General features: G+C 38.3%; 30 protein-coding genes, 1 long non-coding RNA gene, 3 other non-coding genes and 1 pseudogene across 39 annotated transcripts; 20 read left to right on the top strand and 15 right to left on the bottom strand.

Moving 5' to 3' along the window:
* Nucleotides 1-9,495: 9,495 nt before the first annotated feature.
* On the top strand, nt 9,496-9,567 carry TRNAH-GUG (transfer RNA histidin (anticodon GUG)). The gene has a single exon. It is a non-coding gene; the product is annotated as a tRNA-His (tRNA).
* Nucleotides 9,568-25,978: 16,411 nt separating this feature from the next.
* LOC126792476 (WUSCHEL-related homeobox 6) lies at nt 25,979-31,611 on the top strand. Its single transcript, XM_050518891.1, has 5 exons — nt 25,979-26,157; nt 30,161-30,291; nt 30,406-30,786; nt 31,038-31,105; nt 31,234-31,611. Exons 1-5 carry the CDS (start codon nt 25,979-25,981, stop codon nt 31,609-31,611), a joined length of 1,137 nt encoding a protein of 378 aa, XP_050374848.1.
* Nucleotides 31,612-33,686: 2,075 nt separating this feature from the next.
* Nucleotides 33,687-36,637, bottom strand: LOC126790870 (phytanoyl-CoA dioxygenase). The gene is made up of 9 exons (XM_050517230.1): nt 36,426-36,637; nt 36,216-36,340; nt 36,064-36,124; nt 35,870-35,938; nt 35,640-35,758; nt 34,963-35,110; nt 34,699-34,843; nt 34,494-34,580; nt 33,687-33,992 (listed from the first exon to the last, which is right to left on the bottom strand). Exons 1-9 carry the CDS (start codon nt 36,478-36,480, stop codon nt 33,950-33,952), a joined length of 852 nt encoding a protein of 283 aa, XP_050373187.1. The 5' UTR covers nt 36,481-36,637; the 3' UTR covers nt 33,687-33,949.
* A 212-nt stretch (nt 36,638-36,849) lies between these two features.
* Nucleotides 36,850-36,920, bottom strand: TRNAG-GCC (transfer RNA glycine (anticodon GCC)). Its single transcript has one exon. It is a non-coding gene; the product is annotated as a tRNA-Gly (tRNA).
* A 169-nt stretch (nt 36,921-37,089) lies between these two features.
* Nucleotides 37,090-42,164, bottom strand: LOC126790218 (protein ESMERALDA 1). Its single transcript, XM_050516376.1, has 10 exons — nt 41,570-42,164; nt 41,135-41,213; nt 40,442-40,509; nt 40,254-40,342; nt 39,771-39,968; nt 39,082-39,286; nt 38,806-38,973; nt 38,327-38,494; nt 38,038-38,228; nt 37,090-37,859 (listed from the first exon to the last, which is right to left on the bottom strand). Exons 1-10 carry the CDS (start codon nt 41,945-41,947, stop codon nt 37,697-37,699), a joined length of 1,707 nt encoding a protein of 568 aa, XP_050372333.1. The 5' UTR covers nt 41,948-42,164; the 3' UTR covers nt 37,090-37,696.
* Nucleotides 42,165-44,551: 2,387 nt separating this feature from the next.
* LOC126791417 (10 kDa chaperonin, mitochondrial-like) lies at nt 44,552-45,321 on the bottom strand. Its single transcript, XM_050517869.1, has 3 exons — nt 45,122-45,321; nt 44,885-45,024; nt 44,552-44,797 (listed from the first exon to the last, which is right to left on the bottom strand). The coding sequence occupies exons 1-3, from the start codon at nt 45,224-45,226 to the stop codon at nt 44,749-44,751; spliced, it is 294 nt and encodes a 97-aa protein (XP_050373826.1). The 5' UTR covers nt 45,227-45,321; the 3' UTR covers nt 44,552-44,748.
* A 2,953-nt stretch (nt 45,322-48,274) lies between these two features.
* TRNAS-AGA (transfer RNA serine (anticodon AGA)) lies at nt 48,275-48,356 on the top strand. The gene has a single exon. It is a non-coding gene; the product is annotated as a tRNA-Ser (tRNA).
* A 3,008-nt stretch (nt 48,357-51,364) lies between these two features.
* LOC126790250 (probable sulfate transporter 3.3) lies at nt 51,365-55,134 on the top strand. Its single transcript, XM_050516419.1, has 13 exons — nt 51,365-51,749; nt 51,827-51,875; nt 51,982-52,189; nt 52,274-52,445; nt 52,600-52,665; nt 53,062-53,175; nt 53,253-53,369; nt 53,459-53,585; nt 53,672-53,958; nt 54,046-54,239; nt 54,320-54,396; nt 54,490-54,566; nt 54,655-55,134. Exons 1-13 carry the CDS (start codon nt 51,426-51,428, stop codon nt 54,892-54,894), a joined length of 2,052 nt encoding a protein of 683 aa, XP_050372376.1. The 5' UTR covers nt 51,365-51,425; the 3' UTR covers nt 54,895-55,134.
* Nucleotides 55,135-55,243: 109 nt separating this feature from the next.
* Nucleotides 55,244-58,140, bottom strand: LOC126790251 (SEC12-like protein 2). Its single transcript, XM_050516420.1, has 10 exons — nt 57,825-58,140; nt 57,649-57,743; nt 57,383-57,533; nt 57,080-57,171; nt 56,907-57,006; nt 56,532-56,598; nt 56,311-56,431; nt 56,043-56,159; nt 55,889-55,956; nt 55,244-55,603 (listed from the first exon to the last, which is right to left on the bottom strand). The coding sequence occupies exons 1-10, from the start codon at nt 58,086-58,088 to the stop codon at nt 55,467-55,469; spliced, it is 1,212 nt and encodes a 403-aa protein (XP_050372377.1). The 5' UTR covers nt 58,089-58,140; the 3' UTR covers nt 55,244-55,466.
* A 315-nt stretch (nt 58,141-58,455) lies between these two features.
* On the top strand, nt 58,456-58,866 carry LOC126792475 (uncharacterized). Its single transcript, XM_050518890.1, has one exon. It carries the CDS (start codon nt 58,456-58,458, stop codon nt 58,864-58,866), a length of 411 nt encoding a protein of 136 aa, XP_050374847.1.
* Nucleotides 58,867-61,267: 2,401 nt separating this feature from the next.
* Nucleotides 61,268-63,242, top strand: LOC126792474 (uncharacterized). The gene is made up of 2 exons (XM_050518889.1): nt 61,268-61,403; nt 62,601-63,242. Exons 1-2 carry the CDS (start codon nt 61,268-61,270, stop codon nt 62,990-62,992), a joined length of 528 nt encoding a protein of 175 aa, XP_050374846.1. The 3' UTR covers nt 62,993-63,242.
* Nucleotides 63,243-71,511: 8,269 nt separating this feature from the next.
* Nucleotides 71,512-73,482, bottom strand: LOC126790920 (heavy metal-associated isoprenylated plant protein 3). The gene is made up of 5 exons (XM_050517298.1): nt 73,341-73,482; nt 73,066-73,222; nt 72,439-72,665; nt 72,244-72,331; nt 71,512-72,150 (listed from the first exon to the last, which is right to left on the bottom strand). The coding sequence occupies exons 1-5, from the start codon at nt 73,347-73,349 to the stop codon at nt 71,729-71,731; spliced, it is 903 nt and encodes a 300-aa protein (XP_050373255.1). The 5' UTR covers nt 73,350-73,482; the 3' UTR covers nt 71,512-71,728.
* Nucleotides 73,483-73,771: 289 nt separating this feature from the next.
* On the bottom strand, nt 73,772-82,695 carry LOC126790911 (uncharacterized). 2 transcript variants are annotated; one of them, XM_050517286.1, is made up of 26 exons: nt 82,238-82,695; nt 81,697-81,809; nt 81,481-81,607; nt 80,988-81,086; nt 80,845-80,913; nt 80,606-80,740; nt 80,467-80,535; nt 80,191-80,246; nt 79,915-80,074; nt 79,154-79,321; nt 78,734-78,818; nt 78,374-78,607; nt 78,172-78,275; nt 77,935-77,977; nt 77,051-77,208; nt 76,581-76,691; nt 76,381-76,449; nt 76,134-76,277; nt 75,632-75,706; nt 75,370-75,546; nt 75,194-75,279; nt 74,974-75,028; nt 74,456-74,581; nt 74,230-74,343; nt 73,979-74,092; nt 73,772-73,912 (listed from the first exon to the last, which is right to left on the bottom strand). In XM_050517286.1, exons 1-26 carry the CDS (start codon nt 82,352-82,354, stop codon nt 73,847-73,849), a joined length of 2,874 nt encoding a protein of 957 aa, XP_050373243.1. In that variant the 5' UTR covers nt 82,355-82,695; the 3' UTR covers nt 73,772-73,846. The 2 variants fall into 2 exon arrangements, with proteins under 2 accessions (XP_050373243.1, XP_050373244.1); XM_050517287.1 differs by having other exon boundaries at nt 78,172-78,266; nt 79,154-79,318; nt 82,238-82,694.
* A 14,787-nt stretch (nt 82,696-97,482) lies between these two features.
* Nucleotides 97,483-98,936, top strand: LOC126790918 (probable jasmonic acid carboxyl methyltransferase 2). The gene is made up of 3 exons (XM_050517295.1): nt 97,483-97,569; nt 97,674-98,348; nt 98,458-98,936. The coding sequence occupies exons 1-3, from the start codon at nt 97,495-97,497 to the stop codon at nt 98,845-98,847; spliced, it is 1,140 nt and encodes a 379-aa protein (XP_050373252.1). The 5' UTR covers nt 97,483-97,494; the 3' UTR covers nt 98,848-98,936.
* Nucleotides 98,937-111,342: 12,406 nt separating this feature from the next.
* Nucleotides 111,343-113,829, top strand: LOC126790924 (nudix hydrolase 25). Its single transcript, XM_050517302.1, has 6 exons — nt 111,343-111,497; nt 111,796-111,846; nt 112,274-112,366; nt 112,803-112,897; nt 113,392-113,503; nt 113,589-113,829. The coding sequence occupies exons 1-6, from the start codon at nt 111,432-111,434 to the stop codon at nt 113,691-113,693; spliced, it is 522 nt and encodes a 173-aa protein (XP_050373259.1). The 5' UTR covers nt 111,343-111,431; the 3' UTR covers nt 113,694-113,829.
* Nucleotides 113,830-114,008: 179 nt separating this feature from the next.
* LOC126790917 (uncharacterized) lies at nt 114,009-116,417 on the top strand. The gene is made up of 3 exons (XM_050517294.1): nt 114,009-114,627; nt 114,801-115,184; nt 115,481-116,417. The coding sequence occupies exons 1-3, from the start codon at nt 114,424-114,426 to the stop codon at nt 116,153-116,155; spliced, it is 1,263 nt and encodes a 420-aa protein (XP_050373251.1). The 5' UTR covers nt 114,009-114,423; the 3' UTR covers nt 116,156-116,417.
* Nucleotides 116,418-116,825: 408 nt separating this feature from the next.
* Nucleotides 116,826-121,123, top strand: LOC126790913 (mitogen-activated protein kinase 9). Of its 2 annotated transcripts, none has more exons than XM_050517289.1 (10): nt 116,826-117,171; nt 117,986-118,394; nt 118,479-118,606; nt 118,715-118,774; nt 119,078-119,227; nt 119,326-119,481; nt 119,546-119,683; nt 119,774-119,847; nt 120,209-120,313; nt 120,425-121,123. In XM_050517289.1, exons 1-10 carry the CDS (start codon nt 116,959-116,961, stop codon nt 120,717-120,719), a joined length of 1,728 nt encoding a protein of 575 aa, XP_050373246.1. In that variant the 5' UTR covers nt 116,826-116,958; the 3' UTR covers nt 120,720-121,123. The 2 variants fall into 2 exon arrangements, with proteins under 2 accessions (XP_050373246.1, XP_050373247.1); XM_050517290.1 differs by lacking the exon at nt 116,826-117,171 and adding an exon at nt 117,272-117,655.
* Nucleotides 121,124-121,365: 242 nt separating this feature from the next.
* On the bottom strand, nt 121,366-122,884 carry LOC126790928 (uncharacterized). The gene is made up of 4 exons (XM_050517305.1): nt 122,451-122,884; nt 122,282-122,363; nt 122,069-122,185; nt 121,366-121,697 (listed from the first exon to the last, which is right to left on the bottom strand). Exons 1-4 carry the CDS (start codon nt 122,573-122,575, stop codon nt 121,647-121,649), a joined length of 375 nt encoding a protein of 124 aa, XP_050373262.1. The 5' UTR covers nt 122,576-122,884; the 3' UTR covers nt 121,366-121,646.
* A 542-nt stretch (nt 122,885-123,426) lies between these two features.
* Nucleotides 123,427-124,847, top strand: LOC126792473 (serine carboxypeptidase-like 50; annotated as a pseudogene).
* A 570-nt stretch (nt 124,848-125,417) lies between these two features.
* LOC126790915 (serine carboxypeptidase-like 50) lies at nt 125,418-127,941 on the top strand. Its single transcript, XM_050517293.1, has one exon. The coding sequence runs from the start codon at nt 125,807-125,809 to the stop codon at nt 127,145-127,147; it is 1,341 nt and encodes a 446-aa protein (XP_050373250.1). The 5' UTR covers nt 125,418-125,806; the 3' UTR covers nt 127,148-127,941.
* A 158-nt stretch (nt 127,942-128,099) lies between these two features.
* Nucleotides 128,100-137,424, top strand: LOC126790910 (ATP-dependent DNA helicase homolog RECG, chloroplastic). 3 transcript variants are annotated; one of them, XM_050517282.1, is made up of 19 exons: nt 128,100-128,152; nt 128,439-128,511; nt 128,685-128,767; nt 128,861-128,996; nt 129,928-130,461; nt 130,564-130,676; nt 131,298-131,526; nt 132,044-132,207; nt 132,569-132,650; nt 133,040-133,129; nt 133,425-133,658; nt 133,966-134,037; nt 134,287-134,439; nt 134,531-134,674; nt 134,944-135,102; nt 135,579-135,662; nt 135,988-136,560; nt 136,648-136,751; nt 136,869-137,421. In XM_050517282.1, the coding sequence occupies exons 2-18, from the start codon at nt 128,485-128,487 to the stop codon at nt 136,738-136,740; spliced, it is 2,970 nt and encodes a 989-aa protein (XP_050373239.1). In that variant the 5' UTR covers nt 128,100-128,152; nt 128,439-128,484; the 3' UTR covers nt 136,741-136,751; nt 136,869-137,421. The 3 variants fall into 3 exon arrangements, with proteins under 3 accessions (XP_050373239.1, XP_050373240.1, XP_050373241.1); XM_050517283.1 differs by lacking the exon at nt 128,100-128,152 and having other exon boundaries at nt 136,845-137,422; XM_050517284.1 differs by lacking the exons at nt 128,100-128,152; nt 133,966-134,037; nt 134,287-134,439; nt 134,531-134,674 and having other exon boundaries at nt 136,869-137,424.
* Nucleotides 137,425-141,263: 3,839 nt separating this feature from the next.
* On the top strand, nt 141,264-143,494 carry LOC126790922 (homeobox-leucine zipper protein HOX3). The gene is made up of 4 exons (XM_050517300.1): nt 141,264-141,389; nt 141,663-141,844; nt 141,989-142,068; nt 142,883-143,494. The coding sequence occupies exons 1-4, from the start codon at nt 141,323-141,325 to the stop codon at nt 143,178-143,180; spliced, it is 627 nt and encodes a 208-aa protein (XP_050373257.1). The 5' UTR covers nt 141,264-141,322; the 3' UTR covers nt 143,181-143,494.
* Nucleotides 143,495-145,971: 2,477 nt separating this feature from the next.
* Nucleotides 145,972-177,622, bottom strand: LOC126792472 (sister chromatid cohesion protein SCC2-like). The gene is made up of 5 exons (XM_050518888.1): nt 177,617-177,622; nt 177,409-177,567; nt 177,130-177,297; nt 176,851-176,946; nt 145,972-146,004 (listed from the first exon to the last, which is right to left on the bottom strand). The coding sequence occupies exons 1-5, from the start codon at nt 177,620-177,622 to the stop codon at nt 145,972-145,974; spliced, it is 462 nt and encodes a 153-aa protein (XP_050374845.1).
* LOC126790912 (auxin efflux carrier component 3-like) lies at nt 150,411-154,292 on the top strand. The gene is made up of 6 exons (XM_050517288.1): nt 150,411-151,934; nt 152,039-152,366; nt 152,442-152,527; nt 153,235-153,392; nt 153,514-153,590; nt 153,670-154,292. The coding sequence occupies exons 1-6, from the start codon at nt 150,665-150,667 to the stop codon at nt 153,734-153,736; spliced, it is 1,986 nt and encodes a 661-aa protein (XP_050373245.1). The 5' UTR covers nt 150,411-150,664; the 3' UTR covers nt 153,737-154,292.
* Nucleotides 159,148-160,384, top strand: LOC126790921 (probable aquaporin NIP-type). Its single transcript, XM_050517299.1, is given in 7 exon segments — nt 159,148-159,264; nt 159,366-159,587; nt 159,684-159,714; nt 159,717-159,877; nt 159,973-160,034; nt 160,140-160,211; nt 160,213-160,384. Coding segments are annotated over 7 exon segments (837 nt in total).
* Nucleotides 164,770-168,704, top strand: LOC126790914 (protein WVD2-like 7). Of its 2 annotated transcripts, XM_050517292.1 has the most exons (11): nt 164,770-164,907; nt 165,023-165,101; nt 165,227-165,289; nt 165,601-166,251; nt 166,449-166,649; nt 166,816-166,853; nt 166,933-167,019; nt 167,131-167,227; nt 167,346-167,417; nt 167,507-167,617; nt 167,709-168,704. In XM_050517292.1, exons 3-11 carry the CDS (start codon nt 165,248-165,250, stop codon nt 168,003-168,005), a joined length of 1,596 nt encoding a protein of 531 aa, XP_050373249.1. In that variant the 5' UTR covers nt 164,770-164,907; nt 165,023-165,101; nt 165,227-165,247; the 3' UTR covers nt 168,006-168,704. The 2 variants fall into 2 exon arrangements, with proteins under 2 accessions (XP_050373249.1, XP_050373248.1); XM_050517291.1 differs by having other exon boundaries at nt 164,791-165,101.
* Nucleotides 177,623-181,106: 3,484 nt separating the features above from the next.
* On the bottom strand, nt 181,107-181,871 carry LOC126790926 (uncharacterized). The gene has a single exon (XM_050517304.1). The coding sequence runs from the start codon at nt 181,751-181,753 to the stop codon at nt 181,343-181,345; it is 411 nt and encodes a 136-aa protein (XP_050373261.1). The 5' UTR covers nt 181,754-181,871; the 3' UTR covers nt 181,107-181,342.
* A 2,681-nt stretch (nt 181,872-184,552) lies between these two features.
* Nucleotides 184,553-185,572, bottom strand: LOC126790923 (uncharacterized). The gene is made up of 2 exons (XM_050517301.1): nt 185,199-185,572; nt 184,553-185,095 (listed from the first exon to the last, which is right to left on the bottom strand). The coding sequence occupies exons 1-2, from the start codon at nt 185,454-185,456 to the stop codon at nt 184,817-184,819; spliced, it is 537 nt and encodes a 178-aa protein (XP_050373258.1). The 5' UTR covers nt 185,457-185,572; the 3' UTR covers nt 184,553-184,816.
* Nucleotides 185,573-186,701: 1,129 nt separating this feature from the next.
* Nucleotides 186,702-187,986, top strand: LOC126790919 (uncharacterized). The gene has a single exon (XM_050517296.1). It carries the CDS (start codon nt 186,824-186,826, stop codon nt 187,925-187,927), a length of 1,104 nt encoding a protein of 367 aa, XP_050373253.1. The 5' UTR covers nt 186,702-186,823; the 3' UTR covers nt 187,928-187,986.
* A 5-nt stretch (nt 187,987-187,991) lies between these two features.
* On the bottom strand, nt 187,992-189,918 carry LOC126790925 (uncharacterized). Its single transcript, XM_050517303.1, has 2 exons — nt 189,745-189,918; nt 187,992-188,431 (listed from the first exon to the last, which is right to left on the bottom strand). Exons 1-2 carry the CDS (start codon nt 189,859-189,861, stop codon nt 188,117-188,119), a joined length of 432 nt encoding a protein of 143 aa, XP_050373260.1. The 5' UTR covers nt 189,862-189,918; the 3' UTR covers nt 187,992-188,116.
* Nucleotides 189,919-202,437: 12,519 nt separating this feature from the next.
* LOC126791599 (uncharacterized) lies at nt 202,438-203,043 on the bottom strand. The gene is made up of 2 exons (XR_007671828.1): nt 202,921-203,043; nt 202,438-202,831 (listed from the first exon to the last, which is right to left on the bottom strand). It is a non-coding gene; the product is annotated as an uncharacterized LOC126791599 (long non-coding RNA).
* A 26,535-nt stretch (nt 203,044-229,578) lies between these two features.
* Nucleotides 229,579-233,716, top strand: LOC126790857 (quinolinate phosphoribosyltransferase [decarboxylating] 1a). The gene is made up of 10 exons (XM_050517212.1): nt 229,579-229,801; nt 230,291-230,433; nt 230,552-230,685; nt 230,766-230,829; nt 230,903-230,985; nt 231,669-231,752; nt 231,861-232,013; nt 232,241-232,417; nt 232,847-232,914; nt 233,307-233,716. Exons 1-10 carry the CDS (start codon nt 229,671-229,673, stop codon nt 233,401-233,403), a joined length of 1,134 nt encoding a protein of 377 aa, XP_050373169.1. The 5' UTR covers nt 229,579-229,670; the 3' UTR covers nt 233,404-233,716.
* A 4,703-nt stretch (nt 233,717-238,419) lies between these two features.
* On the top strand, nt 238,420-246,106 carry LOC126792621 (putative 1-phosphatidylinositol-3-phosphate 5-kinase FAB1C). The gene is made up of 11 exons (XM_050519050.1): nt 238,420-239,862; nt 239,964-240,740; nt 240,822-240,975; nt 241,089-241,433; nt 241,565-242,275; nt 242,373-242,704; nt 242,788-242,914; nt 243,038-243,202; nt 243,409-244,908; nt 245,003-245,269; nt 245,547-246,106. The coding sequence occupies exons 1-11, from the start codon at nt 239,303-239,305 to the stop codon at nt 245,799-245,801; spliced, it is 5,193 nt and encodes a 1,730-aa protein (XP_050375007.1). The 5' UTR covers nt 238,420-239,302; the 3' UTR covers nt 245,802-246,106.
* Nucleotides 246,107-246,306: 200 nt separating this feature from the next.
* LOC126792623 (uncharacterized protein At1g66480) lies at nt 246,307-248,035 on the bottom strand. Its single transcript, XM_050519053.1, has 2 exons — nt 247,363-248,035; nt 246,307-246,650 (listed from the first exon to the last, which is right to left on the bottom strand). Exons 1-2 carry the CDS (start codon nt 247,939-247,941, stop codon nt 246,591-246,593), a joined length of 639 nt encoding a protein of 212 aa, XP_050375010.1. The 5' UTR covers nt 247,942-248,035; the 3' UTR covers nt 246,307-246,590.
* Nucleotides 248,036-250,980: 2,945 nt separating this feature from the next.
* Nucleotides 250,981-253,612, bottom strand: LOC126792622 (U-box domain-containing protein 11). Its single transcript, XM_050519051.1, has 4 exons — nt 253,223-253,612; nt 252,907-253,023; nt 252,407-252,787; nt 250,981-252,288 (listed from the first exon to the last, which is right to left on the bottom strand). The coding sequence occupies exons 1-4, from the start codon at nt 253,511-253,513 to the stop codon at nt 251,218-251,220; spliced, it is 1,860 nt and encodes a 619-aa protein (XP_050375008.1). The 5' UTR covers nt 253,514-253,612; the 3' UTR covers nt 250,981-251,217.
* Between the last annotated feature and the right edge of the window lie 10,803 nt (nt 253,613-264,415).

Below are 264,415 nucleotides of genomic sequence, written 5' to 3'. Positions count from 1 at the left end.
GTATATGCATCTGCTCTACGTTATTGCATTCACGGGGGATGCGCATCCGAGATAAACATTTAGGCATTTAGCTAAGTTGAAAATTGCTTTAATTGCCTCCTAAGATGTGACATTTTTTATGGAACTATTCTCCAGGTACTCTTCCGTATCTTAGTGCCTTATTGTCTAGAAATGTGGTTGTTGATTCTATGTGTCCCCGTTGTCATCAAGCTTCGGAAACACCCTTACATGCAACGTTTGAATGTTCGAAGAACGTTGTGGTACATGTTAGAAAGGGTGGGGTTTTATAACAAGTTGACTATTGGTGCATGGACATCCTTCCCCAGTTTCTTTGATTATGCTTGGAAGATTTTGAGTTTGGAGGAGGTTGGTTTACTGTGAGTATTATTATGGTCAAATTGGAAAGAGAGAAATTCAATTGTGCATGGGGACTTACCTCGGGCTGTAATGATATCTTTAGTATGAGACTTTCAGTGTGGGATGGTATTCCCCAGAGTTGGTCTAGAAAGAAGAATGCATACCAATCTGCTAATGTGAGTAGAGGTAATAAAACTGTGGTTCGATGGATTCCTCCCCCTGGTGGTTTTCTGAAGATCATCAATTGTGATGCCTCTGTCTCAGGTAATGGGATGAATGTTGGTATTGGTTGTGTATGTAGAAATGATCATGGCCTCTTTATTGCTGCTATAGGGGAAAGAGTTGGGGGTCGGTTGGATTCTTTAGCGGCGGAGTTATATGCTATTCTGCAAGGTTGTGAATGGGCTGCTCAAATGCATTGGTCTGATTGTATCATTGAATCAGATTTTCTGGAAGCGGAAAGGTCGATTAATACTCCTGATGTGTGCTTAGCTAGTGAGGGTGTGTATGTGAATCATGTACGGTCTTTTCTTGGGCAGGGAAATATTCATGTTGTTTCGCATGTTCCTAGAGAAGGTAATAAAGTTGCTCAAGAAATATCATGCTTTGTAACCCGTGGTGAGGGGCTTTTTGATTGGTTCGGGATCGAGATAGCTAGCGCATCAATCCAGAAATTTAAAAGCTTTGCATGATATGATGAACAGCGCGCGCGTGTATATATATTGTAATACCCCGAAAATTCAAGTCTAATTTCCAATGAGTTTCTTGGTATTATTAAGTTGGTCATTGTCACGATCCCAAAATTTAGAGTATGAAACTCAAATTTCGAAGTCATGAAAAACACTAAAGCAATCTCAATGAATAGAAGTCATTTAAATGTCACAGCGGATCATCTCTGAGTTCAAAATACAACTCAGTCAAACCGATTATTACAAACCAAAATTTATAATTCAACATTATAACAATAGAAATGTATTATCCTCACAACATCCTCACATGACAATCAACACAAAGTCCTCACCACAAGAAGGAAATAAATAACTTCAAGTCCTCTGAGCGGTCCGTCGATTTCCGCTAATCCACACATGCGGAGTTATTCCCTACACCATCGAATAGGTGCACCGGGATTGTAAACACAAATCCGGTAAGCTTTGCAGCTCGTATGAGTAAAAAAAACAATATAACTCGCATATAAATATATACTAAATCCACAAATCAACAAATATAAATGCACTCATGCTTCATTAGACGGCCCATCTGGTTGTCTAATAATATGAAAATATATGTACTCATGAGAATTGGGCAACCCCTTTGTTTACCCAAATGCATTTATAATACGGGTACTCATGAGCGCTGGTACCCCTCTGTTATCCCTCATGTAGTACGCCGCCGACATTGGACAACCATCTGTCATCCAATATCAAAATATATATGGGAACTCATAAGCCGATAACCCATCTGTTAGCTCATATGCAGTACCATGGTAGACAGACTAGAGCTCTAACTGTATTGTAACTTTCGCCCGGCCAAAAGCTAGGTTCCGACATGCCAACACGTCCGAAGACTGGTCCGAAGACATAAACACGTCCGAAGACAAAACACGTCTGAAGACAACACGTCCAAAGACATAAACACGACCGAAGACAAAACACGTTTTAACAAAACTCAATGTTAAAACCACGTACAATAAGCATCAAATTATATTGTACAATTGTAATAATCCGTTTTTTCGGAACGATTTATTAGATTTTTTTTCTAAAGTTATAAGTTTGTGAAAATTATAAATCGCGTTTGATCCGCTTTGTGACATCGGAAATCGAAAACGGAAACGTTATCGGAACGTTTATTTAGAAAAACGTTACGTTTCGGCGACGTGAGTATCGACTTATATTTCGTCGCTCGGTTGTGAAAACTTCCTTCACGAAAGTTGTAGAGTTCGTCGATACGAGTCCGTAAACGCATTACACGTTCAAATCAGATGTCGGACGTGAAAGTTATTAACATCGGAAGTTAGTTTCCGATTTTGGAGGGGGGTATAAAAGGAAACTTATCAGAAGTAGGGTTTCCATTTTCGGAAACCCTCTTCTCTCCTCAAACCCGCGCCTCCTTTTCTCTCTCTTTCTCTCTCTCTCTCTCTCTTCTCTCTCTCCCTCCCGAGCCCTCTCTCCCTCCGGCGCCGATCTCCCTCCTCCGAGGGACGTGTTCCTCAACGCCGGTACCAGCGGCCTCGCAAGCTCGACGCGACTCTCCTCTGAGCAAGACGCGAGCCAGCTCGCCGCCGTGAAGCCTCGCCGCGCCTAACCGAACCTTGCGCGACTGGTCCGAGCTCTCTGACGAGCTTCGGTGCTCCCAAGGACGGGAATATGTGAGGTTTAGATCCAATTGATGGTTGTGATGATTTGTTGTGAATTTGTGATTGTTTTGATTCGAATTGGAGGTGGAGGAGGAGGGGAGGTTACCGCCGCCTTAGGCGGCGCGTGTGAGTGCATGGAGGGGGTAAGAGGCGGCATGAGGCCGTGGGGAGGAAGAGGGGGAAGAAAGGAGGAGATTAGGGATGGTGGTGGCGTGCTACGCGCTGGCCTTAGGCTCTGCGCGTGGGCCCCACGCGCTGCCACAGTGTGTACTCGTACAGAAATACGTAATTAATATGTATTTGTACAGTAATACATGAATATTAAATATGTGAATAGTAAAATATGTGAACAGTAATTTCATAAAACCAGAAATTGCTAAACAGTAAAATAATATTACTGTTTTGACATTTAAGGTTTACATAATGAATCTAAATTATTTTCTTATTTTTTCAAGGTGGTCGATAACTCAAGTAACAGATTTACTTTCGGAATCGTGGAATTACGCTCGAGATTATAAGGTGAGTAAAATCTCACATTTATGAATCTACCCTTGCGGTTATTCGGGATTTATGCAGAATTTTAAAGAATGAAATATGACATGTATATGATATAGTGGAATATAAATTTGTATAAATGGTAAATAGGTACATATATATAGTTTGCTATATTATATACTGACATGATTTCATCGTGATTATGTTCATTTGGTGATGAGATTTATATATCGAGCATGTGTTTTGATTTGTACAATATGACATGATAATTATTGTACGTGGTTTTAACATTGAGTTTTGTTAAAACGTGTTTGTTTTCGAACGTGTTTTATGTCATCGGACGTGTTTATGTCTTCGGACGTGTTTGGCATGTCGGAGCCTATCCTTTGGCCGGGCGAAAGTTACGATTTAGTTAGAACTCTAGTATGTCTGCCGGGGTACTGCATATGAGGTAACAGATGGGTTATCGGCTTATGGGTACCCATATATTTTGATATTGGATGACAGATGGTAGTCCAATGTCGGCGGCGTACTACATGAGGGGTAACAGATGTGTACCAGCGCTCATGAGTACCCGTATTATAAATGCATTTGGGTAAACAGAGGGGTTGCCCAATTCTTATGAATTCATATAATTTCACATTATTAGACAACCAGATGGGCCGTCTAATGAAGCATGAGTGCATTTATATTTGTTGATTTGTGGATTTTCGTATATATTGATATGCGAGTGGTAATTGTTATTTTACTCATACGAGCTGTAAAGCTTACCGGGTTTGTGCACCTATTCGATGGTGTAGGGGATAATTACGCAGGTGTCGATTAGTGGAAATCGAAGGACAACTCTGAAGATTAGAAGTCGTTCATTTCCATCTTGTGGTGAGAATTTTGTGTGGTTTTGCTTTGTGAGGATTTTGTGAGGATTACACATTTTCATTTGCAATGTTCTAAAACTTGGTCAACTCGGCCGAGTACTCGGTACTCGGCTGGTTACTGAGGCGATTTTGACATACTCAGTGCCTCTACTCGGCGGGAAAAAAATCGGTCGAGTACTCGGTCCAACTCGGGTTCAAATCCGTCAACTCGGTCATAAAAAAAACAAGATTTTAGGGTTGTTTTGGATCTTCCTTGTGAAAGGGTTAGAGAGGAATCAGGATTGGATGGTGGCTTAGAGCCTAGGAGAGGTCCTAGAATCCAAGAAATTAAGGAACTTGATGAGGATGACTTTATATCCGATGATGAAGAGGAAATAGATGACTTGAGTTTTGTGAGATTTTACTAACCTTATAATCTCAAGAATTGTGAGATTTACTTTCGGAATCGTGGAATTACACTTGAGATTATAAGGTTAGTAAAATCTCACATTTACGAATCTAATGGTTGTTTTTATTTTTTAGACATTATTATCTCTTAAATATTGTAATATTTTATGGACTATTTTTATTATTTTAGACATTATATATTAGATTATATGTTTTAAAATAATAAAAAAATCCAGAAATTAGAATCCGAATACTCGGTCGAGTACTCCTCTACTCGCTACTCACCGGCCGGCCGACCGACTACCGAGTAGCGAGTTTTAGAACCTTGTTCATTTGTTATAATGTCGAATTATAAATTTGGTTTGTAATAATCGGTTGACTGAGTTGTATTTTAAACTCAGAGATGATCGCTGTGGCATTTAAAATGGTTTCGATTCATTGAGATTGTTTTAGTGTTTTTCATGACTTCGAAATTTGAGTTTTTATGCTCGAAATATTGGGGTCGTGACAACAATCAAATCAAAAGCTCAATATATAAATCTCATCATCAAAATGATTTTATTCGCAACGAAATCCTGACAGTATATAATATAGCAAACTATATATATGTACCTATTTACCATTTATACAAATATATATTTCACTATATCATATACATGTCATATTTCATTCTTTAAAATTCTGCATAATCTTGAATCTCCGCAAGGGTAGATTCGTAAATGTGAGATTTTACTAACCTTATAATCTCAAGTGTAATTCCACGATTCCGAAAGTAAATCCGTTACTTAAGTTATCGATCACCTTGAAAAAATAAGAAAAGAATTTAGATTCGTTACGTAAACCTTAAATGTCGAAACAGTAATATTATTTTACTATTCACGTATTTACTATTCATATATTACTATACGAATACATATTAATTACGTATTTCTGTACAAGTACATATTGTTTACGTATTTATGTACGTATGCATACTATTCAAATGTAAATATTGTCTCAGTAAATAATAATTACTGCTTTACCCTTCTGAAATTACTTTTACATTTACTGAATGTAAATAAAATTTACATTTACCGTACGTAAATTAGTTTTTACATTCACCGTACGTAAAAATAAATTTACAAATTATTGTTCTTGGAAACACTGTTCACGCGCCACCTCCAGCGACCGCGCGTGGGGCCCACGCGCCGAGCCTACGACCGGCGCGTAGCATGCCACAGCCGCCCCATTTCTCATCCTTTCCTTCTCCTCTACCCCTGCACGGCCCAAGGCTGCCTTCAGACCACCTCACGCACTCACACGCGCCGCCTAAGGCGGCGGTGTTCAACACTCCACCTCCACCTCCGATCTTCCTCCAAATTTCCCCAAATCGATCCAAAATCACCACACAATCACACAAAAATATCAAATTCATCAATTCATACCTAGATCAGACGGTGGAGGCTTCGATTCGTCGTTGGTGATGCTTTAGAGGCCGGCGACGTCGATTCGAGCAGAGGCGAGGGGCGCGGTGAATCGATGTTCAACCCTTGTCGTGGAGGGCTCCAGAGGTGAGAGGAGGCAGATGCGTGCTTGCCTTGAGCACGGAGTCGGCAGAGGAGCTCGGCGGAGGAATGCACGAGCTTCGGGTCGTCACGCAGGCTTCCCGGCGGCGAGGGGAAGGTGCGCCGAGCTTGGGGTTTGGTGAGGAGGGCCTCGCGAAGCTGTAGGGCGAGGCGGTGCAAGCCACGGAGGGCTGAACGGCGAGATCGGCGGTGGAGGGTTTTTTTTTTCGGAGGGAGAGAGACTTGGGGGAGAGAGAGGAATGGAGAGAGGCGTGGGAGGGTGAGGGAAGAAGTGGGTTTCTGAAAATGGAAACCCTATTTCAGAAAAGTTTCCTTTTATACCATTTTCTAAATCGGAAACTAACTTCCGTCGTTAATAACTTTCACGTCCAACGTCCGATTCAAATGCGTGACATGTCCACAAGTTCATATCGACGAGCTCTACAACTTCCGTGAAAGAAGTTTTCACAAACGAACGACGGAACAAAAGTTGTTTCTTACGTCGCGGAAACGTAACGTTTTTCTAAATAAACGTTCCGATAACGTTTCCGTTTTCGTTTCGAAACGTCGCAAGCAACCAAATGTCGTTTAAATAAATTTCACAAACCTAAGAAATTTAAAACAAGCCAATAGTTGGTTCCAAAAAAATTGGGTTATTACAGTCATTGTCCAATTTTATTTCACGAGGATGAAAACGAAATGGTTCGAAAGATTAATTGTTTGGGAACATTCAATTTGACGAGTCTAAGAGTTGACTTTTGACTCACTGGGTTTCTTAGAAAACTTCTTACATGAAACTCATAGAGCTTGTCTATACGAATTCGTGGACACGCGGCACACCTAAATCGGAGTTCGTATGAAGATGTTACGAATCAAAAGGTATTTGGACATTTTTGGAAAATAGTATAAATATGGGAATTAATGAGGAAAAGGGGGAGAAAAATCAGAAATTCGGATCGGTACTGTTCACGGTTAATGTTCATCCAAAAAAAAATCCAGAAATTCTCTCTCCGAGCAGCCGACTTTGGGCCGCCAGATCTCCGCCGTCCGGCCACATAGAGTGGCGCACCGATCACGTTTGAAAGGTTGCTGCGTCCCCTGTCTATTGGTGGCAGCGCCACCCGCCATCTCGCCGCTATTTGGGAGCGGTGAAGCCCGGAAGTTCTCCCGAAAAAAACATATTTCCCCGAACTTCAACTCGTCGGATCTCCCTCTTCTGGCAACCAATCGGTAAGATTCTTGTCCCATTTTGAAGGTCTCCTTCCATACTACTAACCTCCAAAATATTTAACCCAAATTGTTGTGTGCTAGGAGAATCGAAGAAAAAAAATCATAGGTTTTTAAATTTGGGCTTTTCGGTTTTTATTAAATTGAAGTGTTTAGGCTCAGAATTAGACTTTGTGATAACTAGGAAGTTGTTAGGAATGTCATTTAGATTGTGGTGGTGAAATTTGGTGGTTATTGGTGGCGGGCGGTGAACAGTGGCGACGCATAAATAGTACTGTGAACAATGTTCATGAACAATACTCTGTAAACAGTAAACGTGAACATTGTTTAGTACACACTAGTAAATGTGAACAGTGTTTAGTAAAAACAGTAATTTTGAATAGTGTTATGTAAAAAACAGTAAAATATGAACAGTGTTTTATGAACAACATTTAGCTGTGCTGAAATCGTCACCTGATATTTTACGTATCATTTTCTAAGCATTTTATCATGCTATTAGGTGACCGACGAAACGAGTGAGTAAATTACTTTCAGTGTCGTGGAAGTTGCACGCAGGAAATAAGGTGAGTAAATCTCACAATGATCATCATGATCGAAGTAGTAATATAATTATTGAATTTAGTTTGAGTTGTCACCATACTGACCATAGTCGTTGCATCACTAGTTTATAAAAATTATTTTAATTTTTTTTTAAATTACATGAACTTGATCTTCTACGGTTCATGGGTAAGTAAAACGCTATTTTAATAAATGATTTTGAAAAGGTTTTTTGTGATTATGACCTATGGTGAATGTGAGTAAATCTCACTATGACGAGCCTACCCTTGGTGGTGACTCATATTTACGTTTTCTTAAAAAGATCGAACTATGACATGTATATAATATAGTGAGTTGTGTATGTGTATAAAATGATAAATACGATACATATATATGGGTTGCTATATTATATACTGTTACGTTCTTATTTCCAAATGAATTATATTGTGGCAACTATATTTATTTTATTTGAGCAAGAGTCGCTTGTTGTAGTATAATAACATGTGTGGATTGTTATTGTACGTGGTTTTAGCATTGAGCTTTGTTAAAACGTTTTCTGTCTTCGGACGTGTTGGCATGTCGGAACCTAGCTTTGGCTGGGCGAAAGTTACGATACAGTTAAAGCTCTAGTATGTCTGTCGGTGTACTGCATGAGAGGTAACATATGGGTTACCAGCTTATGAGTACCTATATTTTTGTGATTTTTGGGTGACAGATGAGTTGCCCAATGCCCGGCGGTGTACTGCATGACGGGTAACGGATGAGTACCTGGGTCTCATGAGTACCCGTATTATAAATGTAATCGGGTAAACATATGGTTGCTTGATTTCTCATAAGCACTTATATTTTCAGATATTATTGGACAACCAGATTGGCCGTCTATTGACTAATGACTGCATTTATATTTGAATGTTTCAGTATTTTTCTCTTGTATCTTGTTATATTGTTGTTTTACTCATACGAACTGCAAAGTTTACCGGGTTTGTGTTTACAATCCCGGTGCACCTATTCGATGATTTCTTTCTGCTATTCGTGGTGAGAATTGAGTGAATTTTACATTTCCATTAGTTGTGTATTATTCAATTCAACTAAGTCATGTTGTGGACTCAGTTTCGATACACTGTTATGATAAGATGATTTCAATATATTTGAGATTGTTTTAGAGTTTTCATGGCTTCGAATTCGAATTTTTATCATTTAAATTTCAGGTCGTGATATATATATATATATATATATATATATATATATATATATATATATATATATATATATATACATTCTCAGTCAGAGAGGAACCATAGCTGATCGACGTCGTTCTTGTGGGAAGTTGGCCAAGAGATACGAATGAGAATAAATTTGGAGGATTTAATCTGGAAAACATTTTAACGTGCGTCAGCATAACATTTATGATGCATAGCAGCATGAAGAACCCACCGAAAAGGCCATAGAACATTAGGGGCTTAACTTATAAATTTTGATTAACATGTTGTAATTTGTGTTTATATTCTCGTAATAGCTCCTTACTTTTCAGACCATTTAGGTGAACAATAGATATTATTATTAGATGATCGATCGACATTGGTTCTGTCTAAGTGTGTAATCACAAAGTATGCATTTTGGTGATTGTGCTATCAAATTTGCGTAAGATATTCTTCATCTGCATATTTATATAAATGTAGCTTATGATTATATAACTATTAAGCTCCTAGCTTGCAACATTGTGGCTGTAGTTTAGTGGTAAGAATTCCACGTTGTGGCCGTGGAGACCTGGGCTCGAATCCCAGCAGCCACAGTTTTTTTTCCCCCGCAGACACTTACTTGACTACTCCATATATCCCTTCATGATTGAAGCATTTTCCCTTGTCTACTTAATTAGCCATCCTTGTTTGATTAAGTGAAGAAGAAGAAATTATATATGTAGTTTGATGCCTTGATGGTGTGATTATTCTGGGCATGTGTAACGTAGGTGATAATATGATTAATTACATATACATGCAGTGGTTCCAGTGATGCCATCTGAGGATTCTGAGCAGGGTAGTGCTTGCTTTCATAAACAACCGGAAAGCTGCAGTTCCTCTGCGAAGTTCTCGATGTATACCAACCGCGGATCAGCTAATGATGGCCTTGGAAAAGCTGTATCGATCTGGATTTAAGACGCCGACGGCCCAATAAATCCGGCAGGTACCTGCACAGCTTTGAAACTTTGAGAAAATTCCAGGCAAAAATGTACTCTACTGGGTTCAAAATCACCGAGCCTTCAGGGAGAGGCAGCAGAGACGCCGAGAACTATATATTGTCCTAGCTTGTAATATATCAGTCTGCAGACTCTAAACGACATCAACAACAACAAACTTTGAGTGACAACACAATTAGCAGTCTCCAGGGTAAAGAATCTGCATGAGGTACCATTTAATTAGACTATTTTGTTATCAACATCCATGCAATCTATGTGTTAGACACATGGCTAGCTCCCTCCCCAGATAACAGGGCCGGGGACGTATAGGGCTCTACATAGTTGAAGAGAACGACTGAGCGAGAAACTTAATGGTTATGTTAATAATAATTAGGCCATCCGATACAAATTATATATATATATATATATATATATATATATATATATATATACCTTGTTGGCGCCCGGGCCTTGCGCTCCCCAGGCAATCTGATTAGTACGTTAACCCTAGCTAGCTAAGAGAAGGAGAGCCTAATTAATTGAACGGGCAACCGAGTACATCGGACGTGTAGATTTATTGGTTCTGTATGCGATCAGAAAATTTGGTGACAAGATTGAATTAATATATAGATTATCACAAGTTAGTGAAACTGTTTACTCGGAGTTGACTTTGTTCGTCCTGTTGAAGTTGAGCAGCAGAATAAGTGGGAACTACCAAACTTCACTAGCTATTATAAACAGTATACACCCGTTTAGCAGGTAAACATATACAGTATACTCCCGTTTAGCAAACCAAAAATCTGAAGAAAGTATAAAAACGAATTGAATGCGTGTATGGGTAGATTGGGACATTGGGTGTTTGTGTCCGTCCTCAGATTTCATAAATCATTTTCTGTGCGTGCTACCGGAGGGGATGAGGAGCAAGGTGAAAACCAATTCCGATTCACCTGGACGGACATCAGAAACAAATACGTCAGCTACATTGGCACAAAGCTCATGGACTTTCATCACTATTATCACTATATATACGGTTTGGTATTGACTGCAACCAATATTTACTGCAGATCGAGAAGCTAAGAAGAACAAATTAGTGGAAATCAAACTTCAAAGCTCTTCCCACTCGAGAGCAAAAATCTTAAGGGCGCTAAAGATACCGAAGTACCTAAAAGGCTAAAACAGAACCGCAGGCACAGACGTGGTTGCAGATCCATGAACAGATTGGCAGATCGATCAATATTATCAATTTCTTTTAACGTTTATGAAACACATATATAGCTTATCTTCTTGTAATAATACGTACGTACTATGCATGCTTGCTGTCATTTTCATGTAATAATGCGGCATTTCTTTATGATCAAGACGGTTGTGCATCTCTTCTACTTCTTAAAACGAAGAAGAAGAGAAAGATTCGTGTTCTTTTTCTTTAGGGAGAATTCAACAAATGGTATCTTAATTATTAGTTAATCTAACTTTTAGTACCTCATATTTGAAACTATCGCATTGGTACCTCATGTTTATATTTCAGTCTAATTTTAGTTCATTCCATCAATTAACATCATTTATGACTTCATTTTCCATCAATTTTTAAGGGTATTTTCGTGACTTCATTATATTTCGATTTCATCTTTCATTTTCCTCCAATTTCGACTTCTATTTAAAAAAACAAGTTAATTAATTCACATCATTTCATTATAAAATTAATAAACATTCTTTATTTACCACAACTATTACAAATAAACTAAAGTTCGCAATTACAAAATGAACCAGCATATATTTCATAGTGTATATGTCCATCAACCAACAACCATATTCTTATAAATGTTTCAAAAGCAAAAGAAAATGCTTATATAATAATTGGTGAATTTGAATGGTATAAAATGTTGGCTATAAATAAAGTGAAATCAGTGGAAAATAAAGTAACAAAAATACTCTTAAAAATGGGTAGGAAATGACCATTAATGATGTTAATTGACGAAAGAAATTAAAATTAATCTAAAATAGAAACTTAATGTACTAATGCGATATTTTTCAAATGTGAGGTATTTAAAGTTAGAATGACTAATAGTTGAGGTCATTTTTTAAAGGAAGAAACTAAAATTAATCTAAAATAGAAATTTAAGGTATTAATACGATATTTTTCAAATGTGAGGTATTTAAAATTAGAATGACTAAGAGTTGAGATCATGTTGGTTAAATTTACCCTTTTCTTTAATTTGCATGGCTAGTTGTAGACACATGAAATTTAATGAAGGAAATTATCTTCGTTAAATAATTAAATCGACCAAGAGCCCGACAAAATTGCACACGTGGCCAAAAGTCAACAAAGTTAGTGCGGATCTGAATAAAACTCGTGTCAGTACATAAACGGATGATCGTAATCGAAGCTACGTGATTCCGACGTAAATCGGAAAATTGAATGTCATTGACAATTTGAAATGGTAATCGGACATATGATTAAATTAATAAATTCCTTGACGGTTATAATTAAATCAATTAATTTCTATTTAATTTAATTATGAGAATAACTGTAACGACCCCAAAATTTCGAGCATAAAAACTCAAAATTTCAAAGTCGTGAAACACCAAAACAATCTCAATGAAATCGGAATCATTTAAAATGCCACAGCGGATCATTATTGAGTTCATCATACAACTCAGAAAAACCAATTATTACAAATCAAATTTACAATCCAACATTTCATAAAAATGGAAATGTAATAATCCTCACAATCTCTCACAAAACCCACAAATAAATTCTCACAAGTTCTCACACAAATCCACAATAAAAACCTCACCACAAGCAGGATAATGAACAACTTCGAATCTTCAGAGTTGTCCCTCGATTTCCACTAATCAACACCTGCGGAATTATCCGCTACACCATTGAATTGGTGCATCGGGATTGTAAACACAAACCCGGTAAGCTTTACAGCTCGTATGAGTAAAATGAAAATATAACTCGCATATCAATATATACGAAAATCCACAAATCAACAAATATAAATGCACTCATGAGTCAATGGACGGCCCATCTGGTTGTCCCAAAAATATATGAAATGAAAGTGCTCATGAGAAATTGGGCAACCCTTCTGGTTACCCAAATACATTTATAATACGGGTACTAATGAACGCTGGTACACATCTGTTACCCCTCACGTAGTACACCGCCGATATTGGGCAACCTCCTCCTACCCAACATCCAAAAATATGAGTACCCATGAGCCGATAACCCATATGTTACCTCACATGCAGTACTCCGGCAGGCAGACTAGAGCTCTAACTGTATCGTAATTTCGCCCGGCCAAAAGCTAGGTTCCGACATGCCAAACACGTCTGAAGACAAAATATTTTAACAAACTCCATGTTAAAACCACGTACAATAATCACACCTCATATTGTACAAATTAAATCACATGCTCGGTATATAAATCTCGTCATCAAAATGACATCATCACGATAAAATCATAACAGTATATTATATAGCAAACTATATATATATATATATGTGCATATTTACCATTTATACAATATATATATAATCCGCTATATCATATACATGTCATATTTCATAAACAAGTCCGAAAGCAAAACGTTTTAACAAACACCATGTTAAAAACACGTACAATAATCACATCTCATATTGTACAAATTGAATCACATGCTCAATATATAATTCTCGTCATTGAAATGACATATTCACAATGAATTCATAACAGTATATAATATAGAAAACTATATATATATATATATATGTACTTATTTACCATTTATACAAATATATATATATATATGTACTTATTTACCATTTACATGTCGTATTTCAATATTTAAAACTCTTGCAAAATCTTGAAATCTCTGCAAGGGTAGATTCGTAAATATGTGAGATTGTACTCACCTTATCAACTCGAGCGTAATACCACAATTTCCGAAGGTAATTCATTTCCTTGATTTATAGATCACCTTGAAAAGATAAGAAAAGAATTTAGAATCGTTTCGTAAACCTTAAATGCCGAAACAGTAATAATAAGTTACTGTTCAGCAAATTCTGGTTTTACGAATTTACTGTTCATGGAGGTTACTGTTCACGCATTTATGTACAAATACACATCAATTACGTATCCATGTACGCGTAATACTGTTTACGTATTTCTGTACGTACGAATACTATTCAAATGTAAATACCGTCTCAGTAAATATTAATTACTGATTTACCCTTCTGAAATTACCTTTTATATTTACTGAAAGTAATTTATATTTACATTTACCGTATGTAAAATAAATTTACATTTACCGTACGTAAATCACTTTTACATTTACCGCACGTAAAAATAAATTACAATTTTACCCGTCAGAAACACTGTTCACGCGCCACCTCTGGCAGGCCGCGTGTGGGGCACACGCGCCGAGCCTAAAGCCGGCGCGTAGCACGCCACCGCCGCCCCAAATCCTTTCCTCTTCCATCCTCCGCCCTTCCCACGGCCTCACGCCGCCTCTAGGCCATACCACACCCCTACACGCGCCGCCTTAATGGCCTTATGCGGCGGTATCTCCCTTCATCCTCCTCCTCCGATTTCGGTACCAAACTTCATCAAATCAATCCCAAAATCATCCACACACATCACAACATCGAATTAAATGCATTCCTTACCCGTACGATGCCCGAAAATGGCCGGAGAACTCAAGATGTTCGGCGGAGTCGAATCGAGCGATCTGCGATTTGGGCGGCACGATTCGAGCTCTGGTCCCTGCGTTGATGGCTCTGGAGGTGTGAGTAGCGGAGGGGATGAGCGCTGGAGGTTCTGCGTCACAGGGAGCGGACCTCGCAGGAGGTCCAGTTGTGGCGCGGGGACTGACGGCGGCGATGGAGGGTGTCTTGACCTCAGGGTTTGTAGAGGGAGTCCGTGCGATGCGACTGGGAAGGGCGGTGTGTGTCACGGCGGGCTGGATGGCGAGATCGTCGGTGGAGATTTTTCGGAGGGAGAGAGAGGCTCGGGGAGAGAGTGTCGCGAGGGGGAGAGACAGTGAAGGGGGCGGGTGAAGGGTTTCCAGAAATGGAAATCCTAATCCCTAAATTTTTCTATTTATATTAGTTTTCAAAATCGGAAACGAACTTCCAACATTAATAACATTCACGTCCGACGTCCGATTCGAACGCGTGACGTGTCCACGAACTCGTATCGACGAGCTCTACGACTTTCGTGAAGGAAGTTCTCGCAACCGAGCGACGGAATAAAAGTCGATATATATACGTTGCGGAAATGTAACGTTTTTTCTAAATAAACGTTTCGAAACGTTTCCGTTCGAGTTTCGTAAATTTGCGAGCAATCCAAAGTTCATTTTAATGAATTTCACAACTTAATAATAAAAATTAAATAAACCAAACATTGTTTCGAAAAATCGGGTTATTACAATAACTAATTTTAAATTAATCATAAAATACATATTGATTTAATTATACAATTAAAGAAATTTATTATTTTAGTGTCATTAAAATATTCTACAAAATAGAAATTTTGACACTATAAATACCCCCTTCAACCTGAAGAGGGGTGACTTGAGAAGAAGAGAGAAAATCACTTGTAACGACCCCAAAATTTCGAGCCTAAAAACTCAAAATTCTAAAGTCGTTAAACACAAATAATCTCAAATAAATCGAAATCATTTAAGTGTAACAGCGGATCAATTCTGAGTTCTCAATACAACTCAGACAACCAATTATTACAACCCAATTTATAATCCATACACAAATGGAAATGTAATAATTCTCACAAATCACTCACAAATCTCACAAATGAAAATACACAAATCCTCACACACGAATCCATGCTAAAATCTCACCACAAGTAGGATCCGGACGACTTCGAGCCTCTGTAGTCGTCACTCAACCTCCACTAATCAGCACCTGCAGAATTATCCCCTACACCATCGAATTGGTGCACCGGGATTGTAAACACAAACCCGGTAAGCTTATAGCTCGTATGAGTAAAATCACAATACAGTTCGCATATCAATATATACGAAAGATCACAAAACAACAAATATAAATGCCCCCATGAGCCAATGGTCAGCCCATCTGGTTGACCCAAAGAAATATGAAATAAAAGGCTCATGAGGAAATTAAGTAACCCTTCTGGTTACCCAATGCATTTATAATACGGGTACCAAGAACGCTGGTACACATCTGTTACCCCTCTCGTAATACACCGTTGATATTGGATAGCCACCCGCTACCCAACATCCAAAATACACTGAGTACCCATGAGCAGATAACCACCCGTTACCTCGCATGCAGTACTAAGGCAGACAGACTAGAGCTCTAACTGTATCGTAACTTTCGCCCGGCCAAAGGCTAGGTTCTGACTTGCTACACACGTATAATAATCTCACATCATATTGTACCAAAATCACGTCCGAAGACAAATCACATTTTAACAACCTCAATGTTAAAAACACGTACAATAATCACACATCATATTGTACCACACATCACGTCCGAAGACAACTCACAATTTTATTACATTCTCCGTGATAAAATCATGTACAATAATCACTCATCATATTGTACGCTTTAAAACTTTCATGATATCACCACAATAAAAATCATAACAGTATACTATATAGCAAACTATATATATTCGTATTTATTACCATTTATACAATATATACATAGTCCACTATATCCTATACATGTCATATTTCATAAACACCTGAAGAATTACGTACAATATTCTCACATACTCATGCTCAATTTTCCGTCACCGAAATGACTATTTTTAATGAATTAATAACAGTACGTAATTTAATGAACTATATATATATTATGTACCTATTACCATTATACTATATATATGTAGTCCACTAAATTATATACATGTTATAATTCATTTGATAAACACACTTGCAAAAAGTTGAATCACCACGAGGGTAGATTCGTAAATTCAGTGAGATTTTACTCACTTTATTGACTCGAGCGTAATTCCACAATTTCCGCCGATAATTCCTTTCCTCGATTTAATGATCACCTTGAAAATATAAGAAAAGAATTTAGAATCGTTTCGTAAACCTTTAAATGCCGAAACAGTAAAAATCGATTACTGTTCAGCAATTTTCGGGTTTTTCGAAGTTACTGTTCACTGTTCATTATTCACGGTTACTGTACAATACTCAATTAATACGTATTTCTGTAAGTATAAATAATATATACGTATTTCTGTACGTATAAATATTATATACGTATTTCTGTACGTATAGTTATTATATACATATTTCTGTACGTATAAATATTATATACGTATTTCTGTACATATAAATATTAATACGTATTTCTGTACGTATAAATATTAATACGTATTTCTGTACGTATAAATATTAATACGTATTTCTGTACGTATAAATATTAATACGTATTTTTGTACGTATACGTACGATTTAAATGTAAATACAAATTCAGTAAATAAAATTTACTAATTTACCCTTTTACAAAATTACTTTTCACATTTACTGAAAGTAATTAATATTTACATTTACCGAAGGTAAAATTTAATTACATTTACCGTAGTAAATAAAATTACATTTACATTTACCGTACACAGTAAATTACTAAAATGCCCTTCTGTCGAAATTGTTCGCACCACCGCACGTGGCGGCGCGTGTGGCACACGCGCCACCTCCGGCGGCCCGCGCGTGGGGCCCACGCGCCGAGGCTAACCGCGGCGCGTAGCACGCCACCGCTACCTCGAATCTCTCCTACTTTCTCCCCTCTCCTTCCCTCCGGCCTTAGGCCGCCCCTACACCACCCCATACTTCCACACGCGCCGCCTAAAGCGGCGGCGTTCATCAACCCCCGATCTCCTCAAATCCAACCAAAAAGTTCCAACAATCATCATCAACCATCACAACAATTAGTCGAAGCTATTCATTACCTCTATCGACGTTTTGGACCGTCGGATTCCCTCGATGTAGCTCCAAAAGTCGCCGTGAGACTCGGTTTCGGAGGAAGGATGATCGATGGCGCCGCTGCTCGAGGTGAGTCTCCCGTGGGTAGGTTCGCGTCGCGGAGGAAGGGGCGAGGTCGTGGTGGTGGCGCCGAGCTCCTGCGATGCCGGCCACGTCGAACTCGAAGATCCTGAGGTCAAGCTCCGTCGGTGTTGCTCGATCCCCGCTCGGGGTGCGTCGCCGCTACTACCGATCGCTGCGTCGTGGTCACGCGGTCTCTGTGACACCGGCGGTGTTGAGCACGGAGGCGATTGGAGGGAAATCGCCGGCTTGGAAGGAGAGGTAGGGGAGAGAGAGTCGCGAGGGAGGGAGAGAGAAAGGGAGGCGGCGAAACAAAAGAGAAGGGTTTCCTGAATTGGAAACCCTAATTCACAAACTATTCTATTTATACCCGTTTCCAAATCGGAAACTAACTTCTATCGTTAATAACTTTTACATCCGACGTCCGATTCGAACGTGTCACATGTTCCCGAACTCGTATCGACGAGCTCTACAACTTCCGTGAAGAAAGTTTTCGCAACCGAGCGACAAAATAAAAGTCGATAAATTCGTTCGGAAACGTAACGTTTTCTTAATAAACGTTCTCGGAACGTTTCCGTTTCCGTTTCGTAACGTTTGCAACAAATCAAATTCAATTTAAATAAATTTCAAAACTTTATAGAATTATTTCAAATCAAATATTGTTTGAAAAATTGGGGTTATTACAATCTACCCCCCTTAAAAGAATTTCGTCCCGAAATTCAAGCTCACTCAACAAACAACTGTGGATATCTGGTCATCATGTCTGACTCTAGCTCCCAAGATGCATCACTCTCATCATGGTGACTCCACAACACCTTGACTAGCCCAACTTCTCTCCTCCGTAGCTTCTTAGTGGATCTATCCAGGATACGAACCGGCTCGACAACAAAAGTGGCATTTTCCTTCACTTCAATGGTGCTATGATCGATCACATGTGACTCATCTGGTACATACTTCCTCAGCATGGAAATGTGGAAGACGTTGTGAACGCCCGACATACTAGTAGGCAAGGCTAGTCGATATGCTAGTTCGCCCACTTTCTCAAGTATCTCAAAAGGCCCAACATACCTCGGTGCCAACTTTCCCTTCTTGCCGAATCTCACTACACCCCTCATAGGTGAAACTTTCAAGAACACATGGTCACCAATCTCAAACTCCACATGTCTCCTCTTCAGGTCTGCATAGCTCTTCTGTCTACTCTGAGCGGTCCGGATTCTATCCCGAATGATCGAGATCTTCTCAGTGGTTTCCTGAACCACTTCTGGGCCCATCAGTGCCTCATCACCAACTTCGGCCCAACAGATCGGAGATCGACATGGCCTACCATAAAGTGCCTCATACGGTGCCATGCCAATGCTAGATTGGTAGCTGTTGTTGTAGGCAAACTCAATCAATCTCAAATGATCTTCCCAGCTACCCTTGAAATCCAACACACGTGCTCTCAACATGTCTTCCATCACCTGATTCACCCTCTCCGTCTGTCCATCCGTCTGAGGGTGAAAAGCTGTACTCATATCCAAGGTAGTGCCCATCGCCTTCTGCAAACCACCCCAGAACTTCGAAGTGAAACGTGCATCTCTATCGGAAACAATAGAAACTGGAGCACCATGAAGTCTCACTACCTCATCCACATATAGTTTCCCAAGCACGTCCACTGAGTACTTCATTGACACTGGAAGAAAATGAGCCGACTTCGTCAATCGATCGACAATCACCCATATGGCATCGTGACCCTTCTTCGATCTAGGCAACCCGGTCACAAAATCCATAGATATCTGCTCCCACTTCCAAAGAGGAATAGTCAGTGGTTTCAACATGTCAGCTGGTCGTTGATGCTCTGCTTTCACTTGCTGACATGTAAGGCACTTCGATACAAACTCTGCTACATCTTTCTTCATACCGTTCCACCAGAATTGTCTGCATAGGTCCTTGTACATCTTGGTGTTCCCTGGATGGACGGTATAGCGTGAACGATGTGCCGTACGAAGAACCTCCTCCCGAAGATCATCACAATCTGGGACACACAATCTTGCCCCAAACCTCAACCCTCCATCGGGTCCAACTCTCCACTCAGAAGGACACCCATCAAGCGTATCAACTACAAGATCCGCCAACTTAGCTCGTAAGAGTCTATCCTGCGCCTGACCCTGTATGATCCTCGTGATCAATGTGGGTTGCACTGTGACACTACCAAGAAAGACCCTTGGTTCTCCTCCCGATGGTACCAAATCAAACTCTGATGCAGCTTCTAGCATGAACCATTCCTGGACCATAAGTGAAGCTACTACTCCTCTCGGTTTTCTGCTCAAGGCATCAGCCACCACATTTGCCTTCCCCGGGTGGTACTCTAATGTGAAGTCATAGTCCTTGAGGAGTTCCATCCACCTCCTCTGCCTCATATTCAGCTCCTTCTGTGAGAACAAGTACTTCAAACTCTTATGATCTGAAAAGAGTTGAAATTTCTCACCATACAAGTAATGTCTCCAAATCTTCAGGGCAAATACAACTGCCGCAAGCTCTAGGTCGTGTGTCGGATAATTCTTCTCATGCATCTTCAACTGTCTCGAGCCATATGCAACGACTCCTCCATGCTGCATCAACACACAACCCAACCCTGGAGTGAAGCATCACTGTAAATGACATAGCCACCACCACTAGAGGGAATCGTCAACACTGGAGCTGTGGTCAGTCTAGTCTTTAGTTTGTTGAATGCTTCCTCACATGCATCCGTCCACACGAACGGAGTATCTTTCTTGGTCAACTTGGTCAATGAAGATGCAATACTAGAAAACCCCTCAATAAACCTCCTGTAGTATCCTGCCAAACCGAGGAAACTACGTATCTCTGTAGGGTTCTTTGGACGACTCCAATTCTTCACTGCCTCTACCTTTGACGGGTCCACTAGTACTCCATCTTTTGAAACAACATGACCAAGGAATTTGACCTCTTCTTTCCAGAACTCACACTTCTCTAGCTTGGCATACAGTCTCGCCTCCTTCAAAGTCTGCAACACTGTTCTCAAGTGCACCACATGTTCTTCTCGTGTCTTGGAGTATATCAGAATATCATCCACAAACACCACTACGAACTCATCCAAGTACGGACTAAATACTTGGTTCATCAAACTCATGAAGACTGCTGGTGCATTCGTTAGACCAAATGGCATGACGACAAACTCATAATGTCCATACCGGGTCCTGAAGGCTGTCTTCGATATATCTTCTTCCTTCACTCTGAGTTGATGATAACCGGATCTCAAATCAATCTTAGAGAACACTGTAGCACCTTTGAGCTGATCGAACAAGTCATCAATCCTAGGTAAGGGATACCTATTCTTGATGGTCACCTTGTTCAGCTCTCTGTAGTCCACACATAACCGCAGAGAACCATCTTTCTTCTTTACGAACAAGACAGGTGCTCCCCAAGGTGAAACACTAGGTCTAATGAACCCTTGGTCTAATAGCTCATCAATCTGCACCTTCAACTCCTTAAGTTCATTCTGCCCCATTCTATATGGCGCCTTTGACACAGGTGCTGTACCGGGTACTACATCAATGCAGAAATCTACCACTCTTCGAGGTGGCAGCCCCGGTATCTCTTGGAATACTTCACCAAACTCCGATACTATCACAATGTCTGCGATAGATACTTTCTGATCCACTGACTCCACATGTGCCAAAACTCCTGATCTCATGGCGTTATCAGACTTGAGGCAACGATAACGAAACACTGGCTCTCCGGGTCTATGAAAGGACACTACCATGTCAAAACAATCAATCACAGCATGCTGTGGTCTCAACCAATCAATCCCCAAGATCACATCATAAGTGTGGTCCGGAATCACAATCAACGAAGCAGAGAACTCTCTACTTCCAATCAATATAGGACAAGCTTTGCAGATTGTCTCTAGCTCAAGTGACACTCCAAGGGGTGAAGTGACACATAAGGCGTCCCCGAGAGGTGTAGGAATCAATCCTAGCATCTCCACTACTGAACTAGCAATGAATGAATGTGATGCTCCCGTATCAAACAACACTCTAGCAAGGTAGTCAAAAAGTGATAATGTACCTTCCACCCCTGTGTCTCGCTGACCCACTGCGAACACTCTAGCTTGGCCCGCTGGTAGCTGTCTCTGCGACCGTTCCTGTCTACCCGGAAGTGGTCGGGTACAATCTCGAGCTATGTGTCCCACTTGCCCGCACCGGTGGCAGCCTGCTCTCTTCGGTTTCGGACATGCTGAGGCGTAATGTCCCATCTCATTGCAGCTATAACACCTCACTGCTGCTAATGGTCTGACTGGCGCTGCTCTGATGGCTAAGGGTGGCGCCCTTGTCGGGGCCTGATAGTGGGGTCTTGGCCTCTTCCATGACCTATCCTTCGGTCCTGAGTGCTCGCTGCCTGTATAGACTGCCTTGCCTTTCCCCTTCGCATCTCTGTTCCCCACATCACCTGCTCGAGTCTTCTCTGCTTGCTCCAAACTCATAGCACTCTCAAATATCTGCTCCCGTGAAGTCAGGCAAATGACTGATATCATGGTCTTGTACTCTTGTTTCAGCCCACGTAGATACTTCTGAGCTAAAGCAGTCGCACCCATATGCCTGACATACCGATACAGTTGCGAGAATCGAGCATCATACTCTCTAATGGTCATGTCTCCCTGTACCAATGCCAGAAACTCCAACTCTAAGTCCTCCTGTACTGAGGCTGGAAAATACTTCTCTTGGAATATGGTGGTGAAATCTCCCCATGTGAATGTAGACACATCCACAGTCTGTTTCATGCTCTTCCACAATCTAGAGCATCACCCTTGAGAAAGAATGTAGCTATCTTTCTCTTCTCAATCTCTGTGCACTCCATCAACTCAAAATAAGTCTCCATACCCTCGACCCAATGGTCAGCTACCATGTGATCTAGTCCCCCATGAAATGTCGGAGCTGACAGTGCACTAATATCCTTGATCAGCTTCAACACTCGACCGTCATCTCTAACCGCAGGAGCTGGCTCATCCTGCTCCTCCTGCGGAGCAGCCTCCTCATAGAGGTTCTCCACGTTGCGGACTCGACCTGTGGCCCTACCTCGACCTCGGCCTACCCGCTCTACCTGTGGAGCAGCCTCCTCATAAAGGTTCTCCACGTTGCGGACTCGGCCCGCGGTCCTACCTCGACCACGTCCTCTCGCCCGTCCTCGGCCCTGTCCTCGGCCCTTATCAGCGTTCATCACCTTCAAACAACGAAACACTTAGTCAATACTTGTGAAATCTCGAATTCAACTAAAACAGATTCAATAGGTATCAACATGAAATTTCCGGATAAGATGAATCATGGAAGTATCATCACGATACTTCTCGGAGGACCAAACCATTAGGTATGGCTCCTAAAACACTCTCGCGTACCCAACGACATATCAATACCGAGGAGCATGTGATGGGAGCCCGCCTGCAGTCGGATCATCGCTCCCGGATGGTATTGATAATCGCTAAATACGCACTTAGGCTCTGATACCAACTGTAACGACCCCAAAATTTCGAGCCTAAAAACTCAAAATTCTAAAGTCGTTAAACACAAATAATCTCAAATAAATCGAAATCATTTAAGTGTAACAGCGGATCAATTCTGAGTTCTCAATACAACTCAGACAACCAATTATTACAACCCAATTTATAATCCATACACAAATGGAAATGTAATAATTCTCACAAATCTCACAAATGAAAATACACAAATCCTCACACACGAATCCATGCTAAAATCTCACCACAAGTAGGATCCGGACGACTTCGAGCCTCTGTAGTCGTCACTCAACCTCCACTAATCAGCACCTGCAGAATTATCCCCTACACCATCGAATTGGTGCACCGGGATTGTAAACACAAACCCGGTAAGCTTATAGCTCGTATGAGTAAAATCACAATACAGTTCGCATATCAATATATACGAAAGATCACAAAACAACAAATATAAATGCCCCCATGAGCCAATGGTCAGCCCATCTGGTTGACCCAAAGAAATATGAAATAAAAGGCTCATGAGGAAATTAAGTAACCCTTCTGGTTACCCAATGCATTTATAATACGGGTACCAAGAACGCTGGTACACATCTGTTACCCCTCTCGTAATACACCGTTGATATTGGATAGCCACCCGCTACCCAACATCCAAAATACACCGAGTACCCATGAGCAGATAACCACCCGTTACCTCGCATGCAGTACTAAGGCAGACAGACTAGAGCTCTAACTGTATCGTAACTTTCGCCCGGCCAAAGGCTAGGTTCTGACTTGCTACACACGTACAATAATCTCACATCATATTGTACCAAAATCACGTCCGAAGACAAATCACATTTTAACAACCTCAATGTTAAAAACACGTACAATAATCACACATCATATTGTACCACACATCACGTCCGAAGACAACTCACAATTTTATTACATTCTCCGTGATAAAATCATGTACAATAATCACTCATCATATTGTACGCTTTAAAACTTTCATGATATCACCACAATAAAAATCATAACAGTATACTATATAGCAAACTATATATATTCGTATTTATTACCATTTATACAATATATACATAGTCCACTATATCCTATACATGTCATATTTCATAAACACCTGAAGAATTACGTACAATATTCTCACATACTCATGCTCAATTTTCCGTCACCGAAATGACTATTTTTAATGAATTAATAACAGTACGTAATTTAATGAACTATATATATATTATGTACCTATTACCATTATACTATATATATGTAGTCCACTAAATTATATACATGTTATAATTCATTTGATAAACACACTTGCAAAAAGTTGAATCACCACGAGGGTAGATTCGTAAATTCAGTGAGATTTTACTCACTTTATTGACTCGAGCGTAATTCCACAATTTCCGCCGATAATTCCTTTCCTCGATTTAATGATCACCTTGAAAATATAAGAAAAGAATTTAGAATCGTTTCGTAAACCTTTAAATGCCGAAACAGTAAAAATCGATTACTGTTCAGCAATTTTCGGGTTTTTCGAAGTTACTGTTCACTGTTCATTATTCACGGTTACTGTACAATACTCAATTAATACGTATTTCTGTAAGTATAAATAATATATACGTATTTCTGTACGTATAAATATTATATACGTATTTCTGTACGTATAGTTATTATATACATATTTCTGTACGTATAAATATTATATACGTATTTCTGTACATATAAATATTAATACGTATTTCTGTACGTATAAATATTAATACGTATTTCTGTACGTATAAATATTAATACGTATTTCTGTACGTATAAATATTAATACGTATTTTTGTACGTATACGTACGATTTAAATGTAAATACAAATTCAGTAAATAAAATTTACTAATTTACCCTTTTACAAAATTACTTTTCACATTTACTGAAAGTAATTAATATTTACATTTACCGAAGGTAAAATTTAATTACATTTACCGTAGTAAATAAAATTACATTTACATTTACCGTACACATTAAATTACTAAAATGCCCTTCTGTCGAAATTGTTCGCACCACCGCACGTGGCGGCGCGTGTGGCACACGCGCCACCTCCGGCGGCCCGCGCGTGGGGCCCACGCGCCGAGGCTAACCGCGGCGCGTAGCACGCCACCGCTACCTCGAATCTCTCCTACTTTCTCCCCTCTCCTTCCCTCCGGCCTTAGGCCGCCCCTACACCACCCCATACTTCCACACGCGCCGCCTAAAGCGGCGGCGTTCATCAACCCCCGATCTCCTCAAATCCAACCAAAAAGTTCCAACAATCATCATCAACCATCACAACAATTAGTCGAAGCTATTCATTACCTCTATCGACGTTTTGGACCGTCGGATTCCCTCGATGTAGCTCCAAAAGTCGCCGTGAGACTCGGTTTCGGAGGAAGGATGATCGATGGCGCCGCTGCTCGAGGTGAGTCTCCCGTGGGTAGGTTCGCGTCGCGGAGGAAGGGGCGAGGTCGTGGTGGTGGCGCCGAGCTCCTGCGATGCCGGCCACGTCGAACTCGAAGATCCCGAGGTCAAGCTCCGTCGGTGTTGCTCGATCCCCGCTCGGGGTGCGTCGCCGCTACTACCGATCGCTGCGTCGTGGTCACGCGGTCTCTGTGACACCGGCGGTGTTGAGCACGGAGGCGATTGGAGGGAAATCGCCGGCTTGGAAGGAGAGGTAGGGGAGAGAGAGTCGCGAGGGAGGGAGAGAGAAAGGGAGGCGGCGAAACAAAAGAGAAGGGTTTCCTGAATTGGAAACTCTAATTCACAAACTATTCTATTTATACCCGTTTCCAAATCGGAAACTAACTTCTATCGTTAATAACTTTTACATCCGACGTCCGATTCGAACGTGTCACATGTTCCCGAACTCGTATCGACGAGCTCTACAACTTCCGTGAAGAAAGTTTTCGCAACCGAGCGACAAAATAAAAGTCGATAAATTCGTTCGGAAACGTAACGTTTTCTTAATAAACGTTCTCGGAACGTTTCCGTTTCCGTTTCGTAACGTTTGCAACAAATCAAATTCAATTTAAATGAATTTCAAAACTTTATAGAATTATTTCAAATCAAATATTGTTTGAAAAATTGGGGTTATTACATCACTTGAGCAAGATCACTCTCGACAAATCCCGAAGTCTCTTAAGTCCACGAAGATCATCAAATCCACGAAGAATCATCAAGCCACCAAATCGCTCGTTCTTCATCAAATCCAAATCCAAACTTAAGTCCACAAAGAATCGTCAAGCGCCCAAATCGCTCGTTCTTCATCAAATTCAAATCCAAATCAAACTCAAATTCTCAAGATCAAGTACACGTCACCCTTGAGCCAAGTTACATACGGAGATAGAATCAGAGGAGTTCACAAAGATTGTAACCCCGCGCTTGATATTCAATAAATTACATTTTATTTGTACACATGTCTGTATTTTTATTTATTTTCAGATTCTCGTTCTACACTAGTTTGCTACCCGATCTCTTCTATTTCTGTAGACTCCATATGGGATTTGGAGGTCCATTGAAAATGAAAGGTCAATACATATGCAAGAATAGTAACCTCTCATATGTCAAGATCGTTCTCCAGATTAGCCTGGTCCTACATTGTCTCTAATTGTAGTATTGTACGTACCATGCATGCGACAAAATAGTTGGGTAATTTTGCAGAATATTGCGTCACGCTGATTAACAGAAGTTCTGTATATCAGTATATGTATGTGTGCACGCGCTGGGGGTCACCACTTTATGTCGACACAGGGTATACGTACACATATATTATTGACGACGGCTTCCAAAATTTAGATAGATTTAACACCAACGAATTAGGATTGCGCATGCCGGACAATGACGACTCCACCAATAATTGGATCAAAACACGTACATGTAATACATATACGAACTCTACAGAGAGAGAGAGAGCTAATAGTATGTAGCCTTCCATTCTTAAAACCTCGATGTCTACAACCCTAAATAGTCTCAAAATGAAAACCCTACCCTTCATAGTCTGTAGCCTTCCATTCCTAAATCCTCGATGTCTACAACCCTAAATAGTCTCAAAATGAAAACCCTAGCCTTCATAGTCTGTAGCCTTCCATTCCTAAATCCTCGATGTCTACAGCCAGCCCTTATGGTTTATTCCATCATCTGTTTTTGTCAATGTCAAATTAACAGTTTACAACAAGCTATTTTTACATTTCATTTTACATTTCTTGAACTATCTCATGAACATCCGATTTTTAAGTCCCTTTATTCCAACATTTGTGCTAATCCAAGGTCTAAGGCCTCAAGGGTTATATAATCAAATCCAATACGTGCGGTTGAAATTTGAAGGGGGTGGCGGGTACAAATAATTCAGCGATAAATACTTAATCGTCAATGACGGCAAAAATCTGATGAAGTGATGGAAGGATTACCTACTTCCGATCTAGTACCATGAATGCCAGGGCAAGTTATACGACTCATCCCCTTGTTTACTCATTCTATTACATGTTAATTCTGACCATCCGGCATCCGCACACAACACGTACTCAATCACTCAGATCTTGTGGCTATTACTAGATGCACGACCCTCATTCTGATTATCTGTAGTATATATTTCTGCCACTTAAAGATCATGTTAAGATACAAAGATGATAGAGCTCGATCTGGCGCATGCCACATTCCGCCGAATCCAGGTTCAGGATTAAACCGGCCATAGTCTTTAGGATATATTTAACAAGTTTACAGCTACAAGAAACCTAAAAAAAAAAATCAGCTACGGTCTCTAAGTTGGACAGAGGTCATAGACAATTAATGTCTTAAATCCCTACAACTAAAAGAGAACAGACAGCCAGCCAACAAACATAAACTGATCAATAAAGTGAGACGTAAACCATGTTATAATTTTGTCGTGCAGAGGTAGCGTTTTTCTCCTACCATTATATATGTCTAAATAATTGAAACAATTTTTCATACTTACGCGTACTTGATAGATTAGGGTATTAAAGTGTTGGTTAACCCTATTTTGCTAATTCGCTTATAACTCTTTGATCATATATATAGACGCGTTGTATTTACATGCTCAAGCAAGAAAAAACTTTACCGTTGAAAATGCTTTTTTCCTCTTCAAATAATTGCATATATTTAGCCATAAATATTCATTCTTGAATGCCTAGATCCAACTTGTTTATTGCATACTAAAAGGTGGTAATGTGTGTGCCTTTCCAATCCGTGCCGCAGGAGAGGGCTCCTTGTAGTCCAAACTGTTTGTTTCTTGTAGCTAGGACGGAGTTATCCGGATCTCTAAACAAGGGGAACCCTAGCTTGTCATGGATTATAATATAATTGTATGACATGCTTGTGATATATATTAGCAAGAGAGCAGTCTTTGTTTTCGTCTCATGATTAGCAAGTGAGTAATTTGAATAAGACTTGTAAGCTTATAAGGGAGAAACCGGATAAACTGATCGGAAAGAAAAAAACAAACAGTGAGACGAGCTAGTGCACTGTACATTCAAATGAAACCATAAAGAAGGTAGGCCATTATTGCCAAATATTCATGGAAGTGATGTCATCCGATCGAGAAGCATATATACATTGTCTAATAATGATTTGAAAGTGATCATGAGATGGTAAAGTCCCCGGAGAAGAGGAACGGCAGCTGAGGTGGCTACTTGCAGAGAGATATAAATGGTAATAAATTGGGGAAATCAATAACGAAGACATTATAGTGTATTGAGCTCGCGAGCTAGGGACAGCAAAGTTATGGCGAAGTCTGCTGGATCAGGACGAACATGAAGTGCGTGTTCATGATATTGATGATGGAGACAATAACGGGAAATGTTTAGGTAGCGGGTCGACTGGGATATATCTCTGCTAAATCACGTGCATATATACGTAATAGTAATAATATTTAATCCGATCAACTACCAACCTCTGAAGCATATATTTCCCATCATCAATATCTGTATATATATTGGTGACTAGCTATAACAAAACAAGAATTATATGGGAAATTTTGCTATACGCGGCGGTATAACGTGCGGCAGCCGAAATATATAGGCATTATGCAGATCCAAAATATATACCTTGTAGAATGTTATATATATATATATATATGTAGTATATTCTGCATGGATGTATCATGTATACATGCATATATAGGCAGTTTATCAATCTCAAAATATATCATGGACGGGAGTCTGAGAATTCATTTTCTTAGCTTCCCATAGTTTTTCTTTTCTATTTATAGAATCGGTCCAGCTAGCTTAATTTGTTCATCTAATTAATTTGTGGACACCATATCTACTATTCTATATACAGCTAGTGGTGGTATATTTTATTTTTCAGACAGAGTTTTGTTGAAAATTAAATGTATTTGTCAGGAGGATGGGAGGTAGTGAGACTTAACCTCCAGCGAGTGATACTTCATTTCTCTCATTAATTATTTCCCTCTCTTCGTTACGTAAGCTCAATGTCATCATTTTATATTATGTGATCTTCCATTATTATTCTTGCATGTTTATAATTGGGACTTGAAATATATGAAGAAAACCTCTACGAGTCTACGACTATATATACATACATACCTCATTCAGTCTCTTCATCCGCCTCTCATCTTTGCGCTTCATTCGAAACATTCCCTTGTCTACTTCGCCATCCTCGTTTGAATAACTATCAGTGATGTTGATGATGATGGAGTGTAGGAGCGGTGATTGTAGAGACCCTCACATACACAATAACAAGGATCAGCCTAGAGTACTACTCGTTCCGAAGCTTACCTCTACTTCCAACACTACCCAAAACCCTGTGCTCTTCAACCACCACCATCATCAGAGTACGCATGCACACACACAAAAACACACAATTCCTTGATGGTCTGAATATTCTGTGGGTATGTGACAGTAGTACGTGATAATAAAAATTGATAATAGTGTTCATATGTATGCAGTGGTTCGAGTAACGACATCATCAGAGCCAGGAAGAGGTAGCGCTGGTTGTTTTTGTGTTGATAAAAAGCTAGCAGCTGCAGCTCCAACGCGAAGTACCCGATGGAATCCAACTGGGGAACAGCTAATGGCCCTGGAAAAGCTGTATCGATCTGGGTTAAAGACACCGACGGCCCAACAAATCCAACTGATGACTGCACAGCTTCGAAACTTTGGGAAGATTGAAAGCAAGAATGTATTCTACTGGTTTCAGAACCACCGAGCCAGGGAGAGGCAGAAAAGACGCCGTGAACTCATGTCAATATATCAGACTGACTCTAAGAAATTACAAACTTTAACCAGCAACACACTTTGCAGTCTCCAGGACAAAGAATCTGCAGGAGGTACTAATTAGTTAGCATCATTTTCTTATTAACACTAGTCAAATCCGTGCGTGTGTTGGACTCATGGTTCCGCCGCCACCACCTTTAGCTTTTAGGTCACTTGCTTCTGTAATTATAATTAACCATCTTCATAAATTAAATTAAAGTGTTTGTGTGTGCAGTTAAGAGCAGGATAACCTAATTAAGTGTAAATTTGTTTCCCGTAAGATTTAAATATCTCACACGAAACTGATCGAATTGTCTACTTGCAGGATTAACAAACTCAAGTCTTGAAGTTGAGCCCCAGAGAATACCAAAGTGCACTGTTCTTTCTGATCAGGTAGGGTAATATCAAACCGATCTCAAGAAAATGTAGTAATAAATCGAATTCATGATATGGATATATATATTTACTGCCTTTACAAACCTGCATGAGTTTCACTCTTGTTACTATACGTACGTCCTCAGGAATCATGTTCAGTACTGCAAGAGACGATGAGCATGGTGAAAAGCAATTCCTACAGGCAACTAGTGGAACAATCAGATTCGCCTAGACCCACATCAGTACACACAAACGCGTCAGCGACATTAATTTACACAAAGTTCTTGAATTCTCATCACTACTATGATTATGATTGCGGTATGGTATTGGCTGCACCCAATATCAAAGGAGAAGAAGAAGAAAGTAGAGAAACTCAAACTCTGGAGCTCTTTCCACTCAAGAGGGAAAGTCTTAAGGATGCTAATGATACCAGATTACCTACAAGCAGCAAAACCGCAAGCACAGACACTACTGCAGACTTCATGGCAGATCGACCTATATTATCAATTTCTTTGAACTTTTAAGAATTAGCATATAACTATTTCTTCATGTAATGGTAGTATACATGCGTGAATTCTCTTTCATGGAATAATGCGTACATGTTTATGATCAAGCCTGCAAGTTCTGTATTTTCTATTTGTTCCCACTTTAATTTGTTTCTTTTATTTGCTCGGAGAGTAGCTAGGTTGCATTGATGTCCTCTTTTAGTTAGTTAGCGTTCTTAATTTAATTTCTACGCGTAGTCGTGTACCATTTATATTTCTGTAAATTAATAAAAGTCCATATATCGTACTCTCGAAGTCCATTGAAAATGAAAGGCCAACACATATATAAGCATTACTACGCAAGTGAGTTCAATGTCAAGATCAGTTTGAGTTATATGTGCGACCTGATCCAGCATTTTCGAATTCATTGTCTTGTGCATGCATGCGACAGAACAAGTTTATTGCTTCTAGATCACGTACGTACTGCGTTTGTTAATTAACTCTTAATTAACAGAACAAGTTTATTTTATTTTATTATACATTTACATACGTGTGTGCAAATCTTGAATACTGGTTTCGTCCGATCATGGTCACTCCACTTCATAATTCATACCATATACAGTACTACACCAAAAAGGTATTCACAATGGCATCTAAATTAACGATAGGCATAACGATTTGAATCGGTATATCTGGCTTAATATCTTATTCGTCCACTGATGGACGTACTACTGTATATGAGCGCTCTACAGAGAGATTTAATAACCTAAAAGTACTGTACGTGTCCCCGGCGCTTGTAGAGTTGTAGTAGATTTGAAGGACCAGTCTCAAGAAAAGAAATCTACACCTAATGAAGTTCGGAGCTACATACATAATACTCAACGGTCTCCTAGACATTGGACAAATCCTCAAATTTTGACTTAAGTATAGGCTAGCTAGCTAGGATCTTCATTATGTAATTATAGCTTGTATAGCAATATATATTCTTTCAATGCCCATGAATCCATAATATACACTAACTGAAAACCGAGGCTTTAGCTTTTATACCTCCAAATTAAGCCACATGCAGATCGAGTTATCTAGAGTAGAATGAGGAAAGAAGGCAAACTGGACTTGCTAATTGCTAGCTTGCTTCAATAAACTAAGATGCCGTTATATTGTAAGTTGGTAAACATGTAAACCTGCATTTGCAAACGTTGATGAAGAAGGTCGATAACCGCGAAACATGTTCTCATCTCAATTCAAACATACGCCTTAAAATCTAGGAACCGATGGTGACGTCTAACGTCTCGTCCTGCAACTGGCTGCCCGACGGCTATAAGGTAATCGAAGTTCGAAGTTCCATTATAAACCCTAGCTGTTCTCCGAACTTATACATGGAAATTGGACAAGGACAGAGTCTGCGTTACCTACATATTTAGTGAGTGAGGTAAGGCATACCTAACTGTAGCTCCATGCATGTCAGGGAAATTCATCCCATTGTTTTGCTCATTCTATCTCTAATACGATTATTGCACGGCTATGTCAGTATTTCGCACACTCAGGTCGATTTTGTACGTGGGGGTCAGGGAGTAGTTAATAAAGCCGACATGCCCTATAGATAGTGTACTATAACTCTATAAGTCTATACCAACAGCCTTTTCTGGTGGGGATGGAGAATAATCCCGACTATGAATTTGGATGATAATTTTGTGACATTGATCACCCTAGCTATGAATCGTTGATAGGGTGATTCTCCTAGGCCAACCTCGAGGCTCAGTTCGACAAAACTACATAAGAGAACAGGGACGCTCGACTGAGCATAATCGAAACAAGCAAAATCATTATGTGTTTCGGCCAGGAGCACGTACGCTTGAAAAAGGAACAGTCTGCTTGCTATTAACAAACTCGATAAATAAGGTTTTCATGATGTTCTACGATTGAAAAATTGCTTAGTTTATGATTTGAAGACTTCTGACTTGAATGATTTGTAATCATAGCCTTGATCTACGTATCTTTTCCCAGTTGAGAATACCCAAGACACAGGCTCAAAACTTCCTTTGTAGCACACAGGTTACAGAGAGTCTCGAGGATTGTCTTTGAAATTATAAGCATCCATCAGCTAACAGTACAGGTCAGCGTATAAGTTTAAGTTTGCATTGAACTTCTGTAATTTAAACATGTTGCAGACCATCCGAATTGGTATATCACAACTTTGTTTATTGTAGGAGATATTGCAACACTGGAAATCTGCATTGTTCGAACCTAAAACCGCAGATAGCATTATAAATTACAGTGAGACCATAACTGCTGTAAAGGAGATAGATGTGTGATCATGTATCAGCATGCAGAACAGCAGAACCACAAACCGAGCTTAGAGATCGACTCTCAGGTCAAGTTAAGAAACATAGATGGGTTCTGGTTCCACCTTCCGCCGAATCCTGGTTCAAGATAAAACCATAGGCTTTAGTATAAATCAGTTACCAGCTACATAAACCAATCGATTTTGAGCTAGGGCCTCCAAGTTGTAAGTCATAGAGCAAGATGTCATAAACACAATAAAGAGAGCACAGACAGCCAACAGAAATAAGACAACAAAGAAACCATCTTTGGTACTACATTATTTTGTCCTGCAAAGGTAGCACTTTTCTCATACCATTATCTCTGTTGGAAAGATCTTCATTTTGCTTTTATGATAGTTTCTATTTTTTTTTTTTTTGAAGAGTTGGTTGCAAACAACACTAATATAGACTATCCTTGTCGACTATCCTTCACTCAATCTTAACACGTCAAGAACTGGCACACTCAGCTATTTCCGACTCACAATATAGTTTATAGTTTGCATTCATACGTCAAAGGTATAGAAACCAGAAAAATAGACTGTCATGTAGTCACTCCTGAAACAAGATGTGGAGCTTAAAAATTATTGATGTAAAATTTACCAATTATCTGGAGCCCATTTGCAGCCATCTGTATCTACCACATGTAAGCTATACGCATGCCTTGACTTTGAAGACTGGTTCTCGAAGCTGCAGTCCAAGAATGAGAAGAAGAAAAGCAAAAGGAGTCTTTTCAGGTCATCCAGCAAAGGAGATGGATCACATGCATTTCCCAAAGAATCAACAGAAACAAATCAACGTGACTGACCTTTGATGTATAAGATCACCATGAATAACAATTAAGGACCCAGCTTTGACTTCAATAGGCACAAAATCTTTTGGATCATACGCAGGGGAAGGCCGATCAAAGGTCACACCGTTTTCACCTCTGATAAATCGCCTAACAAGACCATCTGCATCACAAAAAGAGGCAAATCACAGTAAAACTTGAATACATCAAACACATCAAGCAGAAACGTCATGATAGACAATGATGTCGTCAGGAAGAAGAGGTGCAGAAGGAGAACCCTACCCTTTTGAGATCCAGGAATCGCCCATAGGCATCCATTTATTAATGTTGCATCTTCCAAGGCCAGCCACAGCCCTGTGCAAGTTTGTGGTTCGGTATAAAGAAATGAGTTATCCTGATGTGGCACTACCTCGCCTCCAATACCCGGTTGCTGCAAGCAATATTCTTATAGATTAATTTGTGTAAATCAGATTGCTTACAACTTGCAGATGTATAAATGTTACACTGCCCTATTTACATTATACAGTTTCAAATTCTTGGTCCTGATAATTCTACCGGTCGCTAGACACGGGCGTGATTCCATCTGAGATCGAATCCTAAAAAGTATCAGTTTCGTATCTACATATCTATTAATCTACGCATAAATTTTTCATTCATGAGTTAGACAGGAAAGCGTCTATATATTTGAATGTTACTGCATTACACCATCCATAAACACCAGCATATATGGAAGTTCTGAGGCAAACAGAAAATTCTCAAAATCACAGGCCAACATTCCAATTGTATATTCCTTCTAGTCAATTTGATTATCATATAAAATGTATCCTATCCTTCTGAGTTTCCTTCCGCATAACAGCCTTGTTGTCAAAAGAAATAATGTTAAAGATGTCAAACCGCAAGAGAGAACGCAACGACATCATAAATCAAACCAAAACTTCATACACAAAAATATGTAATACCTTAAAGATATACATAGACTGAACCGGAACGGGCCTTTTGTATGCCAAGGAGGATAACAAACCCGAAACTTTCTCAGAGTAAGAGAACTTTCTGAATACCGGATCAAGCTCATGTAATGCTGCACCAACAAACCGCAAAATTCTCTACACTTTTAGTCTCTACATCAAAAGGACAATGTACAGTTTAGCTACTCCATCACAAATTGTGATCAAAATCAAGGTCAACTCACCATGTCCAACTTTATTAATTGAAAGTTCCTTTGACTGTTTTAGACTTCCATCATCCCCAAAAGCTTTCTCTGCCAAAATCAACAAGTACCATACATATCAAAATCCTCAAAAGCCCATAATCATCATACTGATATAACTAACTCAAGTGTTATACAACATCTAGGTTAAACTGAACATAAAAGTGGTTAACTACCTTCAAAGAAAAACGAAATCTTGTCGACACTTTCGTAGAAATAATTGTCAGTCTTACTTTGCTGCAAGCAACAAAGGGGTCCGACTTTAATCCTCGGCAAGTAAAAAGATTGGAAATTTTACTTGAGATAAATGTAATCACGGTAAAATTACCTGGTTCTTGGTAGAGAAAATAGAGGCGGTGCCGGAGCAGTCAAAGTCGCGGAGCAACTGGTCCATCCTGGTCCTCATGGCCGTGATGTCATCGGGACTCGCGAACGATTCCAGGACAAGATAACCTGCGAGATTAAACATGCAAACGAGTTAGGAACAAGAAGAGACAGGAATGTTGTTTAAGGTGCGGGTTTGGCGGTGGGGGCTAACCTTGGGAGTTGAAGGATTGGATTTGGTCGGGAGTGAGATTGCCGGCGATTCCCATGGCGGATTCGGAGAAAGGTCAAACGTTGGAGCTAACGGTGATGTCCTGTCCTCTGGTCTCTCTGGTATATCCGTATATACTTTGGTGTGAAACGTGTATGTATCGCGGGGTTTGTCAAAGAATGAAGATTTGATCGAGAATACGATAAGGTCAAGATTGGTTGTTTCTAATTTTCGAAGCAAACATATCATAATCAGTTATCATCAAGATGATAAATATCCCTCAAAATATTGATATTAGTTTAGCAAAAACATGTCAGACTATATAAGAGGAGAATAAATTATAACTAATGAGATTAGTTTGGTCATCCATGTTAGGTCGTAAGATCGCAAAAAGAACAAAGTAAATAAAGTAAAATAAAAAAATTAGTGCACCAGCCGGGAATCGAACCCGGGTCTGTACCGTGGCAGGGTACTATTCTACCACTAGACCACTGGTGCCGGTTGGAGACTTTTGCTACTTAAACTTATAAGAGTGTGATTTCAGTAGTACAACTTATAAGCCATTAAAATGGTTTCATGGCATTGCAGCCCAAAAACAAAGATGGGGAAAGAACGAAGATGGGCATTGCGTTCTTGGCACTGAGCAAACATTGAAGAGAAAATGAAGCAATGCAATCCAGAAAGGTTTCATTCACAAAAAATTCATGTATGTACCCATTGATGTGATAACTGATAACGCCTGTAAGAGTAACCTGACTAACCTCTAAGCGGAAGAAAAGTTACATCATCAAAACCCCAAAGAAGAGAAAGAATACCCTGATTGTAGAGAAATGTACACAAAATCAACCTGAACCTATTTGCCCATGCCAGTCAAGCTCTAACTAGTCTACAAACATTACAAAAACCAGGGTGTTAAGGAAAGTGATTGTCATTTTCACAGCTTCTTAAATATAGCAGCTGCAAATACAAAACACTCAGTCAACACCCGAGAACTGCTATGATGGAAGGCTTGTTGTCACTGTTGCCGCTATGTTCTCTTCAGGCACATATACAAGATATGCAAACTCCTCCGGTCCAATCCCCGGGAAATTAAGAATATATTTCAGACCCCAACAAATTCCTTGTAGTTCTCAAAACTTGAGTGTATGCCCTCTCCACGTATAGCCGAGAGGGGGAAAAAATGAAAGAATACCCACACAAAAAAGAGGGGTCACCAGCAAGGTGTGCTCACAAAATAACAGGTGCAGGTTACACCCACCCAACATCATGCCAAATCACGTAGCTAATGACGGTTTTGAATCCTCTGACTTGTTTGTTCGGCACATGCAATCCGGGCATGGAAAGGTATATATAGAGTCATTTGGCCTCTTAAGCTCAAACCCCTTTGAATCGCTATGAGACCGCATACTAAGCAATTGACGCTTGAAAGCCTTCCATCTGGGATGACCAACACCATCAAGATGTATGTAAGAAATTAGAGAAAAGACAAGATTAAACATTAAGACGGTGTATATCAACCTCAATATATAATAACTATCATCAATGGAGCCTCTTTCCAGTCATTTCACATACATTTTTTTCAAAGAAAATAAACTGCAAAGGAGATATGATGTACCCGATTTTTGGATTATCAAATAGTAATGCTAACTTCCGCTTGTCAGGCCTAATAGTCTTGGAGTGTCCACCATACAAGTATCTTCTGTGTCCCATCAGAAAATGGGGAAAGTTTCCTCCTTGAGTTGTTACAAATACCTCACTGTGAAGACAAACAGTGTAATCTATTGCAGCCATCCTGGAAGAATAATTCTAGAAGCAGAAACTCATGTCAGAAATAATAGTTTGTAACAGACATCAAAACAGAATCTGGGGGAAAAAACGAAGAAACATAAACTAAAGACTATTACCTTGTACGGAGCAAGCTCCTCATCTGTAGAAATCATCTCTTTAGTTATCAAATTCGGAAACATTTCCAGTAATGGAGCCATTGTTCTCTCAGCATCGTATATCTTTCCAGATGCCAAGTAGATATATGAGTTCTTATCAAATCCCATTCCCCTAAGCATCAAGCCAACCTGACAAGGGGAAACAAGAAATAAATTAAAATCAACGACAATTAACAGCACTTGACCAGTATTCCAGCTCACTAATGAAACAAAGGCATAGGCTGGCTTACAAATATGGGTTCAGCTATTATAAGTACTCGAACTAATTTTCTTAGATATAGCAAAATAGTTTCTGATCATTAGTTATTGTATGTTGTCTTCGAAAGTATGATTATTGGTTTAATCAGAAAATGGCAAAAGCAAGGCTCTTTTTTGTGAGCTAAGTAATACATTAATGAATCCATATACAAGCAATACAACAATACAGAAGCAAAACATACCTCCAAAGGAGTGAGGGGACATTTTCCATTGATTCTGTTTGCTCCAGGACGTATCACCCTCCCAGGTTTGTTAAATTTCCCTTTCCAACCCCTTTCCCTTGCTTCCGTCATGTCCACCTTTTCTTGTGCTCCACCATCAAATTCACAACAAGAAAAGGCAACCATGTCCTGCAGAAAAAAAAAAGATCACTTGGCATACTAGGAAGAAAAATATGCTATTAAGGTTAGACAAAAGAGAATTAGGATATCTACACTGCTACTTCATTATAGACTAACCTCTTCAAACCGAAGATGCACAGAAATATATTTGCCACCATAATTTGCACTGCGTTCTTTCATTCTTGCAACTAAAGTTTCTCCCAACGTCAATATGGGACTTGAGAACCTTAGAGCTTTATAATTAGCCAAGCATCTAAGTCGTTGCACAGCTGGAGGAGAATCAAACGACAACCTATTGGCAAAAGGAGAAATCCGTATAACCCTGTTTTGTTGGAAAAAAAAATAGAGTAAGATAAACTTTTTATCAGCTCTGCATGAATCATGCCACACCCCAAGTCACAAGAATAATTACAGAGGAACATTACATTTCAAACAGATATCTAAAACATAACACCCGTAACAAATCCCAACAGGATTTGGGATTCAGATTCACATGGACAGATGTGTCCTAGCTGAGAATTAAAACCTTTAGCTGTAGACACTCATTGTTGACACTTACGTTTACTTTGCTGAGCAACCATACAGCATTTTCAAAGACATTCTTCCCAAATCTATTCCTATTACCCACTGGACTTATAAGTGATTTATAAATTAGAACTAGTAGTAAGTAGTAACACTTACTTTTCACCTAAAACTTGTCATGTTTACCAAACAAGTGATACTAGGGTTCATTGTTAGAAGAAGACAAATTGAAGTCAACCCATAAACATAACAGGAAACCTTTTTATTCAAAATTTCGAACTCACTTTTCCTCAAGTAGCCTTGGGAGAACCGCATCCTTATAATATGAAATTGGTGACCATGCTTTAATTCTGAAGTTGTAAACGTTGGTCATATTGCGATCGAATCGTTCCATCAAGTACTCCGGAATTCTGTTGACGACTCGGACATCATTTTCCAACGAGCTGACGAAATATTCTTCATCATATATGTCACCAAATTTACTGGACAATATTGGTTAATAGGAAAACCAATCAGAATACAGTTTATAGAAGCATCATTCACTAACTACAATATCCAATCAATATAATATAGAACTAATAAAAGTATGATGTTATAAACAAGATGCCAGTTAAAGTATGAGTAAAGCAGTCCCATGTTGGAAAAAGAAAATTGCTCTTGGATGTTGTAACTTAAAGAGTTTCTTTATCTATTTTGGTGCTTTAGTTTTTTCTTTATTTGAACAAAAAATATCAACTATGTGCTGAAATAATTAAGTGCTTACATACCTTGGATCTCTCCAGATGCTATGAAAATGAAAATTGGGAATTAAAAGTGTTGCATTGAGATATCCTGCAACAGCAACAGCATTGCATATCTGGAAAGCATAAAAAAGAACCATGCAGTTAACAACCTCGTTACGTGAGTGAGATACCGACGAAAAAGCAATGCTCAACAAAAGATGAATCAAACTTACAGAAGTCCTTTGCTGATTTAGACCACCATTTGCCTCAACATATATATAGCCATTTGCCTCAGGTAAAACTACAAGAACAAAAAACATCATCACATAATCAATTTTACATGACAACTGAAACCAACATATAAGTGTGCAAAGCTACATATACAAACTGTATTATATCTGCAATTAGGGAAAGATAAGGACACCAGCAGCCAAAATTGCATTTATGTAAATTACATTCAACACAAGTTATGAAAACCGGTTCTCAATCTTACAGAGAAGCATCACAATCACCCTCAATTGCTACCCCAACAATTCAGAATCTTAAGTTTTCCTTTAGTTGAAGATGTGCAAAGTTCTACTTACTATGATCATGGGCGAAACTGATAAGTACAAGCCACATTCCAACACCTCATCAGTACTAATCCCTCATTCAAACAACATCTACCCACGAATGGATGTGAATTACAACTAGATCTCCCACCAGGTATTAGACAAGAGAGTGTCTAGACTACACTTGTAATTGACAAAGAATTCACATCAAACCTAATATCACAAATCTCAAGTTCCCTTTCGATTATCAATGAAACGTAATCCGCCAGGATTTAGATTATAATCTAATCCAGATACATATAATAAGCTAATCAAAACGAAAACAACATTTATTCGAGGCTATTAACCACAACCTCACAACCAGAAACTACTCACCTCCTCCGGAAGTGTTCACACACGGTCTCCACTCCACACCCTTATACGAACTGTACGAATGCTTCCAGACAGTCGAAATCTGCACCAAATATAACACACACCTCAAGTCACCAACCAGCACACCGAAAATAATCCAATCAAAAGTCAACACTACTACATCTACAGAGTTTCAAGATCCTTCAGCACTCGAAAATTAACACACACAAAAACACTTCCTCAAATCCAAAAGCATTACTCATCTGCCAATGTAACTCCTCTAATCCGTCAGTAACTCCCTCATTAATTAATTAAGTAACTAACTAATACAACAGTAAATATAAAAGACTGATAAGGACATTACTGAACCATCAAAACCAGAATCTCTCTGATCCTAAATTCCGAATTCACCGCACAAAGATCTCACAGTAAATTAGAGAGAGAGAGAGGAGAAGTTACGGCATCGGCGGAGGAGTTATCGGCGTCCATTTCGGGGCGGAGCTTGAAGTAGAGCTGGGGGCTGCGGTAGCGGGAGCCGGGAGCGAAATGGCGGGGGATGATGGGGAGGCGGTCGTCGGGGAAGGAGCCGGAGCCCATGTAGAGGAGCATGCCGGAGATGTAGAGGAGAGGAGCGAAGAGGAAGAAGCCCTGGCGGCGGATGAGGACGGAGAGGAGGTGCCAGGCGATGCGCTGGATTAGGGTCCGACCCGGCGGGTGGTTGAACCGGCCCGACGCTTTCGACCGGTTTTGGCGGTAGCGGGGAGAGCGGAGCGGCGAATGCGGCGGCGACGGGCTGTTGTGTCCGCTACTCGGTAGCCGGTTGTATGGTGGGTGCATCGGGATTTGTGCTCAGCGAATTAGAGAGAGCTTGAGCTTCTCTCTCTCCTGTTTCTCTCTCTAAAATCTCTCTCTCTCGGTGCTACGTCATGTGAGTCCCGCTTTTTTCGAGTTTTCGTGTTTCATGTGATTTGGGTTTTTGGAGAAGAAGGAGAAGGAAATTGAGAGGACAAAATGGTGACGCAGAAAAACAACCACGAAGAAAGGAGGAAGAATTATGAGATGGGCTTTTGCAAGTCCAGACTGACCGGGGTTTCCTATTTGTCCGCCACAAATTCTCTTCTTCTCCTTTTTTTCTTTAAAAGAAAATAAGTGTCGAAATTAAAATCGAAATTGAGTTACGTTAAAAATGAAATATCGAGAAACTATTATCGAAATTGAGTTACGTTGCATATCATTGTCTTATAAAAATGATTATACGTTGGAATTTTTCACAGCTGATGCGATCAATGAGGGACGTGAAGTTATAAAGAATGTACTCGAAATAATTTCGATGGCTTTCAATATCTTGTAGAGAGAATGTCACGCAAGTAAGTGGCACGCGGTTAGAAAATGGTCAAGTGGCAATCAAAGATGGCTGCATTGATTTTTTTTAGAATGATGTTGAGACTTGAAAGCGAGGCAAGGCGGACGTGATTGATTTAACAAGCAAGCAATAAAAGGGCAATGTCTGATTATCTCCTTGAGGATTGGAACCAAAAGATAACTTGGGCTCAGAGGCAATTTAAAATTCCATAATCCACAGAAGCACCCTCCGTGGAAGATTGTTAATCTCAATTAGTGTACTTTTTTGGGTTAATAATGAATACTTTGTAAAAGAGCTGCACAATACTGTTTTGAAGCGAGTGTGATGATTCATGATCATTGAGCATCAAGGTCTTCTGGAGTTCACCTTTATAAGTTCTTTTATATTCTTCAAAAGGTTAAATAAACCTAAATAACAGATGTCCCCAACAAAGTAAAGTTATGAACTTATAGGTGCAAAAAATACAACAAAATGAATCCTTCCGGTGTCACTAACACACCACTGTCATATTTAACAATAATGACCATGCTCTATAATAGGCCGTCGAAAGCACTTGAAATGGGATTGTTTAATCAAACACATCAAGCGCACATCTTCAAGCCACTGAGTTCGATTGAAATGTATCCGACTTTCCTTGGCTGTAAACTATGGGGATGAAAGTACGACCCGAGTGAATGCCATACTGAAGATATGCAAATGATTCTAAAGACAATAAGTACAACATGCATGAGAACCAAGGTACCAAACAATGAGATCCATTGTGATTTGTGGCGTCTCCATCAGAATTTTTTGGCCAAGGTCACACCATAAGATCCAACTCACAAAGTTGGCAAAATCAACATGGACTCACCCAAAAATTTGAGGCTTTTGTTCGGCACATTATGTGATCACTAACCATGCCCAAAACCTTATATTAATCATAAATGACGAGAAATTTTTATATGCTACTGTAATACTACGTGACAATATTCAGTGGTACTCTTTACCTATTATTTCAACACGTGAATTTATTACATTAAAATTATAATTTAACATATTTTTATTATTTATAAAATGATTTTTATGAGTATTAATGATTTTAAACTAGAATTTAAGATTTAGAATATAGGATTTAGAGTATTAAGGTGTAAAGTATAGGATTTAAAAAAAACCTAAAATAATCTTTGACAAAATAACTGAAATATAATTTTTCTAGTTAAATCTTGCGTGTCAAATTGTAATTGGAAGAGTAAACAACTAGACATTACCACGTAGCACTAAAGTAACACTGAAAATTTCTCGTAAAATAAGGGGAATGACAGCACGAAGGCCTATGACTAATGTTTCACATTCATCCAAGACCCAGCATCCAGTTTCGCGTTCAAAAGAAAAATCTTTTTCTCTATTATCAGCTCTGGAAACAGTGGCTACTTATCTAGAAGAAACCCAGAAGAAGGAGCGGAAAAATAGATGGCCAATTGATATTCAAGTTAATACACAAAGCAACAACACTGAAAACTCATCTCCAGCACAATCAACATAAATCCAGATATGTCTTTTGGGACCATCAATCAAAGCAGAGAGAATTTTCCAAGGCAGAAAGGGACATCACTGACGTGGTTTTAAACAAATTGTACAGTTCTGGAATAACTATCCACCTATGCCAAAATAATTCAACAAAGCCAACTAAAATTTGCCAAACAAATGACCCCAAAAATCCCAAAACAGTCATTGTTTGAGTTTGCTTTGATACCGATTATAAATCTTACATATGACCATCAAACAAAAACATTAAACTCAGGGATTGAAATACAAGATTCGTTTTAACATGAATCCAACCTTCTTCATTTAAAGCTTGGGAAGAATGGTCTATGATATGGATCATGCAAGAATTCCTTCTAGCTTCTCATTAGAGCAGCACGTCAATGTGAATGTTATGGACCGAAACTTCTCATCATCCAACCAAATCATATGATGCACATCAAAACACAAACATTGGGGATAAAAATCAATAGCCAACAACTGAAAAGTGAAAACTATATGCAGGATTCAATTTATTTCAACTAGCACAAATTTCTCCACAACCAAAACAAAGCACATGAACAAAACTGAGTCAAGGCGAATGCAGTAAATTTGGAGCCAATAACAAGTTCGACATCTCACAACGAGATCATACAAAATAGTCTGCGAATAGCTCATCCAAATCTCGTTTAAAGCAAACTAAAATTTCCATCAGAAATTCCAATTTACTACTTATCAGTTACATCCAATCCTCCAAAACATGATACCATATAACTCAGTCATGGAGAGTGCCCAAAATGTCCTCATCCCGGTACAAATGGAACCTGCACATAAATACCAACCAAATTCAACACACAAAAAACCCCCGAAAACATATCACAACCCAATATAGCAAAGCCAAAGTAACTCACTCTTTGTCACCAAGCTTCACTTGGGTGCCACCGTACTCCGCCAATAGAACAGTGTCACCTTCCTTCACAGCCACTGGGATCGCATTTCCAGCCTTATCCTTCGTTCCTGGCCCGACAGCAACCACCTTCCCGGAGTTCAGCTGCAACCAATTCAACCAATAAAGCAAGTCAATCACACACAACCATAAAACCCACAAACAATTTGATGTAACTAAAGATAGGTAAGTCTTTATCTACCTTGGCAGATGACTCCGGCAAGAGAATGCCGGCTGTGGTTTTGGAGGGTGGGACGATTTTCTCGATCAGAACACGGTTGAGAGTTGGTAGGAGACGCTTGGCCATTTCGCGACGGCGGCGGTGGTAGTCTGAGCTACTGGGTTGAGGGATAGAGAGAGTGGCGGAGGTTTCACTTAAAATATGCGGAGTGGTGTTTTGGGGATGGAGTTCTAGTAGGGGTAAGAAGGTTCCAGGTTTAGGGTTTAAGCGAGTATTGGGCTTTAGACGTGTTTAGTTGCTTGGGCTAAATTATGATCCATTAATGAAATTGGTACAGTTCTTAGAAGCCCGACACTTCTTGTCCCGACCACCGACTCTTTAAGGTTTAGGATTTACAGTCAAGAGTTTAGCGTATGGTTCGCTCATACATATGAATAATTCATTGACGAAAAAGACAGCCATTATCAATCAAAAGGGTGACATGTACACTCTTTGGATCTAAATCGAAATGGTGACTCCACCATTAACCAACGTTGTTCTTAAATAAACTCCATGTGCTCCAATGTAATGTACTTTTGTATAAACGTAAGAAATGTGGTCGGAAACATTAAATTGCACGACTAAATTTAAGAAATTTCAGAAATATCACGTTGTGTTTGAAAATTTTGAGTGTTGATATTGTTTAGTTGTTCATAGACTTGTGTTCCTATCTAACGAAACACGATTGGATCAAAAGACAAAGACATTAAAAAGAAAAAGATGTCTCCCGGATGAAATGAAAATTGATCAATTCATGTAACATAAGAGAAAGGTTTCCCTACAAGCTCGTGAAGGTCTTTACGACCATAGTATTACTGTTCGGAGTTGAGGGAAAACTAAAACCAGATCAAAATGCTAAAAAAAACACTATAAACGAACAACATGCTAGTATCCATTTTGATGCAGTGCCAAATATATGAAAGATCAATTAGTACAATCTCCAGAGGAGACCCTGGAGATCTGCACTCAAGTCGAGAACGAACATGTACGAAGTTTTGTCTTCTTCATTGATTTTGATTCAGGTCTTGCCTGGAGTTAGCTCGATGGTCGACCATCCCATATGCATGTCTTGACTTCCAAATATATATTGCCACTATAAACCAATAATGCAGGCAGCTTGGGATTTCGGTCATTCCCCAATATATAAAATGATTGATCTTAATCTGATCATCTGCAGAATCAAAGTGCTTCAATCCAAGTCCCATCCCTGACATGAATGTAGAGATAAACTATAACTCTATAAGTGCAAATGCCAATCATTCTGTCTTTATTGAAAGGAAGAAAAGAAAAAGTGGTGATAATATGACATACACAATTTGCGAGCCATTTCTGCAAACTACACTAATTCTTTGGGTTGACAAGCACCTAAAGTTTAGATCAGCATTATCGTGCAAACTCCGACTTGATACCACAAACACCACACCTCGATCATGATCGAGACCAAACTCTTTTCAACTCGATCATATATATTCTTCATTCCTTTTCGCCGGCCACCAGTTACTAGTTATTTTCGTACCGAAAAACAAATAAGGAAGGACCATAACTTTACATTATTGAAATATACATGGATGGTTGAGGTACTCGATCAAAATGGCCAAGCTCTTTGGGAATTTTGGCCATAGCTTTGTCATCCCAACAGAATGCGGTAGGCGTAGGCCGGCTTCTTTGGTTCAGAGGATCACCGATAGAAAGGAGATCGAGCTAGCGTATATAATCTGGTAAATTGCTCTAGCCTTTTTAGGACCAACACGTACATGAGTACATCATTTTCCATAAAAGACGTTGACCTTATTTCTTGCTCTGAAATTTCATGCACAGATTCTAGTTAGCTTGGAATTAATCAATTGATCGAGTTCCGTATTTGGTTTGTCTATATATAAAGATCGATTTTTTTTTACCCAAAAAGAAAATTCCTTGAGATTCTGATATTGACATGCGCGCAAGGAACATTCAAGATGGCTTTGAGAAAGTTTGAAAGCGGGGTCTAGGAAACCCATTATTGCAAACTGCGATTGAGACATCACATACTGTATGTGCTAATGCCTGTGGTGCAATATATACTGATTCGATAAAACACATACTGATTCGATAAAACACTTGGAAGGATCCAACAAAAGAGGAACTCCGGGGTGTTTATATATTGTGCTAAACAACGTACATATATATTGCACGTACATCTGGTCAGAAGATTAATCATTTCCCTTTTATCTCCTTATATATGGAGAATCAATATGGCTAGCCAGGAAGTTTTGTATGTAGCTTATAGCAGAAACAGCAATATATGAACTCAATAAAGAAGACTTTTCTAATGCTAGTCATGTTTAAATCTATAATCACATCGCTCTAGATTTGTTTTTCGTTATATTATTTGGGTATGTTCCTACCGTCTGTGAGTACTCAGATCACAAGGCGTAGAAGCAATTAGCAATATCATGTTACTATATGCATGTAGACCAAAACCACAACTTCGATAGGCGCACAACATGAACATTGGATACATCCTAGTTTTTGTTGCTTGACTAGCTTCTCTCATCCAATCCTATTCTACATGAAAGATATATAATCGAAGAATAAATCCTCATGTTAGGAACTTAGGATTGGTGTAGTTTGTGTGGTGAACGAGAGTATCAGAGCTGATTCCACTATAAAAATACGAGTTTGACTTTGACAAGATCCAAGCTATATGGATGATCGATGAGGCTAATCAAAATATCAAATACAACAGAGACGAATATTTTGATTTACTGTGCATGACGGTGCTTGGTATGGTTAGTATCAGGCATCATATTAGTGGGGCGGTTTGCTGGGGATGGAGGACCACATCAGTGTGCATGCTTGCGCAATGTTTGATGAATTTGTTGCATAATTATTTGATGATTGAAATAATTTTGGGGGATTGTTGCTATCAAGCATAGTTTTCTTCCTTTCTGGAGGGAGTTTGATCCATATCTTACACCTCTCCAGCTCTCCTCTACCTCGATGGAATGTCATCATTATTGGCCTGTTGGGCCTACCTTAGAGATCTGCACTTCCGTTTTGAAGATACACTTTGCAGGTAAGATTCTCTGTGTCGGAATCTTCTTTTTATTGGTTCACAGGAATAACAATAACCTAAGCGACAAACTGAACATCATCGTGGTCGTGCCGGAGTGGTTATCGGGCATGACTAGAAATCATGTGGGCTTTGCCCGCGCAGGTTCGAATCCTGCCGACCACGCTTTTGAACAGCCTATCTTTTTTAAATTATTTATTTTTTACCGGACTGATTCCCTTAAATAATTTTCATAACACTGGCTTTGCAAGATTTGATTCATTCTAAGCCTTGCTGGCTTGCTCCATGGTTTTGCAAGCAAGGAATTGGGATTCGGTAACTGGGTAGCTAGCTCATACTCGCTCGATTGTTATTGGTTAAAGTCTTGTATTAATGATGAGCTTAACTCATGCACTCACTTACTGTTTAGACAAGCTCACGTTAAATTATTGCTCTAGGAGTCTAGGTTTTGGAATATGTATGGTACGATCTCCCCTACCGTCATTCTCAAAAAGATGAGGTCAAGACAAACTGGGATGAACCAAAAGGAGGTGACTAGGTGGAGGAAATTTCTTTTCCTCAATTTGTACATTAAGTGGCTGGGAGATCGAATAGCTGATTGTAGTGTATTATGGGCACAAAATACATATACACAACTCCAACACCATGATCGCACTACCCCAAACTCCATGATTACGGGTATCTTTGCTGCAATCAGAGATAAGTAACAGAAAGCGCACCAGCAGATCCAACTTTGCGGTTGGTACTCATCAACTGATCAACAATGGGATAGGAAGGGAGGTCCATTCTATATCCACAGAAAGCTGAGCCACTGGCTGTGGTTCCAAACCGATCATATAAATAATCATATCCTCCATATTCGTTTCTCATCATCATCTGGATAAATCTCAACCAGGAAAAAAAAGTTGCTACACGTAGGGTTTCAGTGTCTGAGGAAACCTCCAAGGTTCTTCTTCCAGTTGTGCCTCTTGAAGGTTCACACATGTTCCAGAGGCCCTACTTCGCCATCTTTCTGCTTTTCAACTCAGTATTGGCAAGGTTAGAGTATCATGACAAACCCTAAAAACAAAAGCTCTGCAGATATATGTCTTTTGGTCTTCGGATTCCAGTGGTTGCCCTTTATTCACCATCCTTCTGGACCCTAGATTAACTAATGCTTATACATGATCGAAGTAACTAATCATCAGAGAGTGAATTATGCTGTTATTAACCACACATGCATAACTAACTAAAGAACTAGGGGTTCTGAGCCCAAGCTTATCGTAGGGATCATATATTCCTTTTTTTTTTTTCATTAATTATAATTATTGTGGGGTAATTAATGAAATTTTCCGGTTTATTCGTTCATACTCCTAGTGTTAATTTTGATCTTTTGAAGTTAAGAAATCTTCATCTGCTTACCTACACATGACGTCTCAGATTTCTCTGTAGAAGAATCAAGAAAATCGTTCTGTGATTCTGTTTATATTGCTCTGGCTGCCCTACCCATTTGCATCTATCGATCAGTTGACATATACATTGATCACAGATTCAAGGTTTTGCAAATAAATCAATCAGCAGCAGCTGTCTTTGTATCAAAAAGATGTGCGCGCACTTGTGATCAGTTGGAATTGGTTCCTTGCATTTTCATGGAATATTACTGCTGCTCTTCTAAAGTAGGTCATATATTATTTGGTTTGGAGGGCCAGTTGCATCCAACCTAAGGGGAACGATAATTGGTATGTGCATCTAGAATCTTATCTCCATTTCTACTCTCATGATCAAAGACTTTAGGTAAAGATTTTCCGAGTAAAGTTAGGCAACAATTTTACAAAAAGAAGTTCATTCTAATTCGTTATAAACAGATATCGATCTTTCGGACATATTTTGATTATTTTCGAGTGACAATTTTGATGAAAAATCAGACCTTGCCATTGGGACGAAGACCTTAAGAAGTTGGATGGAATCGATCGGAATTCCAGATGACCCTTATGTGACTAAATTAAAAGTAAAAAACCTCACTTGAATTAGATACATACATAACCACATTTTGTGCCTAATCAATGATTCAATAGATTAACACAATCAAGTTCTGGTCAAGTTGTAGACAATCTCCCATAGTGTAGCTAACTTTTTTAACTAATTAATCATAGTTTAAAGGTGATAGATGTGTTTACTTGAATTTAAACCACTTTTCTATGTGCAACAAAAAGAACATATATTCTGAGGTCCATAATAGCAAAATGTATTTTGATTTTGCAGGACCAAAGAAAGATACGAATGTGGAGCTTCTGGGACTGTATTTTGGCACGTCTACGGACAATGTGCTCTCACCGGCTTCGTGGCAATCGGCTTAACATCGACGCTTTCTGCATCACAATGTTGTCGACTTGTCGTTGCTACCTTAGCTCAAGCTCTGTCCTCAGGCCATATCATATCTTCAGTTAGAAGGTAACCGACCGGAACCGACTAATTTATTGACAATTATATCTGCTCGACAGTTATAGTGTTTCGGAGTAGTGAAATTTAAGAGCTAAATACTGAACAAATATATGGTCGATCATCTTACTTAAAGGTGACCATAATAAATTCTTAATTATAGAATTATATGCTCTGAAATTAACTGATAAATCAAATGGTGTATTGGAATTTGTAAAATCACATTTACTAGAAAGAGTCCACATAAAATTTATAAATCAAATTTAGAACAGAGTGCGTGCACCACCATTCACCATTTATATAGAATGCTTAGAGCTGGAGGAAGAAGAAAAACGCCAGAATATTCAGAAATCTATTTCACCACCTTCACTCAATAACCAATACATTTGCATACGTGGCACACTGGTCTGTGTACCTTCTTCAATGTCTGGATGAACAATCTTGTCATGCATGTAATACTATGACATCTTGAAACTGTGTACATATGGGTGAGACCGATTTGCCAGCTTCCATAGCCATCTCCAGGACTAGTTCTTTTCACTAATTTCATCCACATTCAATTGGATTTTTCGACAGATTCCTACCCCCTTTTAAGTATATATAAGGGTATAGAGACCCAATTTGGTGTCTTTTCAGCAGGCAAAAGTTGTGGGCTTGGTTTGCTTTGCCTTTTCTCTCTTCCTTTTTTCACCTAGCTAGTAGTACTAGTTTTTGTTTTAAAGCGGTCCCTTGGAGAAGTTGATTAATGGGTCAAGTCTTATATATATACAGAGAACAAGTTTTCTGAGCTGCCCAACTTATTAGCAGTAGCTAGCCATGGAGAATGAGAACAACAAGAACGATGGTACTAATAGTACTAGTCACAACATGCACCACTTCATGGAAATGGGGATGGAAGTTCACAAGGTGGTTCAACCCCCATACAGAAGCACCTTACAGAAGCTCAAGGCCAAGCTCAAGGAGACCTTCTTCCCTGATGATCCTTTGCACCAGTTTAAGGGCCAACCCTCCAAGAAAAAATGGATTCTTGGGGCTCAGTATGTGTTCCCTATCCTTGAATGGGGTCCTAGTTACAGCTTCAAGCTCTTCAAATCTGACATTGTTTCCGGCCTCACCATTGCTAGTTTAGCCATCCCACAGGTAAGAGTAACTCTTTATGAATTTCTAGCTTCAAGGTTTGATTTTCGACTTTTACTTATGTTGTATAACAAATGCAGGGAATTAGTTATGCTAAGCTGGCTAATTTACCTCCCCTTGTGGGTCTATGTGAGTGAAAAGTTTGTTATTGATTGGTGCTTTTATATGGTGCATCTAGCTAGTAACCATTGATGGATTATCAAATTGAGTAAAATCGTTGCGAATTTCGTTGTAGATTCAAGCTTTGTTCCTCCACTGCTGTATGCTGTTTTGGGAAGCTCAAGGGACCTGGCAGTAGGACCTGTTTCGATTGCTTCACTGATCATGGGATCAATGCTTATGCAAGAAGTATCTCCCACTCAAGAACCTGTCTTGTTCCTTCAACTAGCCTTCACTTCTACTTTCTTTGCAGGTGTCTTGCAAGCTTCTCTTGGATTTCTAAGGTATACTAGTCCTTTCATCTTTCTATCAAATTAATCTCGAATTAAGGAAACAAAACTTGATTGAATCTTCTTTTACAATTGCAGGCTTGGATTTATTATTGATTTTCTTTCAAAGGCCACCCTTATTGGCTTCATGGCTGGAGCTGCTGTAATAGTTTCTCTGCAACAGCTTAAAAGCCTTCTTGGGATCACAGATTTCACTAATAAAATGGCTTTGGTCCCTGTTTTGACCTCTGTCTTCAAAGAAAGGAAGGAGGTAGTTAATCAAACACAGAAAAAGATCACCCTCGAAATTATTGCTCAGACTATCAAAGTTACCTCTGGCTATGTTCGCTACTATAGTCATATAATCATTTTCTCCTTCCTTGATGTGTAGAGAATAATTTGGTTGTTTTTTAATTGCTTTGCAGTGGTCATGGCAAACTATTCTCATGGGTTGTTGCTTCCTTGTCCTACTACTGCTCTGCAGACACATTGTATGTTGTCTCTTCCACCCTGTGACTCTTTCTTGATCTTGATTAATATTTGGAACTTGGTTTATCTGCTGTCTTTCATGAACTAATGGATGCTTACCCACATGCCTCAATTGTAATAAATCTGATACACACGGCTACCTCTCCGGTAACGATTATTCTGATATTAACGAACTTAACATCTTACATATAAACTAATAATAATAGTACAAAAGTACTGATCTTACACCTCATCAAGATTTCATGTAAATGAAAGAACTGATTTACCTCGTTGGTCAAGGATCATATGCACTTGTAATAAGTGAAGAAAAATCAAAGCTGACAGTGTCAGGATTCCGAAAGGATGACTGGTCAGACTTTGACTACTCTAAATTGAGTTGTGTGCCTTGATGTGTGCAGAGCATGAAAAAGCCAAAGCTGTTCTGGGTCTCAGCTGGTGCACCTCTAGTGTCTGTGATCGTCTCCACCCTAATTGTGTTTGCAGTGAAGGGAAATAAACATGGCATCAGTGTGGTAAGTTAATTTTGTGCCCCAAACTGTAAACTTATGCTATTACTGGAGGTTAATTTTGGTTTAATTTTGTACGGCAGATTGGAGAGTTACAGAAAGGGTTAAACCCACCTTCATGGAACATGTTGCAGTTCAAAGGAACACATTTAGGACTAGCAATTAAGACTGGGATTATCACTGGGATTATTTCTCTCACTGTAAGATTTCCCTCTTCATTATAAACATACCAAGTTTTTATAAAGATCACATTTTTTTAGGAAACTGAGTTCTGGATCAAATAAAATAGGAAGGTATTGCAGTAGGAAGGACCTTTGCTGCTATAAAAGAATACCGGGTCGATGGAAACAAGGAGATGATAGCAATTGGCATCATGAACATTGTTGGCTCCACTACTTCATGTTACATTACAACTGGTAAATAAATGAGGTCCAGAGTTATTCCCCAACATTTTACTGAACAAAAATTAATTCTGATGAAACGGTTTGATTTTCATGATCAGGTTCATTCTCGAGGTCAGCTGTGAATCACAATGCTGGAGCAAAAACAGCATTGTCCAACATAGTAATGTCAGTGGCGGTTATGGTGGCACTGCTCTTCCTAATGCCGCTGTTCCAGTACACACCAAATGTTATACTGGGCGCGATCATAGTGACTGCTGTGGTTGGCCTCATTGATGTTCCAGCTGCTTATCACATATGGAAGGTTGACAAATATGATTTCATAGTCTTGGTATGTGCTTTCTTCGGAGTCATTTTCATCTCTGTCCAAGAAGGTCTTGCCATTGCTGTAAGTTCCCACAATCTGAGTTCCTATTTTAGTATGCAGGTCATGGGATAAAGATGATGAACATTGTTTCTGGTGATGTAAATATAGGTTGGAATATCGGTTTTTAAGATTATGCTGCAAGTTACAAGGCCGAGGACAGTTGTTTTGGGAAATATACCAGGGACAGATATATTCAGAGACCTACAGCATTACAAGGATTCAACAACAACTGTCCCTGGTTTCCTCATCTTAAGCATTGAAGCTGCAATCAACTTTGCCAACACAACATATCTCAATGAAAGGTAGGCTACTTTATATTTCCTAGTTTTCTCATTAATCTGGATCCTGTATGATTAATGAAATTTCTTCATCAAATGTGAAGGATTTTAAGATGGATAGAAGAAGAAGATGAAGGGGAGAAACGTTCAAGCATTCGATATGTTATTATAGACATGACAGGTATGTTTATCTTCAGAATCATCAGCTGCTATTTTGTTAACATATAAATGACAATTAAAAGGGTCTTCTTGTTTCTGTGCATTTTAATTTCAGCCGTGAGCACCATAGACACCACCGGTATCACACTTTTTCGAGATTTGAAGAAATCACTCATAAAAAGAGGAGTTGAGGCAAGTTTCATAAATAGTCTTTGCTATAAGCACACTTCAATTGCTCCTATCTGAAAATTAAAATTGACATTATTCCTTGTATTTATAGCTAGTGTTGGTAAATCCACTGGCTGAGGTCTTGGAGAAACTACAAAAGGCATATGAAGGCAACGAGATTATGAGACCAGATTGCCTATACTTGACAGTTGGAGAGGCCGTAGCGTCATTGTCCATATCAATGAAGAATCAAGCTTCAAATTTATACAACGAGGGATGGCAGAAGCAGAAGCAGCAGCAGCAGCAGCAGCAGGAGAAGCAGAATGTGAATCAGAGTTCCCAAAGCGAATAATTACTTGATGTAGATAGCAAATCCTAAAATAAGATTTCAGACACAAAAGAAGTGAATAAGCATTGTTCCTAATTTCAACAGCTATACTTGGAGTTCTGTGGGACTCTTGTGCTTTTCCTGTCACCTTCCTGGCTTCCTTATACGTTATTTGGTGCATGTAATTTGCTCCTACTTTAGTTTTTTCAGACATGTATTCGAAGTAACTTGCAGCATTACCCATGTCTAATAGGTAATTGATAATCACTTGTGTACTTACCAAATTTTGTTCGGCCATTTTTTCAATCTAATATCGGAACAATACGTGATTAACAATATGAAGAAGTACAAAAATATCTTGATCATATAAATATACGAAAACGTAAGATCTTTGTTTGTGATAAACTTGATATGTGCACAAGAGAACTAGGAGGAGCGACAATATAAACAATTCAAAGAGCTTCGGTTGATCTCATACTACAAACGGGTTGGGATTGTGGATTTTAACATCCCACCCCAGCTAATATATCCTATAACAAGCTATCAAAATCACCACTTTAGGCTCCATGATTAGCAGCGAGCTGTTCTCTGCAAATTTAGAGTCCTTTTTTCTGCCACAAGCTGTAAACTTTCTCCAATTCTGACTTCAACATCGTCCAGCTCTCAGGATCATTATAGAAATATGCGAGAATGGATACGAGGATAATGAGTATAACGACCCATAAGTTCACTCCTGCAACCAAAGCAACAGCATGATTGATAACGATTTCACTCATTAAAAGAAAGTAGAAGAGAAATAAGATCCAAGACAACACATTGAAATAAACAAATACGGCATCAATAGTCTATTGAATAGGCTTCTGTTTCTCTCTCAAGAATTATCCTCCAAATTCTTTCTACACCTTAAACCTAGTATTACTAGACTCAATATAACTACGCTGAGGAGGGATGTCTAACCATGGCATGACAACTGCAAAGTAATGTGCAACAAAAGCTGAAAACGATGATAGGAACTTACCCTTTTTATTCACCTCCTCAACGGTGGACACCCTTGCACTTGAGTCCATTGATGTGGAAGCCAAAACTCTGCATCAAAGATCATCATTTTTTAGGGTAAAGAAATTATGCATAATTATTACCCATGAAAAACATAACGTTGCTAGTTTTCAGACCTTGAATCACGAGAGAAGCTTAATGCAGTTACAAAACCAGTGTGCGCTTTTGGGACAACTTTATGAATCTGCAATCCAGCTGACTTTAGTATCAGAAGATCTCCAGAAGTTGTGCCACTGCATGTTCATTGATCACAAGTGTAAAGTACTCTATTTCCAGAAACAGAGATATATAATTTTGATAGCAAGTACTACAAAAGTGTTATCTAAAAATTAAAATTATGCATTTGACAACAAGTTGTACACCAAGCATCCAAGATGAACTGACCATGCAAGGAGCTTTCCATCAGCTGACACATCAAAGGACATGATGCCATCTCGTGTAATTCGCTTGGATTGAACCCTCTTCCATGTGGTTGTGTTCCATGTTGCAATGATTCCATCTTTATCTGAATTATCATAGTTGAAACGGTTAAGTCATGAAAAACTAATGTAACACCCATATTTTTCTGAGACAGAACACTAGCTTTTTTCACACCAAAGGTTTACCTGCAAGATGTAGAACTTGATTCCCATTGTTCGATAGAGAAAATTTGCATGCACAGAAGATCTCATTCTGCATAGATTATGAAAAGTCTCATAGTTATAACCCAAATGTATAAGTCTAGTCATTTAAACACAAAAATATGAATATCTGCTATCACAAATTGTTAACAGTAGATGATAGAAACAAAGGTTAATGACTCATGACACCATAGGAATAGGTATATGCAGTAAAGCTTATATTCAAAGGAAAATAAAATAAATCTCCTTGAACGGAAGCACCTATGCCACTTTACTATGGCAAAGATGTTCTAACCAATATAGTTAATAACTTAATATTCCGACTGTTTCATAATTGAATAATTATCAGTAACTACCCACCTTTTCAATTGGTAAAGTAGCTACAACTGCAGCAGAACTCACATCCCAGACTCTACCAGGGCCACTTTGTCCCAAGGAAACAAGAAATTTCCCATCATGACTGCAAGACAACCAAGTCAGATCATCATCAACACAATACATATAAAGGAGGTACACAATTTGTTTTAATAAACCTGAAATCTAACTGCTTGACTGTTTTATGAGCTTGATCTTCGGTGAACATAGTTTCCATGCTGGGCCACTTGAAAACTCTCACCTTTCCATCCTGCACTGCACCAAATCAGACCATTATAGGACAACGTAGAAAAATAAAATTACTGCTGTGTTATTAATCCCACAGTCGAAAACAATCTATAGCATATAACCAAACTGAAAATCTAAACGGCTGTTCAGTACACATCAAAGTTCACCAAGAAAATCATTTTTAGAAGTTCACTAACAAGCATAACACAATACAAAGTGAACGAAACCCCCACCTCGCCTCCGGTGGCAAGCACCGAGCCGTCTTTATTAAACGTCAGCGCCAACTGCTGCCCTACATTTTGCAATTGCTCCAGCACTCTATCAGATTGCTTCACACTTAGCTTATGAGCTCCCTCCTTCACTTCTTTCTCCCACACTAACCAACTAGACAACCAAACCACATCGAAATATAAGCACAACACGTATCTCATCGGAATCAAAAAACCTAATTCAACAATGCAAGTCTAATTAACAATCCAAAATGCATAAAATCAACAACCTGCAGCTCTCAGGAAACGCACAAACGAGGCCGTCGACGCCGGGATGAACCGCCATTCTATACGGCAGCTCCGAGCCTAAGCTGAGCTTCGCCACCTGAAAATCAAGCGCAAATCACTTAATTACATCCTAATCTTGTCAATTATAACTAATTAAGAAGTAGAATGATCTACTTACAGGCTCGTGGGAGATAGAGGTTGAAGCGGGATCGAACCGGACGAGAACGACGGCGTTTTTGACGCCGCTGTTTCCCTCGCCGCCGCCGCCGGCCAGCACGATGTGGCTGGAGTCCGGTACCGACGGAGTCGACTCGGTGTCGGTTTTCTGAGAGGTTTGGTTGTCGTTGTCATTCTCCGGTTGCGACGAGAGAGGAACGGCGTCGGGAGCCCAGCCGACGGCGTAGAAAGGGATGCCGTACTTGATGTGATTCACGGCTTCCATATCGGATTCAGATCTCTCTCTCTCTCTCTCTCTCTCTGTGAAGAAATGAGAGATCGCAGTCTACAACACTGAACGCCTTTACAGGTTGAGCCTCTTAATGTTTATTATATTTCATTTTGACCCCTGTAGTTAGAGTTTCACCAACTTCAGTCCTTCTGTTTTAACGCGGTTCGAGACTCCATTTCCCTCTTGTTTTAGAATTGATTTCCATTTCGACTTGGGTCTCCTTTTCCAACACAGAAATGGGTTCATTGTCATATATACGTGTTTAAGCTTGACGACTCTCCAATCATTTTTGGAACATATTTCTCTCGATGAAAAATCATCTGAAACTTGAAACTTGTTCGACGTGATCAAAGGTTTAAAGATGGAGGTTTCCGCCATGGTCTCTCTCCAAGGCGACACCCGCAACGGCAAGCAGAAAAAGGGAACCGAAATCGTCCCAAACTGCGACACAAACCCCACCGACACTGTCTCCATGTCCTTCGCCCTCGACAACTCTCTACTCGCCCAACACAACCCCAGCTTCTCCATTGTGATCAAGCTCTTCTGCATGGGCACCCTCCACTTTAACATCGCCTGCCTCGATAGAATCCACGTCAAGCCCATCGGCTCCGTCCACGTCCCCCTCAAGGACCTCTTCGACTCCGCCAATGACATGAAGCTCATCTCATTTCCGGTCCAGCTACCCTACTTCCGGTGCTTCGGTAGCCATCAGGGCGAGCTCACCTTCTCCTACAAGTTTGGGGACAAGTTTGAGAGCTCACCTTCTCTGTAACGTACTGTAAAACGACAATCTGAAAACAAACGAGAATGCAGACACGTGTACAAATAAATGTAATTTATTGAATATCAAGCGCAGGGTTACAATCTTTGGTGAACTCCTCTGATTCTATCTCCGTATGTGATTTGGCTCAAAGGTGACATGCACTTGATCTTGAGGATTTGAGTTTGATTTGGATTTGATTTGATGAAGAACAAGCGATTTGGCCGCTTGATGATTCTTCGTGGACTTGAGTTTGGATTGGATTTGGATTTGATGAAGAACGAGCGATTTGACCGCTTGATGATTTTTTGTGGACTTGAGGTTGGATTTAGATTTGATGAAGAACGAACGATTTGGCCGCTTGATGATTCTTCGTGGACTTGAGGTTGGATTTGGATTTGATGAAGAACGAGCGATTTGGTGGCTTGACGATTCTTCGTGGATTTGATGATCTTCGTGGACTTGAGAGACTTCGGGATTTGTCGAGAGTGATTTTTGCTCAAGTGATTTCTCTCCTTCTTCTCCAAGTCTAAAAAATCCCCCTCTCTTCATGTTGAAAGGGTATATTTATAGTGTCAAGGTTTCTATTTTGTAGAATATTTTAATGACACTAAAATAATAAATTCTTTAATTGTATAATTAAATCAATATGTATTTTCCGATTAATTTAAAATTAATTATTCTCATAACTAAATTAAACATAAAATAATTGATTTAATTATGACCGTTAATAAATTTATTAATTTAATCAAATGTCCGATTACCATTTCGAATCGTCAATGACATTCAATTTTCTGCTGCAATTCGGAATCACGTAGCTTTGATTACGATCATCCGTTTATGTGCTAACACGAGTTTTATTCAGATCCGCACTAACTTTGTTGACTTTTGACCTTGTGCAATTTTATCGGGCTTTTGGTCGATTTAATTATTTAACGAAGATAATTTACTTCATTAAATTTCATGTGTCTACACGTATACTACATGCATAGTATGTACTAGTTTTTGAATTTACAAATTGAAATTGACTTCTGTAGTTAGAGTTTCGACCTGGCTACTGTACTTCAGCCCTTCCGGTTTGTGTTTTATTCACAATGAATCCATGTAGATTTGAGCAAATGGTGCATTTTCTGATTTCTTTCGACTCCACAGTGAGAAGGTGAATAATGCAAACGGATAACAAGAACATTGAACTGCTTCCGATGATTAAAGAATTAAAACTATGAGGACAGTCTCTCCTAGCAGGGAGAGTTTTTGAGGTTTAAATGGAGGGCTAGATGAATTTTCATTGCAATTGAGTAATTTTGTTCATGTTCCATCACAATGTGGTGTCTGGTATTATTAACTATTAAGCAGTCGATGTAATAATGGAAACAGATGGGGATATATTAATTTTCAGTACAAGTGAGCGAGTGTAAAATCTGTTATTTTCATCCTTCGATATGATTATTAGGTCCAATGTGTTAAGTGTTAACAGATGAGTGGCATCTGGAAGTGTTTCTTGCAATGTTACGGAAAATGGAACATTTTGTAAATCACATCCAAAGGGACAATTTTACGGAAAATTCTATCCTACGCGGCTGTATGGGATACGCCGGCAAATCCAACCGCTAAAACACACCACCACCACTGCGTGCAGAAAATGACAGCCCTTGCCAGCCATTCAACACCTGTTGTATGGTGTACAGCGATGTACCCCAGACGAACCCCAATTTTACTCATCATAGTTGTACAGATATGTGCTATTTCTAATTTGCTTCTGTCGTAACCTCCCTACTACTGCCAGATGTGGCATTCTTCACCTTTTATTTAGTTTGAACGAGAGCTCGATGCGTCTTTTTTCCTCTGTAATATTGTCACAAGGATTATTTGTGCCAGTACTTTCTTCAAAGGTCAGATAGTCCTCGTAGTATTAATTTGGTCTCCGATGAAAATGTTTCTGTAGCTAGGTTTTTGAGTGAAATAAAAATAAATTTGTGAAGCTATAACGAAGGTGAATTTATAGTTATACAGGAAGAGACGAGTGCACTGCTAGGATATAAATTGAATATCTCAGTGCTCACAGCCGTGCGGCCATGAGCTAATGATAAGGCATTGGCTATATTGTAGAATATTTGTCATGTCAATATTCGAGTCCATCTGGCTCCAGGGTGTTTACGTCCATTGAGACGACAACGTGGGAATCATCCCGGAGATTGTTTCTCATTCTTGACTATAAGTAAACATGTGATACAGGAATGACTCTTCGTCTCTCCCTTTTTTTCTATTTCACATTCCCTCTCGAGCTCATTACGGTTCAGTAAACATGACCCAGAAAGAAAGCTAGGAAACCTAGGAAGTCGATCTGCGGCCGTCGATTTCAACGAATAGTCTCAGCCCTTGGATCTATATTGGGGAGACTGTGTGTAATAAAATGGGGTGTCACCAGTCCAGTTCTCTTCGTCTCGCCGTCGTCTTCTTCTCCATGGCAGCGGTGGAGAGAGAATCGAAGGCCAGAAGCTCTGATTGGTTTGAGCCTCCTCCAGCTTGGGCTTCTCCTGCTTGGCCTGGTTTCTCTGCTTGTGTTTGTAGCTGAGAAACCAGAGAAGAGTTATCACCCTGTGGAGTTGATCAGAAAGCTTCCAGTTTAATTGGAAGGTAATTTAAGGTTCTGTTGATATTTGTGAATGGGTGTGCTTACTGTGGAATCGACTTGTTCATGTTTGAGGAGAATTGAAGTCATGTCAATTTGGATATTTATTACCTGGGAATATAATTGTACATTTCAAGCTAGTTTGGTTTCATTGTAATGCCTCTTGTGGTTTAATGTTGGAGTTATGTTCTGTATACGGTTACAGAAAAACATGTTATATGAGTTAAGAATGAATCCTGTTCAGTTTGGTCAATTTACAGTCTGATCAATATTGGTGTCAACTTGGATTAGGAGCTTTAGCAGACATCACCTGTTTAGTGACCAGGGGGGTATTTTGACTTGTTTGCTTATCCAGTATATTAGTGTTCTTCCATTTGTAGGTAATTTGTGATATCCGATTGTTAAAAACGCCACTTAATTGCTGAATTTCTTTAGGGCAAATTGTGAAGCATGGCACTGCTACTTTGGTCATGCAGAGTTTTGTCATGTGTTACTAGACAGTTTCTCTTTTGTTACAAAATGAAATTTGTTTGGTCAAGGTTGGTTTTTTTCTTCAGGTTAGATGCCTATGCACCCTGGCTTATGTATGCAATATACTTGAATAGAAGCTCGAACTTACATGTAAATACATACTTGACTTATTATCATATTTTTAATTTTGGAATGTTGTCAAATCAGAGTTGTACTCTTGAATCATGTTAGCGTTAGAACGGTGCCATGTTGACCTCATAAAGCATTAGTTATAAAGAGAATGTACCTGCATATTGCAGAAAGGCACATGTGATTGAGTTCATCTTTCACTTCGAAGTCCTTTTTTTTTTCCGTTTACATCACCCAAGATTTGAGATTGTTTTGATGAAAAAGTATCATAAAAGTTGCCTCTAAGTTTAATGTGACTGGTCCTGTGATACTTACCCTGTAGAGTGTTTTGTAAGAGCTTGCCACTAACCATGGGGAGATTAAATTCCCGACTGTTGGCATTTTCATTTCTCCTTCACTATATTTGGTTTTATGGGAGCTATTCCAATGAGGACTATTATCACTTAATGGTCCTCATTGGAAAGGCTCCATTGGTTTCATAGCTGATTGGGATTTGTTAAAAATGAAACTGCAGGAGTGTCAAAGAATGAATGTTATGAAGCGTATGTGCTGCAATTATTCATATCATTGAAGTACATCACAGCAAATGTTGTCGACAGAAATAATGGTCGAATTGTTGTAACAGCATCAACAATTGAACATTCAGTTAAGGACTCACTGGAGTGTGGGCGCTCTTGCAATGCAAAGGCAGCTTCAGTTGTTGGAGAGGTGCTTGCTATGCGACTTAAGGTGGAAGGTCTTGACCAGGGGCAGGTACAAGGAATTCACGTTAATGTGAATAGTGAAGTTGAGAAGAAGGGTTTCAAGAACCGTACCAAGGTATGGGCTATTGTTAATGCTCTTAAAAACAATGGAGTTAAACTCGTTCTTGATGATAATGATGAAGACAGTTCGCGGCCAAGTTAGTAAATAAAATAATGTGTTTTACCTTGGTTATGTTCGAGTATTGAATCATTTTATGTGGTTTGTTAGGCTTCTACTGATGTTGAAATCCATGAAAAGATCAATATATACATTGAAAACTTGTTTCCACCATAACTTTCTGCATCAACTGATTGAAAAAGTTTCCTTTCAAATCACAGATTGGAGCTTCAATTTTCTGTTTTCTTCATTGATCTTTCCTATTTGTTCAAGACTGAAGTTGATAAAAATGAAATTTAGAATCCACCCCATGGTTTGGACTATAGTCAATGCAGTTGTGCATGCTCTTATAAACAATGGAATTAAAGTACCTCTTGCTGATTATGACAAAATAGCTCTACGCCAAATTTGCAAGTAGAGTATATCTTTTTTGTTCCTTCTTTTTGTCAATACGTTAATAATAATAATAATAATAATAAATTGTTTTGGTAGAAGGGTTGAAGTTAGGATCGGTGATTTCTTGATATATTACATTAGGAAACCCATTATAGGGTCATAAGTTCTTCAGAGACGGCCATGCTTTCTGCCCATAACCATTTTTGGAGAGACTGTGAGGTGGGATATGTTCTTTTATTTGAGTAAGGAGGTGAAAGTATTCATAGTTCAATTACAGTCGCATCAAAGTATATGCCTGTGGTGTTAATAACAGCAAATCCAGTGGTATTTTGAAATTCACATAAGGGTCATACTATTAATTCAGGATGAATTGTATTTTTAGTTAATTTGTCTCGGAAATCGCACAAGACTAAGTTCCATGATGTTCCTTCATAATGAAGCTTTTGCTTATGAGTTGATTGTTGGAAAATGTCAATGCTCTTGCTCATATTCATTTGAAGAAGCATGATCAAAGTTTAAACTAATGAAGTTACGTCCAAAATTCCCTTGGTTTCCTTCGTTGTGTCTATATGTTGGATGTTTTGTGATCCGTTCGTAGAAGCATTATGAAAGGTTGGGAAACCAGAATTGACCAAATTAAGATCTAACATTCCAAGCTCTTAGAATCCACCCATGCCATGAATCACCCCCCACAACTCCACCTTTGTGACTTTGCCAATGCCAATTGAAAGCTTACCACCACCAGCTCCATTAAGGCCTTTAACAATTTTAAATCTGTCAGACTCTGACTGTCATCAGTGTTCAGTCGGAAATAGTCCATTGCGGAAGCATGAGTGTTTGTCTTGAACCAATTATTAACACCAGAATGACCTGCTAATAGTAGAAAGAAGCACAAAGCAGCCACTCAGGTCCATTTGACTGTGATATAGTTCGAAGATTAGAGTATACAATCAGCTCCCAAATACTAAAGAAGACCAGATTCTCACAGATACCTTATATCCGCAGATAATTGTTAGAAGCAGCAGTGATATATTGCATATATAATTTAATAAACTGAATTATAAATAATTATAAAGCAGAAATCAAATCATGTAACTTTAATAACGAAGAACATGGAAAGAAAATCAACCAAAATACCGAACGATTGGTGATGAAGGAACTAGTCGAGACGTGTGTGATACCACACTGTCCTTAAGACGTTTACGCCTCCTCTACCGGTGCAAGGATGTTTGTCGCTTGTCTCCCAGGATAGAACGACTAAACAATGAAATGATGGTGGCTATTTATACAGTGAACATCTAAGAACTATAAGAGTGGGAGAGCAGATTGTGTTTCGAATGGATGATTTTACAATGAAAAGATAGTGGTTATTTATACAGTGAGGATTTGCAATCAGCAATGAATAAGATGGTTGTTATAGAAAACAAAAGATTATAACATATATGAGTTACATATAAGAGAATTTGAAAAGTCAAAACCGAATTTACAATCCATACACAATGGATTCTATATAAAGTCTTTTCAACACTTCTCTTTTCCAATGTGGGACAAATACATTTCCCTCATTCTAAGTAGCCATCTTTGAGTGACAATTTATTATTCACCCACAAACCAAATTACACAAACAAACATATGATCTTGTAGCCCTCATTATGGAGAACTCAAATCTATGTTCATCTTTGATTAATTATAAGTTTAACTTAATTTAATTAATTAATTAAAATTTAGTTTTAAATGGTTTATAAACCATTTTTTCCAACAATAATATTATCATATCAAATTCCAAATGCAAATGACATCTGCGACAGATTAGTTTAGAAAAAAGATTTCTTCAATGTCCCAGACCATTAATGATAATTATACTACGAGATTAAGCCCCATCCATTATCCATCCAGACTGAATGAAAGAGCCTAGACCCCTTTAGACCGTTTGCCATACGAAATCAACAAAGTTCTACCGATCTTCTAGAATTTATGTCAGGAGTCGGAGATAAATGAATGTATCACAGACTCTTTTGATGTGTTAAATTTAACCAAGTAACAAGGTGAAAACTAGCTCCACCTAAACTCCGATAAGGTCTCATCCTGACTCCCATCATTACTCAATACAAATTGCTGATGCGAATTTAGCATTACGACCAGTTCAATCGGAGCTACAGAAATTCCTTAAGAAGCACATCAGTAGCAACTTAAGCTTAACTTCCCAAAGTAGCAGCCACCAGTTTGTACTCATCTCCCGTCCGAGACTTTTGGTGGTTCAATATGAAAGTGAGAGTTGTCACGGTCGACTTAATAGGTCAACACTTAACAAATCAAAAATTACAGTTAGGTTAACCTTCTGTCCGAAGTTCCTTCATTTATGAAGAGTTTCTTCCGTGATGCTCTCTATTTCCAACGAGTGGGGTTTGTGAGAGGACTTATATCAACTCCTACGAATTTGATTGTCGGTTCCATGATTAGTCCAGCGTCACCAATTTGTTAATCTTTGTCCAATTTTACATAAACATGTGACCGATCGTAGAGACAGACACGGTTACAGTGACATGATCTTTGGAGTATAGCAGCTGTGAACTTCCTCATGAAGTTCTCTCTTGACCCCTAAAGCAAGTTATCGAATTGGAATATCCATCAAGATTTGGGTTCTGTACTAAACTGTAGTGTGATGAAAGTTTAGAATAATTTCCCATGTTTAGTCTCTAACTTTGTCTCATCGCTGAAATATGCAAACCAACAAGTGTGGCAAAGTGAGAGTCTTTCTCTTGCTGCTAGCTTTCTTCATTCACCTTTGACACTTTTCCCCGACATCACTCGACACTAGAAAAATTTGTTTTTCCAATCATAAAGGCGACTTTATCATTCGTGATTTAATTGACTCCATTCGTTCTTCGTCTTTCTTCTTAAATTTTGTTTTTCAACTTTGTCATGATTATTGACTCATAATTCAAGGTTATAGATATACTTGGAAATTTCCTACCGAGCAGAGTATCCCAAAATCAAATATTGGAATGAACTAGAAGTTGGACTGAAGTGTTGTATGACCTTCTATCAAAATTGGATGAACTGAAATCTTTTCTAAATCTCAATCCGAAAGAGAAATGATATGATTGAGGTCATATTGCTCCTTTTGCATGCATGTGGCTAAACTTAATGACTTTAATCTCTACACAAAGCCTCATTATGATCCTGCTTTATTAGTGTTATTTGACCGACCAAGGAGCTTGTTCTTCGCCCCCTAGCCTTCATCATGAACAATGCACGCTTGATAAATATGAAAAAAAAACTTTCAATGACAACCACGAATCAATATCTAGTGTACCTCTTAATTTTTTTTTATTTTAACTCGTTGATTTATTACACTAAAATTATAATTATATTTTTTAATTATTTATGAAATAACCTTCATGTGTATTGATGATTTTGATCTAGTATTTCAGGTTTAGAATTTAGGGTTAAAATTTAAAGGGTAGGGTTTAGGGTATTCAATAGTAGGGTCTAGGATTTTAGAAAAAAAATCATAATAATCTTTGATAAAATAGCTTAAATATGATTTAAAAAATTAAATCATGAGTGTCAAATTGTGATTGGAAAAGATGATAATTAGATATTACCATGTGGTTTTTCGGAAAGACTGAAAAATTTCTCGATAAATATAGTGTAATAACTTTGCTAATTGCCTACATTAACGAATTGTATATAATTTCGGCTGATGAAAATAAAGATGCTTTCTATAAAAATTATCATAACTTTGCTTGGGAGATATCTTTCCCAAGCTCTTATTAATTAGAAAATAATGCAAAAGAGTGCTCCTTTCCTAAACTGTTTATAAAATTATCAGTTATGAGTCATGCATTAGATAAGAATTAAAAGTTCAAATTCGTGCACAAATAACACAAAATGGGAGATCAGGGTAAACATCGATCAAGATTGTACGTATAAAACTATGGTAAGTTTTCTATTAGATAATTGAAAAAGCGTATTCGTTGATTGAGATGCTCATCATCAGGACTTGAAAAAGAATCACTGATAAGTTAAGAGAGGAATTGATCGAGGCACACCTATATGAAAGTTGAACTTTCAATTTTCTTTATATTACTTTCTCGAACATATTTATTGATAATTTCTATTTCAGTAACTAACTAAGCTAACTAAGTCGATGTTATGGTTAATAACCCATGCTAGTAAACTTGATGCCAACAGAACATCTTGCAGATAGAAACAGTTGTGGAAGTAGGAAATGAACACCCTTTGTATTATTTTATGATTATTAAGAGCTTGGGAAAGATATCTCCAAAGACAAATGAAAAGAGTTTCTTGGAAAAAATCAAACCCATTTCTTTTTCCGTTGGTGCCTCCACCTTTGGTAAACCTTTTTCCTTTGAAACCCTACCATTTGCTCACATGGATTGAGCTCACGCAATGATACCAGTCTAAAAAAATAAAGAAGATTCCGAGCAAAACTCTTTGAACTTTGGTCACATGCATATGGAAATTGGAATCTCAAAGGTAACACCCAAATATACTAAAGAGTTTTGAGTAATACAAAAGGAAGTGGCACGACCATTTCTTAAATATTAGGAAATGGGACGATGATGATAATTATCTCGTTGATGTCAATCGACTATTTGTAAGGTACGTTGTTGCATGTGTTTTTGATTAAAAATATATATATGCAGTTTCTTTAAAAGAAAGAAAAACTCGAAAATGAAATTTTTGTAACATTAGTTTTGCAGATTTTGATTGATCAGAACCTAGAGAACGCAACAATTTTCATATCTCATAACGTTGTAATTTCACAATCTAATTTTCTTGCTTAAAAGAAAAAGGAAAGAAATTTATTGAAAGAGTGTTTCTTTTTGGGCATGTAAAGAAGCGTTTCTTTTTCCTCGTTTTCCTTTTGGCTTTTTGCTCACGTAGGCTTTGTGTGAAGCTTCATGTCTCGTTCTCAGGCACACACAAATCAAATGTATGGTACTCTGGTTAGCCATGGCATGTATGGTCATTACATATATATGGGAATGATGACATATACATGGGTTGATGGCAGCTCATGACCTAGAATGGAATGTTATAGTATACCGAAAATTCCTTAATTGTAATAATTTTAACTGTGGCTTCCACCTAGCAACTAGGTAAAAATTAACATTCACCAGTACTTTTTGTCTCTTTCAACTCCATTGAGGAACTAATATAATAGCTCGATCATCCGCATATAAAAGTCACTTATTGGAAAAACATCTACCGTATCTGCTCTCTTAATCCAGAGTGGTAAACTCACTCATCCACCATTTTTTGAACAAAAAAAAAATCAAAGTTTATGAGTAATCTTTAAGAGCCTGTATTCTTGTAGCATAAACATTTCCATTTAACTTGGAAATTTTGTAATGTTTTGTCTCTATGTGCTTCTGCTAAAAGGCTAATCAAACCAAAAGTGATTGGTTAAAGGGTCGGACAACCTTTGTTCAGGAATTGTGTAATTGACAAGTTATTTGATTTAATGTAAGGGATACACTGAATATCTGGCTAGGATATCAAGTACTAATTATTCATTGTATTAGAAATGCAAGTACTCCTGAGTACTTATTCTCATGTGGGAATACTTAGCTAGTGACACATTTATCACCATTATCGGTATGTAATTTTGTGAATGTCTATATAATATAAATGAAATCCGACAACCAACATAACTAAATTATACACTTGACGAGTGTTGAGAAACCGGAGGATCACATCAAAAGCTAGGAGAGGGTTGTTTACTTGGTTATTAGAAGAGAACACACTTAAACCAATCCTTATGATATTTTGAGTAAAATCAAAGTAATTGTGCATTGAATATATTGAAAATAACTTCTCTAAATCCCAAAAGAGCACCATTCTGAGTTGCATTTTTCTTGACTTCTTCATTAGGTAAAGTAAAAGATCATATCCCATCAGCTATACCAAGAAAAGATGAAAGCCATATTGGTTTCCTTTTCCCCTTTAACTACAAAAGTAAAAAAAAAAGGTAAAAATGAAAGAGAGGACAAAAAAAAAGCAAGGGCTTAATTTGTTTGGATATTAATGTGAGTTTGGTGCCTTTGTCTTGTGGGCAGATGGGTAGTACTATATTAGAGAGGGCACGTCTGCAATGTCCCCAATGGCCATTAACCATGGGTACGGTGGTACCTTCCCTTCCCCACAACACCCATCCACTATTATACAGATGAAAATAGAGCAAGAGAGGCTATGGCATTGCCTGGCTAGTCCTCAACAAATACTATTTACTAATTTAGGGACAGACAATTTTTGGGTGAGGACAAGGAGCCTTTAAGCCACTTCTGCCCTCTGTGATCGTCGCACAGTGGCCTTCAGTCTAGTCCCAGCCCCGTACCCTCTCCACCTCCACCTCTGCTGCTCACAACTCAGACCACTCTGCCTTTCCTTCAGTAACAGTGCCTCTGTTCGTCGCAGCTTATAGCAAAGGACATCCATATAGGACAACCCCGGGACAGCTTAGTTGTCGATGTCCTATTGGCTCTTGTTTGACTGCATTCATTTCTGAGGTTGGTTTGTGACTTTGTGCACCGACCCGACCCGACCGGACGTAACCCGAACCAGCCGGGCCGTCCAAGCCGGTGAAATGGAGGAGGAGATCGATCAGGGGATTTACTGTGGGAATCTGGTGTGTCAAGTCCTACTGTGTGCACGGACCCTAAAACTAGTGAACAATTTTTGCGTGTGGAATCACTTCGATCGGTATTTACTGCTACATGGTTGTTCTATAAAAGATTTACCACGACTGTAGAGGTGATTTCTTGTCATAACACAATCAAATAGTCTGTGTCTTCGTTTAAAAATTAAATGGAAAAGACATATCTTGTGATCATTTTTAGCACTCATTAGTTGAGGAACAAAGAGTAACGATTAGCAGAAATCATGAACATAACAAGAGCCACACTGAAAAACATGAACTTACTAATGGACAGTTGGAAATACAAAAACTCGGATACACCAAGACGCAAGATAATCGTCATTAACGAGCTAAGAGACTCAAAATCCAACAATCTACTAATAAAGTTGATACGATTGCTTCGGGTTCCCAACTATGTAGCGACTCTGAAGGCATGAAGGAAAGATGATTGCTCGAGTCAACTGCGCCTCATTGATAGTGAATATCCAACTCTACAACCTCTTTCATGTACATATATGAAGTAACCTCAATTCTAATTTGAAGATAAATATGAAAGAAACAATCTAAATTCCTTGGGGCCAGTCTAGTTGATTAGGAAGGCAATTTATGGGAATGATTAGACCACACAATTTATGTACAGATAATTAATTGTCATAATATTGACTTGTAGATGTGTGTAGTTGAGTAGAAGCAACTCCAGGCAACTTTTAAACCAATTTAATAAGCTCTGTAACTTGGCATAGATGTGGAATGAAATGAATTGAATTGACTAACGGGTAAAATTTGAGTTGTGTTTGCTTGATCAATTGCGTGCATTGATTTTACCTATAATGCTTCCTTTTGAGAGCAAATTGTGGATGACATAGCTGCTATATTATAGTGTGACTTTCCAAACCCTTTACAAAAAAATATATTATAGTGTGACTTGGACACAAGACTTTAACAGCCTTGCAAATACATTATAATTGAAATAATTAGGAATCTTGGATACAAGTGAATGGGTGAGAATTCAAAATGGTACTCACCTAAGTTGTATAACATAGTACCTAAATGCTTTGTTATGAAATATTGGGAATCATACAAATACAGGCCAGAAAATAATCAATCAAACCAAACCAAACCAATATGCTCACAAAATTGACCACAACCCATAACTAAAATAATCCCCATTGTTCATTTTTATATTCCAATGAACAACTCCATAACAATATCTTTCTAAACAAACTTCTGTTCAAGAATCTTTCCAGATCATATAATTCTATGTTAATTTTTGACTCCATGACCATGTGTTGAAATGTTGAGTATTTGATGAGGTATGACATGTCTAGTTGCACATCAAAACCTCACACCATCATCAATTTTCCCCATTTTTGGTGCCTTCAATAGATGTTGAGTGCTTAACAGCTTATCCTCATCTTCCAACTTGCCTATTATAAACCAAAAACAGACAGCAATGGCTACAAAGAAACAAAATCAGACACAATTGCTAGGCTTTCAGATATAAAATCACAAGGCTCTATGCTCAAATTGACATTTAACCATCATCATAATATCCCATTACAATAACTCATATCAAAAGCATTGATAAACAGTTCGATACATAACACTATTAGCTTGACTGACACACAGAACAAAATTAACCCCATTTCTTTGTCTATTCTCTCTGCCTAGCTAACACTTCTCTTCTGATTCTGTCGCTGATGCATTCATCATCACATTCACATAATTGAGCAAGCATTTGGGTTCTCATCACTGAATATCTGAGGTGCATGAAGTTGATTCCCCATGTAGATCATTGGTGGTGGATAGTCATACCCATAGACAACACCATAAGGAGGAACCTGCCCAAACCCGGGCTGCCCTGCCGGAAAATCCATCTTGTCCAATTTCCCACCTCCGCCGCCACCGCCACCGGCATTACCACCTTCCCCTCCTCCTTCCTCCTTGTTCTTCTTCTTACCACCTCCCCCATTCTCGCCGCCTTCCCCTTTCTCCTTGTTGTCCTTGTCCTTCTTGGGTGGCACAATCTCCACATTCCTCTTCAGCCTCACTTTGAGACTCTCAGCCACTGCCTTCATGTCCATTGTTCCTTTCACAGTCACCAGCTCCTTCTCCTTGTCAATGTTTATGTCATGGAACCCTGCCACACCAAAACCAAAACCCAAAACATCAACACACACGAATTCACCACCACAAAACGCCGCAGTTTCAAAGTAAAACAAATCAACCTCACCTTTCGTCTTGGTGACCGTCTTGTAAATCTTATCAATGCAGCCCTGGCAATGCGTATTAAGCTTGAACACCGCCGTCGTCACCGGAGGCTACACAAACAGAGGAATAAAATATTAATCAAATTGAGGTAAGTAATACGATGCGAACAACAAGACAAGCGCACGTTAGCAAAAATGAGGACCAGTCTCTCACTCACCTCTTTGGGTTTCTTGTCGTCCTTGACTGCTGCTTTCTCAGGCTGCTTCTTGTTGCTGTTGTCCTCTTTCGAATTCTCCTTCTCCTTCTCCTTTTTGGGTTGCGGCGAGATCAGGTCCACCTTCTTCTTCAGCTTTCCGGCCAGCTTCTCCCGGAGCTTTGATGGGTCCACTTTCCCGACCACAGTCAGCTTGTGGGCTCCTGTTTCCGGCTTCACTGAGTCCACCCCTGAAACAACAATGAACCAAAGTTAAAACCGAATCTGGGAGACTGGGTTCGGATGAGATTCAACATTTCAACTCAAAAACCAAAAACAGAGCATTTCCTCTGGAGTATACTCTGTTTTTTTTTTCATGCAAAACTAACCAAAAACGTTTGCAAAGTACAAAAAGCAAAACCCAGAAACAGTTTTAGAGACAGTTTGGGGAAGAAAGCGCATTGAATGAACATTATGAAAGCAGAGGGAGTGGGTCTCAGTGAACCCAGATAAGGAAAGCACTAAATGAACAGGCTTTACGATATTGGGAAGTTATTCGAGGCTAAAAATAACACAAAAATCAAAACTTGTAAAGGAAATTATAGAGTTGAAGTGGGTTTTAGAGTAGTAGTGGAGGAAGGAGCATTATACCATCAAAGGCTTTGATGGTTTTGACGATTTTGGAAGTGCAGCCGTCACAGTGCATGTCAATCTTCAAGACCACAGTGATGGGGTTGTTGTCCTCCTTCTTCTTCTGCTCGGCGCCGTCGCCGCCTTTCTTGTCGTCCCCGCCGCCGGCGTTCTTCTTCTGCATGCACTCGCCCAACAACCCATTAGTACTCAACACATGACAAAATTCAGTGAGAGATTATTTGTTTAATCCGAGAGAGAGAGAGAGAGAGAGAGAGAGAGAGAGAGAGACTCACAGCGCCCATGGTGAGTTTGTGGGTTGGTTTTTTGGGAGTGGAAACCGGAGAGAGTTGTGAGAGGAGAAAATGGTGTGTGTGTGGGGAGGACGTAAGTGGGTGGTTCAGTTTTATGGGGATGGAGGTGGGCGGGGCAGTTTGGTCATTTTCAAGTGTGATGATGGTGGATGTGATGTATCATCACTATCATGTATGATTATGAGGATGATGAAGGAGGTGATGTGATGTGATGTGATGTGATGTGGGAAGAGAGGGGTTGCTGTGTGCGCGTGAACGTTGAGTGTCGTTAAACTCGGCTGTTGATAATTTTCATTCACAAAACAAAAGGGATATTTTGAGCAATTTGGTTGTAGACTGTATCATCCCGACCCTCAATCTAAGGAACCAAGTAACTGTGAAATTAGGGAGTTGCTATGCTCATCAGACCATATGTATATATACAGTAATTGATTAGATTTGGCACGAAAAGAGATTGTGTATGAAGGGCCATAAATTGGATGGCATTGTCACTGGCGCTTTCTTTGGTAGAGTGAATAACCAACAAGTGCAGACATTAGGAATGTCCATAGTACCTGCATAAATCAGAGATAAATTAGCAGCTCTAGTAGAATTTTCACAGTTGAAGGTATTGGAAATACCGTATTAATTGTATGCCACTGCTCAAGTCTTCTAATCCTTGACTGCATATCTTCAATAACGTCAACTGGAGAAACCTCCCTAATTGGTGAAGATTCTGAAGCTGTACTACTGCCCTGTTTGTCGCACAAAATAAATTCCAGTAAAAATTAGAAAGCAGCATTCACCATGTCTTTTTTGTCTTAGATGCAACTATTAAACATCAAGGTCAATGCAGATGGTATTTGTATCGAATTATTGAAACATATAATACCTGAGACTGGATGAGCTCCACAAGTTCCTGCAATCTTGCAGCTTGAAGGGTGTGAATGCCACCTGCGCCTCTTCCTGCTGCTGGTAATCTTTCGAGAACTATTTGAAGATAACTCTACAACAAAAATAAGACCAACTCTTGTGTCAGGAATTTGGCATCAGATTATGAGTTGGAACTGGAGCCAGCACGAACAGAGAAACAATGTAGCACAAGTAAAGGTAAAAACCTTGGTGGTATATGAACCATCCAGTTTAAGCAATGACCCTGCAGCTGCCACGGCATCTTTATCAACCCCCTTGATTTGCAGGTAAGGGTTTGGAGCATCTTGTAGATGATCAACCTCGATCAAAATCTAAATAGGCAGTCAAAATTTATCATGAATAAGGCACTTTCAACATCAAATGACACTATAACTTCCAATTTCTTGGAAGTCATGAAGTTAGTAGAATGACAGAGTATACCAACTCAGACAATAAAATTTAGACATTCAGGAGAATGATAAGAATTTCCTTTCAGATATGTCAGGGTCAGACTAAAATCATTTGAATACTAGTTGGCAGCTTCGGAAAACAAGAACAGATTTTAAGGTGCAAGATTGCATCTAAAAGCGCAGACTATAAGTACTCAGCAGCAAGCTCGAGTTCAGGACATATTCGAGGTACAAAATGAAAGCAAGAAGTTTACCATAAATTCAAAAAAAATTGGTAATTAATATGTTTACAAGAAAAACAAGCTTTATCTGACCTTTCCATCCTGGTAAATGAAAGCAGATGCTTCAATGTAGGCTACAGCTTGATACCTGACATCACAGAAAGATGTTTCGATTTAACCCTATTTGTTATATATGTTGTTCACTATAAGGTGAATAAAGAGGAAATGAGTTTATCTAATAATAAAATTGAAACTCATCGGAAAATATTGCTGAACGTAACAGAAACTTTTGTACATTGAATATGTAACTTACCCAAGGTTGAGAAGTCCAGACACTGTACTTATGCTTATATCAAAGTCCACTTTAGGTTGGATGATGAAATTCCCTTCTCGTATAGGCTAAGCAAACAAAAATGAATGGAGCGTTCCCTCTGGTTAAACAAGAGAACTATATATACATTATAAGATAACTATATATACATTACAAACCTCCCGTATCAACAATGCAAATCTGCCCTCACATATTCTGACCCGAATGCAGTCACCCTCTGTTAACTGCTTATTGGTAGGAAGTCCAGGAAGTTTCAAGTATAAATCAATGAAATTTTGCACAGAGCTGCAGAACTTTACAGGATCCAGTATTTTCAAAATATCTTGATAAGCCACCTATTACAAATGGAAATAGCAAAAGAATTTAGACAAAATCACATCTTATGATTCCATGATGAAGACAGAAAAATCTCACTCTTACTTGCTTGTTACTCTTCAATAAAAACAATGAGCTCTCCGGAGAAAGCACAGGATCAAAGTCATTTCGAATTTTGAGCTGCATTCAGATAGCCCGAAATAAAGTAAGTTTGGTGGCACATGGACCAGTGTGGATGGGTTCCAATGTGCAAACTGGAAAATTTGCGTACACAAATGCATCATGATTTCATTGACAAAGAAAATGGTCTCATGATTTCTTATTATGAGTAAAGCAGCAATATTTTCCATTGGAAAAACCATATGATTATACATAATACACATGTAGTTTTCTCCTCATATCAAATAAGATATTTCAGACCTTCAAAATCTCTAATTAGGCTTGGTTAGAACGGAATGAACTACAATAACTTAGCAATCTCTTGCTCTGTTTTCTTGGACACGTCACAAATCAGTTCATTGTTTGTTTTTTCAATATATGAAACAGGAGAACAATAAAATATAATCAACAAATAGATAAATTCTTAAGAAGTTTGAAGGGTACTAACATGTGCATGAACCAAATGGGGTTCAATGAACTGTTGGAACATTGGAAACACTGTCATCATGATCTCATCCTGGGACATGAAACATCCCACTTTACTTTTATCCCTTTGAACTCTAGAAATGAGATGCGAATGGACTCCTCCAACCTGATAATTAAAACCAGAAGAACATATACTTCATTTCCTCTCTTTCTCATAAAGTACCTGAAACTGCTTATAATCCCAAAGAATAGATAGCAGGTATACTTACGACAGCAACCCACAAGTCAAGAGATTTTCGGATATCTGGATGCAGAGCATAAACTCCTTCGAAAATGATCTGCCAGTACAAAGACAACATAAATTTCACTTAGTTGATTATTTTAATAGCATAGCAGGGACGAATTAGATATTATTACACAAGGAGCAAGCGAAGCTGTGGGAGCCAAGTAAATATGTCCGGTAACTGACCACTCCACAATCTTCAGAAACTTCCAGTTCCTTGAACCCACTGCGAGCCCCAGTTTCCAAATCAAATGTAGGTACTTTTGTCCTTTGACCATTCCTTATGTCACTAATGTTCTGCAGATGGTAATAAGGATATTATGTCATGTTACAGAAAGCAAACAATAAGCTAAAAGGACATTTGGCAATTGTAATCGAACAGAATGGCACAATCTAGAAATTTTTTTTTTTAAATCTTTCTAAAAAGTTCTGAGAATCATGAGGACATTTTAACATATATAATCAGAAAAATCGAATTTGAGGGTTCATGGGGCAAACATTTTAAAGTTTTTTCTTGGTTAGATTGAATTGGCTAGCATACCCTATATGATTGAACTGGCTGCCCATCTCATGTAGTTTCAGTTTAGAACTTAGAAAATATACAAAAGGACAAATTTAGTCAAAGAAAAAAAAATTGGACAACATGAAAGCCTTACTTTCGAAAGTAAAGATAGATCAAGTGAGCTGAAGTCATCATACTTGAAATCCTTCACTTGTTCAGATTTATAATATCTTTCAAGGGAAACAACTTCACAACCAACTATATTGGCCATTTTATGAGCCAAACTAGTCTTTCCAGAACCACTTGGACCCCCTACAAGAACAATATCGGCAACATAATAACATGATTCAAGCTCAAATAATTTCAGATGCGAAAGATAATACTATACGGTAGGGGGTCAACAATCATTTAAAGGAAAATCAAGAACTACATATGTCAAAACATAATAAGTACACATATCCATGAATGCATAGTTAAGTAGGGTCATTACTCATTACAAATGGGGCACAACTAATTTAATCTATAGCTCTGGTAAGCTGAATGCTTGATAACAAGGTAGATTCAAGGACAAGAATAACAAGGATCAGTAATTATATCTATCCTCTTTTTCCAACAAATTTTTTTTTTAAATAACTTCATATACCATGGTCCATTACAAAATCATTAAATTTGTGTGCAAAAAAGCATGACACGTGAAGTTCCAAGTTAAAATCAGACACCTATATTTGGTTTAATCTGCACAACTGGCACAAGTAGAAACTTTTTTTTTAAAGAAGAAACAAAGAAGCACAATTTTGAAATTCAGCCCAGGAAGATACGCCAAGTCGCCAACAAAGCTGTTGAAAAGAAGATTGCTTCATAAAACATAACAAAAAGCTTACCATTGTAGATAAAAGACTAGAATAGACAATCACGTATTTAATCAACTGAATTTACAGACGTCAATAAGAATACTAAAACTATATGCTAAAGGCCTATAGCTGACAAAAAAAAAAACAAGAACATGAGAAAGAGAGAGTTGACTAAAGCCTGTATTACCGATTCCAACTATAACAGGAAAACCGTTATTTTCCAATAGTGCCTGCAAAAAAAAAAACTAACATAATTGGCATGAAGTTAAACATACTAATAGCAGTTTTAATATTTCTATCACAATAATTATGTTCATTTTCTTCAATAAATATCTTGAACCATAAGTTTTCATAATGGGAGTCGCCAAAGCGATTTCTTATATAGTGACAAAAAGACAAATTCCTTATTAACATAAATCCTTACCTGTATCGCCTGCACAGAAAGTAGCAATCCCCTATCTAAGTCATATGAATCAGGCATTGGCGCCAGTTTCATGCCATCCCTGAAAGAGGAAGGATCTGTGGTTGCTTTATGAAAGCGGTCTAGATTCGTTCAGTAACAGCACATCCAGTATATAAATACTTACAAAAGAAAAGATATACACCCCTAAGTCAGAGTAACTTACCTATGGTTGAGCTATCAGCTTGCGAAGGATCTGATGAGATGAAATGCCAGGTGGCCACTACGGGATCCATTGTAGATTTTGTTGGAGATCTAGTCCATGGCTGAGATAGATCCTCTAGCCTAGTAACAAGGTTTGGAGGAACACGAATGGGTTTTGGTGCAACAATCATTCTGTCCTGATTACTGGTCACAGGTGTATTTGACAAAAGTGGTGGTGTATTAAGGCGAGGTACGCCTGCAAGAGAAACAAAAATCATCTACATTCCTCAATTTATTTACAGACTTTTAATCATATATTTACACATGTTGCACGCGCATATGTATTTATCGAGAGAGGGGTGGGGGTGGGGAAGATTCCAACCTTTGCTCTCAAGAATCATTTCCAGATATGATTTAGTGATCCAAGGCTCACTGATACCCATCTTCAATGCTTCTGTTCCAACGGTCTGCAAAAATAATGATAGCCTTAGTTATGAAAAAATGACAAGTCATTCAATTTCTGAAACCTACATTTCCTACCTTGGAGAACAAGTAGTAAAAGATCTTATTCCGAAACCTATTTGCAAAGATAAGTCTTATTTTATATTCTATACTCATCAACACATAATTTTGTTTGTTATTACGTATCTATTTTCCTTTTTGTGACCAGAATCATTTTCATTACTTAATTCTAGTAGATTAAGATTTAAAAATTAATAATTGTAGGTGATACCCTCTGTATTAGCATTAATTGGACAAACCCTATGCTGAAGGGGAAGAATGCGGAATGTAGAGTTCTTACTTTTCTATCTGTGCCCCTCAGCACCATGAATGTCTCACCAAGACTATCAATGGTTTCAAGGGATAATGAAACACTGCCAGTATTGACCGATTTAGATGCTCTTTTATAGCTAACAACCACAGCGTATCCCAAAGCCAGTAATCCGCCTAATGTCATCCTTCCAACCTGCTTCCAAGGTTAAAGCGAAGAAAATAGGCTAGAGTCACTTAGCATCAAGAAATCTTATATAAAGAGTAAGCATTTACTCAAACTTCATATCTAAAGATGCATCTTCTGTAAATGATTAAACATACAAATTGAGGACTGAAATTTGCAGTGATAAAAAGCCACATATAGAAGGTTTCTGAAATAATTGTTTCACACAAAGACCATAGAGGAAACCTACCGAAGAAACTCATATGGCTCTAGTTCTAGTTCGGGCATGCATATGTGCTATGAAGAGATTCAGGACTTTCATACTAGAAATGTGTGCCATAAGATTGTCTAATTCTCTTTGTTTTACAATTGCACACTATCATGGTCAAATTACTCTTTTATTATAACAGTATTACTAAATAATTTCCAAACTAAATTAGCATTCATTTATACAGAGCCAGAAGTGAAGCTCTCATGCAGAGTAGTTGAACATATTTAAAGAAACAGACTATCAAATACTACTGATAATTTCACATAGCTGATCAGAAGGGTAGCAAAAGAACCATTCATCAAGCATGTAGATATGACAAGGTTTTTACCAGTCAATCTACGAAAATACTTCTTACCTCAAACTCTGCTTTTGGCCTGATAATGAAATTTTTGTCAACAATCCTCTGGTCCCCAAGTGACAGATAATATCTTATACCAGATTGACGCACCTTGATCCAATCATTTATCCGTGCTTCTTCGCTTGCCGAAGGAGGCCTAAGATACATCTCAATGAAACTGAAAGAGAGATAAATTAGGTCTACTTTCATCTGAGCTATAACTGAAGAAGAAGTAATCTGCTTAATCATAAGAGATATGAGATAGACAAAAATTACACGTCCCACAAGACTCACTTATCGATTTGAGCAGCATTTTCTTGAAAGGCAGTAGTGAAATGTCCCTCTGCTGCCTGTAATATTATTTGAAAGTTTAGCTAACATGAGAGGATGAATAATACACTTTCTTGAGTGATAAATTTCAGAAAAAAGGAGCTTTAAAAGAAGAATAATATTGCAGTTGACAGCGGAATTACTTAGAGAACTTGAAGGAGCATAAATGAGGAAGGAACAACTCCAATAAATAACTATTAGATAAAGATCCATTGACCATAAAATGTAACATATGCAGACCTCACTTTGACATTTCAGCTTGTAGATTGCCTCCCTAAATGACGAGACAAAGCTGTTGTTAATCCTAATCTGCAAATTATATGAAAGACAGTGAGAACTAACAGTGAAATATCAAAGACAAGATCAGTCAGACACCAACCTGTGCGTGATGAAGGTCTGGTTCAATGTGCTTCCTAAACAAGGGGAAAATGCTGTCTATAAGGTAATCCAGGGAGCAAGAATCTCCAATATCATAACGTACTTTAGAGAGAAGGCTGAAATGAACACCGCCAACCTGATATAAAATAAATACATACCAAATATCATGTCAAATTTCTGGTATACCAATAACTTATCCAATTACAAAATCTAAGGAAAACATAGGAAAGATTAGATTACCACTGCAACTCGAATATCCAGCAAAGAGCGTAACTTTGCATGCAACGCATAGGTGCCATCAACTATTACCTACAAATAAAGTGAAGATATGATCTAAAAGATCAAGGTATATATAAAAATAAATTTTTGTTTTATATTCTTACCACTCCAGAAGAAGCACTCTGTATTGTTGTTGAACCAATGCGTTTCTTTTGTTGATAGTCAAAAACTGGAACCAATGTATCTTCACCCTTTGTCAAGTCCTATTTTCAGCATAAAAGCCTGATGCTAAGTTCATAGATATAATAAGAACAATCCTTACAGATAAATATGGTCATTATTGCTAATGGTCGCATAGAACAAATGTGATGATGTGATTGCTCGGCAGAAAGGTGGATTTGAACATAGAAAATAAGTGCAGTTTGACACAAGACATAATATATATACTAGTAATATCTGCTCTAATTATCAACACGGTTAATGTGCTAGTGAAATTTCATGGATATGGTCAAGTTTCTTAGCATGAATAGTTAAAGCATTTAAAGCTGATTAACAGTTATTTATATCTAGCGAAATTGTTCAGGCATTAAGCATGATTCAAGACCATCAAAGTAGTATGAAACAGAGCCAAAAGCAAAAAAATGGATGCAAGCAAACCTCAAGGTTTCGGACCAGCAAGTCAAAATTTATTGTACCAAGATCATTTCCTTCATCAATCCCATCACGATAGTTCTCCATTGACACAACAGTACAACCAATAACAGATGCCACCTTTTCTGCTAAGCTTCAGAGGGCATCAGAAAAAAAAAAGATTAATAATTGAACAAACAGATGCAGTAAATGTTTTTCGCTTAGAGAAATCTAAACACCTACCTTGTTTTACCAGAACCGCTTGGACCGCCAATGCCGACTGTAACAAGGCCCTCCTTTTTCTCTCTAAGCTCTTGGATAGATTTCACCAACAAATAATACCCCCGATCGAAGGACTGCACATTCCAGCCCCATAGTATTTTCAAGATGAAGATAAGAAAGAACAATTCACTTTTAACGAGATTACTAGAACATTTCAACTATACATGTTTATCTATGCATATACATAGCGACATATAGCAAAAGGTATCTACATTTTCATCGAAGAACACATTCAGAAACGAACAGATGATCCACATTTCCTCACAAACAATATCAAAATGGTGTCAGTTCCACAATTCTTACTTCCTAAACCATAAAGCACCAAAATTGCAGGCAGCAAAAGAAAACCTCAACACAGAAAACATCTCACTAATCCCAATTCCAAGCAAAACCCAATACTGAAAACTCAAAAACAAAGCTAACAAACACAGAAAGACACAATTTTGACAAGTAAAACCAAAACCCAACAAACCAAAACAAAGACAGGAGCTTTGATAGGTACCACATGGAGAGAAAGTGACTGGAGAATAGAGGAAGACGAAGACGAAGTCGAGGGTTGCTGCTGGAAATAGTCACGGCCTCCTTCTTGGAAAACTCGCTGCACAATTTCATCATCCATTTTGGCTTTTGGGGTTGCACCCAGAAACTGAAATTGGATGCCCCAAATAGTACTGGGTCTGTTTCACCTTCAACTCCACCAACCTATATGTTTGCTTGGATTGTTGGGTTTTGCTTTTGTTGGAGTGCAGAGGAATCTCTCTCCTCCGATTAAAGATGAGAGAGAAAGAGAGAATCTTTATTCAGTTTCTTTGTAAAGATGCGCTTTTTAAGACATATGAAACTGAATATTTCTGATGTGGATGCGTTGATGATGATGGAGGTTACAACTTACAACTCCCTCTGAGCTTTGCTTCTGCTTGCACACTTCTCTATGCTTTTCCCCTCCCGCTTGTTTTTCTTCCTTTTTCTTTTTCCATCTAATTTTCTATATTGTTTCTAGGAAATTATAATTTTCTACTGTTTGTTTTTGCTTGTATCTCAAAGTCTAATGAAGATGTTTTCGTTTCATGATTTTTCATCTGATGAAAGGAAGATACTGTTAGGACTTAGGACTAATGTGATGGTCCATGCAGTTTAGGGAAGGGAGACCCCCTTTAGAACTTATATTCTATCCAGAAGTCTTTGGTACATGCATGAATTGAGTGTTTGGTAGGTTACAGTATTACAAATGAAGTTTTCTGATTTAGGTTACACTTGATTATGTTAGGGCGATCTTCTCATAAGAAGATTATGTTGGGGCAAATTTTTTAACTCAACGGTCTCTTTTCAGCCCAAATGCCGGATGACAGTACCGGATTCAGGATTTAGCAAAAGGGTGGGCTTGAATTTTTTATATTGAGCACATTAGTAATAAAATATAGGACATGCACTGTCAATATATAACTAAAACATATTAAATATCCACTATAATGAAATGAAAAACATAAAAAGAAAGAGTATAAAAGAAAAATAAATACATAAATATTTGTGAAAAAATACTTTAGACAAAAAAATGTATGCTCTAAAGACAATATAGAAATTCAAAATACACATACGGAACACACACGGCCCAATTTGAGCCAAAAGTAGACTCATTCTGGAAACAATTATGAAGTAAAAGATAAAAAAAATGGTAGGTATGACTCGAACTTAGGTCGTCTTGGACTTGGAGCTAGTTACAACAGATCAAGCCTGCAACACTACCAAATATATATGCAACACGTTAGCTATTTTTTTTTAAACAATCTTGGTTGGGCTTCAACCGTAGTTCCGCGCCTGCCTAATGAAATTGATAATTTGGCATCAATTTTGATGACGCTTCATAAAATAACGTCGTATCTTAGCACTAAAAAAAACTCTATTACACTGCTTTTTTATATGATATGCTTTAAAGTTTAGATTAATTAAAAATTAAACAAGTGTCAATAACAACACAAAAACACACCATAAACTATTACTCAAGTTTGAGTGTGCTTAAGGCCTATAATTGTCACAACCCCGAATTTTCAAATGATAAAAATTCGAATTTGAAGCCATGAAAACTCTAAAACAAACTCAAATATATTGAAATCATCTTATAGTAACGGTGTATCGAAACTGAGTTCACAGTACGACTCAGTCGACTTTAATAATACATAACCAATTTATATCTCAAGTATTATAACAATTGAAAATGTAAAATTCACTCAATCTTCACCTCAAATAAAATAAAGAAATCTTCAACAATCTTCAGAGTAAGTCATCCAAGTCTGTTAATCCCCACCTGCATAACTATCCCCTACACCATCGAATTGGTGCACTGAGATTGTAAACACAAACCCGGAAAGCTTTTAAGGCCGTATAAGTAAACCAACATTATAACATACATTGCATACAAATGAAATATAACATATAACATTTTAAGACATGTGTACTCATGAGACACTGAACAACCCATCTAGTTACCCAATATTATATAAAAATATGTGTACACATGAGACATTTGACAACTCATCTGTTACCCAATATCATTTTAAAACATGTGTAACTCATCTGTTACCCAATATCATTTTAAAACATGTGTAACTCATCTGTTACCCAATATCATTTTAAAACATGGGTACGCATGAGACCTAGGCAACCCATTTGTTATCCCTCATGCAGTACACCGGCAGATATACTAGAGCTCTAACTGATCGTAACCGACACCCGGTCAAGGCTTGGTTCCGATTTAATGCCAACAACGTATGAAGACCATAAAACTTTTTAACAAGACTCAATGTTAAAACCACGTACAATATAACAATCTACACATGTTTATGTACTACCACCAATCGACTTTTGCACAACAATATATATATATATATATATTCATCCCAATAATCCATTATACCGGAAGGTACGTTATCACCCTTCCGGTCCCATCCACCACAACTAATAGAAAATGATGCAATCTCATAATTTAAATAAACACCGTAACATTATATAATATATGAACCTATATATATGTATCGTAATTACCATTTTTGTACACATACACAACCCACTATATTATACAGATGTCACAGTTAACTCTTTTTACGAAATCATAATATGTGTCACTGCCAATGGTAGACTTGTCATAATGAGATTTACTCACCTTATTTCATGCGTGCAACTTCTACGACACCGAGAGCGATTCCCTCACTCATTTCGTCGGTCACCTAATAGCATGACAAAGTGCTTAAAAAAGCCCGTAAACCAACAAGTGATTATTAAGTACAGTGAAAACATTGTCCACAAAACAATGTTCACAAAACACTATTCAAAAAACACTAATAATGAAAACATTGTTCATGTGCCACCGCGCGTGGGGCTCACATGTGGATGAGATAGTGAGACTTCATGGTGCACTTGTGTCTATTGTTTCTGATCGAGATGCATGTTTCACTTCGAAGCACTAAGGTAGTTTACATAAGGCTTTGGGTACTACTTTGGATATGAGTACAACATTTCATCCTCAAACAGATGGAGGATATGGTGAGAGCTTGTATACTTGATTTTAAAGGAAGTTAGGAGGATCACCTGAGGTTGATTGAGTTTGCCTACAACAATAATAACCATTATAGCGATTAATTGAGATCTTCTCCGAGGTTTCCTGAACCACCTCAAGACCCCTTAGTGCTTCATCATCAACTTTGGCCCAACAAATAGGTGATATACATGGTACCGTAAAGAGCCTCATAAGGTGTCATGCCGATGCTATAATGGTTATTATTGTTGTAGGCAAACTCAATCAACCTCAGGTGATCCTCCTAACTTCCTTTAAAATCAAGTATACAAGCTCTCACCATATCCTCCATCTGTTTGAGGATGAAATGTTGTACTCATATCCAAAGTAGTACCCAAAGCCTTATGTAAACTACCTTAGTGCTTCGAAGTGAAACATGCATCTCGATCAGAAACAATAGACACAAGTGCACCATGAAGTCTCACTATCTCATCCACATATAACTTCCCTAACACATCCACTGAGTACTTCATTGATACCGGAAGAAAGTGCGCCGACTTCATCAATCGATCAACAATCACTCATATTGCATCGTGACCATTCCAGGACTTAGGCAGTTCTGTCACAAAGTCCATTGAAATTTGCTCCCACTTCTAAAGAGGAATATGCAATGGCTTCAACATGCCAGTGGGTCGTTAATGCTCTGCCTTCACTTGCTAACAAGGCACTTTGATACGAACTTTGCCACGTCTTTCTTCGTCCCATTCCACCAGAATTGCATACGGAGGTCTTTATACATATTGGTGCTCCTTGGGTGCAATGTATAATGAGATCGGTGTGCTGCACGAAGTACCTCCTCCTTGAGATCTGCACAATCTGGAACACACAATCTTGTCCCAAACCTCAAACTTCCATCGGATCCAACTTTCCACTCGGAAGGACATTTGTCAAGCGAATCTACCACTAGATTTTCCAACCTAGCTCGTGAGAAACTATCTTCTGCCTGACTTTGAATGATCCTCAAAATTAGTGTAGGCTGCACTGAGACACTACCAAGAAAGACTGTTAGTTCTCCTCCTGATTACACAAGATCAAACTCAGATGCGGTCTCAAGCATAAGCCATTCTTGAACCATGAGATAAGCCATCATACCCCTAGATGGTTTTGTTGCTCCTAGGTTACCCTACCCTTGCATGCTCCAGTGCAGTTTGAGCACCGCCTTCGTGTCTCGCCGGAGGATATGGTTCTAGTGGAGTACAAGTTCGAGCATTTACTGGGAAGGTGCAGAATTTGTACAATGATCAACCATGGTGGTTTGGCATGTCCTCTAGTGGTCGTGGTGGAAGATGAGGAGGGTTTTGCTCCTCCGAATATCCAGCCTGCTCCTCTGAGCCCTAGGGCACCGGTGGTGGTGACTCGGGGAACCACGGGCCCGATTCCAGTTACTTCTGAGTCTCCAGAGGGTGGGAGGCAGTAGATCCATTCCATTGATGCATCTCCAAGGGTGGAAAAGGTCTCGGGGTCTCGCCGGCGTCGGGTAGAAGAGTCGTTGGGCGGGAAGCGTAGTAGGCATGAACGTGCTTTAGAGGTGGTGGATCTGACCCCTACGAAGCTAGGGTTGAGGGCAACTGTGGCGGGCAAGATTGTGCTCCGCTCACCGGTAAAACGTGGCCGCCCAGGTGGACAGAGTAACCTGAACAAGTCGGTGGTGGCACGATGGCTCAACCCGGAACCGGCGGTGGATGCGAAGCTCGGCCTGACACTGGCAGAGTTACTGGGCTCGAAGATGGATATGGGTCGGGTCAGTGTGCAGGGCTTTGGGGTGGATTTGGGGGAAGGACAAGAGGTCCAAGGCTATGAGGAGATTGAGGCTATTGGGAGTGATTTCCTAGTCTGCGTAGGCTAGATCCTCTTGTATATCTTTCCTTTCGACTTCACTAGCATTGAGAGTACACAAATTTATACTCTGGACTTGATTTGTTAGTGTTGTTTGTCGTTAGGTTAGGCTAGAAGGAGTTACTATGCTTTTGCTTTAGTGTTTTCCGTTTTTTTTTTTCAGACTTTGGTTTGTCAATAAGCGCGTTTTGCGCCTTTTATCATTTTCTTAGTTGCTAGTGTGTATGAGAGATGACATGTCATCTCTTATATTTGATTTTTGTGGTCGTGGAACGGCTTTTCGCCTAATGAAGTTAATTCATTCCCATAGAAAAAAAATTTTGATCCAATTGAAATCGAGACAGAGGCCAACAAAGTTATCCCCAATACGTTGCAGTAGCGAACCACATATTTCCACTGTTTTTCAGACCTATCTTCAGCGTCTTCAACTAGATATTATTTTGAACTCTCATCATCCTTAATTTATGATGCATGGACCCTTATGTTTGTATTGGACACAATACGATACGTAGCACATTGAAAGAAAAATATTTTAGACACATCAATTAAATATCATTTAAATATATATATATATATATATATATGTAATTAAAATGTTTATTTCCTTAATATAGTTCTAACTTCTAAAGGATGATTGGAAAAAGAATAATACTATCCCATCTTAAAACTCATTTAGAAATGAGAACCCTCATATGCCACCATCCGCCAGTCCGCCACCATCATTGAAACCCACCTCACAAATACAATTAAACCTCAAGCCCCAAGGTGAACCTTATCACATTCCCAATTTCCCACCTTCCTTAGCCAACACCTTCATTCCCTCATATACTATGCCATGAATATCAAACCACACCAACAAGCCTCCGTCTCACCAACTAAGATCCATAACAAAGGAGTAGAGATATGTGGATTTAAAGAAATCAGAAGAGGTTAATGAGGAAGATTTCCCTCATCTACTATGCCAAATATCAAACCACACTAGCAAGCCTCTCTCTCACCAAACTAGGATCCATAACGAAGGAGTAGAAATATGTGGATGTGAATAAATTGGAAGAGATCAGTGAGGAAGATGACGCAAATGAAGGCAAATCTTCAAAGAAAATCAGGAATAATTCCGGGCAAAAAAGCCCCGGCCCTGCAACTTCTTCATCGTTGGCTTGTGTAATAACCCGAATTTTTAGAAACTAAGTGTTAAACTTGTGAAATTAATTCAAGACGACAATTGGAGGTTTGCGACATTTCGAAACGAAAACGGAAACGTTCTCGGATCGTTTAATTAGAAAACGTAACGTTACCGCAACGTATAGTTCGACTTTTATTCCGTCGCTCGATTGCGAAAACTTCCTTCACGAAAGTCGTAGAGCTCATCGATACGAGTTCGTGGACACGTCACGCGTTCGAATCGGACGTCGGATGCGAAAGTTATTAACGTCGGAAGTTCGTTTCCGATTTTAGAAATAGTATAAAAGGAAGGAGATGAGATTAAAAATCAGAAAATCAGATTTTTTCCAAAAATGAGCTCGGGTACTATTCACCCGACCCAAAAACCTTCTCCGGTCGATTTCTCCACCATCCGACGTCGCCTCGTGTCGTGCCACCTATCAAACTGACGGGCTCGACGAGCTCCATCTTTTGGGCTACGCCTTGCACTTCGGCGACAACCACACGCGGTGCAGCAACCGCCGGAAGTTACTGCTGTGGCGGCGCCGCCTCCTCCGGCCACCATGGCTCGAGATTCTTGGGGGGTTTTGCTTGTCTCAGTCCCAGCAACATTCCCACAAAAGGAATCGAGCCAAATCGAAGTGTAAGTACCCGAATCAAAATTTCAATTTCTAGGGTTTGTGAATAGTGACGAATATATGTTCTTCGTTGTTTGGACTGTTTAGGCTCGGATTTAGACCTTGGTGTCAACTAGGAAGTTGTTGGAAATGTTGTTTAGGTTGTGGTTGTGAAATTTGGTGATGATTTGTGGCGGTCTGTGAACAGTAACGCCGCATGAAATAGTAACTGTGAATAGTGATCTATAACAGTAAAATGTGAACAGTAGTATGGTAAAACAGTAACTGTGAACAGTGTTTCGGTAAAACCAGTACCTGTGAACAGTGTTTCGGTAAAACCAGTAACTGTGAACAATACTTTGTCAAAACAGTAACTGTGAACAGTGATTTAGTAAAAACAGTAATTTAGTAAAAACAGTAATTAGTAAACATGAACAGTGTTCCGTGAACAATGTTTTATGAACAACATTTAGCTGTGCTGAACTCGCCACCTAATATTTTAAGTATCATTTTCTAAGCATTTATCGTGCTATTAGGTGACTGACGAAACGAGTGAGGAAATTACTTTCAGGGTCGTGGAAGTTGCACGCAGGAAAGAAGATGAGTAAAATCTCACTTATTTACGAATTGAGCATGTTGATGTGATTTGTACAAATAATGAGTAGATTATTGTACGTGGTGTGACGTTGAGAATTGTTAAAACGTTTTGTCTTCGGACGTGTTTATGAAATATGACATGTATATGATATAATGGATTATATATATATTGTATAAATTGTAAATAAGTACATATATATATAGTTTGCTATATTATATATTGTTAGGATTTCATTTGTGAAAATGATCACGGTGGTGATGAGGATTATATGTTGAGCATATTGATGCGATTGGTACAATAATGAGTAGATTATTGTACGTGGTTTTGACGTGGAGAATTGTTAAAACGTTTTGTCTTCGGACGTGTTTATGAAATATGACATGTATATAATAAAGTGGATTATATATATATATTGTATAAATGGTAAATATGTACATATATATATATATATGTAGTTTGCTATATTATATACTGTTAGGATTTTCGGTTGTGAATTATGATCACAGTGGTGATGAGAATGATATATTGAGTGTGTGATGAAATTTGTACAATAATGAGTAGATTATTGTACGTGTTTATGTCTTCGGACGTGTGTGGCATGTCGGAACCTAGCCTTTGGCCGAGCGAAAGTTACGATACAGTTAGAGCTCTAGTCTGTCTGCCGGACATCGGATAGCGAGGAGGTTGCCCGATGTCGGACTTCGGGTAGCGAGGAGGTTGCCTGAAGTCGGACTTAGGGTAGCGAGGAGGTTGCCCAATGCCAGCGGTGTACTATGTGAGGGGTAATAGAGGTGTACCAGCGCTCATTAGTACCCGTATTATAAATGCATTTGGGTAAACAGAGGGGTTACCCAATTGCTCATGAGTACTTTCATTTTCATATTTTTGGGACAACCATATGGGCCATCCATTTACTCATGGGTGCATTTATATTTGTTGATTTGTGGATTCCCGTATATATTGATATGCGAGTTATGTTTTTATTTTACTCATACGAGCTGTAAAGCTTACCGGGTTTGTGTTTACAATCCCGGTGCACCAATTCGATGGTGTAGTGGATAACTCTGCAGGTGTGGATTAGCGGGAATTGACGGACTGCTCAGAGAACTTGAAGTTATATATTTCCAGCTGGCGCGAGGATGTTGTGTGACTATTTTGTGAGGTTGTTGTGAGGATTATACATTTCCATTTGTTATAATGTTGAATTATAATTTGGTTTGTAATAATCAGTTTGACTGAGTTGTATTTTGAACTCAGAGATGATCCGCTGTGGCATTTTAAATGATTTCGATTTGTTGAGATTGTTTGGTGTTTAACGACTTTGAAATTTTGAGTTTTTATGCTCGAAATTTTAGGGTCGTTACAGCTTGGGCCTTGATAGCCTCATGTACGGGGTTCTCAACCACGGTAAACTGATTGTTTTATGGTTCTAGATCGATCAGATCAAAGAATTTATGAGTTTTGTTTTCTTTTTGGTAAAACGACATAATAATTTTCGTTTCTTACTGATGTGTGTCTATTTTGGATATGTACGTGTCCATTCAGTGTCTGAATTACAATACGCGTATCCAGGCATATTTAGATGTATCCGAGCGTATTGTGTTCGTATCCGTATCAGACATGGGATACGTAGCCCTTTTGCCGTGTCCGTGCTTCATACACCTTAATTAAAAGAAGTTAACTTGGTTGCTCGATCAACAATCAAGTATCGTCGACGAATATCTCTGAAGTACTCTAATCTATGTAGAGGATACCGAAATCACACAGACAACAACTATAATTAACAGATCATAACTTTCATTTCCTCATGGAGTAGCACATAAGCAGAGGCGGATCCAGCCCTGGCTTGGCTGGGGTGGAGCCCAGATGAAAATAAAGCCCATAAAAAAAACTCAACCCTCTATTAAAAAAAATTAAAATATTAGCACGGGTCTCTCTCTCTGTTTCTCACATTTTCGCGTCCTATTCTTTCAATCTCTGAAGACTTTCTCGTCAATTTCTGCTGATCTGCTAGCTTCTTCTTTTAATCATCTTCTCGAGTTCTCGTTGAAGCCTGCATGTCACCACTCACCACTCACTATTGCCCGTCGCCTTGTTTAGTATTTTATTTGCTTATTTGAAAATTTGAATCAAAGTAGTGAACTTTATTAATTAACATCAGGCGATATAGATACATAATAAAAGATAAAACATAGGTGTGTAGAGATTAATTTAAAATAATTTCATTCTGATGATAAATATCGATATACCTAAGGAGAAAAAAAAATTGCGCTTTGCACAAATAGTTTTAATTTTACATTTCGCATAAAGTTAGTTCTAGTGACATTTCAATCTTAGATCCAACACTGCACATAAGGTGACAGGCCCTAAAGTGAGCCGGTTGCTATATATATGAAAAGGCTCGATATATGTCATCACTGCATTCTTAAACTGATGACACATTGAATAACCATCTCCAACTATATTTCTCGCTTCCCATGCAAATCAAAGTATACAATCGAATAAAACACTGAATTGAAGTAAAGTTACATGCATGTGTAGAAAAAAGTACGTATTAAATGCCAGGCATCATATTTCTATTCCATAACCAGCTACCTTATCCGCTCAATGTTGCCCGTAAACTTGAAGTTTTTCTCCCAGAGGAGCAGTGCATTTCACCATGATCACAAGAATGAGGCCCGAGGCCGTACGTCGTTTCATTCCAAAAACAAGAAACTGTTTCGAAAGCAGCCCCAAAGCCTAACACTTATCCCAATACGCAGCAGCATGCATAGAACCACATTTTTCTACTTTTTTATCGACCTATCTTCATGCATAATCTTCAACTACGTACGTACAGCTGCGTTTGGACCCTCATATATTGTCGGATGCTGAGCAATTGATTGCCGAAGTATGGTGCATGGTCCAGAATTCCGATCGAGTTCCTGTCATACTATATGGCCCGGCCGGTCTTAAAAGCTGATAACTTGGTTGCCTGCAGATGGAATCGCCCATACATAATGTCTAGATCGAGAAGCAATTCCATCGGGTTTTCTAGAGTTGATAAGATGATAACAATACAAACAAAAGCCCAAAAATAATTCAAGGCTGCGCAAGGGAACAAATTAACAGACTCCAAAAGAAGACAATTGGGAGACAACTCGTACTCTCTCGCGTAATTAGTACGTACAATACACAGCTTGGAGCTATGTCGTACATCAAGAACAGCAATTAGCACAACCACATATATTCAAGTACTGCTCATCTAACAGCTGTCTCTAAATATCAAGATGGGGCAATTTTCTCTTGTAGTTGTATTGAAATGATTAGAAATAATTTACATGTGTACGTGATATTTATACAAAAAGCAATACTACAGTTATACACAATTACCAACTATTACACACCATGATGTTTTACCATGCTTGAGGTAAAACAATAGGTAAAAATTGACGTACTGTACGTATAGTGACTGCAGCAAACTACTCTAGCTGATTAAAATTCACAATTAGCTCCATGAATCAGTAATTTGCTAGCGCACTCAACATATTACTATATTTCACCATGCTTCAATAGATACTTTCAGAACTACATCAGGTTGTAGCTGAAAATGAATGACATAGTAGACTATATATTAATAGGTCCTGATAAGACATGCCGCGCGCATGCATGTAATTCACCGGCCATTTTGGTCAGAAATTTCTTTAAGAGGACAAATAGGAATTTCTTATTTAAGCACTCCTGCCTCCTGGCTTGCAGAGAAAATCCCTTAAAAATTTTAGGAACTGGATTCCTAGAATCATTCAAAAAATTATATAAAATTAGTTGTTCTCTTCGAATGTAAGTTATGAACAAAATTCCGACACCGACCGCCAGCTGGCTAGTTGGTGGAAGGGCTTTGATTTTCTTATTTTAAACATTTGATTTGTTTGATTACCAGCATGTTCTTTCAACCAATTGAACCCTAGCTATAAGCTGTAAGTTGTTCCAATTGAAATCGAGACACAGCCCTACAAACTTATCCCCGATACGTTGCAGCTAGCAGCGAACCATATATCTCCACTGTTTTCAGACGTAATTAGCTATCTTCATCATCTTCAACTAGACATTCTTTTGGAGCCTCATCATTTATAAAAGATGTTAACTGGGTTGCTCGATCAACTATAAAGTACTGACAAATATATCTGTAAGTACTCTAATATATGTAGAGCATATCCAAATCACAAGTACAGACAACATTAACAGATCATAACTTAGATATGGCATGGGTTAATTCCTCATGGAGTAGACATAATAAGATGACAGACCCTAAAGTGAGCCAGTTGCTAAATGAAAAGCCCTCTAGCAAGGATAAGACTTCAAAGCTCTATATCAAGATGGTCATCACTGCATTCTTAAAGGGGAGCCAGCCTGATAACACATTGAATAACCATCTCAAAATATATTTCTCACTTCCCATACAAATCAAAGTATACAATCGAGTAAAGATTTGAAGTTGAAATAAAGTTACATATATAGCAAAGAGTACGTATCGAATGCCATGAATCATATTTCTATTCCATAACCAGCTACCTCATCGGCTCATTATTATCATCGGCTCATTAACATGTCACGAGGCCGACAACGCCGTGCGGAAGAGCTTAGTGGAAACCGAAAAACAATAGGACTCAAGAAGACAAGTGGTGGAAACCGAGACACACCACAAATCAGTAAAGAGTTGCAGAATCAGTGCCGGATCACGATTGTTTGAAATAGGAGCAATGACCGGTGACATATTGAAGGATCGCATTGCAAGATTCGAGGACTTCCTCGGCGCGCCACAAGGAGACGGAGCTATTAGTCTCGCAGTACAAGTTGAACGCTTGAGGACTGAGATGATACAAATGCGGGAAGCTTTCACACAACATGTAGCAGATTCAGAAGCAAAGTCTAAGGATATGTATTCTGATCTCATAGCTTTTTCGGACGCGATAAAAGCTAAATTGGCGAATCTATATGAGAACATGGCCTTGGTGAAAAGCGCTACAACCAATGGCGGGCTCAAGATTGACGGAGGTATTAAGCCAAAGATCAAAGTACCTGACCCTAAGATGTTCAAGGGAGAAAGAAATGCCAAGGATTTAGAGAATTTCATATGGGACTTGGAGCAATACTTTAGAAGTGCTCGCATTCCGGAAGCGGAGAAGGCTACAATGGCTTCAATGTATCTAGAAGGAGACGCAAAGCTTTGGTGGTGTACAAAGATGCAAGATGCGGAGCAAAGTGAGGAAGTGCAAACCATTGAGACATGGGATACAATGAAAAGGGAACTACGAAGTCAATTCCTGCCATGCAACTCGGCATGGATGGCTTGTGAATCTTTAAGGAACTTGAAGATGGGTTCTTCAGTTCGGGCATATGTCAAGGACTTTTGCTTGATAATGCTTGATATTAAGAACATGGGAGAAGAGGATAAGTTGTTTACCTTCATGGCCGAATTACAACCTTGGGCACATAATGAATTGGGAAGGCAAAATGTGGCAGATCTACAATCGACATTGGTCGCAGCTGAACGCTTGCTTGACTTTTAGACAAGCGGCATGTTTTCAAACAAAAGGACTGAGAAGAACAAGAAGAAAATGGGCAGTTACAAACCCCACACTCAGTTCACTCAACAAGGAGGCAGTTCGAAGGCAACTTCTACCCATAACTTCCACCGAAGTAGGGAGAATTTTGATTGTTTCCTATGTCAAGGGCCACATAAAGCCAGGGATTTCCCAAAAAAAGAAGAAGCAAACTTATCGGCTTTTCTTGCATTGGAAAAAGGTTCTAATGAATCTGGAATTGTTGGAGAACAAGAAGCAAACACATAAGTTCCATGGTTTTGTTAAATGCATTATGCATAGAAGAAAGAGCAGTTGATCTCATGGAAGACCCCAAGATCAGCGAGTACACCTTTATCAAGCATGTAGGAGCAAAGAATGACAAGAATGCACAAGGAGTTGATGCAATGGCTGCGAAGGACCGAGTTGCAGAACAAGAGACTGATGCAATGGTTGCACATGAACATGTTGCACAAGGAAATGAAGCAATGGCTGCAAAGGAATAAGTTGCTCATATAGAAGAGACAATGGCTTCAACAGACCAGGTTGTTCTCGAAAAAGGCTTGGAGATGGATGTTGCACCCAAGCACATTGAAATGAAGCTTGAAACCGAAGGCAATACATGGCCTAAGTCGGGAGAAGCTGAAGAAAAGAAAAAAGAGTCGCGAAATGACATCCTTGAAGAAAAAATTCAGATCTCGTCGGAGAGGCTAACCGAGGAGGAACAAGAGACTTTTGCGGACTTCACCAACACTTTAGCAACACTTTAGGAAGCTGCATCTAAGGAGTTCGAGGGTGAAGACAAGTCAGTGCCTATGGAGATTGACAACCCCTTGACAACGAGGGCGTTGCCAAACTCTAGTGGGGGTGGTTTGTTACACCCTCGTTAATGTTATAGGCAGAGGCGCGCATGGCATGGTTTCATCTCGTACCTTGTCCATGCGTCGGAAGCTTAAAGCAGGGAGTAGGAGCGTAGGAACAAAATAGAGAACAAGTGCAGACCCGTGCGAAGCTATTAGCCTCGCTATCAGTGAGGCTAGCCTCGGTGGCAGACAAGTAAACTGCCTTGCTATCAGGCAGGCATATTAGCCTCACCAGTAACAACGCAGGCAGACTGAGACCCGAAGGCAGCACAGACCCATGCAAGAATGACTCGAAGGCAACGCAGATCTGTGCAGGGATATTAGCATCGCCATGCAGTTGTAGACCGTGCAGACAGTTAGCCTCGTCAACAGGTGGTTGCGAGTATTAGCCTCGTCAGCAGGGCAAAGATAATGACAGTTACCTAGGCAGTTACAAGAGTTTTATGGAAGGTTACTTGGCTATTTAGCGGGCGATTATTCAGGGGCAGTTAGCGCATGTTGAGGAGGGGGTTATGTAAGGGCAGCTGGTGCACGAATTCAGGGGCAGTTACTTGGGTAGTTGCATGGCTTGGCAAAGCATGCAAGCATGCCACCTCGTCTTGGCAGTTAATAAACCTAGTAGTGGGGGTTGTCCACTACAGCTATAGTTAAGGCATGTATGACATGTGTCCTAGAAAAGTTGTAGATGTCAACTTCCATGCTAGTTAGTATGTTTAAATAGTTTGTAGGTGAAAGCATGCGACTTTGGGAAAAGAAAGACTTATAAAAATCCATGTTAAATTTGTAGGTTGTACTTTGAATTCCATAAATGAGAAAATGAGCAATAGTTCCACAAATATAAGTGTGTATGTGTGTATGTGCATGATCTTGACCCCCACACAATTGGGAAACACTTGTGTGTAGAGTGACTTGTGAATTGTGAGTTAATAGCTCATAAGAATAAACAAAACGTAGAGATTCCGCTGCGTAGAAAGAAGGCTGACTGTGATTGATCACCCTAGCGCCATCATAGGTTGAAGGCAGGCAAGAAAAATTAGCTTGCACACGGTTTACATATTTTGCACATGATACGTGTGACAATTGCCATGGTGCATGGTACGGTCCAGAATTCCGATCGAGTTCCTATCATACATGATATATGGCCCGGTCTTAAAAGCTGATAACTCAAAGCAATTCGATCGGGTTTGCTTGAGTTGATAAGATGATAACAATACAAATTACAGCCCAAAGATAGTACACCAGACTCTAACAGAACACAATAATTAGGAGACAACTCTTGCTTTCTAACGTAATTAGTACGTACAATATATCATATTCAAGTATTGATGGTGTTACGTCGTACATCAAGAACTCATGCATATTAGCACAACCACATATTCAAGTACTGCTCATCTAACAGCTCTCTTCACATTTACATGTGATCTTATTGCCTAATAGCAGCTAGCCAGGCGTATCACAAATGTAGTTTAAATATGTGTTCCCTTTTCTATTCATCAACTACTTCAATCAAGCAGGTTCCAATATTTCTCTTCATATATAGTAGACGGAGATCGAGATGCAGGTGGTGCAAATACTTCATATGAACAAAGGAGATGGGCAAACTAGTTATGCCAGAAACTCCACCGTTCAGGTGACCATATATCCATCGATCAAATGGTTTTCTTCATTATTTTTAATCTTCTGCATGCATGCCATCACTATATTCGTTAATGTTTTAAATATTGCTGCATGTAGAGAAAATCAATATCTATTTCCAAGCCAATCATTGAGAAAGCTGTGCTAGAACTCGTGGGATCCAATATCATGGGAATAGAGAGCATGGGAATAGCAGATTTGGGTTGCTCGTCCGGACCTAACACCTTACTACCCATCTCGCATATCATTGATGTAATACATGCTAAACCTAGCGAAGTTACAGAGCTTAGAGTGTCTCTAAATGACCTCTTTAGCAATGACTTCAGCTCCATCTTCATGTCACTCCCATCCTTCTACAACAAACGGAAGCAAGACTATGATAATGGTGGTGATCCTAATCAGCATGCCATAAATATATACATCTCTGCCGTGCCCGGTTCGTTTTACGGCCCATTGTTTCCCAGAAATAGTTTGCACTTTGTTCATTCTTCCTTTAGTCTTCACTGGCTCTCTCAGGTACCCAATGGCCTCGACAATAAAGGAAAATGTTCCATTTCTAAGAGCAGCCCGAAGTGCGTATTAAGCGCATACTCCATGCAGTTTCAGAAAGACTTTTCGGATTTTCTCCGGTCTAGGGCACAAGAAACGGTCGACGGAGGACGAATGGTGTTGTCCTTAATGGGCAGGCCATCATTTGACTTAACAACTGAGCATGAGGGGACGTTCTACCAGTTCGAGCTCTTAGCCCAAGCATTGATGGCCATGGTTTCTAAAGTAAGACTCATTCACTGATTGCTTCTTCGAGTTCTCTCTCTCCTATAAATTTTCAAGATCCGGCACTACCTAACTATACACGTAAATTACTTTCTCTTGCTAATTCTAGGGTCTTATAGAGGAGGAGAAGGTCAATTCTTTCAACATGCCTTATTATACTCCATATCCGGAGGAGTTGAATTTGGTGTTAGACAAAGAAGGGTCTTTCATCAAAGACTGTATTGAAACTTTCGAAGTGGAATGGCATTCTAGCGGGGCTGATATCAACCGCAACGTGGGTACATTTGATGACGATCAAACAATAACCAGCAGTGGGCAGCGATTGGTGACCAACACGGTAAGAGCTGTGACGGAGTCGATTCTCGAATTTCATTTTGGAAAAGGGATAATTGATGTCCTGTTTCAAATATTTGAAGAGCTTGTGAGTGAGTACTTATCAAACTGTACTACTACACCCAAGTATACCATTTTCGTCATTTCGCTCATTAAGAAGAACTAAGAAAGCGCTTGGTGCAGGTTACAAGCTGATCGATGCATGTGCTTTTAAATCAATGTATACATGTTTTGCTTAATGTTAAATTTCATTTCATTTCCTTTCTCTTATGTGTGTAAAATTTCCTTTTATTAAGTAAATCAATATCATGTACACCCACTTCCATATTAAGTAATTGTTCTAAAAGAGAAAGACATTCCTTTTATGGAGATTTTGGCCCTGATGCTATGCGGTTTTGGCCCCAATGCCATGCATAGCATATGATGAGCACTTCTACGTTCATATATATGCGGTTATACACTTATGCATGCTATTCATCACAAAACAATATCAGCAGTCGGATTTATGATGTATAACATGTATTTGTTTCTGATCCAATAGACACAACCCTACAAACTTATCTCCAATACGTTGCAGTTAGCAGTGAACCATATATCTCCACTGTTTTCAGACTTAATTAGCTATCTTCATCATCTTCAACTAGACCTTCTTTTGGAGCCTAATCATTTTTAAAAGATATTAACTTGGTTTCTCGATCAACTATCAAGTACTGAGGAATATTTCTGTTAGTACTCTAATATATGTAGAGGATATCCAAATCACATAGACAACATTAACAGATCATAACTTAGATATGGGTTAATTCCTCATGGAGTAGCACATAAGGTGACAGACTGATAGACCGTAAAGTGAGCCAGTTCCTATATGAAAAGGCCTCTAGCAAGGATAAGACTTCGAATCTCTATCAAGATGGTCATCACTGCATTCTTAAAGGGGAGCTAACCTGATGACACATTGAATAACCATCTCCAAATATATTTCTCACTTCCCATACAAATCAAAGTATACAATCGAGTAAAGATTTGAAGTTGAAATAAAGTTACATATATAGCAAAGAGTACGTATCGAATGCATTGGGATAAGTTGCATAGAACCACAGTCCACATATTTCGACTGTTTTCAGACCTATCTTCATGCATCATCTTCCACTACATCTGCGTTTGGGCCCTCATATATTGTCGGATGCTAAGCAATGGATTGCCATGGTGTATGGTACGGTCCAGAATTCCGATCGAGTCCCTGTCATACATGATATATGGCCCGGTCTTAAAAGCAGATAACTTATAGCAATTCGATCGGGTTTGTTTGAGTTGATGATAAGATGATAACAATACCACCTAAATGTTGGAGATAAGATATCTCACATCTAAGAAGTGACAAATAATATAGAGATTATAAGTGGGTGGATAATAACTAATTATACCGAGGTAGGTGCCATTTTGTCATGGGCCCATGATGGGTGTCATTATCATGCCATCAGAGGGTTTTCCGATTGGATGGTCACCAAGTGTCGTTGGTTACTGGACCTTGGTTTATTTCGTCCCAGTGTGTGGGATGTTAATGTGTCATGTGCAGACCTAAAAATTAGGTTGCACGTGAGGGGGCATGTTGGAGATGAGAGATCCTACATCTAAGAAGTGACAAATAAAATAGAGATTATAAGTGGGTGGAAAATAACTAATTGTACCGAGGCCTTTTGTGATTAAAACCCAACACTTGTGAGGTGGCTAAGTTGGGACAATATCGGTACAATTGGTTTATGAGCCACGCTTGTCCCTGTTTAACACTAAAGCCCAAAAATAGTACAACAAACTCTAATAGAACACAGTAATTAGGAGACAACTCGTGCTCTCTAACATAATTGATGGGTCAGTCCCTCTTAATTGGAGGTAGAGATTCATGTGGTGATTTACTACATGAGAAAAACATGTGTTGCAAGAGCCTTGGTGACCCTTCAATTAACACAAGGCTAGGTTGATATTCATATAGCATGGGGCGCAGTTTAATTTGAAAGAGAATAAACAAATCTATAAACATAGGTGAGCAGATGGCAACAATTTTTGAAGATGGAAGAGACATGCATTAATAAGCATGCAAGCATTACCATAAAATGGGGAAGACATTTGACTTTGCTTCCAATTGCATATTACGTGCATGAGTTGCATGACATGATGCATGAAGCCATTTGCCTATATAAAGGCATGAAAGATTGCAACAAAAACATCCTAAGGCAGAGATATAAACCTTGGAGTGTTTGTGTAGTAGTGTAATCCTCATTTAGATAGACTGAGAGAAAGAGTGTCTCAATTAGTGAGAAAAAAATTCATCTTAAGAGAAAGGTGTGTTAACACTTTAGTTAGTCTAGAGTGAGTTGTTTCTTATAATTTCATTATTTAGTATAGTAGAAGAAAGTATTACTGCTACCCTGAGGACGTAGGCTTATTTGCTAAACCTCGTTAAAAAATATCACGTCTTCTTTTTTGTTGCTATTTCTGCTAATCACACCAGGGTGGGAAAATTAGATCTTGAGATAATCATTTATATGTCGGCCTTGTATTAGGCATCCACTACTTTCCCAACAGTAATTAGTACATTCAAATGGTACAATACACAGCTTGGAGTGATAGTCGCATATTTGTGTGACTTTTATTATGTTAGTTATTCATATTAGTTAGTTATTTTGTTATATTTTTTAATTAATTTTATTTATTTTTAAGTATTTTAAAATCAAATTAAAAAAAATTAATTGTTGCATTATGTTAATTTTGGAGAGCAAATGGATTAAAGAAATAAGCCCTAATCTTAGTTGGATTGGGCTGCACGTGAGGATGGTTGGCTAGATTAATTAACCTAGCATAAGACAAAGAGGGACAAGTTGATTAAGGGAGACAGAGAGGCTGGAAAAAAACGGAGAAGAATAAAAAGAGAGTTCGGCCTTTCCTACTGTTTATCTAAGTTCTTATTTTTCTCCTTTTTTAATTCATCTCCCATATATTTTTTAATGTTCTTATTTAAGAATATATGTAACTAAACTCCTTAATAGTTAGAGGCTAATCAAAACTCTAGATACATCTTTGATTTTGAACCTCAATTGATATATATATATATATATAATTTCATATGAGAATTTATTTACTAATTGTTCAGATAATTATGTTGCATGTTTCTTTGAGTCGATGCATGTATTAAGGTTTATTATCTTAAATGTGTACGTGACCGACATATCGTTGCATGTTTAGTGAAAGATAACATGTTTTTTGCAGGCACTTATGTGAAGTGATTATTTAGTAATCTAAGACTAACGTCATCGACTTTAGATTCTTTATTGTTACTCAACAGTTCTTAACTCTTCATGATTTCAGTTATTTTGGTCTAGATACTGACATTTCATATATCAATTAATTGAGAATATAATTAAGTCAATACCGACATTTCACTTAACATAACAAGTAAGAGAACGTAATAGGTTAATGGTCTAACGACATTGGCTTAATTATGAGTGCATTCATCTATAATCATTGACATTGTTTTAGGGTGATTGAAACATATCTAGTGGTGTTGGCATAGGCTTATGCCCGCCATTATCAGCACAACTATCAGCGTACTAAGGCTAATAAATAGCCCAGTCTCGCATTACTAACAGTGAGCCAGCCGCACTAGCTGTACAATGGGCTAGGGCTGGATTGGTTGGTATACCAGTCTTAATTTTCCAATACCATATACCAACCAATATATATTTGGTATGAAAAATCCACAATTTATACCAACCAATAACATTGGTATACCAATTAAGTGGTACGGTTGGTACGGTTGGTAATGGGCTTGTACCAACATATTTAAGGCCCAAAAATTTTAAGGCCCAACCCAAATAAATAATAATAAATAAGTGAAATAACAATAGAATTCCAAAGTCTTATATAACTTCAACCAAATTACCAAATACAAAGTCATAAATAGAAAGTCAAAGTCCAAATAGTCAAACTGTTAAAGTACTTATGAATTCTCAAAACAATTGAAAAAATAAATGATAGGTTTAAATGCGATATATGTTGACATGTTGTAAACAGTGAGGGTGCTACTGATAGGTCTAAGCATTTGTACTTGGGAATTCGATTGAATCGATTCATTCATAATTAAATAAAGAAATTGAAGACGAGAAAAATAGTGTACTTGAGAAAGAAACTCAGAGAGATTAGATTAATGTTAGTAGATATATACGGTTTGGATTTATTTTTCAATAAATCTACAATTGAAATTTAAAGATATATATATTTTTTAATTAAATAATTTAATATAATATAAGTTGGTAGGTACGATATACCATGGTATATGAAAAATCTATACCACCTACCTACCGTATTTTTAATATTGGTACGGTATACTGTACCATATACCATGTACCAAGTATTTGGTATACCAACATATTTGGTACGGTTGGTATACGAATTGGTTGGAATGGTTTTCTATACCATTGCCACCCCTACAATGGGCTGCCCCGTGGCCCAAACCGGCTACGGACGCGCCCTCACGCACATCTCAAAGAAGACTCAAGAGAACACATTAATCGGACCTCGTCCCACACCGGAAGATAAGTAAATGATCTACCTCAACTCAACAATAAAAGGTCAAACCCTTGATCTCGTAAGGTAAGTACACTACACCCTCTACTGTTACTCTGCATAAATTACCATCAGCCTAACTTGAGCGTCGGAGAGTCGAAGACCACGCTACCGTGGTCTCTACTTTGAAGACGTGTGTCATTTGTGACAGGAAAGAGACAAGGAGTACGACGTACTTCACCTGTAAAGAATACAACGTATCACATCAGTATAATCACTATGTTAACTTTGGCGCCGTCTGTGGGAATTGAACCCACGACCACGTGCTACTCGAGGGAATACGCTTCTCCGGGAGATACTCTACCCCATTGATACACCCGTATTCCCATCGCCCCTCTACTATGAAGCTATTCTTCCTCCAGTTAGCTTTTGAGGAGGGCCAGTTCTCCAAAACTTGAAATTCACTACGCTCGTCTCGCCTAACGAACCGCGCAGTTCCTCCGTTACCATTCCGCTGGTTATAGTCTATTTTGAAGAAGTGGAGTACCTCTGCCGCAGTTGGAAACCAACACCCCGACAGGTGGAAGAGCGAGCAGAGGCCGAGAATAACTCGCCACATGTTATAGCTGACTTGACCAAAGGCCAAGCCGAACTCCGCCACCAGACACTGCAGGCGCGGATCCAACGACAACTCCACCCCGAGCCGCAATACGGAGGGATTGACCAACGCGTGCCCATCAGGTAATATCGAACCATAATCATCCATCCCGATCGACCGCGCAACGATCGTAGCAAGTAGTTTGAATTCTTCCACATAACCAAGCACTGCGGCGGAGTCAGCAACCCGCGGTTCTTCCACCTCCGACCTTTGCACTCCGCCATCTAGCCAACGCCTTACAGGCGCCGGACTCAGTGTTGGTCCCGAAGTACTAGTCCCTGAGGCGCTCGTAATACGCTCACGTACACCTTGGTCTTGGCTCGGAGCAAGACTCACTTCACTTTCTCCAACCTCCTCATGTCTTGACTCCATGGTGCCTGACGATTCACTAGTTTCCCAATTCGCTAGCACCCTTGCAAAGACAAAAGCGCGATCTTCACAACGCGAGTCGTTTCCACCGCTTCGCCGAACTAAGTTCAAATAGTTGGCCTCCAATTCACTCGTCCACGACTCAGGGGATGACGACGCGAACCAACTTCCCTCTGCAGGCGCGGAATCGCTGTCAGTTAGTATATTTATCCTAGGCATCACGCCGCAGCAAACAACACCAAAGTCAAAGACGAACAACCTAAAATTAGAAGTCAGAAAGTTAATTAGATCTATCCTACAAACCACGCAAGAAAGAGTATGAAGAACATGAAGAACACAAAGAACACGAAGAAAACACCAAACCCAGTTACCGGCCAAAAATCATCAACACCGCCCGCACAAACACCCATCCAAAGATCAAACAGACCAAAAACCTACCAATTTGATGGAAAAACCCAAACTCAAAACCACTGTTTTACCCTATAACCACAAAGCCACCAACAAACAACCAAAACCACAAGACGTATATAGGGAATTTCGATCAGAAACATACCTCAAAAGCCGATTTACACAAAGACCCTGATAAGCTTTCGTCCAAGCTTGAAGAACAGGATAAGAGAGCAAAGGAGGGAACGAGAGAGATTTCATGATTCAAAAACTTGGAATTGTCGATAATGACAGCCCTCATATCCCTTTCACCCTTTTATAGTAAACCTCAGACCACATCTCGCCCGTTGATTTCTCAAAAGCGCTCTTTAACCGTCGGATACAGAAAACCGTTACTCACATCTTATCCGTCGACCCAAAAGACATCACTCCAGATCCCGCCACGTGGCATGAGTTACCGAGGTAACGCTTCAGTTACACACGCATTAACTGCACGCAATAACTGTGTCCTTGGATAACGTCACGACCCACGAAATTGAATCGTCCACGGCACGTCTGCCCAATGCATGCACGACACATGCTGCCCACAGCGTGAATCACGCTGCTCCCAGCCCACGACACCACACTCAAAGACAGCGATCAAAGATGTCCTACGCGTAAAAATTTACTACGCTATGATGGACGCACTACGCTCAAAGATAGCACTCAGTCGTCCTACGCGTTAGAATTTACTATGCTATGACGGACGCACTATGCTCAAAGAAAGCGATGAAAGACGTCATACGCGTAAGAATTTACTACGCTATGACGGACGCACTACGCTCAAAGATAGCGATGAAAGACATCCTACGCGTAAGAATTTACTACGTTATGACGGACGCACTACGCTCAAAGATAGCGATGAAAGACGTCATACGCGTAAGAATTTACTACGCTATGATGGGCGTGTTACGTTCAAAGAAAGCGATGAAAGACGTCCTACACGTAAGAATTTACTACGCTATGACGGACGCAATACGCTCAAAGATAGCGATGAAAGACGTCCTACGCGTAAGAACTTACTACGCTATGACAAGCGCGCTACGCTCAAAGAGAGCGATGAAAGACGTCCTACGCGTAAGAATTTACTTCGTTATGACGGGCGCACTACGCTCAAAGACAACGATGGAAATATGTCCTACGCGTAAGAATTTACTACGTTATGACGGACGCACTGCTTAAAGATAGTGATCAAACGTCCTACGCATAAATATTTACTATGCTACGATGGAAGCACTGAGACCAACCAAACACCCAAAGAGGCTTGACACAGCCCATTACACTTTCACCAACTCGGCATTCCTTAACCGGGGAGTGGGGGGACTCCGAGAGGGTCTGTGGGACCCACTGCTGATTATGACAAAATGCTTAAATATTAACTCCCTAGTCAAGAAATTACCTCCCTAGACTCGGAACTTGGGGGGACTTGTTGGTATATGCTTATGCCCGCCATAATCAGCACAACTATCAGCGCACTAAAGCTAACAAATAGCCCAGTCTCGCATTACTAACAGTGAGTCGGCCGCACTAGCTGTACAATGGGCTGTCCCGTGGCCCAAACCGGCTACGGACGCGCCCTCACGCGCATCTCAAAGAAGACTCCAGAGAACACATTAATCGGATCTCATCCCACACCAGAAGATAAGTAAATGATATACCTTAACTCAACAATAAAAGGTCAAACCCTTGACCTCGTAAGGTAAGTACACTACACCCTCTACTGTTACTTTGCATAAATTACCATCAGCCTAACTTGAGCGTTGGAGAGTCGAAGACCACGCCACCGTGGTCTCTACTTTGACGACGTGTGACATTTGTGACATGAAAGAGACAAGGAGTACGACGTACTTCACAAGCAAAGAATACATCGTATCACATCAGTATAATCACTACGTTAACAAGTGGTGGAGTGAAGTTCCTAACTATTGTTTCTCTCATATTTACATCCATATGTATTTTTTGATATTTTGTTTTCAGCAATACTTTTGTTTTATTCATTTTTGTTCACCAAACAAATCAACTCCGAACACCCTCAAAATTTGTGTGGTAGTTCGTCACTGTGTCTAGTTAGTATGTATTTAATTTTGTACTTTATTGTTTCTCTCATATTTACATCCATATTCACTTTGAACAGCCTAAAAATTAGTGTGGACTGTGTATAGTTAGTGAGTATTTAATTTTGTAATTTTTGGTTGTGTATACATTAGCTAATTAATTAGGTTTCTGGTTACTCATCTGTCTATGTTTCTGTTTCTTGTGTCTTAAAGTCTTAATTTCACAAATTCTCTGTGTAATGAAATTTATTTGCCATTTAATATATTGATATAATTGTCTTGACAATATGGTATCTTTGTTAGATACTTTTGCACCTATCATGGAGCCACGTCGTACATCAAGAACACATATAAGCAGTTTATATATATATATATATATATATATATATATATAGTTATATACACGTGTGTGTATATATGTGTGTATGTATACGTTCTCTTTTATAATTAATCATCAACCACTTCAATCAAGTAAGTTCCAATATTTCTCTTCATATATAGTAGACGGAGATCGAGATGCAGGTCGTGCAAGTACTTCATATGAACAAAGGAGATGGGGAAACTAGTTATGCCAGAAACTCCACCGTTCAGGTGACCATTTATCCATCGATCAAATGGCACTACTAGATATCAAGGCATTAGGGACGGTCGTTATTCCATCTCTACTGATACTACAGGGGACGAAACTCGTCCTTATTGATGCTTGGGGACCAAAAAACTGTCCGTCTCTAGATGTACCATCCCCATTTTCAGTTTTAGACATTGAGGATGGATTTGCCTGTCCGTCCCCCTTGAGGTCACTTCCAGTCAACCCAATATCTCATATGCTTCATTTTCTCTTCTGACATTGAACAGTTCTATTATTTATTTCAGTCCGTCCCCAACTTCGATCCATGACCAAAAAAAAAAATTGCAATTGCTTTTGAAAGTATCTCAATTAATATTCAAAAATAATTTTGTACAAAAGTGAACAATTACACTGTACCAAAATATATCCAAATACAAAACTTATACTTCTAAAAGAATACTTGCAATTACAACTCATAAAATTAGAGTGTTTTGTTGTTCCTTGTTCTTGGGCTCGTGCTTGTTTAAGATATGCTGGGTCTTCTTAATTTTTCTTACAAAAACAAATCCCCAGTAAATGACGACATGTAATATCAACATATATTAAAAATCCATTGAAATACAAATCAAGAGGTTATACATATAATACCTAAATACCTAAACCGGCTCTTCAAATCTCACTTTGCAGTTCCAAAAAAAAAAACCAAATAAGCAATGTAACAAAATTCAATATCAGGAGCCTGCAATAGGAAAAAACACACTCACCGGCTTTGTTTATATAGATATGCACCTACAACACACCAAAATGGATCAGGATGATCAAGTACCTCCATGTGGACATCTAAGTAACTTTCAGCACTAAAGGATCTCAAATGCACACTACAGACCCTCATAGATTAATTGTACAAGCTATAAAAGCCTATAAAATCATTGATTATATATTAAGAGCAAAGCTAGTCCTCACAGAAATCCACTTCATACACAAGCTGCTAAGAAAATTCTATGAATATAGCAAGTTACGAACTAGATAAAAAGCTGCTAAGAAAATTCTAAGAATATAGACATATAAGCTAAAAAGCAACAGACTGCTTGCTCGACAAAGACAAAGAAAGATATGAACATCCAGTAATTCACATATATTTAGGTCAGTTCATAAACATATAATATAAAGATAGCATTACTTACAATATCTGCGGACCACATCACTGGCTCCAGACTCTTCAATTCCAGAATAGAACTAAAAGAATGTCAAGGAAGTAATAAAGAAATATTGTTCTTTAACTGAATGAACATGGGACAGATTATATACAGTTACTGTCTTATTTGCATTGGATGACAAAATTCACAAAAAGGATACATTTGACACACACTCACTAGAAATCCATAAACAACAATCATGCATACTACTTCAATACGGTCTCTTTTCTTCACACAAAACTCCTCCAGTTTAAGAAGAAGCAAATGAACTGATCTAATGGAAACATAGTAATTACAATAATAAAAGATAATAATCTAAGCATAGATTCAGTGGTTTTCAATCTTTTGTTAACATCACCAATTATGTAGCTATAAGTGGGCATGGGAAAAAAAAGAAGACTTAAATTACAACAAGGCTATACATAACAAGTGTGACTCGTGATACATTTCACCATTTTTTTTGGAATTTGCTGTGAGTTTGTTCTTTAGACCTAGAAATACTTCACCAATTGGAGATCACATTGAAGAAAATTATCGATTCATAACTGTCAAAATTGAAAATGTTCAGAAGCTTTCAGAAAAAAAATTAAAGGCAGACACCTAATTCTTATTCTTAGGATGGGTCTCGGGCAATTTATTGACTAAGAAATGGGGGCTCTACACTGCCGATGAGGATGAAAAACTTTCACCAAACTAAGATGGTTGATAAAGGATATATCCATTAACCTAGTAAACTTGAAAAATTGAATGCATCAAGCTGAAACTGATAGATACAACAAAGAAGAAATATAAACTAACAAAAGGAGAAGACAACCTCAATCTTACATATACACCCCCACCATTGCATTACTGCTAGAGAGCTCAAGAGCTAACAATACACACAACACTCAGCATAGTCCTAAGCTAGAACTAATTAAACACATATTGCTCTGTGCAAACTTAAGAGGCTATAGAGATCCCACTTTCTACTTGCTAAGCTCCATCATCATGTGGTTGGTTTAAATACATAACTCACTCATACATAAAGCAAAGAAAACTATCCCATACTTACCTACCTCTTCGAGCTCTTAGCCCAAGCATTGAAGAGGAGAAGGTCAATTCCTTAACATGCCTTACTATGCCTCATGTGCAGATCGAGGCAATGAATTTGGTGATACAAAACGAAGGGTCTTTCACTGCTTAAGAAGAACTAAGGGTGCATTTGGTGTAGCTTGATGTGCTTATAAATAATTTATATATATGCATGTATTGCTCAATATTAAGTTTCATTTCATTTCCTTTCTCTCTGTGTGTAATTTCCTTTGGTTGTATTTCTGAGTTTAATGAAACCGATATGCCCATTAATCATGTTCGGTTCCCACTTTTTAATCATAGACAAAATGAAAGTGATTATGCTCATACCTCGGCAAATTACTCAAAACATTCTATAGACCTTCCAATATGGGCTCCTTTACAGTCCAAACAAAGCCCACAATATTTATATGGGCACAACCGCACAAGCATAGTTGACAAAGAACGCTAGAGCTTGAATTATTCAATAAGAAAGAAAAGATGTAATGATGATGATGAAGAAGAATAAGATAAACAAGAGTGCACTAAGGCTTTTTCTGAAAGTCAACGTCCCTTTGCCCACTACTTTATGCTTCCTCTTTTGTCCTTTAGCGGCTGCCCTCTCTTTCATCCCGCATAACGTTTGTTCCATTGACTACGTTGCCATCACTAGGGCACTCCACTCCAATGCGCCACCCCTCACGCCCTTACGTTAAACTCCCCCTCTCATCATGCACTCTCCATCCGACTCCTCATAGCTTCAACGTTGACCGCCTTCACGAGATATTTAGTCAGGCGATCTGATCTGATAGCTATTTTATCCGACTACCTCAATTGAGATCTTTAGTCAGGCCACTCAGGCGATCCAGTTGTTAATTTTATCTTACCATTTAAATTTTAAATAATTCGTGGCACACATTATAAAAACAAGTTTTAGTATTGCCCCATTATCGCTATTGGTGACAATAACACAAAAATTCAGCCTCCATGAGTCCGTTATGCACCATGTCCTGCATTTTGTTGCAGTTGGATTCGACGATTTCCCCTTTTCCCCCATAGGATTTTTTTTTTTGAAATAGAGCTTCTATTTATACATCTCAAATTAGTACTTAGATCTCTTTTTTTTTATATGTTTTGATTTTTTTAGTGTATGTGAAAATTACTAAAAAGACATAAGAGTGAAAAAAAAAAGTAAAAAATAAGAGAATTCTCAATTTGCCTATTTTAAAATAAAAAAATTAAATGATTTATTAATTTCAATTTTTATTGTTAAAATATACAATAAATAACATTATTAATCTTCATGTATTAATTGAAAAGCTACATAATTTTTTGATAAACTTCGGCTAGAATGTGAGAGAAAATTTGTTTAATAGATGTTAGAATTTTTTGTGTTGGTGTTTACTATTTAGTGAATTTTAAAACAATGAATGAATAAAAGAGAACAATATTATTAATTATGAAAAAGTAGAAATGTCTAAATATTATTTTAAGTATTTGTAAAAATAAAAATATAATTTACTAAATGAAGACGTATAAATATTATTTTTAGATGTATAAATAAAAAATCATTTAAAAAAAATTACTAGTGAGTCGGGTGTGTCATCACGCGTCTCAAGTTTTTATATAAGAAGTTTATGGAGAGAGTAAAAAGAGAAGCGTCGCAGGAGATCAGACTCTTCTACTTGTGGGGTGAGTAAGCATTCTGTCATGGTCAACGTCACTAATTCCCACAAAGCTTATTTTATAATTTATACTGAGAGAGTCGTAAAGCATTTATTTACTCTCTCTCTCTCTCGTCTTTTCATTTTCTTCTCAAAGTCTGAACCAAAGCAATCTCAAAGCAGAGAGAACCAGAAAGAGACAGCAATGGAGGATCTGCCCTCTGGTTACCGTCCCAACGTCGGCGTCTGCCTCATTAACTCTGATAATCTGGTAAACTTCTCTTGCTTTTCAAGCTTGTTCTGTTCTTCTTCTTCGCTTTGTCTGTTTTCTCTCTCCTATGTTCTGCTGGGGTCAGACATAGTTGTGAACTAATCTTCATCTTATTACTATTACTATTATTATATGTTGAAGGTTAATCCTTTTAAAAAAAATTTCATCAAGTAATCTCTGCTTTTCTTGGACTGTTTGAGCTGTGTTTTACTTAGAGCTGTGAGCTGCTGTCAAATTATGAAACTTTATTGGTTGTGTGTTTGGAATCAAATTGTAACGGTGTGAGAATTTGGTGCAGATTTTCGTGGGATCAAGATTGAATGTTCCCGGAGCATGGCAGATGCCTCAGGTATTACAACTGTCTGAGATTTAACTGCATAGGCTGAGATTAGGATTTCGTTAAACACTATTGAATATGCAATTATTGTGTCTAAAGTTTTAAACTTTTCATTGTTTAATTTTTCTGTGCATATAGTTACTGGTGTACCTAATTTTGTTTCTCTATCACTTAAATCAGTTGCCAACAGTGTCACTTTATTAATGTGTGTGTCCAGTTTGCTTCTGTGTAATAGAGCAAGTTAAAGTGATCTTGGTTGTAGTACTTAGTGTTGCAAAATCTAGATTTGGCTGTAGCTACTGTAAAGGCTGAACTTTCTCTGGAGTTGTTTGCTTTGATTGAGTGTTTGAGAGGGGTCTCAATTCTACTGTATTGTCGAATTCTTGAGTTAGGCTTACTTTTGTAAACAGGTGATTAATTTTTGGATCTTCAATCTCAGGGCGGTATTGAAGATGGGGAAGAACCCAAATCAGCAGCTATTAGGGAACTACGAGAAGAGACTGGAATAGTGTCTGCTGAAATTATAGCTGAGGTTTGTTTGCATAACCAGTACCATCAGTGTTATAATGATGTAAATGTGCAGGTTTATTAATGAAAGTGATATCATTCCATATTGGCATTCTTAAAAGCTCTTTTTCCTTGGGAATAATATCGAATAATTTTTACTCTTGATGTGACAGAAAGAAAGAAAGAACGAAAGAAAAAAAAATTGTGTTTGAGGGACTGTTAAGGGTGTAAAACAAAGTGATAAAGAAGATGGACAGGCACGATTCATATTTGAAACTAATCTTGAACATTGCTTATAAGTACTAGTTTCTACTGTGTGAAAGTTCTTTGGTTGTAGAGTTCCAGTGTCTTGAAGTAATGCCTTGGATAGAATTTAAAGCATTATAAGTTAAGAAGTATACAGCAGTTTTGTAGTGCCATTCAGTTGGTGTACTTATGATTGAGGTTATGTATTTTGACAGGTTCCGAATTGGTTGACGTATGATTTCCCACCTGCCGTGAAGGCCAAAGTTAATCGCCTCTGGGGAGGTGAATGGCATGGGCAAGCACAAAAATGGCAAGTCGTTCTTCCTTCACATAAGCACACTTTATTTAAGACCTGCTTTCGTAAGCTTGCAACTTTTCTGCCATAACTCCTTCTCTGCCTCTCTGTGGACTATACCAATAAGGCAATAATTGTCTGCTGTCAATTTCATTTCTGCCATTGTGAAACTAGTTTCCCATAATTTTTGTTAATTTGTTAAGTTCCTAAAATTCTTCCTATCATGTTACCGAGGATTTCCAATCAACGACTTTTGAATTCTCAACATGTAAGACTTCTATCTATTTCGTAGAGAAATGCTTTGAGTCATATCCAATGGCCTATCAAACAGGAATTACCTCTGCGTGTTCTGACCAGGCTTCCTCTCCCAGTGAAATATTGATTGTTAAATTCTATTCCCTTGCTTCTTTTATATGTGTACCTTTAATTACCATATACAGGTGAATGTATGCAAGTGAGAGATACACACAAGTGTTTGATGCCTGACTATGAATATGGGCCATGAACAGGTTTCTTATGAGATTCACAAAGGATGAGCGTGAGATAAACTTAGCTACTGGGGAAGCTGATGCAGAATTTGCGGAGTGGAAGTGGGCAATCCCTGAAGAAGTTATTGAGCAGGTACAGCTGAACATAAAGCTTCCAGTTAATAGGTTCATCCTTATGTTCATGGACATACTTAGATATGTGAGATTACTGATAACAGGCAGTGGACTACAAGAGGCCGACGTATGAAGAAGTTATGAAGACCTTCAAACCATACTTGTACGAAAGTGGATTATCTGCAAAATGTAAATCATCCAAATGGTGAATCTTGTGTGTGATTGTAGTTATATCACTTATATGTGTCCATCTTCTTAACTCATTTTACCTGTACTGAAATTTGGATCAAGTAAAGTAGAACTCTTGCTTTTTGTAAATGAGAATGTTGAGTACCTTTAGTTAGATCTTTTCATTGTTCATAACAATAAAATCTTTTGTGGAATGACTTGCTTCCTCCAGCCGGTCCTCCCTAAAATGGCGATTGCAGAGTGCATCAAAAGCTGAATGGGAAAAAAAATGCCGAGAAAGGTTTGCTTTGTGGTCATTTTTATCATTGGAACACACTTGATCCTCTGCTTATCTCTTGGCACTACAACTTCAAAGGTTATGAATTTTGGTTCTCCACATTATATTTGCTTCTCATTTTCTACTTTAAGAGACAAAGTCTCAAGATTTTTGAGATGTTTGTATTTTTTTCGTACCATAATAGAGTGCTGAAACGAGTGAACTAGTTCCCAGTTTTCCCCTTAGAAAAAGTGGCCTGCGAGCTTAATTTTGATTTGTCATGGGTGGTTCTTGCTTTGTTAATTCACTTAGTTGTACTGCTTCAGTGGTTCCTCTGGTTAAAGAATGACCTTGAGCTTGAGGTGACTAAGTACATGTTTTTTACTTTTAAAGTTTAATCCTAAACATGGTTAACGGGTGCAACAAAGATTTGGTCATATCAACTCATATATTATATAGGACTCATGTATTGAAACACAATCAGTTAAACCCTAATGGCTCAGGATTCCCATCAGCTTCGTCTTCAAAACCTCGAACAGCAGAGGCGAGAACGCACAATGTGCAGGCTCAGAGACGCCGTTTTGTCACGTGCGGCGGCTGCAGGACGATCAGGAAACATTAACGTCGCCGCCGTCGAACGCCGAATCCAAGAGCTCATTCCTAGCTTCCACACTCCCACTCATCCTCCTTATGCCTCGGTAACATCAACAACTCTAAAGCACTGTACTTCACAGATTTTGATTCTTCATAAGTACAATTCTTGTAAGGTGATCGGACTCTTAGAAGCAAGAAGATTATACCTTTTGAATGAAGTGATTGGCTTATTGTGATTGTGTTTGATTCTTTTGTTTTTGTTTGGACGGGAATGCAGATGATACAAAGAGCAATAGAGGAGTTGAATGAGGAAGGAGGAGGGGTGAGTGAGGTTGCCATATCGGAGTTTATCAAAAGGGAATATGAAGGTTTGGCATGGGCGCATGAGGGTATGGTAAGGGTTCATTTGAAGAAGCAATGTGAGATGGGGGTGCTTGTGTTGGAAGGTGGGAGGTACAGTTTTAATTTGGTTAAGTATGGTGGTGATGGGGGTTATGTTGATGTTGAGACAGAGTCAAGGAGGAAGAGGCGGCCGGAGCAGGGTAGACGAGGCCGGGGTAGATGGCGTGGCAAGGAAGAAGGGAAGGTGAATGATGAAGCATTTGAAGGTGAGGAAATTGAAGGAGGAGATGGCCAGAATGTAGTGATGGGACAAGCTGAGGTACTGTTTGTAATATTGTGTGTGTGCATAGTGTGCATTTGTTGCTTTACATTCTTATTTTTGCTAATGTGGTAATTGGTAAACCATTGGTGTAAGATGTTAGTGTAATTGTGTTTAAGCTTTGATCTTTGTTGAACAATGCTGCTCTTGATATGAAAGTAAGTGCATATTTACTAGTTTTATCTGAATTGTCTCCAGTAATTTGTGGTTGCTCGCGTCTCTTTGTTCTTGTTCTTAGCTGAAAAGCATATAAATGCTGATATAAAAAATCCTTGTGTTTATGTTTGACAATGCAGAGGCCAAACATGGATGAAGTGGAAAATGCATCACCGGCATATATCAAATTGCAAAACCGGGGAGAAGCAAAAATAGGTGAGATGACAGAAGAACAGGTTCAAGCAGAGTTGGGTGAAGATGAAGTTGTAAAAGACAATAATCAAAGAGAGAGTGGAGAGGAGCCACAACCTCAGCATAATCAACAACAACGGAAGTGGCAACAAGAAGGCCAAGAAAAGCGGCGTCCAGGGAGACCTAAATCTAATAAAGTTATGGAATTGGTACCCTATGTTCCTGAGGAGCAGCCACTGAGGCGTCGAGGGAGATCAAAGGCAAAAAGTGATATGGATTTAGGTACCATTGCCGAAGTACCATGTGATATTGAACCTCTTAATGAGCAGCCCCAGAGGCGTCAAGGGAGGTCTAAAGCTAAAGATGATATGGAGGCAAATGCTACTAGTGAAGTACCTTGCGCTCTTGAACATCCACAATCAGAGCAGCCACTGAAGCGACGAGGCCCAGGGAGACCTCCTAAAACAAATCCAGATTCACAAGCTTCCTTGACAGTTTTATCAATCTCAGATATTCAGCATCACTGTAAGTCTAAGCAACAGCAGCCCGTTAGCCAAGCAACTAAGATGGGATTTTCTAAACCAAAGCGAGGCAGAGGGAGGCCTCGAACCCTCAGAAACTGATATGCTGCAGCTGCATTCATAAGTCGAAAATTGGGGACAACCTCCGAAATTGCAATGAACACATAAAACTAAGATTGCACTACTAATTTATTCTTTTCACTTTGCAGTAATGTAGCCACCAGAGTTGTGTGCCATCCGGAAGATCACAATTAGGAATGATCCGCACTTGGATCACCATGATATTCTGATGTTTTCTTGATAAATCAATGTTAAATCAGTCATCTGATTCAAGATGTTCATCACTGCAGCAAATTGCATGACCTCTTACTCGTTTTTAATCCTACATCGTGGTTTACATGTGTTTCATTGCTATAATATGCGGTTAAGCTGGGTAGCTGGAACCTTTGGTGTTTGATCATACAAGTAGATTTTCATATTTCCATTCTGAATCAAGTGTTGACATAATATAGCCAAGAGTTGGAGTTCTAATATATATATATATATAAGCTACACTCCAAACTCCCCTAACTAGAGTGACATAATTCTGTAACAGCTCAGCTCTCTTTGCTGTTTGATAATCAAGTACATCTTGGCATCTTGCATCTCAATCAGATAAAAATAGTAAACTAATTATAGGATAATGATAAGTAGTAACTTTAGCAAATAAATTTATACTGACTCATTGATTACTTAAACGAACGGTAAGCCAAAATCAAACCAAACAAGTCACAGGGACGGGTGAGCGTTAAAACAGGGGAGTCCAAGTTCAGAGAGTCAAAACTGTTCTTCATAAGTTTCAACAGTAACCTTCAGCTTAAACCGAGCTGTCATTTCAGTTTAGTCTTCAATCTCACGTTGGTGAAATGGACGGCCTGATTCGCTGGTTCCAACGCATCTCCACTTCAACATCTTCGTCTTCTACATCTTCCCCCGATCACACCGAAGCAAAGAACCAGTCTTGGTCGCCGGAGGAGGAAGAGTTGACGATCACGGTGGACCTGGACATGAGTGGGCTGAAGCCCATCAAAGTACCAATAAGAACCAATCATAGACTCACCTCTACGGAGCCTCATAAGGTCAGCCTTGCCTTACTACTGTGTACCTCTTTGGAATAAATTCCATTTTGTTTTCTGTGTAATCTTGATATTCTGATAAGATAAGGTCCGCATTTTGAGGATTCTCAGCTTGCAACCATGTCTTGTCTTTTCTCAAATTAGATATAAATATATATGTATGGCCTTCCTTCCAATCCTTACTTACCTCCTCAATATCCCATTGCCTTTAATTAAGTTTTTGACTTTATGGTGGTGATCACAGTTTGTTCAGTTGACAAGTTCAAATCTGCACTGCTGGATATCTATTTATACATACTTATTAATTTACATACGTATGTGATCGGTTGATTCATATCTTCGTCAGATCCTACGCGTTTTTTTGTTTTTGTTTTTGGTTCTGGGTTGGTTTCATATATCTCAGAGCTGAAAAGGGTCAGGCTACTCTCTCATATTCTGGGTGGTCTGATTCCTATACTTACCCAACTTTGTATATTGCTTTTTTAAGGTAAATTATTTGCTTTCTTGTTTGTTTAGTTTCTGTAATTTTTCAGGCTGTGTAAGTTGCAAGCTAACCCTTCAAAGTATGTGAAAGTACATAACTTTTCTGTTTATTACTTGTTTATAAACATGGTTTCTAGAATTGTGTTTAGGATTGATGAATAATTTTGATATTTCTGTGCTGATTTATCATTGCTCTATGAAGGTTTTGCCTCTTGTAATGTCAGTATCTAATCTGTTGGTTTATAAACTTTATAGTGCGATAGGCTGGTGAATCCCACTTTAGAACTATGAGTTCCAGTGTGATTTTTTACTGATTGAAAGCTTTTATATTCAGAATATGCTTGACAATGAGTTCTTCACCGAATACGGTGAGGCAAGTCAATATGAGATACAAGAAGTGATTGGCAAAGGTAGCTATGGGGTTGTTGCCTCTGCAGTTGATACTCACACTGGTGAGAAGGTGGCTATTAAGAAAATCAATGATGTCTTTGAGCACGTCTCTGATGCCACTCGCATTTTAAGAGAAATTAAGCTTCTTCGATTACTGCACCATCCTGACATTGTGGACATAAAGCATATTATGCTACCTCCTTGTAGACGAGAATTCAAGGATATATATGTTGTATTTGAGTTGATGGAATCTGACCTCCACCAAGTTATAAGGGCAAATGATGATCTTACCCCTGAGCATTATCAATTTTTCCTGTACCAGCTTCTTCGAGCTCTCAAGTATATACATACAGGTCTGACCTTCAATTGATGTACCACCTTATTTCTTTTGGTTTAGCATATTATGTATATCTGATAATTGTCTTTTCCTTTCGCAGGAAATGTTTTCCATCGAGATTTAAAGCCAAAAAATATACTTGCGAATGCAGACTGCAAACTGAAAATCTGTGACTTTGGTCTTGCTCGTCCATCATTCAGCGATGCGCCATCAACTGTCTTTTGGACTGTACGTGTTTCTTCAATGGAAAATGACAAGTGTGGATTGAAATGTAGCTATCATTAGCTTTCAATAGTAAGCTATTAATGCTAAACTTTCTGTTTCACTTTTTCTAAGGATTATGTGGCGACTCGGTGGTACCGTGCTCCTGAACTTTGTGGTTCTTTTTTCTCCAAGGTAATTATGTATAAACTTAAGCTGCATTTTCTTGTATTGTAATAACATTTGAACTAGCTATACATTGCCTCTTTTATCTAATAGCAGACTTGGTTGGGAAGTAGTGCTAATTTCTCTCTTAAAATTAATTTCAATATGATAGAGGAATTTTATAGTCGACTTTAATCAAACTTTCTTTTTTATTCCTGTTTGTTAGTCTCACATGATGTTGTTTGCACCAGTCGTCAGCTAAATTGCATTATTTAAATCATATAATTTGTATTTGGGAATCTGTTTAATGTTCTCGTAACATCTATTTTGCAGTACACTCCTGCTATTGATATTTGGAGCATAGGGTGTATATTTGCAGAAATGCTAACAGGAAAACCTTTGTTTCCTGGGAAAAATGTTGTACATCAATTAGATCTCATTACTGATTTACTTGGCACGCCATCTACAGAATCTATTGCAAGGGTTTGTTCCCTTTTTCTGTCAATAAATTTCAGTGGTTTCCTTGTGGATTTGCATAAGCTCCTGATCACCAAAGTAGTCGGATTATCTTTATGTTGCAGATTCGGAACGAAAAGGCCAGAAGATATTTAAGTAATATGAAGAAAAAGAGACCAACTCCTCTCTCACAAAAAATGCCTCATGCTGATCCATTGGCTCTTCGTTTACTTGAACGTTTGCTTGCATTTGATCCTAGAGATCGTATTTCTGCTGAAGAGGTAATAATATTATTAATCATCTTATATAAGTAGTTTCTTATAAAGGTTTGTGCTTTCTTTACAGGCATTATCAGACCCGTATTTTTATGGATTGGCAAACAAGGACAATGAACCATCTAAGCAACCCATTTCAAAGCTCGAGTTTGATTTTGAAAAGAGGAAACTAAAAAAAGATGATGTCAGAGAGCTAATTTATAGAGAGGTATGTTTGCACTGGGTGATACTCTCTTTGGGAAAATGATTCGTCGCTTCTTGTTTATTAGTATTTCTTCCTTAACATCTACTCATTCAGATTTTAGAGTATCATCCGAAGATGCTGCATGATTATCTTGAAGGTTCAGATAATGTTGGCTTCATGTATCCAAGGTCAGCATTTATTACCAGAATCAATTGTGTTGGTGATACAAGTGCAATGTATATGCTTATGATTGTGTGGGCCGGTGTGGCTGTATTTGTGGCCGTTCTTGTTGTGAGAAAGAACTTGTTCATCCTTCTAGTTTGTTCCTCGAATTCAACTTTCATCTGACGAAAATTTGTTGCTTCTCAAAATTGTTAAGTGAGACCAATTAGTCAATGTCTGCCACAAATTTCACGTCTGTTAGTGAGGATTCATTAATGGAACCGATCACTCCATGAACCCAAACCGGAATTGTATTTTTCCATTTAGGCCCAAACTTCTTGTTTGAGATCAAAACATATTAACTGAAAGAGTTTTTCTGTCTATCAGTGGAGTTGATCGATTTAGACGACAATTTGCCCATCTTGAGGAACAACAGTTTGGTAAAGGTGACAGAAGTACTGCACTACAAAGGAAGCATGCTTCTTTACCTAGGTAAAATTTTGAACAAAATACTGTTTTTTCTTTTCTTTTTCTCAATGCAGTTCAGTCTTTCAATTTTTCTGTATTATCGATATAATGATGTTTGCCATTATTTTCCTATAGGGAACGAGTTTGTATGGATGAGGGTACAAATCATAATGGCAATTCTAAAAAGGGCACCACACTCTCAGCAGGTCGTGCAGCTATTCAGAGCCCTCCAAAGTCCCAAAGGTTTGAAGTAACATTCTCTTCTGGTGAAAATGGATCAACCATACAGAATGGCATTAATAAGCCACATTATAGTCCTCCCGGCCTGGTGAAGAGTGATAGTATGAGTGCTTCGCAGTGTGTCGTTGTAAATGGAAAGTACCTCGAGGCAAGTGTTGATGAGTCATTACTTGAGTTAGATGCCTGTTAGTTGTTAACAGTTTTCTTAGCAAGCAAGTCCATTCTCATCATGATGAACTGTATCATGCTTAAATCTCTTATTAAATCTACATCTACCGAGTATTCTGTTATTGTATACTGGCTGAAGGAAACAATTGCGGCGCAAAAGAAAGAGATGATTAACATGGTGGCATAAAAGGTTGCGGCAGCTGCTGCAGCACCATACCTCTAGTATTATCTGATAAGATGGACTAATCCCCAGATGAAGACTTCAGTCTGTTCATTGGGACCATCATAACCTCCGTATTGTCTCTTTAAATAACATTCACCAACCTTCAAAACTTTTTAATGTTTTCAACGGCAAGAATTTAAATGCCGTTGATTCTCTGTAGAACCTATTATGCTTACTTGTTACTTACCAATTCTGAGGACCAATATTTTCTTCTACTGGTCTATTGATAGTTCTTCAATTATTTGGTATACCTGTTCTCTTTTCCAGGATTCTCCCAAGTCAGACACTTTTATTTGCTCATAGTTGAACTACCAAAAAATGTAATCTGGATTGCAACTTAGTTTACTGATGGCACTAAAAGGATGCACAGTTGAGCAAAATACAGTACCAACGCTAGTTTCAACGTAGCAGAATCTCTTTGGTCTGAAACTAACAAACCGGGCAATGTCGATAGATGACGAGGGAAGATAAAATACATTGTTTAGCAACCAACCCATTCCACATAGGTAATTTGGATAATGTCAATCCATGATTTAAGAAAAACAAGAATTCATGTACTGAGAAAAACGGTATACAAAATGGATAATAAGAAGTTTGTACATCACTTATAATCTGCGACATGGTCCTGGATTGGCATCAGAATTACTATCGAATGTTACCACCAACTCTATAGTTCATAGAGATGTAAAAGATCTTCTATTCGTCATCTGGAAATGGGATACCCAACTAGCCGCTTCCGTCAAGTTGTCCAAGAGATAGAAGGTGTGCCATGTATTGCTGCAAAAACATGGAAGTAAAAATGCACAGCTTAACCGAGCAACCTGTCTGACCTTTTAAGAGAATGTTAACATAATCTCTAAATCAATGATACAAAATTGATTTCCCATCACCATTTCTATTAGATAAACATATAAGGGTGCATGGCTTTAAGAGCAAATATGTTTCTATTAGGTTGGATGCCTCTCTTGAGCTAAGCTGATATACCTCCAAACAATTTCAGATCCATTATTCATGAATCAGAACATATAGCATTAGAACATTATTATTTACTACTACTATTTAGTAAAGATCATATTAAAATCTGAGCAGTTCAATTTATTCGATCTGAAAACAGGACAAACGCCACCAAATATAGACTATAGACTTACAGCATGGTACGCATAAGGCCCTTTCCCCTGCCGCTCAAAGTGTTTCGCCATAATGCAGTACTCAATCGGACCCCATTCTTCAATTTCATAGCAATTCCCAAGTGCAGCTTTGTACAGCTGGAATCAAAACCAAGAATTCAAGTAAACCAATACAAACTTAGAGCTAAAAATGTTAATCTTTCACATTCCAAGACAATCACAACATTCACAAACCTTAGCTTGGTCAGTCAAGAGCTCAGTTCCAGCTGGGTACGACGCATAGAACTGGTCACCTCTGGAAAACCCAGCTCGAGTTCTGCAAAACCCAAAACACAGACATCATTAAAGAGCAACTTGATCTTCATGAACCAGATAATAAGCCTCTGAGGTCAAAACAACTCACGTGTTGTTTGTGTAAGCATAGCTCAAGACCGCAGTGAAGCAGTAGAAGCCGGTATACGACACGACTCTCCGAAACTTCTGGATCTTCAGAATGTCGAGGAAGCCATTGTAGAACCTCATCATCATTACAAAATCTGTAGCGATGTTCAGCTAGACACTTCGTCGAACACTTGGCGTGCTTTCAACAATTGTAGGAGATTCTCGAGGAGATATGGAGGTTAAGATTGAATTTACTGTCTTGGACAAGAAACTCGTCGATTGGGTAAGATCAAACAATGAAGTTCAGCACCCACCCATTTCACAATCGATCAGTTAAGCTCAGCTGCGTGGTTGTTAAGAACTAGTAAAGACGCTATCAGGGCCTTTTATGTTTTACGCGGGAGTGGGACGGGGCCTTTTTGCCAAAATGAATATGTAAACTTTTTGTTGACAAAATTACTGAAATTAGTTGCATGTGAAATGCTCTAATTATGCGATACGTTATAGACATTGCAATACATCATCCATTCAATTTGATAATTTCGTTAATCCAATGGATCTCTTTTGGACGTTCGACTACTGGTAGTGTTATTTTATATTAAGTTATGTGATTCAAAGTTTAAAATATTGAGAAATGAGTTATTGTTTTTATATTATTGAGTCGAATTAGTAACAAAAAAAAAGGAAATTGTAGTCTTACAATGATGCCAATAACAAAGACGATGTCAAGTGATGCATCATCAATGTAACAAGTGTAATTGAAATTCCAAATATAAATAGACTGTTAATCAAGAAAACAATCAAAACATGATACAATATTGTACAACACTACAACCTGTTCAAATTTCTAATCACAAATGCAGATGTTTTTCCAACAAAATACTGCTGCGTATGGAAGTTTGGTATTGCTGTTTCCGCCCAAAATCGCCCCATGTGCTAGTCGTCCTTCTAGAAAATGATATCTTATATGACTATGCATCACCTACTGTAAATCTCCAATGGAGTCAACTTCCACCCTCAAGCTTCTTCTGAAGCTCACCATTTTCATCTCCGTCTCTGTTTTCATATACCTTCAAACCCTTCCCATCTCTATCTTCATCGTACTCCATCGTTGTGGCCACCCTCCAAGCTCTCATTGTTCACTGCACCAATCTCTCTGTTACCCAAAGAAGCTCTGCCCACCAAGTCAGGTTACCTCAAAGTCAACTCCATCACAGGCTCTTCTATCTTCTACACCTTCTATGAAGCTCAAAACCTCACCTTCCCTAACCTCTCGCAAACTCCACTTCTCATTTGGTTCCAGGGTGGGCCCGGATGCTCCTCCATGTTTGGTAACTTCATGGAGATTGGTCCTTGGCATGTCAAGTTATACCATCACCATCATGATCTCGATCAATCCTTTGTGCTTGAACCAAACCCCGGTTCTTGGAACTGGATTTTCGGTCTTCTTTTCCTTGATAATCCGATAGGAACCGGGTTCAGCGTCGCCTCAAGCAGTGAAGAAGTCCCAAGAGATCAATTTTCGGTAGCTAAACACCTATACATTGCGATCACAAAGTTTATTGAACTTGATCAAATGTTATTTACTTCTCGTCCGCTTTATATAGCCGGCGAGAGCTATGCTGGCAAGTACGTGCCAGCAATTGGATACTATATACTCAAGAAGAATGAAGAGTCTGATCATTTGGTCAACTTAGCTGGCGTTGCTATAAGAAATGGTTTGATAGACCCGGAGACTCAGGTGGCCAGTCATGCAGACAATGCGAACTTTTCGGGATTGATCAATGAGAAACAGAGGAGGGAGATGGAGTTGTATCAGAATGCAGCAATCAGGCTAGCCAAATTGAAGCGCTGGTGAGAGGAGACCAGTGCCAGGTACAGAGTTGTGGATATGCTAAGTGACATGACAGGATTAGCCACATTGTTCGACTACTCCAAGAAAGCGCCTTACCACAAGACTCAATGGGTCACTGATTTTTTATACGACCAGAGGGTTAAGAATATTCTTGGTGTCAAGGAGTCCGCGGTGTTTAGAAACTGCAGCCGTGTAGTGAGAGTTACCTTGTATGATGATAACATGAAGAGTGTGAAGTACATGGTGGAGGTTTTGGTGAAGAGGAGCAAAGTGTTGTTGTATCAAGGGAAATTTGATTTGTGGGATGGGGTGTTTTCGACCGCGGTGTGGGTGAAAGCGTTGGAATGGGAGGAGATTGGGAGGGTTTTGACGGCGGAGAGGAGGGTTTGGAGAGGGAGAGGGGATGAGCTTGCAGGGTATGTGCAGAAATGGAAGAGTTTGAGCAATGTGGTGGTGTCAAGAGCAGGGCATCTTGTACCGGCTGACCAGCCATTGAACTCTCAGGCATTGATCGAAGGCTGGAATTTGGAAACAGGGTTGTTTAGCAATGAGCAATTGTTCTGAGTGTAGTGAGTTACACTAATTTTTGTAAAATGTAAATGATCATGATGTAAATTGAGCTTGTTATTTCTTTTCTTGGTCAACAAGTTTGCTTGTGTATCTTTATTTGATTCTTCAAACTGTGAAGGAGGTGCTCTTGCCATGTGTCATGTGTTTTGGACTTCGTCATAGTCCTTATATCTATTTCCTTCCAAGTTCCAACTGCCCCCTTATGCAAGACTTGCAACCCTATAAATACGAATCCTCAGATAAAATTCTGAAGCAGCAAATTAAACCAGTGTTGACAGAAAGTTCATGCATTTGAGAAAAGAGAGAGATCAGAAATATCGTCATGGCTGATATTGCGATGTTGGTTGCTGAAGAGTATGAGAGGAGGGTGAAGAGCTCAAGGAAGGGTGGTGAGGTTAACAGTACTGGCTTGGCTTCTTGTGTTTCAGTTTTGGCTCAAACCCTGCAGGAGACGATTGTGAAGGAAAAGATGAAGCTTCTTGTCGACAGGTTTAAGAAGGAGCCCAGGAGCCAGATTGGCCTTGAAGCCGCCCATGGATTGTTCTCTGCTTGATTAATTAACTAGTTTTTGATCGAAGCTCTTCATTTGTATCTTTGTTTTACTGCACATACGATCTCTTTACATTCTTTAATCTTCTAAAATTTACAGAAGTGTCGTGCCTTTGGTAAGAACAAGATTTACGATGGTAAAAAGAAAAACCAATCCAATGACTGAGAATCATTACAGAACGAGTCAAGCTCGACTAATATTGATTAAAGAAAACCATTGAAACTTGGCATCATCTATCATTTTGTTCGGGTATATTTGGCTCCATCTTGTTGATGAAGTAGGAAAAAAAAATCAAGATCAGCTTTGGACACACTCAGGTCACCACTCTCAACAGGCAAGCGTAGTAGCTTTCCAACCTTATCATCACTTGGACAATTCAACATTGTACACTCCAAAGTCTACAATGAAGTCAACACCTCCAAACCTCCTCTGTTTCTCCCTCTCCCTCCTCCTCCTCCTCCGCCACACCACAGCCTCATCACCGCCGCCTCTCCTCCCCAAACAAGCCCTCCCCACAAAGTCAGGCTACCTCAAAGTTAGCCCCACCTCAAACTCCGCCATATTCTACACTTTCTATGAAGCTCAAACCCCAATCTCACCTCTCTCTCAAACTCCACTCCTCATTTGGCTCCAGGGCGGCCCTGGCTGCTCCTCCATGATCGGCAACTTCTTCGAGCTCGGTCCTTGGCGTGTTAACTTCCACAAGAAGTCATCTGATCCCCTTGCCTTGGAGCCCAACTCTGGCTCTTGGAACCGCATTTTCGGCTTGCTTTTTCTTGACAACCCCATCGGCACAGGATTCAGCATTGCTGCGAAGCCTGAAGAGATACCACCTAATCAGTTTGGAGTCGCCAAGCATCTCTTTGCTGCAATCACCAAGTTTGTTGAGCTTGATCCTTCTTTTAAGTCGAGGCCTATTTACATTACTGGTGAGAGCTATGCAGGGAAGTATGTACCAGCTATTGGTTACTACATTTTGAAGAGGAATGCCGAGCTGAGTGAGACTCAGCGTGTGAATTTAGCCGGTCTTGCTATCGGAGATGGACTAACAGACCCGGTGATTCAAGTGGCTACTCATGCCGACAATGCTTACTACTCTGGTTTGATCAATGAGAGGCAGAAGGGTGAGCTGGAGCAGCTTCAATCTGAGGCGGTGAGGTTCACTAAGGCGAGGAATTGGAGTGCGGCAGTGACTGCCCGAGACAGAGTTTTGAGGAGGCTGCAAAATATGACAGGGCTGGCTACATTGTATGACTACACAAAGAATGCCAACTACGCGACTACCTTGGTTGTGGACTTGTTGAGCCACAAGGAAGTGAAAAAAGCGTTAGGGGTGTCCAATGTGTCCATTACGTTCGAGGAGTGTAGTTATTTGGTGGGAGATGTGTTGATTGAGGATGTGATGAAGAGTGTGAAATACATGGTGGAGTTTCTTGTGAATAAGACTAAGGTGTTGCTGTACCAAGGACAGTATGATTTGCGGGACGGCGTGTTTTCCACCGAGGCTTGGGTGAAGACCATGAAATGGGAGGGGATAGAGAAGTATCTGGCAGCTGATCGGAATGTGTGGAAGTTGGGTGGAGAAACTGCTGGTTATGTTCAAAAGTGGGGGAGTTTGAGCCAAGTTGTGGTTTCAGGTGCTGGTCATCTTTTGCCTGCTGATCAGCCATTGAGGGCTCAGGCTATGATTGAAGACTGGGTTTTGGATTCAGGGTTGTTTGCCAATGTTCAAGAGGCTATATAGTCTCGTCTGTCATCAGTCATCACTATGTGTCTGTGTTCTTGAATATTGAGATTTGTGGTTTCTATTGTTCCACTGCTGTATCACTATTAGATTTTCGGGCACCATTCAGCTTAAGCGTGCTTCATAATATTTAATAAACCAATCCCCTGCTACATATGATGATCAAATAGGTTCACATTGTTTCAGGCCCTTAGCCCTTAATCTGTTACATAACTATGTATTCAAAGCTTTGCCCAGAAAATTAGTTGGCGTCAAAACAAAGACTGGAACTTCGGCCTATCCTCTGGCTTAAATTTTCAACCTGAACTTCTGCTATATATGCACAAACATCCAATATGATACAGAAACCAATGATTCATAATTTGTAGAAACATTTAATACTTATAATCTAAATACCCAGAAACTAAAATGTAATGGCTAATGGAGGCGGGTTTATGAAGAGAGAAAATGGGAAGGGGAAAAGGAACCTGAACTTAATTGGGTCAGACCCTCCTAAGAACCAAAGCTCCAGTTCCACAAACCCATTAAGCACATAACCCGTACTATGATGCCATCGTCAAAAAAAAGACTTGATCTTTAGGGCTGGAACGGCAGGGAGTCCTGTAGAAAACCTACAAGCAATAACAGAGCCACCGATTTCACGCATAGATGCATGAAAGCTCTGCCCTTTTTGCCTCAGCCCTTTCCATAACATTGACACACTTCAAATGTAAGCAAACAAGAAACTAAGAACAACTGGGAGAAAGGACTCAAATGAGGCTACATCAAACAGAGTAACTGATAAGTTGAAACCCTAGCACTTGAGCTATTTATAATCACTGAAACTCTGAAAGGGGTCAAAGTTGGATCAGGCCCATCAATTTTTCATCAGGCCTGGGCCCATAATACATTACGATATCCCAATAGGTGGGAAGTTGAATTGGGAATTGAATTTGCGTCACTGGAGCTGCTTCTAGAGTTTCTGGGTGTTATTGATTCTGCAGAGCATTGAGGATTGAGCAACAGGTACTTCCCCAACTTCCCTGTTTATGTTTGGTTTTGGTGTTTCAGTTCAGCTCCGAAGTTACAAGCTTTGGTTCGGAAGTTGCCGAAGTAGTTTCTTTTTCTTTATATCTAATTACATAATCGCTACGGTTTCATTGTTTCCGGTTTGAGTTTGTTAAATGAGCTCTGTTTTGATTGAGAAAGACTAATACTTGTTAGTAGGGTTGAAAAATGTGAGCTTTGGAATCAATCAACTGAAGCTGTCTTACTGATCTTGTGCTTTGTATGCATTATCACCTTTGTGCAGGTTTGATGGTCTTGTTAGTTAGGCATGTCCTGTTTGTGCAGTAAGTATGGCACTGGCAGTTTCAGCTGGGATGGTATGTTGTAGTTGGCTCCTCGTTTCCACCCGAATGCCCCACCTTTCTGTGATTGAAAAAGAAAATATTCATCTTTAGTTATTTCGACTGTGTTTTTTTATTCACTGATGTTCAATGAGATTTTTCCATTTTGGATATCTAGCGAATTGAAGTTTCCAACTTTTGGCTTCCAGTGTTTCGGTGGAAATGGATTGAGAAGTGCAATAGCTTTTGAAGCTGAGAAGGGATATCGGAATGCATTGGGTAGCAAAATGAGGTTTGTTTGTTCTATACAATTCGATAGTCTGATGATAACAGTATGGTGAATGATTATGTGATCCATAATTTGCACTGGTTGTTCTGGTTGCAGGTTCAGCACTTTTCTCCTTTCCAAAGTATTGAAATTATGTTCTCGATCAAAGCATACTTTTGCTAAGAGTATTTTAGAGGAAGCAGATAGTTATGGCGTAGCAAGCGTCTCAGATCGATCAAAGTTGCTTAACAAGGTACTTTCTTCTGAATGTTACTCCTTTTTTTTTTTTGAAAGGCTGAAAGTCTCTGTTTTGTATGCATAATGTTGTACTCTGATGAGAGGCTTGAAGTTGAATACACATTTCCTGGCATAGCTCTTCCAGTGGTAACTTGTGAGTTGTTACTTTGTTGAGATTGAAATTAATTAAGACTAGTCAGCATATAGAATCATACATCATGTATATATGAGAACTTATGACCAGAAATGCAACTCATTAAATCATTGGACAGTGGTTTTTACTTCCAAGTGCGTGATTTCAGGTCGTTGACTTTATTATTTATCTCATTCATAAATTCGGTCTTTCACATAGTTAGACATCATTAAAAATGATGCTTCCGTTGATGTCAGTTGATTGCTTTTGTATTATGAACAATTAAACATGCATGGCTTTCCTGTAGTTGAACCTGTGTTTCAGTAGAACATTTCTCCCCTTTACATATATTATATTGTTATCATGGTGATGCTTTCCTATGTTACAGTATGTAGAAGCATGTTTAATATGTATGACCCTCTTGTGAATGAGTTGTGGTGAGACCTCTATTGTACATTTGTACTGGAATTAGTAGATTGTCTCTTGTGAACCCCTAATGCCCCGGTTCCTGGATTTCTTTATACCATCACTGTGCATGTTAGAACTCTGATTTGGTATAAGGAATGCTGTAGAAAATAAGTGATGTAGCTCATGTCCATGCCAAATGTGCTTTTCCAGTTTGTTTATTTCAGAGTTTGATTTCCTCATAACTATACGTACTTCTATGTAGTTTTGCATTTGAAGAATTTTGCTTTCAGTGAGGCACTAATCATGTGTCATCCTAGTTGTATTCTAGTGGTCTATATTATGACTGTACTATTGCTGTTATTTAACTATATTGTAGTTCATATTTTGGTGTTTCCTTTTCTTTTAGGTATCTGTTTTGATGGGTTATGATGGTCTTCATGATTTGATTGAGAATGAAAGATCTGGGATGCATTATGGTATGAATATTAAAGATGCAATGGATGATTTTGATGTCTCCTTTGTCTGCAAGAGATTTCCATCAATCATTTTGGGTAGTTCTGCTCCAGTGGAATTGTATGATGGGACTACTGAGTCCTTTGAAAAATTGACACTTTCCACGGCTCAAAGTGCTGAAGGATTTCCTTCGGATTCTACGGTTGGAAAAGAGGAGGGAGAGTATCTCTATAAAACGGGGGATTCTCTGTATCCTTCTTTTCCAAGTGAAGAAACTTCCTTGTTAACAGATGATCCATCCGTGACATTGGCTGCTGAGAGAGACTCATATCAACCAGTTCCCATGGAGGAATCTTCTAACAAAGTCTCAAGTAAATCTCAAAAGAATATTGTGTCTGATGAGTTGTTTCTGGACAACCCTATCAGTTGTGTACGTGGAATAAGTAAGAAGCGTATTAGTCAGCTAGAGAATTGTGGCTTTCATACGGTGAGATTTTGGAGATTTATATACAAATAAGCATCCCCATTTTCTTTAAAAATAAAAGTATGCGGTGGCTCACACCTACTCTCTTTCTCTCTTCGTATGTAGGTGCGGAAATTGCTCCACCACTTTCCTCGGACTTATGCTGATTTACAGAATGCTCAAACTGAGATTGATGATGGACAGTACTTGATTTTCATTGGAAAGATATTAAAATCAAGGTACTCAGTTTATGCTCATGTGGTTAGTTTTACATACCAAAATAAATCTATTATCAACTTTCCTGCTAAGGATGTACATGTGGCTGAACTCTTTTCTTGGTATATGAAATAATTATTGTTGATATTAGTTTTGTAATAGGCACTTTGTGTCCTCACCTTACCACGTGGTTGGGGTGAGGCACTAAAGTTATGACATGATTTATTATTAGTTACTTGACTTGTTGCACTGCTTGCTTTGCTATGTTGTTTGATAGAATGAGAAGTTAGGATGTCCAATAACAATAGGAATCAGAATGGCAGTATTCTAATTGATTCTGACAGAAAACCTGATGTCCCTGATGTCCTGAGATAAGCAATGACGTTGCGAGTGTGTGTGTGTGTGTGTGTGAAATGGTACCTAGTTTGACTTGGCAAAGAACGTTTCATGAGATAGATTTCCTGGTACCTATGGTGTGCCTTTGTAACTCATATATGCATCTGCAGCCACATTACATGTGTCTCTAAGCATTTGTCTCTGCATTCCCTTATTGATCTAAATAATGTAATGTGCAGCTGTGCAAATACATTAGTAATTAAGCAATCGAAGTTTCTATTTTGATATATTATCCTTATCTTTTATAGGGGAATCAAAGCGGGTGCGTCTTTTTCCATTCTTGAGGTTGTTGTGGGATGTGAAATTGTTGACGATAAAATAATGGACAATAAGGATGATTCTATCGATTCTAGGAGGAAGAAAATATTTTTGCATCTGAAGAAGTTTTTTCGTGGTACACGTTTTACTTCTCTACCGTTCCTTAGAATTGTTGGGCAGAAGCACAAAGAGGGAGACTTTGTTTGTGTTAGTGGTAAGGTATGTTTATTGCTTTTCCTGCCTGTTCAGTACCTTATTTTCTTTTGATTAAATGCAAGTTGAGTATCTGCTTGCACTTCAATGTGTTATGTCGGTATTGCATAAAATGTTCCTCACATAATAAACCTTCCACCACTTTAAATGGATATATGTGGTTTTCCTTCTGGTGCTTGATTAGATAGTCAATTATGATTGAGATCATAAAATTCTGTTCAAGAATGTATGTCTTTGTTTTTTTTTTTTGGACACCCTATTTAAATGGAGCTGGTCCCTACACTGGATAGAAGCTCACAAATTCTTAGTCCTCAATATGATGATGTTGTTCCTTGTTAAAAGATGTTGCTGCATTTGCGGATTGTCTTTTGCATATTAGTACTGGAAATCATTAAGAATTAATTCATTGAAACCTCTTCTATTATATGGTCAAAATGTTATCTTAATGATGTTACCCCTTCAATTATTACTTTTCTTATCTTAATCCGGAGACATGGACTTATAGTGGTGTTGTGTAATGTAGGTGAGGACAATGCCTACCACAGATCACTATGAAATGAGAGAATACAATATTGATGTCCTTAAGGATGAAAATGACTTGTCTTTCCATTCAAAAGGGAGGCCATATCCTATATACCCTTCAAAAGGAGGCTTAAGTCCAAACATTTTGAGAGATATCATTGCAAGGTTTGTGCCTCATACATTTTCAGTATCTTTATTTGTAACATGATGACACAACTCCTCCCATGAGAGCGAGATTTACAAAATCTTAATGTTCTTACTCTAAAATACTTAAGGCTATTAGATATCTTCCTTGGAAACTTGTACCATTTTTATTCCTTTCTGTATGAATGGACGGTTTGCTCAGTTGCTACATTTAGTCCGTTTATGTTTTGATATACAATGTAATGAACTCTCCTTATTAAAAATGTGTGAATTGCCTCTTGGTTCTTCACTAGTGAATTCGCCAGGATGGGATGAATTGAACCATCACTTTGTAGTTTCTCTAAGACTAAGAAACTAAATTGTTTAGTGTTTCATATTCCAGAGTTGTAGAAGTTTTACCTATCAATATTGATCCTATTCCTGGAATTACTACTCTGGAATTCGGGCTCCTCAGTCTTCATGATGTAAGTACCTACTCTCTTTATTACTAAGATGCTTACCTGTTAAGTTGTAATTCAAAGTTTTAAAACTAAGTTTTGGTCACTCATTATTTTGATAACATGCATTAGAATGAAAAAAAAAATTTGAAAGCTAGTTGAAAAAAATATCTTAATTTTCATGTGTTTGTCAATGACATGGATAAACGTCGGCTTTAATTTCGGCTCATTGGTCATATCTCCCTTTCTACGACTACATACTTTGGACAGCATGCAACTCCATCTATCAGCCTCACTTTGTCTTGGTGTGCATTGTTTAAGACTTTTACTAGAGCTAATTTTGTCTCTTGTTGTTCTTTTGACAAATTTCATTTACATAAAAAAGAAAATGAGCAATATGATTGTTAACAATACAGGCATATACTGAGATTCACCAACCAAAGAGTATGAGTGAAGCTGATTTGGCTCGGAAAAGGCTAATATTTGACGAATTCTTTTACCTTCAGGTAGTATTGATTCAATTGTTCATGTTCTCTTTATATCAAGCTTACAATTTCTATCATCTGTGGGGCACTTTTACCCCTGTGAAATTTGTATACCTTTAAGAGATCGTATACTCTTTTATAATTTATATGACTTTTGTTGTTTCTAAGTTTATAAAAAATTCCCAGTGACACCTTTTCAAGTTTTGCAAACTGTGCTTTCTTATTATGCACTGATCAAGTAATGGATAGATCTGGGTTGTGCTTTCTTATTATGCACCAATCAAGTTGTGAACTGACTTATATCATCACCTATCAGTTAGCTCGCTTATACCAAATGCTTGAAGGACTTGGTACACAGATAGAGAAAGATGGATTGCTAGATAAGTATAGAAAACCTGAATCGAGTGCTGCCTATATGGAAGACTGGTCCAATCTTACCAAGAAGTTTCTAAAAACTCTTCCATATTCCCTTACAGCTAGTCAGCTCACTGCTGTTTCAGAAATTATCTGGGATCTCAGGCAACCAGTTCCCATGAATCGACTTTTACAGGTTTTAATTCTTGATTACAAGATTTATCCAATTATGTTTGGGTTTAATACAACTTAATTCTTCATATACTCTGATTCTGATATTAAATTCTACATCTTCATCTGACTCGACTTAGTGTACTCAAAGTCTTTATGATGTAAATGGATAGATTGTGTGCACAGTATACAACGCTTATGGTTCAATACAATTTATAGCCGATACATTTACACTAGTTCTTTTCCTCTCCTGATTGATATGGCATGCAGAGTAGATATACTTGAAAGCTGGTTATTCTTGGTTGATTAAATGATGTTTCATGTAATTTCAGGGTGATGTTGGATGTGGTAAAACTGTAGTTGCTTTTCTAGCGTGCATGGAGGTAATTGGCTCTGGATATCAGGTTAGTTTTCAAAAATCCTTTCCGTGTTTTTTGTTTCTTTAGCAGTTACATACACTGATTTAAATATTGCCGTCCAGCTGATACAGATACATTTATCTGAATACCTATTACTGTAATTAAACCTTTCTTCATTCATATTATCAAATGCAATATAGTTATTATCGCTGTTCGTTGCTGAAGAGAATATTGATTGTTTATCTTTCTTTTCTGTACAACAAATTTTGATTGTGTATTTTCTTTTCTGTATAGGCAGCATTCATGGTTCCTACCGAGTTGCTTGCTGTCCAGCACTACGAGCACTTAAAACGTTTGCTTGAAACTTTGGAGGATGTGGAGTGCAAACCTTCTATTGCCTTACTAACAGGATCAACCCCGTTAAAACAATCACGAATGATTCAAAAGGCAAGTTATACTGTCCAGATCTGTTTTTTTTTTGGGTGAAATGTTATGTTTTGGTGATTAGTTACTCATTCATGATGTTATGGATCATCAGAGTCTCCAAACCGGAGAGATATCAATGGTCATTGGAACAACTAGTTTAATAGCTGACCGTGTTGCATTCTCTGCATTACGGATTGCTGTGGTAGATGAACAGCATCGTTTCGGTGTCATCCAAAGAGGACGGTTTAACAGTAAGGTAGTGTATTTTCTGTGAGGCTGTAGTACTCCATGATTACTTCGTCTGTCAACTCTGTATCCAACTTGACTAGTCGTACCAAAATGAAAGTTTAGATTTCGTTGATATAGTTGTGAAAAATCATTGCCCGGAAGTTTTTCATTGAAGATTTGGTGGTATTGACCATTGATATTGCTAAGATGTGGCATTTAGATCTCATTTCTTGAAACTTTTTCCTTTTTTATCCTAAATTTAATTGATATAAGCTGACGAGGCACTATTTCCTGCAGCTATACTATAACTCAATAAGTTCTAACATGCTGGCCACAAACTCAGAAGGGACCTCCAGATGTGAAAAGCATATGGCTCCTCATGTTCTTGCCATGTCAGCTACTCCAATCCCAAGGACACTTGCTTTGGCTTTATACGGGGATATGTCATTGACACAAGTATGCAATCTTCTTGCTGACCTTCATGCTCGTTTATGTTGGAACAAAGAACTCCCTTACGTTTTTCTTTTCTTTTCCCGCATCTGAAATAAGTTTTTGATAACAATCTTGAATCATAAAATTACATTTTTACCCTATAATAACTACTGTATTAAAAATCTCATTATATATAATAATATTAAAATATTTATCTTCAAGGCTTGTTGCAGTAATAATAAGAAATGTGGAAGTCATAAGGTTATTTCATATTGCAATCAAATTGTTTCTATTGTTATTTTCCACATCCTAACAAAGTTAACACAGAAATAAATGTATTTTGAATTTGACTTCGTTCGAACCTTGCTTTGTAAAAAATTGAGCACTAGATTTCACATCCAGAAAATAAGACAAAAAGGCGAGCTCTACATTTTTACAAAAATTATTTCTTGTAAACTGAATATTACTAATTCTCTTGTTTCTACTTTATTGAATTACAGATAACAGACTTGCCACCAGGAAGAATACCAGTGGAGACATTCATTATTCAAGGAAATGATAATGGGTATGAGGATGCTTATGAGGTGATTGTCCTTGACTTAACCCCGCAGCAAGACTACAATAGATTTGATTGATTTGACTAATATTGAAAAATAATGAACCATTAATGCACACAAAGACTGGTTGCTAGACTAGATTTTTAAAACTTAAAATGAGTGAAATTACATCACAGGATCTACAGCCTTATAGCTAAGGCCGCTAAACTCATCATTCTGGTTGTCACTGTTACTTGGATAGTGATCGTAGATGTATTTATTATTTTCGTGTTGTTTATAGGTATTATAATAACTATAATTTATTGTTTCACGTTTAAAAGTTTCTGAGTAAAGCTTATATAACATGCAACAGATGATGCTCGATGAGTTAAAAGAAGGAGGCAAAGTGTATCTAGTGTATCCAGTCATTGAACAATCTGAGCAGCTGCCTCAGCTTCGTGCAGCTGCTGCAGATTTTGAAGCTATATCTGATAGGTTTCAGGGCTACAGCTGTGGATTATTGCATGGAAAAATGAAGAGTGATGAGAAAGATGAAGCATTGAGAAAGTTTAGGTCTGGTGAGACAAATCTACTTCTTGCCACGCAAGTAATTGAGATTGGTGTTGATGTCCCAGATGCATCTATGATGGTTGTTATGAATGCTGAGAGGTTTGGAATTGCTCAGTTGCATCAACTTAGAGGACGAGTTGGACGAGGAGAGAGAAAGTCTAAGTGTATACTATTAGCATCATCTGAGAGTAGCCTACCACGGCTGAAGGTCCTCGGAAAATCATCAGATGGGTTTTACTTGGCGAATATGGACCTTCTTTTACGTGGACCTGGTAACTTGCTTGGCAAGAAACAGTCAGGACATCTTCCAGAGTTTCCTATTGCAAGATTGGAAATAGATGGCAATATCTTACAAGAAGCGCACCTTGCTGCTCTGGTAATTACTATTCCGCAAGTCCATTTTGGTGATCTTCTGGTTCATGTTCTTTATGCAAATCGTGGGTTTTTTTTTTTTTTTTTACAGAAAATTATCGGTGATTCTCATGATTTGGAGAAATTCCCACAGCTCAAAGCAGAGCTTAGCATGAGACAGCCGCTTTCTGTTCTGGGTGATTAAGTATATCTAAGGTAAAATCTGAAAGCCTTGATCTTGTATGTTTGACTGATTGCATCTTCACACATTCTGTTTATTACCCCCTTTTCTGATATAATTGCTTCTAGGTACCATATTTTGTACATCAAAAGGGTTCACTAGCTTTGATGTTCTGTGCAACTCTTCATAATGGTGATTCCCCCTTTTCTGATTCCGCAAGACGGGTACATAATAATACAGGAGCTTGTAGGTCCTGATGTTACAGGGTTGAGTTTGTTATAACCTTTCACCGAAAAAATAAGAGTTTGTTAGAACCAAACAAACTTCCCTGCAGTTTAGTTGGGCGAGCACTTGGCATTGACAATTGTACCAAGGGGGACTTTGTAACATCTAGTGATGAACTGATGATGAATTATGCAGCTAATGTGATGTCTATTTTTTGTTGGTTTCATAGTTGTATGACTTGCATCTACAACCTGTAAGCTCAGCAGACAAGAATATCTGACCAGAAACGAGCGTGAAGGCCGTGTTGTAAATACGAAATACTATGTCTTCGATCATAATTGACTCATTACAAATCAATGCCTTCTTTCCTTCTATATTCTGAACTGACTTGATCGTAAGGTGTGCCATTGAGCTAAACTATCTGACCATTCTGATGTCTAATGCATGGCAGCTTCTTTGTTCCTTCTGATGTGTTGAATGTCGAAGTGATGGCATATGAAAACTTGTCAAAGTAATAATACGTGAAATTGACTGGAAAAATTGCAGTTTTCTTATTGAAACACGTACCAACAATTTGACTATGGATCCATAGTTTACCTTTCTTCAATCTCAGATGGTTTTTTGGTTGATTTGACTGGTAATCAAGTGCAGGTAGCGCAGGTACAAGTACTAGGTAGTTCTAGTCTTACATAGTCTTCCAATATAATAACTTTGTAATTCGCAGAACTGCGACCTCTTTGTTTTCAAGATCCTGTGCAAGTTGATTTTCGGGGAATATTATGTGATAACAAATTCAGAAGAAAAAAGGTCAAATGATGTTATAATGAAGGGAAAACATTTCTGGATTGAGGAAAATCTTGCTGTCGGATTCGAACAACATGATAGAAGAACAATTCGTGCACTCGTTCATCATTCGTTTATGCAAAACATTAGAATCATTATGCACACTTTTACATCATGGACTTGATACCATCTCGATTCTTTCTAATTTACATGGCCTATCCTGTAGGTCTCAAATTCAAAATGCAGATTCTAGTCTCTTTAAGCAAAACAAATTCCTCTGGTAACTCGATGATGTGTTTGAAACCATACCATTGATGCTAAAGCCTCAAGCTCCACAGGAAAATTCTATATATGCATGATGTATGTACCGACGACTCAATATATCCATCAACTAATTATGCTAAATTCACAACAAAGATGGACCGACTCTATTACTTAGTAGACTAACTCGACTTGATCTCAGATTAACTAGAACTAATTTATTAAGTGATTTGAATTCGTGTAATGTATCGATACATCAAGCAGACAGCTCGACACGTAAGTCCAATCCAACGCACTGATGGGAACTTGTAATTTGGGGAAGAAAAAATAGAAAATCAGAAGAAAACCAGAAGCCTATTGTATGAGTGCAAGTTTAATTTGTGAAGAAGAACAGAGTGCTCGGTGGGTAGGGCCAAGGTGTTATCCACTGGGATGACAGAACACGGTATGTTTGGTGGAATACCCAATCAGCAAATCACGACAAGGGACAAGCAGACATTCGGGTCCCACCAGGTTCCTTACCAATCATTCAAGGGTGGGATCCACAGCCACCATCTTGTTCCAGGACATGTCTCGGATGCAATGATCGAACCAGACTATCATCCCCCCATTCCCACGCTTTTCACTTTTGCCCTAATCATGCAATACATCAATTCCCTCTTCTGATATATATGGAGTTAAATTCAGATATATATATATATATATATATATATATATATACACAACATTTCTACTATTGTATATTGTTCGCTATACGTGTTTGGATGTAAAATCAGTCGTTTATTGTATGTACAATTCCGATTATGGTAGATCTTACCGACTGAGTTATAGTTATAATTGTGTTGAATTATATGCAACGTAATCGTTCATTATCGAATTAGGGCATGTTATAAATTGTCCGTATGCAATATGGTAAGACTAGAGACTAGGCTGCATGGAATCGGAAGCGGAGACGTGGAAGCGCGGAAGCGGAGACGTGGAAGCGCGGAAGCGTTTTTTTTCAAAATTTCTTGGAAGCGGGGACGTTTCGGAAGCGCGGAATAAAATAATATATAATTAAAGATATTAACCTGTATATATAATATTACAAAAATAAAAAAATAGCATATGTTATGCTTACCATCCGAGCTTTCTTGTACATTCTCATCTTCTCGTCAGCCACCATTTCCATCTTCCTTATGGCCTCCTGCACCACTTCAGCAATTCGATTACAAGCCTCATGTGGCGCTATCAGTCGTCCACCTTCCCCATTTTTCCAGGCTCTTCCATGTTTAATAACAGGTAAGAGACGGGGAGGCAGGAGGGAGGTAAGAGAGAAATTAGGTTTTAATCAATATTACAAAATTGTCCACGCTTCCTTCCGAACTATTTGACGCTTCCAATTTGGAAGCTCGCGCTTCCATATCGCTTCCAAACCACATTTTTCTCGGAATCGCGCTTCCGACCGCTTCCGGCGCGCTTCCGCTTCCGAAGCGCGACTGCAGGCAAGCTTCTGTGCTTCTTAGACTAGAGATGACTTCATTGCTTATCGGAACGATGCAATTGGGAGGGTAGTACACTAGTACCCTTCACAAGTTCACATCGCACGCTTGCATACCCTACGTAAGTGCAATCAAATTTCCAGCAGCTAGTATTGTGTCTCAAAGGCGACAACTTTGCTCATGCGACTAAAGAAGAAGCCAAATTGGTTAGAATATGTCACATTTTTCTCTGAAAAAGAAGATCAATGATTTGTTTGGGACATTGATTAATTGACTAGAGATTTTCATGGTCAAAGCTAATAGTTGAGTAGGCGCACATAATTTCGCTTTTGTGTATATAAACCGACCAGTAATATTAATATATTACGGTTATATACTTAGCTAGTCTCATCAGGAAGTGCTATTCTCAACGGTGATCTTTCCCAATAATTGACAAGTTTTCCGTTACTGAAATGAAGGTAGTTATTACCAAAAAAAGAAATGAAGGTAGTTGGTGGACTTGGATAAATTACAAACCCTACAAATTCGGATCCGAAGATGAATATGAAGAATTAGTATCAGTTTTATGTCCCCTTTCAATCTTTCATATTGAGCTGAGAGGAGAGTAACAATAACTGCAGGGCAAACTTGATCGTTTCGCTTAGATTAGCTTGTAATCCTTGAATCAAAGAAGGCATGTATATTATATATCTGTCTCTATGTCAGAAAGAGCAATAGAAAACGTTGTTGTGCATCATAACACAGTAATCTATGCATGGCAGAGACAACAGAAGCGTGCAGTTCCTTCGTCATTAAACTGTTTCACCCTTTCTTCTATACTTCACCAGAAAGTGACTCCAAGTCCTTGGTGAAAGTTAATGAAAGGCTAGGGGGTTGCAGAAAACGAGCACGCTCTCCCTAGCTTCATTAATCGCACTGCTCAAAATTCCATACAGAAATGAACATAATTTCACTTCCTTCTTAGCCAGAAATTCAAAGAAGGCGTACGTTGCAACTCCTTTGTACCTTTCGGAACAGATCAAACAGCAACGAAATTCTTCTTCCAATCCTCCATTATTTCAAACAGTAACCACCCCAACTGGGCGCCATTTATGATTCATAAACTAACACCTTAAAGGAAAACACTGAATAATAATTCTTCAATCTTTTAATCCCTGCAGTCTATCTCTTGCTGGATCTGTGTGATGATGATGATGATGATCGCAGATATATGAAACTGTCTCGATGGTCCTGATTATGGCATTATGAGGACTTCGATCATTTCCTTTTCGGGTGGAAATGATCAATGTTGTCAAAGTATCTACAAGGGTGGGGAAGAAGATGCCTAACATCAATTAAGCTGAGCCAGAGCAGCTATAGCAATGCTTAGTTCATATCATCAGCTTTGACCTTTTCAACCGACTTCAACAGTCGGACCTCGATCTTCTTCTATCCTAATTTCTTACACAGTACACCTTGTCGGTTGTTCTCCTACACTGCCTCTTTCATCACTGGTACACGTGTCTCCAATCTAACGGATCAGACCCTTTGACTTGACAACAACAGTCAAAGAATTGAAACCCTACCCCAACTCCGACACAAAGAACCAATTAATGAATATTACATTTTCTTTTTCATTTACTTATTTCTGTCGCATTATTTATTTGACATTTTCACGTCTAGCTCTCTTAACCTTTTCTTATTTGCCCTCTCTGTCTAATTCATCCCCACTATAAAGTTGGGGGTTTTTCACATCTGTCTCATTCTGTTTTTACTTTACCCATTTCCTCTCTCTTCTTTCTTCAGCCTCCTCCTCCTCCTCCTCCTCCTCCTCTCTCATCACCTTTTGGCTAGCTAGCTTGATCAAGCAGGTACCCATGGCGAGTTTGGAGTTGACTATGTCTGTTCCTGGCTTCTCTTCCTACCCGTCGCTTCCTTCCTCTGGTAATCAACTAATTAGCTACCTATTGATGATCCTCATAATCTCCGATCTTCTTAATCATCTAAACTCTGTTAGCATATGATCTTCTTCTTAACTATGCCTTCTTATCTCGATTAGTTCTTATATATGCCTTGCATGTGCGTCCTTTTCCCCTATTTGTCTTTGTAAAGATTGTATATCCTAAACTTGCAAACCCTAAACGTTGTCGTGTGTCTGATCAATGATAAAGGGGTTTTGATGTCTGAGATTACTGATTATAGCTTTTCACGGTGCAGTGAGGGACTTGGACATGAACCAAGTACCATCAGGACAAGGACCAGATCAAGAAGAAATACTGGAGGACGAAGAAGATAGCAGCAACGGGTCGGGCGGGGCGCCCCGGAAGAAGCTCCGTCTCACAAAGGAACAGTCCCGTCTTCTCGAAGAGAGCTTCAGACAACACCACACCTTAAACCCCGTAATAAAACCTCTCTCTTTCTCTATCACATACACCTGTAGCTTTCATGTTTTTAGTTTTGTGATTAATAGTAAATACCTGCAGATGTTCTTGTTGTTGTTGTTCGATATAAATGACTTGAAAACCCTTTTGATCAATTGGCAGAGGCAGAAAGAAGCATTGGCCTTGCAGTTGAAGCTGAGACCACGCCAAGTTGAGGTGTGGTTTCAAAATCGTAGGGCCAGGTACTCGAACACGTACTGTAATTTATTTGCCTCTAAGTTTCTAGGTCATGGACCTAGATTTTTCTGTGCCCCCATTCCATTATTATTATCATCAACATGTTGGTGGTTGGGATATGATTTAATTCATCCAGTGTGCTCTACTACTATTTAAGGTCATTTCCCTTTCACGAAGACGTACAACTTTATCACTTAGTTATTGAAACCAAACGATCTTGACGTTGCCTAGCTACTAGTTCCTCATGTATTGCACGTAAGAATCTTTTGCGATTTTTAATTAGACATCACGAACGCCTTTTGTTTGTGTTTTTTCTTCTTCTTTTTTGAATATGTGTTTTTTCTTTTTTGAACTAAAGATGTTAGGATATTCTACTTCTTTTTCTTATTTTCTTTTCTAGAAACTAATTGATTGAACTTCAATTTGGGAACAACGCTGTTTTATCGTCGTTAGGTTGCATATTATCAAATAATGATTAAAGTAAAAGGTTACATTGGTGGGTCAATTTATGAAGAACTTATGAATATATCGGATATGGTCGATCGGTTAACTGACTTAACTCAGTCATGCATTGAGAAATAGCTAGCGCTAAAGGTTGATATGTGTTGTTTCAGCCTCGTGCGCAATTCAGTGACTATAATCAGTCCTTATTTGAACTCAATGCCCAGTACTCTAGCTAATTTGGAATAGTTAGCTACCCATGCAGTGATGTATGTCCATGATGTCCCGAACTATACATGCTAAGAATTTTTGCTGGTAATGGCATGGAAAGGGTTAACAGAGTTGTAGGTTCTAATTAAGGCAAGCGAAAATTTGCAGAAGCAAGCTTAAGCAAACAGAGATGGAATGCGAGTATTTGAAGAGATGGTTCGGGTCGCTGACTGAACAGAATAGGAGGCTACAAAGAGAGGTCGAGGAGCTGAGGGCCATGAAAGTTGGCCCTCCAACTGTGATGTCCCCCCACACGTGCGAGCCTCTTCCGGCATCCACCCTCACTATGTGCCCTTGTTGCGAGCGAGTCACCACCACCGCCACGATCACCGTCCCTACACAGACTAAAGTCTCGGCCGCTGCCAACACAGCCTTGTCCTCTGAAGTGGCGACGCCCGCCCTCTAATCCCGGGAGACTTGATTGTAATGACCAGCTTGATCATCATTGAAAGAAAATTAACCAGTCAAAATTAGAGAGAGAGAGAGAGAGAGAGAGAGAGTGTGTGTGTGTGTGTGTGTGTGTGTGTTCATAATAATTAGTTAATTACTTTGTTAGTTTTTAATACAACATGTTTCTTGGGACACAACCCAACTCCGCGCGGTTGTTTCAAAAGTCTACACAAATGTTCCGATGTTGGTTTGGTTAATTTTTAAGTTTTAGCAGCATGTTTGCTACTTTGGCTAGCTATCTAATGATTTCAGACCTCGGAAAAAGAAGCAGGTATATTTCATTGTTACAATCTGTTCTTTTTCTTGACCGTGTTCCTAATTACTTCTGTTTAGTTATCATATCCGATGTCAATGAGGCAATGACCAAGTAGGGTGGCTCATCCCTTTTCTTTATCCGACCAACAAATCAAAGGCACTCATTAACTCATAGTCGAGTTTATCTTCTTCTTTTTCCTTGAAATGCTTTAGTCGAGTATGAGTATTTGGTTGCGAGTTCTATACAGTCCCTTGATATAAATAATTATATGGATCCTTAATATTCAGTTTCCATCTGGAATCCTAAATCCGGGACTTTGCTCAGGATTCTTCAGAATGCAGGAACAATTAAAATAAAAACACTAGCTTAGGGCTAGCCAAGTCTGATATGCCCAACACTAGCTTAACCCTTTCTTGGGCCACAAAACAATTTTGGGCTCAACATGAATGGCCCAATTAACCCAAAGCTAATGTAAGGTGACTCTTGGGGAAGAAACCCATCGTAAACGCCTAAACCGCACATTTCCTTCTGCTACTGCAACTTACGTACTGCATAATTTAACGGGAAATCGCCCAAAAATACAATACGGAGGTTAAATCAAGGCAAGGAAGTCTGATTAACCAAAAAAAAGAAAATTCAAGGAAGTCTGAATATTAGCAGCAGAAACAAGCAAGAGCTAACATGTATGTATAATGAAGAACGAGACGAGCACTTGTGGAACTTGATGATAAAACCCTTGATTGGACTGGGAAAACACGTACAGGAGCTATGATTTAGTCTTGTTGGAACTCCAATTCTTTCCTATCAGAAAAGGCTGAGGAAACACTAATGGATCCTGTCTCAACAAGGACCATACCTTACAACTAACGCAATCCATGTAGGACATTCATAATCATGCTCACACAGTCATACTCAAACCTTCATTTTTTATTTTATTTTATTTTTATTCTTGAGGTGAATCAATCATAAAATGTAATGTGGTTAATTTATATGCCTAATAATTAAAGAGTTGATAGTTTTTTTTTAAGTAATTAAAAAAAACTATCAAAATGTTCACGACATGGATGTAAGATTCATGATTGATGTAACAGTTTGTAGCATTTGGGAAACTAACTAACATTTCCAATCCGGGGTGCGGTGACCCCAAGAACATTCATAAAATGACGACATGGATGTTATGGGAGTATACGTATGTAGTAATACTAAGTACGGGAAATTAAACTTGATTGGAGGCGATACTTGATCGTCTTATAAGTCATATCAACCCATAAAAACAGCTCGATCACTTTGAATTAATATGAACTTGATCCCTCCCAACCAAACATTTTGAATAAATGATCACCTATACATGTACGTACGGTGCCATGGCCAATACGAAACCATGCATGATATATACACATCTGTCGTGAAAACATATAATCAAGAATTCAGTCAGAAACTTAAATCCCAACCCAGATGTGCCAAAACATAGACTCAACATGTCCCCAACCTCTCACTTAATGTGTTCCCCAGCCTAGACTTTTATTGATGAAAACTAGGAATAGTTCCAAACAATATGTGTTTGTTTCTTCTTTAGCTGCTTATCTGGGAAGAATTTACACTACGTAAGAGAAGGGATATTAAACTATATGCATGTAAATATTAAAGTCACATCCGGAATTAAAAATGGCCATTTGATCCAGATCAGAGTTTGGAAATGACAGAGAGGAATGAGAGACTGAGAGTTCATATAGAAACCAACTCAGAAAGAATGTTCTTTCACATGGGTGGCTTTGGATTCAATAAACAAAATATAACCTAACAAAACAACCCCACAAGCACGAAATCTATTAGTATTTCTAAATTTTCTTAATTGTAAGTTGGTTGATAACGTTAATTTAATTAATCTCATTCCTACATTAATCCAGCAAACCCTATCTTCATCACCATCAGAGCCAAATATTTGAGTCAACCTTGTAGTGATTCCGTCACGTACGTGCCCAAGGGAAAGCGATTGTTTAACCGTCCTCATTACGATGCATGTGAACGGTGAACAAACCCCGGATGGCCGGATTGCTGAGTACTTGATCATCCACTGATCTCAGCCAAATAATCAGGTTTATTCACTAATATAATCCATGATATGGAAGACGGTTTGGCGTGAGATCGTTTTCTTTGTCTATTTTTATGCTTTGGTCACTCTCTTGCGGTTACGAGAGATATAGGAATGTGGGATCATAAGCTCAATAATGGCAGCAATTGCTTGGAATGGAATCCCTTAAAATTGGGCCAGTTTATGTTGACAGTTGACCTTTGGTCAGAAAATTGAGAGCACAAGACATAAGGCCCAATGAGAGGAAGAGGAATAACTTAATGGGCAGGCTGCCACAATTATGCACACTTCGTTTAGCTAATTACAGTGGTACTAAGTACTAAACTCTCTTAAGAAGATTTTAATCTGTTTTGGCATGTCATGTATCTTAGCTTCTTTTTTTTTTATTAACTTTAGTTGTTAAAATTGTGTTCTATCGGTGATTTTAGCCATCTATATGTTTTAACTGTCATACATCTATAACATGGTCACTAACTGTATCCATCCATATTAGGTAGTGTATTTACATGTTGTGCACTAGAGACTATTTTTAAGTACTAAATGGTATTTACTTGCATCCTGGCTATTAATCGTGGTATAGCACATTAGCTTTTCCGATCCATGAAGAAGAACACTGGAAAACTGAGAAAAAGATAAAAGTGCCCAAGAAAGCATGTGTACATATAAAGGGCATAAAAAAAAGGATGAGAGTGATGCCCAGTGGTTTGCGATTATTGTCAAACTAATTGACCTCACATGCATTTGTTTTTATGAGAATGTGTGTGTTTGGGATGGCCCGGATTTATAAATTAAGCTGTAAGTTTAACCAAAGGAAAGGGGCTCCATAAGCATGGGGGGGGGGGAGGCACAGAGCAGTCCGACGATGTGCTCGCCTCTTTTGACTGGCTGACTCAAACGTCTCTCTCTCTCTCTCTCTCTCTCTCTCTCTATCTATGAGGAGCTCGATCAGCTGGCTGACCGGGTATAGAATCGTACTGACTAACTGAGCAAAAGGGAGAGGCAGCCGGCCGGCCGGCCACTTCGATTGAACCATGCCATTGCATGCACATATCGATTGCCTTGCTCTTACACATCCCAATCGTACTCTCTTAAAACCCTAATAATTCATAGTACTCGCTTGTTCTCTATAACTTTGCATTAGCTAGCTATATGCATTCACGAGTTGGAAGAAGGCCTCTTGTCAGTTGATTATTCATTTATTTATTTGTCGTACCATGCTCGGCCGATAATACAAGCTTGGTGGTGTCTAATGAAGTGCCTGTGATATCCAAGAGTTCGATCAATCATAATTCGTTATGTTTTTGCATTGCTAGTGCTTGCAGTACAATTCCATATCGTTCTATATAGAGTATTGATATATAAATGACAGTAAATAATGATGAAATGTACGTGCTATGAAACTTTTAGTCATTATTGCTAAACCTAATCGAAGAGCATCTCCAACAACTATTTTTAAAATTCTCTATTATAAATGATGAAAACATCAAATCTCTAAAAAAAAAAAACATCAATTTCAACCGCTCATCTATTATGTTGTATAAAATTAAATGTAAATATGTATAATTAAATGAAAATCAAATTAAATCTCATAATGACATAATTTATACCAAGACAAAATAAACATTTTTTTTTGTTATTTTTTAGGATGGAGTGTGAAAAAAAATTGTAAAAAAATAAAATTTAGAGATTGTTTTGAAAATTATACAAAATTTGAAAATTATACAAATTTAGAGATTTTGTTTCTCTGTTCTCACTTTTTTTATTATATGAGACGATTTAGATGAGTCGTTGGAGCTTCGAGCTAAAAATTGATGTTTATCATCTATAATAGATTTATTTGGGTTTTAGATGGAGGAGCTGTTCTTACTATTTTAAAAGACTCACATGCATATATGGTCCTCTGAATTGGGTTTTCTTTTTGGTCGATGGATATAGATTGAAGAAGATTTGTAAGGAATACAATCTTAAACCAATATCTCTCTCATGCATGTATCTCTTTACCAACAACCCATACCCGTATGGCTTCAATTATTAGTTGATTTAATCGAACTTTTTTTTTGAAACGTAATTAACATTGTTAGTTAGTAAGACTGTGTGCGTGGGAAGCACCATATTAACAAATATATAAATATATATACAAATCGATCTTATTCAAATTGACTCATGCCAAATCAATCGAGTTTCTGTTCAACTGTATGATTGACAGGATTGGTTAATGCCGAAAAGGGAAAAAGAAAAACGATCAAAGAGGGCTTAGTTGAGCTAATTAATCTACTAATGATTGATTAGGAGGATGATCCTGTATAACAATGATCCAGACTAAAGCGAATAATAGAAGGTGGGAGTTCATGAGTGATGAACATCAGTCGCATTCGCATGCCTAAAAGATCCAGAGTCTCGTTGGCACCTTTTGGACGTTCATGATTAGGTTGCATTATCCACCATAAAATTCCTCCACCCTAAACCTTTTGATAAGATTTTATCTCTTTCTTTTTTGTTAGAAAACAAAACATGTTTGGAACATTGATCTTCTTCATTCGCGAAATGTTGTTATGGATTATAGATCAAGAATAAAGATGCCCGGACAGACTCAGTTTGCTTCAGAGAGTTGAGACATCCTCATGAGTCGACGGAGAATCGAAAATCTATTGTTCAAACAAATAGGAAGTGTTTGAGAATTTGATAAGTGTATGTATAGATGCTTATCAGCATATGCATGGTCAAAAGGCGAGAATTAGCTGATGAAAAGAATGGTTCGGTATGAAATTTTGAATGATACGGCGCGGGATAAATTCCAATACCTAGTGCACATATGAAATATTTTGACTATGTTAAAGATGTTAGATTCTAACATTTAACCAAATCGAAGCATCACAGCTTACGATCAATTCAGATTGAAATTTGAAGTTATCTTCTACTGATCACCAATTAATTGCATGAACTTCCTTATGATTCTAAGATCGAACATAACTCCCGGCCTGGGCAACAATTGAAAAGCCTAAAAATTGTAAACAAAATTAGGCAACTTGGAAAAGAGTACGGTAGTAAACTGAGAAGAGAAATTTGTCGGTGCTACTGTAGCACAATGTGACAATGTCTAGTGGTCTATTTTTTTAATTACAATTTGACATGCAAGATTTCATTAGTTAAATTATATTTAAGTTATTTTGTTAAATACTATTTTGAGTTTCTTTCAAAACCTTACACCCTACACTCTAATACCATAAACTCCAAAACCTTAAATCCATACACCCTATACTATAAACCCTAAACCTTAAATTATAAACTCAAAATTCTAGTTCAAAATCATCAATACTTATAAAAGTCATTTCACAAATAATAAAATATGTTAAATAATAATTTTAGTGTTATAAATCCATATGTCGAAATATAATAAAGATCACTATTAGGCATTGCCACATAATACTACGGTAGCATATACAAATTTCTCAAAGTCAATAACGTAATCAAGTCATTTCTTCAATGACCCCCACACGCACGTACAATTGTAGGTTGAACGAAATTAATCGAGTTTGCAAATCCTAAATGGTTGTTATGCTGACAATCAGGAGGATGATATTATAAAACGTCAAAGTTATCATACGATACCGTATGTCGATCAAAAAATTACATAAAAAGTGAAAATTAATGGGGATGCTAGATTGTAGAGTTGATAACATTGCCAAACCATCCGCAACTTGGTTACCTAAACGAAAGAAAGGGGATGAGTAAGTTTGGATTCCCAAGTCAATTTCCAGGGAATAGATTATGGGTCAAATCCAATTTGAATGCTTTATGATTTTCAAAAGCTCTATAGTAAAGTAGTAAACCCCACGAAAAAAGGGAACACAACTTCACCTTAAAGGGTCCTTAATAAGTTGGGAGGATCAACTTTTCTCATCAGTTTTACTGTTTTAGATCGCTCAACTTTGACAGAGAAGGAACATTAGAAGATAGTCCACGTCATTGGAAAGGTATACCCACAACAAAGTGGACACGTGTATCAACCCATGTTAGGTTAAGCTAATCATATCAGGCAGGTCAATTTCTTAACCCGCCTTCACACCACTGGTCCCCAAAGAGAGGCCTAGTCCCTAAAACACCGAAGGCAATTTCACTTCCTTATCCAACGTAGTGGACTAGACGGCCCAATTCTATCAAAGTGAAATTACATTTTCCTAGTGATATTGTCTAGGGTATTAAAACATACTTTTACAATGTTATTCGGGCATCTATTGTATGACGCTAATAGTAGTCTTTGTTTATGTATGTTATACGCTATGTTCTAGTATGATTGTAAAAGAAAAACAACACAATAATAAAAATACAACTTGAAAATCGTTGGGGCTGAATTCTGCTACGATTAATTATGTAGTTGCAACAATGTTTGGAACCAATAAATCTTTACCCCAAAGCATACAATTCAATGTTAGTGTATGATGAAGACAACAATGTGAAGACTCAGAAGCATAGTATAATACTAGCCAACGGTCCCAACACAAAAGAAGCCATCCAATTATCACCACCAGATATCTAATCAACCTAGCATAATCAAATAACTGATTAAAAAGTTTGCGTAGCTACTTTAGTATTGCAATATAGAAATGTACAAAATGGATATTACTATTTTCAATCATCACGACCAAAAGGAAATAATAATTAGAATACTAGATACATTTTTTTTCTTCAATATGATTAATTAATTAATTAATTAAATTCTCAGGTTATCAGCCTCTTGTTTCTTCCTCTATATATATTCTCCCCAAAGTTACTTGCACCTTTGTAAAATCGCCATCTCTGTTTCTCTCTCACTCTCTCTCTGTCTCTCTGCTTCCACTTCCACTTTTCTCTCTCTCACATCACCCCTATCAGAACCAGCAGAGACACTCAGAGAGAGAGAGTACAGCACCAGCTAGCAACTGTTACGTACACAGAGAACGTGAGTATATATATATAGTTCGTTATCTAACGGCTTTTCCCTCCTCAACCCTAATGCCATCCCCACTCCGCCACCAGATCTGAAACCATCTGAGAATCCAAACAGCAACCCGCTGATCTCCACTTATTGGCACAGTTAGAAAACTACACTAAAATGATTTCTTGGAACGACCTTTACAAGGTGCTGACGGCGGTGGTGCCGCTGTACGTGGCGATGATCTTAGCATACGGCTCCGTCCGGTGGTGGAAGATCTTCTCCCCCGACCAATGCTCTGGAATCAACCGCTTCGTAGCAATCTTCGCTGTCCCTCTTCTCTCCTTCCACTTTATCTCCACCAACGACCCTTACACCATGAACTTCCGCTTCATCGCCGCCGATACCCTCCAGAAGATCATCATGCTCTTCGCCTTGGCCCTCTGGACTAACTTCACCCGCAACGGCAGCCTTGAATGGATGATCACCATTTTCTGTCTCTCCACTCTCCCCAACACTCTCGTCATGGGAATCCCACTGCTTATAGCCATGTACGGCCACCAAATCCCGGAGTCCGGCAGCCTCATGGTCCAGGTCGTCGTGCTACAGTGCATCATATGGTACACTCTACTCCTCTTCCTCTTCGAGTACCGCGGCGCCAAGCTCCTCATAATGGAGCAGTTTCCGGAGACCGCCGCCTCCATCGTCTCGTTCAAAGTCGACTCCGACGTCATGTCACTCGACGGCCGTGATTTCCTCGAGACCGACGCCGAGATCGGCGACGACGGCAAGCTCCACGTCAAAGTGAGAAAGTCCAACGCGTCGAGACGGTCCCTCTCGGCAATGACGCCTCGGCCGTCGAACCTCACCGGTGCCGAGATTTACAGCCTCAGCTCTTCCCGGAACCCCACTCCCCGAGGCTCGAATTTTAACCCCTCCGATTTTTACTCCATGATGGGAGTTCAGGGATTCAACACCCGCCACTCGAACTTCGGCGCCGCCGACCTGTACTCCGTTCAGTCTTCCCGAGGTCCGACGCCGAGGCCGTCCAATTTCGAAGACAATGGTGCTCCACAAACAGTAACATCTCCACGGTTCGGGTTTTACCCGGCGCAAACTGCTCCCTCGTCGTACCCTGCTCCAAACCCGGAATTCTCGGCTCCGGTCACTAAACCAGTCGTTAAAACTAACCCACAGCCACCGCAGACGCAACCGCAAGCGGCGCAGCTGGCTGTTGTGAACACGAACTCAAGCAAGGCCAATCACGACGCTAAGGAGCTTCACATGTTTGTCTGGAGCTCCAGCACTTCCCCTGTTTCCGAAAGCGGAGGTCTCCACGTCTTCGGCGGACCTGATTTCGCCGCGTCGGAGCAGTCCGGGCGGTCTGATCAGGGCGCCAAGGAGATCAGGATGTTGGTTGCTGATCACCCCCAGAATGGAGAGACCAAAGGTGCTGAGAGCAATTAATCTAAAAAAAATTAATCATGCGCAATTTGTGTTAATTAATTTATTTATCGATCAGCATTCTTAATTTTGTGTTAATAAATTATGCAGTGGCGGTGGCGGACAGTGACGGCGATCACCACCACCACCAGGCGGTTGCAGAAGCCTTCACATTCGCGGGGAAAGCTGATCATGGAGAGGAGGAAAGGGAGGGTCCGATGGGGCTTAATAAGCTAGGGTCAGGCTCCACTGCGGAGCTACACCCAAAAGGAGGAGTAGGAGTTGGGGCTGATCACCACGAGTCGAGTGGCGGGAAACAAATGCCTCCGGCGAGCGTTATGACCCGTCTGATCTTGATCATGGTTTGGCGGAAACTTATCCGCAATCCCAACACGTACTCCAGCCTCATCGGTCTCATTTGGTCGCTCATCGCCTTCCGGTGAGATCACTGACCTATAGTAATTTTTCCCTACATTACTTGTGTAGAAATTATTAACCAAAGTATCAATGATAGGTGGGACGTGGCTATGCCAGCAATAGTTAAAGGGTCGATCGCCATATTATCCGATGCTGGGCTTGGAATGGCTATGTTCAGCTTAGGTATGTTACAGTTCTTCTATTACGCATTTTACAGTATTACGAAGTATTAGCAATTTAGATTTTTTTTTGAACCAAATCGGAAACAGCGGACATATCTATAAATTATTACTCCTGAGTATTATATGTTAGGTTCCTTACGTAATAACATCATAAACTTCATACACTTCTTAGTTTTAATATTTTTGGAGCATTATAGAGTTTGCGCCTTTGCGGCGATGGGACATAAGCGTGGCACAATGTGGGTGGTCGGCACTGATTGTTTGTTCTGTCAACGAAACTAACTGGATATAGTATGGGGGTATATGGACATTATTCTATCAAATTTGTCACAACCATCCACCGGTGGCTTTCTTCTTCTTCATATTTTTTGGTGGTCACAAGAAATTGGATAAAGCCAGTAGTTTCTTTCTTGGACAATAAATGAGTTGATGGTGTATGAGTATTGACCACCCGACAAGTAGGTCCGACACTTGCGGTCCAGGGTCGGTGGGCCTTGGTTGTATGATAGATGCCAATTCCGACTAAAGTAGTAGAATTCAATATACAAAAGAAAATCAAACTAATCAGCTTCACTATTTTTTTTTTGTCGTTGAAATTAGATCGCAATCTATCTAATTTCGAAGTCTCAATACTGCGAGATACTATAGAACACGTAGAAATTAGAGGTTACATACTGATATACCAGTCCATGTGAATGAATTTTACAGGTCTTTTTATGGCACTTCAACCTAAAATAATAGCATGCGGAAACTCGGTGGCTGCGTTTGCAATGGCCGTGAGATTCCTCACCGGGCCGGCTGTGATGGCGGCAGCCTCCATTGCTGTTGGGTTACGTGGCACGCTCCTCCACTTAGCTATTGTCCAGGTAACTAACTACTTTATATCTTATCAGAATCTTCTACCTCCTCCATTGTTGTTGGGCTACGTACGCGTGTCGATCGTTCATTTTTTTTGCTAATATAACATGGAATATATTTCAAACTCAGGCTGCACTTCCTCAAGGAATTGTTCCCTTTGTCTTTGCCAAAGAATACAATGTTCATCCAGCCATTCTCAGCACAGGGTAAGTCTTTATATCTTAAACTCAAATCCCACTATTTCAACAAGCACATTAGCTAATTAGAGAATCAATTTCCTCGCAGGGTTATATTCGGAATGTTGATAGCATTGCCTATTACGCTGGTTTACTATATCGTTCTCGGATTGTAAGATGTTGCTGTCAAAGTTCCGGAAGCAGAGAATAGCTAGAAAAACAGAAATGGAATTTGCATGCATGAGTCAAGGTCGACCAATTTGGTTGCGTTCCTCTCTGAATGGAGGCTACATGCATGATGATTTTCCGGCATAGATAAGATATCCAAGTTTTTTGGGAGCTTAGCTTTTGACTTGGAGGAAATGACAGCCTTGATGTAAGGATTATGCTTCCCATTACAGGCCAAAGTTTGTCTCTAATTTTCCCCAGTTTGATGAAAGAGGGCAACGTAAGCCCGTGTGAGTTAGCTAAGCATGAGAGAGGAATACAAGGAAGATCCACATATATAAACTAGTGATCATATTCTAATTGTCTTCGTTTCGTCAGGCCTCTAGTTTAAAAGGACAACGTGACGAAATCAGTGCATGAATACATGGAATAAAATAAAAGAAGATTAGGGAATAGATGGTTTTGCATGCATTTGAATCATGATTGTATATTTTGTTACTTAAAAGTTCCTAGTGTATTATTGTAGCTGCTCTGGATTTTAGTGTTGGGTTTTGAATATATCTTTCCTCATATATATATTGATTGCCCGTGGAACATGGATCGGACTGGATCCTGCACCAATTTATTTACGCTCGTCTTTTTTCCTTTGGTTTTGTATGATTTCTACACAATTTTCATCATGATCCTAAACTCAAAAATGGGGTTTATTTGTCGAGCAATTTGCTAATTATTTGTAAGTACTAATGGCAAAGAGTCAAAGACAAGGATACGCATTTTTTCAGCAAGAATGGACTTATAATTTGTGTGTTAATTTCAACCATTAGCCTTTCACTATCGCAAATGGTTTTGTAGTAATATGGATAATTCGTCGTCTTCTTGTTTTAGCGAATAATTACAAAGTAGTGTATAACTCAAATTGGTTAGTTATACCGTGGATGACACATTCTATAACTATTACGATGATCAAATTTTCGAGAAAAGACAAGCAAGAAGAGATAAGAATGGTAGAAAGAAGCTTAGCTGGAGTCAAAACTCAAAAGCGACTAATCAGATTAGAGATGAGCATACCTTTTTAGCCGTAGAGCTTTGGACTTTTGATGGAAGCACCCATGCCACAACCAACACAAAGGCCACAACCCTAGTTAGCTTCGTACCCTACATCTAACTTTGGACGTGGACTCGTCACTTCCCGTGGAGCTAGGCCCGCCGGAGGAGGTAGAGTATTAGTGCTCCGGTCTAGTTTTTCAGCTAATTGGGAAAATGAAAGCAACGTGATGGAACCAATCAATCAGGTAGAGTTATATCTCAGTCTCATTTCCTTCATAATAATGATCGCAGGACCATTTTTCATCGAAGGAAAATGATCACTGGACCAACCATCTTTCATCGGAAGGAAAGGATCACAGGACCACCATCATATCCCTCACCGGTCGATGATGATCGCCGGAGTACTCATCACGTTTCAAACAATCAAGTAGATCTTGATATGATGATTCAGAGATCATGCATCCAATCCTGCCGGCTCCCCATACTAACAACCGAGGACACGCACAAATCATTTCATCTCTTCTTTTGTCCTGTGGAGATATGCTCACGTTAGATCTTATGGTAATAGTACCAAAATAAAATTAATTACTACAATACTACGTACGTACTACGTTCAGATTGTTTTGATTTCAACTCCGATCCTATTGTTGAACAAAAAAGCCGGTTAATTAGCCTGTAATGACTATATAATGAGCTTTAACATTTGTCTTTTACGTATCAAACTAATTTAGTCAAATTTATCTGGAAGATCGAGGCTAGGGTTTTACAGCGCTAAGTTAAAGGAGGACACTGGACACTAAGACGAGCCAATCCAAGCTTTGAGGTGATCAATGCTAATGCAGTTCCGAAAGGGAACAGAAGCACTTACAGCGGAACTAGGGCGAGGCCTGAAAAGGAATGTAGATACGATCGATACTATGAGACAGTTGATCGATTTAAATAATTAAGGGATAAATAAGGAGCATACATGTTGTAGGCAGGCCTTAAATCCCGGAAGAAGGATGCAACATTGCAAGACCAACATGCTTGATATCGCTGAGACCACTACTCATCATCGATCTCGATAATGAGCCTGAACCGGCCAGCACAGACCGAAAGCGATGGCCTTTGTAGACTACGAAACCGAAATAATCTTCCTGCAACCCCCACGTGTGCTCATCTTTGATTACTTTCATGCACATACATTCATTCTAGCCCAGCTTAATTGCTACCCTCAACGTATCGATCGACTATTATGCACTGATATTTCTGGGTTTATTTGTTTTTCTTGTTAGCCACTTATCCTCGTGCGGTGGATAGTGATGCATGGAATGGAATGAATATGCTTATTCTAGCTTCTTCATTATTTTTACTCTCTAATTGACAAGTTTATTACAATTTTACTAGACTTTCTTTTACGATATTTCTTTAGGAGTTTTTGCTTCGCATATATCTACCATCGATTCTAAATTCATCTTCCATGCAAAGCCATTGTGATGAATCTTGTAGCACGACTCCATTCCAAATAACAATTCGTCGGATATATTAAAAAATCTCATTCCAAACATATAGAGGATCTATCTTTTTATTGAGAATTAAGAGTGTCGAGGTCTTGAATAGTGACTATATCTATGTCGTTGTACATGGATGGTGGAGATGATCAGAGGGACCGCAAGGCAAGTCACTAACAGGAACTAATTATAGAATGATAGAAGCAAATTTAAAGTTACATAGACCAGATTGTAACCACAGGGCTCTCCAAGAAGATAGAAGCCACAATGTGCATGCATATATAAATAGGGAAAGAGCACATCGATGTAGACGTACATAGTGGAAATGGCATGAGGACGTACCAAAGATCATCGTACAGTTGATGATGCACACGAGGCTAAAGCATATGTTCGGGTCCATGCTCATGTGGATGGCTCTGGGGTGCCCATACTGTCTTCATGTGGAGCTTCAGCTGCTCAGCTAGCTAGGGTTTGAAATTACACCAGCGATTGAGCACTGCTTGCCAAACATGCCATGAATGGGGTATGGTATATTGTATATGGATATGCATTATTAGCTAAAGCTTATATGAATCGAGAGGTAAGATCGATAAAAGAAGATTGGGGAAAGATCAGTATAGAGAGAATCAAAGCCTGGTAGGGACTGTTCGAGAAACAAGTTCGGCAGAGCGTTTGGACTTTCACGGTTGTAGCTTTTCTTTGGTTACAAAGGTAATGGACCCAAGAACCCTAAAACCCCCCAAAATGCAAATGTGACATGAACCACACTAATTGGACAGGGACTGGTTAAATAAGGGTCCTACTATTTTCCAGAGTCTTTTCATTTCAAGAAACTGTTTGTGGATGATAACAATGGAAGTCCAAACTAAACAGTCCCCACAGATGTCAAATGGCAGAACTTGAATCATGTCTTGAAATTCCAGTTTATCTTTGAATTTACAAGCTAGAATCAATTTCGAAGTATGTAGTTATTTGGCACGTACAATGGTGTCAGTTTGTTCTTTATTCACTGCATGCACCTAATACACCACGGTACAAAATCTGAAGGTCAGAAGATCAACAAAAGCTCTTGAGCATTGAGACGGATCAAAAAAAAACATTCAACTGGAATGTAATCTTTAGAGAGTAAACTAAAATACAAATCATAGTATATCTTTCTTGGATGAAACTGTAATGTTTAAGTTAGGGTCTTGAATGAATCAACAAGGAGCACTAAAACACTTTAGGGTTTTAGACATGAACCAAAAACTACGTTCTCCATATCATAGTTCACATAGAAGTTATATTAAGAATGATATATGCTAATTAATTAAGCTAATTATAAATGAAATGTAATAGTAACTTCTTCGCTGTAATGTAAGAAAGAGGGGCAATTGTCAATGATTAATCTAGTTGAGGTTGAAGATGATGAGTAGGGCATGCAGCTGGATATACGAAGAAACATATGGTGCTGTCCTCGTGCGCGTGGCTTCATTCGATCTCCAAACTCCGGCATACATGGTGACCATGCTCCTAATTAATCTGCAGGCAACGAGTCTTCATAGCATTTATCAAATCTCACCGCCCAATTATATATAAGATTATGAATATATACTGCATCACTAAAAGGCATCAGAACGCAGTTAATTCCATGTACCCTACTTCCAGTACTTTGTTATACACAAATGTATTGATTCAGGTGTAGAAATAAGGAGAAAAAACTGTTCAGGGTTCGTAGTAACCCAGACGAAACTGAGATCAAGCATTTCAGATAAGATTACAATTAAGATTTTTCGCAAGTTGGACCAGAACATTAAAGGGCTTGGTTGATGAGATAAATATAAATGCAAGGAAACAAAAATGAATCGAAAACATTGAGAGGGGGGTGGCCATGGCTTCGTGGTCAGTGTAGGGTGAACAACGAACACGAACCAGAGAGAGAATCGATGTGGACCATTTGAAATTAGGGTGGTGGGTACGTTGACAAGTATTGAGAAGGACATTGCATGTAAAAGCCACACACAAAATTACGAAACAACTTCCGCAATGTTAATCAACACCTGCATGCAGGCTCCAATTTTCGATTGCCATTTTTGGTGAATTTTTCTCTATATTTGATTAAAAATATTGTATCTCCTAGCTAGGCTTTTCATTTTTTTAATGAGTTCATATATGTGTCATGTCTTTTAGCTTTTCAACTTATATAACAAGCACCAATAATAGAAATTGGTTTAATTTCCATATATGGAACAATATAATTGTTTTGATAAAAAAAACAATAATTGAGGCATGAAGTAGTAATGTATCTGTAGAGCTAGCAAAAGAAGAGCCCAACTCATCATCCAAAGCTAATTCTTACTATGATTGATAAGATGATATGGTCAGCAATTGATGTATATATAGGTCATCGGTTACCTCCAGCTAGCTCCGGCCTCCTACTGTTTGGTCTTGATTTTCCGGGGGGTAATCATGCTAACCAATAAAACAGTTTCTAGCCCATATTTTGGAAATCTCCACGTTTGGGCTCTTGTCTTGTAGACTTTAGTAATGAGCTGCTATATGCTATACAAAATGGAGCACAAGTGCACAACGTACGTACTAGCTAGCTCAGAGCGTGAAAATTTATTTAACACAAAAATTTGGCGGTTAATTCCATTGAAAGGCCACCATTTGATCAAATATATAGAAAACATAAAACCCTCCATTCGCTAATCACCAAAATAGCTGCGCCATCAGTTCTTTCCAATCTGAACCCAGGAAAGGAAATGGTTTGCAATTTAAATTTCCTCCATGAATCCAAGATCATTTTCCTAACATTTTATCAAAGATATCGTTGAAATAATCGCACAACTCTATCCCTAGCTTGATCTCATTAATTATTCTTTGATCGATCGAGAGCCAATATGTCCGATCCGCATGCTCTCACAGCATTGGAAGAGGGTACCGGCAACCCGGCTCTGACTAAGGGCAGATTTTATGGGCTTTGTTCGTCTTCTGAAATTGTTCACCTTCTCCAAAAGGTAACCAAGAAAAAACTAATACAAAAATTAAAACTGTCTAGAGAATCATAGCAGCAAACTTAAAAATTTAAAATTTAACTAATTAGTTACATTGCATGCAGCTAATTGCAGAGGTGATTGGAACATATTTCTTGATATTTTGCGGGTGTGGTTCGGTTGTGGTGAACAAGATATATGGTTCGATAACATTTCCGGGGGTGGCTGTGGTCTGGGGCATAATCGCTATGGTCATGATCTATGCCGTTGGTCATATCTCCGGCGCCCATTTTAATCCCGCCGTCAGCATCACTTTTGCCATCTTTCGCCACTTTCCTCTCAAACAGGCATATAACTAAGATAATTAATCTTGATAGAATTAATAACAATCAATTAAGATTCCATGATTAAGATTGATTAGTTGATTATATGCATGCATGCAGCTACCTCTGTACATTGTGGCGCAGCTTTTAGGTTCCTTGCGAGTGGGACGTTATGTCTTGTTTTCACTGTTCATACTGATGAGTTCTTTGGAACTGTACCGGTTGGATCAAATGTTCGATCTTTGGTCATTGAGATCATTGCCTCATTTCTCTTGATGTTCGTCATTTCCGGCGTTGCCACCGATAACAGAGCTGTTAGTAGTTATCTCTTCAATGACTTGAATTTTGCTGTGATTCGATCATGTCATTACATAATTGAAGGTCATCTAACTCGGAGCTGAAATTGCAGATTGGAGAACTGGCAGGAATTGCTATAGGAATGACCATATTAGTCGATGTCTTTGTTTGCGGGTACGTAGCTATGTTCTTGGCTTTGAAGTTTTAAGTTAAAAACCCATTTACAAATCTATCAGTTAAGAAAATTATAGCTAATTAGTGAATGATGATGGCAAACAGGCCTGTATCAGGGGCGTCCATGAACCCAGCTAGGAGTATTGGGCCTGCAGTGATAATGAAGATCTACAAGGGACTGGATTTATATTGTAGGCCCAATAATTGGGACAATATTGGGTGGACTTGCTTACAATTTGATAAGATTCACTGATAAGCCACTCCGGGAAATAACAAAGAGCGTCTCTATCAGGAGCGTTCCCGCCTTCAAGACCATGTCCAGGAACACCACTTTCAACAGTAGAACTTAAAGTATCAATAACCATAACCGGCATCGTCGTAGATCTCAACGGAATTCCAGATCGTCGCAGTTGGCATCGACATTGCCTGTGTACTTAGATAGTATGTCCGCCCGGTGAACACAACCAATGTGGAGGAACCAGTGGCTAGCTTAGCCATCTTGTGTATTTTTAGGCTTTAGCCCGGCTCTGTATTTCCAACTTAACCCTAACGTATAACTCAAGAAATATGATGACCTTCATTCCTAGCTTAGGTTCATCCCTGCTAAATTGCATCTGCACTCCAAAGAGTGATCGAGCCTAAATATAATGCAATCCTCTCCATAATAACGTTATTCTCTTTTCAATCGGATAATATGATGATGACCTAGCTTCCTTCCTAGTTGACCCACATTATTAGTCATTTGTTAATGCATAGACTAGTTCCAATTGATAATTGATAAAGCCATCTTACCTAATGGTTTGTGCATATGCATTATATCATTGACTTCCATCTATCATATACATATGAATGCCACATGGGTAGGGTATATATATGAATAGATTATCTATGCAAAATTTCATTAGAATTAACAATCGTTAAGACATTTATAAATGTGATTTACTCATTATGAACTTCAACGGTTCATATTTAATAATTTTGATTCGTTCATTAATTTGACATATTTTGATATCTTAACGATCACTAAATTGGCTGAAAATTTGTGTATATAATCTACTCATATATTATATATAATATCTAAACGGTTGAGATAAAAAAAGTAATCGAAAAATAGGTCTAATTAACAATTAATTAGAAAGTCTTCAACTAACCCTTAACAAGACGTCCTAATTGAAAAATCTCTCTATGTTCTAATATATAATTTGGATAAATGTAGCGAAGACTTTAACAAAAAGAAAAATATATAAAAAGTATATCATCATGTAGTTCAATATGAGCAGCAATATGAGACTTGTTTGGTTGGTTGTGTAATAACCCGAATTTTTCAGAAACTATTTATCGAGTTGGTTTCATTTTATAAGTTGTGAAATTCATTTAAAATGAAATCCGGTAATTTGCGACATTACTAAACAAGAACGGAAACGTTTATTTAGAAAAACGTTACGTTTCCGCGACGTGAATATCGACTTTTATACCGTCGCTCGTTTGTGAAAACTTCCTTCACGAAAGTTGTAGAGCTCGTTGATACGAGTTCGTGGACACGTCACGCGTTCAAATCGGACGTCGTACGTAAAAGTTATTAACAATGAAAATTAGTTTCCTATTTAGAAAGGGGTATAAAAGGAAACTTATCAGAAGTAGGGTTTCCATTTTCGGAAACTCTCTTCTCTCTCCAAACCCGCGCCTCCCTCTCATCTATCTCTCTTCCCTCGAGCTGTCTCTCCCTCCGAACGACCCTCTACCGGCAATCTCGCCCTTCAGCCCTCCGTGGCTCGCACCGCCTAGCTCAAAAGGATCGCGCGACCTTCCTCTCTAAACCCCGAGCTCGCGATGCTCCGTCTCGCCGCCGAGAGCCTTCTCTCTCTCCCCGAGCCTCCCTTTGCATCGCACCACGACCACGGCCTATAGGAACCAGGCTATCTACCGCTTTTAACCCTGTTTTTTTTATTTCACTTCCTTCGTCAGCCTCCGCCTCCAAGCCGCCTCCAAGCCGCCTCCAAGCCGCCGTGTCCCTCACCGCCCGTCCCTGAGCATCGCGTGACCCTCCGCTGCAACCCTCAAGCTCGCCGAGCCTCGCATCACTGCACACGCTCGCCACTGCTCGAATCGACGTCGCCGGCCTCTCAAGCATCACTGACGATGAATTGAAGCCTCCACCGTTCGATCTAGGTAAGAATTGATGAAATTGATTATTGAGTGTGATCGTGTGGTGTTTTTGGATCGATTGGGAGGATTTTGGAGGAGAATCGGAGGTGTAGGTGGAGAGTTGAGCATTGCCGCCTTAGGCGGCGCGTGTGAGTGCGTGAGGTGGTCTAGAAGTGGCCTTAGGCCGTGCAGGGGTAGAGGAGAAGGAGAGGGGGAGAAATGGGGCGGCGGTGGCGTGCTACGCGCCGGCCTTAGGCTCGGCACGTGTGCCCCATGCGCTGCCACAGTGAGTGGCGCGTGAACGCTACGCGCGGTGCGGCCTGCCGGAGGTGGCGCGTGTATCCCACGTGCCGCCACGTGTGGCGGCACGTGAACAGTGATTCGACATAGTAATTTGTAAAATTTATTTTTACGACGGTGAATGTAAAAAGTTGATTTACGTACTATAAATATAAATTTATTTTACGTACGGTAAATGTAAATATAAATTACTTCAAGTAAATGTAAACAGTAATTTCAGAAGGGTAAATCAGTAATTAATATTTACTGGGATATTATTTACTTTTAAATAGTATTCATACATACAGAAATACGTAAACAGTATGTATATGTACATGGATACATAATTGATGAGTTTTTGTACATAAATACGTGACGAGTAAATACATGAATAGTAACTCCGTGAACAGTAATTTCGTAAAACAGAAATTGCTGAACAGTAGCTTATTATTACTATTTTGGCATTGAAGGTTTACGAAACGACTCTAAATTTTTTTCTTATTTTTTCAAGGTGATCGATAAATCAAGAAAATGAATTACCTTCGGAAATTGTGGAATTACGCTCGAGTTGATAAGGTGAGTAAAATCTCACATATTTACGAATCTACCCTTGCAGAGATTCAAGATTATGCCGAATTTTTAAGAATGGAATATGACATGTATATGATATAGTGGAATATATATATTTGTATAAATGGTAAATAAGTACATATATATATAGGTTGCTATATAATATACTGTTATGATTTCATTGTGATTATGTCATTTTGATGACGAGAGTTATATATCGAGCATGTGATTTGATTTGTACAATATGACATGATGATTATTGTACGTGGTTTAACATGGAGATTGTTAAAATGTTGTTTTGTCTACGGACGTGTGATGTCTTCGGACGTGTTTTGTCTTCGGATGTGATTGATGTCTTCGGACATGTTTATGTCTTCGGACCAGTCTTCGAACGTGTTTGGCATGTCGGAACCTAGCCTTTGACCGGGCGAAAGTTACGATACAGTTAGAGCTCTAGTCTGTCTGACGGAGTACTCCATGTGAGGTAACAGATGGGTTATCGGCTCATGAGTACTCATATTTTTGGACGTTGGGTGGCAGGAGATTGCCTAATGTCGGTGGTGTACTATATGAGGGGTAACAGAGGTGTACCGGCGCTCATGAGTACCCGTGTTATAAATGCATTTGGGTAAACAGAGGGGTTGCCCAATTTCTCATGAGCACTTTCATTTTATTATTTATGGACAACCAGATGGGTCGTCCATTGACTCATGAGTGCATTTATAATTGATGTTTTTGTGGAATTTTGTATATGGTGATATATGAGTTTTATTTATGTTTTTACTCATACGAGCTGTAAAACTTTCCGGGTTTGTGTTTACAATCCCGGTGCACCAATTCGATGGTGTAGGGGATAAATCCGCAGGTGTGGATTAGCGGGAAGTGACGGACCGCTCATAGGACTTGAAGTTATTTATTTCCAGCTTGTGGTGAGAATTTATTTGTGGATTTTTGTGATAATTTTTTAGGATTATTACATTTCCATTTGATGTAATGTTGAATTATAAATTTAGTTTATAATAATTGGTTTGTCTGAGTTGTATTGTGAACTCAGTAATGATCCGCTGTGACATTTAAAATGATTTCGATTCATTGAGATTGTTTTAGTGTTTTCATGACTTCGAAATTTGAGTTTTTATATTTGAAATTTGGGGTTGTTACATGTTGGGAAGTCCCTTTTGTTAGTGAGAAGGATTTCATTGGTCTATATCTATAATTGATGTATTCCCATTGCAATTGGGTAGATGCTATTTTCATTAACCAAAAAAAAAAGGTTAGATGCTATTTTTAATCAACTTGGAATAAAGACACCATTGTTAAAGCCATTTGGACATATACAGCATCTAAGGATCTTGATATTATTTGGCATTTTGGCTTCGAACTAAACTCTGAAGTCTTTTCACAAGCTAGGATGGGCGGGCAGGGCGGCAGCCCATATATACGGCGTGATATCAACAGGGTGCATGGCTACAGCACATGCCTGCAGCACATGCCTGCAGCCTAAACAGACTCAGCTTAAACCTGCATGTCCCAATTCTTAATGCTCGGCTCGATATATCCTAGAAGAAATTAATTCAAACAAACGAAATTAAGAAGGGAGGATTGAGGTCAGAAATAATAAGACGATGGGGAAAAGCCAACCACAATATAGTAGTGATAGCCGATTGCTGCAACCAGACCACCCTTTTCAAGTATCTCACTTTAGACATAAAGATTGTGTAGCCCTTCTTCATCATTATGCTAATCACTCACTGACCAAAACTCTTCCTCCTCCCTTCTCTATCTCAAAGCCTCAGACCAGTAAAGCCAAACAAGAACTAAATGTGACCCCAGAAATGAAAAACTAATCAGAACAAGATCTCAAAGCAAACACACAGTGGTGGGTTTCTTTGTCCTGTCGCTCATGTGACTCATGTGGTTCTGTTTTACTGTTTTAGGCTCCTAACACGCTTGCTTCAGATTCCTAATCAATATTCTGCTCATTTCTTCTTAAGCAAACCATTTCATAACCAAGGACACAGACTTCAGCAGTCTGCTATTCCTTTCTTGTTCTTAAAAAATGCGTCTTTAAAGGTAAACTCCGGTCATTTCTTGCAATCATGTAACTTTAGGTTCTCTGATTTCGTTTTATGGAGAAGCATAAATGGACTTGATCATGGTACCCTGCTTGGTTTCTTATTAGCTTATTGTCTCTCCAGGATTGACATTGTTTTGTAGTCATGGCTGGGGAAATAGAAGAACCCTTTAGCTTTAGATTTCAGGTACGTACTTCTTTACTTTCATCCCTCACCTTATGCTTGATTAATCTCTCATTCAACTTTTTTTTGAACACTAAGTTTTTCCAGCTCATAAAATTTACTCAAATTAACTTGAAAAAGTATCTGATGATTATGAGATACAGCAGAAGAAAAAGATACGGTTAAATAGAGTTGAAATAAGGCTTCACTATATGTATTTATGTGATTTTGAATGGTGAACTGTCTATTGATATGGTCAGTGAATTGTGATCTTGATAGATTATGTATAGCTGTTCCCTTTCTAACAGAAAACATGACTTGTATGAAATGGACAGGCAGAGTATATACATTCTGGCTCCATATCATTTGGGAGGTTCGAAAACGAAGGCTTGTCTTGGGAAAGGAGGTCTGCATTCTCACATAACAGATATGTTGAAGAAGTTGAGAAATGCATGAAACCAGGTTCAGTTACTGAGAGGAAAGCTTATTTTGAAGCCCATTTTAAGAAGAAGGGTCTTCCAAGACCAAACTTAGCCGAGTGCTATAGAGTCTGCAGAAATGATGCATCTGAGAGTGATGGTGCTTACAGAGAAGAGTGTGAACTTGGAAATGAAGGGAGTAATTGTACCGAATCCGATGAGAGGTCGGAGGGTTCTGTCAGTTCTGTGTATCTCGGAGACTTTGAAGTCAAAGAATGTGAAAAGGAAGAAGCTCTTGAAGTGTCATTATCTGAACCTCAGAGGGCACCTACAGTGAATCAAATTGCTATTTTGGTGGATGGTGCTGTTGAAGATGTTAATTTTGAGGAACCAAATCAACCAGAGAGAGGTTGTGAAAACTCATCTCCAATTGTAGAGGAACCGGAGGGAGATGTAAATGAGAATCATGATGGTGTTGCAAAGAATGCTGAAGTGCCATCTAAGATTGAACCAGCTGAGTGTGTTGACAAAACCATTGTGGAAAGTGGCAAATGTGCTTCTTCAAAGGTTTGGGATCCTATAACACTACTTTCATCATATACCAAGTCTGTTATTTTTAGGCAGCAATAGTCTATAGTGCAAAGTCCAGTGCATTCAGTCCAGATATAATTATATTTAACTAGCATGCTGAAATGTGCTTCTGAATCTATTTCCTTTTTTGAAATCAATGTCATATTTCTTACATTGCTCTTTGTTCTATCTAGTTGAAGGTTGTAAAAGAATCCAAGTTGGGAAAGCCTAAGGCCAGCATTTCTCAGGTCAGAAGAGGCAGTTCTGCTAAACATCCTTTGCAGAATTATAATACTAGACAAAGAGAGCGCACACGAAAAACAGATAAAGACATGCTCCCATCAAAAACAGCAGCGCCAGCTACGCATTCTGTACGCAGGACTCCAAAGTTAGAGGTAAGCATTTATACCATGAAGATATATCAAACCAAAATGTCAGTATAAAAAAACACCATTCATAGTAGTTTTATGTGATGTTCTTCACCCTTTAATAGTGAATTATATTCTAGTCCTTCAGTACTAAAATCTTTCATTAAGCATTTTCTTCTCCTAAATCACACAGGAGTCCATGCAGGGGAAGTCTTTTAATGAGAGCAAAAGGTACTCAATTGCATTGCAACTAGAAATCCTACATGCTTTATTATTGACTGCACGTAATTGATTACTTCTCACATTGTAGTGATATAGAGTCATCAATCAAGAAGCTTCACGAGCTTCAACCTTCCGCATTCAAGCCTGAAACCAGAGGACGCCAAATGACAAACAGGTATAGGTTCCAGCAGAATTTTCCCACTGAATACTATTTGTGTTACAATCTTTTGAACTCTTGAATTTTGATAGAGTTAGGTTGATTGATCACTTTTTGTACCTCATATAGGATAAGTAACGGAGCCAATCTGTCCAAGTCTGATACAAGATCAACTGTTTCAACTTTGAAATTCAAGAGTTCTGAGCGAGCAGAAAAGAGGAAAGAGGTAAGTCCCTAAGATTTTCTCAGATTATTTTTGATTACTAAGAATTTGAGTTTAGATTTACATGGCTTACAACAATAAAATGACCTGTTTCTACATATTTTTGTCTCATATATTCCAGTTCTTCATGAAGTTGGAAGAAAAACTGCACGCAAAGGAAGATGAAATGATCAAGGTCCAAGCACGAAAACAGGTACATAATGTAGTTGCAATAATTGACAGTATCACTGTAGGATGCATTAGACGTTACTGAATGGAATAAGACTCTAAATTCTGTTGCAGGAGAAGAGAGAAGCTGAGATTAAGCAATTCCGGAGAGCCCTCAACTTCAAAGCAGCGCCTATGCCTTCTTTCTACAATGTACCTACAGCTTCGAAGCCTGATGAAAGCAAGGTAAACAAATTTTTGCACTTTAAAGATATTCCAAGGGAGTATATGACCAAATTAGTATTAAAGCACCTGTAATATGTACTGGTTCTTTCAGATTGCCTCAACCAAGTGCTCTAAAGTAGAAACTAGCCGAGGTAACGGTCGTGCTGTAAGATTGACATCACCTTCCGAGTCAGGAAAGAGTGAAGCTGCCACAGGAGAAACTAAATGCATGATGGCTGAGGCCTGTGTAAGAAAAGGTGAAGTCACTATTGCGCAGAGGACTCGAGCATCTGAGAGCAGGAAGCATGCGACAAATGAGAAAAATGTAGCGAAGAAAAAAGTGGGAGCCGAAAGAAATGGCAGTGAGATAGTGATGAAGGGTACTGTTACACCCACGCTAATGCTATAGGCAGGGGCACGCAGGGCATGGTTTCTTCTTGCACCTTGTCCATGCGTGGGAAGCTTAAAGCAGGGAGTAGGAGCGTAGGAACAAGACGGAGAACAAGTGAAGACCCGTGCGGAGCTATTAGCCTCGTTAGCAGGCATGCATATTAGCCTCACTAGTAACAGCGTAGGCAGACTGAGACCCGAAGGCAACACAGACCCAGGCAAGAATGACCCAAAGACAACGCAGATCCGTGCAAGGATATTAGCCTCTCCAGCAGCAGTAGTAGCGTAGGGCAGTACAGACAGATTAGCCTCACGAGGCAGTTGCAGACCGTGCATGCAGTTTAGCCTCGTCAGTAGGCGGTTGCGAGGATATTAGCCTCGTCAGTAGGGGCAGTTGCAGAGTAAGGATAATGACAGTTATTTAGGCAGTTACAAGAGGTTTATGGAATGTTATTTAGGGGCAGTTGGCGCATGTTAAGGGGAGTTATGCAAGGACAGTTGGTGCACGAATTGTGGGGAAGTTACTTGGGCAGTTGCATGCCTTGGCAAATCATACAAGCATACCACCCACCTCGTCTTGGCAATTAATAAACCTAGTAGTGGGGGTTGTCCACTACACCTATAGTTAAGGCATGTATGTCATGTGTCATAGGGAAGTTGGGAATGTCAACTTCCATGCTAGTTAGTAGGTTTAAATAGTTTGTAGGTCAAAGCATGAGACTTTGGGAGAAATACTTGTAAAGATCCATGCTAGATTTGTAGGTTGTATTTTGAATTCCATAAATGAGAAAAGGAGCAATAGTTCCACAAATCTGAGTGTGTGTATTTGCATGATCTTAACCCCCGCACGATTGGGAAACACTTGTGTGTAGAGCAACTTGTGAGTTGGGAGTTAATCACTCATAAGGGTAAATAAACGAAGATATTTTGTTGCGTAGAAGGAAGGCTGGCTGAGATTGATCACCCTAGCGTCATCATAGGTAGAAGGCAAGGCGAGAAAAATTAGCTTGCACACGGTTGACATATATTGCACGTGATACCTGTGATAAGTACCATGAAAGGAATTGGCTTTGGAAGCAGTTTCAGAATGAGTCATCTAGCAGTTGGTGTTGCTTCATGAATGAAGCTAGCTTATAGCCCCCTTCCCCACATATGCTTCAATTTATGGTGTTCTAGCTATGACAAATCTTCAAGATTCAAAATCAATTGCTAGACCTTCCTAGCTTTAGATATAGGCCCATGGTTTCATTCTGACTTGGAAGTTTGTAACAGTAATATGTATGAATTCTAGGTGAACATATATAATGGTTGTGCTGTTTGAGGGAGTAGAATTGTTTGATCAAGTAATTTCCTATACTTTATTCGGCCTAAAGGTTTAGTACTGTTCACCTTAATTTACTGTTTCTTTTATTTGTGATTCTGCCACTGGGCTGTTGGCCTTTCGGGTTGGATTTTGTGACTGCATGTGTTAAATAAACCAGCGTGCCATCTGTATATAGCTTCAGTCGAAAGACGAGGAGCTATCGTATGATAACCGAGAGCTGCCAAGAGAGAGATAGGGAGAGGGAACCCAAGATCGGCCTTGGGCTAAAGCCATTAGAGCATAGCTTTGGGCCCCCTTAATTGTACACACAAAATTTAAAAAAAATTGGGTCAGAAAAAAAACTGTGACAGTATTTTTTACGGTAAACGCTATGAAAAAAAAAAGGGCCAGACTTTAAAATACCAAAATAAAGAACTAGATTCCAAAATATATATATATACGAAGAAAATGGTGATTCTGTTTCAGTTATTGGAGTTTTTGAGCAACTACAAGAGGACCATTGGCTTGGGTGAAGATCAAACTGTGTCTTGGGTAATGTAATGTGTGTCGTAGCTCTCATTTCTATCTTTCTTGTATGTATCTAGTGCTGATTTTCTTTAGCACCAGTAGGAAAATTTAACAATCTTCTATGTGTGAGACCCATCTAAGAATGTATTGATCTTTCAAGGATATCAGTAAGTTAATATCTTTTGACTTTGTGGACAAAAGATATTGACAATGTAAGTCAAATACAAAACCTTGTTGGTTGAGACAATGTATTACCTGAGCAATTTTGTAATATAATACAACAATTACTTGTATTTATATTTGTTGTTATATTACTTTTACTAACAGTTATGATGGAACTACATCTTACATTATGTAGAACAACAATTTGTAAGCACTTTGAAATGAGTAAAGATAGCAGTTATTACATGCTTGGATTGCTTACAAACTTTTGTTAACCATACTTGTTACTGTTGCATGTGCTAAGAGAAGCTTTTAGAAGTTAAAGTTGATCAAATCTTATCTTCGATCAACTATGTCTCAAGAAAGACTGAATGATTTGGCTATGTTATCGATTGAAAAGGAGTTGGCGGAAAAGCTTTAGTGTTCGTGCTTAATTGATACTTTTGTTTCTAAAAATGCAAGAATGATAATTTTTGAGTAAAAATGTACTGATATTTGTAACTTTTATATTTTTGTTTCAAACATTATAGCATTTTATTATTATTGAAAGTTTTATTACTATGTTTTGTTATTTCAAAAAATTTATTGTTTCAAATTTTTTTTTGACAAGAGGCCCCAATTTTTCTCGTCGCTTCGAGCCCCGGAAATCTCAGGGTCGGCCCTGGGAACCGACAGCTCTAAATGGAGAATTGAGTGAGGTGGAGAGAGATAACCGAGAGATTTCGTTTGTTGCTGCATCAAATTGTTGGCCTGATGCGGTCGCCCTTCCACGAAGGTACGTTGTTCTTCTCTCTCAAGTCTTAGCTGATCCGTCCTAAATTTTAGGATCCCCTTAGAGGAAGTCACTGTCCTTTCAACGCGCGCATTGCCATCTATGACTAATGTTTTGGTAAACATTATGTTTCAGTAAACTCATTTTTCCATACATAGTAGTGTAAATGTAGTGTCTTTGCACAAATACGGTAGTGTTGTGCAGCAATATGACTAATGCTTATTGTGCTTCAACAACAATTGTGAAAAAGCATCCGACCTGATCTGTAACATCATATATTTTGACAAAACACAAACAGAAGCCGCTGCAGCGCGCGGCCTATGTACTAGTTTATAAAAGTACGTTAGAAAACAAGTTCTGTTTATTTTTGTACAAATATGATCAACTCAAATTCTTGAACGTGTTGGTTTTCAAGGCTTAAATTCTTCAATACGAGATTCTATTCTCCAACACTTGTACGCATTTTGAATACATTAAGTTCATGTAAGTTTAGTCTTCCATGTGTATAAACAGAGATATGATGCATACGATTTCAATGAATGGCTGCCAATTTAGATGATCGACGACATAAAATTTACCATACTTGGCTTGAAGTTTACACCAATTCAGATTGAAGTCATTGGTTGCACTTGAGGGAATTACTCAATGAGTCGGTAAGTCTGTTTATATTTAACCTTGATCTAAGGAAAGAAAGAAGATGGGATTAAAGCTGGAATCTCGGCTTGGCATTTATCTTAGCTTGAAGGTTCCTGGGACCTGGTTATTATTCCAATTAGCTGGTCTTTTTGTGCAACACAACTACAGGTGATGTAACACATGAATCAAACGGTTACAAAATCCTAATCATCTTTAAGCGTTAAGACAAGCGTAAAGGAGAAGAATACAATACTATCTGCATCACCATCATGACACAAATGCGGTTTCCATCGACATAAACCATCGATTACCTGAGACTAGTTAATCAGCTGATTGCGACTAATTAACACAAAATACTAGCTTTCACAAATTAAAAAGTGAGAAGAAATAGGAGCATGACACTGGTGGCGGTGGCGCTTGCCATGAGCGTTGACCTAGTGATGTGGGATGAGGTTGCTGATGAGGCGTCACCGTGAGCACCATGTTTGTAGTAGAACGGAAAATAAGGCAGAATAGGGTCAGGAGGAGGAGGACCGTAGCCGAAGCCACCACCGCCGTTATAAATACTCGGCGGAGGGTTGTAAGGGTAGTATCCAGGGTAGGCCGGAGGTGAATACGTCGTTGTTGTGGTAGGCGGTGGCGGGGTGGTGGTCACCGGAGTTGGAGTGGTAGTAGTACCGGTAGGTGGAGGATAACATGGGTAGGCGCATGGATTGTCGGACATTGTAGTCATTGGAAAGATGGTGAGAATGATAGAGATGATCACCAAGATGAGGGTTGGGAGAAAAGGGCTTGTCTCTGGAGACATGGTGATGGTGTTTGGGAGTGTCAAGGGTCTGTGGTGTACGTTTGAGTTTGTAGGAATATAGTGATGATGAAAATGAGAGGGAGAGGGTTGAAGGTGGGAGGAAGAAAACAAGTAAAGAAGAGAGAAAGAGTGGGTGAGGTGAGTAGTGGGGGAGCCGTGGAGGTAAGCTAGACAATGGCTAGTGATTCCTTGACCTATAATTAGAAGAGACTAAGACTATTGGGAGCGTCTCTCGTGTCATGACTCAGAAAAGAGAAGAAAGTACCAAGAACTCTGAATTCTGAATGGATATATTTTGCAATTCTAAATGTGATCAATATGGAAAAGCAAGTTCTATCTACCTAGCTAACTAGTTAATTATAGCTAGATAATAGTGAGCTCGATCAAGGAGCTGATATTTTCTCCGCTCCTCCATTTTTTGTTGTAATTAACTCTTTTATTTTTTGTATGAGTTCATTGAGTTGTAACAATGAACTTAATTATTAGTAAAAGTTAACTTTATTCTAATTTTCCTCCTAAATTATGGTTGATTCTTTACTTGCATCAATATCATCTGTAGTTTACGTACCAATTCTCGAACTTGATAAATGGTTCACCTATATTTGAGATAAAAAGAAAATCACGTACGACGGAGATAGAAAGATAAGCGGCTGACTGGCAGAGAAGTTGAAGTCAAGCTTTGGCTACTGTGGTCATCATAAACTGATAATGGGCAATTATTTCTCTTGCGTTTGAAGAAATCAACTGTAGCAGTTAGGTTCGTACGTGCCATTTTACTTTTTTCGATGAATCGACATGCCATTTGAAGGCAGCCAAGTATGACTAACTAGTAATTTACCATTTACCTTCTGTTGGAGACATGGATGATACCAGATCAACCCTCCTGCATTTTACAGTCATTAATTTAAAGCTACTGAATACATTAGACGTACAAAAATCGAAACCTGCTCAATCTCTTGGATCTGTTGCCCGACTCTGGTCAGTTGATTAATCAAGTATGGCGAGTGTTACCCCAAGTTAATCAATTAAAGTAATTAAGAAAAACGTACATTGTATGCCTTGGAATTACGATGTTCTAGTATGCTCGAGCCAGAATAAAAGGAAGGAGCTCGGTTTATGGGGAACATTGTTCGGGGATAAGTGTTCTATTACTTTCATAACATTAAAAATGTACATATATGAACGCGCTTACATATTATAAACTAGTTTCCATTATTGATTTCCCCCAAGTCACTAGTATTGACTATTGACTATTGATGATGACTCAATTAAGTTGTATGCAAACTAGGGGAATCATTTCTAACAAAAAATAAAAACTAGGGGAATCCTTAATTAGTGCGTGTTTCAGTGTTTAGCTAGAGATGAGCGACGACGCATGTGGTCAACAACTGGGATCGCTCACTAAATTCTACACCTAACCAAGTTATTTAAGGTAATGGTTGGGAAACCAGAATTAAACATGGACATGGACATGTCGATATATAGATCGGTTGTACGTAGCAAATGCAATTGCAAAAAAGGGTATGCATGCGAAGACTTCTTATTTCCTCCATCAAGGCTTTGCAGCAAATTTGAATAGAATGAAATTGAAGGGAAATTTAACAAAAACATGGTTGCACATAGATTTTCATTTGTGAGAAATAAAGACATTTCACACAGATATCAGTGTGGGAAAAATCTGTGTCAGGTCTCATTTTGAGTGATTCTAACGTTGTTATAAGTTTCTAGATCCATGTCATTAACAGAGAAAATATGACCTAATTGAACTCTAATAGCATAACTCGATCGATTGGTTAATATACTGGGGAAAGCCTCATGTGTTATACATACGAACTTAATCAATGGAAGGCCTAGCTAGTTCGAATACCTGATCAAGTATGTTAATCTTCTTAATGTGTAACCGCAAATGGGAATCAATAAATTAATGTGAAACATTAGGAGTCAATTTGTTCGGTGCAGAATGCTCATTTCCTGAATATTCAATGTTCCAAGAGGATCATTTTATACCAGCAATAATATTCAACTGGTATATATCGTTTACTCAATTTATTTCCACACATAATCTTCTGCAACTTTATATATAGCAACCAACTCTCTAGCTCTTTTACGTACATAGTTAATATAGTTAATCAATCAACTTTCCTCTAGCTAGTAGTAGTACCTTTCTTTGAGACAAGCTACGAGCTTTGTCTAGTTTATTTTAGTTGGCAATATATGGAAGCTATTGTTTCGAAATTGAATTCTCTTATTTTCTTTGTAATTTGCTCTATTTTCCCCTTTGATCCAACTTTGTGTGCTGGCTGTTGGTGCCAAAGAACAACATGCATAGGCATCTGTTGCTATTGCGGTAGCTAGGCCGAATAATTATTGGGGACTCAATAATTCAAAAGCTTTCATAATTGTAGAATAGAGTAGAAGAACACCAAACAAACAAAATATGCAAAATGAGGCTAGCTGATGCTGCTGATCGATCCCTTCTGCTTTCTTGGCTTGCACATGTCCCATGTCGAGTTGGTTAATTCGTTCAACTTTCAAACACCCTTTCATTAAACCAATCAACTATTTACCTACTTAATACATATTATATATAGTTCATATTCAAAGTAAAGTTCTAATTCTAGTATACTTTTCGGTTTTGAGTGATTCAATATTTAAGTATGTTATTCAATATCATCTTTAAAAAGTGTCATCTAATTCAGTTATCGTTAATGTATTGAAATTATATTCAATTAATGAACAAATTAAAACTGTTCAACGTGAACCATTAGTGTAAATCTCAATTTTGAAACTCAAACTATTGTCAAATTAGATGAAACTTTGTAGAGATGATTTTGAATAACATACTTAAATATTGAATCAATCAAGATGAAAAAATTTGACCAAAAAGTATGTCAGATTTAAAATTTCACTATGTAATTTCAGAGCGAAACTTCATTCTCGATTGAGATTGTATCAATCAAATGTCTTTATATATAAATTTTTTAACTTCAATCGCACACACTACTAGCAAAAAGAGTTCTCACACTGATTTTAAACAGTGAGAATTAAAAGTATTTCACACGGATGTCAGTGTCGGAAAGCTATTAGATACGGTGCGCATACGGAATGTCTATCGGTGTACTTTGGAGGGGGGGCTAATAGCTATTAGACACGGATTTTACAGTCAGTGTAAGTTGTTGACGTGGGCCCCATGAATATCCACAACCATACTCAATTTGTCCATCAAGTTTTCAGTGTGTGATACTATTATCTACACTGATATCAGTGTGTGATAACTTCAATCCTCACTGATATCTGTGTGTGATACTATTATCCACACTGATATCAGTGTGAGTAGTTATAATAGATTTTAAAAAAATCAATATTGGCTTGATATATATATATATATATATTCAAGCTTTTAACAACAAAACAAACAAATCCATAACTCCATCCAAAATATTACATTTAACATTCAAACCAAATGTTTGTAGTTCATATTTCAACCAGAATACATATTTTCAAACTAGATTCATTCTTGGATTACAAAAGGCACAAGATTGTATATAACATCAGAAGAAAAAAAGAAAATTCAGATCAACAATGAATTGATGGTTAACATGTCAGGTATTATATTCTTTTAGTTATCGAGAAACTTAGAAACACTCGCATTACACAAGTTTATATCAAAGATCATCCAATACTTACATCGAGCAAATACAACATCTGAATGAAACACATACTTGATACCCTTAGTAACATTTTGAGGTTCATGCAGCATACATTTGTGCCCATGCATGTGTAGAAGCGCCATCCATTCCATGGGAGCCACCTGCATTATTTTGAGCAACATCAACAAGCAATACCTAGTCCATAAAACTCTGCTAAACAACTTCAAGACTGATAAGATTATATATCATACCAGAGTTGAACATAAAACAAAGAGGTATATGGATAAAATGTACACATGAATCTATAAATATATCTACACATGTATAAATACAGTGTTTTGTCAGAAACACATTGTTCCATGTACAGATGCACCAAATTTGCACATCCAAGCAATCCAGTAAAAGATTGAGAGAAGAAAACCAGGACAACTTGTAAAATCAGCTCTTTAGTATATAACGTAAACAAAGAATAATTGTGGCATTTGATTCAAAATGACTTTAAAGTCATTAAAAATTCTAAGATTACAACTTTATATTATGACCAGCGAAATGAAACTAACCTGACTCTTTAGATAAGGCTGAAGAGTAACCACAAACTGTGAAGGGTTAGAAGCTGGTGCACATAGTGTTGGATCCACAACACAAAAAGCATGCAGAACTTGCACATATGGAAGTGCACGCATCTCAACTTCCTGGATGTTCATTTCTTCAACCTGACAAGTAAAAACTCTTAAATTATCAGATTTCAACATTAACATGATCATTTTAAGCAGTAAAAACTAACAAATAAAAAATAAATTACCCGCAATATCCTTTCCAGTAAAAATTTGCACATTAGCTCACATCGAATGCGTACTGATGAAAGTAAGACGGTACTGATTCCTGCAGCTTTAGTTACCTGCGGGAAAAAATCAAGGGCCAAGTTGCGCTTAATGACGGTCACAAGATGGTGCGGTGTTGGCATCCTCCTCAACATCTCAACTATCTGTTCAGTTTTTTAGCCACCTCCAATGGAACAGAGCTATCATCTCCAAAGAATTGAGTATGTGAACCAGTCTGTTCCTCAAACCAGAACTCATAAAATGTCATGCAAACAAGATCCTGTGGACAAAGGAAATAATTAAAACTGATGACCAATCTAGAGCATAAAAAATCCCTAAACTAGCCTGAAATTTCTTTTAAAGTTGAGGATCTAAGTACTAGGTGAATTCCAGAAAAATTGATTCTTCGAATATGTGATTATAGTTCCATTCTAAATCTAACGCAGTTACTGCTTCAGATTACCTGTATACTTGATTCGTCGTCACCAATACGGGAAATGATCGCAATGCAAGCACTTGTAAATTCAGAGAAGTCCCTGTTTGAGATGCACATATCTCGTATAATTTTAATAGATCGCTTTCGAACACTGACACCCGTATCTTTGATTCTCTCAACAACCTTCTCAAAATACTAAAGGAAACAGTGGAGAAGATAAACCAAAACATTAGAACATAGTATGTACCAAAACTTTTAGAATATAAAATGTATCAAAAACTTAGAAGTGAAAAAACTTATACACACCTTCAAACCAACATCAGGATGGGAAGAAATATGCCTCCCTACAAGTTCCAGTGCTGCTTCTCTAACAGAAATTGCAGAATCACAGAACCGCCCTTCAACAGCTGGTTGCACACGTTTATCACCTAAAACCTCCGGATCAGCTTCTACAACTATACTAACCTGCGAATAATAGCATGAGACTGAGATGTATGATACTAACCTAAATTACAGTCATAGCTCATTTACAAACTAGCCAAATCATCACAACAAGCTCATAAAACTTCAACCCATAACCTGAACTCTAACCTAATCGAAATGAAAAGGAAGATAAATAGAGATTACCTAAAAGAAGATCTAGCCCATGCCATCAAGTCCGAAAGTGTTTGTCACATAATCGAGAACCTCGTCACCAACGGTGCTTCCATTCTAGGAGCAAGGAGAGAGGGAGAATAAGTTGTTCCGGTTGAGCGAGCAAGTGGATTTTGGCGAGGAAGTTTTGATTCGATCAAAACCAGGAGAAGTGGACATCGGGGGATTGGTGTCACCGGAGTCGGCGATTTCTGGGTGGAAGGCAAGCGACGGTTGTTGTCGTGGAAGTGGAAGGTTTGGGATTTGGGGTTTAGTTGTGAGATTTGAGATTTCGGGTTTTCTGTGGGGAGAGACATGTTTTCAATAATTGTGTATGGAGCTAAATTTTGGGGTTTGCAGGAGATGGTGAAGGTGACGGAGGAGGTGGGGTTGTTTTTAGGTTTTTGGAGGAGAATTGGGGAGTGAGGGGCCGAAGGTGGAGAAGACATTAACACGGAGAATTTTGAGGAGAAGGGTTTGGGGTAGAAGAAGGAGGCTTTGGTTTTTGGAGGAGAGGGATCTGGGAGAGTGAGATTGAAGAGAGCGAGGTGGGGGGTTTTTCAAACCCCTAAATCTTGAATCAATATTACCTACTGATTTCTGTAGAAAATAAGCTATATTGCACACAGAAATCCATGTGTAATTTTTCATTACACACGGATAAATGTTTGCGTTATATCATACACTAACAACAGTGACCACAATATATATAATAAAAGAAAATAATAAATTGAAAATAAGCTATTAATCAGTACTCACTTAAATATGTGTGTGAAATCGTTATTTCACACGGATGTCCGTGTATATTTTTATAGACACTGATTTTGATAGTTATTATAATGTATAAATTTCTGATGAGCTCAAATGAATTTATCTCACACGGATGTCAGTATGAATTTATATATGCCACTGATTTATAGTGGTCAGTGTGAGTAAAATCAGTGTGAGACCATTTTTTGTTAGTAGTGACATCACATGTAAATCTTATTTATCTAGCTAGTACGTACTGTGAATACATTTGATCTTGGATTGATAAATTGACTTATGGGTCAAAACTTCAATTTCCCGATTTACGCTGAATATGAAATGACCTAAAAAGTGATTAGCTTCCTCTTAGTCATTACAAATTAATTGATTAATATTCTTGACTCCAATGTACTAATTGTGCCACCAAACTGTTTGGCATGAAGTGCCTGGCTAATGAATAGTCCCAATGTCCCATTACCGAACCGATCAATTAGGTATTGACTAAAGAGTATAGAGTTGTGACCACTGGCGATAACTGAGTAGAGTTAAAAACAAGTAATCAGTCGTGAACTTAATTAGTTACCAAATTACCTGCCCTAGCTAGGAAGCTGTACACGAAGACGTCAACCTAAAACAAAAACCAGAAGAATGATGTGAAAAGTAACATGGTGGAGACTGGAGAGGACCCATGGCTGGTTTGGTGAACCCTAATCGAAGTTGATTCACCTTCAACTTCATGAAGCTGAACATCTGACACGTACCTTACCTTACAAAATTATCAGCCACGTACAAACTCTGACATCCAAATCAGCTAGTTGGCATTTCCCAGCTTCTTCCAGACCCACCACCGGCCAGCACTCGTAATCTCGCCGCCGATCCGACATGTGATTAGGACTGGATTGGTTGGTATACCAGTCTTAATTTTTCAATACCATATACCAACCAATATATATTTGGTATGAAAAATCCACAATTTATACCAACCAATAACGTTGGTATACCAATTAAGTGGTACGGTTGGTACGGTTGGTAATGGGCTTGTACCAACATATTTAAGGCCCAAAAATTTTAAGGCCCAACCCAAATAAATAATAATAAATAAGTGAAATAACAATAGAATTCTAAAGTCTTATATAACTTCAACTAAATTACCAAATACAAAGTCATAAATAGAAAGTCAAAGTCCAAATAGTCAAACTCTTAAAGTACTTATGAATTCTCAAAACAATTGAAAAAATAAATGATAGGTTTAAATGCGATATATGTTGACATGTTGTAAGCAGTGATGGTGCTACTGATAGGTCTAAGCATTTGTACTTGGGAATTCGATTGAATCGATTCATTCATTATTAAATAAAGAAATTGAAGACGAGAAAAATAGTGTAATTGAGAAAGAAACTCAGAGAGATTAGATTAAGGTTAGTAAATATATATGGTTTGAATTTATTTTTCAATAAATCTACAATTGAAATTTAAAGATATATATATATTTTTTAATTAAATAATTTAATATAATATAAGTTGGTAGGTACGATATACCATGGTATATGGAAAATCTATACCACCTACCTACCGTATTTTTAATATTGGTACGGTATACTATATCATATACCATGTACCAAGTATTTGGTATACCAACATATTTGATACGGTTGGTATACGAATTGGTTGGAATGGTTTTCTATACCATTGCCACCCCTACATGTGATAGTGTCTACCTTCTCTATCTCCTAAATAGTTAGTTCATTACTGGATTTACTGCATATGATGTATAAGTTTAGATGAAACGCAAGTCTTCTTATTTGTGCCAACTCTATTCGTGTTGTTCATTTTACATAAAACGAAATATTATTAGAAAATGTGTAATGCATGTTTTGGTCACTGTCCTCTCTATTGTTGGCTTCTATTCATCTTCATCTCCGTTATCAATACCCCTTTTGGAAATGGCCGTCCCAACGGATAGTTACAAACCCATTATACTATCTTCGCATAATACACAACTAACAATACGGAAGTTATTGGTTCGAATTGTTTACCTCCAATATTGCCTAAGTATTTGAAACTAAGTCATAACTTCGATTGACAACCATCTAGCAACAAGCACCAGTCCTCTAGTGGTAGAATAGTACCCTGCCACGGTACAGACCCGGTTTGATTCCCGGCTGGTGCATTTTTTTGTTTTTTTTGTTTGTATGCCTCTAATTATATTTGACGAATAAATTAACAACTATTCTGATGATCTGATATGATCTGATTCCTAAATTTTTGCGGCAAGTGGTGGTAACTAAACCTAAAACTTAAAGTCTTGCCTTGAATGGTGCAATGGCACATTCCCAACTGAGGCCAGTGATCATGCGCCACGTGTACACATCAGGTAACATAAGGCCCACAATGAAAGCTATATCTTTCCAATTGATTTAATTAAGACGTCAATGGAAGGTGCAAGCTGGTAATGGCTGATGATGCTTCATATGTCATCAATCATCAATTATGAATCCAAAAATAACCAAAATGATTCTCTACAATTTAAGATCAGAAATGAATGAAAGAAATCAAAATGAAGCACTTCCATACAATTGAATGAAAATGGAAAAACAAATGAGTACGATTCAATTAGCTAGTAATTTTTGTGTGAACTTTGAAGAGATAATATTGACGATATAATTGAACTGAAAGATTGTTTGTTATTGAAGATTAATAATACACAATTGATGTGGAGATGGAGCAACAATTATCAACCCTCGGGCCCTTTAATCCCCTTAAACTACAAGAGAATAAGAAAAAATAATCTATGTTCCTTTACGATCATCTGAATCTTACCATACTATAATAGTCCACCAATTAATCAACTCCAGCATGATCACCAAAACGCCAGAACAGCCAGCAATCCGAGACCAAGTAGAATCGGCAACGTCACTGAGCTCCTCACTCCATTAGCACCATTGAAGTCCTGATCAATAGGGTACAGCTGCCCTGGCGGACCGGTGATGTAAATCATTCCAGGACTCCCAGGAGTATATCCAGTCGGCGGAGGAGGGCAGTACGCAGTTGGAGGCTTCTTGGGGGAAGGAGGCGGGAGAACTGGTGTTGGCGGTGGAAGCGCCGGTGGAGGTGGACAAGGTGATGGTGGTGGAGGAGACGGCGGTGGAGGGCTTGGAGTGGTGCATCCACCGCACTTCTCACCGCCGTCTTGGGCGTGAACGGAAGCTCCTCCTCCTAGAAGAACCACAGCAACAAGGAACAAAGTGAGGAACTTGAAGCGGTGCGTCATTATTTGAGTCTCTGTGTGTGATCGGTTTGGTGTTTTTGGGCAGAGCGGAGTGGAGGAGAGTTGGAAAGAAAATGGGAAGAAGTGGCGTGTGTGAGAGAGGCTTTTATTACGTTATGAGGTGTTTCATGAGAGACAACAGGGTAAGAAAGGGTTTAGGTTTTTTATTGCTTTAGTTTTCTGAGTAGGAAGCTTTTTTGATGAGGTTAATCTACTATATATTTATGTATGATATACGTATTATATTTAACGGTTGACAACAGATATTATTTTTTTAACCTCACTAACAAAATAATATCGACCGTTAGATATGAGATGTATATAGCATACATTGATGTTACTAAATTTTTTTTTTTTTTATGGGTAAAGTCTTTGAGAACAAATTTAAGGGAGGGAGACGTGTTCTTATGGGCTTTTTCTCGTTGAGGAATGAGTAGGCTAGGAGAAGGGTGGTGTTTCTTTTTCTTCAAGGGAATCGCACTGCATATGAATGGTCCAAACTGTGGGTGCCACCATTACGACTCGATTGATCTTAGGTATATAATTGTATATGGAGGGGAGTTATTCTAGAGTTCTAATCTTCTTGTTTATAAATCACTATTAGTATATGCTTTTAGTAGAGCATGGGTGTAGCTGCTCATGCGAAGACCGTTACTGGGGGAGTGAGGGACTAATATCGCCTAATTGTTTGTTGGGTGTAATATGTAGTAGGAGATCCAGTCGTTGCTTTGGCATGGGAAGAGTTGCGTACATTTCTGAGTTCTCCATCTCAAAGTGAGATGATCTTGGGATCTTGTAATGATCATAGTTGGAAACTACATCATCCGTATGACTATCAACGTGGAAAGGGAAGTGAATATCAGAAAATCACGAGAGATCAAATTTAATAAAATTGATTGCTACAAGTTTATAAACATCAAAAGGATTTGTTGTTACACAATTACGAGTCGTAACTATGAGATTTGAAACATGACAGTTGACTCGCTAGGATGATCAAGGAGATAGAGCATTTTATACTCACTCCCTACCCCAGATTGAATGAATGAAATATATAACTACGTACGTTGAATGTTATACAAATATTGTTCTCTGACATGATTGACAGATGGAGTCGTGGTTTGGAGGAGTTACTTGACGTTGAAGCACATGCATCATGGGTTCATTGGGTTGTGCCTAATTTTTATCTGTCACTTTGCCCAAGTAGTACCATAGTAGTAGTATTACATTTCCTTCTCACAAGTCGACTCCAAGTCTTGTTTTGTTTGTTTTTCGATTAGTTTTCATGCTTAGTCTCTGGGACCATCGATTAGTTTTAAAGCTAACTAGCTCCACTTATGCAACAAGGGCATACTATTTTTGCAAGTATGTCACCAATTAAGATAAACATGATAAGGACGATTGCAAATTTGCAATTAGTTAGAAGAAGCTTTAGGGCTTTAGGCTGCTAAGAAGTCACACACGTGTATATATATATATATATATATATATATATATATATATATATATGGCTCTTCTAGTGAGGGATTTTTTTTGGGTTTAAAAAATGGATATGTCAATTGACCAACTTCTCGACTATATTTTTACATCTCCACCGTTCATCTCTGTAAAATTTTCGCCAAAATGAAGGTGTTTAAGTCATTCAAAACTGGAATTTAAATTTATAAACATGAATAGTTCCAGTTTGACATATTTGGTGCGTCTATTATTTTCACCAAATTTGATACATTAACGATCACCATTATGGCTGGAATTTTACAGAAGTGCTAAAAATTGAACTGTGAAGATGTGAAAATATAATTAAAAAAATTAGTGAATGAATTATTCCTTTAAAATACCTAAAAATAGATTCCCGAGTGAAAGAGCCATATATATATATATATCCATCTCAGTTTATTCTCGCATGAAAGCAGTCCTATCAATATTTCGAGAGATTCCAAATTCCAACGCACACCAGGCGATCGAATAACTAAATGACAAGACACTTATCCATTTCTTTCCTTCGATAATTGACACCTTCATCTCTCTGTGCAGCTGTGAGCTTTAACAGTATTATCATTCAAGAGAATAGAAAGAAACCTTTGTTAGCTTCATGAGGGTCGCCTTTAGTTTTGCCCCTTTATTCACAGGCCTATAAATCTATAATACTCCATTCTTCATCTCTGTATAATTTTGTTCATACTGTAAAGAAAAATTATAAACTATACTAATACTGTGAAGTTATATAGTGGTGAAGTGCTGGATTAGATTAATCATTAATGGAGTACTTAAACCTGAAGAAACTGATGAGAAAAAGGGGAACAGATTGAAGGGATATATGGGACTGGGGAAAATCTACACGCGTCTCTGTAAAGACTATTCGTTACAAAAAAGGCCACCGTCCCACATTCTTAAAGCTTATCATTGCTTTCCATCTGGGTCAACTTCCCCAAGAACCTTCTTTCCTCAAAACTGATTGGTTCCAACCAATCATGGCTTTAGTTTTCTTGGTGCAATGTCCCGGATCCCCAATTATCGTCTAAATTAACCATAGTTTATACACCAGCAAAGAAGGGTAGTTTTAAATTTTTAAGTAGCTCGGTTACAAGTAAGAATAGAGTAAACACCAAGCTAATCAGATCCTCGGTGTTTGCTCTATTCTTACTTATAATTGTTTCAAGGCGACTGAAGCAAAAATGTGCAACAATCAGTCTCTAAAATACGAATGAATGTACGGTTTATTTATAGATGCAGCTAGGTACTCAGTATTCATAGTCACCGCTTGTGTTTTATTTTCGCAGAATATTAGACAATATTGACATCCATTAAAAAAACGACACTAGGAAAACGGTGGCAAGGTTCGGACCAATGCCTCTAAAGAAGGACAAGAGTGTTCAACAAGGAGTTCATCATCAAAGGAACAAAACAGGCCCATTGAGGATCTATAGTTGTCAAGCCCACGCAAGCCCACTCAGAAGTTTTACAAAAAACCAGGTCTCTAGCCCGTTCAAACAAATTACAATTGAGATCCGATCATTTGTTTCTGATTCTCCCATCTCTATCATCATCAACATATATGTATAGCCTGTCTTAAAATGTAAACAATCCAGGTCCTCCATGCATCCCTATAGTCGAGCCTGTGGAGACGCTTGGATTATTAGATTCCAAACGCGTTCTCTTTGCGCACCCAGCTGATTGAACTTGCTCAAAATCAGCCGTGGAAGTTGTTCCACTGAACCCAAAAGGAGACTCGAATCCTTGAGCCATCTCCAAGAACATTGCCTGCAAATCCTCCATGCTATAGCTCTTCTTCTCTCGTCTCGATTCCGCCATTAGTGACACCAATTCTTGCAAAAAATCACACAACCCCTGCTTCCACATTCACCACCAGCATCAATTAGAACAAACATCCAAAGCACCTTTGATCGATTAGCTAAAATACAAAATGATTGATACGATCGAAACTACGTACCTCGTCTTCTTCCTCATCCGGATCGTATAACCCTGCATCGTACATTGTTCGCTTCCTCTGATCCGACAACACCGAATAAGCTTCTTGAATCTCCTGGAACCTTCTCTTGGCTTCGCCCAGCAGAGAAGGGCTTCTTGTCCACCTGTCAGGATGATACCGCATAGCAAGTTTCCGATAAGCGCTCTTGATTTCGTCCGTAGATGACTCTGAATCAACACCCAGAACACTGTAATACGAAGCCGACGACCCGCCCTCCATCTCCTTCAGAGCTTCAAAAACCACAACTTAAGGATCGACCAAAATTAAAGTAGGAATAGCAGATCAAAAGTTAAGTTGGTATTGGATATTTATAGCTGGGTTATGGCGGTGGCTGGATTGCGATCCTATGTGTTAGATATATATGCTGGGAGTGTGTTCGAGAATCTTTGGAGTGTTAGAAAATACAAACGTTGCGGCTACCATCCGGAATGTTCCGGAAGAAACTTCTATAGTGATGTGTGGTGGTACGTGTTCTATGATACTAGATATTTACGATTTGTTTCAGATATTTTGTTAGGTTCTGGGTCCCGGATGAAGTCACTCGTACTCATCGACGGCAACTATTCCGTTTTTATTTGTGTTGAGGAGACACATAGTTCCAGAGATTTACACGTTCTGTTTCAGGGTTGCATCAAATCATCCAAGTGTCTTGTCTGGCACTCATTATATGTGATATTTGTCAATTCATCAGAAGAGAGGAGAGCTTCTCCAATGTCTCTCAAAACTTTTTCCGTTTTGATATGAGACTACCAAAAATTATCATATGCTTAGTTTTGATATCCTGATGAACTTAGTTGAGAAGATTAATATGAGCCATGTACAAGGATGGATGACACGCCTAAATCGAGAATGATCTTGTTGAATTTGGTTCAGCCAAGCATTGAATTCAAAACTGATAGTGACAGATATTGCTTATTATTATTATTTACATATATAAGTAACGATATTTAGAATATGTAAGACGTTTGACGTATGATATTCTCGACATTCAATCTCTAAGTATTACACTTGCGCAAATATTCAACTAGATAAATGATGATCATACAATTACTCTTATTGTTACTTGAAACAGTTGTGATCCAAAATAGTAGTTCTGATCTTCTCAAAAAAAAAAAAATAGTAGCTCTGATTTAGTTATCAGTACCCGGTGACTTATTGTCTATTGATTATTAATCTTCTGTGATTCAAATCACAGTTTTCTCAACGATCTTCAACACCCAAAAACTATTACGTTGCAGAAGATCATGATTCGACTTCATTAGCGTGGGTAGGATTCGAACTTATACAGAGAAATATCACACCTAAGCTCTTACCAATTGACCATCTGTGATGGATCCGTGGTTTGTTACTCTAACTGGGCCGGGCAAATCTAATGGACTCTAGGAATAATGGGCTGTTTTTCAGAAAACGAATCAACCATATCACTTTTGTAGTTAATTTATTAGCTTCTGAACACTAGTCGTCCTTCTCCGTTTGACAAGAAAACGCCGGCTTGTATGAGTTGAAGTTTGGCTTCAGTGGATTCTCCGGCAAGAAATTTGCTTCTATAAATCACTGCATGAGCCTCTGATTCCAACCAGAAAAACATGATGACTCCTTCAATTGCCTCCTTTGTTTCCTCCGTCCTTCTCACCATTCTGCTGACTTCAATCCCAATCCAAACCCAAGCCGGCAACCCCCACGTCATCAATTTCCGCTCCCCAAATCTCTACCCCGAAGGCCTCACCTACGACCCCTCCGCCCAGCACTTCATCGTCGGCGCCCTCCGCCACCGCACAATCTACTCCGTCTCCGACGCCGGCGTCGCCGACCTTCTCATCTCCGACCCCGCCCTCCCCGAAAACGTCTCCTTCGTCGGCCTCGCCGTCGACACCGTCGGAAACCGCCTCCTCGCCGCCGTCCAATCCATCGAGCCGCTCCCTCCCTTCAGCGCCCTCGCCGCCTACGACCTCCGCACGCGCCGCCGCCTCTTCCTCGCTCCCCTCCCCTCCGCCGACGGCGACGCATCCCGCCAGATCGCCAACGGCGTCGCCGTGGACTTCAAGGGCAACGCTTACGTCACCAACTCGGCGGCCAACTTCATCTGGAAAGTCAACTCCGAAGGAGTCGCCACTATCTTCTCCAAGTCTCCGCTTTTCTCGGCCTACCCTGTGGACCCCGAGACGCCCCACAGCTACTGCGGACTCAACGGCATTGCTTACGTCAGCAAGGGGTACCTACTGGTGGTGCAGAGCAACACGGGGAGGATGTTCAAGGTGGACGCCGAGGACGGGACCGCCAGGGAGGTTCTGCTGCCGGAGAACCTGCCCTTGGCCGACGGCATTGCGATGAGGAGAGACGGCGGCGTTGTGGTGGTTTCTATGCACAAAATGTGGTTTCTTAAGAGCCAAGACAACTGGTCAGAGGGCGTGGTTTATGACAGGACAGAGCTTGAGGTGGAGAGGTTTCCAACCTCCGTGGCCGTGGCGGTGGAGGACAGGGTGTATGTGATATACGGGCATGCACTCGAGGGGATGGCGGGGAATATGGAGAGGGAGGTGTTTAGTATAGCGGAGGTGAGGTCGGAGAAGGAGAGCAAGGATGAGAATGTATGGATTTTTGTTTTGGTTGGGTTGGGGTTGGCTTACTTCATGTTTTGGAGGTTTCAGATGCGCCAGCTTGTTGGCAACATGAACAAAAAGACCAACTAGTTTCACGTTTTTGTAGCTTATTTTGTAACAATAAACTTAGTTTCTTCTGTTATATAAGATGTTAGATGTGCCTGTTGTCCTAAATCGAAAGTAAAGATTGAGTTGCAAGTGTTCAACATAGAAATTAAAACACAAAATATAACCAGATGATCAAGTATGCTTCTCAGGGATTAGTTACCATGTCATTTCTCATGGGAGAATGGCTTCCACAGGTGGTACAATTGGGCTCACTTGAGGACTTGGAACAGGTGCCGGTGGCGAAGATGCTGCTGGCTGTTTCCCTTCATTGTTTTTTGGCTTTGATAAGCCGGCCTTTTCCCTCAGCATCTCAAGCTTTTCCCGGATTTTCCTCTTGATCTCGAGCTTCACAATACGTGCCTCAGCAGGTTCGGCTGAGAAAAGGGTGACCGCTGCTAGCGTTGCAGCCGGTAAAGATAGCATCAAATCTCTTCGTGAAACACCAAGTACTCGAGGGCCTGATTCTTGTTTTCCCTCACTTCTCACCTGCAACGATGACAAGCAAATAAATATGCATCTGAGATTAAAAATTAAATGCACACGTCTCCAGCTCTGAGATCAATTTTCTGTCACTAAGAATGATTTCAAGCCATATGGAAGAGTAATGGCTAGAATGACAAACTAAGAACCTAAATAATATATGATGCATCTCAAAATAGAAACAATGTATTCAGATTCCATCACATTATCAAGTTTGTTAAAAGGGTATTTTGAATTTCGAAAGTAGCCTACTCTGCGTCTCTGCCTATTCCTCCAGGCTCCTGACATACAACAAAATTGATCAAAAAAATAGAACCATAAAACCCTGCAAAAGTATCCCTTTTGAAGCTATGCAATACAGTTTGGGGGACCTTAATAAACAAGGGTGGTCAGCTGAGTACCGACTGCAGATTACAAGTGTTCAAAATATCTGATGTCCGTCATAGATGTAACACTGTAGATTCACTGCTGAGCTATAATAAAACTATCTGGCTTTCTATCTCCTAATTTAACACAAAAACTAATGATGCTTGACACTTCTTATTCAGATCAGTATCAGCTTCTTCTTTTTTGGACGTGAAGATCAGTATCAGCTCATTACAACAAGATTTCATCCAGTAAAGCGTATCTACCATCATGCATACTCTATTCTGAAGGCGGACAAGCTACAGATTAAGAGATGGAGAAGTGAATTAAAATGTGCAGCCTAATCAATACGAATCCACAATCAAAATTGTAGACTATCTCCAGGCAAAAACATACAATCGCAGGGAGGAAAAAGAAAGAGTGACCTTCTCTTTTCAGTCTTCTCCTCATGTCTGTTTTCAGAAATGCATAGATGGAACTGATGAACCTAAATGCCAGCTATAATTTAAGTCTTCAAAAATGTCACGATTAGTGCATATCACTCTGTCTTTATATTGAGATTCTAACATTTCTACATATAAGGCATATAAGTCTTTGCCCATTGTTACAGCTCACATCAAATGATCAAAACAACTCATTCACACCAGTGTGAACCTTTCACCTTCATCTCTAAATTTGACATTTAAATGCGACCCACTAATCTCCCCAAAACTCCGCATTTGATTACAGCAAGAGTTCAAGCCAAATTACCCAATCAGTAAATCGTTGCACACATAAGAACATAATTAATTGAAGGAATCCAACAACGGAAGTGGGTTTTAGCTAGACATGAGCTTACATGAAGAGGTTGAATAAAATAATTAGAAGCAAAATAGATCAGACCACAAATCAGAGAAGCTAAAAGCAGCACAATAAGCACATTCTTGAATCAGATAATGAACCAAACCACGTACCTGAGGAGGAAGAGCTCTTTTTGAGGTTATTAACGTCAACGGCTTTGTGGGTAGCCGGTTTTCTCCGACCGACGGCGGAAGTGCACCGTTGGCGAGCTTCCAACTAGATAACGACATATTTCCCCGGCAAAAATTTCAACGGGTTTGAAGACTCGAGCAGTCGAACTTGTTATTTATCGGCGACGAAGTGAGTTACTAGTTGATGTGTAGATTCTGCCCCTATACTATTAGGGATGTGTAGATTCATCATTTCGGTTGTCCAATGATTCTTAGGTGCCTTCGCATCCCACAGTTATATTGTTGATATAAGCAGCTCGTGTGATCTTCTTAACATGTTTTTACTTCCATTGTACTTTATTTATCCCTTATTGTTGTATAATTGAGTCATTGAGTCGTAGTAAGAGTCTTGAGCATTATTAGATGCATTTTTGTGCTTACATGAGTTAAAAACGCAGAATTGGTCTAGAATTCTAGTTAGAGTAGGAATTCTTATAGGACTAGGAAACCTAGTTGGATTAGGAGTCTTTATCTTTCTACGTTTTGGTCGTATTTGCGATATTTTGAGAGTCATACTTGAACTGAAACTTTTTTTTGCGAAACTTTCTTAAATGAACTTTCATGTTGTAGTAACTTACTTGTTCTATTAAGTTTTTTTTTTTGCAAATTAGAAACTTTTCTAATCTAGCTGAGCTCATATATTACATGTGTCTTTTTAAGACAACAATTGTCTAGATTAAGACATAATTTTTTAAACTAATTATCTCTTACTTATGATTTTATTTTCTTATTTTCAGATTAGATTTAAGAGATAATACTAGAAGAAAACAAGGAGTTTCAGCCGTGTAAAGAAGGACTAAAAGGGATAAGGCACATATTGAGAAAATAAAGGAGAGTCGTGCCTACATGGAGAGTTACTCACGGTTTGGGAGATAGAGTGGAACAAGGAGAAGCCATGCACTATGGAGTCATATCATCAACAAGTCATGCAACAATTAAATAAAAGAGATAATTAAGGAGAAGATTGAGCAACCGTGAGAAAGATAAGAGAGAACAAAAAGAAAAAAAAAGGAGCCTTGCATATGCAATCTAAAAGTTAGAAGATGATCATTAAATGAATAAAACATGGCATGCTTTAAGAGAATAAAACATGACATGATTTAGGAAATAAAGCATGATATGATTTAAACGAGATAAAACATGACATGATTATAAGAAGAAATAGAAAAGTTCAAACCGTGCATCCTACACTCAATCTTTCCTCTATATATATATATACGGTCTCACTTCTCAAATAAGAGGACTTCTCTTTTGCATTCAAGAGCCAAAACTTTACCAAAATACTACCTCAAACATCCTTCACCAAAGCAGCAAGCCGTTCTCCCCCATATACCAATTTCATCTCCACCGAAATCACCATTGAAGACACACCTCAAAGGTTCTTACAACGTGTAATTCTCGCAACTCATCTCCATAGCTTTGTTTGTTTTTGATTTTCTACAATATTTTGTCTATGAAGATTGTAGTATGATGTTTGTATGAGATTATTGTTTTGTATATGAATTCGAAATTTTCATATTAATCTATTAGATTTTTGGTTCTTTGCCGAATTGATGGTTTCCTATAATTATTGAGTTTGTATTTCTATTGTTGTGTTCTAATCATCTTTCTCATACTTTTAGATAATTTTCAGATATGTGCATATGAATTTAGTGTTTGGATGCAGTCCCTAAGATTGTGTTTGAGTACTAGATTCATCAACCATATTGACACAAATCGAATCAAGCCTTAAGTAGGTTCGGTTTGTGTTGATTAAAGTGGTAAAAATTCTGGAAATTTGCATGTGAAACCGTGGTGGGTGACGCCATACATGAAATATGTCTCCAACAAAGATTTGGTGCTTAATGTAATCTTGTTTGATTTCTACTCTAAGTGTTATTGAATTCGATCGCATACAAATTTAAATTAGGCCCTAAGTCAATCTAAATGTTAATTGAAATCTTGCATGATTAGATGATCCCCTAAGGCTCTAATTGTATTGGTGTCTAAAAAGTATGTAATTGGTCGAACTAGAATGCATGATAGGTTCGAACTTGTAATTATGTGGTGTAATGGTAAATTTGGTTTAAGTTTATTAAAAAGAAGTCGATCATGTAAATAGTAATTTAGGATTTATTTTCAGTAGTAGTTTTATAATCAAACTCAAATCCCCCAATAACATGATAAGTTTTGAGACTCTTTTGATTCTCCGGACTGAACGATCCCTGCTTATTCTATACTAACGATGATATTTTTATAGGGTTTATTATAGACGTTTTAATTAACGACCTATCAATTGTCATATTTCAACCATCTATAACGGTGATATCAATATTCCTACGAACGACGTCAAATGTTTCTATTGAATCATACATACGGTTTTTATTGAATCCTACAAACGGGGTCTGAGATATTTGGTTTCACCGATTAGTCTTGCCCTGATGGGGCAATACTTACCGGTCTATCCCTCTGATGTCTAAGGCTACGTTTGGTAGGGCTTATCACCTCTGGTCATTATAAGTTAAGCTCCCTATCATGTTTGGTAACTTGGCTTCTCCCTTCCGGCTTCCAAAAGATGTGGCTTTTTCTTCATATAAGCAGAAGCTGCTCCCCACCTCCTTTTAGAAGCAGAAACCGAGCTTACACGCGGTTAGGGGTAGCAGTTCTGAACCGAAATTTAGAAAATCGAACCAAACTAAATCAATTGGTTTGATTTCCGGTTTGAGCACATAAGAAACCGAACCGAACTGAAAAACCGAACTATTCATAAAACAATGTCGTTTTACGTTTATCTTACCAAATATTTAATTTGATTAATGTGATTTTAGGTTTTATATCATATATAATTATATGTTTCTCTTTTGTAGTGTTATATATGTATATATAATCATCTATGTATATATATGTAGGCCCATATATGTATGTTTCAAATATGTTTCCTAAAACAAACATATATATATATATTAGCGGATGTGTAATTACTAAATCCGCCTCAATATAATATAAGAATAAATGTTTTTAAATATATATATAAGAATATATATGCATATATATATATGTACACATATAAATATATTTATATACAAAGTTATATACATATATGCATCTATAAAATTTCAAGATGTCGTGTTAATAAATGATTGAGAGTAGTATGTTGCCTATAATATTAAATTTAAGTCCTCATTTTTTTTGTTGTATTGTAGTTATATATTCATATTTATAATTTTTTCAAATAAGTAAAAAAAAAAGGGGGGGGGGAACCCCAAAACATTCAACATGTCAATTTTAGTTTAATTCAGTTTTTTTTGCAGAAGTAAAAAAAAAACAAAAAAAACGAACCGAACCGATTGGTCAATTTTCGGTTTTGCATGTTTAAAAACCGTGAACCGAATCGAACTAATACCAAAGTTCAAATTCAATTCAGTTCCCGGTTCATGTCTAAAACCGAACTGAATGGATCGAAATCCACCCCTACACACGGTATACTATAGCGAAACTTAAATGAAAATTTCAAAATTCCATTGGTACCCTCATCAACGTGATAGAATAACCGATGTACCAACCTCGAAACTCTCTCTTCCTCCACCAGAGTCGTATGTGATGACACTCTGAAGCCATAACCAAGCGTATCTCTCTGTATTTCTCTCTCGCTCACCTTTGTGATCTCCCTGATGACGCATTTGCCATAATCAAGGATCCGAAAACCCACCGGGATTAGATCCATACCAGGAACTGATAGTTCGGTCGACCCGATCAGATCCTGTTTGGTATACAACTCCCTCTCACATTTCCAGATTTCTCTCTTCTCTATCTTCTCCGATCAGTCATCGAACTGTTGTTGTTTCTTTACACAATTGCGCAGCCTTTGACCGAAGCACTCGTCGATTTCCAGCGTCTGCATCCAAACAACCACCAGTGCGTTTTTGATTCTAGGCTTCGGATAGTTGATCATGTATTGATATGGTGTCTTTGATAGTGGGTTGTTCTTGTTTATTCATTTGTTTTGACTCAGGATTTGAAAATTTGATTTTATTTCGTGTTGGATTATATGCTCATGTATGAATCTGATGGAAACATTAGATATGAATCGATTATTATTTTTTGAATTGGAACAAGTGAAGTGCTTGATTAAATATGGTATGGGAAAATCATACACAGTAGACCAGTTGAGAATCAGGTTGGTTCTATGTGATTAGATATGGAAGGATTGATTACCCAGTTATCATAAGTTTAAAGAACTTGTAAGTGAGTATTTATATGCTTGCACTAATGTGTTTTGCTTGAGTGAGTGTTGCTTGCCTTCTTGCTGGGAATTGGCTTGAATGAGTATTTATTTGCTTGGACTAATGTTTTTGGCTTGAGTGAGTATTACTTGTGCTTGATGGAGTTTTGTTTGCATGTAAACATGTTTTGACTTAGAGTGAATAATAATGTTTGTAGCTTAATTGAATGTTGCTTGTTGTTTATTTGAGCCTACTTGAGTATGATTGCTTGCTTTAATGATTTTTGCCTACTTGAGTATGCTTCTTGCTTGGTGCTTGGATGAGTATAGAGCTGGGAACTGTGTGTTGTGGCCTATGCTTATGAGGTTAAGATTATGAAACTGAATGGTTACTACAGTGGGTGGCTACGGCAAGAGATGTTTTGATGTAGTACTAAAAATTTGGGGAATGACAAGAGTTGCGGGGAGGAGTAAATAATTATAATAGAAACGATAGAACGTTAAGATTAGGATTGGTTCTTTTGCATGGAGAGGGATTTTTAAAACAAATGCCATATTGACATAAACTACTTGGACATGGTAGAAAACATTGACTATGATATTAGAACCAAAATGATATAGAGCATTGATTATGAAAAGAAACAGTTGTTGCTTGAGAGAGACACTAACTTGTAGGATGTATTGGTTTGAAAGATTTGAGCTCGAACTACAAATGTGATGAACTTATGAGTGATTTGGTGACTACGCACTTGAGAGTGACTAACCAGATTGTCATAACTCAACCTCCAAGTATCATAGAACAGGATCTGAGATGCTAGTTGCTTTTGTAAGTGGTGATTAAAACTACTCTTTGCATAAATTGACTTAATTGAGTTTTACTTGCTTGCTATAAGATTTTGGTTTGATTGGATGTAGCTTGCTGCTTGGTTGAGTATGGATGGTTTGTTGTAATGCTTTTGGCTTGATTAAATAATAATGCTTGCAGCTTGATCGCATACTATAATGGTTTCTTATATGACCTGTTTAGTATTTGAAATCGAGATTGGTTCGGGTAGTGATGTTTGAGCATTGTTACCAAAGTGAGCTCTGGTAAAGAACTTCAATAGTTTTACTAGCTCTTTATTTTTATGGGTTGCAAATATTTTCTTTTGACTGCTTGAGGAGATTTCTGAACTACAGCTGATAATGTGATTGTGAAAGTTAGTAGCCTGCTCTCAGTGATGGAGATGACCGTATAGGTGAAATTTTGGGTTATTGAAAGGTATTGGAACTTGCGTGTTTGGTACATTTATGTTTTGTTTATGGTTAGGACAAAATAGCTTGGCATGGTAGTATACATTGGGTTAGTTGAACTGTGGCACTTTTACTGTTGCAATGTTAACCTTTTGGAATCACACATATGACTGCTGTGTAAAAACAAAGTCTTTGCATATTGTGTAAGAGGGTGCTTGAATGCTTATACTCTTATTTAGCATATTTTTAAAATGTGTGTGTCTGTAGCTAGCAAAATCAAAGCCTGAAATTATACATTGCTTGCTAAAGTTGCATCGTGTTTAAACTTCTTTCCTTGAGTTGACCTTTTGTAGTATCAAGAATAATCTTTTTTTTTTCTTTTGTATAAGTTTTTTCTTATGTATCAAGGATCTTGAGACCATCACATCACTGATTTGGTGATTTGCTAGCATGAAGAATTCGGTGCTAGTAAAAGCATCAAGCAGATCTATGAAGCATCAAGCAATGGAGTTATTAGTGGTGAGCTACTTTTTTACCTATTGAGTTTCTGTCATACCAGTGCTTCTTTTGGCTCATGTATAGTAGAATAACACAGTAATGGAGTTGCATCGAGGAACTAATCATTTGTGATTTTTCTATTTATTTATAATTTTCTTACAGGGAGGATGATTGCATATATTTTGTTGATACTAATCAATTATTTTGATTCATTGCATGATGAAGTTATCAGTGGAAATTGATCGTTTCTTTTGTCACATACTGCAGTTTTCGTAATAAGAACATTTCAACTTTGAGCTGTTACCATAGAAATGCGGAGTGCCGATGCCAACAAGCTCATATTTTGCATTGACAGAGGGGGCGCATTCACTGATGTTTATGCTCATATCCTAGGTCATCATGATGGTTGTGTTTTGAAACTTAATATTTCAGTCATCTTCTTTTTGTTAAAATGTTTGTGGTTTTTGTTTTAATATTTAGTGAGCATATGAATTGGCTGCTCAATTTGCATGTTGCATAAAAAGACAATGCATATTTTGTATTTTATGTGTTGGGAAAGAAATAACACTTCCAACCTCTAGTGTTACAAATGTATATAGCATAAGTGGTTGTATTTTAATTGGAGACCAATGATTCATGTCAAACTAAATATATACTAATCTTGAATCAATATAATTTATGTATTTGAAAAAGCTAAAAGAGAATATCATATATGTATTCTTATGTTCTTCATTGTGGATAGGAATATAATCAATGCAAGTTTGTATTATTTATGAATATCTCTCTCATATAACATGAGTCCCAAAACTCTTGTGGTAAGATCAAAGTACACAAACGGATTATTATGTAGTTACATAATCAAAATCAACTTGTAATGTTAAGAATATATTGAATTAATAAATTTTAAAACCATCCAATATTAATAATATGAAACATTACTTTACAATAAAATCATTTATCTTACAAGTCCAAATTGATCATTTGACAAATTAAAAGCGTAAGTCCGTTTGAGTTTATCAAACGCTATTGTATGACTTCTGCTACTAAGAGTCACTTATATAAGTCAGTTTACCAAACAATCAACTTGCATATACTGTGGGACTGAGGTCCTTTAACATGTTTCTTGCTCATACATCTCTTGCATATACTGTTCGGACTTCGGACTATATAGTAGGATTTGTCTGCATAATAGAATTTTCCCTGTATAGTTGGATCTGATGGGTCTGGTCTCGAGCTCTCACTCGCTGGCCCTGGGCTCATGGGACAGGTCCGTGGGGCCTGGTAGTGGTCATGTTGCTACCACCAACAACGTCGAACTTCATCAGGAAAAAAAAAGACAGCTTTCAAAATCACCAATCAAACCTTCAAATCTACCATAGATGACAATTCTAGTTGCATGTTGTCAATAATTTCTGAATTGTATTCACTAAACATATATTGCGTATTAGTTGGCGAAGCACCCAACCACCTTTATATCGATCAAACAAACGAATCTGGCTATCTGAGCATCAAATTATCAATATTAATTTCTTGTTTAGGCTCTCTAAGTTGCTCTCTTGGCAGCAACATTAGAGCATTTTCAACTTCGATTAGGCTTTTATATTCTTAATTATTCACGTAGATTTAAGTGATTTTTTTTAAATACGTAGATTAAATGTTGTGATTTGTTTCCTATGCGATACTAGAAATTTTGCAGATGCTTATTTTGTTTTAGTATGCATGTATTTTGATTATTAATTAGGAGTTTAGACCTATTTTTACCTCAGTTTAATTTTTCTCTCAATACTTTTTTTAAGGAAATTTTCTCTCAATACTTAGGCGAACCATAATTATTAATTTATTGTTATATTTACATTTACAATCTCCACAACTCAAATCCTACTAGAGATGCATTGTGTTATTTTTCTATAGTTTTTGCTCCCTTTAAATGTTATATGCATCCTATTATGTTTTTGTTGTTCATATATACATGGGATGATGAGTTGTGTGAATAGAGAAAAAGCGTGTGCGATAGCACCATCGATCTTGTACAATAATGTCATTTCTGAAAATAAAAATCATAGTTAATTAGTCTATTTACATATTAAGAGGTGAAAATGACACTCTTTAAAATGTAATACATAGTTTCACACTCATTTTTGTTTAATACATAAGAATCGTAACAAGAAAATAATCAAGATTACAATATGTATTATGTTGTATCCCTGATGAGAGATCTCATACAATGCTAGAATCTAAACATATTTCTCTCATTTTTGCGATGAAGATAGGCCGGGCTGTTACATTACTCGAAAACTGTTGTATAAACTAGAAAACTATAACTTGATGATCTATTCACTAGCTATTAGAAACTAGTGACATACCACTTTTTTAGTTTTTAAACTTATCATGAAGTGACAAACCACTCTACTAGAGTGCATGCTCAAATTTGAAGTGTCTTTGTTTTGGAATTACAAGTTCCTCATGCATGCATGATCCAGGGCTTGCAAGTCCTCACAGCCCGCAAAAGAATTACTTTCTCTTTGGTAGACTTGTGGGACGCTGCAGCATGGTGGAAAACAATGAAGTATACGTACGTACATTTCATTACATGCTAGCTCCTTTTCTTCGATCTAAAATGCACCGCCGTTTGGAGCACATCACTTCTGGAAAGAGAGAGTTGATCCAGCAGCTGCGCTTGGTAGCTTCATCTTGCTTAAGAGAAGACTACGTACGTGCTTGTATCGTCCGATTTTGCTTCATCTTACCTGTAAATATGGTTAGTCGTTCCGGCTGCATGTTCCTTCTTCCTACAATCAATTGTCATAGCACTGATAGCGCGCAGGCGCTACAGGTAATTAAACATGCATGTCATATATATATAGAGAGAGATCGAGTATTAGAAAGGTTGGTGACAGTTTTACCTTTGTGATGCACGGCTTCTCTAATTAGGCATGTACCTTTACTTCGGTGAAGATCAAGGATATGATCGACAGACGATCTGAAGAGATGAGGCGCGCAGATGGGAACTCGATTAAGTAATATTAATTGGATGTTAAATTCCATGCAATTCCTTGTCAAAAGAACAGTCACTTTGCTGAAACCTCAGATTCGATGTCTGTCCAACCTAAACTATCAACATTATACAGATCCAATATCTAACCAAACTTGTACAAGTACGTTAACGTACTGAACAAATAATATCTGGCCAATTAAGTTAGCTGCAAGGAACGTCATCGAGGAATCTGGCCTTGCCTCATTCTCGGAAAGACAGCCATGGCTTCAATTATATCCTAAGGCTAGGTTTGTATTTCGAATTCTAATCAAATAGCCATCAACTAAAAGAACTGCAATTAACCAAGGACAAAGTGCATAAACTTAAACCCTAATTTCCTAAGGATCCAAAAGAAAATTGTAACAAGAGAATTAGCTAAGCTCTGGCTTTCTTTGTTAGCCGCTGGAGAAGTCAAGTTATAAGAACCGGGAATCACCCAACCCCTCTTGCTTTCTTTCTAAAGTTAATTCTGACCCAACCACTACTGTCTAATTGGTTAATTTAATTATGGTTGCTGGTAGAACTCTTAATTAACTGCGATCCCAAAACGTAGTGTCTTTCACCACCAGTGTACGTGTGGTCACAACAAAACAAACTTTGCTTCAAGATGCATCTGTCATAATCGAGAGAATTAGAAGCCTACAAAACTGGAATTAGAACGTTATTCCAGGATTCTATCTTTGATCCGGCATGCGTACTCCTGGTATAGTATTCACCAGGACGTACTTCGATCTAAGTTTAGGGTTTCTCAGTAGTCTAATTAACTAGTCTAGTACCTCACCATATATACATAGAAGCAGAATTCAGGTCGAACAGACAACGAAACTAAGACTAATTTGCAGAAGGACTGCTCATTTGACAAGAATAGCATGGAATCCACTCACCCGGCCTTGTAGTTCATCGTTCATGCTTGCTATATATATCTTTCGTTCTTCCTGTGAAAACTTCCACATATCTTAATTGAGGCATGTTCTTACTGTTCTGCCCTCGATTCTTCTTCTTCTTCCCCAGACGGCCGGGACTTTCCAGTATCATAATTTATCTGAAAGAGCTAAAATCAAACACATAGACACACATATCAGTAAGATTCATATATATCAGTATTTGTACATATCTCTATTGATTCAAGGACAAATTAACATGAGAACAGCCCCAAAGGAAGAAATTAAGGATTAACAGAAGAGGAAAGAACCTGTTCTCAGAGCCGGAGGCTAGACCTGCCGCGCCGCCTGCGTAGCTAGTTGGTGCAAGGGATGAGGGATCTATATGCTATATCTTCTATATATACTGATTTGTAGGTTAGATTTTACTGTAATTAAAAAGAGATAAGAAGGAAAGGAGCTTTCTTTTGTTCTCAAGTTGTTCCATCAAGTTGCTTAAGCGTGCGACTTCTTCACGCTTCTTTCTTACCAGCTAAATTCTTACACGTGACGATCATTGACATAGCTAAATTGATTGGTAATTATAGTTGTCAATATATATAGCTAGATTGATTGATTGATTGATTGCTCTACGATTTTGATTAATTCAGAATTACTGTTACACCAAGTATATGATCTTGAACGGCGATTTCGTTAAACGTGATGGGGCCGGTGCCCATAATATATACGTACGTACGACTATTCGTGGATTACAAATACTGATCGTCTGATTGGCCGGGATTCCTAACTCAGTGTTTTGTTTTTTGTTTTTATCCTACTTTGGGTGAGTCCAGACGATTTTATTATTATTATAATACCATGTAAACCTCACCGTGCTGTCGATCACCTCCATGACTTGGACTAACTAATCCTTTTTTTTTCTTCTGAAATTCATGCATATACGTACATTAAATATTAAGAAGAATTTAATTTAGCTGAAGGTATATGCTGAATTAACGGAGTTGTGTTTTCATTATCATATGCGTGGACTCCATACATCTGAACAATGGAACAAAGAGTGATCGATCAGTGGATCAGTGGATCATTAACGGAGTTACCTGCAAACACTATTTTTGAGCTCCAATCTGGGAACTTCGTTCCTCTCTTCGGCTCTTCCTGACGTGGTTTGTTTCATAATTAGTCTAATATATCAGCCAAAATATATATATATACATAAATTCTCAGCTCCGGATGTCTAGACTGTCTCGATTCCTCCGTTTCGGCGCCAGCGACCCGCGGATGGTGCCGGTTGTACTCCTCCTTCATGACGCTCATGTCTGTGTCAGCCGGAGCTCCAGCGCCGGCCCACGGCGGTTGAAATCTAGAAATTTCGGCACGGTGCCTAGAAACTTGAAATTTTTGGACTCCGGCCTCCGTACGCCGGTGCTTGAATTTCGATCGGCACATACATGAGCGCGGGAAGGGAAGGAGCACAACCGGCACCATCCATGCCGTCGTCGCGCATCGCTGGCGCTAGAACGGATGAATCCAGATGACCGGACGTCATATATATATATATATATATATATATATCAGAGGAGAAACTTAATTAGCTTCGTCGTCCAATCATCCGGACATTGAATAATTTAATTCATACTTGCATTTGAAGGAAAATTTGTCAGGAAATTAACCTTAACTCCAGATTGCTTGTATTTCATGCTAGCAGTGGCGGAGCCAAACAACATATATGAAGGGGGCCATTACATTCAATTTCACAAGTATGAATTTTGGCCCTAGTGTACTCCGCCCCTGCATGCTATCCAAGGTGATCAGATTTGATGCTTTATATACCAGTAGCCATTTGGTATCTTTAATTTCTTAATTTTCCTTATACAACAGACATATATAAGTGACTACAAACAAACAAGTACGCATGTTTGTATTCTATATATATCGATCGCGAACACCTTAATTTCTAGCTGAAGACATATATGTACGTACGGTGGTACGTAAAATTGAAGGTGGGGTGCCAAATTCCATGCAAACCCTTGTCAAGTGAACAGTCCCTTTCATAGACCTTACATTCGTTGCCAGATCGACCTTGAACTCGACGGATTAACATACATTCATTCTAATTAGTAATTACCTCGATCATGTACGTGTGTGCGTGTAGACATATATACGTATACATTAATACATATATGATATGTTCAATCAGCTCCAGTTACATGTCGCTGACATGATTTTAATTGATGAGTTGGGATCGGAAAGCTAACTCGATCAGCTTAGCTTATAAGCTTATTAAATTTCATAGTTAATTAATTAACCTTAATATTCTGTCTCACCTGTTATCCCTCGCTTTTTATGGATTGGCCGGTCTGTGACATGTATCTATTCATTCAATAATGATCATGACTTGAAATACGAAAACAATCATGTATTCGACTTGACCTAAATACACAGCATTATGATCTAGGTAACAAATACATGATTTTATCAATTAAATGAAAATTGATAACCCTGGAGACAGATTTTCTCATGCATGTCAGTACTATATCCAAAAATCAAACTGTTTTCTTGCGAATTCTCAGTGAAACTGAAAGTCACATGCAAAGCTCTCTATACCAGACGGTGGTATTCGTCTACAAATCTACTGTACGTACTTTTATAAAGTTCCTATAAACATACACACATATATAGCACATACATTGATATTTATAGACACACACACACGCATTTCATGCAAATTGAAACTATAATTGAAGTCATAGTTATATATCACACGAATTTCATGCGTGGAATGACCGAAATTCAGATAATACCCTGAAGTTAAAAGAAAATATTAATTCATGCGGATACAAAAATTCTGTGTAGTTTGTTAAAAAACAAGAAGCAAGCATGATCCTTTGTTCATTAATTTCTGAGTGAACTTATGTTCTTTGTAATATCATCCACGCCAATTAAGAATGATTAGTTGAGATGGTCGATCAGAAAATCCGGCAGATCTAGCTAGGGTTTTTATGCAATCAAAATTAAATAGCTTTCAAGGTCGAACAGACAACGAAAGCGAGGTTAACACCAAGAGAGGACTGCTCGCATGACAAGTATAGCATGGAATCTACTCACCCCATTTACATAAAAGTTCTATATATCATCATCTCTATCTGGTACTTCTGCACTTTCTTTTGTGATTGATCGATCAATCTGTAATCAGTATATCATAAAAGGGGATCAGAGTACTTCAAGAGAAGATAATTAAGTCAACAGAGTTGGAAATTAAAGGATGTAACTACCTCAAATATGTCCTTTCTGGGCAGAGAAACAGACTATAATCAGCTTCATGTTCATGGAGGACAAGCTTGTTTTGTCATATTAACAAAATGTATCAGCCTAATTTATAGAAAACTATGTAGATATAAAATAAATGTCAACTGAACTAGGGGACGGATGAAGCTTTCGAGCGTGCGATGGTAGAAATATATACCTGACACGTGAGAAGGAGCTTTGACTCACGGGTGTATGCGCATTTAAGTATCCCTAACAACCTCTCTTAAAAAATTTCTTTCTTTCTTTTCTGATTTTTACATTTTCATATTCAACTTTTTTCATTTTGTATTATATCATTTATATGATGGTTTGGTGATCTTGAATCGGCTGGTCGTCGTCACAGCGCGCTTAATTCCTGATAGAGTAAAGAATCCACCTCTGGAAATGAGGATTACGTAAGCAACAGCCAACAGATGGAGAGATCGAGAGTAGATGAGAAAATATAGAGAGGGTTGACGATTACGGTACTGGAGATCGTATGGAAAGCAAGTAGGGTCTGAAGTTAGGGCAGAGGGAGAAACAAATGAGGTTAGTTGTGCTCGTGTGGTTCTGAAATGCTGATAGGGGCAAATCAAACGAGGAGTGTGGAGTGTGATACATGATTCCACTGCTTCGTATCTACCATCTCTAATTCCTCCGGCTTAGTCTCACTCTCTTTATCTCTCTCTCTCTCTCTCTCGCTCCCCCCCCCCCCCTTTTCTATACATTTTTAAGTGGGAGACATTGTGGTTTCAGCTACCTGCTTGGTTTCCACAATATTGATCTATCTGTTTGTACGTACTCTATCTGTTTTCACCAGCAAGTACATATACACATGTCAATCATTTTCAAATTTATATAACTTGGCGGAAGGTTAAAGTATTTAGGTGATAAAATTATGATCTGTACGTGACACTGATCGATCTACCCTAGGAAGCAGGGATTGAATATGACGAGTCAGTACAAGAACACGGCCGAAATTACGAATGGTTTATACGAAATTTTATGGTCACCGACTCGATCACTGGGTCTGGGACTCTGGATGGTGTGGCTCAAAGCAAATCTAAGTTATGGAAATGAGAAGCTTACCATGGAGAGATACACAAAGGTTAATTACCAATTGTATAACTACTGGTTTTCGACGTTAATTATAGTCACACGCACAATCTTAAAACTTTCAAATCCTAGGAGAAATTACTTTGCTTGTATACGTAGCCACGTAGTTGAAGTCCAACGTAACATGTCTCTTCGCATTTAGAGTTGGAATTTGACTAGTCCGGTTAGTCTGAAAATGTAATATTCCGGAAATTTATAATTATTTTCTAATTATTATTCGGAGATATTTAAATTAGTGGTGATCCGATTATATAGTACGAGAGAGAAAACGAAAGTGTTCGATCGATTTATACACAGAAACATTATCGTTACGGGTCAAGAGTTGACTTTTTATCCGTTAGGAATCTCAGAAAACTTCATTCATGAAAGTCGTAGACTTCGTCAATACGAATTCGCGGACATGCAGCACGCCTAAATCGGAGTTCGTATGAAGAAATTACGAATCAAAAGGTATTTGGACATTTTTGGAAAATAGTATAAATAGGGGAATTAAAGAGAAAAATAGAAAAAAAATCAGAAATTCGAATCGACACTGTTCACCCCCGAAAATCTCAGATTTTTCCCTTCCGAGCGACCGATTTTGGGCCGTCGGATCTTCGCCGTCTGGCCACCATAGAGCAGAAAACCGGTCCCATTTGATTGCTGAGTCTCATGTCGATTGGTGGCAGCGCCACCCGCTATCTCGCCCTCGTTTGGGAGTTCCCCCAAAAGTGCACATTTCGCCGAACTTCACATTGCCGGATCTCCCTGTTCCGGCCACCAATCGGTGAGATTCTTATCTCATTTTGAAGGTCTTCTTCCATACTACAAACCCTCTAAAATATTTAACCCAAATTTTTTTGTGCTAGGAGAATCGAAGAAAAGAAATCCTATGTTTTAAAATTGGGGCTTTTCGATTTTTATTAAATTGAAGTGTTTAGGCTCGGAATTATACTTTGTGGTGAACTAGAAAGTTGTTGGTAATGTCATTTAAATTGTGGTGGTGAAATTTGGTGGTCATTAGTGGTGGTCGGAAAACGGTGGCGGCGCATGAACATTAATTTTGAACAGTGTTTAGTTGTACTGAAATCGTCACCTGAGATTTTACGTATCGTTTTCTAAGCATTTTATCATGCTATTACGTGACCGACCAAACTAGTGAGTGAATCGTTTTCGGTGTCGTGGAAATTGCACGCATGAAATAAGGTGAGTAAACCTCACAATGAGCATCATGGTCGAAGTAGTGTTATAATTATTGAATTTAATTTGAGTTGTTAACATAGTCGTTGCATCACTAACTTATAACAAATTATTCTAAAAATATGTTTTGGTTTAAATTACGTGAACTTGATCGTCTACGGTTCATGGGTAAGTGAAACGCTATTTTAATAAATGATTTAAAAAAGTTTTAATGATTATGGACTATGGTGAATGTGAGTAAATCTCACAATTACAAGTTTACCCTTGGCGGTGACTTATATGTTTGAATTATTAAAAATAGTGAACTGTGACATTTATATAATATAGTGGGTTGTGTATGTGTACGAAAATGGTAAATACGATACATATATATGGGTTGCTATATTATATAATATTTCGGTTTTATTTCAAATGTGAGATTATAATGTTGTGACTATATTTATATTGTTGTGCACGAGTCGATTGATTATAGTACAATAAACATGTGTTGATTGTTATATTGTACGTGGTTTTAACATTAAGTCTTGTTAAAATGTTTTCTGGTCTTCGGACGTTGTTGGCAGTAATCGGAACCAAACATTCGCCGAGTGACAGTTACGATCAGTTAGAGCTCTAGTCTGTTTGTGTACTGCATAAGGGGTAACATATGGGTTATCTGGGTCTCATGCGTACCCATGTTTTTGAGTGATATTGGGTAACATATGGGCTGCCCAGTGTCTGTCGATATACTGCATGAGGGGTAAAGGATCGGTATCTAGGTCTCATGAGTACCCATGTTTTTAAATAATTTTGGGTAACATATGGATTGCGCAGTGTTTCATGATTACACATATTTTTAAATAATATTGAGTAACAAATTGGTTGCCCAGTGTCACATGAGTACATTTTTCTTTAAATGTTATCTGTCATATTTCTTTTGTATGCGATGTATGTTATACTGTTGGTTTACTCATACGGGGCTAAAAGCATACCGGGTTTGTGTTTACAATCTCGATGCACCAATTCGATGGTGTAGGGGATAGTTTTGTAGGTCGGGATTAGCAGATTCGGATGGCTTACTCTGAAGATTTCTTTCTTCTATTTGTGGTGAGGATTGAGTGAATTTTACATTTCTATTGGTTATAATACTGAGGTATAAACTGATTATGTATTATTCAAGTCGACTGAATCGTGTTGTGGACTCAGTTTCGATACACTGTTATTATAAGATGATTTCAATATATTTAAGATTGTTTTAGAGTTTTCATAGTTTCGAATTCGAATTTTTATTATTCGAAATTTTTGGGTTGTGACATAAAACATATATTCATTTGGTACATTTTAAAACGTGCTATGTTTTTTTTTTTATTTGAAACAAATTGACATCCCCGCACAATATAGTTTCACTTTTGATCGAATAAATGAATACGACTTATCGATCCTTAGATCGAGAAACGAATACGATAGTTGTACATCCTAGTTATGATAAAATGACAATTACATTACATATTTGATTAATTTGAACATTAATTGAAGGAATTTGATAAAAATATGACTTCTTGCTTGATTATCACCGGGACAAATTCTATCTCCATTGTCGGTAGATTGTCGTTATCTTGTATTCTTGTTGCAGTTCATATTATATGTGTATATATGAAAAACAGATATACTATAAATTTGACACACAATACGTGCGTATGTGCTAGCTAGCAACTACTAGATCGATTGATTGATCTCTTCAACTTGAAGCCTACAAAAACGAACCGAACACAAACTGAACCGATATTGAGAAAACTGAATTGAACCGAATTATTTGGTTTTGTTTCCGGTTTAGGAACATAAGAAATCGAACCGAACCGAAAAACTGAACCTTTCATAAAATAATGTCGTTTTGCGTTTATTTTACCGAATATTTGATTTGATTAATGTGATTTTAGGTTTATGTCATACATAATTATATGTTTCTCTTTTATAGTGTTATATATGTATATATAATCATCTATGTATATATATATATAAGGGAATGTGTAATTACTAAATCCGCCTCAATATAAAACAACTATATGAAGAAAACTTATCGGGATCGATCGACACCAGTCGATATGACTGATATATATAGTTAGTGACCATGTAAAATTTTCATCTAATTCGGACCTCATTTGACCGTCGACATTTTTGGTAAATCGAAAAATACCACTAATATGCTCTAATGGATGACCTATTACAAATGTGCGAATGCCGAAAGTTATTTGCATATATGAAATCACCTCTTTTTTTTTACCTATTGTGCGCGGGCGTACTGAAGAAATCTATTTGGCAAAGCTCGGTCAATGGGGTTTCAATATGTCAAAACACATTTTTTAGTTGACATATATTTAGTGATCATTTTAAAATTTCATCTAATTCGGACCTCGTTTAACCGTCGGAATTTTCGGTAAACCAAAAACAACACTAATATGCCCTAAGGGGGACCCATTACCAAGATGCGATTGCGGAAAACTGTTTACATATTTGAAATCACATAATTTTTATCATCGATCGTGCGTGGTCGCAACTAGGAAACTCATTTGGCAAAGCCCCGGTCAATGATGTTTTATTATGTGAAAACGCCTCTTTTTTGGTTGACCGTTGGTACAGACGATTAAACCATGTTCAAAACATTTAAAATTTTTATATGGTCCCTAAATATATATACCGGTCACATCTACTGTTGTCGATCGATCATATTTCGAACTGGAGTTGTCGATCGCTGAAGTGTCCACTAATGTATCAAAACGTTTATATTAGGTTTATAATAAAACTGTCACATTATGAAGCGACTATATGAATGAAACTTCTCGGAATTGATCAACATTATCCGATGTGATCAGTATATATATTTAGTGATCATTTTAAAATTTCATCCAATTCGAACCTCGTTTAACCGTTGAAATTTCTGGTAAACCAAAAACAACACTAATATGCTATAAGAGGGGACCCATTACCAAGATGCGAATGCGGAAAGCTGTTTACATATTTGAAATCACATAATTTTTTTCATCGATCGTGCATGCTCGCAACGAGGACACTCATTTGGCAAATCCCCGGTCAATAAGGTTTTATTATGTGAAAACGCCTCTTTTTTGGTTAACCGTTGATACGGATGGTCAAACCATGTTCAAAACGGATGAAAATTTTACATGGTTCCTAAATATATATACCGATCAAATTTACTGATATCGATCGACCATATTTTGAATTGGAGTTGTCGATCGCTGAAATGTCCACTAATGTATCATAACGTTTATATTATGTTTATAATAAAACTATTACATTATGAAGCGACTATATGAAGGAAACTTCTCGGAATTGATCGACACCATCCGATGTGATCAGTATATATATTTAGTGATCATTTTAAAATTTCATCCAATTCGAACCTCGTTTAACCGTCGAAATTTCCGGTAAACCAAAAACAACACTAATATGCCCTAAGGGGAACCCATTACCAAGATGCGAATACGGAAAGCTGTTTACATATTTGAAATCACATAATTTTTATCATCGATCGTGCGTGGTCGCAACAAGGAAACTCATTTGGCAAAGCCCCGGTCAATGAGGTTTTATTATGTGAAAACGCCTCTTTTTTTATTGACAGTTGGTACGGACGGTTAAACCATGTTCAAAAATCAAAACGGATGAAATTTTTACATGGTCCCTAAATATATATACCGATCACATCTACTGGTGTCGATCGACCATATTTTCGAACTGGAGTTGTCGATTGCCAAAGTGTCCACTAATGTATCATAACCTTTATATTATGTTTACAATAAAAGTATCATATTATGAAGCGACTATATGAAGAAAACTTCTCAGAATCGATCGACACCATCCGGTGTAATCAGTATATATATTTAGTGATCATTTTAAAATTTCATCTAATTCGGACCTCGTTTGACCATCGGAATTTCCGGTAAACCAAAAACAACACTAATATGCCCTAGTGGGGACCTATTACCAAGATGTGAATGCGGAAAACTGTTTACATATTTGAAATCACATAATTTTTGTCATCGATCGAGCGTGGTCGCAACGAGGAAACTCATTTAGCAAAGCCCCGGTTAATGGGGTTTTATTATGTGAAAACGCATCTTTTTTGGTTAACCGTTGGTACGGGCGGTCAAACCATGTTCAAAACGGATGAAATTTTTACATGGTCCCTAAATATATATACCGATCACATCTACTAGTGTCGATTGACCATATTTCGAACTGGAGTTTTCGATCGTCGAAGTGTCCACTGATGTATCATAACATTTATATTAGGTTTATAATAAAACTATCACATTATGAAGCGACTATATGAAGAAGATTTATCGGAATTGATCGACACCATCCGATGTGATCAGTATATATATTTAGTGATCATTTTAAAATTTCATCCAATTCAGACCTCGTTTGACCGTCAAAATTTCCGTTAAACCAAAAACAACACTAATATGCCCTAAGGGTGCCCATTACCAAGATGCGAATGCGGAAAATTATTTACATATTTGAAAACACATAATTTTTGTCATCGATCGAGCGTGGTCGCAACGAGGAAACTCATTTAGCAAAGCCCCGGTTAATGAGGTTTTATTATGTGAAAACGCCTCTTTTTTGGTTGACCGTTGGTACGGGCGGTCAAACCATGTTCAAAACGGATGAAATTTTTTACATGGTCCTTAAATATATATATCGATCACATTTACTGGTGTCGATCGACCATATTTCGAACTAGAGTTGTCGATCTCCGAAGTGTTAACTAATGTATCATAACTTTTATATTATGTTTATAATAAAACTATCACATTATGAAGCGACTATATGAAGGAAACTTATCGGAATTGATCGACACCATCCGATGCGATCAGTATATATATATATTTAGTGATCATTTTAAAATTTCATCTAATTCGAATCTCGTTTAACCGTGAACCGAACTGAAATTTAATTTCAATTCGGTTTCCGATTTGAACCCAAAACGGAACCGTTTGGACCGAATTCCACCCATACCAAGACGTTAAGGAGTTGTTTTGATATTCAGTTTATGCACTTCTCTAGGAGACCACCTCTCTAGGAGACCTAACCGTACCAAGCTAGGGATCCTAATTAGCTGCATTTTAAATGTTTCTATTGATTTGGAGTACTCCACTACTGAATAAACCTCCATGTTTGTTGGACATACTGAAGCACCTATAACAATTACAGGCCCAAGCACCTATAACAATTACAGGCCCAACCGCGCAAGCAGATAAATTTTTGTGTCTGACAGTAAGTATCGACAGTTCTTGACTAATTAAATCTAGACATATATATAATAGATTACGGCACTTCTTGGCTGCGGAGGACCGCACCAAGATTTTGGTGCGGATTTCCATCTTTTTACCAGTTTTTGATCGAATTTTCTCATCTCTACCGTCTAGTATCTAGATAATATTATGTAGATCATCTCTGCACAATTTCAGCCAATTTGGTAATCGTTAAGGCCCTCAAACTTGCGTTTTTCTGTTAACAATATGAACGGTTCATGTTCGATAGAATTCGGTCCGTCCATTTGTTATTCGATTTTGAGGGTCTTAACAATTACTAAATTGGCTGAAATTTTGCAGAGATGATCTACACAATATTATCTAGATACTAGACGGTGTAGATGAGAAAATTCGATAAAAAATGATAAAAAATGGAAATCTGCACCAAAACCATTGGTGCGGACCTCCGCATTTGAGAAAATCCGTAATAGATTATATTCTTGATAGAAGAGGTAAAGATAATTTCGGGTAAAGACCTGGAGATTGATTCATTCCCCACGTACTCGATCTGTTTAATATTGTTAAAACATAAACAATTACAGATCGACCTGAACGTACGCTGCTGATTATTGTATGTAAATCCATTGGTCCCGCGAATGAGGAGCGATCGAACTCTGTAAGCTCTCATTTCTATGTTTATATGATCAAAGTCATCAAACACAGAACACCAAGATCAAGGCTAATCTAATATATGCGTGATTGAAAAGTAAACTGCTTATCGATCATGTCGATATATCTAGCCTTTAGGTCTCCACAATATGCATCGTTCTCTTCTGATCTTCTATTTTTTTTTTGAGGGATCGACTAGACTTTCGTATTTAATTGTTGGTTTTCTACTGGGTTGAAACTGCAGCACGTACCAACCCCCTTCATAAACACAACCCTTGTAATAACCCTAGTTTTCAGAACGTTTAATTAGAAAAACGTTACATTTCCGCAACAAATATATCGACTTTTATTCCGTCAATCTTTTGTGAAAATTTTCTTCACGGAAGTCGTAGAGCTCGTCGATACGAGTGCGTGGACATGTGACACGTTCGAATCGGACATCGGAGGTGAAAGTTATTAACGTCGGAAGTTAGTTTCTGATTTTGGAAACGAGTATAAAAATTACATTTTTGTACTTAGGGTTTCCATTTCAGGAAACCCCTTCTCTCTCCTCATTCCGCCTCCCTCCCCTTCTCTCTCCCCGATTCGCTCTCTCCCTCCCTAAAAAAATCCATCTCTGGCGATCTCCCTCACCGCTCGTACGTGTCGCACACCGCCGGCCTAGGAAGCTTCGCGCGACCCTTCGCAGCCGACCCCGAGCTCGACACGCCGTCCCACGCAGCGCCGGAGCTCCACCAGCTACCCCCAAGATTCGGCAGAAACCGTCTCCTTCCTAGGCGCATCTCCGGTGGTTCTAGAGCTTCGTCGAGGTAAGGGTTGTACTTGATTGATGGATTGGTGTGGTTGTTTGTCATTTTGGTGAGGTTTTGATGTGGATTGGAAGAGGAGAAACTGAGGAGGAGGGGGGAGAGATACCGTCGCCTTAGGCGGCGCGTGAAGGGCAGTGGAGTAGTCTAGGGGCGGCGTGAGGCCGTGGAGGAGAAGAGGGAGGAGAAAGGAAGAGAAATGGGGCGGTGGTGGCGTGTTACGCGCCGGCCCTAGGCTCGGCGCGTGTGCCCCACGCACTGCTACAGTGAGTGGCGCGTGAGCGCCACGTGCGGCCTGCCGGAGGTGGCGCGTGAACAATGTTTCCGAAGGGGTAAAAATATAAATTTATTTTTTACGTATGATAAATGTAAATTTAGTTTACGTACGGTAAATGTAAATTTATTTTACGTACGGTAAATGTAAATATAAATTACTTTCAGTAAATGTAAAAAGTAATTTATAAAGGGTAATTCAGTAATTTTTATTTACTGAGAGAGTATGTACATTTGAATAGTATTTATATGTACAGAAATACGTAAACAATATGTACTCGTACATGAATACGTATTGAATGTACATTTGTACATAAATACGTGAATAGTACAAAGTGAATAGTACTCAATGAACAGTAATTCGTACAACAAAAAATTGCTGAACGGTAACATATTAATACTGTTTCGGCATTTCAAGATCTACGAAACGTTTCTAAATTCTTTTCTTCTCTTTTCAAGGTGATCAATAAATGAAGGAAAGAAATTATCTTCGGAAAATTTGGAATTACGCTCGAGTCGATAAGGTGAGTAAAATCTCACATATTTACGAATCTACCCTTGTGGAGATTCAAGATGTTGCAAGAGTTTTTAATATTGAATTACGACATGTATACGATATAGTGGATTACATATATATTGTATAAGTGGTAATAAATACATATATATATAATTTGCTATATTATATACTGTTATGAATTCATTGTAATTAGTCATTTCGATGACGAGAATTAAATATTGAGTATGTGATTTAATTTGTACAATATGAGGTGTGATTATTGTACGTGGTTTTAACATGGTGTTTGTTAAAATGTTGATTTGTCTTCGGACTTGAGTTTTGTACAATATGATGTGAGATTATTGTACGTGATTTTAACATGGAGATTGGTAAAATGTTGATTTGTCTTCGGACTTGATTTTTGTACAATATGATGTGAGATTATTGTACGTGATTTTAACATGGAGATTGTTAAAATGTTGATTTGTCTTCAAACTTGATTTTTGTACAATATGATATGAGATTATTGTACGTGTTTGGCAAGTCGAAACCTAGCCTTTGGCCGAGCGAAAGTTACGATACAGTTAGAGCTCTAGTCTATCTGTCGGAGTACTGCATGAGAGGTAACGGGTGGTTAGCTGCTCATGAGTACTCATATTGTTTTGATGTTGGGTAGCAGGTGGTTACCCAATATCAGCTGTGTACTACATGAGGGGTAACGGATATGTACCAGCGTTCATTAGTACCCGTATTATAAATGTATTTGGGTAACCAGAAGGGTTGCCCAATTTCTCATGAGCACTTTATTTCATATATTTTTGGGACAACCAGATGGGCCGTCCATTGACTCATGAGACCATTTATATTTGTTGATTTGTGGATTTTCGTATATATTGACATGCGAGTTAAGTTTTCATTTTACTCATACGAGCTATAAGCTTACCGGGTTTGTGTTTACAATCCCGGTGCACCAAATCGATGGTGTAGGGGATAATTCCGCAGGTGTCGATTAGTGGCGATTGAGAGACGACTCCGGAGACTCGAAGTTGATCGTTAACCTGCTTGTGGTGAGGTTTCTAGTATGGATTTGTGTGTGAGAACTTGCGAGGTTTTATTGTGAGTTTTGTGTGAGATTGTGAGGATTATTACATTTCCATTTATGTAATGTGAATTATAAATTTTGGTTTGTAATAATTGGTTGTCTGAGTTTTATTGTGAACTCAGTGATGATCCGCTGTGCATTTAAACGATTTCGATTCGTTGAGATTGTTATAGTGTTGTACGACTTTAATATTTTGAGTTTTTATACTCGAAATTTTGGGTCGTTACAATACTAGCTAACAACTACCATACATAGGAATCATTAACTAACTCCTTTCTCTTGGTGTTTGTTGGGTCTACATCTCCAGCAGAAAGTTTAGAAACTGACTGGTCTGTCCAAATCCATCGATTAGATCCGTCAGTATACATGTCAAAACAATTAATAAATAATAAGCATCTGTGTGTCAATGTATTTTTTGCCACTGCATCTAGCTGTCATACTTACAGTATTTGCGGGATTCCTCCACTTCGTTAGGTATCTGTCATACACACATAATAAGTTAACGTTATTGGGATATTTCGTCTTCTTGTTAGGAAGCAAATGTATATAAGGTCCATATAGTTCCACACTCTACAGGAATTTAATGAGCCAAGTTCAATAGTCAATTTCATATGTAGTATCGATCAGTTCTATTCGGATTGCCGAATAATGTTTCCATATTTTGAAAAATTGAAGTTTGTTGTTCATTATGTTTGATGAAAAGCTAAAAAAGCATGCATGCTTTGTTTCCGGCCAGTTTCATCAGCAACGAAGGCATAAAACTAGGGCATTAAACTATGCCGTCGATTTTGTTCTTCTCAGATCTCCCTTTCTTCCTCTCGAGTCTTGATCATAACTCTGTTTCTGTACGTTGTTATCTACTGATTAAGAATCGGATTAAAATAAAATGATTGGTTGTATGTTCAAGTATGGAAATAAATATAGGAGTAGGTGAAGAACTATAACAGGATATCGATATCAATTTAGCTAAAAACTAAAACTACAACACCAACCGGCAACGGCAGGTACCCATCAACAATTCAAATCATCCCAATTATTTAGGCTTCATTATATATTAGCCTAATACTCGGCAGAAGTGTTGAGATTATGGTCTGTCAATTCTCTTTAATTATGGAGATGGTGAATGAGCAAATCAACAACCGTAAAAAAAACTTTATTTTTGAGTTTATTATTTATCAAGTTACACTCTTATTTCTCCTGAAAATACATATAATGGTAATTAATAAATTAGGAACAAATTAAATAATTTAAAATTTTAACCATTTGACTTTTTTTATTTTTCTTTTGGCTTGTTATTAAAGATATCATTGCCACTATGACTCCGATTAAACTCCATAATGAAGGGTCCACCGACCATCTGAGTAGGGGAGTGTGTGGGATCTGTAGTCTTAGAGGCAGACCTCCAGACTGTGGAAATTGACCTTTTGAGCTGATCGATTTCGCAGTTGCAATGGAGGTCAATGGGAAATCTGTGGTAGCAGGACCTGCTAATGTTATCTTTCTGTTGACGATTTTGGGCCGGGATGGGCCAGTGTCTGTTCATAAGTGTGACTGGAAGTGTCAGAATGAGCATGTCTTTGGGAACATGTATCCCTGCAAGGTGACTGGGCTCACTCACATTTGGGACAAGAATTACAACCAGATGATAACCAAAGCTCTCTTTGCCGCGCAAGTGGGCTATTATGATAACGGACTCGGGTTGGGTGAGGTCTCTAACAAACTCGGGTCGTGTCAGACCAACTTTTAATGGACCAAATCCGTACCGGGTTGGACTTTTCGGCCCATTTTCCATTTTTAATTCCAATAAAGGGTTCCAATTCACATTTATGGGCTACTACTAAGGCTAGTGCAGGCCAAAACCATAACATCCAATTACCTGACAACCGTGAGAAAGAAGACACCATGTCAGTCTTCCGTCTTCAGTGAGAGAGTTCCTCTTGGCCTCTCCTCCCCTCTCTGCCCCGCCCAGAGGTTAGAAATTGATGTCTTGTTTTACTAACCAAGCCTAACTAAGAACTGGCACAATATGTTTTAGATTTTATGAAATGGTTCGAATCAACATGTTCACAAGGGTGTTTGTAACATTTTGGCAATTCTCTGCTCTCGAATTTTCTGGTTCTTGAGAAAATTTTCTGATTTGTCTTTGTTGATGCCTTTGAGTTCGATCAGCTCTCTGTTTTTTATAATGTTTCTGTGATTATGGATTTTGAGGTAATGGGAAGTTTCAGGTTCGTAGGTTAGGGTTTGTGACTAGAATACAGTCTTATAGACATGTACGGTTTGTGTGTAGATCATATGAGCACAGCTGATCCAACTACAATATGAGGAGGAAGAAGAAAGCCAAAACTCATCCAGCCAAGACTGACAGTGGAGAATTCATTCTCCAACTCCCGTTCCACATAATATATCGTGGAAATCTTCTGCAAAATCCCCACAAAGAAACTTCTTCAGTTCAAAACAGTGGTGCAACCCTTGGCTCTATTTGCTCCCCGATCCTCATTCAAAGACTTGTTTTGTTAAACTCCCTCTTGCTTTATGATGTATAGCAAAAGCCCAACTGGGATGAATATAGTTGATCTTGGAAAGTCCTCGAGCCTGGAAGGCGTCTCCCTAAGGGTGCCTAAAGCCTGTTAATGCTGAATTGCTGATTCATCATGGAAGCATCTTGTCGTGGGTTCATGCAATGACCTCCTCTGCATACGTGATACCCACTGCAAGAATAAGCAAAAACGATTTTTACCTTTTGCATCCATTACTAGTGAGACTTTAGCTCTTCCAAGACGCAAGAATGTTAAACATGGTGAAGCAGCACGTTTGGGTTTAGTCCATCACCCGTGTATATAAACTTTCTTATCTTGCATTTTGGCAAAGGATCTAATGAATCGAAGGTAGTGATATTAACTGTTGGCTCCAAGAGTTGGAGAACCATTGGGAGTTGTAAGGATTCTGGTTGGCCGCTACAAGAGATGATTTATTTGAATGGTTCTCTTCATTTGAACCAACGTGTATGTGGCCACCCAACCGAGCTGATTCAACTTAACAAGTACGCGCCACACGCGCGAGAAAAGAGAGATCTGAGGAACCCTCCTCTCCCGGCCGTATGTCGCCGGCTTGTCTGGCACTGCGTTCCGGCCCAGGAGGGGTTTAAAGGCATGGCTTTCTACAAAGGTACTATGCGGCAGAGAGACAATATAGGGTCGGATGGATGGGATCTGGAACTATCCAAACCAGATCGATGGTATCGATCTCTTTCGATTGATTTCAGGAGGAGATCCAGAGTTAGGCTTGGTGGGTCGGCGAATGGTTTCTCATCATATGCAATCCAAACCCCAGCGGTGGGTCTGAGCACAAGGTGGAGATAACCACGTTGTGTTCGTTTCTGTAATAACCCGATTTTTCGGAATGATTTTTGGACTTAGTTTTAAGCTTATAAGTTTATGAAATTCAATAAATCGTGTTTTTTCCGCTTTGTGACGTCGGAAATCGTAAAACGGAAACGTTATCAGAACGTTTATTTAGAAAAATGTTACGTTTCCGCGATGTGAGAATCGATTTTTATTCTGTTGCTCGTTTGTGAAAACTTCATTCACAAAAGTTGTAGAGCTCGTCGATAGGAGTTCGTGGACGCATCACGCATTCGAATCGGACATCGGATGTGAAAGTTATTAACGTCGGAAGTTAGTTTCCGATTATGAAAACTAGTATAAAAGGGACATTTTTCAGATTAGGGTTTCCATTTTTGGAAACCCCTCTCTCCGCCTCCCTCTCTTCTCTCTCCCCGAAAATCTCTCTCTCTCCCTCAGAAAATCCTCCGCAGCGATCTGACGAGCTCCGGCCACCGTGACTCTCACCGCTAGCCCAGGAAGCATCGTGCGACCCTCCACAGTCGACCCCGAGGTCGACGCACCTCCTCGCGCCTCCGTGAGCCTTCGCGCTACAACCCGAGACCACGAGTTCCATCGCCACAGTTGAGCTCCATCCCCGGCGACCTCCGGTGGTTTTCGAGCTTGTCAAAGTAAGGGTTTTGCATGTGTGATGGATTTGTGTGATTGTTTGTTGATTTGGTGAGGTTTTGGTGGTGGATTAGAGGGGGAGGAGCGGAGGAGGAGGTGGCGAGATTCCGTCGCCTTAGGCGGCACGTGTGGGGGTGTGGAGTAGCTTAGAGGCGGCGTGAGGCCGTGGGGAGGAAGAGGGGAAAGAAAGGAGGAGTTTGAGGGCAGCGGTGGCGTGCTACGTGTCGGTCGTAGGCTCGCCGCGTGGGCCCCACGTTCTGCCACAGTGAGTGGCGCGTGAACAGTGTTTCCGAAAAGAGTAAATTGTAAAATTTATTTTTACGTGCGGTAAATGTAAAAGTGATTTACTTACGGTAAATATAAATTTATTTTACGTACGGTAAATGTAAATTATATTTAATAAATGTAAAAGTAATTTTGGAAAGGTAAATCTGTAAGTACTGAGACAGTATTAACATTTGAATAGTATACATACGTACAGAAATACGTAAATAGTATGTACTCGTACAGAAATACGTAATAATATGTATTTGTACAGTAATACATGAATACTAAATATGTGAATAGTAAACACGTGAATAATAACTCCGTGAACAGTAATTTCGTAAGATCAGAAATTGCTGAACAGTAAAATAATATTACTGTTTCGGCATTTAAGGTTTACGTAACGAATCTAAATTCTTTTCTTCAAGGTGATCGATAACTCAAGTAACGGATTTACTTTCGGAATCGTGGAATTTCACTCAAGATTATAAGGTAAGTAAAATCTCACATTTACGAATCTACCCTTGCGGAGATTCGGGTTTATGCTGAATTTTAAAGAATGAAATATGATATGTATATGATATAGTGGATACGTATTTGTATAAATGGTAAATAGGTACATATATATATTTTGCTATATTATACACTGTCATGATTTCGTGGTGAATATGTTCATTTTGATGATGAGATTTATATATCGAGCATGTGATTTAAATTGTACAATATGACACGATGATTATTGTATATGGTTTTAACATGGAGTTTGTTAAAACGAGTTTTATGTCTTCGGACGTGTTTTTGTCTTCGAACGTGTTTATGTCTTCGGACGTGTTTGGCATGTCGAAACCTAGCATTTGGCCGGGCGAAAGTTACGATTCAGTTAGAGCTCTAGTCTATCTGCTGGGGTACTGCATATGAGGTAACATATGGGTTATCAGCTTATGAGTACCCATATATTTTTGATGTTGGATGACAGATGGTTGTCCAATATCGGCGGCGTACTACATGAGGGGTAACAGAGGGGTACCAGCGCTCATGAGTACCGGTATTATAAATGCATTTGGGTAAACAGAGGGGTTGCCCAATTCTCATGAGTGCATATATTTTCACGTTATTAGACAACCAGATAGGCAGTCTAATGAGTCATGAGTGCATTTATATATGTTGATTCGTGGATTTTCGTATATATTGATATGCGAGTTATATTGTTGTTTTACTCATACGAGATGCAAAGCTTACCGGGTTTGTGTTTACAATCTCGGTGCACCTATTCGATGGTGTAGGGGATAACTTCACAGGTGTGGATTAGCGGAGATCGACGGACCGCTCAAAGGACTTGAAGTTATTTATTTCCATCTTGTGGTGAGGATTTTGTGTGGATTTCTTTGTGAGAATTTTTGTGAGGATTATACATTACCATTTTTTATAATGTTGAATTATAAATTTTGGTTTGTAATAATCGGTTTGACTGAGTTGTATTTTGAACTCAGAGATGATCCGCTATGACATTAAAATGATTTCGATTTATTGAGATTGTTTTAGAGTTTTTTATGACTTCAAAATTAGAGTTTCATACTCGGAATTTTGGGGTCGTGACAGTTTCTAATCAGGAGTTCATTCTCGGTGGTTGACTGGGTTTTTGGTGGCGGGAGGGAGTTATGTCACTGTAGATCAGCGAAGCATCTCTGATTTGTGGCGTCATGACAACGTCTTGAAGTGCGGTGGTAATACCTCTGTCCTCGGGCATCGTGATCGTCGGTGGGCGTCTGTGCTCTGGAAGATGTGGTGGTTGGGTTGGGTTGCTACTATTGGGCCTTGGAGATGGGCTGTGTTTCTGCATGGCGATCGACCTCATGTTCATTGGCCTTACGCCTGGGCCTGGGTTGTGGCTTGGGCTCGGGTTGTTAACCCTGATGAGGTATCTATCTTTATTACTTTGTTTATTTACGCTGTTAATTTCCCTGGGCTACATATATGTGAGCCGATTACATCCTTGTGATGTTATTTTATCCCTATGTGGATCTTTTTGGCTTTGTCCAGTACTAGAGGATCTTGTTCCTCATACCGGTGTCAGAAAGTTTCACATGTTTCTAAAATATTAGATATCCAACACCAAAATAACATGTTGATCACCGTTATATTCCTTAGTGAGAACTCGTGTGATTGTACGCTTAAAGTGTATTTTGGCACTTACCTATGGGATTATGGGTGTGTAACTTTTTAGTCACGCTTGGGTTTATCACCCCTCATTTTCTTGGTATCGGTTCTTGGTTCTGGGTCTCGGGTATCCATATGATTTGTATTATGAGATTTCTTTGGTATCAGTTACTCGGGCAACAATGCTCTAATATGGCACTCCTCACTTTTTCATAGCAGTGAGAGGCGTTTGCGACGCCATTGTTAGCCAATATGAATTGTGTGAGTGGTAGATTAGGTTGTATTCCTGTATTTACTGGTTTATGTAGATTAGTGACTCATTAGTCATCGATTACTTTTTCTTGTGTGATTGAGGTGATGATCCGTGCTCTTAGTTCTTAGTTGGTTTTTCCGGTCTTGCATTTGTGGGATTTGTAATTGGGCTTGCCCCTCTTTTAATGAATGAAAGTTAGTTAATCAACCCAAAAAAAGTGTATGTGGCCAGGCAGTTATTCCATTCGTACATTCAACATACAAAGTAAGCAGTTCCAAGAGTTTTAGGTGCCTTCTGCTTCGAGAGAATTGCGTCAACAACTAACGTACGTTATTAACAAGCCGGGAGTTTTGGAAGGCTATCTCTCCTGTACTGGTTATATATAAGATAGATGACCTTAATGCCTTAATGTCAGTGGTGTTTGGGTGATGAAGGAATATGGTGTTAGAGACTCTCTCTGTTTTTTTTTGAAAGAGGGGGGGGGGGGGGGGGGGGACTCTTGGACCAAAGAGTTTGATATTAAAAACTTGATTGTACCAGAACCCTTAAAACTTTCAGAAGGAAAACTGATTCTGATATCTATTGCCGTAGGTTTTTGTGTTTTCATGGTTTGTACACCTGGAACAAATGACATTGAGAGGATTGAGGTTGTTGACTTGTTGGTATGCCGATGCACAGTGTATATATTAGGCTCTTTGTTCCAATCTTGGTTTCACTCAAGGATGTCCTCTGGATTTGCTAGCCCTTGAAGTCTCTGAGTCCAGTTAAGCATTGCCTCTCCATTGATGAACAAGTGATCATACATAATATTGTATTTGAGTTTTAGATGTTTGGCTCTCTTTTCTTCTTTTTATTTTTCTTTTCTTCTTCTTTGAGATCCTATGTAATCATCAAGCTAGTTTTCTAAACTTTCCTACTAAGCTTGCTCGTTTTTTTCTCTTTTCATGCCACAACTGCATGTCTGCATTAGTATTGTTAAGTGATCTGAATAGTACAGATTTCTCAGATGGCAGAGGAGGCTGCAACTTAAGCTTGCTTCTTTCTGTGAAATTCAGCTAGCTAGTTTTGTACGAATCCCAGGACTACATTCTTTTTCAATTGCTCTTCCCATTTTGATTTATATTTAGGCTTCCTATTATTTATCACCAATGCAAGATTCAGATATAGGAACCTTTACCACTAAATGTTTTAGATCGATCAAATTGGCATTATAGACGTATTAATTTCAATTTGGTGCTCACTGCTCTCACATAGAAGAATATATGGTAGACAGCATAAATAAAACATGGAATTGAGCATTTTCCAGTGTTGAATTGCTTTATTTTCATTCTCTTTTTAATGTATTCTAGCTACCGGAGGCCATAGATTGTAACCATTGATTCATTATAAACTAGAATAAGAGTAAATTAATTCTTATTCTTCGTCTGGGGGAACACAGTATTTGCTAGCACTTCCATGCCACTGATAACACCTAGCTAGTAATAAGTTCATGGGAAACGAAAGTTATTCCCCTTTTACAGTTTACATTCTATCTGGAATTCTAATATATGGACAGTTCAGACACTCGGAGACCCGAAAGACATTAAAAAGAATGAGGAAGACAAAACTTTGGGTTGAGCTATATATCTTCCTATGATAGCCAGCAAAAGAAATGGAATGAACATACTGGGAGAAGTAGTTGTGTTTTTCCTAGCTATTTCTGTAAAAGTTTATATACATGATGGTTATCATGGGCAGATGACATAATCTTGTGTAAATGAAAGCTGGGTGTTCTTGGTGGGGCTGAGCTTGTTGTGACACAAAGAAGGTCCTGAAGGCGGCACTGGCCCTCTGGGAAGCTTAGCCATCAAGCTTTTTACTTCCATTTCCTTCAAAGTCTTCAAGGGCCTGCTGCAACTTCCCACTGAAGCCATTCCCAAAAGTAGAAGTACGAAGATAGCAAAACCCCTTAACAATCTCGTTGGAGATGAATCCGATGATGATGATGACATGGTGATATCCTAGTTCTAACTGCTTGTACGTGATTAGCAAGAGAGCTTTTGCTTTAAAGTGAAGAGAATTTATTTATATAGGCAATGATTGTGGACTGGGATTGAGAGAGGTGGGTAGATCAAATAGGAATGCCGTATGTATTGGACTGTGGCTATTAGAATTTTTGACACAGAGGATTTAAATATAGAGATATGAAAGACTAAGATGACTATGTGCCTCTATTTGTTGAATGTTTTAACAGTGTGTTGTTTTAAAATTCTTACGCTGTGAATGATTGATTGTCAATGCTGATGCAGCAGCCATTTTTGAAAAACACCGTAAATATTGAACAGCTTTCAAGTGTTTGATGGTTTTTCTTTAACGTTGCCACTAACAAAACCATCATTTTATTCAAAGAAAACCAATGGGAAAATGAAAGAGATGCTCTCGAGCTCCCTCCACATATAATAGGAGTATGCAACGGAGTTCTGAGTTCATCACCGAAAAAACGTTTTTGACTTATATATAGTACACAGCAAAATCAAAATAAGGAAAATACGAGTGTCATAGATGCGTGCTGCTACTGCTGCACAAGCCTAGAGACGGCGGAGACCAGGAAGCTCATTAATCTTCCGGTGGTGTTGCCGGGGCGTGTCGACTTGCCCCAACTATTGTTTGATATTCCTACCTCTGCATATAGCCATATACATAGCCATCAGGACATCAGGTGATACGGGTCGGGTGTATATGGTAATAGTTGGTAGGCATGAAACGTGACGATTAACAATTGTATAATGAAACTATGAAGCAGGAGCCCTATGGACTATCACTATATCGTGTCATTGTTTGGATTGTTGTGTTATAAAATCTTGTTATTTGTTTTGCAATCCAACTTTGAATGAATCAAAAATGCATCGCTTTCTCTAAGCAAATGTGTGAAAAATCAGACCGCTATCCTTTGAAAAGGAAATGGACCAATATTAGAGAGATTTAATTTGATACACTTCTATTGTTTAACATCAAATCTAAACGATGTGTGCATTGTGGGAGTTTCGTACGTATATACTAGGCTCCCTCTACCGGTGTTCACCAACCGTGAGAGGCAATCCGAATCAAATGCCAGAGTCAGTCGAACGATACAATTTTCAATCTACGCATATATACTGCATAAACTTTGTTCTATGATCATTTTTAATCGTGTGATATTATAACTCATACTAACATAATATCTACGCTGAATTGTTTGCGAAGCAGACTAACATTTTTTTGGAATTTATTGCAAGAAAATAATGATTTGGAATTTGCTACTTTTCTCTTGCTCAAACTACGGCACACTTGGTCGGCCACATCATTTGTTGGATGTAATTGTCTTAGCCAGATACTCTTTCTTGTTGGCGTTGGTCACATGAGTCCGATTTTCCAAAGAACTTCTTTCTTTCGAATACACATCTCATAAAATTTATGAATAATGTGAGATTTACTTTTACATGATGCTGAACCCTGCAATATTATATACTCCAAAGTCAATCCCACAAGTTTCAAAACAAGTTCCAAAGTCAACCCCATAACTCAAAAAATCATAATTTTGCGCAGTTTTTCTCAGCATTATGTATGTCTCGAATTATATTGGATCATTATTGTTATCTTCTCAAAAAATTATTTTTAAGTCAAATGTATATAAGGATTTGTTGGAAATAGTTTTCGTTATAATTGTTGGAAAAATGACGCAAGACCGTATGATGATCACATATATGAATCAACACGAACAAGATCTACACACGCAGGCTATTCTAGAATTGAACCTTGTAAATTATCCTAGAAACCTAGTAATCTCTATGTTGAGAGCATGAGGTTATATGATTAGACAGAAGTAGCACGGACATGGACACGAGTTTCCGTATTGGACACGATTCGATACGTAGACACGGCATATATAAATTTTTTTGGACACGGACACGTGGTGGACACGTTAATTAAATATTATTTTTAATATATATATATATATTTATTAAAAATAATAATTTATAAATTTGAAAGTATTTAGAATTTTAGATGTATATATATGTCAAAGTGTGCATTAAAATGATGAAAACATAACTTGTTAGAATGGCTAAGGACTTGATAAGTATCTTGGATAACAAATGTTCGAATCCCACCACAAGCATTCTTATTTTTATCACAAGTTTCTCTTCTTATATATATATATATATATATATATATATATTAAAGTGTGCATAAATATAACAAAAACTGAATCGGTTGGAATGGTTGAGGAGTTGTTGAGTGCCTTGGAGGACCAAAGTTCGAATCTCACCATAAGCACTTTCACTTTTATTGTGAGTTGGTGCGTGTCCGATTCAGACACTCGCATGTCCGGGCCGTGTTCAAAATCAGTTCGCGTATCCGCTCGTATCCGAGCGTATCCGTGTTCGTGTCGGACACGCAATACGGTGCCCATAGCACGTGTTCGTGCTTCATAGGATTAGACTCATCTAGAAAATTAGATTAAGAACATGTTACATTAACTAGCTTATTTGATACTTTAGGGGCCACTCTATGTAGAGATGGCTTTTCTAGGAGCACAAAACACCCTAGTTATGCCTTCTCCAATTGCAACCCAAAAGGTTATTTGTAGCCCTAGGTTATATTGTGTCATACTAAATTGACATTATTTATTGATTTGACATCAACAGTTTATAATCTAAGTGTGTTATAATGTAACCATTTAATATTTTTTAATATGTTTTGTACCTTTTAATTTCTATACTATTATTTATAGAGTTTGTCCGCACCATATGGATTCGGCCTTTCCAGCGACCGGCGACGCAATGAAGGTGCGGAAGATGTCAACCGCACTCCCCCCTCCCGGCTCTCCTGTATGTGTCGGTCGGAGCTGCAGCGTCGGCCCACGGCGGAATCTCGAAATCTCTGGAAATTTCAAGTTTTTGGGCACCGTGCGGAAATTTCGAGATTCCTGTTAGTATAGAGAGGAGCGCCGTGAGGGGGGATCGGAGCACGGCTATCACCTTCCTTGTCGTCGTTGTGTGTGCTAGTCGCCGAATCCGAATGGTTCGGACCTCCGCACATGAGAAAATCTTCTATCATTTAATTACAACTTTACTTTTATAAATTATAAATAAAATAAATGTATTATGAAAAATTAAAACTTGAAATTTTATTTCATAAAAATTAAAATTACATGAAATTTAACTAATTTAAGTTACATAAATTATAATTAAATGGTTATAAAATACTAGTATTCATGATCATTTGGTGTATTTGTTGACATTTTCGGATAATAATCATAATTGGATGGCGGGAATAACTCATGTTGTCTAAAATTTTTGCATTATTTTGTTTTCTCTTCGTCATAATACTCCTTGTTGGAGTAAAATTAGTAGTTTGCATCGCTATGATTGCCTCTTCTCTAGTACGCTCTCTTTGCTCCGCCTTTTTTTTTTTCTCTTGGGCCTTCATCATTGATTCCCTTATGCCACGTATGTGTTCGGCAATTTCAAATCCGACTTTTGCTTCCGCATCCTTGCTTTTGGCAAGTTGTTTTCTCGCTGCATTTCCCCTAATTGGATGAGAAATAGGATTTGTAGTTGGCATCGAAGTTGGAGTTGTCGCATCCTTGTTCCGGAAGCAAAGTTAGAAAATTATTCGTTCTATTTTAAATGTTTATTATTTATCACTTTTATTTGTAATTTAGTTATTAGTTTTTAATAAGTGATTTTTTTTGTTGGTTCACTAAAAATTATTAGTTTTATATTAGTAGTGTTGTTGTATATTTAAGGAGTTGTTACACTAAAACAATACAAGTTTAATTGGAATTTAATATTGTAGAATATTATTTCAACAAAGAAAAATATAATTTTTTTTCAAATAATGAAATATATATATATATATTTACTAAACAATGTTATTATGTATTTATAAATTATTCACTAAAATAAATAAAAAACTTTTGAGGTGAAAATAACTATTTCAGGTCATTTTTGACACTTTTATAACACATTAGCCTATAAGTTAAAGATGACATGTGGAATAGGAGGAAGTTTCCAAGATGATAGTTTCAAGAGAAAAACTGAATCTTCTACTTCAACAGTTACACCGCACCCAAAAAAAGTGAAAGCAGAGGAAACAATTGCTATGGCGGTATCCGAAATGGCTTCTTCAATCAAAGAAATGACATCTAGTATGATTTCAACATTAAAGAAAAATGCAAATGTGACGGTTGATGAAGTTTATGAAGAGTTGATGGGAATACATGATTTAGAAGAAGAACTTCGGTGGAGAGCAATTAAGGTGTTTGCCAACAATCCCACAAAGTTTCAAATATTGAAGAACATTCCAATTGAGAAGAAAACCCAATTTATATTGAAGTCAATGCCATAATTTTTTTTTTGAATTTATATGCTTTTGTTGTTGTGTTTGATATGTTATCAATCTTTCGTAGAACATTTTACATTTTAATATTATGAATGTAAGTACGATGCAATCCAAATTGTGACAAAGACTTTAATTATTGCATTCTTGGAATTATTTGGTGACACAAACTTTTTCATGTTTTATAATAATTTGGTTAAAATAAAATAATTACTAGTTTAAAAATAATTATATTTACAAATTCCATAATTAAATACCTTTTATCACCCAAACAAGTCTGTAGAACGAGAATCTGAAAACAAACAAGAATGCAGACACGTGTACAAATGAAATGTGATTTATTGAATACCAAGCGCGGGGTTACAATCTTTGTGAACTTCTCTGATTCTATCTCTGTATATGACTTGGCTCAAGGGTGACGTGCACTTGATCTTGAGAATTTGAGTTTGATTTGGATTTGGATTCGATGAAGAACGAGCGATTTGATCGCTTGATGATTCTTCGTGGACTTGAGTTTGGATTTGGATTTGATGAAGAACGAGCGATTTGACCGCTTGATGATTTTTCGTGGACTTGAGTTTGGATTTGGATTTGATGAAGAACGAGCGATTTGGCCGCTTGATGTAGCTTGATGATTCTTCGTGGATTTGGGAGACTTCGGGATTTCTCGAGAGTGATATTGCTCTCTTCTTCTCCAATGTAAAATCCCCTCTCTTTATGTTGAAAGGGCTATTTATAGTGTCAAGAATATTCTATTTATAGAATATTTGAATGATACTAAAATAATAATATTTCTTTAGTTGTATAATTAAATCAATATGTGTTTTCTGATTAATTTAATTAATCAAGATTCAAATAATTGATTTAATTATAACCGTAAAAAAATTTATTAATTTAATTAAATACTCGATTACCATTTCGATCGTCAATGACATTTAATTTCCAATTAAAGTCGGAACCACGTAGTTTTGATTACGATCATCCGTTTATGTGCTGACGCGAATTTTATTCGGGTCCGTACTGACTTTGTTGACTTTTGGGCCACGTGTGCAATTTTATCAGGTTCTTGGTCGATTTAATCATTTAATAAAAATGATTTACTTCATTAAATTTCTTGTGTCTAGTATGATTTCAACATTAAAGAAGAATGCAAATGTGACGGCTGATGAAGTTTATGAAGAGTTGATGGGAATACTTGATTTAGAAGAAGAACTTCGGTGGAGAGCAATTGAGGTGTTTGCCAACAATCCCACAAAGTTTCAAATATTGAAGAAGATTCCAATTGAAAAGAAAACCCAATTTATATTGAAGTCAATGCCATAATTTTTTTTTGAATTTATATGCTTTTGTTGTTGTGTTTGATATGTTATCAATCTTCCGTAGAACATTCAACATTTTAATATTATGAATGTAAGTACGATGCAATCCAAATTGTGACAAAGACTTTAATTATTGCATTCTTGGAATTATTTGGTGATACAAACTTTTTCATGTTTTATAATAATTTGGTTAAAATAAAATAATTACTAGTTTAAAAATAATTATATTTACAAATTCCATGATTAAATCCCTTTTATCACCCAAACAAGTCATTTTCATAATCCATTCCCAAAGTCCTTTCATTTTAAAATCTCATCACCTTCAAAACCCTTCACTTCTAAATCCATTCACTTACAAATTCCTTAGAACCTCAAAGTCCCTTACCCAAACACACTCTTAAACTAAGATCAGGTACCTAGACACTGCTGCTTGCCGTAATTAAAAAGTCCCGAGGCCCAAACAATGAGCCTTGCCAAATCCTCACTCGCTTAACAACAAAGGTTGGGCTGGCCTACAGTCCCAGAGAGAGAGAGAGAGAGAGAGAGAGAGAGAGAGAGAGAGAGTGGAAATTAAAACCAAATCCGATGGGAACCCGAATGAATATCAATGCGGGCGTAACTTCTACTTCTCATACATCACAAATATTAACACAATAAATTTTATGTGATGCTCGAAATCTATAAGATGACGGGGTAATACGATACATACCAATACTCTATCATTCATCTACCATGCAATTTGGCACTGCAACATTTATGGGTCGAAACATAGAAATGTGCATGCTGAGACTCAAGACAATGATTCAAGGTAAATTTGTAATTGCTTTGCGAGCTACTCTTTCAACATGTCTATGAACAAACAAGTTTTCGAATGCCATTGCATATCTTGACCAATGACCACACAAAGCAAAATGAAAACTGACTTAGACGGATCTTGGCATGCTCAAATTAAGAATGTTTTCTTTATTTATTTACCACTAAGTGTCTACTTTGTAAGGAAAATACTTGCATATAACTTAGTATATATGTATACGCCCGAATTCTCTCACATTTGTATTACATCGTTTTAATCGTTTAAAAGTTTTTTTTATCAATAAAGATTTTTTTTGTAAAAAATCAATATAAATAAAAATCGTTTACTCAGTTGATTGCATCAAACAAATGAACAGTCACGGTGAAAATTAGTAGTTTTATAATCAATCGTCAATTTGTTTGATGCAATCGACTATAAAAACGATTTTTCTTTAGATCAATTTTTTGCAAAAATGATATTTATTAGTTATTTAACTTTTAAATAGTTAAATTTTTACATTGCAAGTTTTTTCCACTTTGTAATTAGTTTAAAAATGTGCAATCTCACAAAAAATTTTTTTTATGGAAAGGGGATGTTGGGGACTGAGATTGTTGGGTTGGAGTTGGGAGCTGGGAATTGGAAGTGAAAGCCCTGAACTGGACTAGAACTTCTTATTGGGTTGGACATGGCCTTTGCTGCGTCTTCTTCATCTTCTTCGTCCTTATTGTTCCCTCTGCAAAAGTCGCGCAACACTTACCCGCCAACTGGGATTCCCTACGGCCTTCCTATCACCTCCCGCCTGCGCTCTCCTATCAGGTTTAATCCTCCACCTCCACTTCTTATCATCACTTTTTGGCTTGCTTTAATTCGAGTTGAATTGCGTTCTTTATAGTCTGAATTTTGTTTAAAGTTTCAATCTTTGAGGTACCCAGTTTCAGTTGTGTAATTCTAGTTTTGCTCTGCCATTTGCATGGTTTGTATATTTCAATTTAGTCATGGTGTGTAATTGTATTTGTAAAGATAGAGAATTTGATGACATATGATTTAGCCTTTAGGCAAGTTTTTCCTGAGTGTGATTACTACTCTGCCTAATGGTGATAATGTTGAGTAGTGAAGTACCTTAAAAGCTTTGCCATAATGTAAATCATGGAAGAAACTCTGTCATTGGACTTAGTTAATGGAATATATGGTAGTTGAGTAGTTCAAATGTTCTAACTTTCTTTGTTCCGTACTTGGATTTGTGTTGATCATTTGTGGCATTTCAAAGTTTGTTGATTTGGAATGTGTGGGCTTGTTCCCTTGCAGGCAGATTGTTAGAATGTCAGCAACTCAAGCTGAAAAGCCCGGTTTATCATTTGAAGCACTACCAATAAAGCCTCCTTCACATCCGACTTATGATCTTGCGGGTGTCATCAAGTCATCTCTTGCTGAAGACGCTGGGGACAGAGGTTGAAATTTTTTTTGGTTCTTTGTGATGAACTGATTTTAAACGGTTTTAAGTTGAGATCTTTAAGTCTGATTTACTCTGCAAAACATATTATAGCAAGATTGTTGCTTTAATTGTAGGCGACGTGACATGTCTCGCTACCATTCCACCTGATATGGAAGTAGAAGCCCACTTCTTGGCAAAGGAGAATGGTATAGTTGCCGGAATTGCACTTGCAGAGATGATTTTTAATGAAGTTGATCCCACTCTAAAGGTATAAAAGCACTGCACTTTGTGTGCTTGAATATTTTTGTTCTTTGTATCCTGACATGATTGGTTTACATGTCGATACAGGTTGAGTGGTCACAAAAGGATGGAGACTCCGTACGTAAAGGCTTAGAGTTTGGAAAAGTTTATGGTAACTCAGGTTCTGAGAAAATTCTTTGGAGCTTTTCAAAATTTATTGCGAAGTCTTACAGATTGATATGCAGGAAGAGCACACAGCATTGTTGTAGCAGAGAGGGTAGTACTGAATTTTATGCAGAGGATGAGTGGAGTAGCAACTTTAACTAAGGTATTGATCACATTTCATATTTTCTATAGAACAAAATAAATAGGATACTACTTAGTGCTGCAAGTTGAACACATCAAGGGAATGTCATTCCAAAGATGGATGCTCCTTTATTTCAGTATGCGCATGATGGTTCAGAACTGTGAAGAGTTTCATGATCTAATCTATCTATACATCAAAAGAGTCACAGACCAATACTTAATGTAGCTCTTCCTTTAGCATAAAGGGGTCCGATTTTACCATGTTGGAGGCAATGCATTTAGAGTAGAGTACGGCTCTACTCTAAATGTTGCCCTTTTTTTTATTAAGATTTGTTGTAAAGTGTTCTCTATGTCAGTTGACTAAAAGGATATAGGATCAAATTTCTTTGAAGAAACTGCTTAGTTCTTTCTACATCCAGATACAGATTTAAACCTGATATTCTAACAAAACATTGGACATTTTACCTCTCTATATTGGATTAGAACATCAAGACACATAACTGAAAACAGAAATTGTCAGTTCTTTCATGTTAGGTTGTGGATTGTCATTTAATCAGCTATCCTGTACTTATATCCTACGTATATCTCTATATTGAAAATGAAATACTAATAATTTAAGTTATACTATGTGTTTGATAAAAAAAAAAGTTATACTATGTGTATAAAATTTTGGTTGGAAGTGTGAGGGAATTGTGTTGCCTGCAGGCGATGGCAGATCGTGCAAAGCCTGCATGTATCTTAGAGACGAGAAAAACTGCACCAGGTTTGCGGCTGGTAGACAAGTGGGCGGTATAGATCTTTCCCTTGCTCCTATTAGACATATAGATACACACCACACATGTTCTTGCCAGTGTCATATTTTTCTTTTGTCCGCCTGGTATTAAACTGTTGTTGCAGGTACTCATTGGTGGTGGTAAAAATCACAGAATGGGCTTATTTGATATGGTAATGATAAAAGATAATCATATATCAATAGCTGGAGGCATCATGAAAGCTCTGGAGTCTGTAGACCTCTATCTTCAGCAAAGAAACCTTCAGATGGAGGTTGAGGTAATGTTTCCAAATTCCTGATGAGAACATCCCTAGTTGTTGCCAAGTTCTTACATGTTCTGTGTGCTACAATTCCTATGCAATCAATAACAGAATGTTTAGCTCTCTATATCTCAGACTGTTTCTGTCTATTTCACGTTGCCGATACTTTTTAATGTTTGCCAGTGGCACGTACAAGATTGGTTTTCAAAGGGACCATGATTACTAATATTTGGTTTGAACACCAGGTGGAGACCCGGACAATTGATGAGGTAGAACAAGTATTGAACTATGCATCTCAAACAAAGACTTCCTTGACCCGGATAATGTTGGATAATATGGTTGTACCACTGTCAAATGGTGATGTTGATGTCAGCATGCTCGAACAAGCTGTGAATTTGATCAAACGGAGATTTGAGACAGAGGTAGTCTAGAGTTATTTATACATTTTAATATTGGTTTTCCTGATGAGGTTCATCCTTGTTTATCGGATAGACATAACAAGAGTTGTCACCTAATGTGCACCTCCTCTAGGCTGATTGTGGATGTTTAATTCTTATCCATATCCACAGACCTAATCTTTTTTTTATATATATCCCTTTCTTATTGTTTTCACTCTAGTGTTTCTTTTTCTTTTCAGTCGAGTGTTTTGAAGCCTGTATAAAGCTATAAAAAGCAATTCTCACTCTAGTTTTTATTTTATTTTTGATTCTTTTTGGCTTGAAAACAAGTTTCTCTCACACCTTTATGTTATTATGAGGAGTTACCACAAAATACTTGAGGTTGTTTCAGGATTTGAACTTAACGTCTGATTGCATAACTTTGATTTCTGACTTATCTATTCCGCTGTACAGGCATCTGGAAATGTTACTCTTGAAACAGTACACAAAATTGGACAAACAGGAGTGGACTACATTTCTAGGTAATGACACAACTCCTAATCTCAAACTATTGACTATTATCACAATAACCAATATGGGCTGAACAGTTCTTTCGGAACTTCGACATGACTGATGCTTAATCTGCCATGTGGAGTTCTTTTAAGCAAATATTGTCTTTTTCCTTTTGGGCCTAATATGCTGTCCTGCTACTGTGAGATTGATGAAACCACTAAGCTGTGATACTACTGCAAAATGGGACTGCAGAGATGCACTATTTTTAGTGGATATATGACTCCAAGTTAGAATCTACGAAGTGTATGATTGCACTTTGAACATCTCAGTGCAATAGCTAGGTTGCTGTGTACAATATAATGATAGAGATTTTTACAGTATTGTTGGCGTGGTCTTTGAAGTGCCTTTGTTGTGTTTGCAGTGGTGCACTGACACATTCTGTTAAAGCTCTAGATATCTCCCTCAAGATTGATACCGAGTTGGCTCTTCAAGTCGGAAGGCGTACGAAACGAGCATGAACATTTTACTTTCATATACAGTCGCTCTATTGTCTAGTCCTTCGCTGTGGTAAACCTTACCAGGTGATGCCTAATAATTTTGAAGTTGCTCTTATACACCTAATATACAAGTCAAATGTGTTTACAGTTCATGTTCTGAAAAGGTCTTGTAGGTTAGGCAAAAACCGACCATATGTCAATCTATTTGAATCCATTAGATTCAACATTTACAATTTCAACATCCAATATGTTGTTATCAGCTTACCTTAGACGAGCATCATGCCCTTTGAACAACTCTTCGGGATTAAAGAGTAAAGTATTCCAATTTGGTTTATTATAAGTCTTATTTTGTATTATTTATCAGGTTTAATCTTGTATTGTTAAGGATAAGGTTTTATTTTACAGGCTAATTAACAACTTGACAAATGAAACCGAAATGCATAAAGGGTCATTCTTAATTCTGCGGGCAGGTTAGTGCTCATGTAAGATGAACTAAGCCTTCTGTACTGGAAGAACCGCAATAAAATATTTGAGATCCTGCAGTGACTGTTTTGGAGTTTTGAAAAATGATAAGATGAACACAGCCCTTCACATCTATTATTCAGCTTTATTGATTTAAATAGGAAATAATTGATGTGAGGATATGCAAAGTAAAACTTTTTGTATAAAAAAAAATAAAGCTGTATCCCCAGAATTTATACCATGCCACATATTACATCATCCCAGTGTTGATGTAGTTGGTGCTTCATATATCATCTCTTCATCTGTTTATGCCTGACATCTCCCTATGTTTTAAAATTCAGCTATTATTCTACTGGTGATATAACAGGTTTTGGTTTCCCTAAATCCCCCAAACACATCAGTAACAGAAAAGCAAGGTCACTATTCAATCTGAAATCTTTGCTGTTCCAGATTCTCTTGTCTCTTCTCATCATTCACTATGCTTGTTGTCTTCTTCAAGCACCAATAACATTACTGCTCTGCACAGCCGACACCATATTTCCAGTTTCAACTTCGTTCTGATTCACGTTAACATGCTATTTTGCTGGTAGATATAAATTTCAGAAGTGAGAAATTTCATCAACTAGCACAGCGGGGTGGTCAAAACTGAAAAGTAAGCAAACGGCTTACCTCTTGGTGCAACACCCCTGATGGTAAACCTAACAGTCAATCACAATATGAAGGTTATATTTGTTTCATAGTCTTCACTTATTTGCAGTAAAAGAATATTGATTTGATGAAAGAACAAATCTCAGGTCTGCTTGTCCCAGTTTCACTTATATGGTTGTCCACCCCTTCAGGCCCTCTAAATCCTATATCATTCTCAATGTCTGCCTCTGAATAAGAAAATAAAAAAAATAAAAATCCTCCATGGGAAACACGTTGGAGTCAACTACCTTCCCAAACATGCATGGTGGGGGGAGTAATGTGATTGTCAATCTAATTAGTTACAAGGTGTGGAACTTGCAGCTGCAATTAAAAACGAGCAGTACAGATTCATGCCCTCGTTTCATATATATAGATACAAGTATTAATTCTGATTTGGCAAGTATTTATTATGTACAACCTCCTACAGTAAACTGTGGATTAATGAGTTTGCTTCATACAATTAAATTCTGTACTGAGATCTGACCTAACAGCAATTCTATTCTTATTGGTTGAGGTGGAATATAGCAATTTGATAGTGTCCAAAATGAGTGGCAGTTGCCCAGAATACTACTCTTCCTATCTGCAAGTCTGTATTGGGAAATCAAGACTACGACTAGCTACAGAAATATGCACATCACATTGAAATGAAACTCAGACCTGTTCTGATAAAGGGAGAAGAATACACCAAAAGAAAGGTTTGGTCTGAGTCTCTTTCTCTCAAATTCTCAATCATGGTTCTCCATTACCAAAATTATATAATTAACCAAGGAATAATATATACTATCTGATGCACCTCATTGGAGTAAACTTTGGAAATAATTGTTTACCAAATAGCCAGTGTAATAATCCAAGCCTAAACATCAACTTCATATCCAAATATTTAAGCAGTCCAAAACTCAGAACTATATCAACATTAATTATTTGTCATTAAGCAGCAAAGTTCAACGATTATAGTAATGCATATATGATCGATGCATAGCTTAACCCAACAACATGATTCGATATTTCGATAGAGAGACAGATAGCCAAAACAAGTACACTAATCCTCATCGATGCATATCACCATCTTGCAATTGTATGTTTCAATACAATCATAATCATAATCCTTATCCTTCAGTTCATACATATCGGAAAATCCTTTAAGTCATCAGACAGGTAGTAAGCAAATTTTACCTGATGAGTAAAATTAAGGATCGATGTTGTATACGACAATAACATAATCAAACGATTTATAAGCAGTTGATATATTGTAAGGATAATCTTCAGGGTGTTCCTTAGACATGACGTTCTAATTAGTGAAATGCATGTTTTCAGCACGATTAATTAACTGTATTAATTTTTCATTCGAAAATGATCGTATCAGAGACATCAGCTCTGTATGTATCATTGATATTGAATTACCTTACCACACTAATTAATTATAACAAATTAAGGTAGAGGAAGCTACAGGATTCTATAAAGCTAGTAGATTTTTATGTCTAGTCAATTTCATCCGATAATACACACACCCTCTAATTAATTTCAAGTGAATGAATTACACTAGCTTGAAAACTAGACTCGACTTCTGAAGGATAATGTCAAAATGATACCATACTTTAGTAGATGCATCCTTCTTGCAACCCTAGCTTAGTAGTGGTGATTAATTTTTTTGCTTAGGGTCTAATTTTGTTGCTACTAAGGTGGGTGATGACATGTTAACATCACGCCTAGATTAAGTTTAAGGTACCTTGCATTGCGTGGAAATTATATGCACGCCAAACTTGGTCAAATTGGGTTTAGTGGATGCCCTAAAATATATTCAATGTCCTCCATTCTACCTTATTGACTGTACTGATTTATATAGTAAACTAGAGAGATGGGGTGGGGGTTTTCATGAGGCTTCTGCCTTTCTAAGTTAGGCAGAGAAAACGCTATGTATTTTTCTTGTGTGTGTAGGTCTTAATCTGTATTCCTGATTTGACAAAGCATAGTTTACAAAAAGGGGGATTAGTATCATATCTATGTTATTATTCACATGGAGATGAGTCAGGTATGATGATGAAGACGATGATCGAAGACAATTTTGTAGGGGCGGCTCAGCCTATATGCTTATCTTTGGTGACTGTTTATATAGCTTTTTGGGTGGTGATGGAGGTTTGTTTGGCTTTGATGAAGAAAATTATAAAGGGTGGTGATGGCATGTGGAGAAATAAAACCATGAAGCAAAGCTACGTAGCCAAGAGAAAAATGCCAAGAGGAAAAAAAGAAAAAAAGAAAGCCATCCCCTTTGCTTTCGGTAGAGAATTTGAGAAGGGCAAAGCACGAAAGGCTTTATTTGCAGATCGATGTTGGCTTCCCACCAAATCTCAACGCTGACCAAATCCTCCGAGCTTGCTTTAGTTTTTTTTTTTGCCAAGGGGGACATGCCAATTGGCAAATATGGCACATCCCCTGCTCATCTGTTTCATAACATTCCAGGTCAGGCATTTTAGGTTTTGTCCTAAACTTTGGATCCCCTAATCCCAATTAGTTTTCACCCTCAAAGGCACGCTTTTTGATAAAACGTTTATAAGTACGTTTATGTATCAATACATCGCGAGCAAATTACGTACACAATTGATGTCGCGGTTGGTGTAAGAACCATCTTTAATAAAGAATGTTCAATCACTATAAGGAATCTGACCACCATTAGTTCGATCAAATGAACATAGAAGTATGAATAAAGAATCATAATGTCCTAATTGAGTAAATTAAAATAGAACACGGTACAAAACGTGACGCATGGTAATTGCGAACGAAAATATTATTCTTACTAGATCAAGATATCTTTTACCTAAGTGGTAAGAATTAAGAAGAGCCTATACTAGTTGACTTTCAGCATTCCATTATCAAACACGAGAAATTTTTCAGTCCTACCGTAGCATCACGTGTCAATGGCTAGTGATCTATTCTTTTAATCATAATTTCAAGATTTAATTAAAAAAATTATATTTAAGTTATTTTGTCAAAAATTATTTTGGGTTTCTTTCTAAAATACTACACCCTACAATCTAATATCTTAAACCCTAAAACCTTACACCTTACACTCTAAACCCTAAACCTTAAACTCTAAACTTGAAATTCTAATTCAAAATCATTAATATTCATAAAATTCATTTTACAAATAATAAAAATATATTAAATAAGAATTTTAGTGTAATAAATCTATATATCGAAATATAACCGGTACGGAAGACCACTGAACATTACCAGGTGGTACTATAATAATATATAAAAATTTCTCATCAAACACGAGCCATTGACAACACTTTGGAACATCCAATATTCCGGGTCAAAACCAAAGAATTGTTCTCGGGTCATGAAAAACCCGTGAAAACCTGACCCACCAAACCTCCTCCCCCATTCCCATGCCCATGAGTTGCCCACCACGACTATTCTAGATGCTGTCCCCGGAGCGTGGTATACACGCGCCAAAAATAGAAAACTAAACCCCCCCCCAAATTCCAAGAATAAAAGACATGCCTCTAATAATCCAACAAAATCCATAAATAATTAATATATAAATGCTTGACTGAGTTTCCAAAAAACGTTACCGTAAAACCCATCTCCATCTGTACCCCGATGCTGACCAATCAACACCCTTCTTTGCTGTTAACAACAAGAAAAACTCTTATTTATTTTATTTTTCCATCATCTAATTATTTAATTAATCACGACTTTTAGTCCCTAATTAAGCATCCCACGCTGACCAAGGACCCGCCTTAATTGCCAGATTGAAACCAAGTTTAAAAAACACAAAAACGCGATTGAGCAAAAATTAAGAAACAGCAGATATTATATTGAAAAGGATACAAAGTGCTTTTTTGAAAAGCAATAGATTCAAGTTATAAGCAGTTGTGCCGAGAAGAAGAAAGAGAAAAACTACAAATTTTGAAACGGAAAAGAAAGAGAGAAGAAAATGGATTGAAGAAGAAGAAAAAAAGACGGACGATGATCTGCGGCGGAGCAGTGGCGGTTGGCGGCGGCGAGAGCGGCGGAAGAGTTGGAAGAAGAAATAGTGTGAGAGAAGCGAATGCGTTGGCGTTCCTCGAGATGCGAGCTTATATTGATTCCGGAACCTTCTCCGTACTCCTCCTTTTCTTGCTTTTGATTCTCATTCTTCTCAGCATTTAATTCTTCTCCTCCTTCTTGTTCCTTTTTCTCTTCTACACTCTTCTTCTTCTTTGCTCATCAAAGCACACAACACGGCGTCGTTTTGCTCCTTGTTCTCTGTTCATGGAAGTAGTGCTCGGCGGCTCGCTCAGATCGCCGTGATATGCTCCAGTCGGTCGCCGGTTGCATTCTTGAAGACTCCGGGATTGGTTAGGGTTTCTTTACTCTCGAATTTTCGCTGCTATTCGATTCTGTTCGAGTTGTTAGTGGTTGTTGCTCAGCTCAGCTCAGTTTTTCTGAGGTGATTTTCTTATACGTGGTGTGATATGGGTGATTGAAATTGGCTGTATATAGAGTTTGAGTTGTTGTGGCTTCGATTTTAGCTGGTGTGTGATTCCAGATTTTTCGAAAGAAAAAAAAACTAAAGAAAGAAAGAAAGATCATAATCAAAAGTGCATACACATCCCACCAATTTTACTGTGGGATTTTAGTTCTGATATACTAGAATTTTAGGACAGAAGAATAAAAAAAGAATAAAGAGAGTTTTAGATTTTGAGGTAAGCTGGAAAAAGGAGGAAGATCCAGAGGTGGTGGTTCATATTCTTGTTGGATTTTCACAATTCTATGGGAATATTTATCTATGGGAATACCTGATCGTTCCCTGGTAGATCTAGTAGACAACGTTAGGTCCTGGATTACTAGGGGAACAACTGGGTTGAGGTCCTTGCCTAGTGAGCTGGATATGCCGGGGAACGGTGGCAAGATGTGTTGTGAGTGCCGTACAGACACTAGTTGTATTGAGAATAGGTATCACTGCCAGAGCTGCGGGCGGTGGATTTGTGGCAAGTGTGTTCAGGGCGGTGAGTGGGATGGTTTGAAGAGCGGTGATGGGGTGGGAGAGGATGATCTTAAGTTCTGTAAGTATTGTTCTTTGGTTAGATTGAGGAGGGAAGGTGGGAGAAAGTGTAGTGAGAAAGTGCATCCTTCTGTTTCTCCCCGAGATAGCCCTGAGCCGCCATCCCCATGTTTTAGCAATGAAACGATCAAGTGTTGTGGGGATGATGAGTCCACCGGGACTGATCATCTTTCAAAGTATCTTGAAAAAGCCCAGGATGATGGCTGCTCACCCCGTGCTGCCAAGAGTATGACTGCGCTCAGTTCGTACCCGTCTCCAGTGGCTGTTCGTCGCTCTCATAGTAGGTATGTTTAATTCTTTGTAGCTGTAGTTTTTAAATTCTGGTACATCCTTTTGAACTGTAGCCAAAACCTGTTGCCTTATTGATTCTATGATTACTTTGCAGGAGTGATGAAGAAGAGGCAGAAGAATCAGCAAAGAACTTGTGCAGCCCTTTAAGTGAATATTGTGATGACAATTTGGATATATATAGTGTTAGCGGTAGGTGTGAGTGTTACAGTGTGAGGTCTCTGGAATCAAATCAGTTTGATTGCTCATCTAGAATTTATTATACTTCTAAAAGAGGGCATTCAGTACAGCAGAGGCAGGAGAGAATCCCAGTGACTCAGAATGATGGCCCCTTGGTTCAACAGACTACGGCTGTTTTAAAAAGGCCTGTGAGACGAACTGAGGATCCAGATATTACTGATGAGTGCTCTGATGATATGTCAGCTTTCCACAACCAACATGAAAAGCCATTGGATTTTGAAAACAATGGTCTCATTTGGTATCCCCCTCCACCAGATGATGAGAATGATGAGGCAGAGATTAACTTTTTTTCCTATGATGATGAAGATGATGATATCGGAGATTCAGGTGCAATGTTTTCTTCCAGTAGTAGCCTTTCCAGCATGTTTCCTGCAAAGGACAAACAGAATGAGGGCCACAAGGAACCTCTTCGAGCTGTGGTACAGGGGCATTTTAGAGCACTTGTATCTCAACTCTTACAAGGTGAGGGTTTTATGAGCAAAGAGGATGGAGATGAAGACTGGCTTGACATAGTAACTACAATTGCATGGCAAGCTGCAAATTTTGTTAAACCGGATACTAGCCGTGGAGGTAGTATGGATCCTGGTGATTATGTGAAAGTTAAATGTATTCCATCAGGAAGTCCAAGTGACAGGTATAATGTCCCTGACAAGTAGTAGATTTTTGTAAGGCAAGATCATTTTAGATCTTTAGCTGATCGTTTTGTATGATGCAGCACCCTCGTAAAAGGAGTAGTTTGTACCAAGAACATAAAGCACAAGCGCATGACCTCACAGTACAAAAATCCTAGATTACTTATCTTAGGGGGAGCACTTGAATATCAGAAAGTTCCAAACCAGTTGGCCTCTTTTAACACATTACTGCATCAGGTTTTGTTTCTTTTCTTGGGATTTTCTTCTTATTCATCTGAACGATGCCTATCTTTATGAACTGATGATGCGTCATAAAAAATTAAAGTTCTAAATGAAATTTTTTTGAACAGGAAAATGATCATCTTAGGATGGTTATTTCAAAGATAGAAGCCCTTCGTCCGAATGTTCTGCTGGTAGAGAAAAGTGTATCTTCATATGCTCAAGACCATTTGCTAGCAAAGGAAATATCATTAGTTCTGAATGTTAAAAGGCCAGTACTAGAGCGCATAGCTCGGTGCACTGGCGCCCTTATTACTCCATCCATTGATGACATCCCTAAAGCCCGCTTGGGACATTGTGAATTGTTCCGGTTGGAAAAGATTTCTGAACAGCATGAGCCAGCTAATCAGTTCAACAAGAAGCCAATGAAAACCTTGATGTTTTTTGAAGGGTGCCCAAGGCGTCTTTCTTGCACGGTAATGATTATTCTAATAACGATATGAACATCTTCAGGTGGTTTATTATAATTTACTCATAATCTGCTAGCCTGATATAGTGCAAGGATATTGGACTTGGTTTGTTCTTATCAATTTACTTTCTGTTCTAGGTCCTGCTGAAAGGTGCATGTGTTGAACAACTGAAGAAGATCAAACATGTCGTTCAGTATGCAGTGTTTGCAGCTTATCACTTATCCCTAGAAACATCATTCCTTGTTGATGAGGGTGCTACTCTGCCCAAGATGACTCCTAGACATTCAATTTCAGCTAATTCGCTTACTTCGAGCAATTCCAAAGCTGTAGCTGAGGCTTCCATGCAAGATGATGATATTTTAGGCTTGATCCCAGAATTTGAAAGATCAGAATCTTCGTCTGGGTTTCTTGTTCCTGACCTTAGTCTTTCTTTAACTAATGGTTCTGTGGACTTTGAAGTGGGCAATTCATTTTCTGATCCATATAGTGATGATTTATCATCACATATGTTTGCAGACACTTCTTACAAGGATATAAAGGCACTGATTGCACAGTCTGCTGAAACAAGAAGTATTTACCAACTGGAGTTGCAAGAAACGTTGCCTCATGTGGAGAGTCAACATGAGGATATTCATGAATTGACGACCTCTGAGAGGATTGATCAGAATGAGCCTTCCAGTGAGTACTTTTCTACTGCTGACACTCATCAGAGCATATTGGTATCCTTTTCAAGCCATTGTGTACTGAAAGGAACTGTTTGTGAACGCTCCCGACTTCTGCGAATAAAGTTCTATGGCTGCTTTGATAAGCCACTTGGCAGATATTTACGTGATGACCTATTTGATCGGGTAATTCTTTGTTGTTTTATTTCACTACTTCCCGTTCCTTATTATATTCAAAGTTATAGAGTGAAATTATATAGTTTATGTGGTTTATGACTTGCAGACATCTTTCTGTCGATCTTGTAAAGAGCTAGCAGAGGCCCATGTCCTATGTTACACCCACCAACAAGGAAACCTTACCATCAATGTGAGACGCCTTCCTTCAATAAAGCTCCCTGGGGAAAGAGATGGTAAAATTTGGATGTGGCACCGTTGTCTGAGGTGTGCCCATATAGATGGAGTTCCACCAGCAACACGTAGAGTGGTCATGTCAGATGCTGCTTGGGGACTTTCTTTTGGAAAGTTCTTGGAACTTAGCTTTTCAAACCATGCCACTGCTAATCGCGTAGCTACTTGTGGCCATTCATTGCAACGAGACTGTCTCCGTTACTATGGGTAAGTACTAGTTCAATTGGCTGCTATTTCTTCTTATATTAAGTGATTCTATTAAATTAAAGGAAACGACTGTTGAATAACAGATTTGGGAGCATGGTGGCATTCTTTAGATATTCCCCCATTGATATTCTTTCTGTCCATTTGCCGCCCTCGGTGCTAGAATTCAATGGCCAAGTTCAACCAGATTGGATAAGAAAAGAGGCAACAGAGGTACTCTAAAGAACTTGATTCCACTTTTTACTGGACTGGTGCCTACTATTTAACCAGCTCTGTACTTTATGAAATTTTACAATATCTCAGTTCTAATTACCATTTTTAAATTTTTTCATTCAGCTCATGGGAAAGATGGAGACCTTATATGCGGAGATTTCTGATGTACTTGACTTCATGGAAGAAAAGAATAGATCTTTTGGATGTGAAATGTCAGGTGCAGGTGGATTACAGAACCACATCGTGGAGCTGAAAGATCAACTTAAAAAGGAGAGGAATGAATACATTGTAAGTATAAAACTCAGTAGGTTTTAATATTGTGACTGACTGTTATTGGGTAAATTCCTGGGAAACTTAAGTGAAGGAAGGTTAGAAAGGTGTCCTGGAGTGCATATCCTCCTCGTAGTTGTTTGGTGTTGTTGTTATTATTAGTTCTTTTCTAATGTCTTCTGGAAATAATGTCTCTGTAATCTAGTTTCCTTGTCTGTTAATAGGGTTTTCTGCAACCTGCTTTTGTGGAGACTACTGAACCTGGCCAAACGGCTGTCATGGACGTTCTGGAGCTAAATCGCTTGAGACGGTCTCTTTTAATTGGTTCTCATGTTTGGGATCGCCAGCTTTATTCGTTGAATTCACTTATTCAGAAGAATCCAGTTTCCAGGGCTTCAGATGGGGTTTTATCTGCTGGCTACCTGCAAGATTTGAGTACTGATCCAAGTAAGGATGGCAGGCCTGATTTTACCCATGAAGGTAATAATGTGTCTGAATCTCCAAAATTTCTGGCGTCTCCTAGGAATGATTTGCCGTCAGATATAGAATCTAGTGCGTCAATCTTCGAATGTTCTGAGGAGGACGTGCATTCAGATAGGGAAATTGTTGGAGATGAGACACCCGTTGAAAGCTTGGCGTCTCATAACTCTACTCTTTCTGAGAGAATAGATTCTGCGTGGACAGGAACTGATCAACTTCTGGTGAAAGCTCAACCACTTCATGCATCACAGGGTGATGGAGTCCAACCTGCTGCTTTTAGGCTGACGAGCCAACATGATAATCCTCCTTTTAGAAATCTAGTGGCACCAATGAGAGTTCACTCTTTTGATTCTGCTGTAAGATTCCAAGAAAAGATTAGGAAAGGGTTGCCACCTTCTTCATTGCATATGTCAACACTACGATCTTTTCATGCTTCTGGAGATTACAGGAGTATGGTGAGAGATCCTCTTGCTAGTGTAACACGGACTTATTCTCAGGCATTGCCGTCAGAATCTCAGAAGTTAAACGTGATACTAAGTTCAACACCCTCATTTATCTCCTCTGCATCTCAAATAGCTGATGGAGTCCGGTTGCTGCTTTCTCAGACAACCAACAATAGTGTAGTTGTTGGTGTTTATGACAGTGAGCCCACAAGCATAATATCGTATGCCCTTAGTTCTAAGGATTACGAGGACTGGGTAGGTGATAAGCTGAATGAGCATGAGGGGGCTTGGAGCATTCATGAAAGCTTCAAAGAAGATTCAGCAGCTCCCACCTTTTCACCATGGCAATCTTTTGGTTCTATGGACTTGGATTATATCCACTATGGGAATTATGGATCTGAAGACGCTTCATCCTCTATGAGTAACTTGTTTGCTGATTCCAAGAAATCTCCACACTTAAGGATTTCGTTTGAGGATGAGTCCTCAAATGCTGGAGGCAAAGTGAAGTTTTCTGTGACTTGTTATTTCGCAAAGCATTTTGACTCCCTTAGGAAGATATGCTGCCCCAATGAAGTGGATTTTGTACGATCCTTGAGCCGCTGCCAGAGATGGAGTGCACAAGGGGGGAAAAGCAATGTATATTTTGCCAAATCATTGGATGATAGATTCATCGTAAAGCAAGTTACAAAGACAGAGTTGGAATCCTTTCAGGAATTCGCACCCGAGTATTTTAAATATTTGACAGATTCTCTTGGCTCTGGAAGCCCAACTTGTCTTGCAAAGATTCTTGGTATATATCAGGTTAGAACTTCCTCCCTGGTTTCTTGTTTCGTTGTTGTTGTATAGGCATGTTAAAGAGTAATGACTTTGATTTATAACATTGGTATGTTGGCAGGTCACCGTAAAACACCTGAAAGGTGGGAAGGAAACGAAAATGGATTTAATGGTGATGGAGAACCTATTCTTTAAAAGAAATATATCAAGGGTATATGATCTCAAGGGGTCTGCTCGATCACGTTACAATTCTGATACTACAGGTGCAAACAAAGTATTGTTGGACATGAATTTGCTGGAATCACTCCGTACAAAACCCATTTTTCTTGGAAGCAAAGCGAAGAGAAGCCTGGAAAGATCAATTTGGAACGATACAAACTTTCTAGCGGTATGCTTTCACCCCCTTTCCATTCTGTTGCATCTCACAAATTTCTACCATGGATGCATTGAGATTTCTAAAATGATTTCCAAAGGTTTCACAGCTTCTTCTGTGCTTGGGATGGACATTATCATTTCATGTGATCAAAACTTCCATTGAAAAAGTGCTGCTTTCAGCTATAATTGCTAATAATTTCTTAGCATATGTGCCTACAATTGCATCTGTCTGAGCTAGATTAATAGTTGAATATAATAGCTCTCATTAAGAATAAATGCATCGTGTGCAGTCTGTTGATGTGATGGACTACTCGCTGCTGGTTGGGGTAGACGATGAGCGGAAGGAACTGGTTTTGGGCATCATTGATTTCATGAGACAATATACTTGGGACAAGCATCTGGAGACATGGGTGAAGGCATCTGGAATACTTGGCGGTCCGAAGAATGCTTCCCCGACAATCATTTCTCCTAAGCAATACAAGAAAAGATTCCGGAAGGCAATGACCACCTATTTTCTCACTGTACCTGATCAATGGTCTTCCTAAACTGCATCATTTCATTCTTTTGACCACTAAATGTTCATCAATAAGGGATAGGGGTATTGTTGCTGATAAACAGAGAGGAGGGAAATCCCTCCATCTGATAATTTTTTGTTTTGTTAGGGGTGGGTTTTCTTTCTTCCCCCTGTTTTGTATATGGGGCAGGAAGTAACCCAATTTAGAAGTGTTAATGTCTGGAGCTGGTAACTGTTATTTTGTTCAAGTTACCAGTGCTGGGTTGAAGTAGGCTTACCAAGGTGATGTAAAAGTAGACCACTGTAAAGAAAAAAAAACATTGATAGGTGGATTTCTGGTCCATGTTCCTCATCAGTAAAATATCACTTTTCAGTTAGTCATGTTTTACTCTTTTTTAGTTTTTAGCTCCTGTATCAATCTGGGAATGCTTGTTAAGAGTACTAAGCACGTTTTCATTTTGAATCACATGTACACAACTACCTTATAGTTCCTTGCTTAATGAATACGATGCTGGAAGCCTTGGATGCACTTATTGGAATAGAATTAAAATTTTGCATCTTTAATCTTAAACTTCAACTTTATGTAAACCTCAAGCTGTATGTTTGGGTTCAGGGACAGATCTATGGTCAAAGCAGAAAAGATGACCATCACTATATGATATACAATCACTCATTCTACATCAGTAGGTTTAGGTAACTCTTGATTGCACCAATTGGTAGATCGGAAACTGGACAGACTGAAAGAGTGTGGACAGTAGAGCCTTCGACTCTGGACCGCCAACTGCCACAAACATTTCCATTACCGGCTGCCCACTGCTTGTTAAGCAGCTACAGCTAGCTGTATTTCTCCATCGTCGACCGGTCGGAAGCTCACTCGCTTCTGCAGGTTAAGCATCCAAAACAAGAGTTAGATGATGCTGCACCAAAATATGTTGTGTGGAGAGTGTGTTGACTAATAAGTGCTCAATGTAACTACCCTAAAATGAACATGAAAGTTGGGTTCAAATCCCACCCAGCTAAGGTGGGTAGCAAAGTCCAAGCACCATAGATATTCATATTGCAACGCCCACGATGATGATAAAGCAGGTGAAATGTTTGACTATCTGATGATTCGATCTTATCATATATTCACATTTTTAATACCTAATTGCAATTTGTTCCTCGTTTAACAAGGCATATTTAGCTAGTTAAGTGTCATAATATATGTATGAACAGGATCTTAGACCTAGTTCAAGGAGTTAAGGAACAGTTTGGGACAACTTAGTTTAGTAGCACCAACTTAGTTATGTATGTGATAAGAAGTTGTTCCTTGCATATTTAAAACTGTTTTATAAAACATTATAACTAATTCAACTCCTAATTTAGACTAGATCGAGGGATGAACAACCAAGAATTGACTATCATACATGTTCTTAATTAGTTATCATATGTCCACCAAATTAGTTATCGATTACCAACTTGTTTATCTACTCAATGATTTAAGCAAAGAAAAGGACGAAACTACGAAAGTGAACCAACAATGTGTAACACTGAAACCACTTAACATGCCACAAATACAGGATCGATGCCTTTGAAACTAGAAGAAAGCATACCTCACGCTTCTTGGAGCCTAGTCTAACAACTCTTCCATGATCATCCTTCTCATTGGTCTCACCACCAATGTTGGCATTAACCATGCAAAGATTCATAATCTTCTCTGCTGCCTCTTCGTCATCTCGGCTCTGCTGCATCAGCATCTCCACTTGAGCCTTGGGAAGCCTCATCCTCAACCGCACCGCCCCATCTTGCGATTTCTCGGGTACCGATTTCATGATGGAGAGGTCGGAAACCGACCTCCGAGACAGCATTAAACTCTCAAGCCTGTCCTTGGCAGTCATGTTTATTCCGGACTGGACTCTCCTCGGAACTTTCTCTTTTAACTTGTCACTACTAGTACTACTAACCTTCGGCAACTCCACGAGGAAGTAGACTGCCTTGGCCTTAAGGTGTTGGTGCGGCTCCAAAGGCTTTGCTCTGATCCCCAAATGCTTTACCTCTTGGGATTTAAGCAAAACGTGACCAGGGTAGTTCTTCACTACCTCACCAGCTTGGACAGGCGTCTTCAACTTCAATGTCTCCCCACTAATTTGCATAACCTTTGCTTTCTTTTTGCTTCCCAAACTGTTTCCCATTGGGATCCCAACTCACTCGATCACCTGGTTCGGCTCTCAGTCTTTCGTTGATGATGATAGCTAGTGTTTTGGGGTTTTGGGGTAATGCAGGAGTTCCCGGACAGGTTGAGAGAGCTATATATAATTGGTCGTTGGTCAAAGAAGGCAATTATATTGAAAGGAGTGATTTAGTTGTATGAATTTTTACAAAAACGTAGAGTACGTAGCCTTTCGCTTTCCTCGCTAAATAGTAAATATTCTTGTTTAAATAGGGTTTTCTCATTTCAACAACCCTCGTGTTCATATATCTCCATGATGTATGGAACAAAGATGATTGTCTAATCGTATTTGTTGATTTGTTCATATTCAAAGAAACATGCTCACGCTAATCACGGCTCGGTCTTAATATTTCTCTTTGCATTACGCTGATATCTTGTACGTACGTGATTTTTGACTGGGGAAAAACAGATCATGTCCCAAGCTAGGAAGTAAGAACTGGTAAATTATAAACGCCAGTCAGGCAAAGGCATTCAGTGAGGCTTTTTATGATATAAACGCCATGAAAGAAATAGTAAGTTATTCTACAAATTCACTTGAAGTCATTTCTGAAAAAGTGTTATGTGGTTTACATCTAAAACTAATTGGTAATAGATGGAATGACTCAAACCCTTATAAACTTAAAAGCGCTAAATCTCATTTTCTCATGTGAGATGTATACTCTCAATACATCCCCGCACGTGTAGCAAATTTTCAAGTTATATACGTGGACAATATTTTTTGGTGACGTGGAGTCCGTGTTACCATTTGGGCTTCACATATGAACATGGATAACCCGCTCTGATACCATGATAAAGTGATATGACGTTCACATTCAAAACCAATTGGTGATGGATAGAGTGACCCAAACTCTTATAAACTCACAGACTATGTCTCATTTTTCATATGGAATGTATACTTTCAAAAATTTCACCTTACAGCGCATCTGGTTTACCAATATCTTGCCTAAGTTGCCTCAACTTGAGCACTTCGTCAGCTCTCTTTATTAGAAATTTAGAACCATGATTAGACATAAGTGTAGTTTTATTTTTGGAATTTTCTTTGTATGCAAATTAGCATATCTAACCTTTTTTCTTTTCTTTTTTAATGATTCAAACCCTTTTATTGGCGCTGCATCTTTGATTTAATCATCTATTTGGGCAGCATGGAGAACATTGACATGCATGGCCGGCCTATGTGCATGGAGGCTCAAGGTGAAAAAAAATTGAGGCCCCAAAATAAATACTCGAAGAACAAAAATAAACTTAATTGTTCATTATTGAAAGTTGAAATATGGACAATTCTAAAATCCATATAAACAAAGGCAAAGTAAATTCATTATTCTAAGCATATCAATGGCTATGAAGTCCTACATTTTCAACTAATTATGATTTCATTACATTATCTTAACCAAAATAGAGAAGAAAACATACCAAAAAAATAAATAGAAAACACAAAATAAAGAGTTTCAAAAATCTTACATCTTATGTCTTTGATTGAGAAAGAAAAAACTTGAAATGAGAAGGCTTTTATGTCTTAAATTGATAGAAGAAGAAAAATTGTAATAAGAAATAGAGATATAATCGGTGAATATTGCATAATTAAGAAAAAATATTCTTAACTTAAAAAAAATGCAGATGTACAAAGAATTTTGGTGAGACCCCCAAAAATTGGGGTCCTAGACTGGTACCTAATCTGTCTTGCCCCAGGGCCGGCAGTGTTGACATGGACTAGTAGACTGAGAATTCTGGATGTAAAGTATTGTCTCAGCTCATCAATTTGGAAGAAGTGGCTAGTTAATACTTAATACAGTATACGTTCTCCACAATCAGACTTCACTGACTCGATCATCCTTTGTACAGTACATAACTTCCCTAATAGTAGTTATTCTTCTCTTAGACGCAAAGCCTGAAAGTAGCAATGCCCAATTAGGCAACTATGATTGAAATTCAACGTGCAGGATTAATGCTGGTATCAGTTCCAGTTAATGCATGGGAGGTGTCGCCTTCAATCTCTCGTATTCGTTTGGATTACAGTTTGGTCATTATCTCAGAACATATATGTTCAAGAAATGAATCAAACGATTATAGATTGGTGTGATTATGCCAATAACATTTTATAAATTTCACTAGTTAAGCTTATTTGGACCATAATGATATTGGAAATAGGCAGCCTTGTCAGAAGACTTACACGCACCAATTCCTTCTGTCGACCGAAAATAAATCTAGAATTTTGTAAAATTTGAAACAAAAAGTGGTAGAAAATCGTTTTGTAATCTAGGTATCTAGCTATTAGAGTTTGGGCAGAGCTCAAAATATGGACTTTCAATGTCTGAACTCGTGCTTATGCTTTACACCGGACTAATCAAACCAAAACGCCGAGCATGTTCGTAAGTATTTAGTAGGGTTTAATCGGTTTATTAACCATTTAATAATAAACGCGGTTTATTGGTTTATGACTTCCAACTTCCAGAAATGAGCTATTGCTCCGTTGACAATGATAAAAGTTGCTTAGGGAATCTAGGCATGTTTATTTAGAAAAGTTCCTCAACCTCATGTCGGCGGCGATCATATCTGTGCAAGTTGTGGCCAAGAATAGGAACAGTGGTGAAAGAGTTAGGTATCAAATTAGTTTAGAAGATGTAGATGGTCACTATCCTAAAGGGGCTAAAGGTAAGAAAGGATTTGATAACTCAACGAACATTATATCATAAACCAACCGGATTATGATATAATGTTCGTTGTCAAAGTACAGTTGTAAAACTCAACGAACATTATATCATAAACCAACTGGATTATGATATAATGTTCGTTGTCAAAGTACAGTTGTAAACGTGATCATCTCACCGTCCTTCCCTCAACTTTATGTGATGTAAACGAAACATATAATGAACTTGGTAGGTCTCATGAGCCCATGATTACAGCAAAGAAACTCTGTCTATGACCCAGAAATTCAATTATCCACAAACTGGATCGCTTCCCATTTGGATTACCAGTAGAATGGAATAGGAAAACACGTCTTGTTGAGTGAAGTTAAAGAATGTTACAGAAAAACAATGTGTATTGAATCAGCATGTTCTCACTCTTAAAAAAAGGAAGAAACGAATATACAAAGCATTGAGATCGATCGACTTATTCATATCTATCTCGAATTCTCAGATTCACACCACAAAAAGAACAGTGGAACATTCATTGAGAAAATTTTTTTGGAGGACATTGATTAACAATTCGGAAACCAATGGCATTACCTCTACAATTGTTGTTATAGCTGCTGCGACTTCCGAAGATGCTCCAGCAATGAATTAGCCTTCCTTTTGGCTCTCTCTGTTCCGCTCTTAGTGAGCTCTGTCAAGGGTATGACAGCACCAAGCCTACTTAGGCAGGCAAGGTTCTCGTTCTCTCTCTTGCACAATGCAAGCAAAATGGCAGATGCATTCTCTTTATTTCGAGGCAGGCCTGTCCGCAAAAGGTCTATCAAAACAGGTATTGTACCGGCCTTTACTATAGTAACTTTAGCCTCTTGATGGGTAGCAAGAACTGACATAATGGTCAGTGCCTCATCAATCATGCAATTGCTTGAATCAGTTAGCATCTTTAGTAGAGCTGTAATTATCCCGGCTCTGATAGCCCTCCCTTTGTTGCCCTGATAAATGCACAAATTGAACAGCGCTGTTGCAGCATCTTTCTTCCCTCTTGTGCTCCCATTTTGAAGCAAATCCACCAGAGCTGAAATTGCTCCTGATGCACCTATAATTATCTTGTTCTCATCAGCAAGCGATAAACTAAAAATTGTCGCTGCAGCATTCTCTCGTGCCTCCATGCTTCCAGCTCTGAGGACTTGTACAATAGAGGGAACAGCACCAGCAAGCATTATGAGCCCCTTGTTGTTTTCATATATCGAGAGGTTTAAAATGGAAGTCACTGCATTCTCTTGTGTTAAACCATCATCTACTGTTAAGAGATTGACCAGAACAGGAATAGCACCCGCTTCTGCAATTAGTATTCGGTTATCAGTACTTCTTTTGGACAGTGACCTTATTTCTGCCGCAGCTGCTCTCCGCTCCTCAACTGATCGACCTGCAAGCTTGCTTACCAGAGCTCGAATGGTTGCAATGTCCCCACTAATGTCACGAAAGGATCCATCACTCTTCTTGAGCTTACCATTTGTTAATCCCGTTGGCTGCTCAATGTTGTTGTCAATACACCACTGAGCAACTAGACTTCTCAAGACATAATTTGGAGTTAGTGTCACATTTTGAAGCTTTTGCTGAGTTTTTGGACAAGTTGTATTTCCGCAGTCTATCCATCTCTGTATGTAAGATCTCTCGTACGTCTGCAGAACCAAGCATGCCATAGATTGTTGAGTTTTAAGATAAAAAGAAAATATCAAAGCCAAAACTAGAACTGTGACAGATTCACAAAGTGAAACAATTGATTAGCATCTAGCATACCTGACCAGTGGCCACAATAACAGGATCTCTCATGAGTTCCAGAGATATCGGGCATATAAAATCAGCTGGGATAACAGCGGCGTCAGGCTTCTTTTTTGTATCTTCCTCCCCATCAACATGAGTTTCATTCTCTGAGCAGAGCGAAGGCGACTCCGCCACACGTATATTACTCATCCTTTGCAATTTATGAACCAAATCATCGGCACTAAAGCTCTTGGGTAGATTGTCTATCACCTTTGAACTACTATTATCCTCTACCACATGCACCCATTCTCCAGACTCTACCAGAGACTGAGGGAGGCCATGAAATGACATTTTCCTCGTAACCAATGACCCATATCTCTCTATGGCTCTTCTCAATTGTGCTCTAACCAATGCAACCTAACCATATTTTTATCAAGAACCAATTTTTACTCATCAATGTTTCGAATTTCTCAACGATAAAAATAAAATAAAACACAAACCAGCTCAGCATAGTAAACTTAATCAATCAGTCTCACCTGTTCTTCAACTTCCTCTGAGATTTCAAACTGATCATACGGTATTTCAGCTAGCGCCTTCTCCAATCTCCAGGTGGCACATTGAAATTGAAAGCTTATCTTTTTGCTTCCTTCAGCCTGATCATCATAAACCAATTCAACCAAAAACTTAGCTCCGATTTCGGAACTCATTCAGCTAACAAACAACTCAAATAAACTAGGAAAATATAGTACCCAAAATCCAATTCAGCTATTAACAAAACTACATTTCCATTTTACTGCACAAAAGATCTGATATATTCGAATTGAAAGTAGAGATTGAGCAACAGTAACGTACGGCGAGAACTGGAGCGGCGCAATTGGAATCGGATACAAGCCGCTTAGCAGCCTGAAGAGCCGTGACGAGATCGGAAACCCACGGCTCCGTCGAGCACGATGAAGTCGAAGCATCCGACGGCGGAGATTGGCGGCCTTTGAAGTCCCGAATCTCCTCGAACAAATGCGTCAGCAGCGCGATCCGCCGCACCAGATCGGTGCAGTCCTTCCTGAACACGCCGCAGCCTGAATTACCAGCTCCGGCGATGTCGTGGACGAGCTGCAGAAGCTCCGGCACGCTGCCGCCGGCCATCGGAGGGCGGTGTGGGGGTTTCACGACCAGAGGAGAAGCGGAGTGACAATGCGGGCGGTGGTGGGGGTGGGGAGGTTGAAATGGGTGGTGGTCATGGGATTATGAGAGTGAGTGAAGGGTGAAGAAAGCAGAGAGAAAACAAGAAGAAACAGTTGGAAAATAGAAGGGTTTGGAAATGACGGTTGTGCCCTTTGGGAGTGAGTTGGCTGTCGGCCTGCAAAACTGCAAGGCTGGAAAGGCAGGGCTTGTTCTTCCCCCGCGCCAATCGTTATTATTATTATTTTTTTCTAATTATTTATTCTGCAAACAATGAGGGCCTCATAGCTAGAGTGAGAAACAAGAATATTTTCTTGTTTGGAAGAAGATGATGATGATGATTTGCTTGATAGAGTTTGGAGTTCTGTTCGATCGGAGGTTGTGAATTCGTCTCACAAAGTTCATGTCAAATGTATATTGATATATATGTTAAATGGTATAGTACTTATGGGAATATTCAAACGTATATCGGTATATTTGTTGTTTTATGTTTTGTGATTAGAGTAACCGAAGGATGTTGATTTTGTTATATAAAATGCCTATCAGGTTTAAAATGGGTGTATAATAGCACCGAGTGTTAATCAAATGCAGTATGACTTTGGAGAATATGAGCTGTTTGCCGGTAAGATAACTAGTTTTGCCCCAAAGAAATGAGTAAAAACCTAGAATGATACGTGAACTATCATGAAAAAAAATTGGGAGACAAAAAATAAAAGATTTTTTTTGTATAGACCATTTTGTCATTTTAAATACATGTCACGTTATCAATTTAATAAAAAAGTTAACAAAGATACTATATTAGGTAATGAGGAAGCAAATTTGTTAACTACCTTTTATTACCACTTTCATGCACACTCACTTAGATGAAAGACATGTGTCATAGATTAACTATGGTATAACCATGATTATCTATATTAATTAATAACACATAGTAAAAATAAATTAATAATTAATTTAAGAAATTTAAGAGTTAATTATAATATAACTATAGTAAGTAAAAAATACACGTGACTTTTATCTAAGTGGATTGATATGGGTGGACATATAAGGTGTGGTCGGCAAATTTACTTCCGGGTAACTTGACAATAGTTCAAGTACCATTTCAAGTAATAAAAATTCGTATGTACCAAAAAGTACATTTCATAATAATTAAGGTATTATTCTGAATTTTTACTTTGAAAGAAATTATGTAACCAATATGCTTCTGAGAAAGAAACAGTCTTCCCTAGGATGTTAATTTGAATTTGCCCTTAAGTAGGATTAACTTAGGTTTTGCTTGATGGAGTTCCCCAAATTTATAATAGAAGAACAACCGACAACGTGCAGCCATAGGGGCCGCCTATACTTGAAAATTCATATCTTGCCGATTTAGGTTGAGTTGTCATTTGATATTCTTTATATTGGCCTGACTTTATTCAATAATACTTCAATTATGGCACTAATTTAGTGAGGATTAGTGCTTAATTAATCATAGAGGTTATGATGTAGATATTGAAGAGTTATTGCATCCATTCAATAATGAACTGGTGAAGCCAGATGTTCTGCTAGGCCCAGGCTAGAGATTCACAGTTCTAAAATAAATTTTACTATATTGTATGTTAAGAGTTAGAATTACCATCGATCAAATACATGCATGTAGAGTTGTAGACATTTGGCAACACTCAGCTACCGTTGTATTTCGATGATAACAAAGAGATATTGCCACTTTAGGCACTTAGCTACATATATGTTAACGCTTGTTGGTTAGGGTTACTATAGCTCAAGGTGACTCTTGGTAATTTGTGAGGGTTAGAAGTCCATATATAGATCGATGACACCCTTTTCGTGTAATAATAGAATTTATCGAATGAAATTTTCGTAATATATCAAGATATATGCATGATATAACCACATGTACATAATGTCACCAGGAATGATTTCTAAGACATAAACGAACCAAATCAATAAGAATATATTTCATAGGTACTGTATAATTATAATGAAGGAAAGCTAACTCCCCTCTATAAGGAATGTGGGAGTCCACGTTGTAAGGGTGATCGAGGACAAGATATATCATATCTATGGTAGGAACTAGGAAGGATTGAATTGATCAACAGCCAGCTAGCTGTCGAGTTATATTTATGGGTCATGAATGTTTCTTTTCTTGTGCATTACATTTGATTAGGGTACTGATTCAACAAATCGACTCACATTTTCTTTATACTTGGACACATTCGACATTTTGGAACTGTTGAATATTTTCTTGACGTGGTTTCAGCATACGTATATGGGCAGTATGCCAATGTTTTCTACACTACCGGTCCTGGGGTAAGACCGATTAGGCACCAGTCCAGACCCCTAATTTTTTGGGAGCCTCAACAAAATTACAAAATTCTTTGTACATCTGCATTTTTTTTAAGTTTAGAATAATTTTTTTTGTTAATTATGCAATATTCACCGATTATATCTCTCTCTTTCTTATTGCAAACCTTCTCACTTCAAATTTTTTATTTCTCAATCAAAGACATAAGATGTAAGATTTTTGAAGCTCTTTATTTTGTGTTTTCTATTTTATTTTATTTTAGGTATTTCTCCTTCTCTATTTTAGTTAAGATAATGTAATGAAATCATAATTAGTTGAAAATGTAGGACTTCATAGCCATTGATATGCTTAGAATAATGAATTTATGTTGTCTTTGTTTATATGGATTTTAGAATTGTCTATGTTTCAACTTTCAACAATGAACAATTAAATTTATTTGTGTTCTTCGAACATTTATTTTGGAGCCTCAATTTTTTTTTCGCCTTGAGCCTCCATACACATAGCGCCGGCCCTAGTTTACTTGTTTGGGCGGACATTGGTTATATCTCTGAGACAGGGACTTCTTGTTGGTATTTTGATACACACACATAGAGCGCAATACTCCTATGTATGCTCGTTTCATGTTTCAACCATGCATGTCACATTTGGAATCCGATTGCAAAATCAATTAAATAAATATGATTAATGAATAACAATGATGCCCATTTGACGTTGAACAAGAATGTTGTCTTACCTGGAATTTTAACATATAAAACTACAGGAAAATTCGTTACATGAACTTATACTATACATATCAACCTTGTAATATGCTTGTCGTCTCTGTTTTATTACTCAAGAATTCGTTACAACAGATCGGGTGACAGAGTCATCTTTTAAGGTTTGGATCTCACTGATGAGAAGATCAGACAAAAGTAGATTCTAACCCATCAGTTGTAATATCTGGTATATATGTGTTTTGAGGTTGTTTTCAGAGTTGCCTGGGATTGAAGAAATGCGTTAGAGGAGATGCTTGGCCGATAACAAGTTAACAACCTCCCAGCTGTGTTAGGAGATTTGGTCAGTCGGACTGCCTGGTCCGATGTCCAGATAATCTGCATGCCTAATCTTTAACATTGGTTTTTTACATTTTATTTGTGAGATCGACTTGGTCTCTCTCTTTTTGTCGGTCTGAATATGCATTTCATTAAGCCAACAGGCAAAGCACCATAAGGCAACTACAACCGAGAGAAGAAGAAACAACTAGCGAAAAAACAACAAGAGAATACGACTTGGTCTCTTGATTCATAGGTTAGCGCAAAACGGCATAATAAGCTTGATCCCTCGATTTACTAGTTCCGTTACATCTCTATGACTGTATTTATATTATAATTAAGAGGATAAATTCGCATCGGAACAAGAAGAGTAATTTAAACTCAAGTTGGTAATTGCGTTTCATGTTTCTGGTGGAAGGAGTAGATGCATAGATGGAATGATACTAAATAGAAGAGGTAGGATATTGCAATTCTATGCTTTCTGAAAGCTTTAGCATTTCCTTTGTGTTAAACGGTGACAAAGCGTGGTCCATGAACCAATTGTACCGATATTGTTCCAACTTAGCCACCTCACAGCTGTTGGGTTTTAATCACAAAAGGCATCGGTACAATTGGTTATTTTCCACCCACTTATAATCTCTATTTTATTTGTCACTTCTTAGATGTGGGATCTCTCATCTCCAACACGTCCCATCACGTGCAACCTAATTTTTAAGTCTGCACGTGACAGATTAACATCCCACATACTGAGACGAAATAAACTAAGGTCTAGTAACCAACAACACTTAGTGACCATCCAATCGGAAACCCTCTGATGGCATGATAATGGCACTCATCTTGGGCCCATGACAAAGTGGCACCAAACTCGGGCCCACGACAGATTGGAGGCGCGACTGGAGAGAGACCCGCTATGATACCATGTTAAACAGTGACACAGCATGGCCCGTGGACCAACTGTACCGATATTGTCCCAACTTAGTCATCTCACAGGTGTTGGGTTTTAATCACAAAAAGCCTCGGTACAATTGGTTATTTTCCACCCACTTATAATCTCTATTTTATTTGTCACTTCTTAGATGTGAGATCTCTCCTCTCCAACACTTTGTATTGGTTTACTTATTGTTGATATTGTAATTTTCTGCAGGGGGTGGTTGACACTACCCAATTGCTAATAACATCTTATACTATTGCAGGGGGAGGTTGGCCTAATTACTGGATTATGATGGCCCTTGATATTGTTATAGTCGCGCATGGAATGGCTTTATTACATGCTCGGATGCGCACTCTTGACCGGTTGTTGTCGGACTTCAACTCTGACATAACTTCTATTCTAGATGAGAAGAACTTAAGCGTTAACATCACAGAGGCCTCTTGGCAATGCGGAGTAGTCTGGCCCTGATTCGAGATGAGTCGGTGTCCAAGATCTGAGAATTGCTCTCGCTAATGTATGGATCTTTTATACAGTCACGAGAACAGGTCCATCAAGTTTTTGTGGAGCAGATGCAAGTTATTGGTGTCGCAGTTCAGGTAATTCAAGAACTGCGACCTGGCTTCGACCATGGTTATCATGTTATATCTGCAGGGCCACTCAGTGATGGAGCAACCACAACAGTACGCAATGGCGGAACTATGAAGAGGCCAGAGGGGCTGTCCTCAGCGAGTTAAAAAATTTATTTTAATTATAATATAATTATGGTTTAATTGGTATAATTATGATATAATTATGTATAATAATAATTAAATTATATTTTATATGATATAATTGTGCATTAATTAACAGTTAATTCAGAAATTTGTATATATTAGTCATTTTGAAAAATTTGTGTCATATCCCAACCTAAAACCATGTAAATTAAAACCAGATTAGTGAGACAAAGATGAGTAAACATAAATAGAAACTTTCACACTTTAATTCAAAAACAGATTTTCTTAGCATGAGTGGTCATATTCTTTACCTTAAATTGAGATGATCAAACCGTTGGATCTTTTTGAAATTTGGTCACAAACTAATAGACACAATTTCAAATACATTCCCTGAATAACTCATGATCATTCGAGAACTAAAAAATGACGATTTTAGTCATCAAATTGGACTAAGTGCCATCCAATTCTAGAAACGACGATTGCCGAGAAGGGAAAGAAAGAGGTCGGTTCCTCTTTTCCTCCTCTTCAACTATCAAGCATGGTAACCAGCAATAACCCCGAATACCAAATCCATTAAAACTTAATTAAAATTGAGACCATAACCTGGACATGCATAGCCCACTAAGAAAATCAACTTGAGCACTAAGTTCAAGAATCGAGATCACCAATAACCACACAAATATGGCTGGAATTGCAGATACTTCCTAGCATCGATTATCCTTCCCCAAGACCCATATTGGAAAACCATGACTATAGAGATGTCTAAGTAATGATACCAAGCCTACCCCAATCGCAACCACTGCGAAGTCGGGAGATGACAGAACGAGGGAAAAGTGCTCGGGCTTCGCCGAGAACGCGATCCCAACCCAAGGTCAGTCTCCCCTCCTCTCTTAAATCTTATCTCATAACCATATATATGTTTAACCTCAATGGCTCAGATCACTCGGTGGAAGAAAGAAACGTAGACCAACTTCCACTATCTAATTTTATTTTACCTCCATTTCTAAATTCTCAATTTCTTTTCAAAATAAAGAGCGGGATATCACATTTTAACCCCTTTGAATACTTGTTTTAAGATTCGCCACTAACAATACACAAAGCATTAAGCATTGGCTCGTTTGGACTCTATGTTGCGCCTGTCTCTAGCTGCGAGCAATAAAATTATCACTAATATGTTTGCTTGGCTGGAATTCAGGGGCGGATCTAGCCTATTTTTGGGGTGACTCGAGCATTCCCAAGCTCAAGACAAGGAAAAAAAAGTAGGTTTTAAATCTTTTATTTTTGCAATTCTCCTAATTTCCTTAGTCAACCATCCCAAAATAACCAATGTTACTCATTTGCTTCCCTTCCAAACCTTACTCTTCTTCCTCAATAGCGTGTCCTCAGTTAGGTATCTCTTCTTTTAGAATGCTAGCTAGGTTAATTACTAGCTAGTATGTTACTTATTCAAATATGTATTTGTGTTAGATTTTGACTGTGTACACTGTTTTGTTTGATACATACGAGTATTTTTTTCAATGATTATAGGTGTCTATTAGACTGAAATGATAAATTTGAGTCCAAACTAAAGCGTTTGAAAAAAAAAATTACTTCATGGTTTCATGAAATGTCTCGTCTACGAGTCCAGATCTAAATTATATTCACTTCTTGATACGCCCCGAATCTTTTTACCCGTATAGCGTCGTTAAGTGTAGAAACTTTAAATATTGACTTTTCGATGCGTAATTTTTCGGGAAAACTTCATTCACAAAAATTGTAGGGCTCGTCGATACGAATTCGTAGACACGTGGTACGTCCACATCGGAGTTCATATGGAAAAGTTATGAATCAAAATGTGTATTGGGTATTTTTTGGAAATAGTATAAATAGGGAGATTTAAAGAAAACTGAGGGGAGGAAAAATAGAAACCCGTCGGGCACTGTTCACCTGAGAGAACCCAGAAATCGCCGCCGCCGGTTCTCCCTCCCTCCTCCGGCCACCACTTCGGCCAACACCGGTCGCGTTGGAAGCGCGCGGCCAACCCCAGCAGGTCTGTGGTGATGGCGCACCCCCTCTCGCCGCCTGGTGGCTGCTGCGACGATGTGAAGCTGAGCAGCCTCATTGGCGCCGCTCGCTCCTCCAGCCACCAGAGGCCATGAAATCGGTCCCAAAAGAAGCACATGGAGCCGTGTAGCAAACCCTCCAAAGGAATCGGGCCAATTCGTTATCTTGGATGTTTGCATGTTTATTAAATTATTTGTTATCTTAGAATTATAATTTCGATTTATGAATAATTATTTTGTTAGTTATGTGGAAATAGGATTTCCGGAAAACTATAACTGTTGAGAAATTACCGAAAATAAGTTTTTCAGGAAGATATATGATTTTAATTATTTTTCTTGATTATTTACCATTATTTCCATTTAGTTGTCTTGGAAATAATTTGAGATATATATAATGGCTTTTGTTATATTTGGAAATTTATTGATTATTTATCCGGGAATGGGATTCTCGAAATTGTTATTGATTAAATTTGAGGGTTATTCGGCATGTGGGACGTGTCGGATTATATTATTTATTTCTTGGAATTCTCTTATTTGATATTGAGATTTATACGTACGGTTGGGAACCGTACTCGTTCTATCTATTCTTAATCTAGTATCATCTCCTTTAACTATATAAAGGGGGCACGATCAACGAAATCATATTCCATTCTTTACGGTATCCTCTCGTTTAGCAACATCAAAAGGGGCATGATCAACGGATAAAAATAATATATATTTGTACGATTATCCTCATTTATTGCATTGTGACTAGCGGGCTAGTTCACTTATTGTTGTCGAGGCCATATATTTTGAGATGACTATGTTAGCATACTATATCTTTTTTTTCCGCCTGGGAGGCGATGTTACGTAATATCACTTTTCCACCTAGGAGGCGATGTTACTTAGCCGACAATGATATGATAATTCAATACCCTATCTGTTAATGTGACGTGACAGTATTGAGAACTTGAGATTATATATGTACATATTTTGCCAGGGGGGCATATTGTATGACGTTTGTCATTTATTTAATTCAGGCTAGCGAGGCTAGTCCACTTTTTCTGGCTATTTTATTTGACTAGCGGGGCTAGTCTATTTCCTGTTATTTTCCATATTTGGTTCGACTAGCAGGGCTAGTCGGCTTCTATTTATTCTTAATTATTTATGTAAACTAGCACGGCTAGTCGATTTTCTATAATGATCCTTAATTATCTGATAGTATTATTTTGACTAGCGGGGCTAGTCCAGTTTCTATTATTGAGTTATTAGTTTGACTAGCGGGGCTAGTCCAGTTTCTATTTTTGGAGTTATTAGTTTGACTTGCGGCCTCATTGGTGCCGCTCACTCCTCCAGCCACCATAGGCCATGAAATCGGTCCCAAAAGAAACGCAAGGAGCTGTGTAGCAAACCCTCTAAAGAAATCGGGCCAATTCGCACCGAGGTATGATAATCGACGATTTTAAATTCTAAGGTTTCATATTTTGGGGCTTTATAATTTGCATTCGATTGATGTGTTTAGACTACAAATTGGTCTCAGTAGTGAACTAGAAAGTTGTTATAAATGTTGAGTAGATTGTGTTGATGAATTTTGGTGATGATTGGAGGCCGCCACTGTTCCGGCAGCGCGTGGCGCCGGAATTCGGCCGAGTTGTAGGGTTTAAAATAACCCTTTCAGTGTAGGGAATTCATGAGTAGATTGTGAGATTCAAACAATGAAGTTAAGAAATCTTAGGATTTATTGAAAATACGCATTTCCGGATTGTCAATCGTGAAAATCCACTCGTTGGATTGATTCTGTTTTCGTCCTAAGAAGTAAGGATTAATTAATCAGATTTACTAGACGTGTTGGTGATTTAATTACTCGAGAATAGGATTCTTGACTTATTTCCTCGTTCGTAATGGTGTTATACCTTACTAGTTGAACTACGAATGACTTGATCCCTTGTTAATGGTACGTATGCAGCCCAACCAAGGTTTGGGCGCAACCACAATTATTTTAGATTAGATATTGGTTTGTTGGTTATAAACTGGATTTTAACGGGTAATTAGGTTAGTTTTGGGTCGGGACATTTCACTTCTTATCTTTCCTAAGATTTATTGATCAACTGCGATCTTTAATTCAGTTTTCATTTGTCATTTCTTAACCTTTCGAACCGCTAATAAAATGTTAGCTCTTGTAAATGATTATGGATTACGATGTGCTACATGAATATTTATTTAGTTAGTTTATGTTATTTGTATATATGCATTAGAAGAGTAAGCCTCATTACATTCATTGACTAGGTAGATTGATTTTGATTTCAATTAGTAAATTTTTTTTGCACCGTCGAGATTCTCCATTATCTTTTTATTATTAAGTTTAAACATCCCTAATAATTCAATCATAAGTTCACTTTGCCAGAAAAGCCAGAATATGATGGCCATTACTGTAGTCACCGTAATGAATTGGATTTGGATTTGGCCATTACTCATCTGTTATTTCTAGATTTAAACATTTATTTTATAGTCACCCGTTAATCTCAGGAATTGGAATTTTATTTATCATAGCTTCTTGAGAGTTTGTCATCCATCATACGAGACTCACTCTTACAAATTTTATTAGAGTTCATTTAAATTATCTAGCAAACCAGATTGCAGTTTAGTTTGTGAACTCATATCGGGATCCGGCCAGTAACAAGTTTCTGGATAAATTTTAAATTATATTTATTGTTTTTACATCTTTCCAGAACAAACATACTGACAGGGTTGTAAATTTGCTATGCATTTGTATATACTCTTAACCATCAGTTTACGCTTTACCTGTCCTTCGATCAACTTCCTCCGAGATTTCGAACAGTTCGAACGACGTCGTTTCAACCAGCGCCTTCTCCAATTTTCAGGTGGCACATTGAAATTGGAAGTTCATCTTTTCGCTTGCTGCGCCCTGATCATCATAAACTAAAACCAATTCAACCATAAATATAGCACCGATTTCGGAACTGATTCGGCTAACAACAACCCAAATAAACTGCGAAAATACAAAATCCAATTCAGCTATTAACGAAACTACATTCCCATATTCCACTGCACAAAATGATATGATATCCAAATTGAATTTGAGAGAATAAGCAACAGGTAACGTACGTACGAGAAGTAACGGAGCGGCGCAATTGGAATTGGATACAAGCCGCTTAGCAGCCTGAAGAACCGTGACGAGATCGGAAACCCAAGGATCAGTCGAGCACGATATATATGAAGTCGAAGCATCCGACGGCGGAGATTGGTGGCCTTTGAAATCCCTAATCTCCTCGAACGTACACATGCGTCAGCAGCGCGATGCGCCGCACCAGATCAGTTCAGAGTTGCTTGGGATCGAAGAAATGTATTAGAGGAGATGACTTGACCGATAACAACTTCCCAGCTGCGTTTTGGTAGAGACTTGGTCAGTCGGACTGCCTCGTCCGATGTCCAGATCAGACTATCTATAACATTGGTGTTTGATCTCACAGATCGACTTGTTCACTTGACTTATAGGAATATTGTTTCTCGCAACACTGCAATCAACCCTAAACGCCAGACTCGGGCTTTGGAACTTCAATATTGGGCTAGAATACTTTTAAGTTCAAAATGATACCCAATTCATATCGGAGCTTTGGCCCATAATTTTTTAAAGGAACATGATGTTTTGCTATTTGGACAATTTGGTACCTGATGTATGAAAACAGACAATTTAGTACTTAAATATATCAAATTTAGGTCATTTTGGTACTTATGTCAATTTTAATCATATTTTCAGGGTTATTTCTGTCATCATATCTCTACTTTACTTCATTTTTTCATAATACTTTCAAATTGCCTCTAAATTATCACTAAAAATTTGATAACT

Source organism: Argentina anserina, chromosome 4 (genome assembly GCF_933775445.1).
Source record: "Argentina anserina chromosome 4, drPotAnse1.1, whole genome shotgun sequence".
In the NCBI taxonomy this organism is placed as follows: domain Eukaryota; kingdom Viridiplantae; phylum Streptophyta; class Magnoliopsida; order Rosales; family Rosaceae; genus Argentina; species Argentina anserina.
This window is presented reverse-complemented; position numbering and strand designations above follow the sequence as displayed.

Bases quoted from the DNA above. Each gene is read 5' to 3' on its own strand.
- LOC126792622 (XM_050519051.1), bottom strand. From the start codon at position 253,513: ATGGCCGGCGGCAGCGTGCCGGAGCTTCTGCAGCTCGTCCACGACATC. The intron at 252,788-252,906 runs GTGAGACTGATT...AAATATGGTTAG, and splicing joins CAGAGGAAGTTGAAGAACAG to GTTGCATTGGTTAGAGCACA. The intron at 252,289-252,406 runs GTATGCTAGATG...TTGGTTCTGCAG, and splicing joins TTATTGTGGCCACTGGTCAG to ACGTACGAGAGATCTTACAT.
- LOC126792472 (XM_050518888.1), bottom strand. The intron at 177,298-177,408 runs GTGTGTATAAGT...TGTTTCCTTTAG, and splicing joins ATCCTGATGTTGGTTTGAAG to TATTTTGAGAAGGTTGTTGA. The intron at 146,005-176,850 runs GTGGCTAAAAAA...TAAAACATATAG, and splicing joins ATAGCTCTGTTCCATTGGAG to ATGGCTAAAATCACCGATAG.
- LOC126790922 (XM_050517300.1), top strand. From the start codon at position 141,323: ATGGCGAGTTTGGAGTTGACTATGTCTGTTCCTGGCTTCTCTTCCTAC. The intron at 141,390-141,662 runs GTAATCAACTAA...TTCACGGTGCAG, and splicing joins CCCGTCGCTTCCTTCCTCTG to TGAGGGACTTGGACATGAAC. The intron at 142,069-142,882 runs GTACTCGAACAC...GAAAATTTGCAG, and splicing joins TTTCAAAATCGTAGGGCCAG to AAGCAAGCTTAAGCAAACAG.
- LOC126790925 (XM_050517303.1), bottom strand. From the start codon at position 189,861: ATGTCGTTATCTAGTTGGAAGCTCGCCAACGGTGCACTTCCGCCGTCG. The intron at 188,432-189,744 runs GTACGTGGTTTG...TCATCGTTGCAG, and splicing joins AAAGAGCTCTTCCTCCTCAG to GTGAGAAGTGAGGGAAAACA.
- LOC126792621 (XM_050519050.1), top strand. From the start codon at position 239,303: ATGGGAATACCTGATCGTTCCCTGGTAGATCTAGTAGACAACGTTAGG. The intron at 240,741-240,821 runs GTATAATGTCCC...TGTATGATGCAG, and splicing joins TCAGGAAGTCCAAGTGACAG to CACCCTCGTAAAAGGAGTAG. The intron at 240,976-241,088 runs GTTTTGTTTCTT...TTTTTTGAACAG, and splicing joins TTAACACATTACTGCATCAG to GAAAATGATCATCTTAGGAT.
- LOC126790251 (XM_050516420.1), bottom strand. From the start codon at position 58,088: ATGGAAGCCGTGAATCACATCAAGTACGGCATCCCTTTCTACGCCGTC. The intron at 57,007-57,079 runs GTTTATTAAAAC...GTTGTCTTGCAG, and splicing joins GTCAAGCAGTTAGATTTCAG to TCATGATGGGAAATTTCTTG. The intron at 56,160-56,310 runs GTCAGTTCATCT...ATGAACATGCAG, and splicing joins GATGGAAAGCTCCTTGCATG to TGGCACAACTTCTGGAGATC.
- LOC126792476 (XM_050518891.1), top strand. From the start codon at position 25,979: ATGCCGGCCACGTCGAACTCGAAGATCCCGAGGTCAAGCTCCGTCGGT. The intron at 26,158-30,160 runs GTAGGGGAGAGA...GATGGAGTGTAG, and splicing joins TCGCCGGCTTGGAAGGAGAG to GAGCGGTGATTGTAGAGACC. The intron at 30,292-30,405 runs GTACGCATGCAC...ATATGTATGCAG, and splicing joins CAACCACCACCATCATCAGA to TGGTTCGAGTAACGACATCA.
- LOC126790218 (XM_050516376.1), bottom strand. From the start codon at position 41,947: ATGCACCCACCATACAACCGGCTACCGAGTAGCGGACACAACAGCCCG. The intron at 40,510-41,134 runs GTGAGTAGTTTC...TTGTTCTTGTAG, and splicing joins TGTGAACACTTCCGGAGGAG to TTTTACCTGAGGCAAATGGC. The intron at 38,229-38,326 runs GTAATAGTCTTT...TTCTGCTTCTAG, and splicing joins AGGAGCTTGCTCCGTACAAG to AATTATTCTTCCAGGATGGC.
- LOC126790915 (XM_050517293.1), top strand. From the start codon at position 125,807: ATGAAGTCAACACCTCCAAACCTCCTCTGTTTCTCCCTCTCCCTCCTC.
- LOC126790919 (XM_050517296.1), top strand. From the start codon at position 186,824: ATGATGACTCCTTCAATTGCCTCCTTTGTTTCCTCCGTCCTTCTCACC.
- LOC126790911 (XM_050517286.1), bottom strand. From the start codon at position 82,354: ATGGATGATGAAATTGTGCAGCGAGTTTTCCAAGAAGGAGGCCGTGAC. The intron at 76,278-76,380 runs GTAAGTATACCT...TTTAATTATCAG, and splicing joins TTGACTTGTGGGTTGCTGTC to GTTGGAGGAGTCCATTCGCA. The intron at 74,344-74,455 runs GTTTTTACCTTT...TTTTTGTTGTAG, and splicing joins ATGGTTCATATACCACCAAG to AGTTATCTTCAAATAGTTCT.
- LOC126790924 (XM_050517302.1), top strand. From the start codon at position 111,432: ATGGAGGATCTGCCCTCTGGTTACCGTCCCAACGTCGGCGTCTGCCTC. The intron at 111,498-111,795 runs GTAAACTTCTCT...AATTTGGTGCAG, and splicing joins TCATTAACTCTGATAATCTG to ATTTTCGTGGGATCAAGATT. The intron at 113,504-113,588 runs GTACAGCTGAAC...TACTGATAACAG, and splicing joins CTGAAGAAGTTATTGAGCAG to GCAGTGGACTACAAGAGGCC.
- LOC126790250 (XM_050516419.1), top strand. From the start codon at position 51,426: ATGGAGAATGAGAACAACAAGAACGATGGTACTAATAGTACTAGTCAC. The intron at 53,176-53,252 runs GTAAGTTAATTT...TTTGTACGGCAG, and splicing joins ATAAACATGGCATCAGTGTG to ATTGGAGAGTTACAGAAAGG. The intron at 53,959-54,045 runs GTAAGTTCCCAC...ATGTAAATATAG, and splicing joins AAGAAGGTCTTGCCATTGCT to GTTGGAATATCGGTTTTTAA.
- LOC126790923 (XM_050517301.1), bottom strand. From the start codon at position 185,456: ATGGAGGGCGGGTCGTCGGCTTCGTATTACAGTGTTCTGGGTGTTGAT. The intron at 185,096-185,198 runs GTACGTAGTTTC...ATGTGGAAGCAG, and splicing joins CGGATGAGGAAGAAGACGAG to GGGTTGTGTGATTTTTTGCA.
- LOC126790870 (XM_050517230.1), bottom strand. From the start codon at position 36,480: ATGGGAATCGCCGGCAATCTCACTCCCGACCAAATCCAATCCTTCAAC. The intron at 35,939-36,063 runs GTAGTTAACCAC...TGATTTTGGCAG, and splicing joins GATTTCGTTTTTCTTTGAAG to AGAAAGCTTTTGGGGATGAT. The intron at 34,844-34,962 runs GTAGGGTTCTCC...TTTGTGATGCAG, and splicing joins GATTCCTGGATCTCAAAAGG to ATGGTCTTGTTAGGCGATTT.
- LOC126791417 (XM_050517869.1), bottom strand. From the start codon at position 45,226: ATGGCCAAGCGTCTCCTACCAACTCTCAACCGTGTTCTGATCGAGAAA. The intron at 45,025-45,121 runs GTAGATAAAGAC...AATTGGTTGCAG, and splicing joins TGCCGGAGTCATCTGCCAAG to CTGAACTCCGGGAAGGTGGT. The intron at 44,798-44,884 runs GTGAGTTACTTT...ATTTATGTGCAG, and splicing joins GTGAAGCTTGGTGACAAAGA to GTTCCATTTGTACCGGGATG.
- LOC126790918 (XM_050517295.1), top strand. From the start codon at position 97,495: ATGCAGGTGGTGCAAATACTTCATATGAACAAAGGAGATGGGCAAACT. The intron at 97,570-97,673 runs GTGACCATATAT...TGCTGCATGTAG, and splicing joins CCAGAAACTCCACCGTTCAG to AGAAAATCAATATCTATTTC. The intron at 98,349-98,457 runs GTAAGACTCATT...TGCTAATTCTAG, and splicing joins TGATGGCCATGGTTTCTAAA to GGTCTTATAGAGGAGGAGAA.
- LOC126790926 (XM_050517304.1), bottom strand. From the start codon at position 181,753: ATGACGCACCGCTTCAAGTTCCTCACTTTGTTCCTTGTTGCTGTGGTT.
- LOC126790910 (XM_050517283.1), top strand. From the start codon at position 128,485: ATGGCACTGGCAGTTTCAGCTGGGATG. The intron at 132,208-132,568 runs GTTTGTGCCTCA...TTCATATTCCAG, and splicing joins TTGAGAGATATCATTGCAAG to AGTTGTAGAAGTTTTACCTA. The intron at 136,561-136,647 runs GTAATTACTATT...TTTTTTTTACAG, and splicing joins AAGCGCACCTTGCTGCTCTG to AAAATTATCGGTGATTCTCA.
- LOC126790913 (XM_050517289.1), top strand. From the start codon at position 116,959: ATGGACGGCCTGATTCGCTGGTTCCAACGCATCTCCACTTCAACATCT. The intron at 117,172-117,985 runs GTCAGCCTTGCC...TTTTATATTCAG, and splicing joins CCTCTACGGAGCCTCATAAG to AATATGCTTGACAATGAGTT. The intron at 119,482-119,545 runs GTAATAATATTA...CTTTCTTTACAG, and splicing joins ATCGTATTTCTGCTGAAGAG to GCATTATCAGACCCGTATTT.
- LOC126792623 (XM_050519053.1), bottom strand. From the start codon at position 247,941: ATGGGAAACAGTTTGGGAAGCAAAAAGAAAGCAAAGGTTATGCAAATT. The intron at 246,651-247,362 runs GTATGCTTTCTT...CTTAACCTGCAG, and splicing joins TAGGCTCCAAGAAGCGTGAG to AAGCGAGTGAGCTTCCGACC.
- LOC126790857 (XM_050517212.1), top strand. From the start codon at position 229,671: ATGGCCTTTGCTGCGTCTTCTTCATCTTCTTCGTCCTTATTGTTCCCT. The intron at 229,802-230,290 runs GTTTAATCCTCC...GTTCCCTTGCAG, and splicing joins CGCCTGCGCTCTCCTATCAG to GCAGATTGTTAGAATGTCAG. The intron at 230,986-231,668 runs GTATTGATCACA...TGTTGCCTGCAG, and splicing joins GAGTAGCAACTTTAACTAAG to GCGATGGCAGATCGTGCAAA.
- LOC126790928 (XM_050517305.1), bottom strand. From the start codon at position 122,575: ATGATGATGAGGTTCTACAATGGCTTCCTCGACATTCTGAAGATCCAG. The intron at 122,364-122,450 runs GTGAGTTGTTTT...TGGGTTTTGCAG, and splicing joins TATGCTTACACAAACAACAC to AACTCGAGCTGGGTTTTCCA. The intron at 121,698-122,068 runs GTAAGTCTATAG...ATGTTTTTGCAG, and splicing joins GGCCTTATGCGTACCATGCT to CAATACATGGCACACCTTCT.
- LOC126790920 (XM_050517298.1), bottom strand. The intron at 72,666-73,065 runs GTATAATGCTCC...TTGTTGTTTCAG, and splicing joins AACCATCAAAGCCTTTGATG to GGGTGGACTCAGTGAAGCCG. The intron at 72,151-72,243 runs GTGAGGTTGATT...TTGGTGTGGCAG, and splicing joins GACGGTCACCAAGACGAAAG to GGTTCCATGACATAAACATT.
- LOC126790912 (XM_050517288.1), top strand. From the start codon at position 150,665: ATGATTTCTTGGAACGACCTTTACAAGGTGCTGACGGCGGTGGTGCCG. The intron at 153,393-153,513 runs GTAACTAACTAC...TTTCAAACTCAG, and splicing joins TCCACTTAGCTATTGTCCAG to GCTGCACTTCCTCAAGGAAT. The intron at 153,591-153,669 runs GTAAGTCTTTAT...ATTTCCTCGCAG, and splicing joins CCAGCCATTCTCAGCACAGG to GGTTATATTCGGAATGTTGA.
- LOC126790914 (XM_050517292.1), top strand. From the start codon at position 165,248: ATGGCTGGGGAAATAGAAGAACCCTTTAGCTTTAGATTTCAG. The intron at 165,290-165,600 runs GTACGTACTTCT...TGAAATGGACAG, and splicing joins CCTTTAGCTTTAGATTTCAG to GCAGAGTATATACATTCTGG. The intron at 167,228-167,345 runs GTAAGTCCCTAA...CATATATTCCAG, and splicing joins GAGCAGAAAAGAGGAAAGAG to TTCTTCATGAAGTTGGAAGA.
- LOC126792474 (XM_050518889.1), top strand. From the start codon at position 61,268: ATGGGGTGTCACCAGTCCAGTTCTCTTCGTCTCGCCGTCGTCTTCTTC. The intron at 61,404-62,600 runs GTTTCTCTGCTT...ATGAAACTGCAG, and splicing joins GGCTTCTCCTGCTTGGCCTG to GAGTGTCAAAGAATGAATGT.
- LOC126792475 (XM_050518890.1), top strand. From the start codon at position 58,456: ATGGAGGTTTCCGCCATGGTCTCTCTCCAAGGCGACACCCGCAACGGC.
- LOC126790917 (XM_050517294.1), top strand. From the start codon at position 114,424: ATGGCTCAGGATTCCCATCAGCTTCGTCTTCAAAACCTCGAACAGCAG. The intron at 114,628-114,800 runs GTAACATCAACA...ACGGGAATGCAG, and splicing joins CTCATCCTCCTTATGCCTCG to ATGATACAAAGAGCAATAGA. The intron at 115,185-115,480 runs GTACTGTTTGTA...TTGACAATGCAG, and splicing joins TAGTGATGGGACAAGCTGAG to AGGCCAAACATGGATGAAGT.